This window comes from Rissa tridactyla, chromosome 3 (genome assembly GCF_028500815.1).
Source record: "Rissa tridactyla isolate bRisTri1 chromosome 3, bRisTri1.patW.cur.20221130, whole genome shotgun sequence".
In the NCBI taxonomy this organism is placed as follows: Eukaryota; Metazoa; Chordata; class Aves; order Charadriiformes; family Laridae; genus Rissa; species Rissa tridactyla.
The window spans coordinates 84,491,368-84,779,725 of NC_071468.1; the positions used below are offsets into that span (position 1 = coordinate 84,491,368).

Sequence of the window (288,358 nt, forward strand, 5' to 3'; positions counted from 1 at the left end):
GATTTCCTTACATTGTTACACTGAATTTTAGTTAAACATTACTGTTACAATCATTCCAAAGGTTTAAAGGGAAGGACAGAAAACATACCAAACTCCTCATGATTTTTCCTTTTGAAGTACCCTATTTTCATATTTTTTTGCAGTGTACCAAAGAGATAGAAGATTGACTGAACCCCAGCTTTATGCTGCTTTACACACAGCTGAAAGCCATTTTTGACTTGTGAGATGAAGTTATGAAGGACAATTAAATAATTATGGGTTTTATGATACCACACTGATCACCTCACAACATGACAGTTGGCTGTAGAAATCGACATTGTGTCTTCTGTCATGACAAAAACCATACTGGTTTCAGGTCACTAGCTCTCTATGAGAAGGACACTATTTTTCAGTGACAGTGAATGATGTGCAAATGTCTAAAATTATGAAGCAATTTTTTACATTTTCAATTACATATAGCATTTGACAATTAATATTTTGTTAATCATCAAGTTTGCAGTTTGATTTGACCTCTAAAGCATATAGGTTACTCACTACCTAAGTAAAATGATTTATTATCAGCTGAATCCCTAGTCATTCTCCAGTTTTTATATCTGGCTTACTAGAGTTGACTCCCGGCAGTTAATTTGTTCACCTCAGCCAAATTAAATGACTTTTTCCTACATTGCTTGGCTTATTTGCAGACAAGGCCCCCAAGTGGTTCTGATTTCAAACATCCTTCTAATACATTTCATTTTCTTGAGTTTTTTTTTTTTTTTATTTCCAAGCTCATTTTTTTATTTTTTTTTTTCAAATCTATTTTACTTAATTTGGATGGTTACATTGACACAGTTTTCTTTGAATTACTTTTTTCCACTGTTGCCTGTCCGTGTCCATTAGAAAGCATTATATTCCAGTGTATCAAAGCATTGAAAACCAGGAGTTGAGTCAGCTCCCGAAACAGCAGACATCAGGAGCAGAATTTTATAAACAAATTCCCATATCTCATTTGACATTCTCAGATTTTGGCGGAATGTTTATGCAGTTAAAGCCAGATGTAGGCATCATGTTTCCCAGCCATGTAGTCCACTGTGATACAAAGTCTACAGTCTGTTCCCTACCCAACATCTCTTGCTTCTGGAAAAGCCCAGAAATTACGTTAACTGTAGCACAATCAGAAGTCCTCAGTGTTGGTAATATCCAAAAAAGCACCTTCTGGACAGTCTCCATCTTCCAGCGCACCAGACCATCTCACTCTTCTGTTCTTTAGAGTTATCAGCGTTATCCACCCACTTCTCCACCAGCTATCTACTCTAGCCACAGGTAATTGACTGTCTTGTACTTAGCCCCAGTCTAGAACAGAATGAATGTGTGTGTAGGTGAGGAAACTGGTGACTTTTACCTGTTAGAATGATTCATCCAGGAGCTAGTTTTGTAGCTCAGATCTCATGGTTTCGTATTACAACCAGAAGACTAATCTGCCAATTTTCACCTTCACAAAAAATGTTTATGCATTTCATAGCTGTCTAAGTGACAGATGCTGTGATTTCCCTGACTCCATCTGTTTCTGCTGCTGAGTTAGACGCCCACTAGTGATAAAAGGTGTCAGGTTTCTCATCAGAGGAGTTGTCCTTACCACAGTAGTATGCAGGAGTCAAATTAGATGAAATCATCTGAAAACTTTTTTACTCTGATGCACAGAGCAATAGTTCCAGACTTGTAACCATCTTTTCTGAAGGCAAACTTCAAAATTCATTCCTTTCCTGCAGAACTGGCAGGTGGGTATTTACACATTTTTTCTTTCTGTAGCCTTACTATAGCAACTGGAACCACATGTAATACTATGTCATGTCAAGGTAATTGAGTTATTCATTGCATATCAGATTATCCGATGAATTCCACCATTTTTTGCAAAATAAATTATTCAAGGATGCATTAGATGAGCAGATCTAATTTCAGGTACAAGAGTTCTATAAATTTTATTCTTTTCCCCCTTTTCAGAAGCACATAGTTTAACAACTCCATACTCGAAAGATAAGAGTAAATCTATGACTCACACCTTAAACATCATAATTTAAAGTACATGGGTATATATCCAGGTGAAGCAAAAGACTCCTATATAAAAAAAAGCAGTAGATAAAACTTAAACTTGTCTAAATCTTTGACTGCTTAAGCATTCTGCAGACCTTCTGTGTGCAAGACAGTGTATTTTTTATTAATCATTAGCATTAATATGGGATTAGATCCAGAAAAGGACTGAGGCACCAAATGTTGCCTAATTGCCCCCTCTTCATCAGATGAAGTAAATTGAGTTCAAATAGGCAAGGAGTTACAACTAGTTGTGACCAGGACAGAGACCATCATTCAGCCTAACAATAGCGAAAAGACAAACATACAGAAAGCAATGATTGGAAGTTTTTTATGAAGGAGGTAGAAGTATGAGGCAAAGACAATGACTGTGGAAATGGTTTGCATTCTGAATTAACAGCACACATTAAGAGCATGCTTGCAGTTTGTTCAAGGAAATTTAATCAGAAAAGAAACTGTAAGCAACCTAACAAAGAATTTATTGCCATGTTCCCTCTAAGAATCAAACACTTGTTTATGAAACAGTTTTTTAAAAAGAAAAAGGGGAAAATCTAGATTTTAATGAAAAAAGGGACATCTGAAGTGTTGCATGTTGAGGAACAACTAGTAAAAGAGATGTGAAAAGGACCTCTGAATTGTTATCAATTTACAAGGAAGATAACACAGCCAAGTGGTCTTGGCCTAACATTTCAGTTACATTAATTTGTCTCTTAGCTTGGGAACATTTTATGAAATAAAACATTTAATATTTCAGTTTCAGATTGATTCAAATCAGATACTCTTTGGCAATAAAAATACATAAGTTGAATATTTTTTTATTCTACTACTGTCATAGAAAAACTACATCACAAACATTTCAGTATTTAAAAAATTAAGGCAATCAATGTATTCGAAAATTTATAAATTTTAAAGACCATAATTCATTACAAACAAGTTTCAATATTTATGTGATTTTAATCAGAAAAAAATTATTGTACTTTTTAAGTTTTACACTTTTTAAGTTTTGCCTCATTTTTAAGAGACAATGTACACAGGAGTGAGCACTTGTGCATATGCTCTCCTTTTACTTCAGTCTAAATAGCAGCTTTTCTTGTTGGACTTTTTGGTTGAACATTGCTTAAGAAGGAGAAAATACAACCTTTACTATCAAGGGGAAAACTGCACATTTCAAGAGTCTTTATAACTTAATATCTTATTTGACAATAAGATGAAGGTTACTTCATCATGTACAAAATAATACCCTCCTTTATTATACCTTAAATTTGGGGTATTATAAAGTTTTCATACACACAAATCAAAGGAAATCAAAGGAATATTAAAGTATAAATTTGCTATCCAGTGAAAACTGTATTAAGTATTGGGCTCTCAATGACTTTAAATGGAAAGATGGGACTAAAATATCACATAATATTTTTCAATTTACCTTGTGGAATAGGATTTTTGATAGATATTTTATTATGAAGTCATAAAGTTCTGTCTATCTTCTGTCCTTAGTTGCTTTCCTGCTATATGCCCGAAGCTAGAGATTTTGTATTTCCTACAAACAAGTTATAATTTATGGAGCAGAATATATAGCAAAAATACCCAGTGAAAGGACTTAAACATACAGGGGACTGTCAAAGTGCATAAACTGAAATACAGGAAATTCCACTCAAAACTAAAATTAAAAAAAACACCAGACATTTTTATTGTGACTTTTGCCAAACACTGGAACAGGCCGCCCAGAGATGAGGTTGTGGACTCTCCATCCTTGGAGACATATAAACTATTTCCCTTGCCACTCAAATCAATTCTTCACCTTTTAATCCCTGTGCACATAGACAACAGGATATTTCCCTAAGCAATTTTATTACACGTTTGTCTGTTGTCATTCCTCCTCTCATGTCAAGACTTAATGATTCACTCCTTTCAGATTTTTTTCCTGTGTGTTGTCTTTTTTAAACTTCTGATCATTCGCACAATCCTCTGGATTGTGTCTAATTAAGACCATTTCTGGGCAGGAGAAAGATTATTTTATTTCTTACATATAACTTTCCTATTTATGTATCACAGGAAAAATGTTGGTTTTCACAACTGTGCAACATTGTTGACTGATGATCAGTTTAAGAATTAAAGTATCTCCCGGGTAACATTCTGTAGAACTATCTAGACAATCATTCCACATGTTGTGGGTGGAGATTATTCTTACTAAATGTAGTATCTTGCTCTCTTTCTTACTATTTTTTTTTCCTATTTTTCAAGTATTCTATGCAGCTTGTCATGGTCATTTGGAATTGTATTCCTGCCCTCCAATGTACTTGTAACATTTCCAGCTTGTTATCAATAAATAAATGTACATCCAATTATTGTTAAAAAAAGAAATAGTATCAGACCCAGAGCAGACTTCTGCACAACCCAGCTTCATAACGTCTTTGATAGCACACAGCACGCAGCTGTACTTTCTTTTCTGGTCGACTGTCCACCCACTTTACAATAGTTTCATCTATGCCATATTTAACCTACTCTGATTATGATGTCAACTAAAACTGTATTAGAAACCTTAGAGCAACCAAAAAAACTACATATTTCACTTTTCTCTCTTTGACAAGGAGCAGTTGGAAGTTGTGTTGATTTAACATGATTGTTCTTAACAAATCTATGTTGGCTGTTACTTACTGCTTTATTATCTTCTAAATGTTTACAAATAGATTGTTTGATTTTTATTCCAAAGCCTGAAATTCAGTATACACATTTTGTCTTATTACCTGAGGTTAGGCACCACATCTTTTTCCAGTTCTTTGGTGATTCACTTGTCCTTCTTCATTTCCCAAAGATGAATGTTAACTAATCTGAATTATTTCAGTCAATTCCCTAAAGGCAAAGTCTATTCAAAAGAAGATTTTAACATATTTTTTTCCTATTATAACTTAAAGTTTCACTGTTATATGATTGGTACCAATTGTTAGTCACAGGCCACAGTTAAATTTTTTAAGAGAGAAAAAGTACAAAAGACAATGACACTTCTGGTGTTCTCAGTGTTTTTTGTTGTTAGTTTTCCAACCAGCTGACTAATTGGCCAATTCCTCCTACTGCTAATGTACTGACTCAAAGCATTTTTATCTTCCTTTAAAATTCTGGTAAGCTGTAACTTGCAACTTTCGTGTGCATTTCCATTTTTTATTTGAGATTTTTCTCCTCCTGGATAAAAACTTCGGAGTCTGCATTTCTGTGTTGCTCCATTAAAATCAGTGAAAAGATGCATATTTAGTCCATAACATCAAATTGATGTCACCTAATATTAGCTATTGAGAAAGCCAGGCTACTCTAGGATAGTTCCATATGTTCTTCCTACAACAAATGATGAGGAGTAGATTGAGATGAGGAGATAATCTTATGACACATCCTGTCCTAAATTTGGTCTCCCACATAGGAAGGATAAATTGTCCTTTGGAAACGCTCATCACTGTTGCTAGTCACAAACTGTGCTCATCACACCCACGACACGGTTCTGAACTTCAGCGAATGTGAGGGATCCAGAACCACTGTTTTATTTCTAGCTGTGTACTCTCATGAAATTATCTTAAACTGCTTTACAAATATTAGTTAACTTAGGTCACAACAGCTCTGTGGAAGAAGGAAATAAAGACTGAAGAACCCATCTGTTCTCCATCATAAAACAATGCTACTCAGCGCTTTAGGACAAGAAATATTGTGCATCGAACTCAATATGTAAACAGAGCACAGAAGTAGGAGAGATGGTCAGAAAATGACCTCAAATAAAATGAGAAAGGCCTGAAATAAAACATAATTATGATTTGAACCTTAACTACTTTATTCTGAAGAATGTATCTGTGATTTCTAATGCAAAGCTACTTTTGGGATTTTGTTTTTCTGCTGATTCTTCATCTAGGCATTTCTAGCACTGTACAAGCACTTGGTATCAATTTTTTAAAGCATGTTTTAATGCCTGTATTTTCATAGTTACTCACTCCATGTCACTAATAAAGTAGTTAGGAATTAACTGCTGTGGTGAACCTGTCTCCTTGGTTCATGCAGATATGGGAAGATGTGTTTACTATACCACCAGTATAACTTTTTGCCATGCCTGGATGATCTTTACAGAACCTTCATGCTTCAGACGTCACATTTTTCTTTTCAGAAAAAAAGAAACAGAAAAACAAAAGACTATATGTCTGTTCCCATCATTTCTGAACACTGACTAGTAAAACGTTATACATAATTCCCTAAAAATGTGAATTACAAAGTGTGTCAGAGTACAAAATCAATGTTTCCCAAGTGCAGGACATTTTAGTTGCTGCTGAGAGTTATGGTGAAACTCCTAATATGAGAGTTGTTGACATAGCTTTCTTATCTGAGCTGAGTTTATTAAAATATGCTACTTTTGTCTGTTCTGCTGATTAATAATGTTTTTGAAGGGTTCATGCTTAGGAACTGTCTATTTACAATAGAAAGACAGATATTCAACCTATACAGCATTCTATAATTTATTTAAAATATTTCCCAGAGGAGACCTCCAGCTATGTGCTTAAGACACGTTCAAATCCCTCTTCTTCTCCAGCTACCTGAGTCCAAGGACTGCTGGTGGCAAGGTAGGGTAAGAATCTGATATTGTTGAGAGTACAACTCTGGCTGTAGGGTGTCTTTGAAAAAGAGATGCTTGAGGCATTATGAAAGGTGACTCAGCAGAGTCCAAATCCAGATCAAATCCAGTGAAATTTGTATTGTCTTCAGGAAGATGGTGAGATTAAGGAAGAGGAAAATGGTGATATAATCTCCTGAATTTCATCCTCAGTTAGGAGAAAGGGATAGAATTCTTCATATTGTCAGCCTGGGGCACAATTTGGTGGGGTGGGATCTTTGGAACCAGTGCTGTTTAACATCTTTGTCGGCAACATGGACAGCAGGATCGAGTGCACCCTCAGCAAGTTTGCTGACACCAAGCTGTGTGGCACAGTCGACATGTTGGAGGAAAGGGATGCCATCCAGAGGGACATGGGCAGGCTTGAGAGGTGGGCCTGTGCAAACCTCATGAAGTTAAACCAGGCCAAGTGCAAGGTCCTACACCTAGGTCACGGCAATCCCAAGCCCCCCAGGGCAGGGAGGTTGGAACAAGATGATCTTTAAGGTCCCTTCTAACTCAAATCATTCTATGATGTTTCACAGTGTACAGAACAGTCCTAGTCTTTCAATTATCTATAGAAGGGGACCTTTTGCTGTTTACTCTTACTTATCCTACTCCTTGCCCATGTACCGTGGTTTTTGTTGCTGCCATTTCACCCAGGTATCAGGCACAAGCAGATGCGTCCAATGGCCACTGGCATTCACTGCGTGTATTCACTTGTGTATTAGCACAAATCACTGGTGAATATTATGAACCGCTGCAGTTAAATGCACTAGAACTCATGAGTCAAAAATTTCCATTTCCACCTCTGTAAAATGAGATGATAGAACTTTTAAGTTTCTGATATGTTCGACAAGGCTCGATCAGTGTTTGCAAAGTGCTTTGAGATACTACGATTTAAACAAAGATTCATATGCATTTCACCACATGTTATTATCTCAGTGAATTTTCTTGAATTTTATGTATGGGAATATTTTTTTACAGTCCTGACACAAAATGTATAGAAAAACACAGATCAAATATAATAAAATTTTAAAAATATAAACTATAGTGGGCGTTCAGAACATCAAATGATGGCGGAATTAAGACTCTTGAGCTTGAAGCTGATAAACATATGTACAGATTTTTAGAAGAAGTCTTCATATTTCAGAAAGAAATGCTTAGATATCAAACCTAAACAAACAGAAAACACAGTTAACTGATTCGCATGCTGCAATGGTGGATCTGAAATGGTATGTGTCTGTCCACCCACTATTGTACAGGCACTCAAGATGCTAGTCATTAAACTATTTTTACCATCATGGGTCTTTTAACCACCCACATTTGTCTTTTAGGTTCTCACCTGTCAACAATGTAATTCACACCTTCACTTATAGCCCTGACCTAAAGCTAAGAATAATATCAAAGTAACATTTTTTTTTTTATTTCATTTCATTATTTCTCCCTAGGATTTATTTGCCTCTGTATTTTTTCGACAATGTTCCCATGAAATTATTCCTGCAGCATTCTTAAGAAAACCAAGATTTATGAGAAAATGTAATTATGTTTAAAATATTCCTTAGGAAGTAAACTGAGTAAACTTTTTTTTTGAGTTCCAGACTGAAAGAAAGCAGATAATTTTTATTCCTGTCTACAGCACGGTTCCTACTTTGCACCAATTCTGTATGGGGACTCTTCAAGAATGAAAGTAGCCGCTTCATCCTGAAGAGTGTCCATCTACTTTTCAGTATGTGGTAACTACCAGGATCTTTTGTTCACTCGTCCAAATTAATTTGCTTTCCAACTGATCCATTTTCCAAGTCTCTAGAGAACCTTTTATATTCTGTATGTTCAGACATCCTTCTCATAGCTGTTCATCTGTCTTTCAAGTGGATCAAATCCATTAGCTTGGGGGTAGGAAATTTTGTTAACATTTACACAAAGGGATCATTAATTAGGGCAGAGTTTTCTTGGAAAGAAGACTACTTGACAACTGCCCCCTAATTATGCTCTTGAACTCTATCCTAGCCTTTCTGTCCTCAACACTGATATTCACAGATTATGATATCATAAAGAACCATGGAGATTATCCAGTCTGGCCTTAAGGTAGGAGTCTTCCATGAATTAATTTTTGAACTAGGACAGCAGGTAGTAAATATAGTTTGAAAAGTGCTAGTTGTCAACAAGGTTATATCAGGCCATTTAAATATAATTCTCAGGCCATATATATTATTTATAGAAAAATAAATTTATATATAATAACATACTGCAATAGACAAGAAATCTATTACTTGGCTATAAAAGCCCAGTAACTTCTGAACTGCAGTTTAAAAAAAGCCCTGCTTTGAAAATTCAGAGTCATGCAGCATCTACCATAAAATTGAGAAAGTTAGCGCACTAGTCAATTACTACATTGATGATTCTGCTGCTGTCACTGTTAAAAACTTTGTCTCATTTCGAGTATAAATGCATGCGGTTTAAACTTTCAACCATAGCCAAAAAGCCCCAGTGATTTCTAATTATGTTAAATGTAGCAATCAACTATGAGCATGTTCTTATATCTCAAAGGAGTTAATTCAGGTGTTCCAACTGAGTATGTGCCATCTTAATTTTTGCTGAGTACATGGGTAGCTTGTGTAGAACTCTTACATTTATCTATCTCATTAATTTCTTTTACTATAAAACATTTTTAAGAGACTCCAGATTTTTTCCGGCTCCTATGAAGATACAGAATTGTGACTGCTACAAACTGCTTCAGAAAAGCATATTACAGAAGTTGCCATCGGGATTAATAGTGTGCACTGTGGGTTCACAGCCTTCACAGTAGGTTGGAAGGCTCCACTGCTCAGTTAAATACATGCATAGTAACCATTGCATATCATTGCCCTCCTACGCAATGTGTGCTAGTTCTAAAGTGAATCCAAGCCATTATGGCCACGTTCCACATTGTACAAGATGTCCTGTTGCCACCCCTAGCCTGGGGTTGAGTGGCATCTGTGAGAAACAATTCATAACTATATTACTTAGGGAGGAAATAACTCGGTTGCTATCCCGCAACTGCCAGACACATCATAGTTTTAAGAATGGACAGCAATATGTCATAATATTAATGTATTTCTGATAACACCTGTGCAGCCATTGAGCAGCTACATTTACTAATAGCAGCCCAAGCACTTTGTCAATCACTGCACACAGAGTCATCCACAAATCTTGATGGTTCCATGTCAACAATGCTCCTTCAGAAAGGACACGTAAAGATTTGCTGTCACCATAAAAACACTTTTGCATGAATTACAAGCAATATGCTTACTTACCACTCATTCACTGTTGTCAGGTGATTTGAGAAGTCTGTCCTTTAAGTCTGACATGTGAAATATGAATATAGAAGGGAATAGCCCTACAGAGAGTGTACAAACAACATGAATCTCACATGCTGTGAGTCCTCTGCATGAGGGCTCGTGGTGTGGATCCATGCGTGCTTATGTTAGCGATAATGTAGAGGAGGTGAAATGCGATGTGTTGCATTCAGTGCCTCAGTAGCATGATATTTTGGGCTTTCAAAAGTAAGAAGCAAGTTCAATATCCCATTGGAAAACGTTTCCACCTTTGACAACCATACCACAAACCACTTATAACACTGCAAAATGACAACAGACTGAAATGACATGTTACACTTTACATTTTCAAAAGCTATACCTCACCTAGCACATAATCTTATTCATGTCTAAGGACAGCACAAGAGAGTTGCAGTTAAAACCTCATGAAAATATGTCCAAATAGTATTTTAAATACACCCACTTGCTGTATAAATGGGAGCCCTAATAATATACAATTATCTAGACGTATATAGTTACTTATTTTTATTTCCTCCAAGCATATTAATTACCTTTCAAATTTCAAATGCCTCACAGCTTCCCACGAAACCTTGCAGTCTCTCTATAGCACATTGCAGCATGAGTACATCCTTTGGCACTTTCTTCATCTTTATTCCGCAGCTCCTAGACTGCTGCTACTGAGATTTCAGCTGGAAAACACTCTTCCTTCATGGTCTGCCTCCACGAGGGACTCAACCTAAGATTTAGTTCACCGAACTTTGACTAAAGTAACATCTACTCTAACTTAGTCAATAACGATCCTTCTAAAGTCAATGGGTCTGGTAATCTTTCTAAGTAAGACAATAATATTAAGTCAGCTTGAACCACCTACTAATAATGCCTATCTCTCTCTATTGAGATGAGAGAGAGACTGGATGAGGAGGCTAAGATTACATGTATATCAGTTTTAAAAAAAGGCAACAGACCGTTTTCTGGCCTGATCCCAACCAGTACGGCACAGTTTTGAGTCCTCCATTCAATTACACACAACCTCTTGCCTGCCAAAACAATAGGGCTGCACCCAAACTGCTACTGGAATGGTACCTTGCCTAGACTGTCCCCCAGCAGCTCCTGGATATTGTCTGGGAGAGCAACAAATGGCATGGGAAAAAGCGGCCAGGGTCTGTGCTTACGGCTGGATGCTATGGACGATTGCGTGCCACTGGTAAGGCCCACATCCTGGTCTTCTGTGGTTTACCAGTATAGGTGTAACCTAAGTACGTGTAAGTATCTAACTTCTACACGGCTAAAAATGAATTAAATGAATATACATTTTGGTCTTGAATATATTCTGTATTAAAGGAGTGAATTATGGTAAAGGAAACAATTTTTTTGGCATGTAAGTAAAAGACTTATTGAAACCTCACTAACCAATTCACGCACTGTGCTAAAGACATCACTTAGCATTTATCCAAAAGCTACATATCTAAGTACTGTCTACACCAGAAGAGCCTGTGCCCTGTAATCATGCCAGTTACCAAGACTGGCACCATAATCATGCCAGCTACCAAGATTGGCACTGGTGCCACAGTAACTCTTTAATGTAGACCTGGCTTTACTGACAGGCAAGCACTAAAAATTAAGTTCTATATCCCAGACAAAGTTAAGAAAGTTCCTCTTATAGAGGATTAAACAGAAGTAGGCTGTTTGGAGCTGCATAGGGATTCTCACTTGAAAAATGGAAATAAATTTTAAGATAGATTTGCATGCAAAAGGCAATTGAGATACATCAAAGTTTATTTATATGTTGTAACAAAATAAGTGTTTTTATTATATGATTTTCATTTTTCTCATACACACCTACTGTTTGAATCTTTTTTTCTTTCCCTCTTGACACAGTTATAGATCCTTTCTTCTGAATAACTGTTATGAAAATTATATTGTCTGATTAACAGCTGTGTAGCTTCCCAATAACCTAAGAGCTCATTCTGTAATCACAGAAACAGTCTTTCTGAGTGCAATGGGGCTATTTGCATGAATAAAGACTTGCAGCCTCAGTCCTAAATTTGTATTTATAGTATCTTTAAGTATAATAAAATTAAATTACAAATGAGTCACTGATTAAGTGTCCTTTCAAGTGTTATAAAATCTTGCATTGAGCTAGAGCTCCCTACTGTTTCTGTGATAAATAAGTGTTCAGAAAGATAACACTGGAGGGTTTGGTAGGCATGCAGATTGTGGGATCTGCTTTATCCCAGTTTTTGATGGAAAATGGCTTTTCAGGTTTACATATCACCTGAAAAGATATCCAGGGGTACCAGACCTCATTCCAGTTCTCCTTCAGACACTGCAACTACAGCATCGGAAATGGAGGCTTTAAGAATTTGAGAAGATGAATTCTCCTCTGGCACAAAATAGGTGACAGCTGGCCAAGCCAAAAGCCCCACAGAAACAACAGGCTCTTGTCAAGACACTTCAGTTACAATTAGCTACAAAGAAATGTGGTAAGAAAAGAAAACTCCAAGGAGATTTGGATGCTGTTGTGAAAACATTCCAACAGAAAAACATGAGGTAGGTAGCAAGTACCATGATGCTATGCTGGAAGAGCTGCTGTCAGTAGTGGATTTGGTTAAAGCACAGGTGCTGTTTAGTTTCCTCTTTCTATCCTATCCACTTTCTCCCTTCTAATATTTCTGTATTTCCTGCTCTGAAAATAGTCCTCCATCTATCCCATGTCTGAGGCACTGCGTGTCTCTCATTTCTTTTGTCCCACTCCGAAATGTCTCTGTTTTCCCTCTCACCTAGTGGAAGGTATGGAGAGATGGTTTTCTCAGCTGCAGCCCCCCCATTACCACCCAGCTTTTTTCCCTGGCCCCCAGCCGAAGCAGGCGTTGGGGAGGAAGCATGCCTGAAGAGAAGGAGGAATGAAGTGTGTTTCAATCTTCTTACCCCCTGCTTTCTCCTGCTGGCTGAACGTCTGTCCCTCACCTCCTAGACAGTTCCCAGCTGAGAAAACAATGGTCAGTTGTTTAAGTGGTGCTTTTTTTATGTATTTAACCAAAACCTGTAGAGTAACCTTAAACTGTGGATCTGATTGGATCCTGTGTTCAAAATGTATCATGTCCTATATGAGCAAACAGAAATATGCCAGTTGTTCAAGATCCCAGTTTGTCCATAATAAGACCCCCCCCAAAATTACTTTTTTTTAGTGAACTATGAAAAAAAAATCAATCAGAAAAGTTGTCCTATACTAACGTTTCTCATATTAATTAAAAAAAAAAAAAACAAAAAAAGCAACCTGTTTCAAAGGCTGAATGTTGAAAAAAACATCTGCACAATATCGAAAGTGTACTCAATGCAGGCATAGGATGCATGCATAAATCAAGCTAGAATCTTCTTCCCCTTCTCTTTGGAATCTTACAGCTTTGAAAACATAATACTAGCCTGAAATCTATAACTGGGATTTCTCGTTGGAGAGGGGGGCACTAGGCACATAAAAACTTATGAAGCTCTTTAGTAAGAATCTGATTTAAGGCCTGTCATTATCATTTCAGAACGTGTCAGCAATGTTAGTGGTATTTAGATCATGCTACAAGAGCAGAAATACTACATTTCCTTAGTTCGCTTCAGGATGTTGTAGAAGATCACTCTTTGGATTGTACTAATGCTGCTAGACAAATATATATCTATATAAAGTCTTATTTCAGAAAAGATTGTGCAAGTAAATAGTCCCACCGCCTTCAAAAATTACTTCTGTAATAGCAGAGCCCTGAGATGTGAAGGGGCTACTCCCTAAGGCTAGCAAGACTCTGCACTTTGCCATTTTTTAACTGGAAAAGGTAAGCAGGGAAGATTCAAAAATTACTTTCTTGTGACCGATAAGTCACTTCCAAAATTCAACTAAGGTAAAAGCTCGAGTGAAGACTGCTCAACACCTCACCTTAAATTTTACCTTGAATCTCACCTCACTCCATCTTGGGGTTGACATATTAGCACGAGTAGGTTAAACTTGTCTGGCTGAAGCAGCTAATTCCTGTTGTCATTCACCTTGTCTCTTGCAGAGGTGTCCACCCGCAGCCTGTCTGATGCTAAAGTTATTTCTCAAACAGCTTACCACTAGCACAGCAAGGCAAAAGGCCAGCTGTAAAATGACACCATTCAGGAGCAGCCTCCCATGGAGCCAGCTGTCCTGGCCATGGGGACAGCACCCGCAGGAAAAAAGAGTAAGGCAGAGAGCTCCAAGACGCTTCAGCCACCTGAGTTTATTCGTCCTGTGAGACAACACCCTGGATCACCCTGAATATCCTTTGGATTTGTTGCTTTTATTACTTTGTTTACACACTAAGCCGTTTTCTGTGTCCTGCTCTGAAACCCCTGGCACATGCAATTTCTCTGGTCTTTCCACTGTCAGGCTTAGAAGAAACCACAAAATTTACTCTCTGTTATTTAGCACCTCAAGCTAGACAGCAACTTGGCTGTAGAAAGGAACAGTCAGTGTTTTATTCACCATTAAATACAGACACCTCTTAAACTATTCACAGTGCATTTTTATTAAACAAAAGGCACATTATTGGCTTAGAGCCATTTCACATAAATATTTCTTGGTCAAGATCTAATAATATAAAACATCCTGAAAAACATTAAAAGAATTGTATAACAAGATTTGTATGTCAGATCACATAAAACTGAGAAATTTAAGGTTGATTAGTTGGAAATTATTGTACTGTATGAACTGAATGTTGCTGAAATCTATTAGAAAAATATAACACGAATATATAAGCAGAAGTTCTGATATCTATTCCAGATGTATAATTTTAGTCTGGTTTCTTGGTGTAGTAAGGCTTATGCTACTATGCTGTCTGTCCCACAAATAACTTCTGAAGTCACTCATCAATCTCAACCAATTTAATAAAGAATTTAACTTTTCAAAGTTCATATGATAATTGGAATCTAGATAGAGGAAAGAGTCCCAGATTATTGTCTCCCATGGGGGAAAAGCAAATACAGCTTATCCCTTTACTCCTTTGAGAGGAATCAGACATCTGGAAATTCAACATCTGTATATTGGCAAGCAGTCACCACGAACATAACATCAAACCACCTATAGCAAGTAATAAAAAAACACCAAAATGAAGCTGAGGAGGAGGGAAATACTGTCTATGGCAAGAATAAAGGATAAAATTCACAGGACAAAATTCAAAGGAAAGAAAGTTCTGCTGCTTCCACTATCTCTTGAATAACCTTTTCCTTCAAAACTTTTTTTTCCTTTTGTTAAACCCCATCAGCATCTCTCACATTTTTTGTAAGGAAAAGGAGTTTGCATTTACAAGCTAGCAATCATCAAATAAGATGTACAAGATTCAGGGCTTTGTGTGTGTGTGTGTGAATATCTTGCTGTGAGTTATGGGAAGATCTTAACACATTGAATTACACAGTATTAGAGAAGCAAAGTAGAATGAGGCTCAGGATGTCATTCATGGATATACTCAAACAGGATTTTAACGTGTTTGAATCTGTCATGGTTTTTTGGATCAAAATTTGGTGTATTTGGGATACACAGATACCTAATTGCTTTCCAGATTCACCAGAAAATATTGCATACGTACTGGGTTTCTTATGCTTCTAGCAACAGCTGCTCTCCATCTCCAGTTCTAGTAAAAAACCACAACAGAAAAAGCAAGAAAATGGGCTGATAAGCAGGAGGTGAGTCATTGACCACCAATTGACCTGATTTTCCTCAAGGACTATGCTCCAAGGTAAAACTAATGCTGGAAGCTGTGCTGGAGAACAGAGACAAGTAGGTACTACACGTACCTACTTATATACAATTAGGGAAGTTAAGAGAAATAATTAACAGCGTAGTAGGACGTGAATTTAAAACGCATCAGCACACCACAAAAACATTCAGTGTAGACCTTTAAACTACTTCTATCGTATTAAATTCAGTTATGTCTGAGAGTGTTTCCAGATGCTGGAACACAGTTGTCTATATGAGTAAATGCTTAAATGTTCCTTGGCACCAATTTGGCTCATGCCAACTATCCCGGTCCAGACCTTGCCCAGAGACAGTTCATGAGCTTCTACAGGCTAGCTCATTTGCAATAAACAGTTTACATGTAACACCCTATTCTGAGAGTTTGCTACCAGAGATGTATGCAGCATCGTGCCAGTTGGCCTCAGCGCTCAAAAGACTTCCCATGTGCAGATAATTCTCTAGTATAGGCACAGTATTAGTGAGAACTGTCGATAATGTTGTGTGTAGTAGCTACACCATCTTGAATGGTGAGTGAGTAGCTGGTCCCAGGCAGAGAAATCATTGTGTACATCCATAGTAGGAAATAATGAAGAGCAGATATTATTCCCATGCTTGATTCTTGCTCTGTGACACTTCTGTGTATACAGCGCCTAAATAGTGACGTCAGTGTACACAGTTTATGGTATACGTTGCCATGCAATTTCTCGTATTTCAAGAGAAAAGTGGTAATCAAGGACTTCTACAGTAGCTTTTTAATGAAAAGTGGAATATTCATTTTAAAATGATCTTCTTACTAGCAATCAGTAAACATGAAAAAATAAGGCTCATCCAGTAAATTAGTCAGTACAAATTATTCTTCCACTCTGGTATTAATGACTCAACATCAGCTTGGCAGAAGAAATTAAGCTGGGTCTCTCAGGGATCTATTCTGGCTTCAGTATCATTCAATATTTTCATTAATGACTTGGAGGCTAAAGTTGGGAATATGTTAATTGCATTTGTAGATAAATACAGTGCTGGAAGTAATCAAAATATCGTGGTGGTACAAGACAGATGTAAATGTTAGAGCTTGAGCCTACCTCATCGGTGTAGGGTATGGCAGAAGCCTGATAACCATGACCAGAGATTCTGGATATGACTGTCCTACCAATAATAAAAAATAGCTATAATGATGATAAAAAACATATAATTCCTGAAAAAGAATACTGAATCCAATGATATTACATGAAGTACTCCTGAAAAGAAGAAGCAACCAGATGCACACACATAAAATATGAGAATCAGTAATCTCTAACTTTGCAGTTACAGAAAAGGATCTAGGTACTTTAGCAGATGATGAATTAAATGAGTCAACAACATGACATATTTCAAATACCGTAAATGCTATCTGGGTTGTATTATTAGGAGTGTCATGTTAAACAAGCTAGGCAATTATGCTGCATTGCTTAGCAGTACATCAGTGCACTTTAGAGTACTATTTTCAGTTCCTGTTACTCCACAAAAAAGTGCAGAAAAAAAAAGGAGCAAAATTGGAGCAGTTTTCCTTAGCAACAGTTTAATCAAATTTGGAAGAAAGTCTCAAGTGGAGGAGTTTGAAAAAAACAGTAAAATATGCAGATTTAATAAATGTTAAGTTAAATAAATTGATACTGTAAATACTACATGGCTCAACTATCTTTGCATATTAACCAGAGCTAAATATAATGCCATAGGATTATATTTAAGATAGAAATCCAAGCATAAATATTTTGTAAAGCTTTGACTTCAAGTTGGCAATGAAAACAACTGCCAGTTAAGTCAATGAAAACACCAATAAGTGTGACAAAATAGGCACATTATGTGATGTTAATGGGAAAATCATTCCTTTGCTGCAGAGCTTGGGAATCCTGGGACCATAAGCCAGATATCTGTCTTTTGTGAAGAAGCCACAGCCATTCCTGGCATGGGGGCTAGAAACAGTATTACCCATGAATCTCATTGCTACTGGAAATGTCCCTGGAGGAAGTGCATTAACTGGTACAGTGAAAGAGATTTCCAGCCAAAAAGCATAGAGAAAAGCTTTACATCACCAGCAAAGAAGGTGGAAAAGAGGCAGAGCAGTCCAGAGGATTGCAAACAAGAAAAAAAAATAGTTTCTGGAAATTTAATCCACAGTACAGAAGCAGATTAGTGCTTCTTCAGGTAGGATCAGAAGAAAGGGTGGATGATAAACAGGGATAAGAGGCAATCTGAGAGAGGTAGCTGAGTATACCAAGTCCTATAAGAAGTCCCACAGAGTTAAGTTTTGGGAATGGGGGCTATTGGGAAGGGAAGAGGCAGCATAACAGTGCAAGAGTGGAGATGACTCCTAGTACAGGAAAAAGAGATTTTTGCATAAGGAAGCTGAGTGTAATGTCGTCATTTGACAAAGATACTTCAAGTCAGGATGCAGGGAAGGATTCAAATAGTGTGGCTGTGTATTATCTTTCTACAGGGCTGTGTAGCCCATTGCAATTACAAACCATTTTACCTTGCTGTATAGAACAAGGAGCTCCAGAACAAATGATCATGTGGTCTATTGCAATGCAAAATAATGGATGTAAGGTGACTTCTTTTATCTTGCATCTGTTTTGAACACTATTCCACAAAGACTGAAATTTATCTCACATTTTTTTATCTGTCTACCAATTAGTTATCTATTGTTAGTCAATTGTTTGGATCCCTCTGCAGTCAGCAAAGGAAAATATAGTCTCAGAGGACCTTCCACTTCTTGCTGTCTTTCTGTATTTCTCTCTTTCCCTCCTCCCTTCTTTACTAGTTTTCTCTCTATCTTTTCTTTCTTCTTTTCTGTGATCGGCAGAAGCAGGGAGGTGATTGTCCCCCCGTACTCAGCACTGGTGAGGCCACACCTTGAGTATTGTGTCCAGTTCTGGGCACCTCAATACGTCAGAGATATCGAGGTGCTGGAGCAAGTGCAGAGGAGGGCAATGAAGCTGGTGAAGGGCCTGGAGAATAAATCTTATGAGGAGCGATTGAAGGAGCTGGGACTGTTTAGTTTGAGGAAGAGGAGGCTGAGGGGAGACCTCATCACTCCCTACAACTACTTGAAAGGACACTGTAGAGAGGTTGGTGCTGGTCTCTTCTCACAGGTAATTAGTGATAGAACAAGAGGAAATGGCTTCAAGCTGCAGCAGGGTAGGTTTAGGCTGGACATTAGGAAAAAATTCTTCACAGAAAGAGTGGTTAGACACTGGAACAGGCTGCCCAGGGAGGTGGTGGAGTCACCATCCCTGAATGTGTTTAAGACTCATTTAGATGTGGTGTTAAGGGATATGGTGTAGGGGAGAACTTTGTAGAGTGGGATTGGTTGTTGGACTCGATGATCCCAAGGGTCTTTTCCAACCTAAATGATTCTATGATTCTATGATTCTGCCTTTCTGTCTTTCTTATCTGGGATAGTTTTCTGTAAACTTTGTGTATTGAACTAGCACCAGAGGGATCTGATGAACACCTTAGCTGGGTGCGGTTGCTGAGCGAGAAGTGAAGAAAAATGGATATGTATCTGTCAGTGGCGTGGGGCTGTCAAGAGTCCACTGATAGCTACCCAACAGAAACTAATGATACCACTGTCTAAGTAAAAGCTACTGGTTTTTTTCTTTAAATACTTACTGAATACTTTCCAAAACCACAACATACCCCACCATGCTCTCTCCTCATTAACCAGAAAAGCCCATTCATTGTTTTTTCTAATAGCTTCATTATGTTTTCTCTATTTTTTTTTCCCGTGCTGTCCTCTGCATATAACAGTCTCCCTAGACTGGAAACTTGCTATCATAGACAGTTCACTAGGTGGCACATGGGAAAGTCTTGTACACGTAATTATATGTCTTAATTAGTACTAAAGGGAATTACATGTATAAATACCGCATACTCTTAGAACTCTGTTTAAGGCAAAACTGCAAAGTTACTGAACTTCTCCTCTATTTAAACAAATGAACTATTTCAAGGAAAAAAGGAAGAGATGCTTTCCTTTAATGTTAACAATATTAACCTCTTGGTTATAGTCCCTAATCCAATAATCTGTACGAAAATAATGATTCTATGAAGAAGAAAGGGACTCAGCTTCTCTCAAGAACAGTTTATATTTTTGCATTTCTTATCAAATGATGAGTGATGTCTTTATATCCATTTTAAAAAGCCATGGAAAAGTCTGATTTATTAAGTGGATAAACATGTACTTGAAAAATCCTTCCGCTCCCTTAGAATTTTTATGATTCTTATTTATTGCAATCAGAAACATAATTTATTGCTTATAGTATTTAGAAGTCGGAGAAGGGGACAAAAGCAACTTGACAAAAACATCAATGTATTCTGAATACAATGGCAGTCTTGTGTACTGTAACAGAAAGGATTCATTAGTTATCCCATACCATTTGAAATCTTGTTTGTTTACACAGAAAAGCAAAATAATAATATAAAGAAAAATATAAATGTAAGCAACATATGTGATGAATGATAGGGAGCAATTTAGTTCTTCAGTGATATGTGATCACTCATTTGGAGGGAAATGTTAAAAATCCCAAAGGAAAAAGAATTCTCCCATCTTCTATGTTGCTGGGGTTTTTTTAAGTTAGAAACTGAATATTAATCAGACACATAAGTATATTTAATAACTGGTAAATTCAGATGCTTAACAGAACTTTCATGAACAATCTGAATAGAGGAAAATACTTATATGATTTAGGAATAAAAATTAAAAACCTCTTACAAGTTTCTGAAAGAAAACAAGTCCTTTCATGACTGATTATACCTTGAGATCTCTTAACGAGCAGCTACTGAAAGTAATTGATTTTACAAACTAACCTTTTTGCATGTATTCCATAATCTACAAAAGGAAATGCTTGGATGTATCACAAAAAGATCCAATCTACCAAGCTGTAGATGCATTGTTAACTTTAATCACAGTACTCACATACACAAATGTTTGCAAGATCAACACTCAATTAAATCTTTTAAACTACAAGGACTGAAACCATATGATTTTCAAACACTAATTACTTTTCCATTTATAACTGTGGAATCCACATGCAATATTTTCTCAATTAATGTGGATAGCCCATTACACTGGGGGGAAAAAAAAAGAAACTTATTTGAAATATCTTTCTCTTGTTAAAAGAAATACGAAGGAATTCAGTCCTGGAATTTCACTGAGCTTAATAGATAAGTGACATGGTTAAATCACACCTGTCATTTTATAGATGAAAGGATTTGCCAGGATGTGAATTGCAACTATAAATCTTCTATATATGAATAGGATAGCAGAAAGGCTCAGGTTCAGTTTTTTATGCCATGATTTGTTGACAGTAATGACCCCGATAATTAGCAGCAAGTTTTTATAATATTTAAGCAGCAAACTTCGAGGGTCACTGCTTTTAAATCAAACCTTGGGGTTATTTGAGTTACCTTGTGTCACAGAATCAGGAGGCCGGCACCTCATAAATCCCCTTGTATTTTTAACTGGTATTGACAGGACTCTGTTGCAGCATTACATGACTTCTGATTTATTTTGTACGGGAAATGCAGTACTTGCTGTGGAAGTATTGCAATACTGGAAATTCTTAGAGGGTGGCTTTATTGTATTAATAGAGCAATACAAAGAGAGTTTAAATTGTCTATTGTTCCATAACCTGCAAAAGAGGAGGCTGAAAGGGTACTAAATGTTTCTTTGTACCAAACGTGGAAGAAAGCTTATTTTTATGACTACAGCCTGACAACTAGATCCTGCATTATGAAAGCTACCCTTATAGCAGATCAGCTCCAAGCCAGGCAATAAGAACTTTTTTCTTTCAATGTTCCATATGCCAGGAACTGCTTCTTCCTACACAGCCTTCTCATAGGGGCCTAGGTTCTTCCAGCTTAGCCTCAGAGAGAAAGCAGCCATTTCCAGAATGAAATAAATCAGTCTTTGAAGGTGCCTTTCCCTACACTGGCTATAAAGGGAGCCTGGGCTTATTTTATAAAAGGGTAACATGGGGTGAGAGGATTTCAAGCAAAAATATAAGGACTGCCAGGCTTAGATTGTTACCCTCTTCCCTTTTCTAGTTATTATTCCCCCCACACCCATTTTACTCACTCCAGGGTTTTCTCTGTTTTTCCTTTGGGAACAGAATGGGGGTTTCGGGTGAACACCTTTTGGCCAGGCATGAACCTGTCCATAAGAAAAAGAACAAATAGGAGCACCAGCTGCTAATTTATATTAAGGTATACATACTCTTTCTTATGGTGCTAATTTCCTCTTTTCTCCCTAAGATGCCTCTTGTACCTGCTACCTGATGACTAATGACTGATGATGGCAGTCATCAAAGTTAGGGATTTTCAGACTTAACATCTACGTGAACAGGTTTAAAACTGTCAATTGACCTCTTCTTCGCTAATTTATCTTAACCCCAATTTGACCTACCCTACACTTCAGCCCTACAACTGTATGTAACAAAAAGTAATGCAGTGTAACAATACTTTGTGTGGAAAGCAATCAATTTTACTTTTCTTTGCTTTATACTTGTTATTTGATAATTTCATTGGATTGTACCGAACTGCTGCATTGTGAGACTTGGTGAATAGTAGTTCCTGATTTACTTCTGCTATACCGTGTATGATTTTATAGGCCTCCTTTATATATCTTTATACACCATCCTTAGTTCCCGTAATTGGTCTTCCAAATTAGTAGTTTGAAAGTATTTAGTTTATTGTATGTGGTACTGATAGCTCAAATGGAACTTTTTCTTTTTCCTTTTCTTTTTCTCTTTTTTTTTCTTTTTCTTTTTCTTTTTCTTTTTCTTTTTCTTTTTCTTTTTCTTTTTCTTTTTCTTTTTCTTTTTCTTTTTCTTTTTCTAGAAATGAATGTGGTATTCATTTTGTAGTCATGTTATTCATTTTTGCAATACATGATGTTTCCTGTTTATTTTCTTCCCTTGTCTGAATAATTACCCCCTTCTCATTCTAGTCTTTTCTCGAATCATCTCAATCACTGTTAACTCCTTAATTAATGTGAAGAGGGATGACCTTTGCATATAATTGCTGTCCTATTGGTAGTGGTGGGCTAACTCTCCTATGTAATTACGGTAAAATTATAAACAAAATAATTTTGTGCCAGTGATATATATTTATTTGCCTTTCAAGGCATTACCAGAAATCTTTTCTACCTTCTTGTTGGTATTTTCTCTTCTTCTGTTCACTCTTTTATGTTCTTGTTTTATATATTATCTTATTTGCCTCTATTTACTTATGGTCATATTTTGCACATTTGCTCCTAGTGAGTAATTGTACTGAGTAAAATGTTACTTCTCAATCCTAGTAATTTAGTTCATTGGAGCATACATGTCAGTGTTCAAATAATTCTATGATTTGGTCCCTACATTGTAAGTTCATGGACTCAAAGAAAATACCTTACTCTATTTTTGTTAAGTATTATATCAGTTTTCAGAACTGTAAGAAATAATAAACAGTACATTAAAAAAAATGCTTCATTTTACAAATAGAAATGAAGGTCAATTGAATCATTAGTCCTTATCCTGGTGGTCTAAAGGAAACAGCTTAAAACAAAACCATGATTTCTTTCTCTCACAAGTCAAAAATTCATGAAGCAGTATGCTGCATCTCCTGAAAGAGTTTAGGAACAGTTGCTTTCCTCTGGGGCATTGGAACTTCATACCACTTTCTTCCTCTGAGCTGTGCCTAAGTGGAATAATTGAACCCATAATTTGCAGTTACACTAGCGGGAATGCAATTATAAAGATTCTCACTCCTAAAACACGTCTTTTTTTCATTTGATTTAGGCACTTAGAATCCTAATTCCTATTGACTTTCAAATGTGATTTAGCCTCTTGTGCCAGATTTGTAAAGGTATTTAGGTTCCTAATTCCTGTAATCAATGGAAGATAGTAGCCTTTAAAAATCTGGCCCTGAGGTGCATAATTTCTATTGACTTTCCTAAGTGTCTAAGCCACTTTCAAACTTCTGAGTCACGCAGGTGTTTTTGAAAAGTCACTAAATATTGTATACCAGAACACCCTCTCCAGTCACTGGGTGAGTAGTAACTGCAGTTACAGTGTGAATACTCTTAGCCTTTTATGGAGGGAGCTGACACTGCCTGCAGTTGGAGGGATGGCACAGAAATAAGTGATTCATTGATTGGATGCAATTACTATATAAGGCACGACTACCAGAGTTATCTTGCTCACATACCATGATCACCATTATTGCTATTGCAGCTAATGGCATTCGTGTAAGTAGCAACTTTTACCCTTGTCTGTACAGGAAACAGAACTGGACTTTTAAGGCATCAATCATATTTTGCTCTGGTAAATTTAATTCTTTGCCAGCAGTTTATTCTATGCAAAATGTTAGTTATTATTCTCTCTGAATGCTCATTTAAAACACAACTAAATCTTGATGAGCTGAGATCTAGATTAAAATAAAGAATATTAAAAAAAATTTGCTGATTAAATTTATTACATGTTGCTGCTGGTAGAAGTACAAAACACAGGCCCTGTGTGTGTGTATCTCTTAGGAAAAGTGTGAGCAGAACACTTGTTTTCCACAAACTATGGACCATATGCTAGTTTCAGTGCATTTACTTCCACTGATGTCAAATGGATTTTCTGATTCATATCTGAAGATGTCTGTAGCTCTTTATATGCAAATAAGAATAGGCATTGTCCATTTTTTATACAAATTATGCCCAGATTGAGTCAGTGTGCTTTGAAGCCATATGTGTCTTCAGGCATTGATGTACAAGCACATATTCCATAGCAATATGTTGGTAAGGGTCTATACAGAGAGGCGGTTTGGACGGAAGGTTAGGCTATAGGGCTTAATAGGCTTAAACTGCTTCTGTGTTAAACATTTTGTAATAAATGTGGTTCTGAAAACAACAAAAAATTTGTGTTTTGGACATATTTCTCTTTTCTCAAATGAATAAAACCCAACCAAACAAACAAAATCCATGCACACAGGCACCAGAAAACAGCTGCGATTTTTATAATGAAATTTTGCAGGCAATTAGCCTGGAATGTAGAATAATCAATTTAAGTAATTTAAAATGAGCAAGACGCTGTGGTTTTAAAGCAACTACTGCGCATTCTCAGAAGCTACTTGCCATTGGGACGTTTATTTTGCATTGAGTACTGCAGGTTCATAGTATGCAATCTGTACTATTATTACAACACAGTGTGTACGTGTTCAAAGGAGCCATTACCTTAATGCTGCGAAGTAACAGAAGTAGAGATTGCTTTTCATATATATGAAACAAAAGATACGGATGCTGGAAAAGCGTTCAGTGAGCTTGCTTTGTAACTGCCGTAGAAGCTGCAAATCCCCTATGGCATTTTAAATTACTGTGCGTACACATTCATAGTACATGTGATAATGACCCTTGGGAAGACCATGAAAAATACAACTCCATGTTATAGAAAATATCGATGTTGAAGAAGCCTGCAAATCCAACGCATTATAACAGAACATCCCTACGTCTATTTTTAATTTCCATGATAAAAGTGATAAAATAAACAATAAATAATTACCCTAAAATCACATTGACAGGTATGTTACGTTTCCAACATAAGACAGAGAATTCAAAATACACAATTTATTTTAATGGACTGCTTTCATAGTTAACTATTCTGATTGTACTAGGGCTGCCATATGTCCAGGTTTTTCCTGACATGTCCTCTTTTTCCTCCCGGAAATGGTGTCCAGGTGGAATTGGAGTATTTTGGACATTTTTTTTTGAGAATTCCAGATGTCTGGCAGCTCAGTTGGAGGAGCAGCACAGACATATCGGCTACATATGGGCAGGTCAATGCATCTGATTTTATGCGCACATGCAGGCCATCTGTATAGCTCAGGTGCAGCAAGCTCAGTGCTTTATGGATGTACTTCTTCTGGGAAATCCCGCAGAGAAAGAACGTAAACCTATAAATTACTCAGGCTGAAAGCATACCTCCATTTATGCTAAGTTAGAGAACTTCAGAATGAAGGACTCGGTCCCAAGCAATGTCCTGGACTATTGCCATGCTATGGAGCTCTTCACCAAATAAAGTTGAAATTGTCATCTCCTGCAATGTTGTCTCTGTAGCCCTGTTGAGGTGCTTACAAAAAGATGAAGAGTGTAGTGTAGGGCCAAAAAAGTCGACCTTTTTAAAGCGATGGATGGCCTTTTAAAGCCATCACATCACAAAGGCACAGCTCGGATCGCACCGTATATCAGACACAGCTGAGGGCATACCCTTAACCGGTAATTCATTGTTTAGCTGCTTCACTGTACGAAGGTATTACAGCAAAGACTGAATACAATATACTGCAATTCAAGACCGCTTCAGTACTCATTCACAACAGTGTAAGACAATTCTTTATAAAATATAGCATCTTCTGCCCCAAAGAAATCTAAGTCACGTTATATATAAAGCTAAGGAATGTCTTTATTCACCACTGACACCCTGACCCAAATCTAGTCTGAACTCTAACATTCCTGACTCTAGTGGGTTAAGTTAACACCAGCTTAACACAACTTTTTTAACTTAGTGATTTAATAATGCATGGGGTCTTCAGCTCCAAAATTAGTAACAGATGGTGAGGTGGGATTCATTCCCAGTCCTGAGGAGCACTTTGCTATACTTTCTTTGCTCCAAAAGTGATTGAGAATGCAGCCCAGAAATATAGGTGTGCAGATTGCTTCTCATGGGGAAAGCCTGGTTTGTGCAGAATCCCCTTAACCATTGCTGTGCTGTACTCTTTTCTAATACCTAAATCTAAGCTCAATAAAGTTATGGATGAAAATTAAGGACATGATTTCAAGGAATAGTATATACTCTAACATTTCTAGCTACTTCTGTGTTACTAACACACATTTGCAGTGAAGCCACAGCACTCTGAGAAATGTTTTTGCTATGAAGAAATCTTTTTTTAAGAATCATCTGGCTGTGTGTTATATATAAATGAGTGGGAAGTAAAAGTCAGTATCTATACCTTTTTTTTTTCTCTTTTTGTAAAATTTCTCCAAAATACTTCATTGTACCATACAAGAAAATTTTTACATCCCAAGAGATTATCTTAAGGTAATCTATGTTTGAAGACAAATTAAACATATATACATAATTTTGAACCAATATCCATACAGAATGTCATCTGATAAAATACAACATGGCTTCCTGCCTACCTACCTTTCCACTACCTTGTTTCAGAAGAAGCTCCTTTCTTCTGTGCACCTTTTGAATCATAGGTACCCTCCAATCCCATAAACCTATCGTTCATTTTTATTCCTTCCTGTTGTCCACAAGCTCTCAATTCCATTTTGTTTTTCTCCTAATGACACAAACATTAATGTTTCCTCTAAAAAAAAAAAAATCAATCTCACTTTCTTGTGCTTTTGAGTTAATTGATCACTGTTTATAAAATCTTTCTGTCTAATCTAAATGCTCTATTTTCCAGCTTTTCCTCTTATGTACAGTGAAATAATTGTCACTATAGTTTCTAATTATTCTTTTTTGCCAGACCCTCTTCTATCTTAATCTGTCAGCTGTATTTGATATTACTGACCTTTCCTTAAATCTTGTCTCACTTAACTTCTGTGATGTTTTTCCTGGATCCTCTTCTAATTCTTTTCAGTACATTTGACAAAGGAGAAACCTCAGTGTGGTGAATGTTTATAAATATGCAAAGGGTGGGTGTCAGGAGGATGGGGTCAGCTCTTTTCAGTGGTGCTCAGTGAGTGACAGGAGAAGAGGTAACGGGCACAAACCTGAACATAGGAAGTTCCACCTAATCACAAGGAGGAACTTCTTTCCTTTGAGGGTGGCAGAGCACTGGAACAGGCTGCCCAGAGAGGTGGTGGAGTCTCTGGAGACATTCAAAACCCGCCTGGACGCGTTCCTGTGCAACCCGCTCTAGGTGACGCTGCTCTGGCAGGGGGTTGGACTGAAAGATCTCCAGAGGTCCCTTCCAACCCCTACCATTCTGCGATTCTGTGATTCTGTGAATATACATATCGTAAATCTAGATTACCTTCTTTTTCTCTTTCATTCTTTCTCAGGTAATTTTATTTTCAAATGCGAACTGATTTTATTCTTTCTCTGCTATAACAACTCACAGTTCTACCTTGGTCAAACCTGCCTTCTCCTGTACAAATCAAGATACTCTTTCATCTCTCATACATTCTTGAAGATATCTGGTCATCAGCTCAGGCTCCATATGGCTAAAATGGGGTCTTGTTCTTCCTCTTAAAGACTTCCTCCCTTATTTCCTTTCTGTTGACAAAAGCAACCAAAGACCTACCTGTCAATCAGATCTATCACCTAGCTGTCACAGACACTGGTATGGACAATTAAAGCTGAGCAGTCATTTAGGCTTCCTAAATAGTCAATGAAGATTAATAGACACTTCTAGGCCAATTTAGACTTTTCTCTAGATCTCTGTTTCCAGACTGTGTCTAAATCTTTTGAAATATTTCTTGGTTACAGCCTTTTCTATCCTTTCTATCTATTTCAGCTGGTTCTTGTCATCTAGCATTTCAGTTAGCACAGCATCCTTCTCCCAGACCCTAAGGCAGTTAATCTTTCTCTTTCAATACATTAAAAACGGTTCCGTAAAGATCTTTTCAATAGTTCAGCACTTTGACCGCCTCAAACCATCCCTTTGTATCTTTCTCTTGGTTTCCCTTCTTTCTTGCACTGAACTCTTGCGTATCTGCTTTCACATTCAAGTAAGGGCCCTTCATGGCTTTTCTTAGCCATTTTCATTCTGCTAAATGTATTTGTTTAATTTTTCTGTCAGGTCCTTTTTTTTTTTTCTTTTTTTTCTTAGTCATATTTGGAAAGGTAACCTTGTGAACATCTGCAATCCTAATTCACTATCTTCCCTTAAAACTTAAAACTCTCCTTTTCCCTGATGCCTTCAAAACACCTCCCAACTGTCTGGCTGCTAGCTCTGAGCCAACTGCTTGCATGCTGACCAGTATGTCTTATTGTTTCCTTATTTTCCTATTGTAAAAATCTGAGCTTGAATATTTTCCCTAATGGTGAGTTCAGTTGTTCAAAGTGATCAAAAATTAATAAAACAATAGAGGGAAGTGGTATGAAAGTGGGAAAAAATAATGTATTCAAATGCAAGGAACTATAATAAAGCTCAACACCTTTGTGAAGATTGGGTTTATTAAATGCAAAAATTATAACACTGAAAAATCAATGAACCAAAACTAATATTACAAAGAAAGGACTAAATATTGAATGAAATAGTCTGAAATGGTAGATTCCATCTGTAATCTCACTTCTCAGAGCTTTGAAAAGAAGATCTTTTCCTGTTGAATGGACTAAGTGGTGAGTCTGGGGAAAGAAAAAAAAAAAAAGATGCTATTATTGTTGTTATTATTGTTATCATCATTGTCATGAAGACTCTTCCATTAAGCACTCGTGATCAGCAGGATGTACATGCTAAGGACACCTGACCAGTTGTTCATGCAGTTGGAAACAAAGAAAAAAAGAGATATTCATCCTCTTTCATTCCTTCAGCACATTTCTGTGTTTTCCTTATGTTTGTATTACTGTCCTTCCTTTTCTTACTCACTTCCTTTATGCCTTTTAATCCTGAGAGCAATCACAATGTTAGCAGAAGTGGAATGGTCCAGATGTTTCAGCCTAGCCTCAGCAAGAGCGGCGAAGGACATGGACATGTCCAGGTCAGTCACACACCATCCAGGATTAAATAAGGAGAGTATGGAGCAGAAACTCTGATATTAGAACTGACTGATCCTCTTGAAAATATCTTGCGAAGGCAGATGTCTAAAAGATTTATTATACCCACCTTTTACTGTCCCATCTCTATTTTCATTTGTGTGTTTGTGAAACATGAAAATGCGAATTATCACACCATTAATTAAAAATTCACCAGCAGAGGCAATACTATGTTTTCCACCATGAGAACATGAGGCTATATCTAACTTGCCCAAGAGAGCAATTCATGGCCTGCAAGCCAAGTTGTGCTGAGTGACTCACATCCACCCAGCTCAAAGCTAGTTTCCTCTAGAGTAGACTAGACTTGTTCACATAGCATAAAACTTAGCCTGAATTTCCTGTGGGTCCTATTTGGTCTACCTCAGAATGAACGGTGAAAAAAGCCATTATTTTCTTTGTTTTTTGGTGTGGGGATTGGGTTATTTTTTGTTGTTTGGGATTTGGGATTTTGGTTTGGGGTTGTGTTGCTTTGGTTTGGTTTGGTTTGTTTTTCTGGCTCAAAGAGCTTTAAATAATATAAAGGCCTTATTGCCTTGGTGATTTTTATAATATAAATCAAGACTGTGATAGGTCTTTCCTAAACATTGTTAGTGACTGGATTATGTTAACATACTTGATTTTCCGAGACCATTCATTCCTTTAAAATGAAACCAATTACTCCAGTGGGCATTATTTGATGTTCCTTGGTTCTAGACTATAGACTACAGGACTTTGAGGCACAGACTTTCATTTATGATCATGCAGTGCCTAACCATGGAGGTCCTGCTCCACAATAATAATAGTAACAAACAGCAGTTAATGCTAGTATCTGTGCTTGTTTATTCTGCTACAGGATTAATGTTATTGGCATTGTGGGAACAACTTTCAATTACAAGCAGAGCCTGTGTGTTTTGTTCTTTACAAACAGCCCCAAATCCCACCACAGACAGCCAATGCCTTCTTCCCTGATGGAAAGGTCCCTCCATCTCTCCCCAACAGGCAGAGACATATATACAAAGCCAAGGCTACAAAAGAATGAGCTGAAATAACTCTCTTGAGCTAAGCAGCCCCAGGTTAAGGAACAGGTGTTTCCAGGCATTAGGAATTTGGAAATGGAGGAAGAGGTGAGCTCATTTCCATGAAGAGAGCTTGCCCCAGGCAGTCCTGTAACTCACTGTTGAAGGCTTTCTCAGGGACTAGCCATCTGTCTAAGATTGACCTATACACTGAATAAGTCAGTCTGCCACAGAGCCATGTTTGTAACTGTTGAGGGCTTGCTTGTACAACCCGAAATATACTGCTACATCTGACTCATCTGACTTCTTTTCCATAGGAAAAGTGAAACTTTAGTTTCCAGATCACTTTGAGGCCCAGTAATAGAAAAGACCATCGTTATTTTATATATTGCCAAAGGCAGATAAATCTATTAAGCAACTCTTGAACACATGTTTATATTGCTATGTTTATTATATAACCTTATTTTCAGCATTGGGGTGTTAGATAGTTTGTATAGTTAATTCAATGATAATACAATCAAATTTCAGAGACAAATTAACAGTTTGTTCTAGAAGGACAAGTATTTCTTCTAGGGCATTCAGTAACATTTTCCTCTTACTGTCTTCATTGTCCTAGAAGAATGTAAGTTCCCCAGTCACTTAAAGTTGTGTTTTTCTATAGCTCTTTAGAATTGTTGCCCATTGTATAAATAATTAGCTATCCATTGGGACACAGAGAAAAAAATGAGAGTAAGTCCAGGACCTGCTAGAAGAGGAGGCACCCCAGCAGGGATTCATCTCACCCAACCTTGGCCTACTTACATAAAGACTAGGTTTAGGTGATAATCTAAACTTCCTTCACCACATCAGAGGCAAACTGATCCTTTGATAAGTCTTAAGCCTGCTTTTCTGACCAGCCATTGACTACACAAGGATCCTAGAACATGGTTTAAACAAAATGCCTACAGTTTAGCAGTCTAAAACTAAGCCACATAAAACTTGCTCTTAAATTGTAGATTGTGCCTTGATGATAATTTCAGTGCTATATACAAAAGAGAAAAGCTGTAACAACTGGAAGAGCAATGGATTGCCAATATCCAGAGAGTTTATGTTTCTGTTTCAATTCAAAGAGAGAATACATCAAAACCTTGGCCTCCCAGGTCCCAGAGAAGACTTCAGCAGTATGGTTACCAGAAGCAAGTATCACCACTGCTGCCATAAAAGGAATTTCTTGATTTTCTGAATGGTGCTCACACCAAAAAATATTTGTGTCAGGAATGCTGAACTGTATTATTTCAGTGTCTCTTTTTCTCCTTTCTTTTTTTCTTTTTTTCTTCAGCAAAAACCATTTTTTAAACTTAATTCAAGTTTGAATGTTTTTCAATGCCCTAAGGTTTTACTTTTTGGTTAGAAAAATGATTGATTAAAATACTTTCACCTAGCTCTGAAAATAAGTGTGCCAAATATAGCTGAAAGAGGACCAAAAATGTGTTCTCTCTTGGAGACTTTCCACTAATCAAGTGAAAATGTGGAGATAACATCTAAGATTGTATCTCTCTTCTCGCCCCCTTAGCAAAAACTATTTCCCCTTAGTTTGATGCCAACTAGTAGCATTTTGGTGGTTTGTATTCTTTCATACCTTTTGAACCATAAGAGCTTTTAAAAACCTTTGATTCCTTTGTCTCTTGTCCGTGAAAGCGGTTGAATTATTCCCTATGACTTCTTCCTTGGGCAAAAGACTTACTGCTGGCGTATCTGATAGGTGGACTAAAATGCTGGACAGTGCTAGTAGAAAGCGCAATCTGAACACAAGTCAGTTTAATCACCCTCGGGAGAAGCAGACCATGCTCTGAGCCCTGCTCATTGACCATTAGCTCAGCCATCCCAAATTTGGAATACCTTCTAAACTGTAGGCCTGTCCTAATGTTCTCATGATCCTGCCATAATCCATCACAGCTAATTATATTAACTTTCTCAATTTCATGTCATGTGCTTTATTATTTCTGTAAGAGAAGCCAAGATTTCCAAAAGACAGTCACTTAAGGTTGAACATACTCATTTATTTATTTTTTTCATTTTATCAACCCCTCTTTTCTGAGTGGGGTGCGACAGTATCCCACTTAGCTTATCCATTTAATGATATAGTCACATTGCCATCAGCAGATAACAAGAACACTATTTTTTCTCTGGCTTTTTTCTTTGTCCTTCTCTTGTAAAACTCAGTTAAACAGTGTTTTCCCTTTCATAGTGGAGAACCCTGCCCAATGACACGGCTGAAGTTAAAACTAGTTGAAAGGGAGCAAAAGCTTTTGTTGGGATCTGGCTGGATATCGTTGCTTAGTGGAAGGCAAAAGTGCTCCTACTTTTTCCACAAACACTTTACAAGGCAAGGAACTTTAAAGAGGAATGACAGCAAAAACTATTGGAAGATTAATGAGGATCCCTGCAGCCTGGTCTTTTATGGATCACCAGCTTTTCTTTCATCAGCTATATTTACTCAGCAAGTAAATCTACTGCTAAAAAATATGAAAAGCTCTTCCACAAGTCTGCTTAAAGGTAAGAGACCCTAAACAAAAGAGCTAACAGCGTTCTACCAACAAAGAAAACCCTGATGGCGGGGAGGAGGGGGGGGAACCCTTAGGGAAACCTTCATTTTGCCTGTCAATTGATCATTTTGCTATTCACCACGCAGTTCCTGATCTACTTTTTCTCACAAACGGAAAGAAAGCAACACAGGGTGGTTAATCATATTACTGCATTGATCTTTTATTAAGCAATATGCTGAATTTCTTGGACTGTTATTAAAACTAAAATGCATTTATGACATACAGCATGTATATCTAGCCTTTTGGATCAAAGTGTCTCCTGGCACTGTCACATACTAATGAGGGGAGTTGAGCCTAGCAAACTTTACATTTATCAGGGGAAACAAAATTGTGTGTATTATACATTTTTAATGACTTGTCTCAGTCCTGATGTTAACTCATAATAAATTACATTTGTAACTTATTACAGCAAATGCAATTTGTAATGACACAAAATAGTCCACGGAAATAGCATTCTATTGACAGAATTTTCTCATGCGTTTTTGCTATATTCTTGATGACATGGTGGTGATTCACACTCTATTAAAAATGATCATTCAAAACAGACCACTCCTATTTCAGGCCAAAAGCTCTTTCCTGTGCTGCGGTCTGCAGCAGTGAGGCTCCCCAACATGAGTAAAGCTCTCTAATCACCGAAGATCAAGACCAGCAGGTAAATTAAGCTCATACCAAAATTTTAGCAAAAAGCTGGTCCCCTTGCTACGTCTGTATGAAGAAAGAAAGCAAGGCCAGGGCATGGATTTAAGCAGGGGGCTGTGATCATCTATATTCTATTCCACCCACACTCATAATTGCCAGCAGGGACTCTGAGATGGGGCTGCCCGGGGCCGGCCAGCAGTAGCTCACGGCCTACTCTGGGCACAGTCTGGGTGACAAGGTGGCCGGGACTGTTGGCAGGAGTCAGTAAGTTCACTCTCTTTCAGGAGAGAGGAGATACAAACCGCATTGTGCCACTTGATTTCAGAGTAAAGAATAGGCCATGGCCTCTTGTATTTATTAGCGTGGATGTGGCTTTTTTTTTGTTGTTTTCCGCCATGCCTAGAAGCTACATACATATTTGGTGATGTCGCATCATTTTTGAAATCACCTTTATAACAATTTAGCCATTCTTTTTGCAGCATTTCCCCCATTATAATGCTCAATATATAATTAGAGTAGGTTAGGGGGTTTTTTTTGAAACAGAGCTTCTTTATGAAAATTAATAAATAAGCAGATAAACAGTTTCTACCTAAGGACTTTCTCTGGGGAAAAAAAAATAATCTGATTTTATTTTTCTTGTTTCTCTTTGAAAGAAAATGAAGTCCCACCACCACCAAAACACGTCAAATATAAAAATATTTTCATTTTTTCTTTTGAGTTTTCCTACAGAAAGTATGAGAAAACTAAAAATGTGAAATTTTCACCACAAACTAAAGCTTCCTTTTCCTTCACAACCGTCAGCTCGGTGCAGAAAATCCTGCAGAGTACCAGGTTCCCTACAAATATGCCACCATAAGATAGAACAGTTATTTTTGTGTTTAGGTCCCATGGTCTGTTACAGAGGACAGGCTATGATACTAGCAGAAAATCAGACAATGTGAGATAACCAAACCAGCAGAGTTTGTACCATAACATGTTCAGTTATATCACGTGGCTGGTGAGGCTCATGTAAAAGCTGTGGTGATCTAAACATCTTTTATTGTTCAAAACATGCAACAGAAGGCACAATCAGAGAATCTTCTGTATTTTCTTCAAAGGCACATCGAAGCTTCTGTCTTCTGTAAACTGCCTTCAGCCTGCACCACACAGCACTGTATCCGTAGATATGCGCAAGAGTGCATGCGGGAGAAGAGACGCAAATCCAGCCCAGCCTGCTGGTTATGCACCAAAATCAGCTGAAACCAGACATTCTCACAAGCTGATATCATGCTTTCCTGTCATTCCAAGCTACCCTATAGGGATGGTTTCATTCCAGTTCTGCTCCCAACTTTAGTCCTATTCATAGGCAAGAAATCCTTTAACACATGCTCATTGAGGCTTTCAGGCTGAGAAATAATACAGGCAAAGATTCAAACAAACACAGCTCGGCAGCTACTCACACAACCAGGCTGGGGACAACACAGTCGAATGTGGTCAAGTCTGCTAAATCTCCAGTGTCTTGTAATTTTCTGTGTACATCTATAAGAAAGAAGCAATTTCTCCTTCAGTCTTTTGGGTGCACTTATGTTTCCATCCCCAAAGACTTACTATCACAGACACTGAGTACGGGGCCAGCCCTGACATGCTGCTACTATGTAATATACAGCTTCACTCAAGCAGCCTAATCAAAAAAAAAGTAATTCAAATACAGCATATTCAAATGAACTCTGCAGTGAAAGAATGAGCCAAATGACCTTTTTGATAACATTTGCTGGAGAGTCATTAAGCAGCTGCGATGCTTAGGAGGAACATTGCTCAGAAACTCCTCTTCATTTCTGCTGATTAGGCTATTGGTTAACAATAGTCTGCAAACATTTAGGTATGTTTTGACTTCTTAATCACTGACTGCTTTTGTTAAAGTTTGGATGGATCAATAATTTTTAGGACAGAAGTGATGTGTGTGAACCTCACCCATGTTACAAAGTTACTTCTATTAGTCAATATTGTCAGTAAGTGGCTGATCACCCCAGTCCTGCAGTATTGATTCTGCTCCATGACAGACACAGTTGAAATAACAGAATAAAGGGAAATAATCCTTTTTTTAAATACTTACATGTGCTAAAATATAGTTAATTTTTGAAATCAGTAAGGATCTGCACAGATAACCTTTACATTTTTCACACATCACATCTTCCAGTCTCAGAAATCATCAGAGATCACAAGTTAGCATACATTCACCTGTGAATGTTTATGAAAATTAGTTTGACCACTCTGCTTCTGGTTACCCCTCAAAGCACAGAAGAGACCCACTGCATAATAAAGACAGGCCTGTAGTCCAATTTTACCTTCTACAGATGTTCAGTAATTTATTTTCTTAACAAAATACCACTGTTTAAATTACTGGAAAAGAAGAGGATACTTGCTAAAGAAAATTCTATTAAATACTTATTCGTGTGTTCCCACGACCCACTTGCCCTTATTACCGTTTTATTCACTTTCACCTTTTTGATTTAGTTTTTATATTCTCAGATGATAACATCATATTTTAGACAGTCTATCATCCTCAGCATGGCCAATGTTCTATAAAGACAATCAAACAGCATATAAGAAAAAAATAACACAATATAATTACTCTCCACCTGCAGAGAAACTCAAATATTAACTAACTTACTCCTGACCAAAACAGAAAGTTTTATTTTCTATTTCTCCACAATACCTTAAGCCTCAACTGCTGAAATGAGCAAGTTATCAAACTAGACTTTAGTTCTCAAAATATCATTTCCTAAATAAGGTAAAAAACAAGATCGTGCATTTTGTTCTTCACATCTTCTGTTTTCTACAAAAACAATGGGTTTGTAATTTTCAGCACAACAATAATAATGCCATCAATAATAATGACATTGTATTTTTAATATCTTCCTTCTGTGAGCATTCTTTTTTTTTTTTTTTTACTACCTATTCAAATCCAGTTTCTTGGTAATTCAGCTTGAATTTTGGCTCTAGGGTTCCTATTTCTCATCAGCCAGCCAAGCTTGCCATACAAGAGGGAGTGAGGGGTGTGTTTAGTGGAAGCACGTGCCATATTGTCATACAAATAAATCACTCGGGCCAGCCTCTTATTCAGCCACTGAAAGGACTGTCTGGTTCACTTGCAGTAGTCAGTAGGTTAATTTGCTAGGTAGCTGGCAGTGATCTTTAGCCTATTCCAAGCCTACTACTACGAAAAGAACACAATTTTTCAGCAATAGCGGATGAAAGAGTATGATATTCTTCTCTTATGAAAGCACACTCAGGACAGCCGGATGAATACTGTAGCTCTCCTGAAATGGTGCCTTTGCCTGCTAATATAGCAAGCATTTGTTAGATATATGATGTGCAGATATCAGCGTACATCTATGCACCAGTCACTCAAGGCTACCAGCTCTACAGGTAACATGACCTTCTTCAACTGAAAGGTCTGGCCCTCTAAAGCTGGATTCCCCTGTTTGCTACTGACAAACTTCACCTTGATTTCAGATTTCAGTTCAGTCCAAACCAAACTCTACCTCTCTTGTCGGTTTGAATGGCCTCAAAGTCAATGTCTGTATTAGTAAATAAAACAGCATGGGCGAATGTCATCAGGCACTGCTTATTTGCACTATTAGAGCAGAATCTGGCCAGGCCACAGGGTACTTTCCTAAATGATTCCTGGGCATGGGCAGGTGCAATTCCCCATGGCCAGCCTGGATGTGGCTGCCTCATCTGGTGCTTCAGCCAGCTGAGGAGTGGGATACAGAATCTCCTCTATCAAAAGACCAGTGCCAGAAAACAGCCACAGATGTGACTCACCAAGACAGACTTGGTCGAAGTGGCTAAAAAACACTGACAGATCCCAGAAAACTGGGATCTCACAGAATCACAGAATCGCAGAATGGTAGGGTTTGGAAGGGACCTTCAGAGACCATCTAGTCCAACCCCCCTGCCAAAGCAGGTTCACCTAAAGCAGGCTGGACAGGAAAGCATCCAGGCAGGTTTTAGATATCTCCAGAGAAGGAAACTCCACAGCCTCTCTGGTTGACTCTTCCAGTGCTCTGGCACCCTCAAAGTAAAGAAGTTCCTCCTCGTGTTGAGATGGAATTTCCCATGTTCTAACTTGTGCCCTTTGCCCCTTGTCCTGTCACTCAGCACCACTGAAAAGAGTCTGACCCCATCTTCTTGACACCCACCCTTTAGATATTTATAAGCATTGATAAGATCCCCTCTCAGTCTTCTTTTCTCCGGGCTAAACGCACCCAGGTCTCTCAACCTTTCCTCATAAGAGAGGTGCTCCAGTCCCTTGATCACCTTTATAGCCCTCCGCTGGACTCTCTCCAGCAGTTCTCTGTCCTGCTTGAACTGGGGAGACCAGATCTGGACACAATACTCCAGATTTGGACTCACCAGAGCAGAGTAAAGGGGGAGGATGACTTCCCTCGACCTGCTGGCCATGCTTTTTTAAATGCACCCCAGGAGACCATTGACCTTCTTGGCCACAAGGACACATTGGTGTCTCATGGTCAACTTGTTGTCCACCAGGACTCCCAGATCTCTCTCTACAGAGCTGCTCTCCAGCAAGTCAGCCTCTAACCTGTACTGGTGCATTGGGTTATTCCTCCCTAGGTGCAGGACCCTACACTTGCCCTTGTTGAATTTCATTTGGTTCCTCTCTGCCCAACTCTCAAGCCTGTCCAGGTCTCGCTGAATGGTGGCACAGCCTTCTGGTGTGTCAGACACTCCTCCCAGTTTTTTATCATTAGCAAACTTGCTGAGGGTGCACTGTATCCCTTCATTCAGGTCATTGATTAATATGTTGAACAAGACCAGATTCAGTATTGACCCCTGGGGAGCACCGCTAGTTACAGGCCTCCAACTGGACTCTGCACCACTGATCACAACCCTCTGAGCTTTGCCATTCAGCCAGTTCTCAGACCAGCTTATACTCATCTAACTCATCTAACTCATTTCCAAAGCTTACGTATGAGGATGTTATGGGAGACAGTGTCAAAAGCCTTGCTGAAGTCAAGGTAGACAACATCCACCGACCTCCCCTCATCCACCCAGTCATTCCATCACAGAAGGTTATGAGATTGGTCAAGCATGATTTCTCCTTGGTGAATCCATCTTTTCTTCTATATGCTTAGAGATGAAATCCAGAATGAACTGCTCCATCACCTTACAGGGATTGAGGTGAGGCTGACCAGCTTGTAGTTTCCCAGGTCCTCTTTCTTGCCCTTTTTGAAGACTGGCATGACATTAGCCTTCCTCCAGTCCTCAGGCACCTCTCCTGCTCCCCACGACCTTTCAAAGATGATGGACAGTGGCTTCACAATAACATCTGCCAGCTCCCTCAGCACTTGCGGGTGCATCCCATCAGGGCCTGTAACTCTGGGTTTGTCAAGTTTGCTTAAATGATCTCTAACCCAATTTTCCTCAATTAAGGAAGAGTCTTCCTTAGTCCAGGCACTCTCTTCTACCTGCAGGGTCTGGGGTTCCTGAGGGCCAGCTTTATCAGTAAAGACTGAAACAAAGGTGGCAGTCAGTATCTCTGCCTTCTCTGCATCCTCCGTCACCAGGGCACCTACCTCATTCAGCAGCGGGCCAACATTTTCCCTAGTCTTCCTTTTTCTGCTGATGTACTTGAAGAAGCCCTTCTTGTTGTCTTTATTGTGTTCTCCATATGCTGTGGATAGTCCTGTCTCACAGATATGGAACAGTAGCAAAAGACTATTGCATCACCTCTAACATCCTTGGGTAGTGGGTGTGTACTCATGGGTCTTACAACACGGTTCTGATCCTCCTCAAAATGCCCTTAAGAAATCTTCACCATATCTGTCAGAGACTTCAAAAGCCTAACAGGACTTCTACCTTCCTGAGCCCTAATACTGAAGAACTACAGCACTTCTGAGCCTTATGCTTGTTGGACTAGAAAGTTATTTTGCACCCTATAGAATAGCTTCAACTTTCAAAAGGAACACAGATGAAAAAATGTAATTTAATCAAACCATCAAAAACTGCTAACTTTAATTTGTATCATCAGTTCTGCAGAAATAGTACAGACTTTGCTTCAAAGACCTTTGCGATCCCAGTGGCAGAACCTCTAGCATAAATTTGGGTGAGCTGGAAAACAGGTGTCAAATCCCTAGTTAGTAATAAAATTGGAAGAAGTAAGCCAAAGGAGTTACAAGGCTGAGGGGAGAATCTCAGCAACCTTATTACAAGCTGCTCCATTTTTCAGGGATAATTTAAAAAAAAAAGCAAGTTAGACCCTTTATGCCATTGAATCATAGTTCTGATCTATTAAAATGTGTCCTTTTTTAAAGTTATGCAAACAAACATGTCATCCCAAACTTCTCACTTCCAGTCCCTTTGCAGCCTTCCAACTCAAAAAGGTAAAACAGATTTTCTTAAAGTTATTTGAGGAAAACGTGATCCCATAGTGAATGGTGTGAACTCCAAATTTCGTCCCAGACTTAATTTTTATAGCCCATTTATAAATCTTTGAAATATAGGTTTGCAATGGAAATACTGACAGACCCGTAGCAATAATGCTATACTGTAATAAGATTTGTCATTTATGATTAATTGAAGACAGTCTTAAAACATCTTTTCTAAAAGCATCTTCTTTCCATCTGCTTTATTTCCCATAGAGCTATATCATAAAATTAAGTTCCTCAATTTTGTCAAGTGCTAGAGACATTCTGCTTATTTACCCTTAACGATAATCCAAGCTTCTGACATGTAATAATTTCCTGTGTGTCACTTCAATCAAACTGATTCTATTGAAAAACCCACAAAAGCAGGGTTGTGTCAGGAAAGTGCACTGGTTTTAATAATGAATTTCAAATTGCTATATTATTTTTAAATCTGTAAAATACAAATGGTTTTAAAATAGACGTGTGCCTAATTACATGATTGAACTAAGAATGCAAAACAAGAAAAGACTGGTTAGCTGAAAACTATTTAAAAAAAATGTTTCATTCTGAATGTTTCACTTAGTGCATTAATACCACTTTGTGAATGCAGTTCGTTTACTCTAGAGTAATTGAATTTGCTTGTTAATCTGTTTCCAAAAGGTGTTTAGAGATACAGCTGTACAAGCAAATGGAATCTTACAAAAATGAATATTGATGATGATCCAGATTTCCTTATTCCCAAAGGAATGTTAAAATTTCACTCTAAATCTTTAAAAAGACTTTTTATCTTGCTTCTTGCGTATATTAGTGATGTGGGCTGCTTATTAATCAATGTTTAACAATGTAATTACAGCTGGTTTTAGTCTTACCAGATAACACAGATTAATAAATGACCTGCAACTAGTGAAGTGTGTAGAAAGGGTAATGAATTCCTTCCATCAGCACGTTAATTTATTAGTAATAAACAAAGAGTATGATGAATTAGAAAAATTTGTAGAGTTTCTGAATATTGCAACGAAATTTCCAGATGAAAGCATTTAATCATGCAGTTTTCATTCATTTATTTCACTTTGCGTGCTATACTGTGCAGGGATTTGCTTTTCTGAGCTGCATTAAGGAGTCCGTTGAAAACTCGGTTTCCAGAGTTTTATATCAGTTCACGTTGATTCAGCTCATATTGCTACACACGAATTTTACCTGTCACCGAAGGTGGTGTAACTTTGATGTGAACTAATTAAATTCTTTCCATATAGCAAAACAACTTAATGTAGCTGAGCGAAGCATTGCCGAATTAGCCCTGTCTCTACACCGGCCATAACTGTGTGGAATTCCTTTGGAGAACCATCTGCAGTTGCAGGTAGGAAGAAGCAGTTATAGAAGTAGCCTGATAAATGTGACCTAACTGTCAGTTAAGTGGAGTTATCACACATATCTTCATGATAGAGAGACATAACAGTTAAAATCATAAGCAAACGTCATTTTAAAATAATGTTGTTGTTGTCGCCTCCTTATGAACTCTTCTGGCTTGCCATTATTTGCATACGGACAGACACCTTTTGAAATCAAAGTTGCACCTTTCTGAGAATTCGATAATTCCCTAAAAATAGCAAAACTGAAGGTGAGAAAAGAAGGTAAGGCATGGGTAATACACCACACCTGATGGCAACATCAGAAACCCAATGACATCATCAGAAATTACATCAAACAGTAACAAAACCTGTTTAGGTGACTATCAGAGTATCCACAGTGATATCCTGATACACCTCCCTGCACAGAACAGCAGCCTCCCCTTTTTGTGGCTTTGCTTCTGTTAGCCTCCTTCCTTGAGCTGTCTCTCTCCTCAGCTCAGCAGAGAGAAGGTGGAGGTGAAGGCAAGCTGTCCTCTTCATCTTCTCTCACGCCTCTCATTTCTCCAGCACAGCCTTGAAACAGAGCCAGAACAGTGAGCAAGTGGAGTCACGTAGATCTGCCGTGCCCTTAGGTGAGAGAGGGTGCTTCCTGGGGACAGGCAGTACTATATCTCGAGGAGGAAAGCAGTTCTAACATCTCCAATCCCACTGTACGTTACTGTCTCAACTGCACGGCAGATTTCTTCAGGAACAATTCCCAGCCTCCTAGCAAAATCAGACTGGTGGGAAGCTAATGGGAGAAGAGGTGGAGAGAGAGATCTCCATTCCCACAAAAACTTGCAGAATTCTTGTTCCAAAAAAAAAAAAAAATAATAAATCGAGTATCATCCAGATACTTTATATTATAGGGCTTTTTTTTTATATCTATATTAACACCATTTGAAAGATTTAAGTAGTATAACACCATCAGGTAGAAATTTAACAGGTGCATAAAGGCATTAACTCCAGTGGCTCACATCAGATAAGATGCAGAGAAGCATGTGCAGAGGACTATTAGAAGAGCTCAGAATCTACCGTGCTTTGACCAACACCCAGCCCTATTACCTATGTGCATCTAAATCCTGCGCTGACTTCTATGAGAACTGCAGAGATAGAAGACTTGCAGCAGTGACTTTCAAAGTGACACAGTGACAGAAGCACTTTCAGGGGGAACCTGAGGGCATGTCCAAAGGGAATTCACAAGCAGAAATCGCTGGGACTGTACAAGATATGCCTAAAAATATGCATAGATTTTAGTAGGTTAGAATATGCTGTAATGAATTATGTAACTGGTATGAATTCTTGCCAAAAAGCCCCAACTAGCATAATGTTGTTGCAATTATGTCAATTCACAGGAGATGAGGGACTGGCCCTCTGTACACAGTATTGCATACATGGAACTATATTGTCTCTACATTCCATTTATCTCCCACTATTGAATTTATGAGGAAATTATGTATGTAGACACATACATATGCATATTTTACAAATAAATGTACTGAAAAGTCTCAGTCTGAAGAGATACAGTACAGCACTTGTTTTGAAAGAAAAGTATCTTAAATTAATCTCTGAATTCAGATGAAGCTTTTGCCAGCTGACAGCAGTTACTCACAGGTACAGCAGAGGCAGTGCAGACTTAAAGCGATGTACTGACTTCAGCTGGAAGGAATGTGACAAACTATGTTATTTTGCTGAGCCTGATTAAGCACCTAAAATCTAGCTTGATTATGCTACAGCTGGTTATACGCAAGGCATATTATAAGGCAGGACAAAGAGGCTGGAATAACATTAAAGCCCTACAATCACTGTTTCTGTCTGAGAGAGGAAAGCCTTTGCATAGGTATGCTAGAAGACAGCCTTCAAAGCATCCTCTTGCAAATCATGGCAAGGGGCAAAGCCAGGGGCAAGCTGGGGGAAGGAAGAGTGGGTTGGGACAGGGCTGCAGAAGGCAGAGACTAAAACTGGTCCCGCAGTGCACCAGGCAGCCTGAGTTCGGCGCGTGCCATAATGTTACACACACACACACCAAGCACTTCTGGATACACTGAGGACATTTTCATCTTATCAAATCAGAAAGACACGAAGGTGACTTCATGCTCTCTCAGCCTGCCATGCCCCTTGATTGTAAATTGTAAGAGGCGCGCTATGGTTTTGTTGGGGTTTTTTTGTGCAGCAATATTCATTGAGAACTCTGTGCCCATTTTGCGGGAAAAACAAACTCCCACTACCCATATGGGATGATTAGGAAGATAAATCTTAACACTGAAGAAGGAAAAAGTAGCGTTGAGTTTTTCTCCTAGAATTCAGGAAACTGATTTCTTCTGAAATGTCCTTGGCAGATGTTCTGGTCTGGAAGACTACCTTTTTTTTTTTTTCTTCCTTCTTAACACTGGAAGTTCAATTAGGTAAGTGGATTTCTTACTGCGGGGCTTACTACTGTCATACAGCAGTTATAGAAATTTGTGTGGTAGTTTGTAAACTAATAAAATATGTGAAAAAAACCCGCAAAATTATATTAACTTACAGACAGCATAATTCTAAATTCTTTGTTTTTAAGGTTCAGTCTTCCAGCTATACCAATTCATTTCCTTTCATGTAATGTTATTTGAATATTTGGTTATATTTGAAAAAGGGATAAAGAACAAAATTAAAAAGCAAAGGGAAACAGAAGATGCTGTTAATTCATATAGTAGAGTTGCCTTTTGTTTTAATGTTTTGGATCATAATATTAAAAAGGGAAAAAATAAAATTTCAAACAAAATGATACGAGATAGTCTGCTGAGCCTCCCCAAAGATGACTGTTAAGACCTAAATAATTACAGAGTGTGAGGTAGACATCTGTCAAGAATTACAGTCTGGCTATGAGATGGAAAACAAAGTGCATTAACAAATAAATGTTTGATTTCCTCATAAAACCAAGCAAATTACAGGGCCCTCCAAGATATGTGTTATGAATAGCACAGTTTAATGTATTTATTACCTATTGTAGGTGTCTTAGATGGTGATGTGGCAAAAGATTATTCAGGTTAGCCACGATTAAGAAAGGTTATGTAGTGGATTAGAAACTCTACCTCTAAGCAACTGGACAACACAATGACACATGAATTACTATAGACTGCTGCCATGTTATTCACTACAAAGAAGAAGAGAAGAAAAAAGAAAAAGAACTATTCAATCACATTGATGGGTTTAAATTTATTGCAACCACTTAAGAGAAAGTCACTGGCAACGCTACAGCTCAGTGACAGCTGCTTATTGTGCCATCATTGGGAAAAAAACAAAACAAAACAAAACAACCACAAACAGAAAAAAAAAAAAAAACAACCCCCAAAAACCAAAGAACTGACCCCCCCGCAAAAACCTACACCAACAAAAAATTTGAAAAAAATAAAGTTATGGTCTTGAAAAAAATTAATGTACAAACAAGCACCCCAACCACATCAGTTTACTCTGCTTACTGCTTACAGTTCAAATCACCTACTCAAGAAAAACATGTACAATAGGACAAATAAAGGATTTCTTGAAATGAAGTGTTTTCCATCTGAAGGAGCTTTAAAGATACTTAGTGTTTACCTAAGAGTGTCACTCTCATTCAGCTTGAGTAGCACCTAACTCTCACCTAGATCAATGGAACCACTTATGAGAGGGAAACATTATCTGAACAGAGGCTTTAGACAGGAGACAACACAGAAATTACTTGGTAAGTGTATACAAAATAACAATAATTAAAAGAAAAGAACCTACTCAGTGGTGGCTGGGGTGAAATTATCCATTTTGTGATGCACATTATCATGGATACAGAGATAGATAATCTGGTTGCATGAGGCCAGGAGGGGTCCAGAGGCAGTGTTGCAATACTGTGATTTATTTCTGTCTGCATTTACTGGTCCAGGCAGGTGTTAGCTTGCCTTTTAGGGTCGAATATAGCAAAACCTTTTTTCTTCATTATACAGTCATGTAGCTTAATTTTACAGGGGATTTGCATCACCCCTGCATTTGTATTTCAAGATTATTACTCTAGATAAACCAGAGTTGACTGTAAAAAGACAGTTTGTTAGGTACTTCTATTAACCTTTGTCACACTACAGTAAATACTAAAGAAATCACATCCTGAAACTACAGTTGGTAAATTCAAGTCAAAAGTAAATGTGTTCTGAATAAAGCCTTGCTTACCTGTGAAACTCACCATCACGTGAACTTCCCCATTTAAGGAGATAAAATAAATTATGTAAGGTCTTCTGACTTAGCATATCTGCTAAGCATCAACTATCTTAGGACAAAGCAAACTTCCACAAATTAGTATGTGTTTTACTTGTCAGAAAACTGTTTTACTTGCAGTGGATAATGAGAGATCAGTTTTTTGGGGGAGTAAATCTACAGACCAGGATAGAAGTGGCAGTATATGTGTATGGAAACTTGACAGAGTATGAGAATATGTGAAAGATGGCAAAGAGGGTTGTACTCCCGAGGAATCCAATTCTTAAATTATTCTACTTCATGGAACACCTTCTCCCATACATTTTGGCACCTTTCCTGTCAGTAGTGATGCTCCACATCACTACACTTCCTGGATCTAGAGGTGAAAGCACTGGAACTCCTGCCATTGCAATCTGTGGTTTATCTTTCAGAACTAAATAAGGGTTATTGCATCTGTTCTTTTATCCTTCCCCCTCCTACCTCCTAACACAGAAGGGAGATTGAGAAGAGAGATTTTTTAAATTATTTTTTTTTCCCTTCCATGCTCTTTCACAGCACCATCAGGAAACTGAAAGATTGAGACTGACTGTAAGGGGAGGTAATATATGGAAACAGGAAATCTACTGGGTCTGATTTTTCACCTCAGCTGGGCTGAAAGAAGAATCTAAGACTGTCGCAGATGGAAGTGATCAGATGTCACTTGTACTGAGGAAGAACAGGAAGATACTAACCTCACTGGAGCATATTGCTAGAGTTTATCTACTACTTACAACTAATTAACTAAAATAAGAATTAGCTACCCTTATGATCTGGCTCTTTGGTGTGCAATTTTTGGTATGACTAATATCCTAGGAAAATTAAAACTTTGAATCTTACAGACTATTGAAGTCAATGATGTGCTTGTGTGCGCAGTTATTTCTTGTTGCACCTGAGCACAAAGTCATTCCTTGAATTCATAGGTGAGCAATGGAAATTATCTCCTTTCAGAGTATCTCCAGATGTTATTGCAGGGTGATGGCAGTGGCTTGTCCTGCTCAGGCTCCCCAGGGGAAGGTCCACAGCACAGTGAGATATACTAACAGACTCTGAAGAGGGATCAACACAGAGACAGTCTATTCTCCAAAGGCTCTTGTTCCTCCATAAAACAGTTTTCAAATTCAGATTTATCATGGGAAGCAGTCTTACTGGACCCAGATGTAGCATAATTTTGGACCCCATACAACTCTCTGCTACTGTTCCTCAGGAATGGCAGAGGTATTTCTTGTTCATATATGTATTTAATGTGCATTTAATTTGTATCGTTGTCTAGAACGCATTTCATTCCCATTAAATGGCAAGATGGTACGCTATTTTATCTCTATTTCTGTATGGTGTTTTTCAAGTTTATTGAAAATTCATAGGTTTGAAAAACAGATTCTAAGTATCTATTTAACAGTGTATAACTTTAAATCCCCTGAGAGGAAATTTGACGGTGAATTACTATTGCCACTCTGATGTATGTGAAGACTTGAAAGTGTGAAGCTTTATAGCACTATTTCTGATTCCTGCTAACTAAAATATTTTAAAAAAAGCCAACAAAACAAAACTGAAATTTCAACTATACAATGGACTTTTTCTATGAGCATGCTTTTCAAACAAGCCAGTGCCATTTCTCTACAATTTCTTTATGAAACGGTAATATTTATTTAATGCATTGCCTTCTTTACTAGGGTAAAGCTAGTCTTAGATTTATAAATCCATCAGAAGATCTGAAATTAACACCAGACAGAAAATTTATCTCTGGTCCAGATTTGGAATGTAAGTGCCATTACATCTGGAAGACTAAATGCAGTCACATATAATGATTTGCGATACACATGTTACTTAAAAGTCAAATGTCATGATCCCATGGCATTTTTATATTAAAAATTCATCAAAAATTCAACAAAAATTGTTACATAAATGTGTACTGCGTAGTTCACAGAAAATGTTGTGCACAGGTAAAGGATTTTTTTGTGGGTTACTTAGATTATGATCACAAATTTACCAAATCTGGGCTTTAAAAAATCTTCTTCTATTACTTAAGCCAAATTTCTTCTTTTACTATTGTAATGTTTTTGGTCAAAACCAGTTTGAAGGCTCATTCTTGTGTGGACAGAACCAAAACTCAGTATCATTTTCATGAGCTGTGTCTGAGGCTAACCTTCAACACCTTTGTGAAGCTGTTTGGATTTTGCTTCAGCCCTGCACAGAGTAGCCAAGAAAGAATGCTTAAATCCTGCAAAAAGGGAATTTGTGAAGACAGGATTTTATAACTACTTTCAAACCATGCTCATTTCCTTATGTATGCTTGTATAGCCTTAGAATTCATCCCATATTTCTTGTATGACAATTTCAGACTGAGTTACATGGTGGAGACAGAGTTAGGCAATTTTAAGGAGAAAATTATTTAAGTATTTCCTCAAAGCCTGTTTAGACCATTGTAATTCTTTATAGGGAAGCTCGGCTAGTGTCAAGCTAGTTTCAGTACAGGAAAGCTAGGTAGTATCGAGAAAGCCATTCTAACTACATACAAGTTTAAATAAAAGGCAGAATCTGGCCCACAGATTTTGAGTAAGACAAAAAGGAGAGAACAGAACAAAACAAAGCAAAAAAGTAACATCGGTATCTTTGATTACATGTTCCAGTTAACCATTTACTTCATTTACTTTGATGGTGTCTGAATTGTAACACATTGAGTTGAATGAAGTTCCCAGTTGACTATTTTTTTTTTCTTCTCTCAGAGATTTTGATACCAAATCTGAGAGTTATGGTCCATTTAGCTTGAGTATTTTGGTTCAGTTGTAATATTTCTTTTTTCTGGTTTTGTTCACAAAAGATCCAACACTCAGCTAGATGAGATGCAATACAGGGCTGTGCACCTACAGATTACAATGAAGTATCAGAAAACGCTAAAAAGAAGCAGAGGAAAAGGACAAAATCAAATTCACTAAAAAGGATTTCAAATTCTGAGTCAATTTCACAAAGATTTATTGCGTAAGCAGCACAATTAAAAAAACCCACACTGTAATATACCCTCTCAATGTAGATGGGTTGTTTTGATGTACCTGTGAACATAGCCACAACTGTTTTAAGGAAGCAGTACATATAATGTCATCTTTAGCTCAATTAACAATTATCAGGAAGACAGGGTATTTAAAATGCCCTGATCAGGAAGAGAAATACACACCTTTCTTATTTTTGAAATCCCTTATTTAATTTCTTTACACACTCAGTCATGTACACATACATTCCTTGTGTGGTTAATATATTTACATAATTTTAAGTATTCTTATCTGTGTACAGACCCTATACACATATTATACACTTACAATATCAGATTGTACAATATAGCATGATATAGCCTGTATAAATGCAGGTGATGATGAAAATAAGCGTCTGGCCTAATACTGTATGCAGGACACAGATATACCGTATTACCACTTGAGCGTTTCTCCTGTCAATTTGTTCATTTAGTAAGTTCCTGTGTTTTTATGAGCATAGTCATTCAGTGTCTCAATACAAATAAGTTGTTTGTTTTTTTTTTAATATATTCTGTAGGTTAAAAATTGTCTTTTGGGATTATTGATGTTGTAGTGAAATGCCTGCACTTTATGCTAGGAAATTGTAGAGGACTAACTAGGTTAAGGACTTCCTACATCTGCTTTAATCACTGTTACAACATATGCCACATGAAAACTAACTTTACCTATGAAAACTTGCAAGGAAGTTACAAAATACCTGCATGTAAGTATTTAAAAAAAATAGTCTTTTTAAAGAAGATAAGTAAACTCACTGTTCGATACAGCTCCCCTTTCTGAGTACGCACGCATGAGGATGGGAATGACAGATGAGAGAGAGAGGACGAGAGAATCAAGAGCACGTACCGTGCCTACACTCATCATGGTATCTGGAATATCGAAAGAGCATTCTCAATGAAACACAAAAAGTGTCATATTCTAAGCCGTTGAGTATTAATTATTTGGCTTGTGAAAGGAATACAGTGCATTTTTGAGGCTACCTCCACACCATTCTCAAAAGTAACGAGGAGACCACAGGGAAAGTGCTCAAAGCCCGGAGTATGGGGGCGGTTTATCCAACAATGCTGAGCGTATTATTTTTTATTATTATTATTATTACTATTATTATTATTATTATTATTATTTCTAAATTTGTTTTATCTATCTAAAGGTCCCAGAAACAAATCCCCCCACAATTTAAATCTCCATTTATGGCATAACATTTTCTGTATCACCGTCCCCCGTTTGCGCAAGGATCGCTTCAGATTCTCGCATAATCTTGCCACCGAATTGGCAATTACACCCCCCTGCGCTTCGCTGTCTTCGCCTGCTTACGAGACAATAATCACTTTATTCCGTTTACATCGCGGTTCTCTCCTCCGGAAGGGACGCGGCGACGCACTTTTAAACAGAGCTGGACAAAACCCGCGCCGCGCCGCCGCAGCATCAGCCGCGGGAAGGTGCGCAGGGCAGAGTTAGAGGCAGGGGCCGGGCAGGAGCTGCGCAGGGGGACGCGGAGCGGGATGCGCGGAGCCGGGGTCGGGGAGCGGGGCCGCCGCCTGCCGCCGCGGGGGCTGCGCCGTCCCGGCCCCGCCGCGGCCGGGGAGAGGAGCGCTGCCACCGAGGCCGGCGGGGACACCGTGCCGGTCGCGCCGCCGTCGCTCGAGGAAGGGTAAGTTTTTGTGCCGTTCTGCCGTTTCCCTCGCTGAAGGGGCTGGCGCGGGGGGGGGCGGGGAGGTTCAAGGAAGGGAAAGCGGCGGGGTGGGGGCATAACTGGATCTCCGGGAAAAGCACTCCCGGGCTCCTAGCGACAAAAGAGATTTGGCAAGTTCCTCTCTTCCTCGTTGTTTTTTGGGTTTGTTTTTGTTTTTTTTTTTCTTCCCTTTTTTTTTTCCTTCTCTTTCTCCTCCTATTTAAGTTTTCTCATTGTTAGCAGATTACCCTCGCTTCAGGTTACACCCGGCAGAGAGGGGGGATGAAGCAACGGCCCCTTCCCCCTCAAAATAAGTTCTAAATTGTCATTAACCCGTCCTTCCTATTTGGGGGAAATGGGAGACGGAAAACCCGAATAAGACAAAGGGAAGGGAGCCCAGGCAATGCCAGCCCCGCGGAACTTGACTTTTGGCAGAGGGCTGTCCCGGGGCACCGTCCCGCAGCTCCTGCCAAAGTTTCCCTTTCGGTGGTAGCAGCCCAGGCACGCGCTCGGCCCGGCACCGCCGGGCACCGCGCCGGGAGCAGCGCCGGGACCCGTCGGCGGTGACTCGGGTTGGGGCCGGGCCCCGACCGGGGACCCCCTCTGGCTCCCTGCCCCGGCAGAACGGATGGAGCACTGGGGACCGTCCGACCGCTCCGCTCTCTCAGAAGGCGAGCCAACCGGCCGCCTCAAGGCAGGCGGGCGGGCGGGCAGCCCCCGGGTGCCGGCCGGTCCCGGCTCAGCCCCTCCGTCCCGCTGCCGTCGCCCCGCTCGCAGCCCGCGGCTCCCCAGCACCGGCGGCAACCCGACACCGCCGCACGCCGATTGGGCGGCACCGCCGACCCCGCCCCCCAGGCCGCGACGAATCAGACACGGGGCTCCGCCCGCCGGCCGCCGAGAGTGGCTGCTGTTTGGCCGGCTAGCGCCGTCAATCAGGTTGAAGGACAGGCCGGCACGCCGCTGCGGTCCCGCCCCCTCGCCCTAATTGATATTATCGGAGCGCGGCGCGGGCGGCCGGGCTGCAGTCGGGGCTGGCGGGCGGCCGGCCCGGTGCGGGAGCCGGGCAGCGGCGCGGAGGAGGAGGCGGAGGAGAAAGAAGAAGAAGAAGGAGGAGGAGGAGAAAAAAAAGGCAGCCGGGAGGGAGCGAGCGAGCGCCGAGCCAGAGACTAGCAGAGCAAAATTCTCCACCGTCCTCTAGCACCCACCAAGCGGCGGCAGCGGCAGTGTCTAGAAATATATAGCTAGAAAATATAAAATCACCCCGCTCCTGCACCATGGTTTTCCAAAGTAGGCTCCCTTCTTGGATTATTTTGTGCTCCGTCTGGCTGTTTCGCTTTGCACGCACGGGGGAGGCACAGGCTGCGAAAGAAGGTAAGGTGATGCGGAAAGCAAAAGTTTGGGCTTATTTATTGCTTTTGCACACGAAGTCTTGTGTGGTAGCTTAGCGGAGGACCTGCCAGCCACTGCGAGCTGCTTGCCAGCCCCCACCTTAAAAAAAAAAAAAAAAAAAAAAAAGACACGTTTTTGAGTTGAGGTGGGAGGGAGGCAAGAGCAAGGCGTTCACTGGGGGGGGGGAGGGAAGGGTGTGTGCATGTGTGAGAGACTGGGACAACTGCCTCTGCTCTCAGGAATGAGGTTTGCGAGGCATTTACACGTGATGAAAAAGGCATGGGGCTGGGGAGACAGCCCCCGGCCCGGGGATGCTTGCGGGGGAGCCTCACTCTCCGGTAGCAGCCTTGATCCTCCCGACGAGGTGCGGGGGAGGGCGGGTTACCTCGCTGCTCCCGGGGCGGGGGTTGCCGGGGCTGGGGGGGAGAGTTTCAGGGCTCGGGACGTTTCGGGGGAAGCACGGCACGGCGCGGGGCTGAGGCTGTGGGGCAGCTCCGCGCCCCTGCTTGCCCACCGGGGGCCTGCAGCGCTCCGGCCCCGCGGGGCCGTGCACAGACCGTGGGAAGGAGCATCGGGGTGCAGTTTTACACCTCCCGGCCATGCAGGCTGGGCATGCATGTAGAAGGTCCATGCATTCTGGCGTCGTGTCTCTGCAACGCGTATGTTCTCCCCCGGCATCGCCGGCGAGAGGGAGAGGTTTAGGGATGGATGTTTTACACGAGCTGCGTATCACAGCGGGGCTTCCCGATTCCCATCAATCCAACACTGGTATCTATGTAGGGCGAACCCCGGACATTTGTTTCCCCGGCGCACTGAGAGAAAACAGGCAGTTTTCTATGAGAGACTGATGGAGGAGTATAAAATCCATTCACAAAGTCCATCTGGAAATCTCTTTTCTGAGGTCCAGAAAATCTGAAATGCTTTAAAGGAGCGCCCTGCTCGCGTTTGACAGCCAAAGGCGAAGGTCCGTCTCCATCTTCGCGGGGTGGGGGGGAGACACACGACAGGGAAGGGGGGGTCAGGGGCTTTTTCGGTGTCTCCGCATATGTATGCGTTTGGGGGTTTCCCTCCCCCCCTCAGCTGGATATGTCAATATTTTTCATCAAACCGTTGGCATGCAGCAATATACCATTTCGAGCTTGTAACTGGAGCTTAAAAAAAAAAATCCCTCAATTAAAATGTCCTCTGCCCTTAAGAGAAGGCGGTGATGGCGAGGTTAGAGAGGGAAAGAGGAGAATAGCTTTTCCTTAGCAGCATTTCGAAAGTTTATTTGGAGGGGCTGTAAAGCACAGAGACCCCCAGACAGGGCCACTAACGCGTGGCCGTGGGGTGCGGAGCGGAGAGGAGAAGAGGGAGGCAGGCAGGGTGCGGGCTGGCTGCCCCGCTCTGCCCTGCAGATTGCGCGGCGATTGGAGCTACGCCGGGTGCCTCCCGGCGGTAGTCTGCCTCGTGTTTGTGTGTGTAATACTTGTATAGATGTGTGTGTATATATATATGCATCTATACACGTAAGTGTGTGCGTATAATGCGTGTATATTTTGGGGAAAATCAAACTAGCCAAAGGAGGGTCAGGAGGGGGCGAGCGGCAGACGGGGATTGATAGCGGCTACCTGCTGCAAGCGCAGAAAACTCCCGCGGAAGAAAGACTGAGGGAGGAAAAAGAAAACAACCCAAAAGTAACTTTGCAGCTTCCCCCCCAGCCCCCGGCCTCGCCGAAGGGCCGGTGGCGGCAGCAGCCCCGCGTGGTTTCCCACCGCTCCCCGCTGGGTACGGAAGAGGGTTGGGGGGCGGCTGAAAAGTTTTCCGAGTTTCCTTTCTGTAGCTTAATAAAAGCCGCGGTGAGATGCTGGAGCGGAGCGGGGCAGGGTCCGCCTGGCTCTCCAAGCGAGGGGGTGACCGCCTTACCTGCGGAGCGCTCTGCCAGCGCCGCGCCCGGGACCCTCCGGACGAGCGCAGAGGCGGGGGACGCCGCGGACCGCTCCCCCGGGCGGGGGGATGTCCCATCCCTCCGCCCCGTGGCTGCGAGCCCTCGGGGAGACTTCCCGGGGCGGCCGTCCCGGGCGCTGCCCCCCGCAAACCGGCGCCTCGGGGTGGGGTGAGAGGGGTGTGTGTGGAGGGGGCGACCGCTTGGCCGCCAAATCCGCTCCTCAGCGCGGAGGCGCAGCGCCCGGTGGGGGGGGTGGGGGGGCGCTGCCTGGCTGCGGCTCCCCGCGGAGGCGAGAGGCCGCTGCTCTCCGCCTGCGCGGTGCCCCGCGGAGCCCCTTCCCCGCCCCCGCGCTTCGCCCCGCCGGTTTTACGCCTCCTTTCGCTCTCTTGTCCCGCCGCGCTGCCGAGGGGGGCCCCCGAGCGGCGTCTCCCCGTAGCGCGGAGCGCTGCGCCCCCGCGGAGCCACGGCACCATCCCCGCCCCGTATCGTATCCCGGCGCTGAACAACCTGGGCTGGGAGCAGCGCACCAGCCGCCGGAATAGCTGCTCCCCGGTAACTTTCGGTGCCCCAGGGAAACGCCACGTTTCCTTCTCGAGGGGTGTTTGCAGAGCCAGGGGTTTGTTTATATTTATGTTTACTTGTTTGCTTGTTGTCTTTTCTTTCTGGGATGAGCCCGCCGGTTACTATGTGATGGCGAATTGATGCCAAATAAAACGTATCATGAATTGCAGTCATGGGACATCGTGCTGGTGCCGAAAAGGTTAAATTTTTTGTGGTACCTTTTTTTTTTTTTTCCAGGGCCACTATAAATGTTCTTGTTTGACAAACCACCACATACACCACCTGGTTTTCTATAGAAAGTGTTACAAAGTAAAGCCCCTTGAATCCAAGCGTAATGAAATACGCAGGTAATCTTTCTAGAGAGAGACTATCAAACTTCTTTAATGAAGAAGTATCAAAACTCTTTAATGAGTAGTAGCTTTATTACTGAAATACAGGCCTGGAAGCCACCGTTTTGTATTCAGATATTACTGTATGAACCTTTAAATAACTTTTTTTAGTCATCTCATCTTTCTAGCAATTCACTGAAATTTTGTGTAAAATTCTACTAGGAGAAAGGGCCGAAGCCAGAATTATAACTTTTTCAAAAGACCCATCAAAAGTTGCTTCAGGTTACAGCCTTAAATCATACAATGAAATATCAGTACTTAAATGCTGTGTAGAAATTTATAAATAGCTTCATAGCTAAAAATATACTGAATAGTTTTAAATTAGAAATGTTATTTTTTATTTAATCAAATAGACGTATGAAGTTAAATGTGCAGCTCTGAAGAAGGAATCTTCAAAGTGTACCAAACCTAGATATATGGTTGATCACTCTACAGCTTTGACTGTTGCAATGAAGGTATTACAGCAAATTGTTTAACTTTTTTTTTTTTTTGGGCATCACAGATTAGCGCATGTACCATTTGAAAGTCTTAGAGAAACTTACACTAATATGTTAAGAAAGAAGCTTATAGCTATAATGGAAATATAAGACATATATAGAAATATATGTTTGGAAGTAACAGCACATCAGTAATATAAACTTCAATATGTACTGTGAAATATGTAAGAGTTGGTTTATTAGGCTGTGATTAACCAGTTTTAGAGACGGGTTTATATTTAGCTGAAAATAATTGCAGTGCTACGAGAACCGATGTCTTTTTGTTTAGAAGTGTCACTGGGGTATAATGACATGAAGATTTCAGTAAGCCATTACCATAAAGTGAATTAGTCTGATTTTGTGTATGTAGTATTTTGTGTATGCAAAGTGTGAAGTAATTGCAGAGTCTTATTTTCTGTATGCCTGGGTGTCATTTATTTATAGAATTACTGCTTTATCACCTGAGGGATGTATTTTTTTCTTTTAAACTGAAAAAGACCATTGGCTTTGCAGTGCAACTCCCAGTAAGGTATAGAATGGTCCTGTGTAAATTGGTTTGGAAAAGCGTTGAAATGTTGTGTTATTTGTTTGTTTTAGGCTCATTGTAATAACCAGCATATAGGAAACGTCCTTCTTATGACAAAGGAGATGAAGGGAGCATGTATCTTAATGACTGATTAGTAACACTTTAGAGCACAAAGAAAAACAATACATTTTGATTTAAGCAATGAAATTGTTAAGATGAATGTCTTATCTCCTTATATGTGTATGGTACATAATCATTTAATGATCTATTTACAAGTAAATGCAGATAATTGTGGTTGCAGATTTTTTTTTTAATAACGTGAAGAAAAAAATATTAATTTGTACAAAAAATGCATTCTTTTTACAACTTTTTTTTTTCCAGACTTTGTGCTTTGGTTTTATATTCCCACTTACTATATTTAACAAACAGTGGAAATTCTCTTTTTTTTTCTTTTTTAGTAATATTGCTGGACTCTAAAGCACAACAGACAGAGTTGGAATGGATTTCCTCTCCTCCCAATGGGGTAAGTACTCCAGGCAAAAATTAAGTTCCTGAAGATGAGCAGTTATTTTACCAAAGGAATTGAAAGACTTGCTTTAAACTCGCTCCCCCTCATATTTCTCTCAGTAATAGTACCAAGTGTTTATGGCTTTTTCAGTTTTAGAATGGAAAGAAGCGTACTTCAGGTTACAGTGTACAAATGCACAAGCTAATTAAAAGGAAGAGTGTCTTCAGAAACTCACCTAAATGTTTTCAGTAGCTTTATGTTTTGTAGCGTAATCTTTTGTGCTGTGCCAGAAAGGTCTGTATATTTATAACACGGTATTTTAAATCACTTTTTCCTTCTTCCTTTAGAAACAGCAGATTTACTTCTGTGTGGAAACTTTCTAAAAATATGTTTTTCATTTTCTGTATAATGGGTGATCATAAATTTGTTTACGATGTTTTCTTTGTAATTGAATAGCACAGATTGAAGTGCTCTAAAATAAAAACATTTATACTGCAGATGTGTTTGAAATGACATTCCAAACTTGAAACATCCCCAAGTCTTGAGGAGCTTGATATCTGGAACTAGGCACCAATTTTGTGGTTATGGCCACCTCCAGCTTGCTTACAAATTAATCTCATGGTACTCCATGAAATGTACCATTGTAAAGTACATCATTATAAAAAATGAGAAGTTTAGAAACATTGTTGTTATTGTCTTATTTATTATATACGTAAAGTTGAGAAATGCTGCTTTCAGTCTGAATTAAAAGAAGTGATATAAAAACCCTTGTTGCTCAAGACTTGAGGGAGAACATTTTCAGAAAGATATAATGGGTATGTTGTCCTACCTTGTCTCAGTCCTACCTTAACTCAGTTGGATGAATCATAAATTATATGGACAGTTCTTACTCATGGAAGCAGTCTTGCTGAATCTACTGCGGCTCCTTGCATGAACAAGGACTTCGGGGATCAGGCCCTTAATCTTCAGCACATTAAGAAATCTGGAGCCAGAAGAGCGTGAAGTGTGAGTGGGGATATAAAAGTGTAACAAATCCTTTAAATAAGAAGAATGAAAATCTGAAAGTGTCTTTCTTTAAAAGCCAGATCGTAAAATCAATACAAGCATAAACTGGAAATGAATCTGAGGCCTTCAGAAAGAATGTAATGCGAGCTCAGTGCGCATGATGGCTAATAACCTCGGCATTAGTGTTTTGCACTGATTGAAGCCTTTACCAGAGGTGTTTGAAAGATTAGCTTGGTGGCAATTATATTAGGCTAACCTGTAGATAATGAAAGACATGTCAACACACGTTACACGTGTCAGCATACCGAAAGATGAAAGTAGAGTCAAATTCAACAAATAGTAAAAAGCGACTTTCAGAGGTAGAAGCCAATTTCAATCAGGAGTTTAAAGTGAATCAAAACTAATGACTGGATTTGTGTGCATAATAATGTTCAGAAATAGTTGCCTGTATATTAGCATAAAAGTACCATTTAAATAATGTAATTTTGAAAATAAGTGTTTTTCTAGTTTTAATTACTGAATTTTCTACTATGCAATAAAGACTTCATGGGAATAAACACAGAAAATCTTCTTCTTGAGAGAAACTACTGCATCATCACGGTATGGAATATATCAGCCAGACACTTGTTAAATGCCTCATTCAACTGCAAATGTTACACCTAACAATGATCTCAAACATTGTTAAGATAACTAAGAAGTTAAAATACCATATATTGAAACCAATAGAACAGGACACATTCAAATAGAATTGCATGTATATCACCATATGCTGCATCAGGACAAAGAAAAGTTGAATTTTCTTGCTGTAAAAGCTATCATGGAATTGATCGCTTTAAAAAGAGTTTAATGAGATGTGACCTCAAAAGGCACAGGTGAAAACATATCCTGAAGTACTGATGTATATTTTTTCCCCACAGAGAAGCAGGTACACCTCCAATGGACTACTTGAAATAATAGCTCTGTGATTACAGAATTGAATTATAAGTCATATTTCCTTTATTTTTTAAGAAAATCTTATTCCATGGCTTCGGAAAAATATGGAAAGACAGACTTCAGTGTTTAAAGCTAGGGATAACATAAAGTAGGACTTCTTACCTGAATTTTTTGTTTTGTATTGTTTTCCTTGACTGTAGCCTCATATACTGGGCTTCTGACTCCAAGAAGGCTCATTTGTGTTGTATTACAAAAAGTTGTTTGATTTTGTTAAACGTATTTTGTTTGTTTGTTTGGTTGGTTGGTTTTCTGATTTGCTTTCTGGGTTGTTGTGGGTTTTTTTTTGAGGTGGGTGTTTGTTTTGGTGGAGCAGTCCACATCAAAACCCGAGGAGTCAGATTGTTTTGTGTGGTGCATTAGAGTTACTTTCACTTCAAAGATATGATATATTGTCTAACTGGAATATCTCCTTGCAGAATCTGGCTTGGTGTTTTGAGGGAGGATTGCTTTCACAAGATAAAAAAGAAAATGAACAAAAAAACCAAGCCATCCCAAAAAAACCAAAACCAAACATCACTACCTGATGTGAAACAGAGAATGTAAAAATCAGTAAAATTTTAAGTTTCCTGCCTTTTTTGTCATCTTTGTGTTTGGGGGTGTGTGTGTGTGTGGTTGTGTTTTCTTTTTTTTTTTTTTTTTTGTTTGTTATGTGGGGTTTGGTTTTGGTGTTTTTTTTCAATGCGTCAGAGCCAAAAGTCTCAGTCCAGGGTCCCTGTTTTTTCTTTTCCTTTTTTTTGTAGTAGTTCTTATAGAGGGGAAAAAAAAATCTTATTCATTCAGATCTAATAAACCTATTATGAAGATAGACTTTCTTCTGTTCTGGGATTAATACATTTCCATGTGCAATCAGTTCAGTTAACTCCATGAGCATTTAATAACATATTCCAATATTTTAATACCATAGGCATATATAATACCATACACACCATGTCTATATTAACTGTAGGTCTTTGAAGTGTACTTTGATATTTACAACTTCTGTGCATTTCAGCATCTGCAGCCGTGATATATTTTGTGGTGATAACTTCCAGCATCAGTTCAGCCACATCTGCTTTTTCTTGGAGCAGTAGACCAACATTAAAATGATCTCATTTGCTGTCAAATAGGCTTGCAAAGGACTGTATACTGCACGGCTCCCGCTCCGGGAAACCAATGCCTTCCACGCTTGGTTACGGGTGTAAGGAATGTCAGTGGGTGCTCCATCCTGCAGAGGTGCCGAGTACCCTAGTCCCACAAAGCACTTAAGCACATGCTTACCATTAAGCTCATAAGTACTGTCATTGATCTTAAGCGTGAGCTTAAGTGCATTATTGACACAGGGCCAGAGGGCTAAGTGCCATACGGGGAAGTCATGGTTGCCTATATCATCAGATGAGGATAGCTCAAAAAAAAACAACCCTAATTTATTACAGCTGCGGTTTCTGCAGTGAATTAAACGTTACAAGAGATGTGAAAAAAGGTGGGAGACAGATATTGTTTTGGTTACACCTGGGGAGATCCGCCTGGCTGATTTCAGTGGAAGGTTTGCCATTGCCCAGGAGGTGCAAATTCCCACGCCACCGGAGGCTGTTAAAAGGCTGCGGGGCTGTTACAGGCTTACCAGTTTGTTACATAGTTGGTACCCTAAAGAGGTAACAACAACAAAAATCAGGCTTTGAACCAGTGAACTTTCAGTCATGTGGGTTGTTCTTAATTATGTATGTAATCTCACGGTTCATTTGAACTCCCAGCTAAATGAAGTTTGCTCCCTTTGGCATGGATGCAGCCACTGAACAAAATGTGAGGTGAGGAGCTCCTGCTTACCTTCTTTTGGTTTGTAAGTAGAACAGGAGCTGGACTGAACAAAAAGAGGAAAATCAAAATGTTTCCTTGCTTTCAAATTTTTATTTCTGTCTGTTTTCTCTCGCCCTCTCTCTCTCTATGCCACTTTCATCATATAGGAGTGAAAATTATCCTGAAAATCTTTTCAGGACCTGGTCCCATACCTTCTGTACAACTGCAAGTTCCGCTGGAAGTGTTATGTACACAAGTTTTATGTACTGTAACACTAGGCAATTCCAGTTTCTAAGACTTCACTGATTTTAGGTTTCTCTGGAAGTGAAACTGCCTCCCTCCTTTTGGTGCTTGCTTACCCAAAACTGTCATGACCTTAATGAAATGCAGGAGAAGCCAGTGTGTGATCAGAACTTGGTACGTCGAACAGCCTTCTCTGAAGCTTCCACTTTACAACTGTGCTCATGATATAACAATGGTTTTTATAAGTTATTTATGTGTCGGAAAGACACGGAAGGAGAGAGACCCTACAGCTGTGTTAATGTGTATTTTCCTCGTTTGGGTGCTTAAGAGTATTTTAACAATAATCTACTTTTTATGTAGCCATACTGTTAAAAAGGAGGGAGACTTGAGTTGTGTGAAGCCTTTTAAAATACACAGTAGTTACATTTGGTGGCATAGCTTTGTATTACTAACTGTTTGTTATTGTTTTAGTGGGAAGAAATTAGTGGACTGGATGAAAACTACACTCCTATACGAACATACCAGGTATGCCAGGTGATGGAATCAAACCAAAACAACTGGCTTCGGACTAACTGGATTGCAAAAAGCAATGCACAAAGGATTTTTGTAGAACTGAAATTCACTCTGAGGGATTGTAACAGTCTTCCTGGAGTTCTGGGGACTTGTAAAGAAACTTTTAACTTGTATTATTATGAAACAGACTACGACACTGGCAGGAATATCCGAGAAAATCAATATGTAAAAATAGACACTATTGCAGCAGATGAAAGTTTTACCCAGGGTGATCTTGGGGAGAGAAAAATGAAACTTAACACAGAGGTGAGAGAAATTGGACCTTTGTCCAAAAAAGGATTCTATCTTGCGTTTCAGGATGTAGGGGCCTGCATTGCTTTGGTCTCTGTCAAAGTCTACTACAAGAAGTGCTGGTCCATCATTGAGAACTTAGCTATTTTTCCTGACACAGTGACTGGCTCAGAGTTTTCCTCTTTAGTTGAAGTACGAGGAACTTGTGTCAGCAGTGCAGAGGAGGAGGCAGAGAACTCGCCGAAGATGCACTGCAGCGCGGAGGGAGAATGGTTAGTGCCTATTGGAAAATGTATCTGCAAAGCAGGATACCAGCAAAAAGGAGACACGTGTGAACGTAAGTAAACATACAACTTGCTATGATATGTATGTTATAGTAATGTTCTACCAGCTTATTTTTATTATTTTTTTTTTTTGCAAGAGAAATATATCATCAGTCTGCTTTTAAAGTTTTTGGATCCTCAATCTGTAAACTTCGCACCGGCTAATCCAAAGCAGTCAGCTCTTCTGGATATGGAAATCAGCCATTGCGTACTGCATTTTAAAAGTTAATCAATCAATTTTAAAGTTGTATGAAGTAAAACTATAGATTCAGGATTAGCATCTTAGACCGCTTAAGGTTATGTTCCTTGTACCTCTTGCTGAGCAAGTCATACCTATCACAGAACGTTGTATTAATAGTATCAGATATGAGTAGTTAAATAACTTATTCTTTCACATTGTGATAGAATTATAAGGAAACTAAAACTGAGGAAGAATGAGGTGTGGCTAGTAATGGTAAGAATACACACACAATGAAAACTGAGTTAGAGTTTTGTGTCTGAAGTGTGTACAAATTCAGACACAAGAGTATCATTTTAGATCTTTCAAACAGAATATCAGCTTTCCGGAGTAAAGTATGTTTTCCTTTCTACAATATCTTTTTTGCGTAAAACTAACTCTGAACTTTTGTCTTGCTGTGGGATCATAGTGATTAGTTTAAAATATGAGCAAGTCAGAGACTACTGAGGTGTACTTTCTAATTCAGACTGATTCAGTTACCCATATTCTTAGAGTAATACTTAGCATTGCTGTCACTGGGGCTACTTGCTTAAGACATTTCTGCTTAGCGTGAGAAAGGATGTTTCATTGCCTTTGCTTACAGTAAAATCAAAAGAATAGGCAGTTCGTTTGAAGACAGGTATTTTCATGCACACTTAGCACAAAATCTATCATTTCCATCATAACGCAAGGAGTTATATATCACCACATTTTTATTGTAAGATAGGCAGACATTTGTGGATGAGAAATGCTGTAAGTCAAAAACTGGGAAAAACCCCCACAAATCTGTGAAGAGGAGAAACCTACGGAATCTCAAAACCAAAGCGAGCAGCAGTCAGTGAGTCTGAGACGTCTGTGTGAGGACTTCAAAGTCCCCTACAAAGGATTACAAGCACCCTAAAAAAAAAAAGGTCTATCTCATTATTAATAATTTGTCCTCGGAAAAAAAACAGGATTGCGTTCTTGATGAGGTTTTATGAGGAAATTTGGTACAAGGTGAAGTGCGGGGAGTTGATCTGAGGCCTTTGTAGCGTTGCACAAATCTTTCATTGTTCTGTGGGGAAGGGATGGGGGCTTATACGCTACGGAGGGTGATCTCATTAGAAGTAATCATAATGTGAAAACCTGCCCCCACGAAACCACTCAGTAGACTGTATTAAAGCTCTGTTAAAAATATTAAGTGCTGTGTCCCATAGCAGCCTGCAACTGACTTTTTTTGGAGCAACTGACTTTTTTCCTCTTCTTAGTTAACTTGCTCTCAATTACAGACCTAGTCATGGTTGATGTAATTAATATACTAATTTTATTTGACTTTCAATAAAGGAGAGAAAGTATCCAAAAAAAGAAAGCAGTGTATGTTGGGAAGTGGGCGGGGGACAGGAGTAGAGTGAGCGGGGAGGGGAGGTGAATAGAGAAGAAACTGGTGTTTGGTAACTGGAATTCAAGTAACCTGTTTATTAAACAGGCTTCTTAATTTCTAACTGCGCTGATGTTGACAAAAGAATTAAATGATAACTTGTACTTGAGTATAGTAGCGTGCTCATTTGCAAGAACACTTCCCATTTTTGGCTTGCTTCCAAAGCAATCGCTAAGAGAATACGCCGCTCTGGAAACAGTCCAGAGGATCATTTATGGTATTTTTCCTCTTTTCTTTCAGTGATCCTGTTAAGAGTTTCAAAACAAACTCTGGCTCCATATTGAGGCAAGTTAATGTATTTGAGAGGGAAAAGGTGGGAGGCAGGCGCTCGCCGAACGCGGAGTTGGCAGCTCCGAGTCAGAACAATCTGGGTGACTGTGGTGCGCAATAGTAATTGCTGTCTGTGATACTTGTTAGCTGTGTCTGTGCTCGAGGATGTTATTAGGTATGATCAACTATGTAGTGACCGATAATACAGCTGGCACACTGATACCGCGTCTGTTTTTTGTGACAGATATTGAGAGAAACTTATCTGAACATTGACACTAATGCAACTGGCTATCTGTTACTGTCAAGCTGTGTAACAGATCAAGCAGAAGCAAGCTGGCGTGTGCTTCCTTAACCCAGAGCTTTTATAGCCCTGTCTGAGGGCTCACTTCTGCAACTACTTTGTACCTGGCATGCTGCGTGACTTCTTTGGGACTACTCATGGCAGAAAGCATTGTGCTCTGTCAGGATGGGCAGAAGTCTGTGATTCCTCTCTCACACTCGCTATAGCTCAGCTGAATTAACTTAACACAATAGGAAGGGCTTTTAAAGATACAGAATAATACCTTATCTGGCTGCGTTGTAGCAAAGGTAGGAGTAGATGGCCACATTGTAGTTCCAAATAGCTCTTCAGCCTGTAGCTCAGTGGGGATTTTCATTTGTGTTACGCTAGCTTGATTGGCTGGCTGTGATTGAAGAATGTGTTCCTTTTGCATACAGCTTCTCTCCTGTGTGTGAAATTTATTGAGTTCAGATACTAAAACAATTGAATTTTGATTTATATACAACTCTGCCCTGGATGTGTTGCCAGAAGATTTTTTTTTTTTTTTTTTTTTTTTTTGTTGCATGAGTATAAGTAACTGGTAATGCTGGGGAGGATAAGGAAGAAAACAATCATGAGCGGTGAAACACATAACCTGGAAAATGAGCTCCCATGTGTTCCTTCTTCAGTGCTCTCGATCTTTTGAGCTGAATTAATCTTTTTTTTTTTGATGTACACTGATTACTTCTCACTTATAGATGTGCCAAGGAGTCTGTGCCACCTCAGTGATCTATCCTGATAACACACATATGTAAGAAAGCCAAATTCCAGAGAGCTCACAGTCGTCATTTAAAGCAAAATCTTAAAGCTGGGTGAAACAACCATGAGAAAACTAGATGAGCCTCTGAACTTTGAATTGCAGATTCTTTTGCTTATGTGCAAGGACGCTATCTCCTTGGTCTTATGTCATCTGGTGTTTGACACTAGGAAGGATTGTCTTAAAAGGTACCAAGCAAGGTACCAGAAAGGTACTTTGAAATATTAATTTCTTCCAACATCATGTATTTCATCTGTTCTGGCAACAGAAAAACCCAACCAGAAAAAAACAACACAATTCTCACTAACTGTAGTGGACTCCCGATAGGTCTAACTTCGATTTTTTTCTCACAGTGGAGTCCACTTGATGTGTCGTGCATGTAAGGATCACACTGCAATCAGTGATTGGTATTTGAAGGAGAAAATAATTATTTGAGAACTTCTAGTGTAATGTATTTTCCATCTGTTTCATGTTAGTTGGGGGTGGGGTGTGAGAGAAATAAATTTATTCAATTGGAGCAGCAGAGTGATATTTCAGAAGGTAGGAAGCATCTCTTAATATGACTGAACTGAGAAATTACATAGACGATTTGGCACCAAGTCCAAAAATTCAGAATTCTAGGGAAAGCCAAATGGGTGCATTTTACTGTTAAACATTTTATAATACCATATGCATTAACAGTTGTTTTATTGGCCCCAAAATGGGGAGGGGATTATAGCTATTTGTACATTTTGTCTTGGTGAAGTAAAAAGGGAGATACAGGCTTTTCTTTCCAAACTTTGTCATGTGCTTTACCCTGTGCCAGACTGCAAGCTGCATCTGTTCCTTCTTTTTTTCATCTTGGGACAAACTTTTATCTCTTGACTTTGAGAAATATTACTTGATAACAGGTCCAGAAACCAAATTTGCCTTATGCTTGGCATGTTTGCAGTAAAGTATGTGTGGTTATGCTTTTTCATTCATTTTGTTTTTTGTTTTTGGGTTGTTTTTGTTGTTTTTTTTTTTTTTAAATATTACTCCACTTAGGAGCTGATGTGCTACAAGTTTACTAGGAAAGGGCAATGGATAAGGGGGGAATGTAAATAAGCTGTCATTAAAAAAAAATGTTACTGTGCTTCTAAAAAGTCCAAGTTGCGCATATTGTGAATTGTGTGTAGAGTTTAGCCCAGGTAGTGTGTCCCAGAAGCTGTGGGTGACCTGCAGCTTGAGTGACCTATGTTGACATTCTTGCGTTTTCAACTTGAAAATGTTTTGCTTTGTGGAGAAGGGGCAAAATGGTAGAAAACTTTCTCAACGGCATTTGTATCATCAAGATTCTAAATGTTTTGGTTTTTGAAGAAGAGTTACCTTTCTTTTATTTGCCTCCAAAATTACTCTAGGGAAGAGAATGTAATTATTCTCAGCAAACTGAACAAGAACAGAGAATGGCAGTCTTGCCATTTTCTCTGAAGCCACTTTCTCTGAAGTTCAACAGGAAAGTGTCTGCCTCCTTCGCTTTTTATCACCTAACATATTAAATAATTTTTCTTTCCCTTTTTAAAGAAATGTCAGTGTGATCTGGTATCAGGTCCCAGATACAGCTGCACAGGAACTATTTGATTAAAATGAAAATCATGTAAGTGCCTTTCCAATGGATCCTAGCAAGGTTCAGAAAAATATACTAGTTACTTTTAAGGAGAAAGTAAGACCTTCTAGCTAGACGGTCAAGAATACTGAAGGTGTTTCTACTATGAAATGCAGAGCTGTGATTTCTGTTTCCAGCCCCCTTTGGAATTTCTAGAAAGTTAAGTGTCTTAGATTTCTCTCACCCTGGAGTCTTCTGACTGCCCTTTTTGTCAGGGAGATGTGGTGGCAAGATACATTTTCTTGCTATATCTTTCTTTCAGAACTGTCTAGTGTTCATAAAGAGGATGATTTTCACAAATTTGTCAGTCTCCCTAAGTCATTCTCGTTTCTTTGATCTACTTTGTTCATGTCTTTCAGCCTTTTGGATGTGTCAACACAGAGAAAAGAAGGGGAGAGGAGCTCTATCTACTGTTAAACGTATCTCTTTGAGGAGTTATTTCCAAGTTAAATTATACAAAATGGCTTGTGATCTCAGTGGTTGGGGCTAGCCATCACCTGAAGAAACTAGTGCCTTCACGCTTCGTAACGTTTGTTCCAAATCTCCTCTGGGTTGCCTTCTGGCCCTAAGATACAATTATTTTTTGTAGCATCCCTTTGCCTGAAGTGTCTGAATTAGTTTGATTAGTACGATTCTAGACCATCATAGTTTTGGTGATACAACAGCCTCTCTCAAGTGTGGCATGAAGATATAAAGTGATGCTAAGTTGAAATGATCGAGAACCACATGGTGGAGACAGTCAAAACTGGCTAGTTCTCATTCACAATGCCCTCAGAGTGGTTCCTAAATGAATTAACTGCAGAGCTACTCACTGGTTTAGTTTCCAAGGTTTTCTCCAGAAGAGCCGTGAGGAGTGAATTAGCACATGCAGGTGGGCAATCAGAAGCCCAGATGCTAGAACTGAAATTGTTGGATAAAGTAACTGAATGTAGAGCTCTTTCTCTTCTCCAACCTCTCTTCTTTCCCCTGCACTGCTCCTCTTCCCAGATTCTGTTGTCTCCAGGAATTAATTTTATTTTTGCATTTTGCTAGGCTTTTGCTGAATACCAGGTTTTTTAAAGTAAATTCACTGTACTTTTTTTTTTTGTTGTTGTTGTCAGATTCACTGCTGTGCACAGATTTTGAAAAAAAAACAAAGCCAGTAATGAAATCTAACAGAATCTTAGTAATTTCTCCTTTAGTTACAGAGGAAGCACTAAAGCTGTCTTTTTACGGATCTGGGATGCCACTGCTGAATTAGCTACAGTTGCTCAACAGCTGGGCTGTTAACTCCTTAGCCATAAAGTCTATCTTCTTTTTGTTCTAAATGAAACTTTAGTTGGTATTTGGAAATGGAATCTCGTGGTGTCAAGTCTGTTGCCCAAAACCATACATCTTGCTTCTGAAACAAACTTTTCTGCCCAGAAATCTTTAGTGAAAGGTGCAATAGACATGCAACAATTTTGTTATCATTTTCTAAGTATAAAAGATTTTTGTAGACAAAAAGCAACTGGCTTGCTTGGAAATTCTTTCCCTCCCGCCCCCCCCCCCCAGGGTTTCTGTTAACTTCTGAGAATTAAGCCACTAAAAATTAATTTAAATATTTTTTTTTATCTTTCTGAGTACAAATGGGAGAAGTGACACACATAATTCTTGTTAGGGGAATCTCAAGTGCACAGGCATTCCATTAAATATGACTGTTAGCTTTTTAAGAACAAAACAAAACAAAAACCCAAATATCCAACCAGAAAACAAGGTTCTGGGAACTGAAAAAAGGAGAGGTAGGTTACAGAAAACTGAAAGCAGAGACCATTTAGTGGTCTGATCACAGAAAAGAGAGAAACATGTAAATAATTGTTTAATTAGTCTACTTTATGTATCTGTAAGACATCTATTCTATGGATGGTGAAATGCTGGTCAAAGTTGTTCAAACAAACTGTGCGGTTCAAAGTAGAAATTGTTCTCTGAAAACAGAGCCTTAAGCAAAGGAGTGGAGTGGAGCTTCTTATTCGAGAAGTGGGACAAACATACAGAGAGATCCATGTTTGGTACTGAAGTTGAAAGAAGATAAAAATTATGTGAACAAAATGCTTGCTTAACTGGATTAGCTTTTGACATTTGCTGCATCCCAAACTTCCTCTGTTATGAAAATATTTGCCCTTTCTCCCCCCAACAGTTTGTATATATTAAGCGGTATTAGATCTTTAAGAATATCTGTCTGATTTCACTTGGGAAACTTAGGTTTTCAGTTAGTATCATGCTTATTACCACTTGAACTACAGTGTAAAAATTAATTGTTCCTTCTTGACTTCTCACCGTTAAATCTCGGTGTTTTCCCTGTACTGTGCAAGCTCGGTCTGCAATACTAATTTAGTTATTAAAAACAATAAGCTGTACACAGCTTGTGGATTAACACTTTTTAAATTGAAAACAAGTAAAACATTTTCAAATTAATATCTGCAAAGACAAAATCGATCCTTCAAAGTGTACTTGATGCATACACTTTGTTTATGTTATGATTGTGTTGTTTGTCCCTCCCTTCCCCTGCAAAATATTATAAATACCAAGTTAAGAATAAACCGATTTGTATGGGGTCTCCTTAAAAGAATTAGAAAAGTATGTTCAGGGAGTTTATTAAAAGCCAAACATTGTTCACATGACAGGAAAAATATGTAGATGTTTTCTACTGTAAGCCTTCATAGAATGTTGTGGCATCAAGCAGAAAAAAAAACAAACCAAACCAAAACAGTTTCATAGTTTCCCCATTTAATTCAGCATTACCCATCTTTACTTTCATAAAAAGCAACCTCTCTTTACAGGATGGTGTATCTAATTTCTTCTATAGCCTTACGTTATTGAGATAACAATATATTTAAGCAAATATATTTAAGACATTTTTTTGAACAGCATTCTCCTTACTTAGAGAAGCTTCTATCCCTGTGCACTTCCTATTCTTTCTGTTGCCTGTATCTGTCACAGTGAGTTCTCTTGTCCCTAATATTAATGAAAAATATGTTTTATATGTGAAAGTGAAGAGTAACCTAGCTAACAGTTCACAGCAGAAACCTTCTCTTCTGTGGGAATATAACATTTAATTTCTTGTTCTCAGACATACCAGCAGTATGTCTAGTGCCTCTGGTGAAGCAGCATTCTTGTGTACTTTTCCATTTGTGACTGTTTCTGACTTCATCAAGTCTCCCTATTAAAAACAACGTGCCAACGCACTGGAGAGTGACTGTTTAGTATTTAATTTAACACTTTTTTCCTTACTTCTATTTTTCTCCATTAAGAAGAGATTTTTCCTTTTAGGAAAAATTGTCTTTTAGAAGCTATCTGCATTTTAGGCAATTTGGCTTAATATTAAGCTAAGTTATAATTCAAAGTAGCAAAGGCAACCAAGTATAAAACTTGCGTGAGATAAGAACTGGGCTCAATTATTGTGCTGCTGGAGTCCTGATCCTGTCAATGCACGTACCTGTATAGCTTTATTCAGCTGGGTGGCCCCGCTGCCTGTCCTAAGGAGGATAAAGTTGCTCACATCTGTAAGAAACATTAGGGGTTTTTACCCAAGGTAAATTGATACTTTTTAACTTCTTAATTTTTATGGTTTGGATTAGTTACATGTGACTCTTGGCAAGACATGGCTCTCCTGCAATAATAATATCAATCTTTTTTCTAATAAAAGTCTAATTAACTGTAATTATTAGTATTTTCTGACACCTGATATACCTCAAATGTGGGTGATTGATGGATAAAAAGGAAGTACATGATTAAGAAATATGATTACTGTTATTATTTTGTGATGTATTTAATACACATAAATGTGAAGATTATTTCTTGCTGTAATTCTGAAGTAAGTTAAGGGTTCAATTTTGAGAAGCTGGTGCAAGTCTAGAGCCCTGGCTTGCTATCTGGCTGCTGTTTTTTTTTTGTTTTGTTTTGAACAAAAAAAATTCTGATAGTATGTATTACCATAAATAAACATGCTGTAGAAAGCATAAAAAAGGGGCTCATACTTTTCAGTACACAGGTTATGACTGTTTTAAGGAAGTAATGCCTAACACAGAAAACTGTCTGTAGGACTGCAGGCAGAGGCATCATCCCTAGGACTTAATGGCAAGAATTTTGTTAACTCAGTGAGGGTAACATCATGTGTTAATATTTTCCTGCTGAGGAAAGTGCTAAAGTTTTAAGTAACTGTTGGCGTATACGTAAACCTAAAACTCTTAAGTTGATGAAATGTATTTAAATGCATGCTTGATTAGATGTGTTTTTCTGAATTGTAGGTATTGTGCTGGTATAAACGTGTACAGAGAAGTAATATAAATGGAACTCAAAAACTCTACTGATGGTACATGAGATGTATAATCTCTAGCATAATTAGTGGCTATAACTTGTTATTGTTCTTCACTTGCTTTTAGTGAATGTGAAATATCACCCAGCCTGGATGACTGGTGTTCATTTTTCCAGTAGATTAAGCACAGAGGATTGAACTAGGGTGGCCCTTGAAAGTAATACTTGGAGATCTCCTTGCAGGTGACTGATACAGTGGCCTTATGTAGCCATATGCATATGACCTGCTGTACATTCCCTTCACCTTACTGGATATGTCCTCATGGTGTAATTAAATTGCAATTGTCCCCTGATGCTTGATAGAGCTTATTTTCCTCAATTGACCATGTATATGCTTTTGTTCTACTCATAGGTGTGCGTATTTCTCTGTAGAAGTTTAACCCCTTCTGTAGGAGAGGGACAGGATGCCAGGGTTTTCCATCCATTTCTGATGGACTATCAAGGAAAAACTCAGTTGTCCGGAGCTTGGATTAATGACCTGATCCACTCCACCTGAAAAGTTAGTACTGCCTGTGGCCTCCAACCATCCAAATCCCTCAGTTTGTCAGCTTCCTAGCTAGTCTTCATTTATAAGTAGTAAACATAGTATTCTTTGAACTTCCTGAATGTACCATCTTTTCTGTACATAAGACTATTATATGCGTAGATTTTGAGAACAAATGATACATTTCATGAATGTCTATGTGGTTTCTAGTTGAATCAATCCATTTGTGTCTACAGAGGGACATAGTTGGTGTTGAGAAACTCATTAAATCTCTAATTCAAAATCTTGGACCCATTGCTTAGCTACCATGAAAATGCTTGAAGAATGTTGGCAATTGAGATTCTGTAAGTAAAGTTTATTGTATTCCTAAAAGTTTGGCAGTTTATGTGCCAAACAGCTCAGCTCTGTTGGTGCTGGAACAATTTACGTGTTCAAAAAGTTGTCTGTGGAATATGGTCTGAGTGGGCAACATGTGGCTGTGATCATGGATCATATCTACATGATGTCATTCAACTCAAGTTTTCCAGACTTAGGTCAATTATTTTTCTTGCTGAGGAGAATTTGAACTCGGATCTCTTGCTTCAAATAGGGCATGCCTATTAACCAACATTCAGTCACTGTTAGAAGATTTTATTCGCACCCGCTGAAACTTGCTCTTCCCATAGTCTAGCAGTTAGAACCATTTATATGGAGCAATGAGTTCCAGTTTTTTAGGTTCTGAACTCTCTTTTATATATATATATATATATATATGTAAACACACACACACACACATATATACACACACACACATATATAAAAAATATAAAAGACACACATATACAAAATATAGAACATTTAATCTTAGATGTTTAAGCTCTCATATTTCAAAATGTTAGCATATTTTTGCCTTGATTGATTTATTTGCACAATATATATGTATGCATATATTTCTGAAGTGAATGATGGAACTGGGGAAAATGCTCTACTGATTTTTCTTTTGTTTATAAAGGTGATTTGTTTGTATGTCAAAGCAAATGGAGACATATTGATCTTTTTTCTTGTTTCTGTTAGACCGTATAGTTTTGTTTGGAGTCTTAAAATACCAAATAAGAAAATGTAATTAGAAAGAAAAAGATTGCATGAGACAGATTATTTTTTTTAAGATCATCTTCGGTATTTCTATTTTAATTGTTGCAGAGAGTTAATTTTGGAATGTGATTGGAATCCTATTGAAGAGAAGGTATTCTTACTTGATTTTGTTGTGTTGGATCAGGCCCATGATATGGTCTCTTAGCTGAAATCAAACATTGATCTCATGTTTCAAAATGTCAATATAGTTTTTCTTGGTCAATTTATTTGCACAGTAAATAAATTAGATAACTCTCCATTTCATTTTTGTCCAATTTATTGAGAAGTTTTTTTCTATACCAGTAGCTCTTCACTAAAAATTAACATTTGTTATTTTCGTTCTTGAGTATATTATAATTATGACCTTGTTTTTTGCTGATTATGTAAGGACAATATGTTTATACAGACAAGTGGAAAACTTTCAAAATGTGGTCAGCTTTATTGACACTAACTAGGAAAAAAAGTATTGATAAAGTCCCCTCAAATGATACCTAAAGGAAACAGACACTGTTTTAACTGTTAGCAAATCCCAAGGCTCCACATTGTTACCTAATTATCTCACCTATGGAAGTCTCAGCCAGATTTAATCTGCAGCCTGCTGCTGGGAAGTGTGAAAGTATCAAATGCTTAAAATCATAAGCAGGACTGAAAATCATGTCCCCCAGTGCAGATTGAATAGGATATTCAATCTGTGATCTGTGACTGTCTCTGCTGTTCACCTTCACTTATCATTAGTTGCATATCGCTTAATTTTCTGATTAAAAGGGGTGATTCTTTGGCTTTACAATGTGTATGCTTGTCTGTCTGCTTTAGTTTGTCAGTTGAAATAAGTCTCTATTTGGCCTATTATTAAAAAAGTCTTCTCAGTGGAACTGCTAGTGAATAATTCCAGTAAACAAGGGAGAGAAATAACATCATCTTAAAACACACTTTTTCTTTTTCCTGGGTGAGTGCGACAGGGGAGGAGACAATGACATGCCTACTTTCATCTTTTATCTTAAAGATTTTCTGTCATATGTAGAGCTACACAGTCACTGTATTGTGTATTACCGTTGTAAAAATCATTTTTCCAGGAACATAAGATTCAAAATTGCATGACAGAAGTAGAGGTGAGTGGTTTTTAGAAAATAAAGGAAACGTTGATGGTATAAACAATGTGCAATCTTTAAATGAGGAATTTTATTTCTCTCTTTAATATAAGGGCTAAATAAAAATACAATCCCTGTTCTCACAGAACAAACCCCATTTTTTAAATTCCACCATTAAAAGACATTTTGTGTATTTAAGCAGTGACAAGGGTATTCATTATTAATTAACATTCAGGAGATAACTGACTGTCAGTTGCCAGTCAAAGTGGAGCTTGGAAGAATGTTGACATTGATTGACGGACGCGTTCTGGGACTATGCACAAACAGGCTGCTCAGGTCATCTGAACACAGATCAGCTCCACGTACACAAAAAGATCTTTTGCTTGGGCTGTCCTTCTTTCTGAAGGGAGGATGTCCTTCCGTGTATCCTAGATTCACTTGATTTGTAAGTTTAAACCTTAGCTTTCTAGCACCATGGTTGTCAGTGAAGAAGAGTCTAGTTTGGTCTGGTAAATATGGGTAACCTCGTCACGCTGTTTCTAGCTGTGGGTGTCTGAGGTGCTTACGCACTCGGGTTGAAACAGCATTTTTTGGATGTTGCTTTATAAAGTGCTATATGTACTTACATAATGGATATATACTAATGTAATTTCTTCTTTAGGAGGAAGAAAATCCCCCAACTCTAATTTATATTACATTGAAATGTAGAGATGGAAGAGGGTTTTCAATTGTGCGATCCCTACAATCTCTTCAGAAGTGGGTTTTAAATCTCTGTGGTTACACCAGTTGTCCCCAGTTCCCTGAGTCAGTAAGACCCAACTTGTGGCACCCTCAAACCTCCTTTTCAAGGAGGATATAAAAAGCCCTTTGTTTGTTGCATACAAATTGCACTTGCGCTAGGCTGCGTTGCCCCATGAGGACAGTGGCTCTGCTCCTCCTGCTTCTTGTGGTGGACACCTGGTTGTACAACCATGGCTGTAGTTGGCTAAAGAAACACAGTGTGGTAGTTTATGAACAGTATAGCCCATATGGAGAGATGGTACTTCCCTGTATAGATGAACAGCCTGGTCACCTTCAGCATATGATAAGCACCTGCTTCACAGGTACCTATTTGTCATAATTTTTATTCATTTTAATTTTCTGAGTGTGCTTACAACTGTATCATGGTTGACTTGGATTTGTTAACTAAAAGAGATGGAGGGCTGTTTGTTAAGGTGTTGGAAAACAATATCTTCTGACTGGAGCCTTTTTCCTGTGATTATCCATGGGGGAAAAACTCCTGTGCTATATTACACATCTCTGTAGGTTAACAAATGGATCTGTCTTGTCCTCTTTAAAATCCCCATAGCTATCTGCTTTGGGAGACACTACAGTTCCACCCAGTCCAGATGGAATTAGCGTGCTGCTGGGGATCCTTTGCCAATCTCTATCTCTGATAGCAGTTTCTGAAGCATATTGGGGAAATCTGTTGAGAGCTGTCATCATTTCATACTTACGTGCCAGTTCTCCCTCTCCTCGTTCCTTCCAAGTACCTGCAACTGGGGGTCCTTAACGCTTCCTTTGGGGCTGCCAGGATGTGCCGAAGAGGCAGAGCTTCCTACTTTTACCCAGTGGAAAAGGGGACCACAAACTTTTTTGTTGCATAACTGCTTATTTTCCCTTGGGTAAAATCTTGCTTGCTTTATCCATAAAAAAAATAAAAAAAATAAAAAATTAGTCCCTTGGGACTACTTGTGAGAGTAAGAAAAACAGGAATTGGCCCCATGTCGTAACCATCTGTTATTAACACAAAGAGCAAGGGCCCAGTCTTGCAGCGCTTGCTAAAAGCAGTTTGTTTAATAGGAGTTACTACAAATACGAAAAATGTGTGTTTTCCTCATTACTGTGGCAATATTCCCTACCAATAGTGTAAAAAAAGAAAAAAAAAAAAAGGCATCATGAGTCTTGGTGTACAATCGCACAATTGCGTTATTTTATATTGTGGTAGGCTGTATGCAATAAACATCTCATTCCAAGAAATACATGTATTGCTGTATTTTCAAAAATCACTTCGGCTACTTTCACGCATATGTTTTCATCGTTCATCTTTTCGTTTTATGGCTGAATTATGGCTGGGCTTTCTTTTCTACTGTTTTTATGACTGGAGGTAAACTTCCTTTTTGATCATGGCTAGTTTGAAAATGGTGCCATTTTTCCCTCTCCCCCAGCAGAAAACGTTTGCCTTTTTACTTGATGACCGCCCCCACTCCCTCCAACCCCCTCGCTCAGTTATAACTACAAGCATTATTGGAAAACTGAAATAATTTGATCCATCCTGCCACACTATTTTGTGACAGAGAGGTAGTTTTCGTGGCTGATACTTCTATTCACCTTTATAGGCTGGAATGACAGGTTGGATTGCATTTTTTTTCCCCACCTTTGTGACCTCCCTTGTATTTGGCATTTCTACCTTAATGTTTCAGAGAATAACTCCATAATATTTACTACAAAACCCATAGGCCTGTAAAAAAATCAGTTTTGGTGCCCCCCTCCCCGCCTATTTTATTTTATTTTTTTCCGTCAGTTTTTATATGTGTGTTTTTTAGATCATCCTTAGTTCTAAGAGTTGTGCCAGTCCCTGCTAGATATAACTTGAGCCATGGGTTTTAGTAGGGGCGTTTAATCCACACTCCTTTGCTTCTGGCTATAAACCTGTGTTAGGCAGAGCAAGGGTTGTTAAAATCCCGTTGATTGTGCCTCAGTGGGAGACCAGTCCTCTGGCTAGCTATAATGCCTTTAAGGGTGGCTCTGCACAATCAGTCTGGCACAAAGCACACGCAGCGCTGCCCAGAATCTGGGAAAATATATAAATTATGATAGGAGGCTGGGTGTTTCCATGGTGTATGCGGAAAGACAGGAATTGCTGTATTGGATCAAACAAGTGGCTTGTCAAATCCATTACTCTCTTGCTAGCAATGTCCAGTAGCAGATGTTAAAAAAAAAAAAAAAAAAAGAAAGAAAGATAAGATAAAAGAACATCAGTTTTGTTTTTCTTCAACCCCAAAGCATTCTATACAGCTCTGTTACATTTCCTTTATATACTTTCTCCAGTCATTCTGTCATTCAAATGTTAAAAGGTGTCTGATTGTTTCATTCCATATAATAGATCTGTTCTAATCCATTTAAGCTCCTAATGAATTTTTGTGATTTTTATTAAGTTTGTGGCCTCAGATTTAAATAGACTGGAAATTCTACAGATGTTTACATTATTAACTATTCAAGCCTTATTATTTATGAAATGCATGCTTTGAACTTGACTGAAAAGCCCCTCGAGGATCTGACGTAGAAGCGTACTGAGTAACAACACTAAACTGATTTCTGTGCATTTAGAGATGTGTATTTCAAATATTTTGATTGGAAAAACTAATTCATTGTTTGTGAACTATGCGTAGGACAAATGCACTAGAATTTTATTACAGCAATGTTACAGCAACTTATGCATTTATAGACACTTTGAGCCACTGAAGGGTTAACCCCCCCCCAGGCAAACAGCGTATCACTTTCCTTAAAATGCCATTGGGAAACTGAGATAAATGGTGAAGCATTTTCTGTGTTGACATGATGTTCGCCTGTCCGATTGCATCCTTCCCAACAGACAGCAGAGAAGCAATTACAAAAAAAGACATCTGTGCCAAGGTTTGGCTAGCCAGGGAGGGCAAGCTCTTGTGTTTAAGAGGTAGAGAATCCAATCGATGAAAATGTCTGGGCCTGTTAGCGCCAATAAAGCTGAAGGCCACTGGGAAGCTCAGAGAGGGTCTTTTGTTGCGGAGATAGAAAAGAGGCCGAAGCTGTGACACTTGGGGAGGAATAGGGTCAGCTAGTAGGATCATCCATCTTCCTCAATGGCAGCTTTCTGTCAGTTTTTAACCCTGCTCAGCAGAGGATCTAAACCTCTATTGTTGGCACCAGCCAATTCTCAGCCAAGTGTAAATGAAGTTAATATTCACTGACCTTATGCATAGCCAATGAAGGCCCTTGATGTCATCCTGGAAATAATGTTATCTGACACTTCAAAAAGCAGATGTTGGCAGGTTGTTTGTGGTTTTTTTGCTGAGCCAGTACGCAAAGACGCATTGTTTAGCCACCTCGCATTTAAACTGATTTCCATAATAACCACAAATAGGCCTTTTTGACCTTAAATTGACATAGTTATGGTTTTAGTTTGCATATCATTATACGCTGCTCACAAAGCCTGGCTAACCTGCACTAAATGATCTGGGAGAAGTAGCTCGGTTCACTTAAATCAGAAATATATGTGTCAGTGAGCAAATTTTATTTATGCTGATAAAACAGTGAGTAATTAAAATAGCTTAAATAGTTCAAAGCAGACACTTTTAGAACACAATGAAGAATAGCGTTTATTTTGCAACATACCGTCATGAAAGGAAATATATCATAGAAGTAAAAAAAAATAATACTGCTTTCATGGGTATGGTTTTTATTTTGAAATGCCTATTAAAAGCAATGGTTGGGGTCTTCCTTTGTCTCCAGTAATATTTTGTCATGGTAAAACATGATTATTCTAATATTGTTTTAATTACAGAAAGTTAAACAATTTTGATAGGTTCCATTTAGCCAGAAGTTTATCCAAGACAGAAGCGTACTGATGATAACTGCATATTTATACAGTGCATTGCATCCAGGTAGATCCCCAAACCTTCCACAGACTTCTATGAACTGAACGCATCCACACTCCTCTTGTGCAAAAGCCAATGCCAAACATCTGTTGTAACTCTGGGGTGACACACTATGGCTTTTTTTAAGGCTCGGTGGTGCTTCTCAGCAGCCAGTGGTTCTGATTCAAGGAAGCACATAAGCATGGGAAGTGAAAAGTAGTTTGATTTGGATTTATTTTTTTGTAAATTAGCTATAATTCTGGCTCACATGTGCTTACCTTATGAGAGATGAGCATAATGGCTTATGATAATAAAGTGCAGATGCAGGATGAGTAGTCCTTGTTAATCAAACTTTTTTTCAGCTGTATCCAGCAATGAACTTTGCACAACCTTGTTTTTCCCCACTGTGTACAAAACATAGCAGCAGGTAACAGAAAACTAGAAAACTCTCTATTATGCCACAGTATTAGTTTTAAAAATACATTGGAATGATGACTGCAGTATAGTTAGTACCTGTCAGGCTGCAATCCATACCTGTCCTTTTGAAAAAGAACTCAAAGTGCCATGGCTTTTTTTGTGTGTCAAGGAATGAGTTAATGGTTGAACTGAGAAAGCCTGATCACCGGCGTTGCTTGGGAGGCAATTATCTGACAAGCTGGCAAAGATGAGAAATACCAGAACAGATCTGCATCTAATTGAAATCACTCAGATCTGATCTTAAGATAAACAGTCCTAGGATTTTTGGAAACTACTTTATTGATTGTGTTGTTCCCATCAGTTGTGTTTGTTTGTACCTGTTACAGATGTGAACATGTTTCCTGTAGTAACAGATTTACTTAGCGACTCATCAGCTAGGGATTTCTCTGTATGCCTTTGCTTGATATTAACTCACATCAGATGGGAATTAAAAAAAAAAACAGAAATGGAGAGAGAGAAATAAATTCAATAGGTTTCTGGATGTTTTAAAGAAATCAGTGATTGGTTTTGTTTGAAGTACAGAACCATATTTCATTACATTCTGGTTGTTTGTGTGCTGGCTGTGACATATGATGGCTCGGTCATGTAGCTCAGATGATTAAAAGGCTACTTTTAGTTTGGACCTATTTTAATGGGGTATCTGATAAGACTATTTTGTCGAGATGATAGATTAATTCAGATTTTTCTCCCCCACACAAATCCTATGTTCAGTCTGTTCTACAGTCATTCTGAAATTACCTAAAGTTAGAAGAAAATTTCTGGAGTACAGAATCACAGCCAGCTACTGAACAGTGTGGAAAGAGCAATGAGGCAGAGAGCACTGAAAGCAATGAGGCACCTTAGTGAGCCTTTAACAAGCCCTAAGTCTGCTAAGCAAGCAAATTAATTTGTTTAAGACTTTACAAAGACCCATTTATTCTGTAAGTTATACTGAATAATAACCAGATTGAGTCACATTTTGATTTTACTACACTGTTGTAATCGATTCATTTCTGGCTCAGTTTTGATAGTTTCTACTTTTGTCAGGCCTCATCCTATGAAAAGTCTAGAATGCCAAAAAAAAACCATCAAACTGACCCAGTTCTGCCCTCTCTTCCAGCAGAAACGGATACTGAGGTACAGAAGTTTATTTTTCATTTCTGGGACAAGACTGTGAAAGAGAAATTTGCCTTTGTGAATTAAGCCATGGGCAGATTGATTCATTTCATCCTGTCAGTATTGAATATTGTTGCTGTTTTAGTTGAAAGTTTGCAAAATGCTAGCTTTGCATGGGCAGGCGGCTAGGGAAGTGATCCAAAAATAATGTAAATTGAAAGTGTTTGGTTTAATGTATTTCCTGTTTGTTTGTGGGTTGTTTTTTTGTTGTTGGTTTTTTTTTTTCCCCTTTAAACAAAGCAGAACAAAACAAAAGAAGCTTTGGACTAAATGTCAGCAGAAGATTCATTAGGGGGTAGCGACACAGCTAGCTGTGAGCTGCGGGGATGCAGGGAGGTGGCTGGTGGCGTCTCTCTCGCTGTCTGAAGGCAGGACTAAAATCCCGGCAGTACCAGCAGCTGGTTTGCTGGTGACATTGTCGCCATGTCTGGCTGCTTTCATGGAGGAAGCCTATCAGGTACTGGGAATCTGGTGTTCTTGCTTGGAGCTAGGTTGATGTTGCTCCTGATTAACCTCATCTGTAAAGGGTGAGGTCTTCAAGAGCAGATATTTGGGTTTTTTTGGCCCATTCTGTTGTTTAGAATAATAGATAATTTTCACCTCTGGACTCTGGGCCTCTGTAGAAATAGTCTGTATGGATCCGAGTTCATTCTGTATTGCGTTGTCAGCATAGCTGTGATTTTCTTTGACAGTTACATCAGTGGGGAAGAGAAGAACAGAATTAGGTATGAAAAATTGCTTTGTTCTCTGTAGTTTCTAGAAGAAGTCTTTGAAGCTGTAGTGTGAAATCTCTAGCACATCTGTAGATGATTTATACTAATAAGGACTAACCAGCAAATCTGTGTTGGAGAAAATAATATTGAAAGAAAAAAGCACAAAAAATCAATTGTATGAGGAGACAGAATATTTAGTTCTGAGTCATCTTCCCTAATCAGTAGAAAAATGGATTATATGACTAATAAAGAATAACCTGAAAGAGAACAGTTAAACCATGTACCATTTTGTTGGACAGATCGGAAATACTGTAAATAATCCACCAGTAATGAAATATGTGATTTTACAACAAAAGTAAAAAAAAATTGCCATATGGGGAAAAAGAATCTCAATAAAACATATCACTTTATTCTTTTGTATACTAACAAGGCTATCCATTTGGCTTTTTGTTTTAAAAAGTCAGTAATATAATTTATTCCACCCACACAAAGCACTGAACTGCTTAAAGCACCTGCTGTCAAACTGAAGCCTGGGGATATGTCCTAGAAGAGAGGGAAGGGGAAGGTGTGTTGACGAGGAGGGACTGTGGGCAGGTGAGGAGATGCAATCTGAGGGCACGATTGCAGGCAGGGGCTGAGCTTGAGGATGGAGATGTTTCTCAGCTTCTACCCTGTACTTCGGAGTGCCAGGCAGTGGATGTCTCAACAGGTGGATACAAGTGTAAAGCAGGAGTTTTCATCACTGTGGTAGGCATATCATTTAATGGTTTGCATACCACAGCAAAGTGGTATCTGAGTGCTGTGCAAATAGTGGGTGTCTCGGCCAGCGTGTGGTGGGTGGCTGGGAGCTGCCATCGCTAATGACACAGGATCACACGGGCATCCTTGGTTTGCACAACGAATTCTTTACTTAGGGCTTTGCCTTTGTTTCATAAAGTCAATAATGCAAATGCATGAGAATGAAGGTGAGGCCCGACCTTGTCCCCTTGAAGCAACTGGGGGATTGTCTTTGTCTTTCATAAGAGCTAAGGCCTACTTCCTTCTCCTGTTTTGTCTTTCTCATAACAGTTTTCAAAGCGCCTTTCACACACAAAAATGTAAGCCGTTTGAATAGATTAAATATCAATGGTAAATGTTGTGGAAACACCTTTCATAAATAACAAAAAAAGAAGGGCTCGTTTGTAAGCAAGGCCATATTGTTATTTAGTGAAGGAGAATAAGGTGCGTTCTCTTCCCTGCTGCGAGCTGCTCCTCTTTCTCCTCGAATGGCAGAGGGTGTGACAAAGGTTAGGTTTTTGTACTGCCCATACAAAAGGCTTTACTGTGTTTCATACACATGGCAAGAGGCAGGAACTGGGTAATGTAATTTTAGGGAAAAAAAAATACAATTTAAATTTACGATCTGGACCTAAGGCGATTGAGCTCTGGGCTTCTCATTAAGCAAGTTGGAATGTCTCTTTTCTCTCCCCACCATCCCTAAGCGCCTGCAAAACTGGAAATTAAAAGATGAGTTCACTAGAAGAAGAAGGGTTCCAAATCTGAGAATTTACTTTTTTTTTTTTTTTTCTTTTAACTTCTTAACCTTTAGACAGGCTTGCATAGTTCATGTAGATGAAATTAATCGGATCCCCACAAAATCAAGAATGTCTAAAATCATCATTATTCTTTAATGTCTGTGTTTGCATCTGTTCAGTCTCTGAAATGTAGTTGGGTCATCTTTTCAAACTATTTTCCACAACTGCAAGGACTAGAAGCCGTTTTTTTTTCTCAAGATAGAGTTTAGATGGCTGTTCAGAAACAACAATAGCAACAAATCCATGTGATTCTTACAACTGGAATTTAAAATAGATTATCAATTAATTGCCTTAGGATTAAGAATAAAAAATAAATAAATAAAAAAATTGGCAACTTCATATACTCAAGCATATTTGATTCTGAAGTCCACATGTTAAAGCCCATAGTTAAAACAACTGCAAAGTTCTTTTTTCATATCCGGTCAGATCAGTTTGGGATTCTTTTGCTGGTTTTGTAAAACACGCTTTTAGTCTTGATGAATCAATGTATCTCAAAAGCGTAAGCCAAGGATCCTAGTTCATCTCATACACCAGCAACAGGACTGCTTTGGAAGCTGTGATAGCATAATCATAATGACGTCAAGTAGCTTTTACCCGTATAAAACCATTGTAGGCAAAGTGTCTCAAAGTGTGGGAGAATGTATATTTGTTGCATAGGTGTAATCAAGGACATTATTTAACTTGTGGAAACACTGTTTCCACTGATGAGGAATGCCCAGAAGAGAAGTCCCTTGGGGCTTTGAAAGTCGGTAAGTAACGACTTAGTTTGTATTTCTGGTGAATAGCAAAAACATCCTTTTTCTTGCAAACTAAGTTTATTTGCTGCAGAATTCACCAAGCAGACTGTTAAGCATGGACTGTTCTCTTTCTCCCGTATGACTTCTTGCTACAGCCTGCCTGTATAAAATACCCTCAATGGCCAGACTGCAGAGGACGTTGAGCACACGAGGTCTGGCTCTTTCACAGCTCCTTGCGTGCAGCACATCAGGGAGCACAGGACTTGCATTCCAATGTCTTCGTAATTGGAATCTCCCTATGGGCAAAATTTAGGTTAAGAGCAAGGAAATATCCTTCTACACTGAGCAGCAGAAGGTTTCTGGTCAGGGCACACCTGTTCCTCCATGCTGAAGAGGGCGGGATAAAACAGGAATTGTTGGTGAAGAACAAGCATGTCAAGGGGAATCTAGGTTTAAAAGTGATTTAAACTAAACAGGAACAAGTCTTATTCTGTTTGCATGGATTTAATCAGGAACAACTGCATGTGAAGACCGCAGTGATCCTCAGCTTGCAAATCAGATGTTTAGCTATGAGTTGCAATGTCTGGCCTCTTTACCACTGACTGCTAAATGGGAATAAATTGTTGGATAAGCAATACTGACCTCATTATTTCAGAACTGTTTTTCATTGCGTTTTCTACTTCGCGTGTAATTTTTTACTTCCACTTAAGTAATGCACAGTGCTCTCGGTATACAGCCCTAGAAGTTTACAGCCTTGCTGCTGCTGCTCATTTATGTTATGACATCTAACCTTCCTGGAACGATCAGCTCCTGCTCTGTCATATTAACTAAAATGTTCTGTCCTGGTGATACTCCATCATTCACTGAATTTCTTTTTGGCACTGGGGAGAAATAGAGAGGGTAACTTTTAACTCTGTGCTAAAACTAAAGTGCAGGAATTCAGTAAAGTTATGCTGGACTATAAAATAAGTCTGAATTTGCCTCATTGTGTGAAGTGTCTCTTGCCAGCTCTTGCAGTGTTATCATGAGCTTTATGCCTACTTGCTGCTGTACAGTATCAGCTCTTGCAGAACTATATTTCAGTTTTCTTTTCTTGAATTTGTTAGAGGGTAAGCTGTCAAATACTTCTGATGTTTGACAAGTGCTGCATAGTTAAGGATACTAAAAGAAGATAATAAGTGATAAGGCACAATCAAAAAAGGGAAATGGAAATGGTCATTTTAAAGACTCCAGAGCAAATAAGTAGATATTGACTTCCTGTTGTTAACCTTTCTGTATGCCCATCGTTCATTAGGCAGGGAGTTTAAATTTTTTTGTTGAGATGTGATTTTCATATGTGGGCTATTTGTTTGGGGCTATGTGAAAGTCTAAAGTAATCTGCTTACTCCAGAGGAAGAAAGTAATGCCTTCTAGGGAGTATTCTTTTAGGACTAAGAGAATGTCTTTCTATTTTTGTCACAAAGCTATCACCTACAGTGCACTTCAAGCCTGAAGGGGATCATCTCGATGGAGGGAAAAATGGTTGTTCTTTTATTACTAAAACACAGAGTATTATGATTGTGCCCGTCCTTGCTGCTGCACAGAGGCATCCCATTTAAAGTCATTAAAAACTCATTGATACGTTTATTCTCACCACAATGCACTAATAGCATTCAAAGCCATTAGCAGCTGGCTATTGTGCATTTGCAAAAAGTTGCAGTGCTAGGTCAGCACGCATGCTACTTTTCTGTGACAAATGAACAATATTAACATATCAGGCCAGAAACAGATTAAACATATTTATAACATCAGCTTTCTGTCTTACATTTTACTTTTTTTTTTTTCCTCTTGCTACAATTCTGAGAAAGGTGCTAATTAGTGTATCATATGGGTATAGTCATTTTACATTATTATTTTCAATTAGAAATAATGATTAAACGTAGTTTGACAAACTTACATAATGAAGCAATGTAGTAAAAGATAACCCCTCTAACACGATCAGGAGTCTCATATTCTTTGCTGCCTCAGTAAGCACAAAGAGTTAATATAATCTCACAGCACATTGCTAGAAATTCAGAACAAACCAAAATGATATGTAATTCAGGGACAAACAAAATAATTTTCTGCCTATTTGTAGAATGACCCCTTTTAATTTGGCCACTGGGACAACTAATAAGTTCCTAAAATCATAAGCTTTGCATGAAAAACATCACTTCCTACAAAATATTCCAATGTATGTGAGTTTTTCTGCCCCCACGGCCGATTTGCATGAGATAGGTTCATCCATGTTTCCATGAAAATGAATGCCAAACCTCCTGCTGAATTTATTTATCAAATGTTGCATAAAAACTGAATGCCGTGTTCTGTTCAGCTATTCCCACTGGGTTTTCATTGGCGGAAGTTAAAAGGTGAAATTTTGGCCTTGCTGAAGTGAATGACATGAATCTTAGTTTAATTCGACCAGGAGTTGACCCAAAGTATTCTGCTTATTACTTCATATTCATTTCCATGACAGCTAATTGTGAAGTCACAAAGCAGAAGCATTGTAGGTGAGACAGACATCAAGAGGAGGTACCTTTCTAAGCAACATAGATAATGATTTATTTTAAACAGGTCCTGTAATAAAAGAAAATAAATGGTGGAAAATCAGTGATGTTTAAAAGTATTTCACAACTTGCTGTTAGAAAGAGTTGGTATTTTTATGAGGTAGTGGGGAAAATGAACAGGAAGATTGTCAATTTCTTCACTATTTTTAGCATAATTGCAGTGAATATCTACACGTGCCACTTTGCTATACTAAATTTTGAGCTGAGCAATGCGCAGGGCACTGACCGATGCAGGATCAAGATTTCTCTTTCCATTTTGATTCCAAAAGTGTTGTCCACTGTCACAGGAGAAGTGAACTTAATCAGACGTGACTTGACTTTACATCTGCGCAGGAGGTTATCTCTTGTAAAAGGGTAGACTTGTGAATGAAACCTTTGTCTTCAGCTTCCTTGTAATCCTGCGGTACAATTGAGCATGTTAGCTCAGTTGGAATAATGTGCTGATTTTCTAAAGATGAAAAAGAATTTTAACCCCTTTCCTCTTTTTAAGTTTTCAATTCTATACTTCCTTAGATTTCACACTACCTGCCTTGGTTTTAGCAACTCTGATTTCAGTCTGTCACCTTCCCTGGCTAAATATAAAAAATTATACGCTCCTCTCCTTGAAGGAGAATATTCAAGAAATGCTATCCCGGTGAGAGTGCTGTTTTGTACCAGCAGGGATTCTTTTTTCCTGTCATTTTCTTAATTCAGTCTCTGTTTCAAATCTTTATCAGCACCTGTCCTTTTAAGGAAACAGATTAAAATGTTTCAGGGTAAATGGAGGATTGATCTGGTGTGAACGTACATCTTCTGTGCTTTTACGATGCATGCAGCTATGAACAGGGATACCACGTGCTTTAACATTTTCACTGAGTCTAACTGCTTTGCTTCCTTGCCTTTGTGCCTACTGATGTTAGTTCTCCTTGCATCCTATTAGGCATAGATTAAATGTATATTTGAAAAGAAATTATTTATTTTGTTTGGTTGTTGTCTTTGTTTTGCCTTTTTTTTTTTTTTTTTTTTTTTTTTTTTTTTTTTTTTTTTTTTCAGAAAAGTGAGCACGTGAGTCTGTTGTATGAAATGTTGGATCATCCAGTCAGTGCTGGAGAGGGTTTTTCTGTTAGGAGACTATGGAGGTATACAAGGAACAAATACTAAAGATATTTGGTTTAATAAAATGATAACATTCTGAAATATTGCGAAATGTATTGCTGTAGCTCAAATATATTGATGACTGTCTGAGTAGGTTAGAGATAAAAGCAGTAGACATGCATTTGCTCTGTTTGCTCTCATTTAATTTCATCATAGTGAGTCACATAGGCATCAAGATTTATATGCGTCTGATAAGTAGTCGGGATAGAGAGTGCTAATGATGGTTGTAATGCTTTCTAGAATTCTATTTCTTCTGACTTTGGTTGACATTGTGACTCTAAATACTGCAGGCTCTGTAAATTAGAAAGTGGAAGACAGAGGAGGGGAGAACCTGCCTCAGAATTCACACCATATTCATCAATATTTAGTCATCCATAGGTTGATTTTTTAAATTTTTTTATTTTTTTTTCCCTGTGTGTCTGAGCAGTCAGAATGCATGGTGCTCCTCAGGGAATATTTATCAGATTAGAGTGTGCATTTATCAGGAGAAATTCAGGGAAAGTAAGGCATAAAACATGCTGAGTTTTTTTTTTTTTTCTACATACAAGGAACTTATAACATTTATCCTTCAAAGAAAAAACCCTTTTCATCAGTGATCAGTGCAGAATGGAGAGAATTGGCTGAGTCTTACTGATTCACATGGGACAACTGTCTCTAGCCCAATCTGTTTATGCTGATGGCCCTAGCACTGACACGACAGATGCTTGGAAAGCTGCTGTCTCTACTGCCACTGTTGTTGACACCATTGCAAATTCTTAAAGGAAAGTTGCAATGAGTCTTAATCTGGTTGAAAAAAAGGACCCACAGTAAAAACAAGGCAGTCTTTTACAGCCTGATCCTATGGGATCTCTCTTGCCATCATGTGCTTTTAGACGGTCTTAACTATAGGTATTGTAGGTTGAAGGGCTCTTTAAGTGGCTGTGGTGTTGATTAATAGAATTCAGAATATTGCAAAGTGTTTACACATCTCTTACCATCTTCATTGATATGACTTGCGTGTCTGCTCCTGTTGTAGCAGTGGTCCTTAGAGGAACTGCTTTTCCAGGACATGAACAAAGACAGGAGTGACAGTATTGCAGCCAGAAAAAACATGGAAAAAGATAGCTATGGGCAATTTCCACAGCTCTTAATAAGTAGCAAGAGCAAGTATAGCACACAAAATCAATAAAAGCCCCTTGTCTATCTACCCCCTTACCTCCACAACCCTCTCCTGAAATCCACAAGAGAAAAGATTCAGGAATAAAGCATTTATCTTCAGTGTGCCTGTCTGTTAGGTATATCCTATGGCTGATAGGCTCTTTTCCACTTTATCGTTTTATGCTTGCTTTGGTGGAGATGTAGAGAACAGAGTCAGTTCTTCCATTTAATTCTATCAGCTGTTAGAAAGTATTCTCTATCCTATTGATATTTTCCTTTGAGCAGTTTAAATTCTTGTGAAATTGCACAGATTTTACTGAAGGCTGTTGTTGATGTTTAGTGTGTTAATGCCTAGATGTTTCAACCAGACTCAAGAAATCAGTTGATTCCGAGGTGCTACTGTCTACACACTGAGTGGGAATGTATTCCCCTTTGCTCCTATTGTTCATTATTTACCCAGAGAAGACAGAGAAAACAAAAGAAATTAAATGAGTTGGCTGCAGTCACAAAGCTGTTAAGTGCCACTGTGGGGAACGGATACAAATTTCAACTTGGTACCCTTGTAGCAATGCTATTTCTAAATAATTTTCTTCTATGAAGAAGACTGCTTAGTCTGCAAAACTGGCCAAATACCTGTTGCAGTTAATAGAGTAGTAGAATAAAATCTCAAAATGAAATAAAATTGGGTGTGGATTTGGTCCACTTCTACTTTTACCTCTGCTTAAAACAGAACAGAGGCCATAAAACCTAAATTTTCAGGCTTTACCATACCTCATCATGATTAATGAAAGTTGAAACTGAGTAGAGTCTTCACCTTTCTGCAGCTTTTCCTATGAAATCTACTTCTAATTTGATGGTTATCATAGGAAAGAGAAAGATACAAAAATAAGCATTAGGCTTATAGACATTTGAATAAATTAATTTTGAAGAAAAGCCAGTATTTTGAGTTTTGCTTACGTCTAAACATATGCAACCAGCTGGAACAATGTATGAAAAGAACAACCAAGCTTCTCTTTTTAAACACTTTTCATGATGCGACGTAACGACATTGTACATATATTGTTGTCGACTCAGTCACTTCAGAGTAAGGGCCTATGAAGACAGACCCAGTGAAAAAGTATGTTATGTTCCCTAGTGAGGGAATAGTCATTTAAAATTGGCAGACAGGTTCGGTACTCAGTGCCAGGAAGTCAGACTGAAGAAGACAAGGTAGTAAGATGCTGGAAAGCCCGTAAGAATACAGATTCTCTGATATAAAAATGAGAAGATAGATGAGATAGATAGTTATCATGACAATGAGTTATAATGGTCATCTCCTTTCAAGGAATAGGTACTTCAATGAAAATTTACCTGAGTTCGTTGAAAATGTAAAATAATTTTATTTAAAGAAAATGACTGCAGTTTTAATCTGATTTTGACACTAGGAGAAAATTAAGGAGATAATGCAGATGTATGGGTTGCCAAATGTTATGTTATTCTTTTATGCAGAAAAATTGCCTTTTCCCATCCCACTGAAGTATTTAAGCATGGCTACAGCCTTAATAAAGTAAACCTAAAACCCACAGAATTAAGACAACTCTCCAGAAATTTAGGAACTAAAAGCAGCAGAAGTTTGCATTACTTGTTTGACCTTCAAGAGAACATCAGTGCAATCAGTCTTCTAAGTTTAACAGAACTGGTATAAAACTTAAACAGGAGACATAAATTTTGCTGCATATGCAAAGAGCTGCATGTAAATGGACTATATACCTGTCAAATCTTTAGCTGAACAATATAGACTGAGATAATACCAAAAGTCAATCCCTTCCTGAAGTTTTGTGTTATTGGATTTTATTTATGGGTAAAACCACATAAACCCTACCTAATCTTCTTGCATTCTGAGTCTGTCTGAGGTTTGTCTTTGTCCCCTGTTCTCTTCTGATTTTCTCATCTGAAAGAGGTGTTTCACTTTTTTATATCGGTGGGAGCTCCTCATCTAGCAGCATGACTTGGCATTTGTTGCCTTCGTTCTTAAGGTTCTGAGATTTTGGGTTTTTTGGGGGGATTGTTTAGATTAGTTATGGGTTTTTTTAAGCAGAACAGATCGTAAGTCTGCCAATCTGTTACAGAGTGTCACAAAGAGAAAAGGAGTATTTTATTTTCATATGTCAGTGGACGTAAATAAAAATGCTATGTGCTTAAGCACTGTCAGGAACAATTTATATTAAGTTTTAGGACAATTACTATACGATCGATTAGACTACGGGCTTTGCTGCCAAAGGATGTTGTAGAAACATCATCATGGAAAAGGTCAAGAATCTGTATTTCTAAATTGTACAGCAGTAGCCCTTAATTCTGCAAATCAGCTACGGCTGACGGAAAATTTTATAGCAGCTTCACTACAAATAAAAAGCAGAGGCTGTAAGTGCAAATAAAAAGCAGAAGCTGTAAGTGAATTCAGTATTAAAAAAAAAAAGAAAAGAAAAAAGAAAAGAAAAAAAAAAAGAAAAAAGCAATCAGTACAGCAACCCTAGCATTACCTATTTTCACATTAAATTCCATTTCTTTTTCCACTAGCTCCCATTTTCAGACTTTGATGAAACAGGTTTTTTTTGATTGCTAATCCACAAGACGTGCTACCTTCAGGACTGAAGGAGGATGAATGAAAATACAGCACAACGTATGGGCTGTTTGAAACCTCTGGTACTACTGGAAAAGCATAAGTGCAGAGGACAGATGGGAGGATATATTGGTTTAAGTCTATCCAGAGATACTTGTTGAGAACCTTACTGGTTTAAAACCAGTATGCCTGCAGTGCTGATATACATTTGGGCTCATTCTTGCAAAAACGTACTATAAAGTCACCCTGTGTGACACCAATGTCAAATGTGCTGTGGATACACATAGTCAAAACCTGTCCCTGCATTTGAGAAATATTCCAGTGAGCTTTGTGTTCCTTTTACATCTTAGAGCTCCTTGCTTTGAATAGAATTTTGTTTTATTTTGACAAAGTTATCAGTAATTATCGAACATCTTAAAAGCTGAAGATTAAATGCAGAATAGAGTTTTGGCCACTTGTAGACCTTATAGCACAAGGAAACCAGAAGGACACAAAAACGCACAGAAGTGCCTATGTAATTCAACATGAGAATTAGTGGCTGGGCAAAGGAATTGTCACCTTTTGTAGTGCGGGAAGTAGAATGTTAATTAGAAATTCTCAGATCCCCCAGAAGTGTCCATAACTAATGCTTCTTGCAGCTTCATGCATATAGTGGCAATACCCCCAATATATGGCTTTTACATCTGCTGTTTCAGTGATGTCATATGTTAGTTTGTTCCAAAGTTTGAAGAAAGATGAGAATAGAAAGGCAAATAGAGGATTTTTTTTTTCTTTTAAGAATCAATGTGTACTTGATAAAGTCTTCAGTAACTCAGCTTTCTGCAGTCACTAATAACTGAGAATGTTTACTTGTTCTTGGCTTCACCCAAACCATTTGCTACTCCTACCATTTGTTTTTGGATGCATAATAGGCCAGTAGAGAGGGTTATGTCATTGAAATATGAATGCTGGTCAAGCATGCACATGTGTACATTCATGCCCACAAACATAGATGTGCTCACGTTGTTCGTGTAGAACTAAGGTTCTTCAAATCTGTGTTCTATCTATACTGCTGCTGTAATGCAGCAAATTTCCAGCTAACATTTGCATTCATATCAAATTAATTTTCATCATCTTCCACATAAATGTCATCATAGCCTAATATAATCATAAACAACTTAACTTCACCAGTCTCTTATTTTGAATTTAGATAACTAGTTACAGTACACTAGTTCTCTACTCAATGGCTCAGATATGCCAACCTCAGCTTGATATCTCCTTCCCTGTAGGCATACATTACTCATTTCAGTTCAGTCACTGAGACTTTGTGTGGCAAGCTATAAAAAGCTCTACAACGCTATGTATATGGATCTATTTGGTACTTGATAGAGGCAGGTCCGATAGAGAACTATGAATAATCTACTCTTCTCATTTCTCATCGCTACCCACCTATCAAAGGATGCTAGATAAACTGCTTGCATATGAAAACAGGAGATATTTTATGAGGCTTATGCAGTTGGGTGCCATTTGAGGATTACTGGTAATTTTTATGACTGAATGCTTTATATGTTGGCATGTCAGGATAAGTAACTGAGAGCAGGATTTATTTTGAAGCTGTCTCCTGGAGAGCCATTCCATTGGCCATTTGCAAGAGCCTGGGATTGGGTTCATAAACATTGTTTGTCTGGTCTTGTTTGAGGTGGTGTGTATATAGTATGCAAGACATCTGTGTGGGCTGGCAGACGTGATACAGGAGTCACAGAAGACCTGTACCCCTTTGGACCATTAGGTGGGGACCTGACAGGATAGCCTTTCTCAGGCTGGACTAGGCAATTGCATTTAGGCAGCTCAGAACTGAGTCCTGAGTCTCCATAGACTCCAATGAGAGCTTAGCTACTCATTACACATGCAAGCACTTCAGTGACACTGAAATTTAGGTGTTGTAATCTTGGGAGAAATCACATCCTGAATATTAAATCTGTGGCCCATTGTCAGCTAGGCAGCGGAGATCAGGGGATTAATTTGGACGACTTCTCTAATAATATTCCCGCTCTGTATCACATTGCTGCAGTTTCTGTTGATGTTTCCCTCCCTATAGCCCCTTTTTTCCTGCTGAAGTCCTCATGGCAGACTCAGGATGCCCAGGTCCCAATCTGACTTTGTATTTAAATCCAGTGTCAGAGTTGGCCAACCTTTTTCTTTTGTGTAGCTTTCCTGTCACTGTCTCAGAGGGGACCCATTTGAGATCAGTAGGTCTGTTGGACTAGTGTGCTTGCTGGTGATAAGGAGCTGGGTTGTGTAATGGAAATTCGTCTGGCTGAGCAATTAGAAAACTTGGGAAGAGAAGGGGGGGAACTGACCCTGACTGAGGACTGCATGCCTGTTTTGTTTTCCATTGCTCAGCCCCATTCCTTGACTCCTAGTGGACTTCCACAGCCACTCTACTCTGAATTTGTTCCATCTTTGTTTTTCTTATAAAATTAACTTTGGTTAAAGTTTAAATATATTTGTGTTTTTATCATTCAGAAAAAACATTAATATTTAATGCAGAAAATTGCAAGAATGGGGAAAAAAGGACAGTGGTACTAGGAGACCAGTATTCTTTTGGGTAGTGTAGCAGAACTGAAGAGGGAAATGTATTAGAGCCCAGGGAGATATTAGGGAATGCTTTCTATCAGTGACAATACCTGCTGTCCCCTGAGCTATTGTCATGACTTTCACGCCTTCTTGAGATATGTTTTATTTCTTCCTTGGCAGTCCATCCTTTTGAGAATGAATGAATGATTTTTGAATAGACCTGCCTAATTGAAAGCTTTAAATTCCACCCTAAGTGGAAAACTGAATTCTGCCATGGGCTGTGAGGGCAATTCCCTAACATGGAGAGAGTATTTCTTCTGGGAACTGCCTAATTGAAAGCCTTAAATTCCACCCTAAGTGGAAAACTGAATTGTACCATGGGCTGTGAGGGCACTTCCCTAACATGAAGAGAATTTCTTCTGGGAGCTGCATACATGTTATGTAAGGACAAACTGGTTCCCATTGCCTGTTACTGAACTTTATATAAATCTGCTTTTTCTCCCCCCGCTTCTGTAAACCAGCTTTTATTATCTTTGTTTTTCTTTTTTTTTTCTGTTTTTTTTTTTTTTGTTTGTGACTATAACAACTTGCTGCCTTCATTATTTCTGTTTCAGAGTCTTGCTCTTTTTCAAAGAATTGTGTAGTTTCTTGAGCACTGAGGAACCAGCATCTATAAATTTGTCTTTCTAACAAGCTACACAGAGCCTCTTTGAAGAATTACTTGCACAGAAAAAAAATCATTTGAGTTGCAAATTGTTCAAAATTAGGACGCTGAGTCAGTTCTACGTGTGTTAGATAATTTATGTACTGATTTGTCAATCAAAGCCAACAATTAAAGCTTCTTCAAATGAAGAATTCATGTTTTCCCCTTGTGATAGTGTCACTAGCAAGGAGCATGGAACAATAGGAGTGAATCTGCAAAGCAAAATAGTTAGTCCTGAGGGCTTGATGTCCATACTAAATACATTTTTGGGGGGTTTATTTGGAGTAGGCCTAATCTGATCCAATTGTGGTTGGAGTGCGTTAGTTTCACTCTTCAAGCACATCTTCTGGTTATTTTCCTCTGAAAGCAAACCAGTTCACGTGCTCTGAGATGACTCTGATGTGAAGCAAAACATGGTAAGCAGGGATGACTGGGAAATCACTTAAAAAGTGCACTCTGGATCCAAACAAAGTGCTAATGGGGATGCATTCATGTTATATTAGCATTCTTTCTATTCCCTCTCAGTTTTTAAAAGTTGAAACACAAGACACAAATACATAACAATAATGAAAAACACAAATAGGAATTCTAGGTTTGAAAATCCTTACCAGTTTTGTGAATGCCTTGGAGTATCGTTATTCTTGGAATAACCTGACAGCCAGCCAGATACAATGGGGATTGTTCACGTGTCTATGCTGTAGTCTCTGCTGTGACATACCCAAGCTGCTATGAAGTCAGTGACACCTGCACATAGCCCCTGCAATGGTTGGTGTTTGGAATGTGCTATTTACTCAGCTTCTTGGGCTTTTGAAAGCCACACAAGAGTTGTTTTCTGCTGTTTCTGCTGTGGCATTACTGTCAGCATTACACAGGTTCAGTGTTGGTGTGGCTGTACGTGTGCAAGCTACGGCTATGTAAGGAATTGTGTGGAAACAGGCACTATATATACTTTCTTAAAAGAAATAAAACTAGCTTTAACATTCAGGTGAATAGTCACTTGGATGAACTCTGGTAGTTTATGAAAATAATTTGATAGATTCATGAAAGAAAAGTCTGTCAGGGGATATTAAGCAAAGAGATGGAGATGGTTGATAGTTCACGATTGCTAGTGCCTGGTTGTTGGATGCAGGTCCCCTCTGCCTCTGCCCCGCTCTTTCTTTCCTTCTGTAAGCACCTGGCACAGGTCATGGCCAGAAACAAGCCAGTGGTCTAGGTGGACCTTTGATCATCCTCATTTGCCTTGTCTTTATTGCATGATTCAGGTCATCCATAGTCCAAGACACTCGTTACTTTGGTGGGTTTGGATCAAGCGCTCAGGGCTGTAATTGCTCAGATGAGTAATGGCACTGAGTTTTTGGAAATTTGCAGAGAACTATGATTGCACACAGTTCCAGTGAACCTGGGCATTGTATGTGCACAGAGCTATTCACTTAGGAAGTTTAAAGGATTAAATGTAATAGTAGTGTACACTGAAACAGAAAGTGTGATAATCTTAGCTAAAGAGCTTGATTAGATGGCAGAAGCAGCACAGAAGTTCACAGCACTTTCAGTGAAAAAATCTTTTGTATGGTTAGTTGAATATCCTTTTGTATTTTCCAGCAAAAAGGAAGTTCAACATTTTAAGATTACTCCATGCTGGCTCCATAAAGCTTCCTTGGGTATCTAGCTCCTTTGTTTTGCAGTGGGGTTTAATCACTTGCAGAAAATGCTTGTTATATCATACGCTCTTCAACCATGCACGTTATCCCTTAATTATATACGACTAAGCCCCTCTTGACTATAAGACATGTTGTTTGTTCAAACGCACTTACAAATCCATTTTCTTATCAGTTCTTTGCTGAACATTTACACAACGGGGTACTGTTTAAATATGAAAATAAACCTTTTTTAAAAAAATTGTTTGACCCACCCACCTGGCCTCCATCTGTGATTGTTCTGTCTCTGCAATCTGTTGTCTGCTTTTCCTCAGCGTGTCCTTTATCTTTTTGGTTGGCTGCTATCTTTGAGCGGCTTTATTGCCCCTCCCTATTTTCTCTGTGCTTAGTAGAAAGTGACATTTCCAAATCATAAGGATCAGCCAGGCAGATTTGATACGCTCACTGTTATAAGACACACTTCTGCTCAGAGTATGCAATTAGTAAAGACAACTTCATTTCACAGTATCACAACTCATGCTGTACTATTTGGAATTAAAGCATTGTGTGAATCTGGGAAGTTTTCTTATAAAAACTTGTAGCAGATAAATCTGTCAGAGTTAGCAATGTTTTTTCTTACCACAGACATACTGAAGCAAACCCAGAAAAAAGTTTCTTCATGTTTTATTCCAGTTCAGTTTCATATCAGTGAATTACTACGGTAATGCTTTTCCTTTATATATATATATATTTTTTTTCGTTAAAGGGGAGCTGTGTGTTTGTAATCTCTTAATAAATAGATACTCTAATCTTTAGATAAAGAGGTTAAATCCATTTTTATTTTGAAAGATTATAGCTAAATACTTACACAGACAGTTTAATTTTCCAGTCTACGCACTGATAAAAATTTTGTAGGCTTTAGTGAACCTGGAAGGGAATCCCTTCTTAAAGAAATCAGAGTGTATTCTTTTTTTTTTTGTTTTCAGGAAGTACTTATATTTCTTCCCATTCTAAGCCAAATGTAACTATGGAGAACAGTTGCTTTTTTGCATTAAAGTTCATCCAAAAGCACCGCAATGGATTGATAGGCATGAGCATATTTTTCTAAGTAGGACAACCAACATTAAATGTAGGAATATCTGAGACTAATAACTATAGTTATTTTTAAGTTCTGTAGCAATGTTGTGCAGAAGTGGAGTAATTTCTCTCTTGTGGGATTTTAGAAGCCAGTCTTTTGTTTGGGTGTATTTGCCTGCTGTATAATGATGGCCTTGAGGAATGTGTTACAGAAACCTGTGAAAAATTTCTTCTGGATTAAGGCCTGGAATGGTAATGGTAGGTCATTGTCCAAAGGAAACAAAATGTGTTATTAAGTTATTTTAATTTCATTTCAATTGGAAAGCTTATAGAGATGCCTGCTTCTGTTCTATTTTATGAGTAAGCCCTCCAGATTTATTTCTTGCCAGCCAATTATTAAGCACCATTGCAGTTAAATTAAATTAAATATCCACATCAAGTTGATTGCCTCAAAGCTTCAGGAAGCCTACAGCAACAGATCCATTTGCACCACTTTACAGAGAACTTTGTCCTTGAACCATATGATTTAAGACTCCCCCAAAAGATCTCCCTTATTTCACAGGGGACAAAACGATTTCATGAGAGGACTTCAGATTATCTGAGTCCTTAATAGGAAACTCTCCCATTATATTTGTACCTGGACAGTTGCTGTAAGGCAGGATTTTGGGGCATCAGGAGGGAGTAATCTGTGTGAAGAGGGAATCTAAGGCATAAAGATAGACAGAACGAGTAAACCTAGTACTGTTCTCTCCACAGAAGTAAAAGAAGCTACTCAAGTTATATTTTTACTAACTTTACATTTTATTAATGCATTGATTAAGCATTGCTGATGAAAGAAGTGGTTCCACTGTTTCTCAGCCCCCTGCTCCTGTACTGTATCTTGGCAGACATTTAGTGGCTGTAGATTGAACCGGATTGAGGAACCAAGAAAACTAACAGCACAAAGTTAGTTTTACAGTAGTATGTCAGAAGGTTTTGTAAATAAGGCTTTAATAACATATGAATGATGGTGCCTGTATAGTGAAGTATTTTTTATGTCTTGCAGAAGTAAATTGCTGTTGGGGAACTCCTTTGTCAGTGTAGGTGCATCTACATTGTGTTTTGGACATCAGTGTTGAGCCTTTGAGCCAAACCAAACTGGCTGAGTGTCCAGGCTTTTAGAGACAAGTGTTAGGTGAACTTCATGGCATCTTGGGAAGGAAAACTTGACCTGGCGTCCTCCAGCTGGCCTGAGCCAGCACTGTCCCACCCATGCCTGCTCATGGTTGGGGTCAGGCGGGCAGGTCAACACATGGAGTCTCCTGGAAAGTCTCAGAGGGGCAGATCTCAGGCTGTAGGCAGCCTGAGAAGTGCCTGGCTGAATGCATTTGCTCTTCCTGTGGTAGCATAACCCGTCTGTCCCCCACAGCCATGGGACTTGTCCGTTGAGGAGCTGCTCTGAAGGATGAGGGGGAAGTTGGAAACTTCAATCTCTGCATACCTAGATCTCTTTGTCTGGCAGATATGGCTGACATGTCTATGATAGACTGAAACTTACTCGTATTTCCACTCTCTCTCTGATGATAATTTAGAAGTAACTCCATCAGAAAAGCTATCACTTGTCTTCCCTTCACCAGTTCATGTTCTTTTCCTGAAATTTTATTGGTGTTGCCCCCAGGAAGGGAAAAAAGGGGCAGCCAGGGAGTGAGAGGGTTTTTTTCAGATATTTGGAAGCTGCTTTTATGGGGTTTGGTGAAAACTACAGTGATTTCATTATCAGAGGACTCTGAGAGCCAAACTGGCAAGATTACGACTGTTCATTTGGCAAGGGAGACTAAAGCCTTTGGGGGACTTAATAGGCATTAGAGATGCTCATGTCAGGGGACATGTCCACTGCTCCGTGTAAAAGGTCATCGTCTCATAGTTGTGTTGTAGCGGTGCTGTGTAGTGAGGTTGCTATTTAGAGTGAGATGGTCTTTTTTTAGTTTGTTTGCTTTGAGGTAATGAGGCTAAAAGATTCTAAAATAATGGAGTTGCTTAAAAAAATCAGTAAAAGATAACAGGTCCTACCTAGTAGCCAGTACTTCCAGGTTCCACTGTACATTTCTACCTTTAATATCCTAGTATCATTTAGGTTGGAAAAGACCTTTAAAATCATACAGTCAAAGCGTACACCTAACACTACCAAGTCCACCACTAAACCATGTCCCTGAACACCGCGTCTTTTAAATACCTCCAGGGATGGTGACTCAACCACTTCACTGGGCAGTCTGTTCCAATGCTTGACAACCCTATTGGTGAAGAAATTTTTCCTAATATCCAATCTAAACCTCCCCCAGTGCAACTTGAGGCCATTTCCTCTTGTCCTACTTCTTGTTACTTGGGAGAAGAGACTGACACCCACCTCGCTACAGCCTCCTTTCAGGCAAGAGTGATACTACCTTCAGGTAGAGGGTGATAAGGTCTCCCTTCAGCCTCCTTTTCTTCAGACTGAACAACTCCAGTTCCCTCAGCCGCTCCTCATAAGGCTTGTGCTCTAGACCCTTCACTAGCTTCATTGCTTTGCTTCATATGCATCAACAGCACCGTTTTTCCTTTGGACACACTCCAGCACCTCAATGTCTTATAGCGAGGGGCCCAAAATTGAATACAGTATTGGCAGTGAAAGATTTTGTTCATTAAACCCAAAGGCCTTTGCTACATTGGAAGGTCAGGTAGGCAGACCATGGGAATCTCATTGGCTTTAAATTCAAAGGTATTTGTTCAAATTATTTTTATATTTTCCAAATGATTTATCAGTGATTGGATTTTACAGTATTTTTATTTAGAAAACAAGTACACCCAAAATACATCACACCCACACCCACCCTCCCCCACGAATTAAGTTATTTTCATTACTGCTTGAAGCCTTTTTTTAAGTATTCTGCTCTTTGTAGAAAATAAAAGGAAACCTTCCGTAAGACATGTTGGCAATCACAAAGCCCGAATACGCATTAAACACCGCAAAGGGTTCATTTGTGTATGGACAGACAAGGTAAGGCTGTACAGAACCCGTATGAGGTCACAGGAGTTGAGTCTCAGCATTGCCACTGTCCATGTCCCAACTGAACTCGGCAAGCTCTGTTGACTATTTAAGTGGCAACACTGTAGAAGGTAAGCTAACTACATTGTAGACTATACAGAATTTTTTGGTGCTTCATTGAGCTACGCCCCAAGAATAGGGAAGCAAAGAAGTTAAAGAAAAAGCTCATGGAAACAATCTATTGTATTAATTTCATTACCAGTATTTATTTCTTTTCTTGTGGCTGTTAGAGTTGAATTTTGTACAAGTTAAAAAAAGAAAATGCCAAAACAAAATCAAACCAAAAAAATCCTCAAAGACATTAATACAGGAATGAGACAAATTTAGCATAAATTTTTCATACATCTGTTTAGAAAAAATAGCACCACTTACACTGTAGTTTGCATAGGCAATTTCTTTTCATTGCAGTAATGTCTGTTGTCTGCTGATGCATCTAAGGGATGTGTTATTCCGCTTAATTAAAGTCATACAACTTTCCCATAAGAACATTACAACTTCCGTAACATAAATGAGTTGGTGGTCTCAGATTTGCTGAATTCTTAGTCACTGTAGTTTTAACAGATTTTTTAGTAAAAATTAAAAGTTCATAATTAAGTATTATCAAGTCAATAAAAGAGGAAAAAAAAACCAAAACAAAACAAAAACCAAACCCCACAGATGCAGAAGCTATGAGCAAATCAAATGCATTTTTCCATTAATTCTCTGACTGGTTGAGAACCTTCTGAAGAAGACAGATAAAATTCCTACTGCTGACAAAACTGCAGGCATGGATTCATTTTTATTTTTTTTTGTCATGAGCCTACACCATGTCCTGCAAAGTGTGGAGCGCTTGCTCCCAATCTGGCTAATCAGTGAAGCTGTCATTCAACTCTGCACAGAAGCTACTCGAGCACCTTGCAAACCTAATCTTGAGGGAAGGGCATGGTGAAAGGAAAAAGAAAAGAAGAAAAAAAGGCAAAGAATGAACAGGAAAGCCAGAAAGCCAGAATATCTTTTCTCCTTTCATTTCTCTAACTGATCTTTCACTTTTGAACTCTGTTCAGTAACGGAGTTGCATCTGTCTGCATTTTTGTGTCTTTGTATCTCTCACATGTTAATTTCTCCCAAATTTTCATGATGGCTTTATATTTGTGGTTCCCAAGAAGGTTAATGAGAGGCACGTGCCCGAGTTCTCGCAGATTCTGAAAATGTAGAGAAACATTATCTCATAGCCTCAATGCACAACTTTTAACTCACACAGTTAATTAATTCTGCTCAGACTATGCTAGAGTTTCTTTAATTGCCATTTAAATGAAGTCTTTTATGTACTTATTGAGAATCACTAGATTCAAAGTAATTTTGCGGTTATGGTATAGTGACATTGGGTATTCTTTGATTTGTGGGATGTGTTCTTCAACCTGATTACCTTGTCCTTGTGTATAAATTAGCCAGGAAAACACTAGAATATTTCTTTGTGCCTATGTTTCTTTGCAACTAGATAAGTTAAAAGGGCACATGTGATTACACACTTAGGTTGGTTTCTTGTTTTTGTTTTTTTTTTTTTTTTGGGGGGAGCAGTTTAAGCAGATTTGTAGAGAGGTAAAAGTTTCACTTCATGCAGTGGAAAAATCAGAATAAGTTACTATTACTTAGCAAGCAGTCTATTTCTGGATCTCTATTTGTGTGAACAGCAGTATGTGAACAACTCTCCAAAGACATTAGCAGGACTTTGGACAACAAGGGCATATTAGGCTTAGGAAATGAATACGAGGTCTGAGAGATTCCTGACAGGCAACAGCAAACATTGGGTGGATGATGTTATGCAGCCACGGGACAGCCCTATTTAGATATGTCATTCACACTATAGCTGAGGCACCATTAAGAGTCATGAGTTTACTCTGGCTAAACCATACAACATAATTCCTTGGTTGAAACATGAATAATCTTTAGATGCTATTGCAGTTTAAAAATCAAGCTAAAATAAACATCTTTTTCAGCTAGACATTTATCATTGCAAAGTAGTTAGACAAATAAAATACTTCAGTCTAAGCCCCTTATAAAACAATATATATTAGGTGCCAGAGAAGGCATAACAGATGCCATCTCTCACTATAAAAGTAATTTACAGTTTCAAACATAGTCATGACTTGAACATACACAAATTATTGGAAAAGGGGATCAGAGGTTATAAAGTCTCCTTTTGTTACTGGATTTCTTATGTCTAATATTTCACATTGAAATCTACATTTGGGAATTATTTTATAATGGTCTGCTTTCAGTTTATCTAAACTTCAGATACGTTGGCTAAAAAGTGGCTATGGATGATGTGATCTACCAGCCAAGTATCTTGTAAGAGAAAAATGCCCCCCAAATTATTTTCAAAATTTTACTTTGGATACTGTGGAGGATTAAACATTTTGTATTTCTGGTGTCTCCCATGCCAAATTGTCATATGTTTGTAGCAGGTTAATCAGAAGGGGGTTGACAAATCTTGCTATAATCACTACCCCATGTTGTTTTCATCCTCCTTGTCTGCTGCTCATTTTCATTGTGAAAAACCCTAATGTATCAGTGACAGGAGGTCTGGATTTGTGGCCGACTGTTATAATTACTCCCACTGAGGCATTGTCAATGGGATTAAAATAAAGATTCTGGACCTGTCCATCGTAGATGAGGTCAGCAACACTAGCAGTGGGAGTACTGTTTCTGCAAGCTGTGCTTTCAGTCCTGACTTATGGAACCGTAGACATTAATATGAAGAAAGTATTTGAAAGCTCCAGTAGAGAAAGACCAGCCTTTTTTCTGTATTAGCTAAAATATCCATCTGTAATAAATAATCTAACAGCATCCATCTATGTCCTGACCATACATATATGTATGTTAATTTTCAAATGTATCAGAGCCCCAGAGAGTTTCAATTACAGAACAATCCATTTTGCATCTTATAATTAATAAAGTCTTTGCAGCTGCATAACTTCATCCAGGAAACATCTGCACAAACTCCTTGTGTGCACATAATTTCTGTGAAAAGCGGGTTAGCTGAATTGTCTTTAATGGTTACAGGCTTGGGGAGGGTAGAAAGGTAGGGAGTTGATTAAGATAACACAAAACAAGTCACAAGAATGGAGGCTTATTTCCACAAAGATACACAACAAATTCTAGCCACTGCCTGTATGAAAAAATACAATGTATAGGATCACTTTAACATATAGTGAACTTACTTTATTCATGTGAAGAGGAGGGAGGAACCCGGGGAAAACCTGAGCTCTCCCAAGGTGGGCAGTCATTTTGCTGTGGCTCTCAGTGGGTCCAGGCTGTTACCCCAGGCTGGTAAGTAATATGCTGTTGTTGAAACTCTGTGTTTATTCCTTTGCCATCCTTTGACACTGACTTTGAAAAAGTATCAGTTTTTAAACATTAATTTCATCTTCTTCAGTGTGCACGAAACTATGGCATGAACACCACTAAAACTTACTCATGGCGATAAACTCAGGGAAAGGGGAGCAAACCAGAATAAACAGACAAGCTCTCTTTCCCTGCTGGCACAGTATGTCATCTTTATTTTTCTCCCCTCACACCAGTCTACTTCTTATAATGGGATCAAACAGTAATTAGTGCAGTCACCTCCTTGCAACTCATTATGTTTCGTTATTTTCATATAAACTGAAAAATTATTATCAAAAGCCATGTTCAATCAAGTGTCTAACATGCTGAAACAATTGCGTGCCCTTTCAGATTTAAGCTGATATGCCACCTAGAAGCCTTGCGCTTCTGCAAATGGAGATTTCTTTCTTAAATTTGTTTGTATTATTGTAGTAGCAAATAATTTTCTTGATTAATGTGTCACTGCCCTACGACTGTTTACTCTTTCTCCTTTGGTTATATAAACATCGGTTGTTATACATGTCACTCATAGCCCTTACCGTATTTCCATCATCCCTCCCAGCTTAAGTTCCCTAGCTCTCCTAGAAGTAAAATGAATCTCCATAGTGTTTATAGTGAAAAGGTTACATAAAAATGAACAATACTTAACATGTCCCTTTTTTCCTTTTTCCTGTCCCACAAGTGGGACTCCAGACTGCTGTTTGCTGCTCTCTACATCTGCCTCCGTTCCCCCTTCCAGAGTTTCTTGGATTTTTTTTTTTTGTTATAAATATGAAAAGAAAAATATACATTATTTGATCTCTACCAGGCCACTAAGGCACGTGATGAGCTCACAGCAGAGAAGCTGCTATTTTTCTATATAAGCTGCAGTCAGCATCTCTAGTTACAACAGCTAATGCCTTGTTGTGCCACAGATGTGGCATCATAGTTCTTAGTAGTGTGTGTTAATTCCTCAGTATTTACTTGTGGCTTTGCAATATTCCATTATTTGCAGTATTTCTATAGGCCCTTAAGTGATACCAAACACACTGGCTCAAAATGTTTGCGATTGCACTGACTGCTGTGGCATGTGCTGAACGTGTATTCGAGCGAGTACCACGCACTGACGCCACAACCTTGCCCAGTCGCGTACCAGACCCTACTGTCACGATACGTCCTTGTCACGGCTGAGTGCTGCTGGAGGTACAAGAAGGAAGCAACGTTGTCCAAGCCAAGAAAGACTTCTAGTGTCGTCTTCAGCGGGGTCTTTCATCGTATACAGACAGAATAGTGTAGGTCTTTATCTAGGCCTTACAGGCAAGGAAGTTCAAAAATGAAACGACAATGCCTTGCTCAGTTTCAAGCCGCAGCTCCACGGTGTAAGAAGGCTCTCTCATCCAAGGGCCGTTCACATCATCTTTATATTTCACGGTGGAACTCTGCCAGCTTCCCAACAAGAGAAACCTCTTTGCTTCACAGAGGAGGTGGGAAGATTTTCTGTGAGGAGCACCCGTGGCTGTCGCAGACAAGTAAACAAACCCAAGGCGCTGGGTGGCCCTGGGGGAGTCACTGGTGGTCAGTCCCTGACAGAGGCTAAGATATTAAGCAAAGAATTGCGCCTTGGTTGAAGCAGAGCTTTCTTCTGTATTTATTGTTCATTTTGTAATATGTGGGGGAAAAATTAGTAACTAATTTTTGCATTATTTCAAGACTCGTTTAGGTTAGGCTGGTTGCTGTTTTTCTGTGTCTTTGTGCTGTCAGTAAAGTTGACTGTTCTTGGTTTGAAACCTTTTTCTGGAACGCATAAGACTGTGGAGCAGCTGTTTGAACAAAAATGGGAGCTTCATCTGGGTAGAGCTGTTCTATTAAATTAGCAGCTGTAAATGACACACCACAGTGAATGGAAGTAAATTTATTTTGTGTTGGCTTTCTTCCCTTTCCCTCCCACTCCCCGTCTTTTCCAGTACCCCAGAAGCCCTTCAGAAGCAAAAGTACTCCTGGGTCTTAACTTGCTTGAGGAAGATAAAATGAGTTCACATTTTACTCAGATGAACAATAATGAGGATTATGGCTACAACATCAGAATGCTGCCTCGCCAGTTATACCCTCCTGCATATCTATCATCATTGCTTGAGTCCTGTACCTTGATTTACAGTATAGGCTCCCTTTATAGGGAAGAAGTGCTGCTGATGAGTGCTCTCCTGCACTAATGAATTGAGATATTAAAATGGATGTGATCAACTCAACAATTTGAGTTGCCTCAAGCTTTGCCATTAAATACTTCCGTGGAACAGTACCTGTATTTATCACCTTTAGATTTGCATGTACAGAGCTCCAAGTAACGTTTGCCTAATGTGTGTTGTTTTGTTTTTTTTTTTACAATTAACATCTTTTTAATGTTGCTTATGGAGGCAGTGGGGATTTTATACCACCTGTCCTTATAATCTTAAAAATATTACATGAAGAACTAAATTGGATCAAAATAGCTTGATTTAAAACAGTGTAGAGCAAAACAATGTATTTAAATTACTCGTAATATTAAAAAAAAAAATCACCATGGCAATTTGGCAAGATAGGACAAAAGGGAGGAAAAAAAGGAGTAAAAAAAATATTTTTGAATGGTTCTTTCCCATCTGAGATCCGTAATAGCTCACTGGCAAGTTATCACACCTTCATAAGTGGTCCGTCCAACACCCTGTCTTGGTAGAGTTGTCAGTTGTAAGTTTTTTGGCAAGGACAGTGATATATATTAAAAACAGAAAAAGATTCATAACTCCACAATTTTTAAGCAACAGAAGTATTGCACTGCTAGGCTGAAAAAACAAATTTTAATGACAAATTTAAATGTATGAAGAAAAATGGGAAAATAATTTGATTCCTCCAATGAGTACTTTCAATTATGATGCGTACTTTTGCCTACCCTCCTTTCTAAAGAACTATAAAGTTTTTAAAAATCCTTTTTAAAAGCACTATTTCATACTGTTAAAAATTTCAATGCTGGAGTATTCTGCCCTTTATATTTATGGGGTGTATGAGTTGAAAGGATGGTTATCAGATGTCGTCACAAGCCTCTTATTGGAAAAAAGGCTAATGGAATTGTAGCACGGTACAAGTGCCTGAACCTGCCGCCTGTGGTATGCTGTGCAGGAGAATAAATGGCTTTCAGTCATGTAAACTAGTCACAGACATTCAGATCCTTTGAACTCTAATAAGAAATGCAGACTTACTTTAAATAGTAAGTGACTGAGCATATAAATGTCTTGATCAAGTAATCAGAAAAAAAATGGAAAGGGGTTTTCTGTTTACGTTTTGTTATTTCTGTCTGAAATCTCTATTTTACCCTCTGCATCTTTGCTTTGTAATGTTCCCTGCTGAGAAGGACAGACTGGAAACACAGTAGGGATCTTTGCCTTTTAAGCTGCTCTTTGCTTTGCAGAGGGCTGTGTGCTGGAAGACCCGGTGTATTTGTCCAGTGTTTTGCTCAGTATGAGAGGAACATGACTATTTAAGAAAGACAGGAAACTATTATTTGGTAATTTTAGCCACATTTCAATTGAAAGTACTGAAAAAGCAGACAGAAGTTTAAATATATGTCCTAAGGTACACGCATACAAATTAGTTCAGCTTTAGTGCTCTTTGTCTTTGGTCCTGGAATTCTGAAACAATCTTGAATGAAGGTATAAAAAGATATTTCTGAGTTAAATTTGCCACAACTATGAATTTACAGGTCATGTTTATCTGAAGTTTTTGTCCAAAATTCTTTCTGTCTTCTTTTCTAAATAGTATATATAACAGTGACTGTATATAGAAGAATCAAACTATAGAATCAATATAGTAGAATCAAACTATAGCATGTTTTACAAGCAGGGCTAGATTTTCTTCTAATGCAAATTTGTGCCCCTTTGTCAAAGTCAAAGGATACATGCTTTGCCTACTAATTTTCTCTGCCAGGTAATTTAGCTTCCATCTACTGTTTTTTTCAGCACGACAAACTCTAAATGTTATGGCGATTTCTGTCCTTTAGGCATATTTTTCTTTTGAAAGTTAGTATGTTGATGCACAGTAACAGAGGGCCAGAATTTCCGATCATTTTATACTGGTATGATCCACTGTTGGTTTACCTAATTCATCAGCTTTAATCTACTGTTATCTTAAGTATTACCACCATTTTATTCTCTCAGTTGCAGAAAATTCATCAGATTAATAAGTCATGTCGCTGTAGCTACACTGTAGGTCCAGTCCAACAGCTACTAAAGTCAGATGCTCTTCACTGACTTCAGTGTGATTTGCATAAAGCTCATTGTTTTCATGCTCTTTCCATCACTGTGGTACCAGACAACTGAAATAACTGTTCCAAATATCAGTGTCTTTGGATACTTTGCATTTCTGTTCTGAGAAAATATCCAAGCAAATATGAATATAACCAAAGTAAATTCTCTCTCTCTGAATTCAGAATGACTATTTAACTAGCTTTAATATTTTGATACCCAATACTAAGTTTCACTCTCTGACCCCTTTTCTTTGCATACAGGTGACGGCTTAAGAAGGTTAGACTGTCTGTTAGGGTTGGAAAAAGAGAATAAAATAGTGTGGTTGGAAAAGCCTCTGCTATATTAGAAAGTTCTGGAGGACTTTTATGTTCTATTTTTCATGTTGACAGTGTTTGTAAGTTTGTCCATAACCTCAGTGCTGAAATGGAGTCTTAATCTGTTTCCAATTTTAGCATTGTCTGATCCCCACTTCACAGAATCACCGAATCACAGAATGGTTCGGGTTGGAAGGGACCTTAAAGATCACCTAGTTCCAACCCCCCTGCCATGGGCAGGGACACCTCCCACTAGACCTGGCTGCTCAAAGCCCCATCCAGCCTGGCCTTGAACGCTTCCAGGGATGGGGCATCCACAGCTTCCCTGGGCAACCTGTTCCAGTGCCTCGCCACCCTCACAGTAAAGAATTTCTTCCTGATATCCAATCTAAATCTACCTTCTTTCAGTTTGAGGCCGTTATCCCCTGTCCTATCATAGAATCATAGAATCATTTATGTTGGAAAAGACCCTTGGGATCATCGAGTCCAACCATCAACCCCACTCTACAAAGTTCTCCCCTACACCATATCACTTAACACCACATCTAAACGAGTCTTAAACACATTCAGGGATGGTGACTCCACCACCTCCCTGGGCAGCCTATTCCAGTGTCTGACCACTCTTTCTGTGAAGAATTTTTTCCTAATGCCATTACACTCCCCGATAAAGACCCCCTCCCCATCCTTCCTGTAGGCCCCCTTTAGGTACTGGAAGGCCACTTCCCTCTTCCTCGTCCCCTACAGCTCTCATAGTTTATCCATTCTCAAGCTAGCTGCCTAGGTTGCAGTTCTCTGCTTGTAGGAACCATTATAGGTGTGCTTTATGGGTGTTTCTGCTTTGGGAACTGCCAGTAGCCGAGGGAAGTATTTCTAAACATCAGTTGGGGAACGGAACACAACACATTTTTTACCTACCTGTGTTCAAAGCAGGCAAACCAAAGTATGAAATGTTCTTATAGGCATATTTCCAACTATCTACCTTTTAAATTTCCCTTGAAAGTTTCAGTAAATTCATTTCAGCCTAGTTGTGAAACTGGAAAAACCAATTGTGCAGCTAATGCTCTCTCCCCTCCTCCTCTTTCTGCTTGCTCCTACCAGTGTCGTCTGTCCAACAAGTGTTCACGCCTCATTCTTTCCTCAGGATCAGAGTTCACCGATGGGTTACAATTTCTTTGGGTTTTTCAGATCAGGGGAGTGTAACTTTTACTCTATTAATTCCAAATCAGCTAGTTCAGATAGCAGAAACACTTCAGTGGCCTTAGAGCAGAACTTCTCCAGACTGTTTTTCCCTTGTTTAGGCCCATTGCAGGCATCCAGCTGTTTCACACCATTATTGTACTCTTCTCTGGTGAGAAACAGATGCTTGTGATATTTCTGTGGCCCTGTGTGTTAAAATATTGTGCTGCCAACTGCTGAGGTATTTGTAGTGCATGCTTGAACTCATAAAAATGCCACAAAAGCGTTAACAGCATCAACTGAAGAAAAAGAAATTGTGAGCATAATATCTTGCTCCAGCATAACAGAATGGGTAGTTTAGATGTTTACAGGAATGTGTACCTCGTGTGACAGAGACAAAAAAGATCAGAATAGCAGTCAATGCAAATCTAAACCTTAATTTGTTTTGTTCTGCCTTAGCTTGTGGCCGTGGGTTCTACAAATCCTCCTCACAAGATCTGCAGTGCTCCCGCTGCCCTACTCACAGCTTCTCTGACAAGGAAGGATCTTCAAGATGCGATTGTGAAGATAGCTATTATAGAGCACCTTCTGATCCACCATATGTCGCATGCACAAGTGAGTCAGTCATGAATTTAATCGTAAAGGACGTTGCTTAACCAACCAGGTGCAGCCACTTGTAGCTAGTAGTTTCGGTCGGCTTTTCCTATATTTGAAAAATACATTTACAACAGTAAATGAGATTGAAAGGCACAGGGGAAAAAAGTTGACAGTGAATATAGAATCAGCATAAATATAATTTTCGTATTTGCTTGATATAACATTGGAAAACATTGCGTGTTGGGTAAGTGTGTAATTCATTGTAATAGGTAGAATACAGGCATAGTCTTCCCATGGCTGTAAAATTGTTGTAGACAATCTGCTTTATGTGATAAAATACCAAAATGAGTAACATGAAAAATGAAAAGTAACCTGTGTGGATCTGAGCTTTGATTGAACTGTAATTGGATCTGGCTTCACCTTCTAGCTGCAAATAGACTAGCCTACACAGGTTGGTGGTTCAAATAGTGGAAGCCTCCTAAATCCAAAGCAGCACCAAATGTCTCTAAATCATATCAGAGCTGATAACAAAGGACCAGATGCAGTTGCTGCAGTACACGTAGAAGAGACAAACAAATCCCACAGTTGGGAAAACTATAAAAGGCAAACTTTAAGGTACATTAACCAATCCTTTTAATTGCACAGAAGAAAAATGGCTTAAGTCAGTTGCAGTAAATATACGGACAATTGTTATTCTGATGCCTTAATGGAAAATAAATAAATCCCTTGCCAAGTGAGTTCAAGGAAGCTTTTACGCAGTCTGTACTAAAAACAATGAAATGTTTATGCGAAGAAAAATGCTTCAACTATTTTCTGTCTCAGTAATCAAAAAACTACATGGCCCACTGTGGTTCTGTGCAATTACCCTGGGCTTTTTTGTGTGTTACATAGGACCTCCATCTGCACCACAGAACCTCATTTTCAATATCAACCAGACGACTGTAAGTTTGGAGTGGAGTCCTCCTGCTGACAACGGGGGAAGAAATGATGTGACCTACCGTGTTTTGTGCAAGAGGTGCAGCTGGGAGCAGGGCGAATGTGTTCCCTGTGGGAGTAACATTGGATATATGCCCCAGCAAACTGGATTAGTAGATAACTATGTCACTGTCATGGACCTGCTAGCTCATGCTAACTACACGTTTGAAGTTGAAGCTGTGAATGGGGTTTCTGACTTGAGTCGTTCCCAGAGGCTTTTTGCAGCTGTCAGTATTACCACCGGTCAAGCAGGTAAGTTTTCATCACTTATGAATCTCAACACTGTGAGACTGAGAGAAACTGGGAACATGCAAACTACAGATGCAGTAAATAAGGAGCATGTTTGGTGTGTTCTGGCTCATTAATCTTTTCACCTTGCCAACTACTTAATTTGAGTTTATACTATTTCATGATAACCTGTCCTGTTTCTTGGCCTCAGGATTACTTTCAGAATGCATTCACAAAAGACTTAAAGAAGACATACAGCTTTGTTACTAAATAGATTTTCTTAACTCTACAACTTTTTTTTTTTTCCTTACGTCATTTTAAGTCATTCCCTAGTATTTGAAGAAAAAAAAAGTACATGTGACAGTCCTGTGCAGGCTTCCTTTCTGAATTTTTTAAACCTGTATGGGAGTCCTAGGTCACTGGAAGATGATTTGGATATCTGATGGTGTTTTCAGTGTTAATATTTTCCCTCAAGATAATGTTTCTAATTTATCTTATATTTCCAGATATTTGATTATGAGATTCAGTAAGAATGTGATGATTATTCTTTGTTTCTTCTACTTATCATAATCTGACAGGTGAAATGTCAGGGAAAATAAAATCAAACTAGCATATCACCCCAGGGGAAAAAAGGGCATTAGTTGTCTGCATGCTGAGTGAAAAAAAAAAGAATTCTCTCATTTAGGTTTCTGAAATGACGAGTTGCTTGCTGATAAAAATTATAGGCCTCTGAATCTACAACAGCGCGCTGTGGGCTTTAAGAGAGGATAGTAAAACTAACCTTTTATACATCGAACAAAAGATCTTAAACTGAACATTAATTGCAAGATCTGGCTTCTGAAGAAATACCTTAAAAGAAAATATGTGAATAACTGATTCTTGCTGTAAGAACAGCTAACCAACATTTTAAAGGATACTTCATACTTACATTTTGGAACAAATTTTGCTTATTGTGATCAAGCTATTCTTTTTTTAGTGCAGTAGAAATGAACCCCTATTGTAATGCTTTGAACTGAGGACAAACTCACTGTACAAGGGCAATGAGTAGATAGGAAAAACTGTAGTTATTTTGCACTTTCAAGATGGTCATCTCAAAAAAAAAAAAAGAGAAAAAGAAAAAAAGAACCAGAAATTTACTTCAAACCCTTCCCTCCCCCCCTACAAACCTAGGACGGTTCATATAATTGTTAAAGTTAGGCTGGAATATTTATGGGATATTTAATTTCCCCATAGTGCTTTCCTGGATACCAAATGCACATTTTATATTATTTTGGAACCATCCCCGCGACTGAAAGGATTGGTCTCTGTGCTCATTCAGTTCTTGGAGTTTACGATGAGATTTTGTGCACAGAGAACTTACCCTGAAACTATTTTTGCACCACAGATTGTATTATTTTGGCACCTTGATTTTTCATCTTTAAAATAATTCTCCATAATTTTTCAGACATGCACAGTGGACAGTGTTCTCCTCTCTGTGGATGTCTGTAGAAAACTACCACACAAAGAAGAGGATTTGGACTTTTTCGTATTTAGCTAAATCAAATTGACTTGACTTTATGTGCTTTGATTGTTCAATGACACACAGGGTAAAGGAAGAGACTGTGCAATGTGGTGGCTAGTATCACATCTCAGGGAGATGAAAAAGCCTTAATCAGAAGTTTGTTGTGTTATCCCCAAGACAATTCATTATAGTTAATTCTCTCGTGTTCTCATAGTCATAGATTTATAGGGTTTTTCAGGCCGGAAGACATAACACGGTTGTCCTGTGTTATCCTATAAGTAACACAAGCTACATGATTTTGTGAAATGATCCTCACATCAAGGCCAGAGATGTTAGTGAAACTATAGCTAGCATGTATATTAGAGACAACAACTAGACTTTACCTAGTGATTTCAAGTAATGGAAAAACCTTCACCCTCCTACATGAGTATTGCAAGAGCGTGCAGCAGGAAGCAGGAGACTTGACTGTTCCTTCCCTGCTCTCCAGTTTGCTGGGGGATTACGCACAGGCGAGCGTTTCCCTGTGCTACAGAAGCTGACGCTATCACTGTTGAGAGAAAGGGTACTCGTACAACTGAAGCTTTGTCTGTTTTGCACTTCTGAATATCAGGATTTAAAGGCTTCCTGTTGGGCATCTAAAAGGAATATACATAGGAAACAGATTTTATTTTTTTTTGGGGGGTGGGGGTAGGGGTGGTGGCAAATGGCTTTAAGCTCTCTCTGTTGCAGTTTTCTCTGTCTGTAAAATGAAGGTAACCCTTACCTTTCCTAACCAAGCTCTTCAAGACTTTCTGATTAAAAGTTACATATAAATGCAGCATTTTTTTCACCATGGGTTACAAAATTCATGTTAAAGAAAATACAGTCTTTCAGAAAAAAATGCATTCACCAAAAGGAAAGACCTCTTTTACATTATTTTTGCAACAGCATGTTTTGGATCGTAATGCTGATTTCTTTGGTTTCTCAAGGAGGAAAATATTTTAGGTGGAACAGATTGATGACTATAATTGAACAGAAAGAGACTGGTTGCTCAAAGGAGACTGTTATGCTTCTGTGCTCCTGTTTTATTTTACCATGGAGAGAAAGAAAATGTTGGATTTATTTATAGCCAAGTAAACTAGGATTCATGCAGCTCTCATTTGTTACTGTGTGACTGTTCTATACTTTTGGCAAAAATGACTTTTTCTATGCCCATATTGCTTTTTATGTGTGTAAATGTGTCTAACTAAACCTTCTTCACATGTTATTATGCTAGCACAATAGGTGGCTATATATAATTACTGGGTTCACCAGTTGCACAGAGGCTTGCAGTGAGATTTTCCCTTTGTAGTTTTGGTTTAATTGAATTGATCCTTTGTGGCTATATTCACAAAATTCAAATCATTGTGTAATGATAACAGGAAATTATTGATAAAAGAATGGGGTTATGGAATATATTCAGTGTTTCTTCACCCACATGTAACAAGCTTCTGATGAGACAAAGAGAGCATGTCACAGAAAAGAGCCAGGTGGTTGATGAAAAACTATTTATGTTTGTGGAAATAATACAATAAAATGACTGCAAGTGGGTAGGTAGCATTTCGCATTGCTCACATATATACATATGACACATCGCTATTCATTCCTTGTGTTAAAAAGAGTTTGTGACTAGGCTATCAGTTGTCATATGGCATATTTTTTATGCTGCAGCCAAGAACTATGAGGCTTTTTGTTTTGCTTTGTTTTGTTTTTTGACAAAAGCATGAAAGAACTGAGCTGGAATCAGAGGTAAAAGATTAAGTGCGCTAAGTCCCCCAGGAGTAAACCATCTTGTTTCATATCTTGCCTATCCAACATCATATAAAGAATACAGGATGTCATGCCAGTATTGCAAGCTGATCTATGTGAACTCCTGCATCCTTGTAGAATTCAGATTTAAATGTGACTAAGCCCCAGTTATAACAGGTGAATGTACTGAAGAGCTGCACCTGGCAAACAGCTGACAAACACTACCTTTGCAAGCTTATTGAATGGTTGTTTACCAAAGATAAAATTTACCACTTCCATAATAAGACACTCACCTTTCGGTGGTACTGGTAATTCCTTTTGATCCATCAAATTATTTTCCAAATTTTACATTTTTTCCATACAACACTCAAAAGGCTAATGGAATCAAGTGGGTTTCACAGCAGATGAATATTTGTGGATTTTGGCATTTATGCACTTTCAAACCTTTAAAAAAATATGTTTCAATAACAAATGTATATTTTTTCAGTTGACACTTTTGCAAAGATAGTGTGTTTTTAAAAATATTTTTCTACATCCTTTCCTCTGGAATTTATCTGAACGGACAGCGGACTGGTCTCTGATAAAGGGTGATATTCACCCAGCCTAGCCTGACTTTAAGAAAACTTAAGATAGGCTGGATGAATCCCAATGTTTATCAGGGTTTGAGAAAATTTAAGTATCTATCCTGAGCCAGTTTGAGTTGCCTTTATAGTCAACGGAAAGAAAAAATCATATCCATGGGGACGCTCATCATGTCTTATTACCGTAACTAAACATGACAAACAAAAGTTAAAATGTAATGCCAATACCTGTTCCTAAATGCACTCTCTGTTGTTATGCAGGGAGCATTTGCTAATGCTCGCTGCTGCTTCACGGCAAGAGAAAGGTGCCCCACAGCACTCTTAGGTGATGGTGTGCCTTCAGATGCACTTAATGCTGACAAGTTGAAGTGGTTAAAAAACCCTGAATCAAGGCTTACTCTTGAAAAACATTTTTTAGTAACAATTTATTTTGTATATGTTGATTTGCTTTTCCATTTTTTTTACATCTTAGAGTTCAATTTTCAGACCTTTTCCTACAAAAAAAAAACAAACAAAAAACAAAAACAAAAAACCAGATCCCCATATTTACAGTTTAAAAAAAAAAACAAAACCAAAAGGAACTGAGTTTTTCAAAGTTGTATTGTCACCGGAACTTGGACAAACAAACCTCACATTACATGCTATAAAATCATGATTGTTAGCACCAGTACTGTTGATTTACACAGCAAGAAGAAATGTTTGAATGCATGAAGGAAACAAGCCATCCCTTATGTAAAGCTGTGTGATGGGTTCTGCCTTTCTTAGGTACTTCCGAAGTCTTTCTACACAGGCGAGACACTTCGCATTCTCCTCTGCTCTACATTCTCCTTCCATTGTTGCTCCTCATCATTTTTTCTCTTCTTTGCTTCACTTTGCAGTTTCCCCAGCTCTCAATTATCTGTACTCATTTTTTAAAGTCTCCTCTTTCATAGTCTCTGCACTATTGACCACCTATTTGTTTCCTGTTCCCTGTCAGTCTCACTTAAGCCTGACTTTTCCTCAGCGATGAGCTGTGCCCCAGCAGAGGCAGCAATCAAGAAGATTTATGCCTGTGGCTTCCCCAGTCACTTTGACCTTACCGTTCTAGTCCTCTTCTCACTTCTCGCCTTTCCCCAAACCATTTTGGTGTCTTCCCATTCTGCCGCCAAGTTGTTTTAATCTACCTTCATCTACGCCTTCCATCCAATGTTCACTGCTGGTGATACATGACAACTTATTACAAATAGCTTCAGCGTTCAACTGAACATTGCTTCTATGTTTTCCCATTTCAATGGACTACCTTTAGCTTCAGGTTTCGTTTGATATTTCCTGATAGTGACTTTACTTTGTGAGCTATACCTCATCTTCTAGCCTTCAACTGTAGATCAGCTTTCCCACATTGATATGGCTACATCATCTGTATATGTATTTAAAAACAATGTTTTATGTACAAAGAATTGCAATATAAAAATAATGTTTTTCTTTTCTTGTTTTACCAAATGTGTTACACCTGTTGAGCTGGGAGAACTTTTATATAAAAAGTCACTTTTCAAAACTAATATTCCCTAACTGCTTTCATGAAACCGTGGGTTTTAGAAACATATATGTTACAATGACTGTATTTTGGTTTACCATTTTGCTTGGTTTATTTAATGGGAGCTGCAAAGAAGTCAGTACTTGTTATTAATAATATTTAAGATACATTTTAATCTGTTTTAACTACTTTCTAGACCAGCAAGCAGGCAGCATAGTTCTGTAAGTGTTCTGCACTCCATGGCCACCAACTGAAAAGGGTAAAACTAGAATAGAAATTAATTACATGTGGTAGTTATTATTCTTCCAGTTTTTTACATGTCTTTTCAGTACATTTAAAAAATGGATTGGATTATTTCTGTGGAGCTAAGACTGCCTATTGATCTGCAAACACATTACCCTGGGCTAATATAACAGATATTTTGATGGGAGGCAGTAACTGAATTTGTGCCTGAATTAAACTGATGGATAAAAACTTGATAAGAATTCCAGTCTCTGTACAGCAAATACCATCAGATCAGGGAAAGCAGTTTGTTCATCCATTGATCGTATCAGGTCATATTTAATGCAGTGAAATCCACAAGGTTATAGAGATACTGTAGAATTGCTAGGTTGGGGCATTATTGTAAGATTGCTAAATGTTAATTTTTTTTAAGATTTTCACAAAGAAGTAATCATCTGTATAGGATAAAATGTGGTATGGCATATATGATATTTGACAGCTTTGATAATATTTTATATGATACCTATACAGAATATATTATATATATATAAATTTATAATGGCAAGCAATGTGTTTTACCAGAAAACTTACTGCAGAAAAGCCAAGTGGTAGCAAGTAATTTTTTCTAATATCTAGGTCTATTTTTTTTCTAATATTTTTCGTTGAAAGATAAGAGAGAAAGCAAGAAAGCAGATGTTAGCTGTGTTGCTTAGGGTCTGATCCTGCACCGCTGAAGTCAATGGAGGTTTTGTCATTGACTTCAATAGGAGCAGGATTTGAACCTTATGCTCTCTCAGAACACACAGGAACCAAAGCAATGGGCACTCTGTCGTCCTGAAAAGAAACTTTAATCTCATATCGCATTTTGATTCTGACTGTAGCAGGTTTTTGCACATCAGTTTGTGGCTGAATGCCATTCAAATTATTATTATTTTTTTAGTATACTAAGAATATGATTTTTTTTTCCAAATGGGTATCAGAACTCTTGCTTGTCCAGCTCTACCATAAAAGATTTTTAGAAACAGATGTAATCATTTTTACTAAGAAACTAAGGAAGTTTTTCTAGTAAAGACTATGTGAATTTTACAATATTTAGAAATAAAAATAGTGGGAGGCTACACTCTAGTGTACACTCTAATGTACAAAGACAAAATAAAGCTTCCCCTTCGCAGAACCAAAGCTCTGAATTAGAAGTGGTCAATTTAAGCTTCTAAGTATGTTAAATGTTTGGTAGCAACCTGCTAGGAGAAACATGACAGCACAGGGCTATTAACTTCCCTGTGCGCTAAACTGTTGAAATAGCAGATTATGTCACTGCAGTCAAATGTACACTACTAAAGCATAATTTCACACAACTAATAACTATGTACTTGAAGAAGAAAATGAGTGATATAAAATACAATTTAGGCAAAGGAAGGAGAGATTGGTTTGCTAATGTGACACAAAGGACTAGGAACCACTTTTTCTTCTAATGTTACAAATGCGGGCTGGACATCTCCTCAATGTTTATGAGTTACACTAATTGTCTTCTTAAAAGTAGTGACGAAAAATTAATCCTGACCTTGAAAAGAAAATATGTGTGTTAACATCACATTTTCTGTGGCCAATCCCAGAAAGGTTTGAAAAATAAAAAAGCTCTGCTTGTGACACCTGCTGTGTGGGTTTTTAACCCCTCATAAATATGCCTGGTTTCTTCTTTCACTTCATCTATAGTTAGATTATTTCTTGTGGCCATAAGTCCTTTTGAACAGAGTAGAAACTAAATAGTAGTCCTTGAGCTTTATAGCACTTTTTGGTGACTCTTACACATAGTTCTGCAAAGAGCTGGCTGACCTCAAAGACTTTTAAGATACGTGCAGTACAAAGGCAAGAAATCGCTTGATACTTTTATGCACGGTGATTCACAGTCTAGTGCTAATTAAGTCATGTGCAAAGAAAGAATAATTCCATAGACCTTTGGTTTTTTGATCTGAGATACAGCAGAACTGTGTCTCAGATCTTCCTTTTTCTGCTTCCTGTGAACTGTACTATGGTAACTGGATGTGGGATTTAGATAAGTGCTGAACACCATCAGTAGGATCTCATGAACTCAGTGTTATTTGTTTGGTATATTGGCCACACATATCATTCTCTTACCAAAATAATGTCATTATGAAGAGTATGAAATGTTGGCAATTATTTGTCTGGAAACTTTAGAATTTCTATAGGAAATTCTTGGTGAATTCCATAGGAATTTTTTGGTGAAACACTATCGTGATGATACTGAGACCTAAGAGTAAAAGACAAATACAGTGTGAAAGCTGGCCAAAAGAAAGGCCTGCTCTGATTCTGTCATATATTGCTCAATGATATCTTTTGTTTGGTTGGTTGAGCTTTCTGTTTCCTATTTGTAGATAATAACAACACATAGCTGGCCTCATAAAAGCAGAAGGAAGATTTGGGTTTCAGTATTTACAAAACAGATTTAAACTCCTTCAGTGAACAAAACTGTGATATATTGATATTGTTAGTATGGAATAATACATAGTTTTTTAATTAATCTAGCCAATACCCACTGTTCTCATGAGTTCTGAGATCTTACTTCAGTACAGTGTAATTTATTATTAAGGTGTTTCATTTCTTTGTTATTTTGCCTAGAAAGAGAAAAAAAATCAAAGAAAGTAAGTGTGATCGTATTTGTGGCACAGACAGACATTAGAAGTTTTGTTCCTGAATTTCCTAATATTTCATGGTTTGTTTCAGACCTTTTGAAGCATTCAAGTACCATTGTCATTACAACAAACAAAACCCTCTAAGTGCACAGATGCTTTTTCTATGAGAAAGGAGCATCACTACTGAAAGGCACTATTGCAAGTGCAGAAGTGCCACTAAATGTGAGATCCTAATTGAGGTTGTATGTAGTAAATTAAAAAAAAAATTCTTTAACACTAACATCTCTATAGAGTGAAGCATTTGATGACAGCATGGCATGGAGCCAGCCTGTTGTAATGACTCCTGTGGTAATCTTTAAAAGAGAAAAGATAGCTTGTACAAGGAGAGCTAAAGAAGTTTCTCCATTAAGCTTAAATGATGGAATAGCTAAACGTGCAACTTCTAGATGGGAGAGATTCCTCACACTAGTTCCTATTTAACAGCTGGAAGACCTTTGTGGTGAGTCTATCACAGCTAGTGGGGTTAGTATGCCAAAAATGCACTGCAGGAAGGGACGAAGAACATCTTGAATCAAGAGCTTCCTTAAAGCAAGTTTCAAGCCCACCGCTCTAGGGATGAGGTTCAGTCTCATAATTAACTGTCTAGAAAGAGATGCCATGTAGATTTGTCCAGCATTTTAAGACAGTGTATTTCCAGTTTGCTTTATATACGTATTCTCATTAGAAACAGAGTCAGAGATTCCGCTGCTGCTCTTTTGAAACAGATCGTATTTTATCCAGTTACTTATTTTTTCATTTATTGCATATGCCAGCAAGCCTGCTTTTTTTAGAAGGAAAAATGGAGTTTTGGCTAAACGGGCCCTCAGGTGAAAAATACAAATCTCCCCTTTCTGGCCCGTGGCCTTCTGGCAGTTTAGGGAGTATTAGTGGCCCAAGAATGAATGGTTCACTTCTGGCAGGTAAGGGTGAAGATAGCTGAGATGGTTTGGAAAGTCAGGGCAAAATAAAGGTCTGTGAAGAGCTGGGCTTGATCTTTCTAATGCTACTGGGGTAATGAGAAGAGGAGACATCTTCCCTAACAGAAGTAGCCATTTCTAACTTACACACTATGACAGCTCCATGGGTGGCAGCAGATTTTTCAGTGCTGGAATAGCCTGGGTAATTAATAAGTCTGGATAGTTTTTGCCATCTCTGACAGGTTGCTGCCCTATGTAGTTTCTTCTGCTTTGCTTGTGACAGAACCAGCCCTGCCTCCATAGGGCATAGTCCTAATGGAACAGTTATATCTACTACTCTTCAGTGTATGAATTGTTTTTTTACAGTTTGGCATTTCTGTAGTCTTTCCCCGTGATAGTCAAAATATATCATTGAATCTATTTCCAGAGGAAATTCTCGGGGCAATTTGCTGAGGAAGCCATGGTTGAAGGCTGCAAATTGACAATAATAAAAGTGTTATCCCGAGTTCAATAGTTAATGTTAAGATAGGAGATGCTGATTATCTTTTTCTTTGCTTCATTAGTGATGAATGGAAGCAAATTTGATGCAGACAGCAATCTGGTGGAATGATGCAGAGCTATCTATGAAAACATCTGTACTAATCCACCAATGCAGTAAATTATAGCTACAAGCAAAAGACATTGATCCAAGAGGATCATTAACAGCTTTAACCAACTGATCCAAGTAATAGGGTAAATGAGAGAACATTATCAAGATCTGATTTTTACAGCTGTCAACTACAATTGCTAAAACATGGTTACCACTTTCTCTCAATTTCAACCATTTTATGACTTAAGTTTAGTATATTCTATCGTAGGCAGCCAACAAGGATCAATTATGTAGCAAAATACGCAGGAAAAAATTGCCCAGCTATCATGCACTCCATTTACCAGGAGGTCAGTCACAAAGGGAGAGATAATTGCTGCAAGCCAGCAAAATTAATCGGGGATGAGCCAGAAAGGATGATGTATGTTCTGTGACAAAGTACGTGACAGAGATGTACGCGTAAACCTGTAGCTGCTTGCCTTGTTGAGGACACAAGGACAAGAGAAGGAGACCTGTGAAAAACAATTAGCATGGCTTCAGAGTGAGCAATTCTTAATTATCCATAACATGTCGACATCAGATAATTAGTGTCCCAATTTTTAACAATATTTGGTCATTAACTACAGTAGAATAGGGAAGATCAAGAACAGAGCCATTTGTCGTGAGCTACGTGTTACATAACGGTGTCTGCATGTGAACATAAGTCAACTAAATCACGCTCATGATAATGACCCAGAAATCTTCTTATTGTGGGACCAATACGAGTGTCCTAAATTCGAGCTTATAACAAACTGCATTTTGTGTTTCCATAAGGTAGGTTGTTTGTGATAGCAACCCACAAAGTAAAGCAGGCTTTAATGACAGCTGTAGTTGAAACTTGCTGCTTTTTTCGTCTCTACATTTACATTTTCAGGATCCACATGTGCTGAAACACAGAAAACTGTCAGAAAAATTATTCACAGAGCTGCTGGTAGTTTTCTAATGTTAATGAAAGAAATCTTAGAAGTGCAGAATGGGATGTTTCATATCTTCTGTCTGGTTTCTGCCATATACAGGGACACAGAAAGGAAAAGAGAGGGAGAGATGTGCACACACATGCACACATACACATGCACACATGTAGCTTAATCTCTTTTTAATCTTACTTTCTTCTAGCCTGTTAATGTATTTTTCAGAATTTTTAAGCCAGATCTCACTTCCTCTGAAGTGAGTTTAAGACTGTAAGGGACCAGGTCCTGTCACTGTGAGTTTTAGCTTTTCTTTTTAAAGATGAGCCTCCTAAACGTTTACCTACATTTCAACAGCTTCTTGTACACAATTAGCCATTGAATCCATGGTTACCTCTCACATGTATGCATTTGCAGCAGCAGACCCTTCAGTTCCTGTATCTCCCATCTCATACCTGCTGATGGATCTATTTACCATCTCTCCTTTCAACCTTTTCTGTCTGTTTGTCACCTAAGGATTCCTCTTTTTTGAGTACTTTATTTCCTAATGCATCACGGAGCACTTGTTTTTTTTTTCTGTAGTGCCCAAGCTCTTTTCAGGCAGCAGTGGCTGAGTCAGCAGGCCGGATTCAGAGCTAGTAAAGCTGGATGCTTATGTGGAGAAATGCCATTTACTTCACTAAAGAGTCTATTTAAGTTCATAGAGCCTCTAATCATGGCTGTGAAATGAGGAATTGGATGTTAATATTTCAGAGCCAATACTCTAATGATCTGTCTCTGTGGACCTCCTGTGGAATTATTCCAAATATTCCCTTGTGTAGCTGAGATCAAAATTTCACCCTTAGTTCTAATTTTTTGTGTTACAGCTTAACGGTAATGAAGAGGGAGAGGTGTCATTGCTCTGTTATGTAGAGTTAATCACATGAAGCATTTTAGGGCTAAACGTTCTGCTCTTTGATGTTGGCATTAAACATTAGCATTTAAATCTTTGGTGGATATTTACATTGTTGTAGTCAGTGGAGATTGATAGGTTTCTTTAGGGAGTGATTTGGAACAGGAGCCAAATTTAGGAATTGTGCATTGACTCGTCCTTAATTACAGAGGAAGCTTTAGATTACCTTCCCTATTTAGCCACCTAAATTAACTGCCAAAAGTTGATGACATGAATGCCCTCTTCCTCCCACCCCCGCATATGCAAATGTTATTTTCTGCCACAATGTTAACATTAAATATTTACATGCTTCTATTTATTTTCAAGAAAATACTAACCAAGGAAGCAAATTTAAAAATAATTTATTTTCTTCAGGGTTTTAAAACTCCTTAAAAATAACTTGCTTGTCCTATTAGTAGTTCATGTTATTAAGACTTGTCGAAGCTTTTTACCATTGACTGATTAACTAAGGTGCTTAGTGAGGATATACATATACAGGTGTGTCTTAAAAACAGGGATATTTCACTTGATTGCAGTTAATGTTAAATTGCATTAATGTTAAAAATGTATAATACTTGTTCTATGCTTTCTTTTTACTTTAATGCTAGTTAAGAGTCCCCATCAGGAGGGCTGCAGGTGCTTTGCAGTTTATCTTGCCTACAATAATGCACTGATCACCACTCATCAGTGTTATATACTTTTGTGTAAGCAATAAATTAACTCAGCCGTGCAGCGACACAGAACCATTACAAACAGATAACCTTCGATGAGCAATAAATAGAGCAAGTGAACTCCTTCACTGTCCTCCTGGGAGCCGTTTCTCAACCTTTGGCCTCACAGGTACCCCAGGTTCTCAGAATATTATCACATTCATGACGCTTTGGAGAGTAATTTCTAGATGGCAAAGAGGAAACTACCCTTAACACCTCTGCTGACTACAGCAGGGGTAAAGGATGGAAGTGATTTCTCAGGCAGACAGGTCTCATCACATTTAGCAATCTATAGATCTAAATCAATAGCTCAAACTCCACTTGGATACTAGTAGGCAGGCAGTGAGACTCTAAAGAAACTAATGTGTGTTCCCCGTTTACCAAAGCTGTGCCTACACAAAAGGGATCAGGGTCCATCCTTTGTTCTTGGCATGTCAGGGTTTGCGCTTGCAAAGTTAAACTTCTTTATCTCCTGGAACAGAGTGCTCACATTGAGATTGCCACAACTATGCCCAACTAGCTAACCATGCTAACAAATTAATAGTACGGACAAGCAGGTGTTCATACTCTATCCTCAACTCTATCACATTTTACTTTCCTAGATTAAGTTTATTAAGTTTATTGAGCTATATTCACAGTTTAGAAGGTCTACAAAATTTGATTTCTTATAAAATATTGTAATAGGCTAATCTCAATGTGATAAAACTATTCAGAAAGTTAGCACAGCTCCTTTTCTGGGGGAAGAGCCAAGCTGCCAACTGCGGTGAATTTGGTAAACTAGAACCATGCCTCTTTTTGTCACATGATCATATAAACTTCTGTGAATATAAAATACTCCCCCAGACGGGGAACAGTCATGGCTGGTATCATAAATTTTGTCTTAAAAAAAGGTTATGCTTTCCATTGGGCACACAGAAAGGGCTTCAGTTTGGAGTTCGCATTTTTGAAGTTTACATCCGTTTTCAGTACTCACTTAAATTTTCATTTCCAGTACTCACCATGAAGCCTAGGGAAGGGAAAAACATTCAGAGGATGCAGAGAACAGTTTTGAATTTATTTATAAAACATGCGGAACTGTTGTTTCAAAATGTGGGAAAACACAAAGTATATTTTTTGGAGAAGAAATTCAGTAAAGGATTTTAAAAAAATTATCTTCTTGCCTATTTATGCTCTGATTCAAAGTCAGTGGTAAGTTTTCTTTTAAACCTTGTCACTATCTAAGCCCTTGAAAATGGATATTTACTATTATTAAAGATAAAAATGGTGGCACAAAGTTGCTTTCCATTTAAATTCCACTGAACAGTCAGAGTTATCCTAATATCACAACCTAGAGAGAGTTAGTACACATTAAAAAAAAAAAAATCAAAACCAAAAAAACAAACACTGAGAGAAGGTGGTAATTATTCAACTATCCATAATTATTCAACTATCCATTTTCATACATTTTAATAATCAGATGTTACATCCAAAATAAGGTCATCTTGAAATTTTCTGTAAAAATATGGGATCTGGGAAATGCTTACCCATGTAAATAACTCTTATTTTATTTTTTTTTTTAGTAGGGAATAAATGCTTAGGATTTTGCATAAACTAGCTGTAAAAAATGACTTGATCCTGGTTTGGGGTTTTGGTTGGGTTTGGGTTTTTTTTCTGCATTCAGAAATGCATTTAATGGTATGTTTTGAACTTAATCAGTACATCTCAAGGGGAGCTTTGGTGTAAAAGGAGTGCAGTTTGACCCCTGTAGCTGTAGAAAGTAAGAGTCAGTGATTTCCATTAGACTGTATATCCCGCTGGGTAGTATCAGTTGCCCTTTTGTTATTGTAAGCTCTTTCTCTTACTTTCAGTGTTTAAATAAATATATTGAAGGTAAAGAGTTAATGACAAATTCAGGAAGTCTTGACTTAACGGTGATGAAGTGAGATGCATTTTGTGCCATTCAATGTACACAATTTATAACCCCGTTTGATTACCGCAGCATGTCCTCCGCCTGTAAGGATTGCACCCGGGGGACTAGTCAACTTATTAATTCATCACTTGCCGCCTTTTACAGTTGCAATACTCCTTTATGGCGTACAAGCAGAGAGATCTAGTAATCCGAAGGCTGCCAGCCGACTGGTTCCACTCTAGCTGACCCTTTGTCTGCAGGCACAATGCTGATAACTTTTCTCTGGGTTCCTCTTTCTCGGAGGCTGCGTTACCCTCCCGCCTTTTGTCTTATGATGGGAACAAGCAGCCGGGGTTACTGCAACTTCCAGGGAGGAACGCCTTCCACAAGTTAACCTGTAGCTTTTTTAAGTGCCTTTTGATTTATCTGTCACCTGATCCATCACCAATGAATAATTTTCATGGAAGGTGCACTTTAATTACCTTCCCATTTGACTAGCATTATCATGCCCTATCTAGGTAATTAATCTCACGAAGTATCCAATTTCAGTCTTTATTGCTGGCAGGCAGGCCTTCTGAATTATATGTGCTTCAATGGGCATTGGGTCTGTTGTTAAACCAAATAGGCCATGAAACAAATTTTGGGTCCCTCTTTTTTCCTCTGTTTTTTTTTTGGTGGTTGTGGTTTTTTTGGGTTTTTTTTCGTTTTTTTTTTGTGTTTTTTTTTTTTTTTAATGTGTCTGTAAGGATGTGATCTAGTTTCTTTGGGATTTGAACAATGTGTAGCAGGAAAGTGCACTGGTAGAAAATGGTGGCCAATACAAAAAGAATTAAAATAGTACAGATCATAAAAGTTGATCAGTCTCTGAAGAAATAGTTACCAGGTTGGGAAAATAGGTACTGAAAATAATAATTTTTTGCTCTTCAATAATGTATAGCTTTTACAGTAGGAACTCTGTATGCTGAAGAGTTACTTTGTAGAGCCAGTTTATCCAGAGGATAAATTTGTAGTCGTCCTCCCAGTATCAGATTAGGGATTTGCAATTGTATTCAGTTTTCTGTTTCATTGCTCTGTGGGTGAAAGATAGACCTTTAAAAATGTACTGTTGAATGAGCAGATTAAATAACATGGTAATAAATTTGTACGAGAAATTATTCTTTTTTCTTATGCCCGTCATTAAAAATGGTGACGAGTTAAGCTATTTGGAAAGCTGAACAAAAATGCTGTCTCGGTGGGTTAAAAAAAAATAATAACATAGTGTGAATCTTTCATTCAGTTGCCTACACTTTAGACACTCTGTGTCTATTTTGGAAATGCCTTTGTAATTTTTCTGAAAGTGTTTCTTTCTTCTCTGTTTCCTCTCAATTCCCTTCCCATTCCCCGAAGAAAAATTCTAACAGGTTAAATTTTACAAGGGTTTGACAGAAACCTCTTACTCCAGATACAGCTGAGAATTCCTTGAGAATTTTCACAAGTCCATTTCCTGGAAATAAATTTACTCACTTTATCACTGAAGCTGATAAGAATGTGTGTGTTAGTTAAGTTTCATGTTTTGAGTACAGAACAGAATTGCTGGATCGGAAAAACTTTTTTAAAGGAAGTATGAAGATTTGTGCAGGACATGATGAAGTCTTAAGATGGCGGGTTTTTTCTTTGTTGTCATAATTTTTAAGTTAGCTAAAGCAGGCTGTTTGATAGCTTTAGCTAAAATCCCTTGAAATATGCAGACAGTTTTACAAAGGCACAATTGAACTTTTAACGCTGTTTTTTCTTTACTGTTTGCAGGACTTCTTTAATATCAAAATTCGATTATCTGCCAGAAGAGTATTTTCTTATTTAATGGAGGTTGGGTTTTGTTTTGTTTTTTGTTTTTTTTTTTTTTTTAACAGATGTTCTCTATGCATGAGGAAATTTTGTATAATTGTGGCTTATGCCTAGAATAATTTTAAGGGAAAAAATCTGAAAATATTTAACTGGATGAAAAGTGGAGGCAACTGTGTTTAACCATGTAACTCTCGCTTCTACCACTTTGAACTTCAGAAAATGGGAACAATGAACGGCATGGAGATTGATCCTGGAATGCAGAATCTTTCACCTTTAGGTCACCAATTCAAATTCAGTCAACCCAAGCAGTGACCAAAAATTGTTACCATATGAAAGTTGTTTGTGAACTGTGTGGAATTTAAATGATGATCTCAGTTCATTTTCTTTTTCATAAACATCATCATAAGCAGAGCTTTTGGCAGTCACCCAAAAAAGGTAAGATTAAAGGAGCGTGACCTACTAAACTTTTCACTCCTGGTCATGATCCCTTCAGGTGAACATACTGGCTGGAGAATTTTAGATTGCTGATATGAATTGTACTCATTCTCTGGATAAAGAGAGAACTTTAGTATTTTTTTCTTTAAATATCATATTTTAATTAATTTGAATATTTAGAAGCAGATACTGACCCTATGCGCCAGAATGCCAGTCTCATGGATTCTCCTGCAGCTTGAATTACATTCAAACTAAAACCATTCATTGAATATAAAAAGAAAACAATTGCCTTCCTTTTGTTTTTAAGCAGCTTTACCAAATGATAAACTAATCTCTTCAGTTTCATTTGCAGTTTGCCAGGTCAGAACATATTTTGGTACTTACTGAATAGCTTCTGCCATATATTCAGGCTTACGTATTGCTGGTAGAGTAGCTGTTTTCAGTCACAGGAATATAAAAAGCCTTGAACAACACCTGCAAAGGACTTTATTAAAGTATGGTCATTTGCAGAACATGAAGGATCTTTGCCAGCTGCCAAGCTGCTGAGCTTTAGCTTTGCTGCTGACTTTGAAGAGAAATGTAATATTTGGTCTGAAAAGTATTTGTGTTCCCAAGTTTCACAGCTGATGTTGAGACAAGATACAGGGTGCTTAATCAAGTTTTCTCAAACTCCCTTTCTTTAAAAACTTTCTTGAGAATGGTGAAAGAACAAAAAATATAAAAATTAGCCATTTTGAAAGGTCATTTAAGGTACTGTACAGCAGCTCTTGTCTGTTGAGAAGAGAATGGTCTACTGGTTCAGGCACTGAACTGGGGCTCTGGAGATCCATGATAAATTACATAGTCATTCCCATAGGCATCTTGTGTTACATTGGATAAATGACTTAATCTCTCCATGGCGCTGTTCTTCACGAGAAGAATGAGGATAATAGGACTTCCTTGCATCAAAGGAGCATTGTGAAGAAAAATCCATTAGTGACTGTGAGGCGTTTAGATACTATTTTGCTAGTGGCTATATAAGTACTAAGAGAGGTTAAAGTTATCTATCTTCCTGTGTTGTTCTCTTTTTCTTTTCTCGTTAAAATGTGTAATAGAATTAAGCCCTTGTTTTCATGTTAATCTAGAGCTGTTGGTCTTCTTTGTTCAGCAACTGGCGAAATTCTTCTTGACTGGAATTCCCGTAAACCTCCCCTAACAGGCTTTTTTATTCCTCTATATTCTCCCTGAGAACTGTAATGCCAGGGAGATTGTAAACAGGACTAGTCCAGTATATCACCAGCTTCTTAAAAAGGCTTGGGTCTCCTGCAGCTCTGCTGGATGCACTGGGTAACTGCCAGTATTGCATATGAAAGAGAAACAGATCTCACCAGGAGTCTCCAAGTTCTCAGACAGTGAGCAGGTAGCAGGGTTAGCCCTTAAGGATGTTTTAATAATATATTTGCTTATTAAAAAAATCCGGAGATTGTGACCTTTCTGAAATAGTTTGTTCTTGCTGGAACTTTGCTTTTAATCACTAATCATGGTGACATTTTTTTGGCAACCTAACCCTTGTGAATCTTTCTGCAGTGTTCTAGGTAAGTCTCTCATGGGACAAAAGCAGGTCTTTAATATAGCAGTTTTTAGACTGTAACATTGATGCATTCCTCCATTCCCTAATTGCACCTGGGAAGATCTGGTTCTTGTTGCAGTTAATAAGCTGTTCACCCAGTACTCTAAAATAACAAGATTGGCCACATTAAAGTGCCTTTTCATGGCTCATGTTTTTTCTCACCCCACTACTCCAAATGAGAGGAATAATTTTATGGAGACCAGCACTATTACTCTTTATCTTCTGTGTGAAAAGATCTTAGGTTTGGTTTATATTAGAAGTGTTCTAAAACTTAGGTGTCACCTTTCTGCCACATTACAACATCATTAAAGCTCAAGAGGTTGTTCAGATGTATGGGCATAAGTTTTTTTAGCTTCTGTTCTAATAGCTCTAGGGCAGGCAATTTTAAATCTGATGGTCTTCAAAGATTACACAAAAGTAGTAGGAGTAAGGGACAACAGAGGATACTAAACTTTGGGAACCAATTTTGTCATTTTTATTTTGATTTGAAATATAATTACAATCACTCATTGTCCAGAAATAAAGCAACAGACCTTCAGCAAATTCAAACCATTAATAAGAAGGTAATCACAGAGTAAGTACAAACACTGAAGACAATTTCCCACAGCTCCAGATGATGGTGAGCAAAGGCAGAACCATCAAGCCTTGGCCTCCTGGTTTCTCTTCCACGCTTTATCAAAGCCACCATCCTGCCTCACACATTTGAAGTGTGATTCTGAGATCACTTTGACACCTTTTTACTCCACATTACATTTTGTTGATCCAGCCATAAGGGAAGAGAGAAGCTCAAATGCTCAGCTGAAGCTTCGAGAGTGCAGCCTTTCTGGGTCCTGTGATGAAAGGACTCCCGCTCCTGGGTATATTCTGCTGTGCTGGCCGAGTACTACCATTTTGCTTTTCTTCACGATCAATTAACTTAAATGATTCTCACTATGGGAAACAGGGATCTTCAGAAATCTGTTTTTTTCTTCACCTTGATTTTGAAAACTTTGGGTACAAGACTAGAGGGAAGGTAAAATGTGTACTGCTGAAGAAAAAAGTCAACTGATAAAGTGTTTTAAAAGCATCCTCTAGATTCTTGTTGCTGTGAAGGAAATTTCAGGCATTTGGACAATGGGCTAATAACACCTACAACCCCAAATGTGTATTAAGAATAGATAAAGGTCTTAAATGAATGCCTTGTATACATTCCAGGGATTTATAGACAACTTTGCACCGTCCTGGCACCGTGATAATAAAGAGTCCTTGCACGCGTATGTCCTAACCTGAAGTTTCACTGGTGTTTTTGTAGTCCTCTTTCCTTTCCCTTCTCAAGCCCCTCTTCTTGCCCCTTCTCTTTCCTTTCTTTCTTGTCTCGGTGACAGAGTTGTTCTGTGAAATAATAGTGCATCACCAATATTGCTGGCATTTTACAACTACTTAAGTCATTAATATCACTCAGAAGTTGAAACATCACAGTCCACTTACAGGTCAAATTCCCAAGGTTTTCAAAATTACTGTTATTGTGGTTGTAAATGATGGTTTTAGCTGACATCTCTATCAATTAATATAGTTCATGTTCTTGTAAAGCAGTTAGGATTTATATGAAATAAAGACTTTATATCTTCCTCATGGTTTTTGAAACACAGAGAATAGAACTTCCCAGTCCAGTAAATACCACATTTTCTAAAATTTTTGCTACTGTAGTGAGAAAAGCCATTATTTTTTAAAAAGAAGACAGGAATTGTGGCCTCTTTATCTTTTCCTGTGCAGCACAAAAATGTATTCAGTTTAATGGAATGCCATAATGCACTCCTAAACTGTCAGATTTCTAAATATGAGCCATACATCATGACAGTGCAGAACAATGTATTTTGTACCAAAGCAGTTCTATTAGAGAAGGTGAAAATATGTTAATCCTACCTCGATCATCAGGGACCCATATGAATTTGCATTACTCTTTTAACCTTGAAGTGAGTAGATGCTATCATTTCTTAATTTTTTAAGAAAAATCTGTTCAACTACAAACATTATTTTCTGTTTCACAATATTATTAATGATTTCATAGACATCAGTAATTATTATTTGCATACATGCAAAACATTAAAAATCTTAGAGAATCTTTTGTTACACCATTTTATTTTTTTTTTCCAGGGGAATTCTCTAAAGGGTTTTCATTTTTTTGCTTGTAGTTTGTATCCATTTTGACTTAGAATACTAATTGTTTTATTGTACTCTAGAAAGTCTGAACATAAAACTGCTCCCAATTTCTGTTGCCCACAGATTGCACTGTAATGCAGGCTAGTGTTGGAATATCTGGACACATATCTGCTATACAGATTTATAGATTATTGAACTGACTTGTCTCTAATGTAATTTCATAGTAGGAACACATGAAATTATGTGTTTTAACCTTTGAGGAAATGATCCTGTTAGGTCACCAGCGCTAATTGTTTTATTAATTCTGTTTTGGGGGAGGGGTGTGAAGGAAAAAAAGAAAAAGTAGTAAGGTAGAGGTGATTACAAGTGTTACAGTAGATAAAATACTTAAACTTTTTGTTGGAGTTTATAAATTTGAAGTACTACCACACAGATCATGTACTGCAAAATATGAAAGTAGTTAGATTTTTGTAACTGGTTGTGAATTAAACAAAATGCGCGCTTATGTCCACATCACATGAAACATCTTGGAGAATTTTGATTTAGGGTTTTTTTGTTTGTTTTTGTCATGAATGTACATATAACAGAAGAGCTCAAGATAAATATGGCTGTGGTACAGATTTAATATAGTGTAATATCTGCAGAGATTAACTGTGATAAAAAATGAAACAGAAAAGGCTCAGACTCCTATAAGAGTTGAAAGCAAATTCTTCACCTTTGTGGCATTAGGTGCTGTATTGTTGTTGCTGCTTTGTTGTCTTCAACTGATCTTAAAAAAAAAAAAGCTTTTTGAAATTAGAAGTTGGGTAATGGCTGTATGATTAATGAACTACAGATCATTTTTTAAAAACAGGCATGAAATCATCTATACTTTAGATTTAGTTTCAAAAAAATAGATTTGGTTTATTTTTAGTAAGTATGAAGTCATTTATATTTTAGGGTTTAACAAAAGAATTTGCTTCTGAAAAGTCCAAGAGTAGCCACTTAGAAAATAAGACTTAGTCTTCAGTATAAGTACAATAGTTTTCAGTATGAGTACAACCTAGACTCCATCAAAGATGACTCTCATTGTATTGCTTCAGCACCATGATCACATGTGAGCCTGGAGAAACCTCAAATAGGTAGTTTAATCTTACATTAAAAGGTGCTAATTATCTCCATTTTACAGGTGAAAAAGAAAAGATGCAAAGTACTTGAAAGGACCTGAGTGCTGAGGTCCTGCATTCGTAATCCAGACCCCGGTGTTAGAAAGGCAAGAGAGCAGTTTCCTCTTACTTTCAGCTGTGGTTCCACAGATGTCATGTAAAGGAAATGGTGGAATAGTGTGGTTTTGAGCACAGGAGAACAGGAATATTTTATCAGTAGCCCTTTATTAGGAGCAATCAAGAATAGCATGAAATTTCACTCCCTGCTTGTAGAAAGTCAGGTGCCTCAGGAGAAGAGTTCAGGAGAAACATGCTGGAGGAAAAGCTGTTGGACCTGGTTAGCTGAAAATGTAGCTCCTTTCCTTCTGCCTTTAGTTTGGCACTGGAGTGTATGTGGGATTGAGAGCCAGAAAACCTGTCCAGAGGTGAGTGTGCCAGTATTCATGATTTTTTTTGAGAAAAGAACAGGTTCAGCCTTCTGTTGAAATGGAGTGCTATGGCTCAGAAATGCTGCTCCAGCATTATGCTGTAGCCTGTGAAATGGGAGAGTCAGGTTCAGTTCCCTTCTTTAACTGATGAGTTTAACTCCACTTCTTCCATTTCTCTAGGAGTAACCCAATTTTTAGGCCACAGAGTCACGTTTATGTGTAGTGACTAAATTTCTTCCTCTCCTTTCACGTGGTGGAGATTCAACAGGAAAAACAGAGAGAGACTCCTCGCTGTCCTCAAATTTCACAAGTATTCAGAAATACATAGGGAGGAAATGTGGGGAAAAAATGGAATGGCTAGTACTGAAGCGAAAACAAATGGTTGATTTTGTAACATGAGATATTTAGGCTGAAAATTATAAGTTTTCTAGCCATCAGACCAGTGAGATTCTGGAGCAGCTTTTTTATGGGAGTAGTGGGAGACATAATCTGATTTTAAAATGGAGCTTGGTCATTCTTTTGGAAGGAACGGGATCACGTGGTTGCCTGAGAAGTTAGGGGACTGGACACAGTGATCCCAAAGTACCCTTCCACTCCTACCTTCTTAATTAGGAAAATACTTTATATTTTTTTATGTTCTCTGGTTTCTCAGAAGCGTTTCACCTGTAATTTGATGGTGGTATTTTTTTATTGCTTAAGAGAGGTTGGACATGGAAAAGAAAAATCTTTGTTGAGATTGCAGAAGTCTGGTAATTGATACGTGAACTAGAGATGATGAAATAGCTGCATGTAGGGTACGAAACAAGGAGGACACTGTTCACATTGAAACGGCTGGAAGGGATGTATAAACAATTATGGCAGTTTGTATAGCTGTTTTAATATTGATGTCAAGACTGATAAAGCATAGAGTAAGTGTTCCTTCATTGGATAGTGTAAATTTAGAAGGCAAGCAAAGACTTATCCCCAGTTTGTTTACTTTTAAAAGGCTGTTGCATTTGTTAACCTTCTAGGATCCGTAAATTCTGCATCATTGATACTAAAACCACATTTGACTGTATTCTGACTTCACCATTTTTTAATCAAAATGCTTTTTCTGTAATTCGTGGGAAAACAAATCATGTTGTTATCAGTAAAGGGGGTACTCCAAAATATTGCTTTACATTGGTGCTACAGTTAAATGAGTTAAAATTAGATATTTTTTTTAAATTTTTTATATTATGCCATCAACGGTTCAAAGGCAGAAGACAAATTTATGATCCTTAATAGTAACTGATTCTTATGATGCATTTTAAAGAAGTTTTGCCTTACTTTGTGTTGCACAAAACCGAGATGCTAAAAGGCTTTTCTGCTACAGATAATAATAGTGTAGTCTTATGTAGTGTCTAGGTTTAGGGGACTCTTTGGAAGATTGTGTTTATCCTAGCTTTGTTAATGTTACATATCTAACATCTGAAAAGCTTCTGCTTTCATATGTTGTACTGCTAATGACTCAGCACCTCACTGGCAGTGAAACAAGAAGCACGTCATTCATAATCAAGGTGCTAAAATGAAGTTTTGAATTCCATTATAAGGAGGTACTTTGCAATGGGTCATTAACTTGCTCCGTGGCATGAAACCCCTGGAGGAGGTTCTTTAAGGTTACAGATTATAAGTAACGACATAATTGCCTGATGGTGTAGAAATACGACCAAGGTTTTAAAATGTGGTTTCTCTGAATGCTTCAGGTGCTGGATGCCCACTGACTAATGCCCACGGCCTGATTTGCAGCAGTGATTACTGTGGGGAACTGTTCCTTTTAAAGGCTCAGGAAGGCAGAAGGGGATAGGACGCAAGTTCACCTTGCACCAAGATGCTCAGTCAGGCTTCAGGGACACAACAAAGCAGACACCTGCCAGACTCTTTGGCAGGAGTATTTACTGCATAGCTGAAGTGCCACTGGACTTGTGGGCAATTATTGTCTCTGGAAATCATGATTTGAGGTACAAAACCAAAGGAATTTAAAAGTGGGGGCTACTTCTGAAAAATTTGAGCATTGATATGAATTGCTTATGTACATCTTTTTTTGTTATATATCATTATTTGAAGCTTAGATAGAAAAGAAAATGGATTTCTCCATTGCTGATCATAGTTAATTTATCAAAAAAGTAGAGCTCTGAAAGGAATTGCTTTTTAAAACGTTGTGGGTTTTCAATCCATTTTTCTTCCTTTAACAGATTGATCTGTCATTCTTGAAAGATCAGCAAAATCCCGCAAAGACATAGTAGTTTTTATACAGCTTTTGAACATCATAAAATTGATTCTTTTATATGTGTGAGAACGTGTACATTTATATGGGGTTTAATAACCTGCATTCCTCTACTTACCACTCTTGTTTGACCTTAAAGTAATAACCTAGAAGATTTCCAGTATGTATTCTCCAGTGTTTAGTTCACTGTGTGTTGTTACTCAGTTTGTTAGTTAGTTGTCAAGGTTAAATTACATGAATATTTGACTTCTGGTCACTGTAGCTATACTTCTTTAACCTGTTTCTCTTCATCTATCAGGAGTTGGGTTATACTGAGGGTATCATTATGTGAACGGGATACCTGCAGTGAGAATTCAGATGTTGAAAGAAGTGCTAGGGATGATTCAGAAGACAGTTTTTTCTCACTGTTTTATGCCAAACCCATTGTCCCTTGTGGGAAAAAGAATTTTGCGATTGGATTCATTGCTTTTCAAATGAAATAAAAAAACCTGCAGCCCTGTCAGCTGTAGCCTTGGTACAATTTGCAAGAGGAGAGGTGCTAACCTCAGTGTTCTGAGCAAATTCCAGTTTGAGTAATTATGTCTCACATCCCTGTCATTCCCCCTGTAGCTTCAGTTGGATTAGCTATTCATTTCCTGTCCCAAACCTTTGTGTAGCATTTCCATGTGCTCTATAACAGTTTCCACATTTCACCCTAGAGCTAACTATAATCATCTTTCTTTGTCTGTCCCCACATACAGACACAGAATAATTGTGAAACTCTTTGCAGGCTCATAGAGAAGCTAGCCAAAGGCCAACTGCATTAACTAAATTAAGATAAAATTCTAGATCCAACACAACCTGAATTTAAACCAGGGCATGGAATGGCTTTAGTGGCATGTGTAATAAGTAATCTGCTCCTGTCAATGGAGAGAGGACAGACATCTATTCTCATCACTTTAGACATATCTGAATCATTTAACACAGTTGATCATGAGATAGTACTTTCTTGCTTGAGAGAGGGGTAGCAGGATCCAAAGCAATACACTAAAATGGTTGGCATTCTTCCCAGACAAACACAGGCAACAAGTAGTTGGGGCAGACAGGCTCTCTGTTCTTCATTCGATGTCCTTCAAGAATCAGTTTTATTGATAGCTCTCTTTAGCATCTGTACTCTGTACATCTGCTGTGCGAGCAGGTTGGACGGTATGCTCAAGAAATATGCAGATCATATACATTCCCTTTGTACTTTGAGGCCTGTAATCATTCTGGATTCACTGTAGTGGCAACTGATTGCAAGAAAACAGCACAGAGATGAAGAACAGTCGGTTGAAACCGAACCCAAATGAGGCAGATGTGGTACTGGCAAGAAGAAAATGGCAAGTCAGTGAGTTTCCAAGACCAGGATAGTAGCTACTAGTGAAAGTTATACATTTTCTTTTGATTAATGCAGTCCATAATTTAGGAGTACTTCTGTATTCTCTGTTTGCACTAAGCTGCCACAGAGTTACATCTGGTAAATAAAACTGTCTGTCTTTCCTCTTTGGGTAAGAGAGTTTACCTCATCCCGCTGGATGTTTTCATGCCTGGAAACATTCAAGGTCAGGTTGGAAGGGGCTCTGACCAACCTGATGTAGTTGAAGGTGTCCCTGCTCATTGCAGGGAGGTTGGACTAGATGACCTTTAAAGGTCCCTTCCAACCCAAACTATTCTATGATTCTGTGATGTTGAACTGGCTGCAGTTATTTGTGCATTTACTGCTTCTCCCTTGGATGATAGCAGCAGAGTATACCTCAGCATAAAGGTCCTTCTGGGTAGGGAAACTTATCTAATATGAAAGGTTGCAGCAACTCAGACTACAACGAGCACATCAGACTGCCTTACATTGGCTTTTCAGAGAATTAAGCTTAACTTCAGTCTCCACTCTTATCTTCAAGACTCTCTGGCCTGGGCTCACATATCTAAAAGGCTATCTCAAGCCCCAGTACTTGATAGCTTCACTGCTGGAAGTTGTCCAGTAGATTTCTTCACAGTAAATATAAGGCTTATCTGTAGGAGAGAGCATATAGCAGTGCAGTTTGCATCAAAGTCTCCAAGTTAATTCCCAAGGAATCTGATGACTATCGAAATATTGCCTTATTTCTCTGTGTGATGCAAATTTCTTGGACTTGCCTCTATCTTGATACAGTTACACAGAAACAGCCGTAGTAGAACAAAAAGGCACTTTCCAACTTAGATGTTCAGTTACTCTTTCCTCTAGTCCTTGAGAAAGGATGCAAAATATATATTATATTTATATGCTTCTGCATTTGTAAAAATCCCTAACTCGATAAACTATTACAGCTCAAAGGACTAGAGAGAAAATATGCCAAATTATAACAGATGAATATATAAACGGGAAATCATTATTAGAATTAAGATTATGTGGCTCATAAACTTTTATTCTAAAGAAGTTGCTAGACTGCTTTTTGTTTTGTTGACATAGATAACAATGCAATATCTACACTGAAGTTAAATGATAAAATAATTAAATAAATGTTATAATATATGATTATTCTTTTAATATTATTCCTTCCTGTTAGCCAGTAGCCAGAGATACTGGATACTGAGCAATAGAAAACCCAATTTGTTTGTGTACAGTTCTGGATGTTGATCTTATTTTTTTTAAATTCTTCTCTGCTTCATTATTCTCTGACTGATGCTAATAGTACTTCTTTCAGAAAACCTCAATATACAGAAGATAGTAAAATGGATTACCTACGTGTGGCTTTGCACATAACTTCATAATATGTGCCTTACTTCTGGAACTCATGTCTTTCAACTTGGTTTATTACTGGGATTCTTTGTAATGTTACTTAAGTTAAAAACGAGAAGGGAAAGAAAGACAGGTATTTATTTTTCACAGTTTAATTGTATTAACTTGCTAGATACAACAGAACTAAGTATTAGATTGCAACGTGTTCATTAGTAAGAACTGATAGGTGATACATTTATTCGACATAATATAGCACATTGTTCTAGCCCAAACTCCTTTTCTACTGGTACATTTGTATTCATGCAGATAGACAAGGCATTGCTGAGTGAACCAGAAAGGATAAAATGTATAAATCTAAATCTTTACGCAGAATTTAGATACCTTTCTCATGACTGTTTTAGTTTGTGTTAATTAATTTCAGTAGTTGGAAAAACTTTCTGGATTTCCTATCTACTAGACTTTAGTAGTAAGAATAAACTCAGAATGAAATCATTAGAAAGCTATATCAAAAAGGCTCAGAAGTCTCTGAAGTGGAATCTAAACTGTTAATTGCTTGCCACATCTATTTAAAGCACATTCCTGGGTGACATTTTTTTAATTAGAAGAAATTATTACACTTAGCAAGATTTTTTTTCTTTCGTTTTTATGAGGAACATACATACCAGAATAGAATAAGGTGTAATATCCAAAATACAATTTAACTTTCTAAAGCGGAAATGTATTCAGTTGTCAAAGAGTACTTCGGAGCTAAATGGGTCTGATGTCTCTTAGTATGAAAATTTTGACATTACTCCATTCAATTCAGTTAAATTACTCTTGACTTTCATGAACTTAAGTTACAGAAGCATCACACTTTTTCATCCTTCTTAAGTTTCCGCTAGGATGTCTGAATTTTAAACCATGATATATAGTCTGTTCATCCATTATTTTGCTGTTTTCTCACTGCAACTGTTTAAAAGCCCTAAGTGGTGTGGGGAGGTGTTTTTGTTTTGCTTTTAAGATGATACTGTGCAAAACAAATGCCGGTCTGAATCAGATGGTCTTTCAAGTTAAATAGAAGTGTATCCATTATTTTCAAATTGTTGTTAAAAAAGGTATAAGATTATCTCAGGAGTGTGGCATACACAGTTGAGGACTCTCAGAAGGAGCAATTTACAGGTCCTAGCAGGTATAGCAGGAAAAATATTCTTGAGCTTCTTGTGGCTAGGATTAGTCTTCTCCTTCTGCTCAGCTGTTGTGCTATTCCTGTTTCACAACAGCCGCTCAGGCTTTCACAGCGACTGAACTGCAAGATCCTGCACCTGGGTCATGGCACAAATACAGGTTGGGCGGTTAATGGCTTGAAAGCAGCCCTGAGGAGAAGGACCTGGGGATGCTGGTAGACGAGAAGCTCAACATGAGCGGGCAGTGAGCACTTGCAGCCCAGAAAGCCAACTGCATCCTGGGCTCCATCAAAAGAAGCATGGCCAGCAGGTTGAGGGAGGTGATTCTGCCCCTCTACTCTGCTCTGGTGAGACCCCACCTGGAGTACTGCGTCCAGCTCTGGAGCCCTCAACACCAGAAGGACAGGGACCTGTTGGAATGGGTCCAGAGGAGGGCCATGAAGATGGTCAAAGGGCTGGAGCACCTACACTATGAGGACAGACTGAGAGAGTTGGTGTTGTTCAGCCTGGAGAAGAGAAGGCTTTGGGGAGACCTTATAGCAGCCTTCCAGTACCTAAAGGGGGCCTACAGGAAGGATGGGGAGGGACTCTTTGTCAGGGAGTGTAATGATAGGACATGGGGTAACGGTTTCAAACTGAAAGAGGGTAGATTTAGATTAGATATCAGGAAGAAATTCTTTACTGTGAGGGTGGTGAGGCACTGGAACAGGTTGCCCAGGGAAGTTGTCAATGCCCCATCCCTGGAAGTGTTCAAGGCCAGGCTGGATGGGGCTTTGAGCAGCCAGGTCTAGTGGGAGGTGTCCCTGCCCATGTCAGGGGGGTTGGAACTAGGTGATCTTTAAGGTCCCTTCCAACCCGAACCATTCTGATATTCTGTGAACTGGGGCTGCCCCACCCGGGGGAGGGGAAAGTGAAAAGCACTTGCTTAGTGCAATTTAAATGTTGATCCCTGTTCAGACTTAGTATATTATGGTTATTGCCCTAGCACAGTGTCAGGTTTTGTTCCTAGTACCTGACCTTACCACACTGAACTTTCTAAAACGATTTTGACAGTTTAAGCAAGAATGATGTTCACAGTATTGCTTTGCCTTTTCTTAAGGACTTCTATTTCTTTGCTCAAGAATATCTGACTGTTTAAATGCAAAAAGAGAAGACCCACAGTAGTGAGGATAAATCTCTATCTGATATAAAGGCATGTACTTCAGAGCGTGTTGCACTTGTGGAAGTCAATTCAGACTAGTAGTACATGGAGGACTTGGGTGGGATATTGGCTTCACTGCTCCTACAGGTATCTCTGCTCACAAAAAAAAAGAGCATCTGTTGTTCTCGTAAAAGGCTCTGAAGCACTGCAGCTATCATACCCGTTTACAGAAGTACCAATTTCGACTCTGGGTTTGCAACTGCAGCGCTTTGGGAGCAGGCTGACAAACACACCAGCCTTGCCTGCCTCCGGGGTGGGACAGAGGGACCAGCAGCTATTTATAGCAGCATTTATAGCACATCCGCCAGGTCTCGCAGTCACGTAGGCATTTGCAGGGGCTCTGCAAGAGACAAAGTGGAGTTTTATCATCTCTGGATTTCTGTTTTATTTATCTGTTCTTTTTGCACCAAATTCCTTCCATTGGATTTCGTGGGTTGGAGGCAGACTATAAATAGATGGTTTTGTTTCTTCTAAATATATTCATCAGAGGAATAGAAAAGTGAAGGGCCACCTGGAGTTAAGATTTTAATATTTCAGTTGTTACAAACCAACTCCAAAAACAATATTTTTTTTTTTCCCCGGCAGATTTGGTGTGAAAATGTTTAGTTGAGCAGATGGAGCCACAGCTGGTAGTGTACATGTTTATCGGGATAGTTGGCATTTAGCTGCATCCAAAACTGATGTCAGGCTCAAAGATGCTAAAAAGCAGGAATGACTGGAAGCTGAGATGGTACTTTATCAGCTCAGCTAGGAGCAAATTTCTTTAATTTTTAGTACTTTGGCCTCATAAGAATAATTTTAATCCAGCGGGAAGTTAAACATTTAAAACTAAAATTAAAAAATATGTCAAAATAGGTAAACATTTGCTATTACTGTGCTTTAATAAATAGCCTGAAGAGTGCAGAACATAACCCAGAACGTATTGATGTTTAAGACCTAGTTAGCAAATAACATGCATCTGCTGATGTTTAATTATCATGTATGCTTTGCTGGCAGATTTCAGAATCTGCATAGTTCATATTTACCAATGTAATCTCTTGTTTCACACATGAGAACATTCAGCTGGAAGTTTGGGAGAGGAGAGGGCACATGAATAACAGTGAGCAACCAAAGGAACAGAACAGATACGTGTAGAGGATAATGATTTTACAGTTGTGTCTAATTCACACAATGAGGTTCGATGTCCCATTGTGCTAGGCACTGTACAAACAGTGGGGGAGAGTCCCTCTGCCAGGGACTCTAAAGGAAGAGGACAGATTCAGACACTGAAAACTTCATTTCAAACAAGGATTTCAGCTTAATGCTCCTTAGGACAATCTTAATATGAGCAAGTGACAGAAGTAGACTCTGTTTAGGTTAATAATATTGCATACATTTATATCAGGGATGCATTTGGACCCCTGATTTCAGGCGTATTTAAAGTTTATTATTTTTTTCACCCCTGTATGATTATTTTTCCCAGTACAATTGTTCCCCCTGTGCAACTCTTTTCCAAAATGTCATAGATGCATGTTGGATTCTGAAGAAGAACGGAGTGTGTTTCTCTCCATAATACACAGCATTTGATACCAGTGGCACTGTAGAGATCTGTTCCAGTGGCATTCCCGTACATATGGGGTAACGTACAGAAAGTGAGATTTATTCACATATATTTCTATCCTGTAGGCGGCAAAGGATTTTTGCCTCATTTTTGGCATGTGATGTTCTGAAGCAGACTCCTTCGTTTGTTGTCATTGCACAGGTTGCAGAAAAAAAGTATCTCTCCAGGCACATAAAGTGGCTGCATTATGAATGACAATCTAAAGGGAACCAAACTGCTTTACTAGATGACCAGTGATGCCTGTCACCTCTTTGCCGGTGGGTTGTGAATGCACAGTGTACTAAAATGTAACGGTGCCTTCAACAGCAAAATAACAGCATGTGGCATTGTGCAAACTCTGAGCAATTCTGCTTACCTTAGGGCATCCTTGGAGTCTGCTATAATACAGAAAGCCCCCCTCAGCTGTCATCTCCTGGACCCCGTTCCAATTTCCATCATACTCCAGCCTGGGAAATATGAAAAAGTGTCAGAAAAGCATCCTAATCCTACATTTCACTGAACTGGGCTTCTTAAAAATGTACAGGGTTGTACAGAATTCAGGTGCCACGTTTCTTCCTTGTTGGAAAGTTGAGTAATAAAATAATTATGTAGCAACATTTAAAGATGTTTCAATCATCATAGACAGTACCTGAAAAAAATTAGTCGAACATTCAAATTGGTGATGTCCCATTTTAAAGAACAGTGATGTCCATTTTTAAAGCATATATGCACTCATGCACTCCAATGCACTCGCCCAACGGCAGGGCGATAGCATAAAATGAAGTTATAATTATGCCAACTTAATGATGATGAAACAATACTACTTTGTGAGAGAAACAGCCATGGTGTTTTATAAGGCAATGGGTTTGTTACACATTAACTCTTGCTAATTTCACAGGATGGAAAATACAGTTTCTGTAGTACAGTGTGCAGAGACGTGTGGAACCCCTTACAAGCAGGAGTATCTCCTAGTTATGTCCAGATTCTTTTGGGGACATATAAGTCAGTAAGCTTATTCTTATCACAACTTTCGGCTTTTTAATGCTGTCTCAGGGCTTTACTAATTGTATTGGACCATAGTGGCTTCAGAGCACTAAGCGTTACCACTAGTATGCAAGCTTTGGTCAAAAAATACTTTTAGACTTGTATGTATGCATTTTAGTATATCATAGATAAATCTGAAAACTGGAAAGTATCTCACTTTATTTCTCAATTTGAGCTTTATGTTAATTTTTCAAGAGCATATAGCCATCATAGCACCTAATTACAAAAATTATATTATATGACATCTAATTATAATGAAAATTTAGGGGATATGTTCTTACCTCGTATAATGAACTCAACGAAAATGCTTTATACACTAATGGCCTTCTTTTAAAAAAGCTAATATAACTGGTTTCAGTCCCCAGGGTACAGCATAGAAACATAAAGCTCATCTTTTGGAACTCCTTTTTCAATGGAGAAAATGATTACATACACACATTTTCACTAAAATTAATATATACTCTTACTAAAATTTCACAATATTAAAAACTCACTTGCTCTTAATTTCTAGTGAAACGCAGCATTTAATCAACCAGTATTTTTTAAAGGCAGATGTGAAAAAAAGGAATTTTCTAGTCTCAGCTGCATCTCTCTACTTTATTTTCGTGGCAGATCATGGCATACATCAAACTGAAATTTAGCAGATGGACTTCATGCTAAATCCAGATGCAGTTTTCACTAACAACTGGTGGTGAATATTAAAGTATAAATAGATAAGAAAATATATATCTGAGATTTAGGACCATATCTTTCTTCACGCAAGCTTTTGTATACAGTATGCCAGCAGGATTTAGCCTCTTCAGTATGGTATCAAAATCAGAAGTGTATTCCAAAATAGTGGATAGCAGAGGCAATAAGAATTATCTAAATTAGGAAAATGGTTGTATTCCACTGGAGTTCTATAAATAGGTGGAAATATTGGACTGCAAGTGAGAAAAACAGGCTAGAGCAGTGGAAGGTGTAGCTGTTATAAACAGAGAAACAATAAAAGTCCTTGCATAATCTGTTTGTAATGATTAGGAGCTGAAAAGTAAAATTTAATTTAGCAATGCATAAAGAAATGAATATGAATGTGTTCTGAGGAAGAAAATGCTTTACATAAAAACATTATTGCAAGGGACGCTGTAGTCCTAGCAAAGACATAGCAATTTATTTTACTTCTACAAACGTACGCTGATACACTTGACTTACCATTGCTATGGGGACATTAATGATACAACAGTGGGAAAAAACAGTGAAAGTCAGTGGATAAAGGAAAACAGTCTGCTAATTAAAAGTCTTAATGTATATCTGAACTTGTAGCCAATAAAACGGAGACTGCACATTTTTCTCCTGTTGCTTGAACCTTGAGACACTGTTGTCTCCATATCCTCTGCTTTCTTCAAAGCAAACAGTTTGAGCGGACTTCTTTTGAATGCAAGAGATACAGGCAAGTGCAGATTAGAGTTACCAAGTACAGCTGCCTTCACGTTTTCACTGGCTTGTAAGGGTAAGCCTGGGGCTGGTTTGCAGTGTGTTTACTTGTGTTTTGGGAAGCCAAGGTCATAGGTAGTTTTGGTAAATTTGATCTTTCATATTAACATTTTGTTTGTTTATAATAGATTTTTTTCATTCTTCATCACTTCTCTCTGTTTGCCAAATCAAAACAACTTGTTTAACTCCTTTTATATATTGTGAAGAAGAAATAGGCATCAATAACATAAAACCAGAAAGTCTTTGATGTGTTTATTTTTGATGTACAAAAAGAAAAAGTTATTTTAAAGGTATTTTATACTGGTATTCCTATACTTCCTTCTTCTTTCCTGGTCCTGGTCATCCACTTTAGATTAATGAACGTTGATTTTTCTCGTAGTAGTTTTATTGGACTGGATTTCAACCACAGTATCTGTTGCTGTTGTTGTACGTGTCAGCACACTTAGTTGTGACATTAAATATATCCATCTACGTAAAATGAAATGTTAATTTGGGACAAAATTGAAGGAAGCTTCTTCTGCACCTTGGTTAGTATAGTTTGCTTTTGTTTTGATAAACAAAGATTTTTATAATTGTAAACAGCCTTTTCACACCCTACCAATCGTGGCATGATGGATTCATTCATTTGCAGTTTCTGGAACCAGCTGCTCCTATCTACTACTGCTGCAATTAGAAAATCAGTCTGTTAAAATGTAATGAATTTAATAAATCTCATACTTTCAGATTTATGTATTTATTATCAGCTAGTCATGATAGAGCCTATAGCTAATACAGTTTTTTTCAAAAGCTAAATAATAATAAATAAATCAGAAGATTGTCTTGTATTACAAAGCAAGTCTTTTTCATGGTTGTCATCTCTGGGAGAAGAAAAATTGCTGGTGGGTGTAGAGAGGCAAGAATAATCTCACTGCCTCACACACTGTTGCTAAATACAAATAGCAGTAATAGTCTTATCTTTGCAGAAATGTTCTTATTAAATAGACAGAGTTGGGTCAGTGGATGACCTTTTGGTTTAATGCAATAATTACATTATGTTTTCACGGAGATATGCCTTGTAGGGTTCACGTCCTAAGTATAGGAAAATCCCTAGAAAAATATGACATACTGATTATTTTCTAATCTTCATATGCACCATAAATACGGGTAAGAATTATTATCCAATGTTGCAGTAGAAATTTCTGATGGAGAGATATCAAGTGTTACTGAAGATTTGAAAGGAAATCATTGGCAGAGCATAGAAAAGAATCCAAACACCTTAACTCCAAGTTTTGTTCCTTAATAATTTAATCATACTGATTACTTAATGTAAGCTTTGTGGCTAATTTATTATGTAATTACTTTTTTCTTATGGCATTGTCTGGCTAAACTACACACACAGACTGCATTCACCTAAAGTGTTAGAAATAGGAAGGCAATCTGGATGATACATGATTCATGTTTTGACACCTGGAAACGCTGTACACTTTCTTTCAGCAAAAATTCCTTCATCTCTATTCCGATTTTCTTTTCTTGATTTTATTCTCTATCTTTTTTCTCACCTGTTCTGAATAGTCTGTCTATTTTATCCTTCATACAGTGGATCAAGAGCCACCTGGCAGCCAAGACCAGGCCAAGATCAGAAAGGAGAGAGTTGTGTGCACAGCTAAAGCAGCATTATCCCCTCTATCACTGCATTGATGTTGGCAGATGTTTGTTCTACTCATAGGGCAGATTCTCCAAGGGAAACTCTCAGAGCTTGAACAGACTTCAGAAGCATCATGGCCACTTCAGCTCTGCAGCTGGCATGCTGTGCAGAGAAAGGGAACTGTAATTTTCCTGGATATATTCCATTTCTCTTCACCATTGGAAAAGCCTGTGTTGCAATAACCCAAGGCAGTAAGAAGAGAAAAAGGAGTGAGTCTGCCTTCACTTCTTTGGGATGTGTTACTAAACTTGCCTTCAACAGAACTATGTTTGTCAGTGGATTGTCCAGAAAACAGCTTTGTAAAAGTACTTCTGTTTGGGCTATATCACATACCACAGGGGTTTGGGTCTCTTAAAGAAGGTAAAGTTCAGATTTTGCATTATACTGCTTCCTTCACTTCCTTTCCCTCCCATTGTCACTTCTACTTCCTACCCCTTCACCTCACCACTTTTAGTGTCAGGCTTCTTAGGCAACATTTCTCCCCAACTCAAATTTCTCTCCTACCTAAAAACTTGTTTAGTGGCTCCTCCCTAAATGTTTTAGGGATGTTACAAGTATGCATTTTGCCTCACCCAGGTGATGTGAAATGAAAATACCTAGCTTGTTTAGCAAGAGAAGGGCAGCTAGGAAATGCTCATAAGTTAACGATGTGTGTATCTCATTCTGGAAACAATCTTCCAGTCAAAAAAGCAGCAAACACCCTGGTGTTTTGCATCTTGATATCCTGACCGCATAATGTTATCTGCAGTGTAGTTAACAGAGCATTAAGCTTTATGACCCAGACATCTCTTTCCAATCACCTAAGTCTGATGACTTGTCAGGTAAGATTTATTTACTAACTCCTAGAAATTCCAAAAATTGAATAACATATTACCAAATAGAGCAAGAACAGAAAGAACCTAGGAAGCGTGTCAGGCAAACAGACGTGTCTCCAGATTATCTTTGCCTGTTCCATTAGGGATAGAGAACTTCCCAAATCAGAATATGTAAATCAATCTGTGACTCTCAAGGGAAATGTCATTTCTTAAAATGTTCATCCATTGTGACCAGAAACACCGATATTGCCTGGATTTTAGAGGACATAAAAAAAAAAAAAAGTAGAGAAAAATAAATTATTTTTAATTCAGATGTTCAGCATTTCAAAGGAAATAGTTTATATTGAAGACCTAACCAAAGACTGATAAGAATGTTATTGGTCAGACTATGTGAACATGATAGCAAGAAAGGCAAATTCATGCCTTCTGTCAAAAAGAATATAAAATGCTCACTCCATAGAAACTATATGGTTGCAATAGCAGTGTCTGAGACTTCTTTTTGAACAACTCCTGATCTGAAGAAAGGTTTCTGAAGAAACGAAAGACAGTCAAAGTCCTGGTGTGTCAGAGTCTTGTATCGACAGCAATCAGGAGACAATACAGTTTTGGTTGCTTTGAAGCAGTATTTGGTTCAACATCTTTTGAGCAGGCATTTTAACTTCTCAGGAGTTCCAGCCACTATAAGAAATTGAACTTGGATATCCAATTTTTCATTTGGGTTTTTTTATGCACTTTTTCAGTCCTTGTACTTGAGCTTTGTCCCATCAGTAACCATAATTGTAATTGTCTTCCTCTGTTCCTGTTAATTTTAGCTAAATCTACAAGTGTTGCCACTGTTTTGGGGGTCTGAGGTATAATCTCAGTTACTCCTTAGTCTAAGTTCTCCAGCTAAAATAATTGCTCCTTCCAAAGTTTCATCCAGGAGATGGAAAAATAGTATTTGCAATGAGCTTCCTCATTTTTTCTTCCTTTATTTAGTTTTAGGACAGAGAGAGAATCTCTGTCAGTTTAAGAGAGAAGAAAGGAGACCAGAGAAAGGCAAAACAAATTAGTAATAATAATGATAAATAAACAAAGCCCTGGAATAGTTGTCAAATAAGTTTACCAGATAGCTTGCAAGAGAATAAAGCAGGGAAGCTGAGAAACATGGAAGGACCTTAGCTGGCAGAGGAAACCAGGGCTTGCCGGAAGAAATAGATTCGCAGAGGGAAGATAGAACATATGCCTCAAGGGTCACTTTCACATAGATTTAAACTTCAGATAATACCATTGATTTACATTTGGTATGACATAATAGAAAAGACAAGTTTAAGGAATACCTCTGTTAAAGAATTCTATTTCCTCTAAAGCCAAACTAAATTAAACTCAATATGACTATATGGGATCTTAAATATTCTTTTTTTTTTTTTCTGCTTCCCAACATCATAGTAGTATATTTAATAGTCTCTATTTTTCTGTGCTCTCTAATTCTTTTCTTCATTTAAAGTCTATTTACTCCATAGATAATTTTTATTGGCCATCACAGCAAAATAGTTTTATTCTCAACAATATCCTGAGAACATTATGCTCAAATATCAGAGGGCTGCAATTACAACAAGGAAGTTTTTTCTGATATGCAACCATCCATCCTTCCTATACAAATGCAGCAATTTAAGGGATGGAACAACATGGTTAAACTTCTTTAAGTTTTTGCATTATGTGCAGCTCTTTGAACTAACAGTGCAGACGTTTTTAACAATTTTGGTTTTGGTATAATATTTGAACCCGCATTATGAGAAGGGAGGCTCAGTGCTCTTTATTTGTAAAAGAGCTTTGTGGAGGAAGACAAGAACATGCACTTTCTGCTCCAAAAGATTTGTGCATTTCATGGAGTGACACAGAGGGCTGACATATGGGTGTCACTTTCTCTGTTCAGTAATCTGAACTTTGTGTTTTTTAATTGTCTCTGTGTTTCTTCGTCCCATTCGCATTTCTTGTAATGCAGAAACTTTGTTTGGGACATTGCAGCTATGACCAATCCCTGTTTCCTGAGGCTTAAGAGGGAATGACAAGAGTCGAGAAATTTAGAAAATTTTTATTTCATTCCTCATAACATTCTGGGGACGCTGAGGAGGAGGGGTGAAGAACAGTTGATCAGAAGTGAATAACCAAATCTGTGTGTTTAGTTAGTTCAGCTTGTGACTCATGTCTGCTGTGTGCAAACAACTGGAGACTCATCTTGATAGAGGAGACCTGGTGTTTTAGTAGTTGAGCTTTTTCCTGTGAGAAGCACAGAACAAAGGATTCTGACAATTGAATTCCTTCTTGAATACCTTCTACTGCCCTCAAGAAGAAGGATGAAAGAGTTTAAAGATTGGTCTGAATCTTTACATGAACTCAGTCAAGCAGTTCTCAGGGGTGGGAGCCCTGTTAACACTAGACAGGGTCTTCTTACAAGCCACGTAGGCTGAATTAATAAATCTATACCCTGCTGCTTCAAAAATGTTCTTCTGTCTGTACTTATTCCCCTCTGAACGTCAGTTATGACTTTTAGTTTCTTTAGGTTACTCAGAATAAAAACCTGTAAGATTACGACTGTGGAAGGGTAATTTCACACTATAAATGTTCGTAATGTTGATTTACTTAAAGCTAGTCGGGTACAACATTTTATGTATTGAGTTAAACTCAAAACATTATTGACAGTAAGAATCATGGGGCCTGATTATGATATCAGGATTTTGTTGCATATCTTGTTGGAGACAGAGCATGTCACGCTGCTGGAATTGATGCTACAGCACGGCACAGAGGTCAGCCCCTGTGGGTTTGATTAGAACTAAAAAAAACCTTAAACCCTCAAAATTACCAGTCATATCCTCTGGGAGTTTGTCATGGGAACTTAGGCAATGAATTCCACATTTTCTTACAGTATATTTTCAAACCATGTTTAAAGTATTGTGCTTGATGCCATTTCACATCTAAAAAAGTCAAGGAAAATGAAATGAAGAGAGAATTAATTTGATCTCACATTTGTGGAGTGTAAACCCAGGAAACCCAAAAGTATGCTCAAGACTAACCCATAAGAATTTCATGGCATGGATCTGTTCTTCTAAATTATAATTACGTAGGTGAGAATTTATGTATCTGCATACATCCCTTTGTGGCTATTGTAAAAGAAACTTTCTCAGTGTAACTTAAATTGAACTGAATCAAAATAGGTTTGATTTAAATTCTTTATAAACCTCAGTGGTTTAAGACCAGATTTGGGGTTTTGTTCTTGTTGTTTATTTTGTGTCTTTAAATATATTGGGACACCTTGAGAACATGTGTAGATAAAGTTTTCAAAATAATTAAAAAGCTGATTGTGAGAGCAAGAACAGTCCACTAATCTACTTAATTTGAAGCATCTAGGACCACATACAGACAGATACTAAGACCTGAAATGGATAAATATATGTCGTATTGATAAATCCTTGCTATTGTATAGGATTCCTGCAGAATTGACTGCCTTTGCCTACAAAGTAGATCTTCCCAAAATAAGAGTAGTATGCCCAGGTTATATAGGAAATTTCACAGAATGTCTTATTTCTTAGGTAAAATTTATAAATGTGAAACTATTTAATGAAAAATTGTCGTCTTTGTAGGATTCCTGGTTTGGCCTAAGTATTTATTCACAAGAATTTGTATGTAAAAATGCCTCCAAGACTCCACTGTTCTTTCTTCCAAGGCCCGAGGCTTGAAAGGGAGAGCTAAGGAAGGACAAACCACATGAAAATTCACCTTGAAGTTATGTGTGGCAACAGGTGTCTTCATTTCTAGATGGATTACATCTGTACTGTTCCCCTCTGCAGCATGTATGAGACTCATGAAACATGAGGCAAACTGCAAGAACTGGACTCTTAACTGAGTAACTTAATTGAGAATTTGCCTGAGCACAGTTTGCCTAGTATTCATTACACATAGTTAAAATATAGTTTTTAATCCTTTGTCTGCAAAGGATCCAAATATAAATGACAAATATATCTGCTTTATGTTCATTCATCTTAAATGTAGTGAGAGTATGGGAATGTAGTGGAATAGATTTAAAGTAGGCAGTTGGCTATGGGTGGGTCATTTAGCTTGGACTTGATCCCACAAAATACCCCTTTTAACAAAATAGGTTAGCAAAAGTCAGCATATTCTTAAATCTCATTGACTTTAATTGTCTCAATGTCTAAAGTTAAGCACAGGCTTTCAGAATTTACAGAATTGAAGCCTGTCAAAGCATTCACTGACAGATGGGCTGGTTAAAAATATGTTTACCTCTCCTACCTATTTCTTGCATCAGATTAAACAATTTCAGAATGAGAAAATGAAAATATTTGTTTAGAATGGGATAACTGCTAAATATACGATTTATTTTCTATCTGCACTATCCTTCAGGAAGAAAATGGAAACAAAGAAAAAAAAGTCAAAGGCAGAAAACCCTTTCTCTGGCTTTGTGACTCATTTCAGGTAAATGATTGATTCGAAGCAGCTCAGAATCGAATCTAGTATAACCCAGAGCTGTATCAGGATGAATTTAGCTGTAAAGTATCGCTCATTCCTGGAAGAATGCGTAGCAAAGCATTGATTCAGACAACAGTCTCTGTGATAGTTTGTATTAGAATTAGCATTTCGGCAAAGTAACAAGGCTTATGTAGAAAAAAGGGTGATTTGGAGTTTATTTATTTATTTGTTCGTTTATTTTTTGCCCGCACTAATCTGGGAGAGATGTTGAGCGTAAATCATCTTTCTCTTTGTGTGTTCACTGTCAATTCGTTTGTTGAAATACAGAGCTAAAGCTGCTTTTTGGAGCAGCCCATACTTTAGCATATTGAAGACTTTCAGAAATTAAAGCTTTTCAAAATGTAATCTCTTCCAGGAGGCAGGGAGGGAAAGAATCTTGCCAGACGTTCATCTTGTTAAAGAATGACTGAATGATTTATAAAGTAACATTCAAACTGATTTCATTGTTGAGGCTGGAGCAGATCACATCCTGAATTTTTTGCAGATTGGGCTAGATTAATCTGCAAGCTAGCATTTTCCAGCTACAAGCTTTGCTGATTCCACATCTCTCTTCTCTCTCCCCTCTCTTCCATTGCCCCTTTCTCCTTTCCCTTCCTCCTTCCCTTTCCCCCCATATTTTTTTTTTCCTCTTCAGCTTCAAAACTAAGTGGATTAATTTTGATCCAGTTTGAAGGTGTAATGGAAGTCACATTATTTTTTCTAAAGCTTCCTGCTAATAAAAGAACTTGGTTAGTTCTTTCTTTGGGTTTATTCAAAGCTCTCGACACTTACCAGAGCAGGTGATGAAGAGTGCATGTGAGTTCAATTCAGTGAGTCATTGAGAAATAGGTTGTAGTTTTCAGGAGCAATAAAGGTTTGGTGTGGGTAGATCCTGAGATGAAGCTTTGAGTTATCATATGGCACATCACTCATTAGTGATTAAGCCTCAAAGGCTTCAAAACAGTGACCATTTCATGGAAGATAAAGAATATATTGTATACTTGCACTCCTTCAACTTTCTTTGTGCCTTCAATCCTGTTTTCTTGTCTCTCCTTTAAAACAATATCTTTAGAAAGCTTCTTCCTCACTTTGTCCATTTATGCTGTCTGAAATGAGATCTCACCCCCTAAAAAAAAATCCTCTTCAACATTCATAAGGAAAAAATGCTGAAATTTTAGAGCTACTAAAAGGTTTTCAACATTCTCGTGTTGAAAAAAATAAATACAAAGAATCTTCATCCTCTTAAAAAAGTGTTCTCCTTCCCATCTGTCAAAGTGCATACACTTGCTTTCCAGAAAGCATATCCCTCACGGTAGACATCAGAAAACTAGTAAGAAACTATGTATATCTTTTTATAGCAGTAATTGTAGAGTGTTTGCTAGAGTTGACTAGCATGACTTTTCATTTGTACTAATAATCTGTGCATGCTATGCAAAACTTAATAAAGTTTTACACATTTAATGTTACTGCACATATTTTAATTTTAATACCTTGACACATTCAGATTTCCTTCTCTTAGACTCTGGCTTGTAATATTGGAATCTCAGAGAAATCCTGAAAACTTATATTTGAAGTGTCTAAATGAAGTGAGGACATGATAATGCATTTGTATTTGCACGTGTATTGCAAAGAACTTTTTTTCACAATGTTGCGTTGTGCCCTAGATGTCATCCTGAGGTAAGGAGTAGGAGGGATCGTTTAATCCTCTCTGGGTTCCCATGCAAACAACTGTGTTCTGGTCCAGGAGCACACATACCTTCGATAAGCGTGTTAGCAGACAAAGGCAGGAAACAGGAGCGTGGCCCACTTGGCAGCCCACGTCCTGGGGGTCCTGTTCCAGCCCCTCTGTTTGCACATGGAGGCAGGCAGACCACTGAACTGCAGCATGCTCAAAAGGCTGGTTAAGCATTCCTCTTCTTCATTGTACTCCTCTTTTCCACCCGTCTACTCTACAGAGTCAAAAAAAAACATTTGCGCGGAAGTTTTGGCAGATGTAAAAATCCAAATCTTTCACCCCAGCCTCAAAGCCTGGAAGGAGAGAGGGAGACGTTGATCCACAGAGTGGTGTCAGAGCCACAGTGCTCCTTAGGAGGACTGACTGCTGGGACATTTCCAGATTTCTCTTTGTTTAAAACTATGCCGGCATTTGAAATCTAGCTAATGTGAAGAGAATTCATAAACCGATAGCGCGCAGTACTTCCCTTGTTAAGGGTTAATTATTATGCATCTTTCCTTGCACCATATGGTGGACTTTTGTCTCCTCTAAAATACCTCTCCTTTCAGCAGCTCTTCAGAGTAGCAAGTAAAGCTTACTAGCTAACGAACACTATCATTTTTACTTGTGATTTACATTGTTTTATATAATTTCACATACACTTGACTTGTCAAGTAAAACTAGGTCCAGTTAATGAAAATTATCAGGTTTTTTAATATTTCTTTTTAAAAAAAAAATCATTTTTTTTCTTTTTCTGTACTCTGTGTAGTAAGAAGAAAGGTTTTCTTTCTGTACCTAATTGCTGTGTTTACGATTAAGTATGACCATAGATGTATATACGCCTTAAATGACAAAAGTTTAAATCACTTGTTGCTGCAGGATCAATGCCAAGCATCTCCAAGTAAGACTGGTTTTATGAAACCAAAGCTGCCTTAATCATATTTAGTTTCATGATAATCCTAGCCTAGATGTGGATACAGATAGAATTGAGATAGAGCAAAGTCAATTAGGCTTATAGTTCCTTAAGCATTTCCATTCCAGCTCTTAATATTTGTCTAAAATTTTTCAGACTGATGGGATTTCTGTTTTTTGGCTTAGTAGTTTGTGGAAGAAGAAAACCGGACTTTTGTATTAAGTGAAAACCAAAAGGGTGTGTGGTTTTTTTTTTTAATGACTAACTTATATATGCATATTTATTTGAACCACACTTGCAACAAAATAGCCAAGAATAGTGAGTTGGAGTTTTGGCAAGGAAATAGTGATTTCTTATTTTTTTGTTGTTTGTTTTTTCCTAATATTCTGTTGAAATTCAATTTTAATCTGGCATAATCATAAGCCTTTGGATGGTATACATTTTCCATGCACCATTTATGGAGGTATACCTTATTGAGTGTTATGTAGCTGTTCATTAACATTCATGTGGATGAATTCTGGCAAATGCAAGGATAATGGAAAATTTTAAATATTGCACATATGCTACCATGCCCTTATTGTTTATATAATATTAAACACACTTTAGGAGCTACTGGAAACAATCATTATTGTAATAGTAAAATATTTATTCCATTGCTATTGCATTACCACGCACTACTAGTAATATCACTGTCTGGATTATCACTGACATTATTGATTATTAATGGTAGAATAAGAAAGGGAATTCTGCCAGTACATTATAAATATTCAGAGAAATGGAATATGAGTTCTCGTAGCATACTTGTGGTACACAGTTTTGGAAAGCATGCCTTTATTGGAACTACCTTCAAATTATTGTTTATCCCATTTGCTGCTCCATTTTCATAATTTTTTTTAGATATTTTTTATGCTTTTTCTGCTCGTGACCCATCTTTTCCTGGTTTATTGTTCAAAGAATCTTTACTCCAAAGTCCGTGATAAGGCCTGTTACACTGAACATTTGTGATGTCACAGATCAACTTCGTGATTTTTCTGCAGGACTGAGTCCTGCTAACCAGGATGAAAATAGAGGAAGCCTATCTTGTTTCATACAGCTATTTCTGATAAAGGAAGAGAATGGCAAGGAGTGATGTATAAAGCAAGGGAAAATAGATATAATTATGTTATTTTTCTGCTATGAATGTGCCTTATTAAATCCATGGAATCACTGGATTTTTCACCTTATTTTTGGAAGTATACTTAAAATTACCTCTCATCTGCAGGGCCATATAAAACTTTACTACTAAGCTAGCTGAAAGACAGTGTCATTATCAGGGTTTCTTTGCATACTGTTTTTTCTGTTCTTTTAGAATAGTGTTGAAAGGCTCCCATCAGACTTCAGACTGACTACATTAGTCACTGGATACACGTATAAAAATGCGTTCTCTAACCCAAAAAGCTTTTACTCTAAGTAACAATGGCATGCTTTGCCATGGACAAGGTGAAATGCTAATGTCCTGTTTAGCACTCGTTCCAGCGTTCTGTGTGGTGAAGTGGACAAATGTCCTTACTCTGAAGGACAGCTTTATGATTCTAATTTCTGAAACTTCCTGAGTAATTAGGACATGCTCATTTATTATGCCAATTTACAATGGTTCTGTCCGGGAAACAATGTGGATTCTTCAAATTTCTTTCCACCGTTTTAGATGAAAATCTTTATCTGCTGGTTCAACACACATTTCCCATGTCTTCTTTCCTAAATCTCTGCCATAGAATTTTTTTTTTTTTTTTTTATTAGGCATGACAGAGAAAATGTTACACAGCGTTTGAACTTTAGATTAGGAAAAGCAGTCAAAAGTTACTTGAGTGTGTGCAGGTTTATTTGAGGTGGATTTGATGTATGTGTTATGTGAAATTTCTGGGGCTTGGAAAAGTTTAATCCAGCACATTTTTGTGATCTAGAGTAGTTAAAATATCACTTCTCTAGAAGATTGATGAAGTACACATTTAACCAGACTTCAAGCTAAAAACATTACAGTAAAACCCAGAAAAATATATTTGTGCTTTCCAAGCAAGTCATTATGTTAGTCATTTTTGATTGTTGTGTTTTTTAGAAGAAACAGTTCTAATATTAGAAACCGTTCTAATATTAAAATAGTCAAAATAATTGCCAGGAAAATATCATCGTGACAATGAGAACTTGGCTGAAAACAGATATATTGCAAAGGATTAAGTGGTATTGCTTTTGGTGTTTGTTTGGTTTTTTTGCGGGGGGGCAGGGGATGGCTAAACCCAAATAAATAAATGATTAATAGATATTTTTGTCAATGCATTTATAACTCTGTTATTCATTCCTGTATTTTAAACAAATATTATTCATTACATATATTCTATATACATTATATATTCCAGGTTGTATTATATAGCGACAATAATATAATATATATTGGAATACATACTCATTGCTATATGATTATCTTCTATAGTGCTGATTTTTTAATCTTAGTATTAGGAATCATTTGACTTATATTAGTACAGAATTTTCCTTTCAAAGAGTACCCTAGTGTTTCAATGTATACGTGTGTAACAGATGTATGCCTTATTAACAAAACACATCAAATTACTTCTAAAGAGGTTTAAGTTATATTGCTGTATTTTTTTTTTTTACATTTTAGTTGATATTGCAATGAAGAAAAAAAAAATCTTATGTGTAACATCAGAATATGTGAACTTAAATTCTGGTGAATTAGTCAATCAAGGAAGATGTATAACAATGGGCTCAATTTTGTTTACTGTGCAGAAAACTGAAAATTTACAGATGTAATACATAAATAGAAATTAAGGTATAGTATTCCCTGCCACTCTACTGATTTGTGCCAGTTAAAAACCTAACCTTATATTCCCATGGCAAAGGTCTATACTAAAAAAAAAAAAAAAGATGAAAAAGTATCCCTGAAGTTGTCACTTTTAAAATTAAATGATAGCAGTCACTTTTTCTTCTGCCTTGGAAAGTCTCTTCTGTATCAGGTGGCCAAATCTCAAGAGCAAGATTCATTTTTGGTGAATAAAGGGAGTTGTAATGATAATAATTAAGGGAAGGTACTTCATACAGAGCTGTGATATGGAAGTGCATCTCACCCACCCACGCGCTGGTGCCTGAGATACTCCAGCTCCTCACGCTCGGTGTCCACTCGTCCTTTCTTTTACAGAATGATTCTCACAGGCAGTACCAGTAGTTGCTAAAACATGTCATAAGTTTTCTTGGCAATGAAGGACTTGTAGTGATTTTATTATCAATTGGCTTTAACCTGTAAAAGGAAATAGAAAGAATAAATGGGTGCAATTAATAAGTAACAACCGAGCGTTTAATATTCAGGATTGTGTAAGTTAAAATCATACAAGCAGTAAATGTTAGAATGACATTTCTGAGACAGGCTGCTTTGAATGACGGGAGCATTTTCTCCTTGAACTGTGGCCAAGCCCGAGATATACAGAGGAGAAATCTATTTGGAAGAGGTATACAGCCAGCTCATGATCTTGTTTTCCTGCATTTTGTTAGCATATATCACTAGATTGATGTTTACACTTGAACGGACCCAGCTTTTAGCAGGAACGTCACTGTGAATTGAGTGCCCTGAATTCTCCTCTCACCTTGTTTTAGAAAGGCATGTCACCATTTCCACAGTTAAGAATGAAGGAGTAAGGAAACAAAAAAATGAGCAAGTAAGCACTGTTAATTCCAGTCTGATGTATCTTTTTGTTAGGCTGTTATTCCATGTTTTGTTTTGCTTTGTTTTATCCCATATGGTAACTTTGCTGACCTTTGTGTCAAGCTTTGGAATTGCATAGTAGATCATATTTTGATCAAAAACCTGCTTTTCTGGACCTCCCTGGGACAATATATCTGTGTAAGTTCAGACACATATACTTTCTAGGTAAGGACTAAGGCCTAGTTTTAATCCTTTTCAGTTTAGCACCTAACCAGAAGTCTGTGTGCTAGTGATAAAAGTTTGTTTTTTTTTTTTTTTTTTTTTACATCTCCTAAATCCAACAGCAAGATGTAGGGATGCTAGATTGGAATGTGTCTTCGCTCTAAGGAATCTTGGAGACTTTGATATGCCACTTAGTGCCTAAAATCATGTGATGACGAACCTGGATTTTCTGGTCCGGAGCTAGTCACCATTAGAGAATGAGGCACCCAGACACCTTCCAGTCACTGGAGCAGATGCTGATGCTTAAGGTTCTTCAGTTCCTCAGCTCCATTTTAGATGGCAATCTATAACATCTAAGAAGGCTGTATTTCTGTTAGTACTGAAGCTTCTTTTTTCCTGTACTTCTTTTAATCAACATGCTTCAAAAGTAATATTTCACAGAACATTTTAATAACTGTTAATAAACAATACATATTTTAAATGGAATTATGACTGAGAAAATTTAGATCATTAAATGAGATAACAAGTATTAATATATTTTAAACTGGTTATGGTAGCGCTCGGTTCCTGTAAAACCTGCATTGCAAAACTCAGGCTTGCCTTCATACAGGCATATTTCCATTTTTTTTTTTTTTTGTCAGGGAAACATAATGTAGTGATTTGTTTTATTATCAGCAGCACTTGGATGGATTTTGTTTGGTTGGTTGGTTGTTTTGTAATATTTATTTTTGTTATGTTTGGGGGTGATAATTATCCCAGAAAATTCAGTTCACTATTTCTCATGAATAAAAGAACATTAAAATGAAAAACTACAGTGTTTTCCCAAGAACATCTCTATGTGTAATCAGAGATCTGTATCTAGCCCAAGAAAGAATAGTATTCTCTCAGGATACAAAGATTCATTAATTGGCAAAAATCAATGTCCTGGCAATACAAAAATCCAACAGCACTTATAAATATGCTGCCATTGCCTCAATAAAGATGTGGTAATTAGAGGGTCAACAGTTTAACACTTTTTTGTTTCTTATATGCCATTAATGCACAAGTCCTTTGTAGTATTGATTGTTTCTGGTGAGTAGAATTATTTAACTGGTGAGCAGTTAAAGCAAACCAGGTGTATTAGCTTCTATTCATGGTTGATCTTGCAATGAATCAGATAGATAGGCTAGAAAATAAATAAACCAACCAAACAAAAAAAGTGCCAGGTGATAGGTCTTGAATGAAAGCCCATAGCACAGCTTTCAATGTGAAGAAAGTTTGAGTTAAAAAGCTGTATCCTGATAGACACATAAGTGAGGTTGTTGCTTACCTCAGGGCTGTGAAAGAATGCAAGCAGTAAAATAAACTTAGAAAGTCAAAACGAGAGACGGAAACACCAAGTCAGTAAATAAAAGTATATGTCCAAGAGAGAAATAGTTTTACAGAGTACATTAAATAAACCATTGTTAAGGCTGGCAATTTCAAAATAACTAACTTGAAAAACAAAAACTGTGTTTGAATACTATAACAGTCAGGAAGAAAAAGGACAAAAATGAATTTCATTAAGATCTCCGTTTTATCCTAGTCACTTTTTTTTTTTTAACATTTATATCTGTGATTTAACACAAGACCAGATGATTCCAGTGATTAAAAGACAATTTGTGTTTCCAGCAGCATTCTGCTCTTGGGGACTCGCTCCCAAGAGGTACACACCACTTACCTTCGAGTCCCACAGGGGATACAGACTAGTAGTAGAGATCCTATCTACTGGCTAGATTTAGGTCATTGTGCCAAAACCGAGAGGGATGGAGAGTGGTACTGTGTCCTATTTATTATTTTAAAGTGAATTTAGCATTTACAATTCAAAGGATGAAAGATAATAATAAGATGTAAAAAAGAGCAATTTGGACAGTCTCCGTTCAAACTTAGTTGTCTCTTAAATGAACCACTCAACACCAGTACATCCCTGTTTTACTTACATAACTTTTCATCCTCTTCTTCAACTGCTGTGGGCAAAGATCACAGAAAAGTCTTTTGTAGTTAAGATTTTCTGTAGTAAGTAAAAGCTAGGTAAGTTTCAGTTAAGTTATAGTTAAGTAAAAGTTTTCTGTAGCAATATTAGAGAACTAGAAGTATAATTTCCTAAGATTGCTCTAACCTATATGTAAATTTGAGTCACCTTTCATACCCATACTTCAAGTGGCTTGGTATAGCCTTCCTTAACAATGCTTCTATTTTGCTATATTTAAGACGTTTGCCTTTTCCATGATCTTTGGCTCATCTATCAGTAGAGATATTTAAAGTCTTTGTCCCCATTTCATATTGCAAATTCTGTGGAATTTAGGTTTCATTAAGCTCTACCATTTTGTTATTCAAACTCCATACCTTTATGTTAAATCTTTGAGTGCATTTAAGTGCATGAAACATAACTACCATAAATGATAGTTGAGTCAATACTAGAAACACTTTGTCATTGTTTTCACTTTTCAATACAGACAAAACAAGAAAAGACAGAATGAAGACGGGAAGTCTATAGAGAAAAAAAAATCAGATGAGTCTTATCAGGCATTCATAGCAAAGAGATAATAGGATAACAGATATACGGGAGGAAGGCTGTCCTTTCTTCTTCTCTTGTCTGCATTATTTTGGAAAGAAAAAGAGAGGCTTGCCCCTCTCAACTTTCATTCAGAAAAGACTGTGGCTCTATCCAGAAAAAGTTCATGCAGACTAGTGGACGTTTCTGAACTTTAAACTTGTAAATTTGGTTCTCAAATGAAATTATTCTCTTCCAAAATCCTGATTCCTGGCAAACGGACTTTGCTGTGGAGACAAATGAATTTTGTGGGACGGAGATTTACTCTCAGTCCCACAATGGCCGGGGCAAAGGGTGCTATTTAAGCAAAAATAGCATTCCTGCAAATCTACCACTATCACGATAACCACTGGCAGTCTAGAAATCTGTGTCTGGAGCAAATGGTAACACTGTTGGTCCACCTTTCACTCTGCTGATTAATAGCCTAATTAAGAGGGTAGTGTGTTCCTTTTGTTATAACCTGAGTGTTGCAGTGCCATGTTATAAAGTGCCAGTGATTAGACTATTCTTCATTTCAGCTTAAAAATAATACCACTGTATTTTTAAAAAACATTAAGTGCTCCTGTCGCCATTTTATTTTTATTTGTATTTTCTGTCTTTGAGCTTTATTCTTTTAGGTGTACCATTAAAAATTAGTCACCTGTTAATATGCTGAAAGCTTTAGGTACTTAGATGATTCTTTGAAAAGAACTAAAGAACACCTGCAATGTCTTAAGGTAATAACCGTCAAACTGTCAGAGGTAAAAGTAAAAAGCAAAAATATTTGCCACAAAAGAAAGGAGAAGACAACCGTTGGAAGGGGAAGCAAAATATATTTATAAAGCAGGTTGTAAAAGCGGTTAATACTAAACATGTGATGTTTATGCCAATAGAATGAGTCAGATATGCTTCAAGTGAAATACTGTATTTTGAGCTGCCTAATGTCACCAGCGCCTGCAGGGACAGTTTGCTAACTCTCCATGAACACACAGGCAGCTCTTCAAAGTAATTTCCATTATGCAACAGTGGAGTTTTAAAGACATCCTCCCTTATTGATCTTGTTTTTGCATGATTCAACTTGTTCAGAACAAGATAAAGTTCCCCTGATAAACATTGATATTCTATAAGTAAGGAGAATTTCTTTAGTCTAACATTTTTATTGTCATTTTTTGTATCTATGCAGACAGCTTAACCTGCTCTGAGACTCTGATAAGTCATTAAAATGGCTTCCCCCCGCCCCCCAACAGTTAAGCCTCCTTTAAACTCTAGCCAACTGCTTGCATTCCTGACCTTCTGGAAGTACTGAGCCAGTACTCAAAACCAGTCATGGCACTTCACTTGCTGTTATACAGTCAGGGCTGGGCCGGAATTTTTCCCAGATTTTGCTTTCTTCATTTTAAAGTCAACAAGGCAGATGCAGGCATATGATTTCTCAGAAAGAAAGCACTGACTGAAAGAAAGCACTCCCTTTTCCCTTTTCCCTTTTCCCTTTTCCCTTTTCCCTTTTCCCTTTTCCCTTTTCCCTTTTCCCCTTTCCCTTTTCCCTTTTCCCCTTTCCCCTTTCCCCTTTCCCCTTTCCCCTTTCCCCTTTCCCCTTTCCCCTTTCCCCTTTCCCCTTTCCCCTTTCCCCTTTCCCCTTTCCCCTTTCCCCTTTCCCCTTTCCCCTTTCCCCTTTCCCTTTTCCCTTCCTGCTTGTGCCATATTCCCTGAGCTGTGGACTAGTATGAAAACCGAAGGAAAGGAGCAAATAGGATAATTTCACACTAATTGAATCCATCTTGTGCAAAAATGCTACAGATTTGGATTTTCTTTCCTGATTTGTTTTGGTTTTTTTTTTGGGGGGGTGGAGGATGGTTGAGACCTACCTTGTTGTTAAATATATAGACATATAAAAATATATTCTAAGTATTTTAAGATACCGTATTGATGATGTCTTTTAGTTTTTAAATTCTTTTGCCAGCAGATTACCGCAGAGTTGAAAAGGGGAGGAGAAGTACATACTTAACATTAGAGTATGTCATCTGGATCGACTGGCTGTACAGTAAAATGTAGGGTTTAAGCACAGTTTTGAGTGATCCTGTATCTTCAGCCCAAGCTCAATCACTTAAGACACATATATACGGCTGTTGTGCTGTAGGTCAGCTGGATAGCTGTTTGCATGTTACACGTCACAAACCTGCATTAATCACAATCCTAATTTATCGTGTATATCTACATACCTTTTACCGGTGTTTCATAGCATACAATCTTGTGGAAATTAATTGAAGAAACTCAAAGGTCTGTTTGTATCTATGGGCTGAGAGTGGTTTCTAGGGATCCTGGAGAAAAATTAATGATTGCAGCAGAAAGGTAGGTGGATGGTAGACTCCATCTGCCAAACTTTGCTAAATATTGCATATCAACACAAATTTTAAGCTCTGAGTAAACCAGATTCCTTAAAGGACATGCCTCGTTTACCTCTTGAAGAGTGGCAGATGCTTGCAAGGTTCCTCAGAGGGAAGTCCTGCCTCTCTTGCTGGGTGGCCAGAGCTGTACCAGATAGGATGTCTCTCTGGAGGCCTTTTAGGGCAGCCCCTTTCCTTGATTAGGTTTCTTCTTGGGAGAGTTTGTCATTAAGCATCTACTGCATAGACTCAAGAGTTTAAATTAGGGAGTCTAGTTCCCAACTATGGGTAATAAATTGACACAAATACCATAAACTAGAATCTCTGTATTTCTATCCCAGAAAACAAATATTAGACTAACCATTTAAAACTGAATAGTGATAACACAATAATAAAAAAACCCAAACCCTATAAAAGATGTAGCGCGCAAAAATAGTGCCATCAGTCAAGTGATGTAGGTTCCCTCTCAGGACATATCTGGAGCAACAAAAATCTAACTTAAAGGCCCACCTAAGGCTTGCTTACCATAAGATCAAAATGACCGTCAGGATCTCTTTCTCCACTAACTGAAAGGACCTTAAGGAGGCTACACTTGTATTTTAATATCTCAGATGCAAAATTAGATGGTATCAGTCCAGGCAGGTACTACACCCTTAGGGAAAGGGTGAAATTTGTCTTCAGATAAGCAGAACTGTATTTATTTATAAATTGTACACTACCTTAAATATTGCAACATATGCAGCCAGTATATAGTAAATGCTCTTTTAATAAAGATAAGCCTTTTGGGTGCTCCACTCCTAAAATCATTTTGCAATCATGGCCGTTTGAAGGCATCTATGCTGTTTAATCTGCATACATACTGCACATATGAAGCTCTGATTAGTTCCTGTGAGGTACAAATGTTATTATGAAAGTGCCATGAGTCTTTATATTATCTGACTTTACATGCCTATTTCATAAACCTTTAATTTAGCTTGGATTAGAGAAATTACGAGGTTAAAAAAAGAAAAACCCTTCAAGTAGAGATTTAAAATAAGACATGCCCTTATCATTGCCAGCTTTATTTTATGACTAATTCAACCACTGTTGGATAATCAGAACTTTTTTATTGTCCATGAGCATGTGTGCAGTACAGCTTTGTTTAGCTAAGTAACCTCTCTACTATTCCACCTTTTTCAGTGGGGTTTACGTAAAGAGCTACAGAAACTCATATCTAGGTAATAAGTAGGTTAAGTATTTTTATCATCGGATGATCACGAGAAGAGTTTCTAAGTGTTTTAGCATAGCTGTATTCTAAGGTAGGTTTTTTACATGCACATTTAAGAGAGAGTAATAAACATTCAATATATTTATTATCATGGGAAATTCCAGTACCAATGATTGAGGGTTTTTTTTCATTTTGTACAGTAAGCAGTGCCGAGACCATATACATTAAGAAAACAAGCTATAGATGTCCATGATTCTGATGTATATCCATCTTAATATGTGTATTATAATACATTCATAAGCGTAAATAATTACACTAGAGCTTTTTCAAATGAATAAGGCAATAGACTGATATTCAGATGATATAGTGCTATTTCTCTTTCTGTTTATGTACTGTACGACCTTGCACATTCTGGTATTTAATACACTATTGGTCTAAATGATGTCGTATTTTTTGTCTAATCTACATGTGAACCATATTGTATACTGTGCTCACTCACATAAATTAAGTTGCTCTATTGGTGATGTGCCTCGGAATCACTCAATTTAAGTCTGATGTTGGTGGTGAATACAACTTTTGTGCTCTATATACATGTAGGTAGCAATAATTTCTACTGTAGACTTGTAGCCTCTCATAGAAAAATAGTAATTGAAAAATGGTCTACACAGTCAGTGCAGGAAAGCAGTAATTTTCTTTAAAACACAGGACAGTGCTGTGATTGTGACTCAAGTTTAATTTCTTTTGTGACATTCCAGTTTTACTGTCTTTTTGCTGTATCCTTTACAACCTGGAAGGACTTGTAAGATGTGTAGACACTATTTTTCCATACTTTTACATAACATGACAGCATATGTTGCATGCAGTCTGAAAGAGAGACCAACACTGCCCTCTCCCAATACCTTCACTATGAGTGAGGAAACAGAATCAAATCTAAAGTTTATGATTTAGGTTAAATAGAAGAATAATAAACTATTCAAGGATACTTACACAATTTTGCTTATTTTTCCAATATATCGAGTAATTCTACATTAAACCAGAAACAGCTTTGTATCTCTTTTTTTAAAGTTTAACCTTTCTGACTAAATGTTGCGTGGCCTTCTGTTACTGCAAAGAGCTCCATTTTCATCTCCTTCATCCTGGATATTGATTAAAGCTCAACATCCAGGAGTCAATGCAGTCAGTACTTATTCACACCATTAAAAATTGAAAAAGAATCAGATCCAGAAGCCCTTGTTCTGATTTTGTTGTTTTGTGGTTTTGTTGTTTTTCTTGCAAAAATGTTGGTTCACACTTTAATTCTCCTTATGAATATCTTCAGCATTAAATTGATTACCTACAATTGTGAAGTTGAAGTTATGTAAATAGTCACAGCATTTAGCTAGCAGCTTCCTAAAATACCTTTAATCTCATCAAGAATTAGACTTATACTCTTGTATGTAGAAACCTGGATCCTACAAGATTTGCTTGAGAGGTAAGACAGAGCAGACTCCAAACCAGTTACCTTAAGGTACTTTAAGGATTAAGGAATACAACTCCTTAAATTCATAAGGAAAATTTAGGAGATAGGAAGAAATTCTAGATAGCATGTGAGGAAGATGGGGTCTGCCTCACCTAAAAAATATCTAAATGTTACGTGTCAGGTTTATTTGGTGTACCAGGTTATCTGTTTCTTCTAAAATCAGTGCCTTAAATTCACTATGTAGTCAGTGGAGAAAGTTTTTTCAAAGGCCTTAAAATGAAGATGTTTTCAAATTTATGGGTCTCAGTTTAAACAGGCAGGATCTCTTTCTTGATCTTTCCAATACACTTACATCTCTGTCACAGGGAGCAAAGCTATTTGGGGGAACTTAAGCACTTAATTCAGGAGAGCTGTAGTAGCCTAAAGGGTAGCTGCACCCAGGTGCCTAAGTTAGATTGTCTTGATCCCATCCAGAACTATATCTGAAATAAAAGAGTAAAAACCTATCTCTGTGAAATTGGCAAAGAATTTTTAATCTTTTTGTTAAAAAAAAAAAAAAAATCAAAAAAACCCAAACCAAAAACACAGTAACCAATTAATGATGTAGCTACGTTGCATGATCAGTTGCAGTAATTACATTTGTAATTACTTTACCCTTAGGACCTGATTCTGATCTTATTTCCATTGGTATAAAGCAAGGATAACTTAGATAAAATCAACGCAGCTAAGCTAAAATATAATTGATGAGAGGTCAGAATTGAGCCCTAAATGGTATGCTAAAAGTGGAACTAATCAGAAAGCTAAATGGGTTTATAATTTGTGCAATTGACATTTTCGTAATCTAAATCTCCAAGAAGTTAACCTTTGGATATAGAACTTGGGTTTCCTTCAGAGCCTCCTAGGATTCAGGGAAGTGAAGCCACAAGAAAGTCTGTAAAAAGATGATGATTTTGCACAGCTTCTAAAACCACGTAATAAATTCTTTCATTAAATGACTGATGTCTTTCCAGTTTAATATGTTTTTGAATCAGACAGGTCTTTGTGCAAAGTTTTCTTGTGAGCAAAAGCTGGAGAAGTGTTGAACCGTAGCATGTTCTCAAATAACAAAAAAAAAATCCCCTCCAAATCAAAAGCTATTTTAAGTAATATGTAGATTTAAGAACCAATGTCTACTCAAAGTCAAGACTATTTAAGGTCTTTTGGAAGTTATGTTTAGAGTTTACTGTTTATGTAATAGATGGTATGGATACTTTTTTTTTTTTAAATTATGCCAATTTATTGAATATGGTTGCATAATTCCTAGAAATGTGTTATTCCTGTTACAAGTTTTAATATTATTAGTTGCAAAAAAGAGAAAATATACACAAACTGAAAATATTTTCATACAAATTCTGTGTATTTTACTATTAAGTAAATATGTGCATTATTTCTTAAGTAATTATTGCTGTTTAAGAGGCAGGTGTTAATTTATGTTGTATATTCAAATCAATCAACTAGCTTAACTTTACAAAATATGTTCCCTCTAAGGTGATGGGTTTTCCTTCTGCTTTCGCATGACTACTTTTTTTTTAACAGCTCGTGCATACTCCCAGAATTACTTCATTTGAGACAATCGGCATTGTATCAAATGGATCTTTTCTCAGTTGTCAGAATGTATGTGAATTTTTATACTTCAAGGGAGATTCTGAATATTGTATTTATGTCAGTGGCAGTTCTCCACAGCGGTGACCTCACTCTGGTCGGTGCAACTGCTTCCTCCGCAAGCTCTGACCGAGGGAGTCGGAGGCTGACTGCTGTGCCTGACCTCCCTCTCATGGACATGACTTTCACTCCTGTGCATAGCCACTAACTTCAGGCTTGTTACTTCTCATGTTTATCACCGTAGAAGAGATTCCCAGATGGATATTTATCTATCTATCTCCTTAAATCCTAGAGATTTAATGGTCTTTGGGAGAAGTAGTACAGGGTCATAATATGAAAAAAACCCACCCAATACACAAGCTGTTTTTACGAGGAATTCTTCTTGTGTTTGCTGGGAATACCACCCATGCTGCTTTCAGAAATATGCCCATCATTAGAAGTGCCATTATAATACATTTCACAGGAATTTGGAAGGCTGGAACAGAAGTTGTACACATTTTAGGAATGTTAGTAGAGTAATATTTTTTCCCCACTGAACAATTATGTCTTTGAAAGCATCAGTTTGATCAAACCTCTGGCACAGTTATAATTATTGTTTTGTGCTGACATCTTTATAGAATATTTATATGCTTTTCTGTTAATATTTGATCAACTGTTTTTATTTTTTTTGGCATGGCACTTTGTTTCCAGATTTTTGTTGGCTATGTCTGAAACAAAATTCTTTGTTATGGGGCTGGAATCAATTCAATTGTCTCTTGGACATCCTACACTAAATAAACATAATCGTACTGGTTCCTAGGCCTCCAAAGCCACAGTTATAATCACCTCATACTGTCCAGCAAAAGCAACTTTTACTTTTAAAGAAGTCTAACTAGGGTGGCAATATTAGCTATACAGTAGCAATGAGAATATATTACGGGGTTTTTGGTTGGTTTGCTGTTTTTTGGGGTTTTTTTCCCCCATGAGTAGCATCCTTGAAGCTGACATCTTTTTGTGACTGAATAGATGACAGCATGAAATTCAATTACAGCAAACAGTCTCAGTCATTACACCTGTCTGCTTCCAGAGGAAAGTATTTGTAAATTGTGCTTTATCCTTCCGTTCCCTAAAACCTGTGTCTGTAATTGACACTTGCCAGCAGAGATGACTGGAGACAGAAGGAGAACATAATGTGTCTGAGTAGCCCACCAGGGAAAAGAGTATCCTCATCTTTGGGAGTTTTGTGGTGTTTTGTTTGCTTTAATGAAGAATAATACCTGTGTGCCAAGGATTTACTGCAAGGCTGGTGGCAGATGTTTCTGAAAAAAAAAAAAAAAAAAAAAAGTTATGAAAGATGAATCACAAAAGAAGGCAGGACAAAAGAAAAATCTAATTAACATAGAAATATTTCTCCTGCAAAGGAAAACAAATGCTTCAAGAGAACAAAAGCCCCTCTCTGTTATTTGTAAGGCTGGTTTGTTACTCTAACACATTTGTAAGAATCAGGTTTGTGCCTGACATGTCAAAACTTATTCACAAAGCAAGAGTTGTGGATACCTTGGGAGTCGATGTTGTCACTTGTTACGCAACTCAGCATCCGTTCAGCACTGATTGATGCCCAAGCCGCCAGTTTTGGAAGAAATGGGATACAGACATGACAATAATATTTGTACCAAATGTCAGGCAGGAGAAACAGGGGAGTTCATAGAATGGGTCTAGACATAGACTCTGACCAGAAAAAACATGATAGACAAACTGTCAGCCCTAATCTTTCTAAACTGTTTCATTTCTTTCTGTTAAGTTTTTTCTTTCTTTTTATTGGTTTCCCTCCCCAGAATTTTGCCAGAGTAGACAGCATATAAAACTGATCCAGCTGGGGAGTTTTGAGCTTGATGAAGGAATTACCAAACCATTAACTATTTTAAATGCATCAGATATATAAAAGATATGGACAAGTAGTAAATCACTACATATTTTGTAAGAACGTTATGTGAGCATAAGCTTTCTTAGAACTTCGCTTGTAATATTAGGGGAGATCAGAATGCATTTATTGTTTTTCCTCATTTTTTCACTTACGTTTATTAATTGATTTGCAAAAATATTCGGGTAACCACTGCTTCTGTTCCTCTCTGTAGATCAGCAGGTAATTTGAGAGTTTCTCAACCACAAAAGCAACGGCAAAAAATGTAATGGAGTAATGCAGCCAAGTATTACTTGACTCCATTGCCTGTTACCATGTACTCAGGACATCCCCAATTGGCACAGAGAGTTGTGTGTGCCTCTGCTCATGGCTTACAGAGCATTGTAAGCACACTGTGTTATATTTATGAGCCGGAAAGTAAAGTGTGTCAGAGAGGAAGTTAAAATGGCTTCTCTGTAGGATATTGTTAGTGTAAAATATCTGATTTATTTGGGTCTCTTTTTGAATGCTGCAGCTTGTAAACACAGTGGGGAATTTCTCTGACATTGATCCAAAGCAATGGGTACTAATGGCATAATACAGTGGTACTCAATAACCTTTTATCATGGGCTGCTTTGTCATGTGGAGACTTAACGGAGGGGAAAGAAATACACTGTAACAAAAAAGAAAATCTTACGAATTTCCATCTATCCACTTAATAATGTTCAGTTTAAGAACTATCGTATTCTTTTCTGTTGTCTTTTTGCATGAACTATTCATACAAAATAACATGCAAATTATGATACATATTAGTGTAAATATTAGTGTATTTAAACCTCTTTTCCCAAGCCTTCAAAGGACAAACTGTGGCAGATCTCTATCACGGCTTGAGTGGACTGCCGTGTTATGGTGATCTGAAAATTTTAATAATTTTGGTATTATAATAAATATAATAAACAATTTATATGGACATAATATTTTTTTAAATATATAAGATTTTTATCTTTAATTATTTATTTGCTTTTAACACAAAGCCTTTGTATCTTTATAGGAAACAGAATAAACAAATAAGGGAAATATCCACACGATAAAGTCTTAAAATCTGCTCAGTCCCTGCAAACCCCTGTCAAGGTTTTGTTTCAAGTGGCATCTGTGTACATCAGAAAGCTCCTTAGAAGGGAGCGAGGGCATGTGTCCTGAGGCATACTGCTTCAGACCAGCATAAAAACCAGTCTGGTGCCACATGCTGACCCCAAGCCCCTGACAGTGGCAGCTGCAATTCCTCAAGGTGTATAATCTATTTGCCTACCGTTCTGATTTAGTGATTTCGTCAATTCTGATGCCCAAGTTTCCCTTCAGAGCAAACCAGAGCACGGTGGGACACCAAGTTATGACTTCATTTACATGCTTTCTTTTGGGAGCAAATTAGTACGCAAGTCGGTGCAGAAGGGAGTCATTTGGGTAATGTCAGTGCAGGACTGTTAATAGAGTATAGGGAGTTTCGTATTCTCATCCCGAACAACCATTTAAGAGCTAAGACCAGTATAATTTTCTGCTACTATTTTCCTATATACATACATGGGTTCATTTTGCATTTGTTGTTGGTAAGACGCCAGATTCCAGTCTCACTTAAAATAGACGTAGAGTCAAAGCAACTCTGTTATCTAAAGATTTCTGCCAAGAAAGGAGACAGAGAAGACATTTAAAAAAGAAATAATAGAATAGGTCATAACCATTGGGATGCCGATATCTCTGTTTTTCCACGGTTTGCGCCTGCTAGCAATGTCCCCTTCAGGGTGAATACCCAAAACACCCCCCAACTGCTGTCGAACACTGTTGCAGAAAAATGGTGTTAATGCTTCATGTAATGTAAAACTTACGTTGGGCCTTAACATACAGTTTTACAGGGCTGTGAAAACTGATCTCTTTGTTGCTGTATGAAAAGCTGGTGGTTTGGAGTGATTGCTGCATATCTTCACGATATGAAAAAGAGAGGCCAAAAGCCAAGAGTTTATGTCCTTCGGGAAGTGCTGTAAGGGTCCTGTGCTATGAAAATGAAAGTGTTACTGTTGATGTGCACTGATTGTGCACATTATTACTATTATAACATAAAGAAATATAAAAAAGATGATTAAGGAAGGCTGATAGCCCGTTCATTCATTTGTCTTTGTGTAACAAATGATGGAACTGGAGCTGCAAACATAGATTTGGTAGCATTTATTAATATGGGGCTTGGTCTTGCGCTGGGAGCATTTACTCATGTTTGATGTGAAACTTTCTGCATGAAGTGGGACTGCAGGATTGAAACCCTTATTTCTGAGACTTTTTAATAGTTTCTTTTATACACATGAAGTACTAAACACCTGGAATGCTGCTTCTAGAGAGACTTTTTTAAAAGTATCAAATTAAAAGTCTCCATGACTGATGCTGTTGATGGAATTGAGACACATTCAAGCTGCAGGACTTTAAGAAATCTCAGACAAATACCTAGGTACGTTTCTTTTGCTGAGTTATCTTTTTTTCAATAAAAAGGTGTTACAGTTGATTTTGTGCTAGCAATGAGTGCATTATGCCTAGTTCCTCTTATATGTGAAAATCCAGCTTCACATGTTTTCGTTTTTCATTTTTTATTGTTTTGTTTTAGTATTTTGTGCTTTTTTTCCAAGGTTTTTTTTTTTTCTGATACGAAGTGCAAAAGATTTAATTTTGCATCTGCTTTTGTCCTTTGGAAAACACACTGTGGATCAAGGGAAATATTAGGCATGAGAACCAGGGAAAAGCTAAGGACAGAGATTAAAGGCATGAGCAATATTACGTTATAACATTTTCAGAGGACTCTGGACTAAAAGCAATGCCTTGCAAAATAATCACCACAGTTTTCTGTACCTAAATATTTGCACATATTAATAATATACCATATGCTTGGCTTAGCAGTATGGGTGTAACACATCAGTCTACCAGATGCAATATTCTCTCTGGACCAGAATATTTCCTTGGAATATCCTGCTCTTTTTGACACCTCAGTTTTAACTTTTTCTATAGCTTGATCTGAAAATGATGACCAGCTTGAAATCTATATAACTTGAAGGCTTTATCAGTAAAGCCCAGCACAGTTATATTTCTCTGTTGCTGTGATGTTGAAACCTGGTGAAAAATCAATTTTTCCTTTTGCTGAATGGTATATTTGAAGCATTTAAAAAAGGTGAATGAGTGTGCTGAGGGCCTGTCATTCTCGAAGTACTTTCTTATGCAGCATGTGTAGGTACACCCGCCTGTTAGCCCTGAGAGGCTGTGTGTGTTTGATGCATTGGATGTTGTGTCAGCAGGAAGGAGAAAAAGAAGAGATGAGGTATATCAGAAAGAAAGTTGATAGCAAATGGTGTTTTGAACAGCCTGTATCCCCCAGTGTAATCTATTATGGAAATAATGATTCTGACAAGTGACGCTTCTTTGTAACCTGAAGTGATACAGTAGGGATTATGCATGCTCAAGTCATTCAGGACTGGGTACTTAGTTGTCTAGAAATGCTGTAAGAAGTGTCTTCATCACGAGCAACTTTGTTACAGATGCAGTGACAAGAACTAGGTTACTGAAAGAAAAAAATACCTGGAACAGTGGCCTCTTATTATTATTGTGATATTGGTGTTATTATTATTATTATGGTTTAGCTAGCAATGGGAACAAAAATTATATTTTTAGTTCTGTTTTTATAGAGTTATCTTTTTGTGTATAATTTAATACCATATTTTATCTTGTATTTGTGGATGAGTTGTATGCTTTAACTAATTTTCAAGCTTGATCAGACATAGTTGTTTCAAAACCATAAATAGGTTGTCAATTAATTAACTCGTATAGGCAATGAGAAGCGGGCTAAAGGTTTAAATGGAGGTGTCAGGAAGCCAGATGAAATAAAACACGAATGCAAAGCAGTCTGTAAGAAAGTCACAGCGAGAATACGGAATAAACGATTATACTAGAATAAAGAACAAAATGCTTCTGACCTGTACGCTCTCATTAAGCACAGATCAAGAAATGCAACCCAAAAGGCAGGATAAAGATAGCATATACATCTAGCCTCTCACGTCAATAGATTGTCTTATGTGTTTGCTCTAGTTTGCAGAGATTTCCTTGCAGTAACAACAGGCTGGTGTACCTTGCCAGAGGAGGATGCTCTGGCTTTAACCAATTTGATGATTCCCTTCTTATGGGGACACAAAATAAGCTTACATTACTGCATTTTAGGAATATCATGTGGTATGGTAATTGTATACATCTTTAAGATCTTCAGAGCTACCAACGTATACAGACTGCAGGGCTGAACTTTCTCTTCTTCCTCATGTGGTTCTTCTACCAATGAAAAGTTGCACAACATTTTTAGTTGGGGGGGGGGAGGGGAAGACAAAACAGACAAAAAAAAAACCCCAAACCAGCTTTTAATCTGACCCCTCTTGAATAAAAAAAATATTAATTGACAGGAAATGTATTTAAGACTGCATTTGTTTAGGATTTTTGAATACTGTCTTGCAATGTTGATAAATCACTGAGATTTTGTGTTGAAAGGAAATTCCTTAAGAATGCAATATGCCTGTTTGTGGTGTACTTTGTACAGATATTAAGTAGGAATCTCACACAGTGTATTTCATTTACGTGCTTAAAATCTTCCCCTTTCTCTGTTCCACCTTCCCTGCATGCTGTTCCTTCCCCACATACGCAGAGTTAACTAACACAGAGGAAGCGAGTTCATTGTGCTTCACTGCTTAAAAAAAAGAATGCTATGACCAACGGAATGAAAAAATTTGATAAGCTAAAACAAAAGGCAGCAAATGTTGAGAAAAAACTCCACTGACCTAGGTAATATAAAACTGTTTCAAGATAAGTCTGAACATTAACAATTTTGGACATCTAAAAACGTAAAATTAGCAATTTGAAAACATTTTTCTGGATGAGATAGAACATTATACATGAAACATAATGAGCTCTCTGAAATTCAGCCAGGATGCTGTGGTACTCATTTAGACAAAGAAGACAACTAGTTAATCACGGCAAAGAAAACTAGACAGAGTAAATTAGTTTGCTGCATTCCAGACTCATAGCTACGAAAAAGAATATATTTCACTAATTAGAGAGTGAAAATAGTCTAAGCTTTTAGAAAGAGAATGCAAGAAGAGCAAAAGAGAGAGATCCTGGCTTTGGAATGGTGTATCAACCCATGGGGTTTTCATGATATAATTTTATTATTTTTATCAGTTAGGCAGCCTACATTAAGGGGTCTTCAACTTTGATTGTATTGATTATATACAGCGTAATGGTTCATAATGAAAATTATCATGCATGGTTTCAATTCTTAATTTTCATGGACTCTTGGAGCCTCTAATGAAATGTAAATAAATTTAATTTAAGAACCTACATGAATATACATGTTATAATAAAAAAGGCTAGAAACTTCAGAATTCAAATAAGAAGTTAACAATCACATTTTACGGTTTTAGAGGATTATTGTCTTGATTGTGTTCTACATATTTTTTTATCATTATATTTTTATCCTTAATGTTAAAGGAGTGTGCATTCTAGGTGTTTTATTTCTATGCTCTTTAAATTAAATAGAGGAAAGTGCATGTGCTAAAGAATATTAGAATAGTAATTATTCTAATTAGACTTCAAGGTGAATGGTAACAGAGAAAGTGAAAAATAACAGAGAAAGTTCACCTGCTTTTTGCATGGGATAGGAATCCCATAAATAAATATATCCTATATATAATAATCCCATATAAAAATATCCCATATTTAAATAACAGAGAAACTTCACCTGCTTTTAGCATGGGATAGGAATCCCATTATCTGAAGACTGTACATCATTTTACATAGTGAAAGCTTTATATACAGTTCTGAAATAAGGTTGTTCTTTTTTTTAACCTAGAAAAAAATTAAAATTTTCCAAATTTTTGTTCAAACATTCAAGTATAGAATCAGTACTAGATTATATACTTGAAAAAGATATAAATAAATTTATCTCTAATTTTCATTTCCTCTCCTGTGTCCGAATCTGCTCTCTGAGTATGATCAAATTCCTGCTTTTAACTGCAGGGGCCTGCGGATCAGGTCCTCTCTTTATCTATCTTTTGCATGAACAGTGTTACACCCTGGATTTATTTCTATTGAATTGAAAGTGAACAAGGCAAAGTTTGCATGGTTTCAATGCATTAGTTGTTTTTTGAAGAGCTATAGTTTTACAGGACTTCTGTGCTCCAGTAGGCATATAGGCATTTATGTATGTTTGAAGAAAAGTGTTGATGTTGGGCCTCCTTTGGAACTTCACATCAGCAGAAAATCTGCTGTCTTTCTTTTTTATTAAACATGAGCTAAACTGATAAAGTAAGTTACTTTTGAAGTCTCTGACATTTTATTACATAGTCTTTTAAACAAGAGTCAATGGCTCTATAATGCTGGTACATTGTTGTTTGTTTGTTTGTTTTTAATTTCAAAAGGTTCTTGTTTGTGGGTGATGTTTATTAGGAAATTCTGTGTGTATATGTGCATGAATGCAAGTGTGCATGTATGTATATCTCTGTAAAGTAAGGTAGAGGAAGACAGTGTCTCATTTATTTCATAAGATCTATGTCTTAAATTGTCTCACACTTTCAAAAAATGCCAAGACCAAATATGGAAACTTCAGCTCTAAAGAGAGAATGTCCTGGAAAGGTTTGAACTAGTGAAAAAGAGGGGGTTTAGTCTCTTAACAAACTTGTTTTCATCACCCAGTTGTGTAATAATCAGTGTGACAGATTATTTTTTAAACAGAATTGGAATCAGTTACATGAAATCAGCATAAAACGTGATTTTGTTTCTAAAACATTATTTTTCTTGTTATGCGCATTTCAGAAGCATATGCAATAAATATTTAGACTCTTAATTTACTACACATCAATCTAAAAATCTACTTTCCTATCTTAATCAGAATTAATTTGCTTAGTTGTTATTCCTATCCCATCAATCTCAGTTTTGCACCAAGTTAACAATGCCAGTTTTTGCTGTTTGCACTTTAATTTGATTTCTATTCTAAGTTTATGAACAGTAATAGGGTCCTGCTTGAATATTCATTAGCTTTGAATTGTGAGCTATGAAAAGGTGCTTTCTTTTACCTTAATGAAAGTGGCTCAGCATGGGGCAGATCAGTAATGACATTTGATTTTAGCATCCAACAAATTTGCTTTTTATTTATTGACACTTCTTGTCCAAACAGCTCCCTCGCAAGTTAGTGGAGTAATGAAAGAGAGAGTGCTGCAGAGGAGCGTGGAGCTTTCCTGGCAGGAACCAGAACATCCCAATGGAGTCATTACTGAATATGAAATCAAGTATTATGAGAAAGTAAGTGCTAAGATTATCTGTAATGTACAACGATGTGCTGTGTGCTTCGTGTTGCCTTGCTGTGTTGTGGAACAATGTTAAAGCCATCAGCTATCAACTATCCTGTCTCTTCAAAGTCACAGTGATTTTGCTCGTTTTTAATAACTAGCGAATCCCTGCAATTATTATTGTTGTCATATATCTCATATGTTGTATTTTGGCATCCTAAAAATGAAACACGCACTTGAAATCTGCTTTTTTTTCCACTTTTTTTGTTTAATTATTAAGTTGGACTTAGATATTTTACCATGATAGTTGTGATTTTTCTGTCTTTTCTACGTTGTGTTTAAAGCTTCTTTCATTTACTTCTGTGTCACTGTAATCCAGTCTTGAGATGATATATCAAATACAACTCTTGACTGCATTTGGTATTTCCTTATGAGCTGGGCAGCTTCGACCTGATGTTTGAAAACTTCCAAAGCACTTCCTACAGTTTCAGCTGATAAATAGTCCTTATTTGTCCTTTTAAGAAGTCCCAGCATTGGGAAATTTATTTTCCAATTGTTCTCTCAACACAATAATGAATCGAGGGCTGCTTTTCAATAGTACATGAAGTGATCTCTGTTTCTGGTAGAGTGAAATTGCAATCTTATTGATGTCAGTCAGAGTTTTCCCATTCATTTCAGCGTGTCTAGGGCTTCATTCAGGATAACTTTGAAGTACTCGGGAATAAAAAAATTCTGACAAGCATATAAGTAGGGCCACATGCAACCGTAAGCTGGATGAAAGCAGAGTGAAGGCAGGTTGTGTAGCTACGTGTTTGTCATGGGACCCGGACTAAGTGTGGCTCCTCCACATTGCCTGGGAAATTTTCTGTAGCACATAACATATTCCTAATTTTTAAAAAAAACATTCTGGGAGAAAAAAGAAAGAATTAAAATGCAAAGAAATGAATAAAGGAGCTCCTTTGTGATCATTTGTGAAGACATTTCATCTCTTCAAACAAGGTAATAGTACCTCTATATCAAAAAGAGCACGTCAGCTTACTAGGTAACGTAGAATTAGGTAAATTCAAACCAGATTGGATCTAATATCAAGTGTCACATCTAATTCTCAGTATTGAATTACACAAATATAATTATCAAAAGATCTTCATATGATTTGGGAAGGGAATAAAATGTTTATTTGTCAATAAATTGTCCCAGTTTAAGTTGTTCACTTCAATGACTCTTATAACAAAATTTACCAGATATGTACAGATAGCTAAACAATTTTTTTAAAGAATTTTACTAATTTTAGCAGGACATTTTTCTTCCTCAAGCATTTATTTATGCACACACACACACAAATAAAGTCCATGCATTTAAAAAAATAAAAAATTATATATTTACCAAGAGCAAAACAATTCTCCACACAATATCAACCTCAAAACCCAAATTTCAAACAAAAAAAAATGTTTCTTTTTATATGCAAAATAGTTCTTAATCTGTTAAAATGAAATACATAATTTAAATAGGTACCGGAAGATGACAGAAAAATGCACAAGATAGACTTTTCATAAAATTATAACTTTTAGAACGTAGCTTTTAATATTTTCCCTATACATTCTTATTACTTGAAATAATCAGCAGAATTTCATTGCCAGTTTCCGATGTTTGCAAAGACAAGAACAGATGTTAAACTTCTTTTGTAATGGAAGGAAACCTACCGGTATTATACTTATTACTGTGAAATTAATTTCACTTATTATTATAGTGAAATTAATAAAAGAAAAGAAGCTTATCCTATGAACAGTCACGAATAAACTGAACTATATACCTTTAATTCAGTGAGACAATTTTAACACAAATGCTTAAATGCTTGCCTTCCTTCCAAAATAATGCTGTTTGGCTTGAAAAGTACTTCATAAGCTTCTTGCTCAGAATGAGAGAGGCAGCTTAAGTTTCGTTCCATTAGTTTAAAAGAAAAAAAAAAGTTCAGAACTTTCAGCTCTTTTTAGAGCCAAATTAAATCAAACATTTTTGTGGTTTTGAAATATTCTGATAAGTGCTTTTTTCACCTCTCACTTCCACTGGAATGGAAACTGCCTGAGATCTCCCAAGTAAGCCTGTCCTGTGAGATTTCTAGTGCAGGTTATTTTTGTTTCTTTTTTTATTTATTTATTTTGAATGCAAGAACTGTTGAAAATTCAAATAAGCCTCATTTATGCATCAGAACCCAAACTCTGAAATTCCACTGTGGCTTACAATCCCAAACCTGACTGTTTACACTTTTCTTAACACTTGTTTCTCATCTCTCAAGCATTCTTGTTCTTTCTCACATACCAACATACATTCCACCATGGTCCTCACTTACGGATGATTTAAACCCTCTTGGAGAAGATATGAAAAATTGCTGCTAGAGGAGCCGACAGGCTTGCTCAAATGACAGACTGGGCAAGGCCCAGGAGAAGCCATTACTGAATCTCAGAAAAGAAATCATATATGTTGTATTTAACCCTGTAGTTCAGCAAAAGCCTTTGCTGCTTTACTGACTGAGAAGGGGAAGGTTCTCCATCATTTTTAGCTGGTGAAGTGCTATTGAAATGAGTTACAGATTTATTCCTTCCTTCTGTATCTGTCTCATTAGCACTGTCTCGTACGGCTCCTGCTTCTCTGGTCATGTGGTGCATTCAGATGGTTAGTTAATTCATCTCTCTGCCCTTCAAATCAGGGTTGCATCTGGCACCGAAAATCAACAGGGCTGCACATATCTATGCTGAAAGATAATCTGGATCAGTAAATGTGATGAATAAGTAGAGCTTTTTGAATACTGTAATGATCTGTGATACAGCTTTTGTAGTATTTGAAAGTGAGTTATTACTCATAGGGTTTGTAATCTTGCAGCTTCAAATTTGGGGGGTGTCACACTGAGCTTCTTTCCCTGGATTATTCTTGATGCTTTAGAGTCAAAACCTGAGAAAAGACTAAAAGCCAGACGAAAAAATCTAAGTGAAAACTGAGTTAAGTACCTCAGAATTTGGTGCAAAATCAAGCCAGTTATACATTGGCAGTATTGTATTGGTGTTGGAAGCTAACAAGGGAAGGTGTTCTGATCATGAAAAAACAGATTTCCCTGTCCTTGAACTATTTAGACCCTGCAGATTCCCCTGGAAAGCTGTGGTCAAGCTATTTTCTCTTCCAAATTTCACAAAATGTAATCAGAGCCAAAGAAGCAATCATTTTATGTCTGGGTGTTTTATGAATAACAACACGAGCATCCCATTTGAATTTTATGTTACACTTAGAGCTCCTCATTGCATTGACAGTGTTTTGTAATACTCCACAGAGTATCCTTTATTTTTAACGTTGGTGAAAAAAGCATTCAACAAATTAGAATAAACTACCCAGGCTGGCTGTCAGTTGCTGATGTGCAACCACGATAAAATCTGACCTGTAAATGTCATTTAATCTTTTGTCTTATTGTTTCCAGGATCAAAGGGAGAGGACCTATTCAACAGTGAAAACCAAGTCCACTTCGGCTTCTATTAATAACCTAAAGCCAGGAACAGTGTATGTTTTCCAGATCCGTGCTTTTACTGCTGCTGGTTATGGAAATTATAGCCCCAGACTGGACGTTGCCACACTAGAAGAAGCCACAGGTAAATGGTTAGATGTATAGGAAATTAACACTTTCAGTAGAAGTAGTAAGTAAAGCAAGAAAGGAAATAGACATAGGCAATATTATTAAAACTAGAAAGAATGAAATTCTATGTGAAGGTAGATTTTTGGCATTGTATTTTGAAGGATGAGCTTCAATTTGTTGTTTTACCATAGAACTACAAATTACACTCTTAAAATTAGCCATATATGTAACATGTGAGGTTATTTTCTTCTGATGTCCTTGAAACACAAAGAATTTATTATTTTTTTCATTCAAATACACACCTCTTTTCCCCCCACAAGAGAAGCGAGTAGTAGCAAATAACCTTACTAGATTCTTCTCTAACAGGGAAGAGGAAGGAAGAGGAGATTTCAGCCCACAGAGGTTTCTACAGGTCATTTTCTCCCTGAAAAAAAAAACTTTATAGTTTGGGGCTTTTTTTATTTGTGTGTCTTGTTGTAAGCTGTATACATAAGCTGTATGTCCATCCTTAGTGTTTTTTGAGTTCATTGGCTAGTTTCAACTTGATTTAGTAAAGAAACAGAAGTCGCAAAGATACTAGGTTTCTTCAAGGCTCACATAATAAGTTGTGAGTTGTGTAAGGGAAAAACAACCTCTCAAAAACCCCCACAATGGAAAGTATGAAGCTGAAGTACAAGCTCTCTCAGTACAGTACACCAGAGAATCTGGCTGTGACATCTCAACAGAGGGATGACATTTTGTGAGAGCTTGCTCTTTCCTCGATGCTGAAACCAATCTTGTGCCCTTATTTGTCTAAAAATCACACTGATACCTTTTTTCCTCATCAAGGTAGATATGTGCATGCATGCTTAGAGAAAATCTGCCGCATTTTGGGTCTTCAGAAAGAAACTCTTACATCCCTGAGACCTGGCAGCCGTGAGCCCATTTACGGGAACTGCCTGTGTCCCCGCCTGCTTCACTGCTTTGTTGCAGACCGAAATTTGGTTACTCTGGTTTGAGTAATTTCCTTCAGGTTGAGCTGCCTGACAGCAGGTCAACCAGATTTGGAGCTGAGAGTACACAGCCTACAGGTTCAAAGGGTACGGATGCCAACTCTGCTCTCAGCACTTTATGCAGCATATCTAAGGTGCGGACACACACTAGTGCTTCTTATTAATTGCAGCCAGGTGCCGCCTGAACAATTTGTGGGTATTCTCAAAACACAGTAGTTAGGTCTTGATTCCACCTTGGTTCCACATGGAATATGAAAACTATCAATAATGAATAATACCACATATCTAACAGACATAATTGAAATAGTAATTATCATAATAGCAGCAATAAACTGTTATTACTAATATTATTAGCTCTGTGTCTGATAACATGCTTTCCATCCATCGAGTTCTGCTTTAGAAAGAGTCAGTAGCAGAATCCCCATTTTGCAGCATGGGAACCTGAGGTACAGCCCGAGGTACACTTCTTATTTTGAGTAGATTTCTGGAAAACAAATTGGAAGTCTGTCATAATAAGTCATAAGTTTCTGCTAATTAGCTAATTTGTTGTCCATAGTGGTTTAAAATTAGTAAACCAAAATGTTTTCCCAACGTTTCCTTAATTACCTGAGTATTTTTTATATAATGACAGTAAGCATACTGGTAGCCACCAGGATTAGCAAAGATAATTTCAGAGGTAAACATATGGAAGATTAGGAAATCCTAGAATAAATCCATCACTGACCATGCTCACGTAGCCTTTTTCTGACTTGGGTGATGAAAAATTGCATATAAACCAATGACATACCAGCCAGTATGCACAGCAGATTTTTCTCTTGTCACAGAAAATTTTAAAAGGGGAATATTTTCCATTATCTTGATAGGACACTGTAGAATATAATTCCCATCAAGGATAAACATCCACAATTTTCTGTACATGGTCTTCAGAAATAATTGAAATGTTGGTAAAATATTCATTAAATTTTCATTAAATTCTTCCAGAATTCTTTTACACAAAAATATTTGTTTCTCATACGTTATTTATAGTTTTATCAGAACCTGCAGGCTAATCAAATTAGGCTTTTGTTAACATTTTAAAGGAAGACCTTTATTGGGTCATTTTTAGGAAATATACCTCAAGTGAAGTACTGTACAGGTGAGCAGTAAACCAGTGTTATGCTACAGTTAAGAGGCATTGGCTTTTCATTATTCCAGTGAATTTCTGAATGTAGCTTTTAAATTACTTTAAAACAAAGTATTTTAAGAATATGTTTATACATTTTTTTACATATATATATATAGTGACCATCTCAGTCAGCTAGTCATGTTGCCTACCCGAATTTCTCCTGGCACTTCAACTGGTTGGCACCTTTAGGTTGGTGCTGTTGATTAAGTAGATTTTCGTATTATGCTCTGGTTTCTGAATTGTGATTCTGAATTGTGGCATGGCCACTTTTCAATATTTGAGGAATGATGTCTTTTATGTTAATATTTCCTGATATGTAAAATATGCATATTTTATACCTGTATTTGCACATATTGTACATGCGTTGCATACATATTTATGTAAAACTTTCAAATTTATGAAGTAAAAATGCTTTATAAGGCAGGATATTTCTATTCCATTCTGTGTTTGCCACAGATCAAAGTACTTTAATCATTACTTTTTTTTTTTTTACTGGAATCATTGCTGGTTATTAGAGGCACAAGTTCCTCAAGGAAGAAAATATAAATCCATAGAATAGCACTTAAGTGGTAATGTTATCTTTAGATTCACTGAAGTATTTAAAAGTTGTGTTAAATGACTTGTAGCCAGTGGATCTAAAGATGATCCTGCGCTTTTTGTAATTGAAAGGGTTTGCCACTTGTTACAGCTCTCACTGTTAGCACAACCTGTCGTGAAGATTTTGCTTTTTCCTTTTGCCATTAATCGGTTTAAATCAAGAAAGGTTGAAGTAATATGTAAATGTAAAAATTTATTCCTAATGCCTGAAATAACACTACTACAAATTTTTATAGAAAACACAAAGAATAATATTTAAGAAAGTGATATTTGGCCTACATGAATCCAGTTTATCATTAAAACTTTCATGGTGGACTTCATCAGGAATTCTTTTCTGCAAATCATACATTTCAGGCTGCTTGCATGAGAAAATGTTGCTGGAGGAGCTGCGCAGCTTTCAGACCTGATCTCCTTTTTTAAATCCTCCAGGGTGTTTGGATATCCATTCCCCATCCCTCCAACCATGTACTTAAAAAGTGGGTTTGACTCCTTTATTGAGTATTATGAGTATTGCCTCATTCATTTGGATATGCAAATACCATAACATTATGCTATTTGGATATGCGAACAACATAATCATAAGATTAGGTATCACCTGTAGCTGACTGCCCGAGTACCAGGTCCCTGTCTCGCCCTCTGGGTCTGAGCACAGTATAAGCAGAGGTAAGGGCAGACTTCCCTGTCCTGCTGGTGGTTCCTTGCCATCAACGGTGTGGCAGCACCAGTGACAGGTAACCATGCCGTGGACCCCCTGAAAGGATCATCTGCACCCCGAAATCGTTCCTCTAAGGACAATCTAGGGTCTTTATTTCTGCCAAACCCCAATGATCATTCCAGAAGTTGGTTTCTGAATCACACACTAACAGAATGAGTTCGTCACACAGAAGGGAGAAGCAGCACAGAGTACCTCAACAGGGGCAGATGTCTTACACTGCTGTCACTGAAATCATACCAGACCATGCCCACAATCATGCCCTTTTTTTCTAGAAGACGTAAAAATACATCACACATTGCATGCTGCCTGTTTTACCGGTTGCCCAGTGTACCACGCACCCAGGATTTTCCAGAGACCACATTTCATTCTCGGCCTGCTTCCAGAATGTGCCAGTAACCAGAATCTGTGAGGCACTTATGCAGAGCAACCCTCTCACATATGTCAACCTCTATGCATTCAATTTGGCTGCTAGATTAGGTGACAGGCTGGGCTGGATATTTTTCCAGACTCTCTTGGATGCAGCTTTGCGCCCTGGCCCTTGTGACAGGATGCTGCCTCTTCTTGACTTCCAAGTGAGGTTTGCACTGAAGTTCAAAGACATAAGGGAACAGTTTTAGGAAATGCTGTATTTTACATAAATTTGACATTCCCATGCTTAGGATTGTCTGCTTTGATGGCCTGATGATGCTACAGGAACTGAGTTATACTAGTTATGCCTGAGACATTACTTATTGCATGAGATAGTGACCACTGATTTCCTAAAAGTTCCACAGGTGGGATATATGCAGGTCTGCGGTAGCATCCTGCTGACCTGGGTATCTCAGAAAGTTATAGCTACTCAAAGATAAGCATTTGTTCTTTTCAGTTAAAGACCAATATGAATAATGAGATCTTCCTCACCTGCATGGGGTAGAACACAGAAAAATTACACAGTTTCTTTAGGAAATAAAATTGAGGGGGTGGGATGGGGAGGAAGTGGAGGCGGGGGATTTCCCTCCAGTGCAGATTATACTATATCTGTGCAATATAGAAAGGGGTTAGTTATTTTGAGGGGGAAGCAGTTGGTACAGGTCAGTGTCGGTGACAAAATAAATCATGTTGATTAGCTCACTCCTCCCAAGACAGAGCAAAGAAAAGACTGGCTTATTTGTTTCTATGGGAACCTGTGAAGTCTGCAACAGGAACCTGATTCTGTGGAATTCATAAAATCCTCGTGTAGACATTCCTGTTCAGTTACCACTACCAGCAGTTAACCACATTAACATACCATCTACAATTCAGTTAATCAGCTATCAGTTCAGTTTCCTATTTTATTTTTTTTCCCTTTCATCTCTCTGCTGCTTCCAGATGACTCACACTTTCACAGTCCCTTGCTCAGCATCGCTGCCTGATGTCTCCTCCTTTATTCTCAGTCTCGTGGGCTAGATCCTCACTGTTACAAACCAGCGTAGCTCCATAGAGTTCAGTAGAGCTGTGCTCATTTAACGCAACTGAGTACATGGCCGCCCTCATTAGATGTTGGGCAAGCAATGTATTTAACAAACCTCGAGGTTTCTCAGGCTAAGTATTTACATCCTCAGTTTATATTAATGTGACATGCATACATTTGCATATATTAATAGCATTGGCATATCTGAATAAAAAGAGCGATAATGGGTGGATATTTTAGCATGTAAATTCTCTGAAGCGTGGAGAATTCCATTTTGTATATGCGGAAGTACCTTTTTGTTGCTAACAGAAACAAATGATAATTAATATAGCAATTTACAATGATTAATAGCAGTAAGAGATAGAAATATGCTAAGAAAGCTGTGTTAATAGGTAGTGTTTCATCTCTAACATTCTTATACTGAAGATACTATTTCCTTGGGTGTCACCAAAGTCATATCAACCAGTTTTAGAGGGGAGGCTAGAAGCAGAGCTCTTTGGGGATTATTCTTCTACTGTCCCCCCTTACAGGGATATCCAGGTATTCCCTTTTAGGAAGGACTCAACCACTGAGCAAACAGAAGGCAGGGCAGCAATAGGAGAGAGTGGAATTGGCCGGTGCTGGCTTTCGGCTAATGGCTGTACCATTTTGACCAAGTCAGTTACAGCGTAGCTCCTTTTTAGTCCCTGTAGAAGATCGTTAACTCATCCAGCACTTGGATTAATTTCCAGTGGAGGCCCTTCTTTAGATGAACTTTATCAATGTAATAGTTTCAGGCAAAGGTAAACTAACAGTCTGCAATTCCTGGCGGTTGACTTAGTTTTTTGCAGCTCCTTTGTAGGGAATAATTTTAAACTAATCTCTGCTCTGTGTTGTGTTTGTAGCCACGGCTGTTTCCAGTGAACAGAATCCTGTTATTATCATAGCTGTGGTTGCTGTGGCAGGAACCATCATTCTGGTCTTCATGGTGTTTGGATTCATCATTGGGCGAAGGTATTGCACCTTGCATTGGCATAAGCACATCTGGCCCCACTCTTGTGAACTCTTGAGACACAGTCTAATCTGGGATAGTAATTTGCAAAACTGAAACAGAAGTCGTTTTTAGTACGGACAATTTTTATTTAAATCCTGTTATCAATTATTCAGTTCGTCGTCTTACTTTGGCAAGACACACTTAAATCAAGATGTTCTTTTTGTCCTATGTAAATGTGCTGTAAAAGGAACCCCTAGCAAGTTCTTTACCTGTACTCCTCAAAGTCCCTCTTTCTGTTCAGTTTTCTCATATGGAGAAGTCTGACACTTTATCTGATCAGCCTTTAAATGACTTTACATTCAAGAAAAAGAGGCACAGCAGTAAGTTTAAGAATATCCTCATGTAAAACAGTGTTCTACTTTCAAGTTCTTTAATCCTCTGTTTTATCCATAGAAGCTTTTCACCAGAACTAGAATTTTCTCTTTAGAACCTGTCCCAACTGGTATTTGATACAAAAGCCTTTTGATTGCATCTGTTCATGATTTATTTAAAACTCTGCTGTCAAGAGAATTATAGCTGAAACTTTCAAAGGGCCTACAGGAGTTAGGTGCTCAGTGCCTGAAAATCCCAGCCTGCAAAGCTGATGTCAGGACTTTAGATGTGAGGAAGTAAATCATTATTTACCAGTAAAACTGGAGTCTTTCTTTTCAGGCATTGTGGCTACAGCAAAGCTGATCAAGAAGGGGATGAAGAACTTTACTTTCATTGTAAGTGTTTTGCTTTTTTTTCCCCCCTTTCAAAAATTCCCAACTGCAATTGTGTAAACAATATAAAAACAACCCTCTATGAAAGACAAAGCCATAAAAAATTTAAAAATGCTGTGTAAACAACAAGTGGGAAGTTAAGCAGTGTAAAAATGTGACCTACAAAAAACTAATGCAGATTAAAGTCAGTGTTTCTCACACAGACAGTTTTATTTCTATACATGTGTATAATATACTGTTGTTTTCATTCTGCCTTTTTTTTTTTTTCTTTTGGTTGCTTTGAATATGTTTCACACTGTCCTAATGATCCCTCTGAGGTGCAGCATTTGAGAGACCTTTGGCTAAGTGACTAGATGATCTTTACCTCAGGCAAACTTTAGATTAAGAAAGTGTGGGTCCCTGCATCACCCTAACAATGAAGCCAATCTGCTCAGAAGCTGCTTTCTGCTACTGTGAATACCATAGCATCAATATTTACAAAACATAATGTCCTTAAAACCAGAATATTTAATATGAGAAGAAAGGTCAGCTACTTCGTTACTGTTCTCTATTCTAGACCACTTGCCTAGCGAAGAATAGCACCTAAAGCCTCTCTTGTTAAAATCACAGCTACCATATGAATTTGTGCTAGAACCCTGGGAAAATTCAATAAAAAACCATCTTTCTTGCGTTAATTACAATTGAAAATTAAAGGGGAGAGGAAGACTTATGCAAAAATAGTTTCAGTTTTATCAAAATATTGTTTAAAAACTTTCTTATTTTAGCCTTTTCTCATTTCAGTTGTAATATCATTTTGACATAAGAATTTGAAAGCGTTTTCATTTCTCCTAGAATCAGTCATTAACTCAGGAAATATGGTAAAACTAAGTTGCAGAATGACTTTGAGCATCCAAAATTGCAAAATCACGTAAATAGAATTAAACTGAATCTAAATTCTGACACAGAACAATGTATGGGTTTCCAGATATCAACAGAACTTGCAATTTAGTCATGCTATGCTGTATGTAGCCTTTGTTGTCTAACGATAATTGCAGCTGTAGCTTAAATCCATCAGTTTGGATTTTTTTAATGAAAGCAATATGGTTTATCTTATTTTACATACTTTAAAATCATGAGCTATTTTCAGAAAGTAATGTTACATGGAGAGCGAAGTAGCCACTAGTCAGAAATTTGTAGCATCTTCTCAATGCATGCCTCTTTAAATGAGTAGTTCTAGCCAAAGCTCCACTCAAATTCGGATCAAGGTTTCTGTTTCACCTTTCTGCCCTGAAAAAATCAGATCAGCTGGTATTTGTTCATGCTCCCTGAGTTTGGGTGTGTTGCTACCTAAATGATTTCGTTTAAATGCAGTGGGTGTTAAACTTAGTAGTGACATTATTGCAGCTTTAGTCAATCAATTCATAATCTGTGCAAGAAAGGTGGAAAATAATAATGGGATAAGAATTATTTATCGTGCACTTTGCAGTGCAGCTGATTTTAAAGAATTCATCAAAAAATCTGATGTTACTTAAATGTTACTATTCTGGGAGTGATGGATTTGAAATTTGCTCTCATGGATGCATTATAAGCTTTTCATGTCTTCAGAAGAGCTACTGCTTTCACTGTTAAAGTCCTCATTATGTCCTTGAAAGAAAAGATCAGCTACGTATTCTTGTATTTCAGTATACAAACAAAAGGAATATGCTAGCTAAATAATTCCTTGCCTCGTCTCCATTATCTGTGACATTTTTTGTTTCAGTGAAAGTGTAAATGAATTAATATGAAAGCTTCTACTTGATGATTAATAGTTGATCTAGAAATGGTGAGATTTTATAAGTGCTCATTTCCCTCGTTTTGCTTTCAAGAAATCTGGTTATCCAGCAAATCACTCAGAACAGTTAGCATACACAGTCTTCTTAAAATCATAGTACAAAATATAAGTCGCTGTTTGTCAAGCTACTTTTTCATCATCTGCTGATTGAAGGTATAGTGTTTAATTTTATTGGGCAACCACGTACAGAATTAGATGGAACCCGGTGCTGTGGTCACCAGTTTGGTCACAGAGCTGTAAACACCAGTGCCGCGTCCTTTTGCTCTGTAACATCTAGACAACCTTCTGTGCTGAGGTACCAGATTGGATTCTCAAAAACGTAACTTACAAGAAGCACTTACTTAACATAAAAACTTACAAGTAACCATTTTTTTTAAACCAGGTTCCAAAGCACTGTATTTAATAGAGTATCATATATTTAATTTCAGTCCCCCTCAACTCTCTGTGACCTCAAGTGCTACACTTGAAGATACAAGTACAATGGAGGAGTTTAGTCAAGCAATTCAGATTTATATTTGGTTTCCTCCTACCATTTTATTCTAACAATGTCTTCAAATCTAGGCCAGCATTATTTCACGTTGGTATGCCAGGATAGCCCTGGCCTGTCAAAATGTTTTGTGACAGCTTGAATAACGAACCATCAGAGGGCCACTTGAGATTCGCAAGGTTACCTCCAATCCAAGCCCCTTATCACAAACACAAGAGGATGGTTCCTTCTCCATCTCCCTGCCTAAAAGCACTATTATAGGAGGTTAACCTATTGCTTTCTTCTCATTTTCTCTAGTCATTTTTGGTTTTAAGAAATAAATATCTGTCACTTTAAAAATGTGTGGCATTATCAAAGCAATTGGAAGAACATCTATTAAAATACATAATATGGCAGATAATAACATCTGGGCAACACTTCAAATAATTTCTCTGGATGTAAATTCATTAGATTACTCAAACAATTTCTCTGGCTTTTTCCTTCTTATGAGGGTTTGAGGATTTTTCAGTCAGTAATATCATCTGAAGCATAAATACACATGATTACTAAGCTATTTTTCAATATATTTTCAAATTTAAAATATTTTTTGTTCAATTAAAAGATTACAAAGCAACCATAATGATATATGTTTTGTATTGACTTTTGATCCTATTCGTGTGTATCAGTATATCAATTAGCAGAGGAACATTCTTGCATTTTCAAGTTGAGTTTTAATTCACTGATTTAATTAAAGCTCAGGACTGTAATCCTTGTGAGCTGAATTTATTTCATAAAAAATGCTTGATTAATAGATTTCCAGGGTTGCTCTACTTTCACCAGAAGTTGCTACTTTCACCAGAAGAGCAAAAAGTAAATTTCCTGACTCTGCAGCAAACTGAGGGAAAAAACCTACATGCTGGCCGGAGTGCCAGAGAGTGCCTGAGTTGCACCAAGTGGAAGACAGAAAGAGGGAGCAAAACCCAGACTGCTGCGTATTATTCACTTAGGTGCTTGAGAGAGGGAATAATTGTGCCACAGAGCCCAGTTTCCCTTCCCAACAGCCTTTAGAAGTTGGCTACAAGTGTTTCTCATGTTCATATTCTAGTGCAAGAAACATTTAGCTTGGCTATGGACACAGTCTGTAAATAATATTCAGCAGTTTAAGCAAATTGAAGTAGGTGGAGAAGCCTTTCTAATCCTGCTAGAAGACAGAGATAACATAAAAAGATGATGGTTACGCAACCTGGGAAAAGAGAATAAGCTGTCCTTACACAGAAGAGAAAGTTTCACCTTCCTCTGTTGGTCCTTTACCCTTCCCCTGCTTTATTTTCACTCCCACTCAACCCTTGCATTTTATTCCATTGAGCACTACTTAATATTTATTATTTCTTTCACTTCAAGGTGGAGATGCAGGTGCTAATGTTAGTCATTTTTAGAGATGGGGTTGTGTACTTGTGTCAGCATGCTTGCAGATGATGCCTAAAACTAAAGTTGCCTCTCAGAACGGCTCTGACTCAGGCAGTGTGGAAGCAGGTTCAGTCTTCCAAGGAGCACTCTGCATAATGAAATTCCTGGGCTGACTGCACAATAAGTGCCTTTGCTTCATCACAGTCATGCTTTCTTACATCATTACAGTTAAATTTCCAGGCACCAAAACCTACATTGACCCTGAAACCTACGAGGACCCAAATAGAGCTGTCCATCAATTCGCCAAGGAGCTAGATGCCTCTTGTATTAAAATCGAGCGTGTGATCGGTGCAGGTAAGGCTGCCGTGGCTTCCTGATTCAACTGTTCCATTTAGCCGGGATCGAAACTCATACATCATAATGACAGGCGAATAATTATACCTCGAGTATAGAAGAATTTTTGCATTTGCCGGAGTGGTTAAGAGCAATGAAGCTGCACTGGCTTCTAAAATGTAAAAACAAATAGGGGGAAAAAAAACCAATAAAACCCCCAAATAAATAAGTAAATGAAGAGTCTTGCTTGACATTGAAAGCTTGTGGGTTTCTAATTCTGTGTCTGCTGTTAAAAATATAATTGGGGGGAGGGGGGCAGTTTTGCTGCCTATTATTTACTGTCAGAGTAAAGGCGTTAGGCATGAGTGCAAATTCTGCTCGCTTTCCTTTTGCAAGAGGGCTTTTTGACCTCGGAATTTTTGTTCATGTGAGTAAGAAAAACTGGCTGCAGCACAAAATCTTAAATAGAGACTTGGAAGGTCTTGTTTCTGTATAACAAAATCTTCCCTAAGGCTGTTTTTTGTTCTACCATTTTTCTTTTTGATATTTTATGAATACAAAAAGTTATTGTTTAACTTCTCATGACTGATTGTAATTGCACCAGCATTACATTGCTTTTCTTCCTCTTGAACTGTCTACCACCTACTTAAGCCATGGTGTTCATGCTCTAAAAAGGCAGTTTCATTTGTTTGCATTAATAAGATATGTGACATTTTTATTGCACTACTCCATGTAGTGAAATTAAGTTTCCGTGGGTAAGAAAAATATCAAATACTTCGGATTCCTGGAGGAAATGTTCTTTTGCTTTCCTGTTGTTTTATAAAAGTATTAGTAGAATACTTTTAAAATCACCCTGTAGTTTGGCATGCACTGTAAATTACATACTGTGGTATTATTTTAAAAGAGGAGAAGTTTCTCTAAAATAAGCTAGTTTACCTGTAAAGAAATCTTCACTCTTAGAATTCACAATGCCTCTTTAAAGTAATCTCACTCATGTTGAATCATGTCTTAATCAAGGAGTAGTAGCATTGAAATTAATGACACTGCTGAGCAAATTATTTCTTCAGATGCGTAAGAGCATAAGAATCCAGCCCTTGCTAACTAGTAATTTTTGTGATGCTAGAATGGCAGCGTCTCTTCTAGTAAATACACAACATATAAGATTTAAACTCAAGACTAGCACAGAAAAAACACTGAGCTTTATCTTTTGCTTTGGGTTAAAAAACTACCAGCATAGCAACAATTCAGAGCACAAAGACATATTCAGTTGGACTTTGCCAATGCCTTCTGAGCAAAACACTGAAAACGCTTCAGTTGCAGAGTATACAGTTTAAAACGTATTTTCACTGTTATGACAGACTAATTCCAGAATGTTAATCTTGTTGACTGCAGATTAATTTGTTCTTGTTTTTAATGAGTATAACTGATAGCAAAAAAACTAACGTGTGTTAGTGGTCCTTCTGCAGAAAGTTAATTAGAAGTGCTGTCATGAAAGCGTGTTGTGTATGTGGTTTAGCTATGGCTTTAACCTGTTTATGTAGGTAGCAAATAGGAGTGCAATGAAATGTAGTTCAGGAGCAACAGAATGTTAAAGACCCAAAGAAGCAGCTGAAACTCATACATCAAAGAAGAATATAGAATTTCTACTAGTGACAGCACCAGAAAAGCCACTTAGCAGTCTCAATACGCACCAGCAATGCTGGCCACATCAACTATTGAGTAATGCCATGTCTCTCTCAGACAAACAGGGTGCAAGTATGCTTGTGCTCAATTTACATGAGGGATATGTGCTTTCCTTGCCAACATTTTCATTACCATCCTGCTGCGGCCACCTGTCAGATACAGAATATGGTGTCCACTATGTTGAGTCCTGGTTCGTATCACACATCCTTTGTTTATGCCTCTTCCTTGTTGACATGCTGAGCTAGTGGCTGTGTAGCTGTGCACTATTCCCACTCTTGTTGTCATATTTTCTGGATCCTTTCTGGGCATCATTTCAGATGAATATACTATTTTCTTGTGAATAAAAGTAGTTCATTGGCTAGCATCCTGGCCTGAAAGGCATAGCATACGAGTTCAAGTTTCTGGTTTGCCTGAGTGTGAGTGATCTGCTTTTGGAAATCAATCAAAATCAGATCACAGGGAGCTGGAAAGGAGTTAAGCCTTAGTGTCTTCTGTGCCAAGTAACCTAATTACCTGGCTCTGAAGTATTGCATAGACACACACACACTTATACTCACGTCTTGTTTTCAGTGTGTAACAAAAATAATTTTGTAAGGTACCGCTAGAGAAAATTTTTATCCTTTAGTAAGTTCTTGTGGCTAGGAGCAGTGAGTGAGGTGAGTGGTGAATTCACTAATAGTCACCCATATTGCTGCTGAAGTGCAGGAAGGAGGTTAAGGCACCAAGCTAAGGGCATGAGCAGCTGGTTGTTACGTATGTCCTTGCCTCATGGTATTCATAGCTATGATGTGTATATTCAGACCACGACTCCGGTGCCCAAGGATGGCTGGGGCTAATGCCTCACCTGTGCTGGCAGGAACAGTTGTACTCTGCCTGGCCAATCAGCTCAGGTACAGTACAGTGTTAAAAGAGGTATATGGAGCTGATTGGTGCTAACCTTAATTCAGCTAGCATAGAACAGGAGCAAGAGGAATTTGATTCAATATGCAGTCATCTTCTGTGAGATTCATAAAATGAGCCATGCTGAGTGATTTGCCCAAACAAGTCAGCTGGCAATATTAACATCTGGTCAAAGTTCTACGCTTGGAGAACTGTGAAGCTGAGGCCCAGGTACTGCTTTTTTCCTTCTCTAACCTCTGCTGTTGGGGTGACAGGAGAACAGTAGTGTTGGTATGGTGACAGTGTCCTAAACAAGGTTTCTCAGAACTCATCCATTAGGACAATTACATCTACCTCTTCAGGCATTCACCCCCTTTTCCAAGCATACCTCTCCCCACTGACAGCCAGATGCCTTGCCAGTGTGTATGTGCACTTAAGTCCTGATCCCAACAGGTTTCTCAGAACCTCAGTATATGTCCTAAAGGGATTCGCTAATCAAACTCTGTGTCAGTCTTTCCTAATTCAATCCTTTTTTTCAGCACTCACCCTAAAACGTGTCTTGCATGTAGGTGTGCCTGCATACTTGGGTATACTCAATAGCTTAAAGTTAAGGCACTCCACAGGTACGCAGGAGATAAATTTCAGACTTGATTTGATTTGGAGGAGGGACTTGGATCTGTATCTCCCATACTCCAGATAAATTTGCAAAATACCAGATTATTAAATATTTTTGTGATGAATCTTTCTCTTTTTAAAAAGATGTTCTTTTGCAATGAATCTTTCTTTTTTTAAAGAGATGTTACAAGATATGTTACTACTCTTTTCTCCTATACATCCCAAGAGATTTTTTCTCCTGGCTACAGAATAGGAGGTCTCTCTCTCTCTCTCTCTGCTGGCATGGCTGTGAGACAAGGGACAATCCTTAAAACTTTCACAATCTCAATAATAATGAGGGAGATGTTTTGCCATTCAGCTCCACATCTTGCATGCTTCCATCCTCTTTCTTGTCTGATGGAGTCCAATTTCTTCTCTCCCAGATTATGGTTGTTGAGGCTTTTTTTGTATTCTTGCTGGCTTTTTGGCCATTTTTTTCACATGCTTCTTCAAGTTCCAATTGTCTGTTAGTTTAGAAGCCTTTTACAAACTTCCAGTGTTTGCTTGTGTTTGTTTAATGTTACAAAATTATTATAAGTCACACCTTTCATTTCATAATCTGCAAAGTAAATTATCCTGCTTGAAGGTAATAATGTAGTGCTTCATTTAACACCATAATGATGTTAAATTAAAAGCAGCTCTGAAAGAGCTGCCTTTTGAAAGAAAAAAACCCATTGGATCTAAAGATAGCATGGAAGCCCGTAGAACAGAATGTCATTTTCACTTGGAAACAGTATTACTATTTCTGTAATAGTATTTTCTTATGAAAGCTACTTCATATTTATTTCCCATTTATGAAAAAATGTAACAAATTATTAAAAAGTCTTTTAAAAGATTCAAATAACAGTCCTGTAGATTGGCTTAACGTGAAGTGTTTACTCCGTAAGGTACTCAATCAGCAATTCATTTAAGGTACGTGCCTGTCTTTGTGTTTCTAAGTAACCCATTTAAAGTGTGAACATTCACATATTAAATTTAAACACACACTTAGGCGGCTAGTTGAATCAAGGCCTAGAAAGAATATTGATATTATAGTTGGAGTAATTCAGCATTGATATACTTCATTTTAGGAGAGTTTGGTGAAGTGTGCAGTGGGCGTCTAAAGCTTCCTGGCAAAAGAGATGTTGCAGTAGCCATAAAAACTCTGAAAGTTGGCTACACTGAAAAGCAAAGGAGAGATTTCCTGTGTGAAGCAAGCATCATGGGACAGTTTGACCACCCCAATGTTGTTCACTTAGAAGGGGTCGTTACCAGAGGTAAGCAGCGGCTCGATCTGTCAGTCAAATAACAACATAATGGCAGAAATTACTTTAGCTTATTCATGGTCAAAGATTCAAATTATAAACAGGCTGCACACTCCTAATGGATTTTCTCCTGATGCGTAACTAACTAAAACAATACTTACTTTATTCTACAACCTGAGGAAAAAAATTAAGATGCATGCATGATTAAAAGATGAAGTACTTTGAAATATATTATTTTTCTAGTTTCATTTAGCCTCAAAGACCATGCAGAGAGATAAGGTTTCTTATGTCCTTTCATATTATCTGAAGTGTCATTATTCCAGAGTCCTGTTCACACAGCAGGAGTTAGGAGAACACACTGACATTTTGATTTGTATGGTTTAATTTTGTGAATCATGACCACGTTCCATGCAGGCATTTAAGAACTTATTAGAGCTCAGTAACAGTGCTGGCAGCCACAGAAATGTTCGTTGTCTCAATGATTCAGTCCTTCAAAGGAATAACATGTGTTTTATCAAAAAAGGCACTCCATTTGTGTTACAGTTTCTCAGACAAAATCTGTCTTCTTTTCTTTCAGGGAAACCAGTCATGATAGTAATAGAATACATGGAGAATGGGGCCTTAGATGCATTTCTTAGGGTGAGTACCAAAATGAAAACATATATAAACATGTGACATATATATTATGTTACATATTGTCACATTTTAAGATATGATTTTATATATGTGTGTACATATGTATACATGCATGATATTCATATAATTAAAATGGTTTTCAGGCTGAAATGGATCCTGACAAATACTGGTAATGATCTACATTATTTCAGCAAAACCGGATCAGAAATGAGAGGACCAGGCAGGATCACACGGGAACATTCTAGGAGTTTAAGTCATTTAATATGGTATAGACATGGTGGGTTTTATTATTGCCACCAGCTGAAGTTAAAACCACTGATACCTGAAGCCCAATCTTCTGTCTTTTGGAAGCAGAATTTTATTGTGTCAGCATAGCTGAAATCAGCATACAACAATTCCTAAATGAATGAAGGTTGTGTTTAAGAGAACAAATCATAGAATCATACAGTGATTAGAGTTGGAAGGGACCTTAAAGATCATCTCATTCCAACCCCCCTGCCATTGGCAGGGACACCTCCCACTAGACCAGGTTGCTCAAGGCACCATCCAACTTGGCCTTGAAGACTTCCAGGGATGGGGCATCCACAACTTCTCCGGGCAGCCCATTCCAGTGTCTCACCATCCTCAAAGCAGAGAATTTTTTCCTAATAGCTAATCTAAATCTACCCTCTTTCAGTTTAAAACTGTTACCCCTTGTCCTATTGCTATACTCCCTCATAAGGAGTCCCTCCCCATCTTTCCTGTTGGTACTGGAAGGCCACTATAAGGAAAAAGAAATGCAAGTTCACAACAATTTAGCAATTTTTGAGTGCATGTTCTGAACTGCCAGTTCTGACTCCTTACCAGCTGTACAAGATGGTATGAGATGATGTATAAACACTCTATAGAGAACAGAAAGATTATGTTTGTTTGACAATCTCCAAGCTATGAATGAAATTAGCTAAGGTTCCAAAAGGAAATAGTTCTTATTTTCTTGATGCAAATAATTATGTTGAGAGATGAAGGGGGTAGAGGCAAACTATAAACAGCTGTGCATCAGGTAATCTCTCTTAGAAGAGACTTGCCACAACTTAGCCAGAAATTTATAGTGATTAATAAGTTTTGTTACTTCTAGTACATTAGCTACTCACACATTTCCTAACTGGATGTACTGCTTTATCTCTGAAGAAAATAAAACTTGTGTTTGAAGCGAGTTGCTTTGCCCCAGGATGAATTGCCACAGAAGCAGTAAATAAGTAGAAAGCTAAAGTTGTAAAACTAATTCTTATTTCTCTTCTCAGCTATACTAACAAGAATTGCTGCTCCTTTCTTCCCTCCAGAAACATGATGGGCAATTTACAGTCATTCAGCTAGTGGGAATGTTGAGAGGAATTGCTGCTGGAATGAGATATTTGGCCGATATGGGATATGTACACAGGGATCTTGCAGCACGCAATATTCTTGTCAACAGCAACCTTGTTTGTAAAGTGTCAGATTTTGGCCTTTCCAGAGTTATAGAAGATGATCCAGAGGCTGTCTACACTACTACCGTAAGAGAAATCGATGGGTTTTAGTAGTTTTGAGATGTGGTTATTAAGAAGCAGCATATCTTCTAGAGACTATAGATAAGAGAAATCTATTAATTGCTTGAGAAATGTTAACCAGTCAAAAGGAAAAGAGTCTCTGCAGAAATCTGGCTCTAATTAGGGATTAATATTTTTGTAAGAACCTGCATTTTTATTTGGTAAAGTTCGAAACATTTTGCACAGTATCTTCATTATTCCCTTCCTCATGATTTTTTTTTTGAACAAATACGGAAGTTTTACCCATAAAAATTATAATCATCTCATTTACTATCAGTCAATTAAAATATTTGTAGGCTATTACTGTTTTTCAGACTAGATTTTATCTCACCAAAAAGTTGACTAGCTTGAGGCTAGACAGTGACAAAGCTCGGCTCCCTTGCTTTTGGGTGGGACGGTTTTCTTAAATAAGCATTCATTGGGCACACTATGCTCTTTATTCTTTTGTTGAGCCAGCTCCCCTTTCCCACCCGTGGGGCCTCGCTGTACCTATTTTCTCATGCTGAGGGAAGGAGGGGCCCCTGGAATCTGCTCCAACAGGCGCAGGGATCCGGGAAACCACACCAGCGTTCACAGCTGTCAGTCCTGCTGCTGGGCTCTAAGTGAGATCCTCGTTTAAAAATGTCAGACCGAGATTTCAGAGGAGCTGTATGACAGTTCAATGGGATTTATACGCACAGGGTGAGATCCCCCTCCCCTGCCTTCAGCCAGCTGGGAGTTAAATGACTAGTGTAAATCAGACATCTAAGCAGCCCCTTAAAATCAATGCAGAGATGAGCACTTCCGGAGAAATTAATCCAACTTAGCTTAGGCAGGTGTCTAATTTTCTATGGTCCAAGTGTTTTAAGAGCCTAAACTTCCTTAGACTCCTTTGAAAATTCCACGATCGGTCAACTGTAGTAGATGTTATAAGTGCTGCTTTTGATGTTGATGGAAATGATTATAAATGCACTCCATGGAAGATGATTTGAAATTTTGTGGAGAAAAAAATAAAACTTTCTTCTTTCCTTTTTTTTTCCATAGGGTGGCAAAATTCCAGTGAGATGGACAGCTCCAGAGGCCATCCAGTACCGCAAATTTACATCAGCCAGCGATGTGTGGAGTTATGGAATAGTTATGTGGGAAGTAATGTCTTATGGAGAGAGGCCTTACTGGGACATGTCAAATCAAGATGTAGGTTATACTTTATCTGTTTTTGAGCGTGTGTGTGCGCGTGTCAGAAGAACAAAAATTACATATTGTAAACATGCACAGATGTGTTTCACTGTACATGCATAAAATGTTGGTTTAGACATAAGATTTATCAAAGTACTGTAAGGTTCTCACAAAATTAAAAAGTTACGGAGTGTTCACTTTTTACATAACTATCTAAATTGTTCTTCTGCCATGTGAATGTTGTAGGTTTCTGTCCCAAGTATTAAGTAAAATTGGAACATCAAAAATAGTAATATGTGCTCTTCACTTTATTACACTTAGGCATAGAAGGAATTAATTTTTTCCAATAAAAATAATTCTGAGGTTTCTGACCTCAGAGCAATGATTAATCAGTTGAAAAAAGTTGTTAAAAATCTGAGTGGCAGTTAATGACCTACTTTGGCTTTTTCAAGTTAATTATGCTGATTTAACAATACCCTTGTTTGCATAAAATATGACCCAGGGCAACAGGTCAGCAGTAATAGAACAGATGGGTGTTAATCTTGATTTCTGACAAAAGTAGAGAAAGTACATAGGAAAAAGCCATGCAGGTGAGAAAGACGTCAGAAAGAGTCTCATTTAAAGTTCTTCAGGTCGGGGACTTGAGAGGTTTTTTTATTATTATTTTATTTTTTGATTGAATGATCGACATCAAAGTTGAAAAAAAAAAGATAAAAGTGTAAATGATGAGTCAGTTTGGCACAGTGCAAAGTTGTTAATATTTGACAGGTCTCAGTGTCAAAGATTTCATGGACTGTCAAAATATGGGCAAACAAGTCCTTGGGGCAGAGAAAGAGAAATATTTACGTTCCCTAGACACCCAGTAGAGTTTCATTTCTTTTGACACCTTCCTTCTGTACTAAATTCAAACATAAAAGTAGTCTGACAGGAATATAAGATGCCTCAAAGGCAAACCTTACCTATCTTTCAGGGAACAATAAGGGAAAACTTTTAAATAGGGGAGAAATTTTGTTATCTTCAGGCTTCTTGTTGGATTTTGAAAAGTATTTCCTCTATCAAAAACTGCAAGCAAAGTGCATGAATGAACCTTTTTCATAAAACAGCTAATTACCGCTTCTTGCAGTTTCATTTCTTTTTAGCATTTTACATAATAATCTTCAATAGCATATAGTTAAAAGATGCATCAATTGCTTGGTAAAGTAATTTCAAATATTTTAGTATGCTGTGATCTTCAAGTGTGTCCTGAAACATTCCTCCCAAAACATAAAGGCATCCTACCAATCCCATAGATAAAGCTGTGATGCAAAAATTTAGAATCATCTTATGATTTGTTATTTATTCTCCTTCAAAGTTACCAATGGGAGTATTTAACTGGAATAAAAAAATGCTAGATGTATCTCTTCTAATTTTGCATATACACTCAGGCAGTTTATATATCTTAAGTGTATCATTTTGCCTAAAAGTGGATGTGGGTGTAATGACAGACCAGAACAGATCTCCTAAAAAGTATGTCTCCCTGACTTTGTATCTTTAGATGGCACGTCTTTAATTCTGTCCCTCTTCCTTTAAGTCAGTGTTTCAGATTGATGAAGGATAGAAATTTGTGCTGCGATCTCTTTTTAAGTAAAAGTCCTCCTTTTAGCAGCAACCTGGAGCTAGGGTGCACCAGAACGCTTGTCCTACAAGCTCCCTGCAGAGGCACAGTGGACTCAGTACAGACGATACACAGAGTCCCCCCAATTTCTCTGAGTGGTGGGCTCCCCTCAGCTCAATCCTTGCTGGTAACAGTAGCCTGCAAACCGCGGCACTTTACCCTGTTCCCCTATTATGCTGCTGGTGTTTGCTAGTTCTTGCTCTCATTCGGTTACTGACCTTAGTGCAGATTAGTTCTTCAGAAAAGGGCAAGAGCTTAGGTTTGCATATTTTTTTTCTTTGGTGTAGTCCTGTATTTATGACCTTTATTATGATTATTAATTTGTATTATTATTATATACCCAGAACCAGAGAGATAACATTACATTGTCCAGTTACCCATATTTAATACTTCTTTGTTGGCAACCAGTACATACAGTTAACAGGTCTGTCACTCTTCTAATCTACTTTACATCCCCAGATAGCCTGATTGTGATAAAAACATACTTGACTTTTAACAGTATTCCTTTTTTCTTTTTTTTACAGCGAAAGCAGAATTTGAAAAACAAATTGTGGGAGTTGTAAATAATATAAATCAATTCTATTAGTAAGAACTGCAGCTGTGTTCTCTTTGTAGCTTTGCTTATTTAAAAAAACAATTTCCTGCATCTATTTCATTATCTCCAAGTACTCATTTCTGCAAACCCACCCCCAAACCTTTCTTAGCAGAGTAGACACTTGTAGTAGCCTTCATAGTGCCTGAATTTTGTATAAATTAAAAAAAAAAACAAAAACAAAAAAAACAACCCAAAAAACCAAAACACTTTCCTTATCAATGTTTTTTTGAAAGGTTTTTAAATGATTGGGATATTCCAAGCAATTTCATCCATCTCTAGCTAACTCATTATTTTGTATTTCCCAGTTTGATCCTTCTTACTCAGAACACACATCAAAGAAGGCGATTCTGCAGTATCCCCAAAGCCTTTTAAAAATAATATCATCAACTTGATTCCCACCTCTTCTCCAGTTTCTCTGCAGATTGTAGTGAACGTGTAAAAGTCCTGTTCATGATCTGTTCATTCATGTTTTCACTATCCCTTACGTTCTTGTATAGTCTTATGTAGATGGTTTGCCAGTTCTAAGGGTCTTAACTATTTTGGTGGTTGTGTTGCTGTTGATGTCAGAATCATAGAATCATAGAATTGTTAGGTTTGGAAGGGACCTTAAAGATCATCTAGTTCCAGCCCCCCTGCCATGGGCAGGGACACCTCCCACTAGACCAGGCTGCTCAAAGCCCCATCCAAAGCCCTTAAAAACTTCCAGGGATGGGGCTTCCACCACCTCTCTGGGCAACCTGTTCCAGTGCCTCACCACCCTCATGGTGAAGAACTTCGTCCTAACATCCAGTCTGAATTGACCCATCTCTAGTTTTAATCCATTCCCTCTAGTCCTGCCATTACCCAACATCCTAAAAAGTCCCTCACCAGCTTTCTTGTAGGCCCCTTTAAGATACTGGTAGGCCACTATAAGGTCTCCTCAGAGCCTTCTTTTGTCCAGACTGAACAACCCCAACTCTCTCAGTCTGTTATCTACTTTTTCATTCCTCATTTGTTGTCTTTGCATTCTGACCTCTTAAGTGACTGCTTCGTTTGTAGTAAATCATATCTAGTATGCATAAAGGTAAAATACCTTTTACCTTTTAGAAGATCATAAATTTCTGCATTACTTTTGATAGCACACCAGTTGTCCTATACACACTGTAGCTTATTTTTCACTTTTATTCCACTGCTACTTCTAAGCGTAAGGAGCTGTTCCTTTGTTTTTCCTCTTAGTACTGCTCTAAAAGATCTTACATTTTACTTTTCATGTTTTCTTTCCTATATGGTACTGTTTTTTCAAATTCCCTGTTCTTCTACAGAAATCCTCTCTCCCCACCCTATCTGACAGATAATTTCACTGTCTCTAAAAGGTCACTGCACTCATTCTTCAAGGTGTGGATGTTACAGCAGGAACTGAATATTTGTCAGTCATTTTTGAGTTGTAGAACAGTACTGTCATTCTAAATGTTCAGATAGAAAGCTGAGAGCCAGGGAGATGAGGCAACTTCCTTGAGGTCGGAAGGACATTCTGTGACACAAACCTGCAGCAAGTGCCCTACCACTGGGCTATGTCGCCTCTTTTCACAAAGGTTCTTTTCTGCAAAAGGTTTTGATACAAGCATGGATTTCAGCCAGCTTTTTGAAGGTCATTTTGTATTCTTTGCAGTTCTATCTCCTTTGCAATCCACTGCTTTTGCATTTTCTCACACAACCTGTGGAATATTTTTTTATCTGAGGTTATTATTTTCAGTAAACCCTGGATATTCACCAACTTCATTTATCATACCAGATCTACTTCCTAGGGCTACATCCAGAACAGCTTCTGATCTTGCTTTCTGTACAAACTGAGGGAGAAGACAGTCCTATGCACTGCCCGCCCTTCAGGAACAAGCACCCTTCCTTAGCAATTCTAATACTGCTATGTCAGTCAATGTCAGTATACTTGAAATCCCTCATGAACAGTGTTTTAGCCCTTTTTCACAAGCCTTTCTTATCTGCCTTGCTTCCTGATGTGCTTTTTTATCCTGCCCTCAAGGTTTACAGCAGTTTCCTGTGATTTTACTTTACCCATTTTTATTTTTTACTTAAATCCAAATGGACTTGCTAAGGAAGTCAACGGGTGGGTGTAATTCTTGGTTCAGACATTTATGCTCTCCTTTGATCATATCATCATCTAGCAGCATCTCTTATTAAATCTAACTTTCTGTTTAGGTGATATATTAAAATACCATTCAGCCAGGTCTTCCTCTCTCATGTGGCACATTTCTGCTACTTTATCATTACTGTAACATGGCTAGGCATAGAACACAACTTTTTTCCCTAACAATTTCTGGCTGCTAAACATATTTCTTGGATCCTTTTATAATCTGTTCAGGCTTTTTTTATTTTACATGTGCATGCACAGATCCCTATCCATTTACAAGTCAGTTGCTTCTACCACACACTCTTTCATAAAAGCCTTGGGGCAAGTAATAATGCTTTCTGAAATAACTCCATTTATCAATCTATCTGTTGCTCCTCTGGTGAATTTAATTGTTGCTCCCTGCTGCTCACTTGACTAGGTAACATAGCTATGTTCTGCACATATAGAACAATATGCTTAATAATCCCAAAGATAAAGTCAGGGAAATAATTTGAAAACGTGAAGGCTAGTGTCAAAACAACAGACTCATATTTTTGCAACACTACAAATGGCAAATTTAAGTTTATTGATTTTTTTTTTTTTCCTTCTTTTATTTCTTGAACTTGGTGGCACTGTATATTTCTTAAATATTCCTTGATGAAAAATGATTAACTATGTTGGCTACTAGGTTATAAAAGCAATCGAAGAAGGCTATCGTTTGCCAGCACCCATGGATTGCCCAGCAGGACTGCACCAGCTGATGCTAGATTGTTGGCAGAAGGAACGTGGTGAAAGGCCGAAGTTTGAGCAGATAGTTGGTATTCTGGACAAAATGATTAGAAACCCAAACAGCTTGAAAACCCCACTGGGAACCTGTAGCAGGTAAGAAAAGCTTTAGTGTGCATTCGTGTGATGGTGTGCGTGGCTGGGTTCTGGATGTTCTGCTTGGTGGCTGGTTCCAGTTCACACTTACTTCATGTGTCTCTCAGTTCCTCCTTCCTCCTGTTCCCCCTTCTTCCCTTCCCTCATCTGCCCTTCTTTTTTACCATGCTGAACAAAGCCCAAGAGGACTTTCTTAAAAAATAACCAAAATAAAGAAATTAAATATCATGGAACTAACACACTTCTCAGTAAACTGCTGCCTGCTCGTCACTCTTTCCACACTCTCATCACTAGCAGTCTTTGTTTTCCTTGTTTCTTAAAATTATGAAGTCTGGAGGGCAAGGATCATCATCTACTGTAGTTTTATATGATGCATCCCTTGCCCTAGGAACTGCTACAGTAGAAATAGTAATTAATAATGCTCATGCTTGGCCAATGTACTTTGACATTGCTACACTCTAGATTTTTATCTTTCATTTTTCTGGCTTTAACTCCTTTCAGCGATTGCATCTCATTGTGTTTCATGGTGTAGCTTTTAATGACTTCTTCATAAATTTCAGGTGAATTATTTAATCATGGTAATCTTTGATCCGCTAGTTAGATCACTGCACTAGGGAGTCAACTGGCCTGTGTTCTGCTCCTGGTTCTTCTCCTGACTGATTTGCTGTGTGACCTTAAACAACTGATTTTGTGTCTCTGCTCTTCCTTGTCTTTGTTTTGTCCCATCTGATTGAATAATGGGAATAGCTACTACTGTATTTTCTAAGATGCTTAAAAGAATAGCATCTTTATTTTACTTAGCAACTTTAGTTGCAGCTGCTGTCATGCTAGGTAATAAGGCTGGTTTTCCGTTGGTAACAATATTCCATTAGGCTGATTTTGCTCACTCTGACCTTTCATCTTTTATGTGAATAAACTTAGGAAATACATATTGTGAGCTATAGAGTAGTTAAGAGCTATTCACAGCATAATCTAAACTGTGTATAAAGGCCTATTACTTTATACTCTTAACATTTTTAATACCCCAAACTTATTTGACTCTCACCTTGCTAAATACTCCCTGATGTTTTGCTCTCTTTGGAAACAACTTACTTTCCTTTTTCCTTCTCCGTAGACCAATTAGCCCTCTTCTGGACCAGAACACTCCCGATTTTACCACTTTCTGCTCCGTAGGCGAATGGTTACAAGCTATTAAGATGGAAAGATATAAGGATAATTTCACAGCAGCAGGCTACAACTCTCTTGAATCAGTTGCCAGGATGACTATTGAGTAAGTTAGTACTGGGCATGTTTAACTTGCATTTAGGGAATTTCTAGGTAAAATAATACACAACGTTAAATTCCAAACCTCTACTCTGAGTACAAACATGGTACTTGGGGTTAAGCCAGACGGTTTAGAAACTGATGATGTTGTACCAGAGCATCCCATGAAAGGGCAAATGCCCTGCTACCTATGTGTGGCATCACTTTTTTACCCTGCTTTTGAGACCAATTGAAATAACACCAAAGGGCTAGAATTTGAGGGAGAATGTGGCTCATTTCAAAGTATATATGTAGAGGAAAAGAACAACTTTACCTCCACTATCTAATTGGTACCTTTTTCCAGACATGTACTAGGAAGATGTGGAATTTTCTTCTAATTGGCTGGGGGCTGTCTATATCTTGCAAGAAATGATTTTGCATCAAGATAAAAGTCTATAGAAGCAAAGCAATTTTCTGAAGGCGAGCGTGGCCTGTACTGGTACCGCCATATTAAACAGGTCTTCTTGGCACCCTGCAAACAATGTTTTTGTCCTGGTGGTTGCCAAACACAGGTAATACCTCTTACAGAGAGCAGTGTTTTCCTAAACAAGTTTCTAAACAATATTCTTGAGTTTGCAACCCTAATCTTATCTGCCTGGTATCACTAGGGGTCTCAGCTTGTAGCTTGGGATCTGTCATCAGAGCCCACAAACTCCTACTAGATCAGTAGCACTAGTAGCAGAATTGAAACAGCTGCTCCTCTTTCATTTGGATGATGGGTCAATATGCAAAGGGTTTCTCTAGGCATCTTTTTAGGAAGCAGAATGTGATCCCCAAAATCTTGTATTTATACATAACTTTGTCCTTAAAGCCACCCAAAGTATTTTACAAGGGAGGTGTCTCTTTCTTCGGGTGTTCTTAAAAGCCACGATAAAAGATTATCGTAGTGCAAAACATACTAGCCTCATTCTCAGATGTGGAGACACATGCAGTGTAATTACATGACACTTGCCGTGTAATTACATGACATTTGCCATGTAATTGCACTCCTCGCTGAGTTGAACAGCACCTATATGAACTTCACAGTACTGAGCTGAGGTTCCAGTGTATCAATGTTAGAATAGTTCCAGGTTTCAATATTAGAAACCTGTAGCCCAGACCACTATGTAGCTTTGACTCACAGTTGAATACCATACAATAGCAGTCTAAGTTGAAAAATTAACAATGTACGCATTTATCTTCCCCAGGGATGTGATGAGTTTAGGGATCACGTTGGTTGGTCATCAAAAGAAAATCATGAGCAGCATTCAGACTATGAGAGCACAAATGCTACATTTACACGGCACTGGCATCCAAGTGTGATAGACATTTCTCCCTTATGAGGGAGGTGACAGACTGAGAGAACAGCACTGGCCTTCAGTATATATGAAGTGCTGCTAGAAGACACTTGATTTCCTGGGTCCTTCCTGCAGTGAATAGAAGAGCTACAAGAAGCACCTACAGACTTGAACTCCTAAGTGCCGCCAGAATTTATGAAAAGGGAATTAGGATCCACCAGTGGTGGCAAGGAAAACAGCAGTGACAATAAACAAAGTACTACCTGAATAAACATACAAACACCTTGAGCTCTCTAACCTCCTTTTTATCTAATAGACTTTTTAATTGTACATAAAAATTTAAAAAAGAATATATTTGTCAGATAAAATCATGATATTATTGTTGAATTCAACAAAATATTTTCCTTAAATCTGTGATTTCTGAATCTTTTTTTAATCATTTGTGTTTATTCTTCATAAAGACTTTCTTTTAGTATGATGTTTATATCTTTGGACCTTTTTAGTGCTAATTCTATGACACATTACTACACTGGGTACCTCTGAAGGATTATTTGAGTTCCTAGAGATATAAGAAGCATGACCAAGCAATGTATATCTGTCCGAAGTTTGGTATCCTTTTGTGCCATTTACTTTTGTTAAATCAACACCGTATTGACATGGCTAGCTAATTGGCAGGGAGTCAGGAAAATGCAAGTTGCCAAGAGCTCTGATATTTTTTAAAGAATTTTTTAAGGTTACACATATACTATCTTTTAAAAGAAAATAAAAGAGAAAAAAAAAAAAAAGAAAAGAAAAAAGAAAAGCAATAATGACCCCTAAGTAGTTCTAGGCACTTTTAGCAAATTATTTGCAAGATGATTTTAATGGACTACAGTTAAAGTGAGATATATTCTAAGACATAGATCTACAACTGTAAACCTGTTGAGACACTGCATTGAATGGACGAGTGATTGTAGGAGTGTCTCAGAACATGGGTGCAGTTCTCCAGTGTTACCTAAACCATTTAATCTGAGCACATCACATTTTTTTTCAATACTCTGCATTAGCAAATCTGAGAGAAATAGCTGGCACATCTTTTATATGAGTTTAAGCCGTATGCAGTCCAGCTGTCAGAATAAAGACGTAGATTTTTATATGAGAACTGTAGAGCATGAGGCAAGGGGCAGTTCAGAATTTTCAAGTTTTTTACAAGCTTTTGCTGCTCTGAACAAACACGCGTGTGTGTGCTCACACAGACACAACAGTCATTCATCAGGAACACAGATGCAAGAGTAGTTACTCAATGGAACATCTTTTTACACCATTTTCTTATATATGAATTTTGTTTGATTAAAATATTTAACTACCATAAGCAATAATGAAAGGTGTCTTTACAGATATTGCAGGAATGTATATGAACCAGAGAGAAATGCTTTAAAAAAAATCTGAAAATTGTGAACTACCCCAGCAATGAAATGCTGTACTTCCAAAGAGAATTGGGCTGCTTCTATTGATTTTGATAGAGAAAGATCCCAGGGATCAGTCATAAATTGGTCTTGTTTGATAATGTGGGCATCCACACAAAAAAAATAAAAACAAAAGAGAAACCCTGTAAATGTTCCTTTGTAAAACTTGTAAATTTTATTTATACTGTCTTGTTTTGTACACACATTTATGTGTAGTGAGCTCTGAATACATTGAAAATGCACTATATTTTTCTATTTTACTTGCAGAGCATCACAAACAAACATGTATATTCAGTGCTACATAATGTGTTTTCCCACATTTAGGACCAAAGATAGTTATCAAAAACTTAAATGCATCATTTTCCCCCTCCTTTTTTCTCCCCCTTTTTAGATCACTGTACAGTGTTATATTTGTCATTTTATTTATTTGTTTCATTAGAAAAATCAGTTTGGTTATACTAATTTTTTGTCCCCCCCCGCCTTTGTTGAAGAAAATCTGTAAAAAGCTTTTAACTAGCATAATCCCGTTACATAGACACTTCCATTTGTAATCTTTGTAATAGACTGTAAATATATTTTTGGAACTATAATGCAATGTGCATAAGGGTTATTTTTCAGTGTCCATATATGATTGTTTATACAATTCACAGCACTTTACAGTCATGCTGAGAAGCCTAATTTATTGCCTGGATTTGGGCAAAGTAAGAAAAAAAGGTGAATATTCTTATTTCGTATTAGATTGTCATTCAGTAGAAATGGAGTTATTTTCATGTATGCAGCTCAAGATGGTTTTTTAACTATTAAAATTAATATTCTAGAAATGCCGTAGAAGTAAGACACAGAGTAGACTGCATGCCCAATATTGAAATTAGTGCACGCAAGCACTCGGCCAAGGCACTTCAAGTAGCCGTTGGAACACTCTTAATTAATAAACATCCATTTTGTGTTATAATAAATGCTAAGTGCCTCACTACTGGGGTAGCATCTGTGGGCTACTGCACAGGGTGCTTGTCAGTTTTGCTGCTGCTCTAGGCACCCAGCTATGAATTTAGGAGTCTAAGTTCAGACACCTGCTTCCTTATAAATCTCGGCTATTGTTCCTAAGGGCTTGGTGATTAAAGGTGCGATGCAGCAATGCTGGTATTGCTGAGAACCTACAAACCAGAAATGCAAGAGAGCTGAGGCCAGGCTTCGCCTTTAGGATTTGTTCAATATTCTGAAGCACAGAGGCCTCGAACCATGTGTGGTGACCTGGGCTCACACATGTAAAGGTGAGGGCCCTAATGGTATTTCTTCCTTATTTTTCCTGGTTTGATTTAAGCCATCTTCTTTGAATAGTAAATATATTTTAGCATTCATTTATATACCTTGACTGCCTTAATGTTGCCACAGATTTTTACATATTTGAAAGTGGTAGAGTAGACCCGGAAAGCACAATCGCTATCAATACTCCTATCGTATCTATCTGTTCAGAACATTACTGCGATTTAGAGCACATGCATGTAAACGGATTTGTAACTGGTAGAGCAGCAACATATTGACATCGGTTGCAGTTCCCCGGGTTCCAGGAAAACACAGTCCAGTGTAAGAAAAGTCGAGTGCCAGAGAAAATTGATGGTCATGGGAGGAACCGAAGAAAAAGTTGGGTCAGAGGGAGAATTAAAGGCTAAATGGTGAAACAAAGAAAACATCTCAATTCTAGCTTAATTTCATTGAATCTGGAAATTGTGCATTGCTAACGAAGACAGATTATCAGGCTGTCAGTGAGGTTGATCTTTCTTGATTTTATCCATCTACAAGCATCTAAAAGAGAGATGCCTAAGACAAGCAGGATGAATCTCCCTCTGGGAATGCTTATCTCCATTACCTGTAGAGGGAACCCAGATGATGAGCTTAAATTAGGCGTCTAATATCTAATTAAATATCTAGTTAAAGTTAGGTGAGGTGATTCCTACCCTGTATGTCCTTGGCTGCTACAGTTTCCCCTGCAAGCTGAGTGTCGTAGAAAGGCAGCTCCTCCACTACTAGAATGCCCCAGAATGTATTTAAACTGGGCTTTATTACAGAGAGGTGACTTTTGTTGGTTTTTTTTTTAATATTTGGAGATTTGTAACAGACCATCTAAATGCTTTTTGTATATAAGTATTAATTCTTGAAAAAAATTGTGATTGTTCTGAGGAAGACCTGCCTAGTAAATTACAGTTATTTGCTATTTTAAATAATCAGAAATTTTTGCTGACATACTGCTTCAGTCCAGAGGTTATGTGATCAGATATGATAGTTGCTGTTTGCAAAACCATGTTTATCTACAGCCTTGTCATGTAAAAATCTCCAGGAGGCAAAGATGCTTAAATGTATCTCAAATTGAATGTTGCCCTTAATATCTCAATAATTGAGCTCTGTCTGTATTATTCTCCATTTAAAATGAGGGGGTTTTATTTGTTTAAGCTGGAGTTATCTGGCATCCACTGAGGGAGTTTGAAAAAAATTATTTTAAATTAAATTTGCTTTTCTCCACTAATAGTAATATACGGTAAATAGTTTCCACTGTTTTGAATGTTACAAAAACTATTGCTTTAATGTGGGGGATGAAGGGGTTTATTTTTGTTTTGTTGTTGGTATTTTTTTACATTTATTGGTTAGTAGTTGAAATAAAAAAAAATAATAATTTGTCCTTAACTTTCTAAATAATTCCTATATAGCAATTTTGAGAATTATTTAAATTCTGCGACTTTCGGGTTATTACTGAGATGGTGATCATGTCTCTCCAGCCATAATACCAAGTGATGCTGAGATGCCCTGCCACAGGGGTGGGTTCAGCTGGCATTCTGTTGCCCAGTAATGGCATGAAGCAGTCCACTGGCTGTGTGCGAGGAGTGAAGGCCAACTCAGCCAAAAAAGGGTCATTTCACCTTTTAAAAATATATATGTGACATGTTAGAGCTAACGTATCCTTAATGCATTCATTCCCTGCATGCAGATAGAAACTGTTATGTTTATTATATGCATATGGTTTCTTGGTGGGTTTTGTTCATTTGTTTGTTTGTTTGTTTATTTGTTTTATTTTAAATGAGTAACATTTGGGGTGCTTGTGGAAGAGAACAGTTCCCAGACAGGATGACAAGCCTGTTTAAGAGAAGTACAATAAAAATTCTTGCCTAACAGTGATACTGGCAGCAGGTGCTGCAGGGGTATTGAGGCAGTTGGTGCTATGATTCGCTGAGCAACCAGCTCGGCAGGGTTTCTGCATGTTCGGGACCTGTTAGGATTGTACTTCTGGTGAATTAACTGATATGTAGAAACAGGCGAATTTTTTCCCCCCCTAACTTGGAATGGACTTGCAGATGGTAGACAGGATTCATAAGGCTGCTCAAAAGTCTTATCCTCAAACTAATTTCTAGTAAAACAAGAAATTCTGGGCAGCAGCCTATATTTTCTCTCCTATTCCCTTGAGGGTTGTCAAGTGCAGCCAACAACTACTTTTAAACAGAGATCTTTATTGTTTGCATAGTGCAGCCCTCTATTTACTTGGGAATAGGCAGTCCTGTAATTAAATTTCCTGCAGAAAGGATTGGGGAGGGATGAGGGAGAGGGGAGGGAATACAAAAGTTTGGGGAAAAAAAAAAAAGAACAAAGAAAGAAAAACCCAATCCAGCAAATGACCTGTGAAACCTAAAGTATGACTGGGCTCATCATTTTTCTAACACATTCCATATAGGAATTCGAAAAATAGAAGAGATTAAATCATAGGCATAAAATCTTCAATATCCTGACAAAAGAGTAATGGCAGAATGCAAGCCACATTTGTGAGAGTTTTTTCCTCTCTGGATTTGGTTTTGTGAGGTTTTTAAGTTAGGATAATTAACGCATGCATTTAGAGTAAAGTCTGTTGGGACAGGCTAAGAGAAAAAATTAGTGGGTCTATAATATCCATGAAATTCTCAGTGCACTTTCAGGGTGTGTATGGGTCAGGCAGCTTGAAAGTGAAAGGAGTCGTGTGGAGTTTATATGCTGTACAGATCGTGTAGGTTATGTCCAGCGAGATTATGAAAGGATCAAGGTTAAAGAGGAAAACCCGCACTTTTGTACCTAGTGAAAAGTCAGAAGATGGGAGCACATGGAAAGAGAGGGGTGTGAAGCCATTCAGAATGTGTGAGTCTAAGTCGTAGGGCTCTGCAAGACACGGCTGGCAAGGGAGTTAAAGAGTGTCGAATTTTTTTTGTTTAAGTAAAGAGACAGTGTTAATAAAATATACCTAATAATCTTAGCGTGGAGTGGTTTCAGTACTGTGATTTTTCCTCGGGCCAGATTGGAATTTGTCAAAGAGACTAAATTGAGACAGATGGGAAAGCAACTGGTAATACACAGCTCATTCGAGCAGACTTGAAAGAGACATGAAAGGAGAATTTTACATTAAAAACCTGAAAATAAAACATGAACTCTGATGATATTTACTCTCAGAAGGCTTTAGAGTAGCTTTCTTTAAGTCTAGGGTAATGATAGCAGATTTTTGCACTAATTCTATATAAAATGGGTGAAATTAATGTCTAATTAGAGTGACCAAAAAGAACCACAAGTCAAAAAATAGTTGATGTCTTGATAGACTGTGAAAAAGATGTGATACAGCCATGCGAAACTTGTGTAGCCAGCCAAATGAATCTTGGACAAAACAAGACGTAATGCCTAGTGCCAGAAAGCTAAATCAGGAGCAGAAAATCTATTCATCCATGGACCAAGACTTCTGTATTTAATTCAACCGAATAACCAATTGTAGAACTCTGCTGCTAATGATAATTAATACTAATAATGAAAAACCACAACTTAGGGGTCATGTGATGAATTGTAATATAGATAACCCTGAAAAACACACTCAGTGCTTAAGCCATAGCTATGCCCAAAGACTTATGTGTGCTATTGCTATTAGAGTTCCATGACTCTGAGCATTTCAAGTCATTTATAAACCGGAGACATTGTAACCCAAAGTCCATAACTAAAGCCTTCCTCTTCTCTGACAAATAAAAAAAATAAAAAAAAAGAGTGCTGAGGAGTCCATAAGGTCTATCGAGTGCAATAGAAATTATCTTCTGATTATTTCCTTAGAATTACCAAGAAAACCATGAGTTTATCTCTTACATTAGGAAACAAACTCTGTGCTCCAAAGATACAGTCTCACTGAGAAGGAACATAGTCTGTTAGTTTTACTAGGACATCCAAATTTGGCTTGAAAAAGGCTAGACTGAAGAATGATAGATAGAATGCATTCACGTTGATCCCTCACATTTCATGTCTGTAGAAACATTACTCAGGCAATTTCTTGACTATCATTCAACCTGTCTTACTATGCCAGCTGCCACTGGCTTCCTTAAGGGCTGCACGTCCATTTTTAAAATGACTGCAGGAAAACATGTTTCAATTTCCTTTCCTCAGGGACCAACCACCCTATGCCAAGAATGCATGTGTAGCATGAGAGTAAGAAGGTGCAGGAATCTCAGATTAGTTCTCTCCAGGGTGTTATTTTCAGCCATAGTCATAAATTAAATGTGTTTTCCCACTGAAGTCGCACATAGTAAATTGCATAAGAAGTCTGACTTGCTTGAAATAAACTCTAGTAAAATCATCCGAATACCTCCTGAAGACCACTCAGAAATGACAGTTTTTAAGCGGTGGTTAGGATTTTGTTCAGAAAGTTAAAGAGGTGGGTCTATGGGCAGTCTGTGTTTGCAGCCTTCACACCCCGTAAAAAACTCTACTTACCAAAGTATGGAGCTTTCTGGGTGGCAGGTATTCTCTGTCACTGTCATTGAAACTAGACCGCAAAAGCAAAATTTATGAGTTCATAAGAGTAAACAAATAAGAAATTAATTCTGTAACAGAATTAAACCAAGACTTTACCATTTATTTGGTTTGGTCTTGGCAGCACTGGTGCTCCCATGTGAGGTCAGTGGAAGAGCAAAGTGGGTCCAGGCAATAGAAGAAGAGAATGGGATTGGATGGAGCGAGAGGCTGAGACGAGGTGTTGGATCTGACTTTGGGCAATCTTTGTATTTCTCTTTCAGGATCTTTGTGGTGCAGAGCCCTTGCCTTCAGCCCATTTCATCCTAAGTCTATCTCCTGGCTCCTTTACTGGAGTAGCCCTTTAAGTCCTCCCTTATATTACTCTGTACAAAAGAGCAGCATCTTCTTTCCCAGTAGCCAGTGTTTGTAGCCTCATGGGCTGCTGGAGATGAAGACAGGAGGATTCAAATACAGGCCAATATGCCTACAGGAAGAAATTGGGCCAGTGAGGCACTGAGAGGGATTCCTAATGAGATTTTTTCTTTAATATTACTGGCCACCGGTACTATGGACGAGTGATTGCTATTGTGGAGAAAAAGGCTGCACCTTACTATGCCCGACACACTCTGGTTCATCTACTGCCAAGAGCAGGAAGGGGAGTGGGGAAGAGGGAAAAAAAAAGCTTTCAGGCACTTCTTTGTAGTGCTCTTTTCAAGAGAAATAATTGTCTCAATGCTCACATTACCTAAACTTGTGCAAGAAACAAATCCTCTTTGATGCTTCCTACTTGCTGGCAAACGCATCCCAGATGGACTGTGTGCTTCCTGCAGCAAATCTGTCATAAACTGCCTCCTCTCCCATGAAACTGCTTGTCTAACATACCCCCAAACGGTATCTTTCTTGTGGTGGTTACTTGAGTATTACACCAAAGTCCCTCTGCAGGTGTCCATGTTTGTTTCCTTGTGCAGTGATATCTCTGGCTTTTGAGGGATGTTTCCCCAGCCATGAGGAGGGAAACTATTTTTTGCGCTTTGTTCTGCCTCCCTTTCTCCCCAGCTGGCATTACCCATTAAAACCTACCTAGCAGCACCCGTGCTTCATTGGGAGGTAAGTAGAAGATGACACTGAGGAAGGAACATTTAGTACCGCAGCAACAACAAATGCAACGTCTATCAACGACCAACAAACTACGGGTCAGGGAGATCACTCCAAGTGGTCTGCACTCTGAGCGCAGAAGTCATTAGCGTTGGTCAAAACAAAGCAAAAAGTGGGAGAGGAGGGGGTTGAATACAGAAAAGCTGAATCAGCCAGGCTTACCTCTGAACTGCCCAGTAACACCAATGATACAAGCTAATGGAGTACGTTTAAAATAATATAAAAATCTTTCTATTGGCAGTACAATCTAAGAGGGACCTGAATGGCAGAAATCAAAACACCTGGTGAGGGGACTGTTTCAGGGCAGTGGGATGAAAGAGGTACCTTCTGTGGTTTTATACTCCCCATAATGAATGGGAGAAAAGTCTCTTCTCATTCTTTTATACTATTATAAACATATTTCTTATGGATTTTATTAAATTAATATAGCTGGATTAATGAAAACCATATGGAAACTAATACTTTACCTGTGTTATCTGCTTCTGAATTATTTGCTGAAAAAGAGTGAAAATAGTCCCTGGAAATATTACCTGCTTTCAGTATAGCAAAATGTCTTAATAATTATGGAAAAGGAAAAATAATCTCCTTATAAAGTAAGCCTTCAAAGCAGCTAATACCATTTTTACACTTGTAATTGAAACAGGATTGTGTAAAGCTGAATTTATGTTTTTTCGTTTTTCTTTTTTAACTTTGGATGCTCACAAGTTATTTAAAATCCTAGAGGAATGGATATTATATATTCCATAATGCTTTTACAAGTGGTTGCATGATATTTAAGGTTGAATTTTCAGGTCTAAATTAAGAATACTTCACTTTAGATAACAGAGAAACAGAAACCACATATCTTACCGTACAGTTATGCATCTGCATGTCTGTCATTGAGCTATTGTAGCAAACTTTTGCAAAACAGGGTATTTTATTTGGCAGCACTTAGATCATAAGTTCTATTGTGTCGTTGCTATTGTTTTTCTATTTAAGGCCTTTTGGTGATGGAAGTCCTTGTTAGCTAAGGTCAGTGAGCTTTAGTAAGCAGAAGAACATGATGTAAATTGGTAGAAGCCATTTGCTGAAAGTATGGAGATATCTCACAGACCTGTTACTGAACTCACTCTTTCTCCTTGTCTACTGTAAATGCCAGAGCAACCCAACAGACTGACTAACCTCATGCTTATTGACAGCTGAATCATGGCTACCCATAGTTCAGGATACATGGAAATGTAACACCTCACTGGCATTCTTTTACCTCTGTTTCTAGGAAGGGTCACCTTATTTGTTTTGTGATTTGATGAATGGCCTACTCCTTTTCGGAGAACACATGGAAATTTTACATATTTCTTGGGTGAGAAAGGCATAGACAGAGTAAGACTGACTCTACAGCTTTGGGCTGTGGGAAGGTAGTACAAGAAGACTGACATGATACTTTCAACCTCTGTGTGGGAAGGGACATACTCTGTAGGTACTCATATATTGCCAAACACTTTGAGCTGTAGCTGCTTGCCTGGGAGAAAAGTTGGTTAGGCTAAACCTAATCCAAAATTACCTCCGTAATTCCCACCTGCACTGTATAGTCTCTTCCCTTCCTGAAGCACCTTTCCCTTCCAACAGTCCCCTCCCTCTTACTCTGAAATTGGTGTTTAGACCACTTCTCAGGGAACAAGGAGGCTGTTGTCCTGAGTAAAATGGACTTTTTTTCATGGAAGAGGTTGTGGTGCCTGTTATGTCCCAGAAGAGCTAATACTTTGGTCTGCAGGCACCATATTTTCCCATGTCATTCTGCCATTGCTCCACTGCTAGGTAAAATGTGTGTAATCTCTTGTATGCTTCTTTTATGTGTGTTTCCTGTTGAAAAGGTGAATTTAGGCATCTACTTTCAGAGAAGGTTTGGGGCTGTGAGTTCCTGAAAATAGTTTCCTCAGGACTGTCCTTGTCCAGATTTACTTCTGGGATACATGGTTGTATACCCAGGACCCTCCTAAGTGCATTGAGTACTAGTTCTTGTTGAGTTTCCTTGCTGTGGAAGTTAGGGTGTGGGTGGTAACTCATGTGTGTTTTGGTTTTGTCCCACTGTTGACCGCAGGTATGGCCTTGGCATGCATCAGAGACTGGATAAATGAGTACTAAATCCGACTATACAGATATCCCAACCAAGCCCTATCCTCACCTCAGCAGAGCTTGTCAGCTGGCTTATCCACTGTCTTTGACTGTCCCTCAATTTCTCATAACCATTTTAGGTTTCTATCTCTTCCCAGGAAGACAGAATATCTAATTCAGGCCTGGAATGGCAACACACAGCAGGGCAGCTAGAAATGAAGAGTTTCGATAATGAATAGCTAGGTCATACAGATGCAAGAAAAGTATCAAATCAATTTACCATGTGTCACACAGGGATCCTCATCTCCCATTTCTTGATGTTTCATACTTGTTAGCTTGCACCTGGTCTCTGCTCTGGTGAACCCAGTACTTGGCAATCTGAGCCAGCTGCAGCCCAGAGCAAAGCCATGCTACAGTCCAGGGTATATGTACACTATCTCAGGAATCTCTTGATCTGGAGACCTTCACCCGGGTGCTGTCTGAAAAATGTCAGTAGAGACACAGCCAATATAAATGTAACCTGAGGATTTAAATGCCTATGTATCTAAGTGCTATTTGTGACTACCATTTGCCTTTAGCTTTGAATAAATTCACACGTCAATCATTTTTGCTAATTCAAAGATTTACTTGCCTTCGAAATAGTAAAAAGAAACCATCAGAGTCAAAAAAGTCTTCCTTTTGGAAAGGATTTCTCCTCAGAGTTCTTTTTTGCTGCATTCTTTTCTCACGCATTCTTTGCATTACTAGGGTTTCAAAGGGCAGGTGCAAAAAAACCTCATAGAAGCGAGATTTAGCTTAGTTAATATCTTCCCTTCATTTAAAATTAGTGCCTAGGACAACACACTAGAGACAGAAAAAAAGCATTCTGTCCCTCCATTAGATTGCTTCCTCTAACTTTTTTTTTTTTTTTTTTGCTAAACCTCAGATATTATGGCTATTAATATTGTCAGATCCTCTTCTCAGTTTATCATAAAACATCTGCTCCCATTTTGTCCACTTTGGTGACAGAGATGTATGGCATGCTACAAGGTATTAATAATGCTCTTCTCTTGAATGAGTATCTCCCCTTTGATTCACACTGTTAAATAATCTAATCCATGTGCTGAAATGACAGATACTACTTCGGAATCAACTTTAAGAATATTGGTTGGTATGGCAGGGGGACATTCCTCTGCCGGTTTATTTTTCTTTAGTATTAGCGTTATATTGGCTTGTCTCAACGTTTGTAACAAATTGCTTTTCTCTCAGGAATTTTCAAATAATTTTGTTAAGATATTACTAACTATATGTAAAATAATTTCTGCTCAGTCCTGGCCTGCATCCATTAGTCCTGAAGCTATATTGTTTTAAAGATTTCATATGGCTAGCCTATCACTAAATGTACAGTAAAATCTACATTTTTTTCTTTCCTTTTTTTTTTGTGTTAAGCTTTGGGGATTTTTTTGGCAACACAGATAACATAAACATTGTCTTGGGGTGCCTGATATCATGTAATGACTGAGACAAGTCAGTTAAAATGTTTTATAAGCTTCTTCACAATACTGAGAGCTTCTGATAACATCAGTTAGGCTAAAGGAGAGTCTGCTTTATTAGTTTACGTGCTAGAAGCTACCTACCATGTGTATGCTTTTTTAATTAAGCAGAGGTGAAATTGAACACACCCATTCCACCCTTTTCCTGCTTCTCTGTTTCAAAGAGTTATCTACATCTTCTCCCAGTCCTTATTTTTGTACCCAGACACCCATCTGAAAAACCGCACCTCATTCATTTATTTCCTTTATTTCGAATACTGAAATGTTCAAGTATAACCCTGTAGCTCATTGAGATCCAACGTGAAACACAAGTACATTTCCTTTACGTTAGAGGTGTTTGCTTGGGAATCTTGGGGTTTATTGATGTTTACCTAGCTAGTCGATGAGAATTTTTGTCAAGTAGTGGTGTATACATGGCAATGACAATGAGAGTGTAATTTGCCTCTATTACTTCCTGATACCAGGATTCTGCTGCACTGCCAATTTCATATCTGTTGTTATTATTTGTTTGACAGAATCAAAAACATGCCAGGTGCTTTGCAAAACAGAGAACAAGAAAAATCCCTTTCCAGAAGAGATGACAGCCTGAATAGAAATGACATAATGTCAGGAGACAAAGGAAGCAGAAAGGGGAAGCAAAACAAGAGTTATAACCATAAGATCATGAGATTGGTTTGGAGGCACAGTGAACGCTATGAGGCATTTTTTTAAAGCGCATAAGGACTGTAGTTGGGATTAGAGAATGGAAATGTAGAAAAGAAGCATGGAAAGGAATGGAGAAGAAGGGAGGAACAGACTGGCAACAGGAGGAAGAGTAAACAGAGGTGTATGGGAGAGGCCAGAACACACACCTGACAAACTGAGGATTATGACTAATGCCAAGAATGAAAGACCACATCTGAAGAGCATGATGATTTCAGGAGGATGGCGAAACAGGACATGGCGATGCTGCTAGGGAGAGAAGAGCCAGCAAAGCTGCCCTGGAAGCCTGCCCTGGAAGCTCCTCACACTAATATAACCCTGCTTCCCCATCTTCCTTCTAGCTCCCCTCTAATACACAAAATATGTATATAGAAGAGCAAAGGAGAAGGAGAAGCAGCTAAGTCAAACATTTCCAAAGGTCCTGCTGGGGAAGAAGTTTAAACTGGGATGATACAGATTTACTCCTACTGATGCTGCTGCTGGTAGCAAGTGGCAGAGAGCATCCTGTTAGACTTTCTCATACAGACAAGTCAATGGGAGCCATTACCACTACGTACAAATAGGCCTTGCTGAGAATTACTCAGCAAAATTATGATAATCCAGCCAATCCAGGACATTTTAAAATGTTCTTACATTCTAGATCAGAAAGAAGCAGAAATGATAACAATCACAGTGAAATGGAAACAGGGAAGAAAAATATTTGAGCAGTTTCTTTTAAAGCTGAAAATAATCATTTCAATATTACAGAAAAATATAAGGGGGATTTTTCTCATTGAAAAAAAATATATTTTATAACTTTTCATGAAAATTTCTAATAAGTTTGGGAACTGTTTACTTACATTGGATTGGCTTTTTTTTCCCCCTAGAAAATCAGTGTTGTTTTTAGAAGGAAACTGGAAAACTGCCATTTTCAGTCTGTCAGATGTTTTAAACTACCCTGATTTCCAAGGTAAGAATTCTTCAGGAGTAAGAAAGCGGCAAAGCAGCCAGTCTAATCTCTTCCTCACTTCCTTCTCCTCTGCTTCAGTGATCAGACATGTCTAATGATTAGGCTGCAAAGAGCAAAACCAGTTGCTATGTCTCCCTGAGAAAAGGCATTTTGCCAATTTCTTTAAGAATTATTAACTAGATCTGCTTACAGGAAGCCACTTCTTTTTTTTTTTTTTTTTTTTTTTTTTCTGCAGACTATGTCTCCATTTAAATCCTCCTCACAGCTCTTCCATTTTGCCTGGGAAAGTTTATCAGAAAGCATACTGGAAAGGCTCAGATCTTTCTGTCTGCAGTGAAACTGTTTTTAGACATAGTTATAGAGTGGCAGATGTACTGGTATGACATCTGAGAGACTATTGCTGGTAATGGAGTACTCTATTACTTTGGCATATATAGGCACTTTTTGCTTGGTACTTCTGACTACAAAGTATTTATGTTTAGGGTACCACAGGTACTTAGCCGTTGTATTTTTTCTTATAAGTTTTAGAGGATAGCACTGGATAAATTTTTCTTCTCCTTCAGGGTAATGCAGCTTTGCATGAGTCATTCATCTTGAACGTACACCATCGTGATATCAAGTTAGTTGTTGTGACACCTTATCAATATGATGCCCATTTTTAGTCTCCTAGCAGTGGAATGATTTAAGTACTTTCTAGTGGAGACAACGGCCTCGTTTAAGAACATCTTGGTGACTCTGGATAGGTTTCAAATAATTCAACTAGGTGAGGAGGAGACAATTGAAAGTCATAACTGAAATATTACCAAAAATCCTTAACTGGTTGGGTTTGTCCATTATTTGCTTTAAGATTTTGTTAAATGGTGGCTTACTGGATTCTCAAATGGCAGCACCGCCGAGTACAATTTTTTTTATCGTCTTCAGTTTGAACTTTGCTTAAGTTAATTAAACTCTCATCACCTGAGGATGCCATTTTAGCAATGAGGTTTACAGGACCTATTCTGCCAATGTAGAAACTTCAGCTACTAAAGAACATACCAGGTCTAGAGAGTTGACACAATGCCTAGCAGTGCTTGAACAATCAGGCCCACCTCAGTAATTTATCTCCATCGTTATTGAAATAATACTGGATTCAAATCATATAGCCATGGTGTCAATTTACAAAATCTACCCTGCTTAAATTCCTTTTATAATCAAATGTAGCTCAAAGTTTTATAACAGTCCACATATCATTTAAAAAAATAAAAAAAAGAGTTTGCAAAACCGTGTCATGGTGTCTCCCCATAATACAGAATTTTTTACATATAATTTTTACATATTTGAAAGAAGTCCATTAAGTCATACATGCATACAACTTTTTGCAATAATAGACTCAGCATAAAGCAATATCAAAACATAGTTAATATTTCTACCAATTACATTTAGCCAAGCTCCAGATTTTGCGTAATTTTGCACCTGCTTCTGGCATGATAGCAGATATAGAAGATGTGTGTACCTATTTTTTGGCCCTGGGAGAGGACTCCACTGTGTGGCATCTTCCCACCCCCTGCTACCAAAAAAAAAAAAGATAATTTCCATTGGAAAAGGTGGCATATCCTCCGAAAACTGCAGTTTGACCTACCTTCTGAGTTCAGACATTGAACTGGATGCATGATTTGGGAAGGCATTTAATACCAGCTACCTCAGTAGCCATGTGGTGTTAAAGGAAAAGGCTGGGGGAGGAGAGGAGAAAAAAAAAAAAAAAAAAAAAAGAGTATTATAATGTATCCTGGGAGTGAAGGACAGCATGGTTATTTTGCCTACAGTTTTATTTATTTATTTTTAAACCTTGCCTATACTTTTGCTGCCAGTCCTTTCCTATTGTTATCTATCAGCTTTTCCAAGAAGACACTTGGTTGTGCATAAAGTAAGAATAGCTGCACTGACTCAAACCACAAGTCCACGTAGCCCTGCGTACCTGGCAGGTGCCCTGCCTCGATAGGGGTACAGTCATGCTGTTATAAGGCCTCCACTGTCCCCTACAGATTAGGGACACCTTCAGCTGTTGACTTCCAGACATCTTCAGGGCTCTGTATCCAATATGTACAGTTCAAATGTTTCCTAATCCAGGGGGTGCGCTATGTTTAATAGTCTGAATTTGTCCTAGATCCTGTGAATTTACTTTCTCCTTCTGTCTCTCTTTCTCTCTCTGTCTTGCCCTTCTTTCTTCTGAAATAGAATGACCAGGGCTGCATGAATTATTCAACATAAGAGTGTATGATGTATTTATACAGTGATATAGCGATACAGTGTATTTATACGGTGATATATATATGTTTTCTATTTTGTTTACAGTTTCTTTCTTAATCATCCAAATATCCTGTTTCACATTTTTACTTGATACTGAGTGCTTGACTTGATGTTTTCAGAGAGCTGTCTAATATTAATTCATATTTTTTTCTTCTCAAGCAATAGTTCATTTGTAGTCCCTGCCTGTGAATGTATGGTTAGACTTACTTTTCTCTTGTGCATTTCTTTCTGTTTTATCAAATTTCATCACCACTTTATTGCAAATGGCATTCAAAATTGTGAAATCATTTTACAGTTCCTTACAGGCAGCTTCTGATTTAACTTTTAAAAATCATTTTGTATCAAACTTTCTCATCTGACAGTTCTTAGATATCACATTTCCCTTTACTACTAATAAAAGTACTTTTGCTTAAATCCTTCGTTTTAATTCATGCCTCACTCCAGAAAGCTTTGCACACACTTAAGTGCCCAGTTGCTATAATTCACTTCTGCATTTTTCAGGATGGGGGAGGGAGGCCTTCAAGCTGTTGTCATTTACATTTTATTAATTGGAAACCTTAAAAGTAGAATTCAGACCTTCTTATTGCCTATTGGTTCTGACAGAGTGGTTTTACTACCTTCAGAGTGAAAAATGGCAAAGGGCTAGATCCATAAAGTGCATTTAGGAATAGCCTTTAGCCTCTTAGATGTCCTGCCTTCTCGCAGAAGCTATAAACCCAGATTAGGCACATCCCTCTACACCGCAAGAGGACAGCTGGGTATTCAGCAACAACTTCCACAGCTCTGGCATACCAAGCAGGGAACAGCCTGAGTGAACTGGAGAAACAGCCAGATGGGGGAAATAAAACAAGTGAATGGTGTACTGATATTGGTATATTTTTCAACACTGCCTTACTCATGGGACTAGAGGGTGTTGTGAGGTGGGCATCTCTCCCACAGTAGCTGTTCCTCTTATTTATCCCACTCTTCCCTGCAGTGAGTTCTAGCCTCAAACTACAATGCTGAAGTGCCAACCCCTTTCTTTCTCTCTGTCCCAGTAAATATTGAACTTTCAGGGTTAAGCAGCAACTGAGTGGAGTTTGGGGAACTGCCCTGTCAGTGTGAGCACCCAAAGCTGCATTTAGCCACTTCTGCTTCATTGCAGGTCTAAGGTGGGGTCTGTGTTACGATGCCAGTGAAAGCAGTGAGAACAATTTGAACCCTGACTTAACAAATCTCTTAAACTTGCTTGTGTAAAAAAAAATCACTTCTGTTTGTCCCATATCTTAGCTTCACTGAAATGGCGATTTAGTAATTCTCCAAAACCTGTTATCTGTTAGTATTCATAACATACCAGAAATCTTACACAGTGGGGGGAAATAAGGGAAATAAGTGGATGATGACTGACATTTAGTGTTTCCCAAACTGAGTTACATCTTGGATATTTGAGAGGAGGAACTAAGAGCTTTTGTATTTATTTATTTGATTTTTTAGAAACATCTCCACTTGCCTGTATTAAAAAAATACAGAAATATTTTTCTGTAATTATAGAAGTAATTTTTTGAAAAGCTATAGCTATACTCAGCTGGTCAGTGACAAAAGAGAACTAGCTGTCAGAGGAGATTTGTGATGTTCCTCTTGAAAGTGTTATGAATTTGCATCTGTTCCATTACAGTGTAGATGCCTGTAAATCTTTCTCTGAATCAGTAGAACTTTGGGAAATAATAAGCCAAAAATTAAGAGACTTCTGAAACTATCAAATCAAACTGCCATGCAATGTTTTAAAAATGAGTAAACCCTGAAAGACTGCTATCTCTATCATCACCTATATTTAAGTATCTATATTGATATAGGCTAGTTCCTATATTTATGATTAGTTTCTAACTTTCTCAGTTTATTAGACATACATGTCATCCCAGTGTCTCCACTGCGTCAGCATTTTTTTGTATTGCTGCCATTAACTTTACTGGGTTCTGCTTTTTAATGGACAGATATTTAGTAACAATGGCAGGCAGCAATAAAATAAAAAGCAGTGAACGGAAATCTAGAATTACAGGAAAATTCATAGCAAATCCCAGGTCAGACAGTCTTTCCTGGAATGTACTGGGCAGGTACAGGTCTTTTTATATACAATGCCAAAATGGCAAAGAGAGTGTTTTTTTATGCACTGATACCAAATAACAGTAAAGCTATTTCTAGGAGATCTAAGACACTCAGTGCCACAAAGGAAGAAACAGATAGAAAGGTTGTGGCTTTAAACTTGGTCAAAAAATTCTACGTACTGACTTCAAGTTGATGAACTTTTTTGCCAGTTCTGGAGTTGCGTGTTCACACCAGGTCCTTTAGGAATGCTCACTCCTTGTTCACAGCCCATCTCACCAGTCCTTTCTAGCTCTTTTCTTTCTAAGTAGACTGGGTTATCCACTGCCTTACTCAGTACAGCCTCTGGCCCTTCTTTTACCTTCACTTGGACTTGTTCTTGCTTCAGGTTGTTGGTTGTTGGCCTTAGGTTTATTTAATATTTTTCTATCTTTTTAGTTGCATTTTGAATGTAGACTATACTTACATTAATGAAAGATAGACTTCGTTCAATCTTTTCTTCTATTCCAACCCCCTAGAATTTAGGAAGTGAGAAATGACTGGATTTTTAAAGGAAAAAAAAAAAAAAAGAATCATCTTCTCTAGTTCTGTAAAATGAAATCTCCTCCCGTAAGTTAACTTTGCACCCACCAAGGTTTCCAAATGTTTGGAACTTAACTTGAAACGCATTATGGAAATATAAATATTTTTTTTTAAGTACTGATTTCCAAACATCTGAAATGCAGGAATTCTCAGTTTATTACAAACTGTGGAGATATCTTTAAAAAAAAAAATAAGTATTTAAAAAAAAAAAGAAACAGCCTAACTCAGTGCCATTTCTTTGACATTTTAGGGCCTTATTTTATTTTGTGCTCAAGCTCTGTCTTTCTTATAAAAGCATACACATATGTCTGCACTTTCCTGACTAGCCAGGGCAGTCACCATTTTAATATTACAAATAAACTTTCAAGTGGACAGAAATTCCTATCAAAGCTGAAGTATCAAGGAAAACAAATTGAAATGGTCAGTTTGGAAGCAGGTTTTCTGATAAATACAAGGAGTTGGTTATATGCTTCATTAAATATTTCAGCTAAATGAAACTTAAAAGAAGATGCAGTGTTATCAACCATAATTAATACTAATTTGGACAAGAATATTTCTAACCCTGCTGTGGTTCACTGTTGAAATAACTATCCACAGAACAATAATACCGTTTTTCAACATTGTATCTCAATAACTAAAGCCAGCAGAAATTTCTTTAAGCAACTTAAGATCTCCAATTTTCTTACTGTAAAATATTTATATTGTTAAGAACTTTACAACTAATCTAAAAATAACATGGAGCACATTCTTTCTGAAAACTTCGTGCTGGAGTATTTTCTAACATCTGTTGAAAACACAGTTTAAGCATAACTTATAGAAACAATAGACAAGGCTTACAGTGAAAGAAAAGAGCAGACTTCTGTAGATGAATCAAATTAAATCTAAAGGTAGTACAACATATTAACATTGTCCCTCTCTGCCAAATAAAAAGATAGGAATTGTCATACTAGTCCATTCAATATAATAATTTATCTGTACAGTGATCAACAAGCGTACTTCCATTTTGATGGCTGAATAAAGAAAAGAAAATGAAGGATTTAGATACTTGTGTCATCATATTCTATTTATCACCAAAGCTGTGCATAAATCTTTAGGTAGGTCTAGACCAAATTCTTGGGCAAAAGCTAAAAAGGTCTGGGTCTAAGTTTACCAGAATTTTTCTCTACCTACTCCTGGGTGCACACAGATATTCAAGCACGTGTGTACAAATAGATGTGCAGACGCCAGTCAAAAGGTCTTATCTTTGTTTCTTCTACTCAGGAACTGGAGGCATGTTCGGACTTAAACAACTTTTTAAGGAAAACTTTGCCTTTGCATGATATCTGAATTGAAATTACACAGAAACCTTCATGTGTAATTTTCTGAAATCCAACAAAACCAAGCACTCAGAGATGTAATCTGCATTCTTACTTGCCTATCTGCATGTCCGTCTTTTGCTTTTATTTTGAGAATATCTTTACTTTCCACTCCCTCGCTCCTGTGCTTTTGGAGAAAACTAACAGAATCGCTGATTACCTGCATTTCCCCAAGGGACCTAGGAAAAAACCTCAAAATCATATATTAATGTGTGTGCTTTAAAGTAATGAAATAGTCCCTCTGTCACCCTTGAAAATAAGGGGCACTACTTTCCACGCTTCCGTCCCTCCAGGCTGCCCTCATATGTGTTTTATACTGAAGTATTCCCAAGGAAGAAAACAGTGCAGAAGTCCTGAAACTCTTTTTTTTTTTTTTTTTTTTTTTAATCATGATTGCCAGTAGGAATGGATTTGGTAAGGGTAATGTAACAAGGATTAAAAATATCAGGTGCTATTAGGTGACATTAAATGTAATGAAATCTCAAGGTCAGCTTAATTTCTTGCCTCTCCTTATCTCTCTGACACATAGTACCGTATCTCAGTAGCTGCCACCAACAGCTACCATCAGAACGCCTGGCTAATTAGTAATCAGTCATGTCACTTGGTGTGATCTCATCCAGTCTGCTATCGGACCTGAGTACAACAAAAAAGGAAATTGGAAACTCTTAGCAACTGTGCGTTTAGTCCACTTGTTTTCAGCAGCATGATGTGCTTGCAGTTCAAGCTTTCATTATGCTACACCAATAGACATGTTTGAATTTGATGGTTTTGGTAGTTATTCTTTTAGGAATATTCTGTAGCACGAAGAAGCAAGACATTTAACTACCAGCCAAATAACCCCATCGAATGTTAAAAGACAAGATTTCTTAGCAGTTCAACAGCATTAAGACAGGGGAAAAGCTTTTTAATAAAATTCCTAATCGTATATCCTTTCTCATTAGTAACCATTTCAGCATAGAAAGTACCCATCGTAGCTGAATGAGACCAGAGAATGTCTCATTGCTGGGGTCTGATCCAGCAAAGCGCTTAAGCACACCTAGAATATAAATACAAGAATATCCCATCAAAGTTACTATGATCACCCACATGATTAAAATTACACAGAAATGTAGGTGCTTTTCTGATTTAGGGTCTAGGGAATGAGGTATTTAAGACCAGCCTTTCATGCAGTAAAAATATTTACAAATCTTTTTAAGAGATGACATATAAATAAAAATTATTATCTTGCCTTTTGAGTGCTAGACTCAGGACAGCTTCAAATGTGAAAATCTTGCACGTTAAACGATCAGTTTATTCCCGAACTAAGTAGCGGTCTTAAATGGCAATCGTAAAGTGCTAATCTCTGCTACCAATAAACAAAAGTAAATCATGGCAGAAAACTTGTTTATGTGCAGTGATCTCCAGAGGATTAGCATTTCGAGGGATCAGATTTCCTAAAACTCCTCTTTCCTGATAACAGCCTCTGCTGTGAGGTGACACACCAATAGGCATAAATTATCTAGAGCTGCAGATAAGCAGCGGCCATTTGGGGGTTCGAAGTGCAATATAAATAGATGCAAAACAGTAGGGGAACTGGTGCTCATCACAAACCTCAAAAGGATTAGCAGCTGAAGCTCTGATTTCCTTGCTGTTGTTAGCTGCGATTTATCATCAGACAGTGACTGAGAGTCTGTCTTATCTGTGATAATTTAATGGCTTAATGGCAGTGCCTTTATCTGGGGGTCATAATTAAGCTTGTTTGATCAGGTTTCTAACAAGCACCTCGCCTGCATTTTTAGCTATGCCTACTTTTCCTCTGGGTGTAGGAGCATTTTTGCTAATTAGTATTAACAATATTATTGTTAACAATTACTGGTAACAATAACAATCTCGTAAAAGGTTAGCATTTATCTGGAGGAAAAAATGCAAGCCAAAAAAAGATGCAAGACTGAATTTAAATACATTTACAGGAAATTTTAACTGCAGTGTCTCAGCAACTCTCTGGTTTGTCAGGTTCAAATCTAACGCAAATACAAAACTGAAAATGAAAAACCACTGCATAAAATCACTTTGAAAGGAATCATTTTCTCCGGTACAAAATTAATACCAATTTGAAAGTAAAACTGACTGCTATTTTACAGTGCATTTACTCTCCCTCTCTATCATCCTGCTAATGAGCTGTTTCTTCCACTGTCATGAGAATTTCCTCAACAAAAGATGAACTTTAAGACCTTATTATGGCTGCTTAAGAGCACAGGTGTCATTAAAATGAATCTAGCAACACTTTATCTGTTGACGTCTCTACAAAAAGTAGCAAATCATATTTTTTAAAATGTACTGAATATTAGAAAATTGAAAGGAAAACTTTCCAAGATTTTAAATCTTTTTTTTTTCTTTTTAAAGACAAATGTAGCTGATAATTTTGAATACAATATAGTGAGGAAGCAAACAGACAAGTAATAAATTGTGAGTTAATTTATTTTTTAAAAGATCAGTTGAAAAAGATAACAAGTTCAGACTTTCTTAATTGTTGATATAATTTTCTTAATGCAATATCTAGGAGGCCACAAGGAGAGGTGCATAGGTTATTTACTGGTATTTAAGGAAACTGAATGACTGGTTTAGAAAATAATCTGAAAAACCTGATGACACACGGAAGGTATGGGTGTAATATGTGTGTATATGTGTATATAAATCTATGTATATGTGCATTTATGTGTATTTTGTATTTGCACATCTATGTACACACTTATGTATTATATATTTCATGTTTACATATACTTTTAGGCATATACGTACATTTATGCATTCATAGCTTTATTGAAGTTTGTCTTTAGAATTCTTTTGAAGAAAAAATGAGTAGTGGGACAAAGAATCTATGTGTTTAGCTTAAATTAATTATTTAGGCACTATAATTAATGCAGAAAGACAAGGGTTATTAAAAGGTGAGGTTAATTCATTCCATTTACCTGAGTTTCTTGTTTTAGAACTGGATGCATTGCTTTTCTTTCTTGTGGCTATAGATAACCCCAGGTGACTTGGCTAAGCTTGTAGATGGCTGAAGGTAGATGAAAATAATTCTGCCCACATGAATGAAAGACACAGCAAGTTTCAGAGCGAGAATTCCCAATGCTTTCTTATGAAGAAAGTTACCTCCTCGTTCTTTGCTAATGGAAGGACTGTCATGGTAGAAGTGTGTGTTCAGGGAGTGTAATGATAGGACACAGGGTAACAGTTTTAAACTGAAAGAAGGTAGATTTAGATTGGATATCAGGAAGAAATTCTTTACGGTAAGGGTGGTGAGGCGCTGGAACAGGTTGCCCAGGGAAATTGTCAATGCCCCATCCCTGGACGTGTTCAAGGCCAGGCTGGATGGGGCTTTGAGCAGCCTGGTCTAGTGGGAGGTGTCCCTGCCTGTGGCAGGGGGTTGGAACTAGGTGATCTTTAAGGTGCCTTCCAACCCGAACCATTCTATGATTCTATATATTTCCCTTCATGTAGAACAAGACTCACCTGGGACCCTTGAAACATACCAACCTCTTCTTCTGGATATTATCAAATAACCTATAATAATAATTAGTTGATTAAATTGACAAAGACTTGCAGGCAGCAGCAAAGAAAAACAAAACCAAAAAACCAACACATCTGTTCACTTTCCTGCCCCTGTAAAGAAGCGTTACTGACTTCTGCTGAGTTTTGCAGGTGGATCAGAAATGTCTTGTGTCCAGCTGTTTGGGTCTGGGAAGCAGGAATTTGATTTTGAGCTTGCTATCTAACCAAGAGTATGGCAGAGGAATTTACTGGGGGTGTTACAAAAGATGGTCTCGAATGAGCTTTGTTCCACACTAAAACCTTGATCCAGATTTTCATGAAATCAATGAGAATCTTCTCATTGACTGTGGTGGGATCAGGCTGACGGTGCCAGCCATATTGCAGCAGCAGCTGGCACTTGCCTGGGAAGCTGAAATTTTACTGAGATATGAAACAAGCAAAATGTGTGAAAGATAGAAATGACAAGGTGTAAGGGAGATTGTAATATAACACACTGAAATCCTTACCCAGTATCTGCAGCTGAGGCCATTGACACTCGGGTGCTGAGCTGACTCCGGGAGGCCTCGATGAGATAAGCCCACACAATCACCAAGACGTCTGCTTTACACATCTAACTTCTCAGATAACTTTCCAAAACTAACAAGACGGAAAGATTTCTTGATGAATATTATTTTCGTTGTTGTCAGTGTGTCACAAGTTTAGTAGACTATTTTTCCAACACCGGAATAAATTGTCAAGGATGCATAAAATAGGAATCTTTGCCCAGCTCACAGTGAGAACAGAGACAGCGTCGTGCAGTCACCACTGTGCTATGTTGTTAGTTGTTCACCACCTAGTGCCAGATATAATATAGCCAAATAAATCTCCAAGAACAAAAACATCATGAAGCTTGTGAAATGCTGAAACTTTAGTTTTAAGTTCACCAAAGGTTTCAGTGGGTTTTGGTGTTGTCAGTATAGAAAACAATAAATATTCTAAATATTTTTTTATCCTAAATATTGTTTTTTTTTTCTAAATATTGTTTTAATTTCAGCCATTACTTGCCATTACTTGCAGAACGAATGCTCTCTCTAAAAAGAAATCATAGCTATTACAAAACAACTGGTCACATGTCTGAAAACTGAAATAAGTTTTCAATTGAAATAATGCAGTTTATCAGTTTCTCTCTCTGGGTTCATGGTCAGGATTACAGCTGGATTACATTTGCCGTTTTGATTTGATGTAGTTTTGCATGAAAATTGTCCTTGTCTTGTAACATTTTCAGTCCCATTGTTCTTTCTGTATTTGTAGCTTTACTAACAGGATTTTATTGGCTATATGTATATATAATTATAAATATATTGGTACACATATACATAGATATGGATATATAAACCCATAAATTCTCACTTGTTCTTTGATGTACAAACTAGTTTCAAGAATCTATTTTCACCCACAAACAGGCATGTTATTACTGGAAAACAGTCCCAAATATGATTTGAATACTTCCATCACAAAGATAAATTTTGTTCCCACTAGCATGTAAATGTTGTTTTCACTAGATTGGATCCAATTATGAATCTATAACAAACAAACTCCTTGTTATTTAAGACATTTTTTATTTCATTATGAAAATTTTGCATAATACGTTCTTCTCATCCAAACTCTTGAATTCTATTTTTAGCTCTACCACTGATTTACTATTTTATTATAAATAAACCCTTTAATCTCTCTGAACTTCACTTTAGTCATTTGAAGTAGACGAGGAGACAAGTGTGATTTAATTGATGTTTATAAACCACTTTGAGACCTTGAAATGAAAAATAAGGCAGATGTCATAAATATTCTTAAAGGTACACTCTTTTTCTTTGCTCCATTTTTTGCCAAAAATCTATATATTATTGCTAAATTTAGGACTATCTATTCAACTCATACTTTTTTCAGTCAGAATTATTCAAAATGTTACAGCATGATATATTTTCATACCCAAATCACCTTTTTCACAAATATGTAAAATATTGTGGGCATGATGTGGTTCTTAAATAGTGAGTCTTTTTCATGAAATATTCCCTGCAATTTCATGATGGTCTTATTAAATTCCCAAATTTGCAATTCACTGTGCATTGGCAGACTGCTGTATACATATGGAATCCCAGTGGTACATGGCTCAAAACATTCAGCAGAGAAATCTATTGAAAATTCAGTTGTGGACCATGCAACATGATAAGAATGAACCTGATGACAGCACAAGCCAGCATCCTACGACCTTTATACACATTAATAAATATTTATATATAAAAACCAATATATATAAGTATTTATATTGCATACAACAAAGAAGTTTTTTTCCTTTAAAAACATAATAATTACCTTGCAATGTTCAAATGTGCTTACATCTACCTATGAAGAATAATCATTCAGTATTGCAAGCTACTGGTTTTGTGAACTAGCAATACAAGCTCAAACCTTCCTTCGGATTTGGTGGTCTTCAGAAAAGTAGGGTAGTCAGTGACATATTTGGAGTTTTAGTCTTACCATACTTGGACAGAAAGTGTTTGGTCTATTCTGGGTCTATTTTATATTCTGGAATAGAGTTTCTCCCACGATGACATAGTTGCATAGTTGCAGGATACCACAGACATCGGTGCTGGGGACCAATATCTAATACTGGAACAAGAATGGATAGATCAATGAGGCAGATCAAAACCTGGTCTCTCATTACCATAAATGGCACCCAAAACCTGCTTCTCTGAGCAAAAAAGTGTGGAGTTTTCTTCTATATTAACTCTTCAGACCCAATGAGGGTCTTAGTAGGGAGGCGGAGGGGTAATAGGGGAGAAGAAGGGAGGACACATTAACTCATTTTATGGTCAGAGGTTTTTCTTCAACTTCAAGCGATAATTTGTGCCACAGAAAAGATAATACCATCCACAACTGTATTTTTGTTTCTTTACAGTTTCTATTGTGCTGATGGGGGAAGCAATATCTCTCTCAGGGATTGAGGGAGATGACAAGTTGGAGAGGATTATTAATTACTAGTTACTATTCATGGGTTTTCTGTTTAAATGGGCAGGAATATGAGACTGGGATGTGAAATCGAGCTCATATCTCCCAGGCAGCTGTGCAGAGCAGTATCACTGGAAATACATAATTTAGAGCACTTCTAACTTTAAGCTCTTGCATGTCATTTTAATGGCTCATTTGACAAAATGATGCGGGAGGAAGAACGAAAATATTAACTCCTCCCAGATGAGAATCAGAGAGGCAGTTCCTCTTTTCATACAGTTGTGCAGGGATACTGTTCTGAAAAAAATGAAGATATAGAGTACAAGTTGTAGGTATTAAGTAAAAAATAAGCCGCTACAGTTATCTTGGTAGGTATCAGTTACTCTGTGTAGCACATAAACCCATGCTGACCTTTGAGTTCCTGAGCAGGCTCAGGAAGGTCAGCAGCAGTTACTCACACGCTTACAAATCTGAACCTACCACTGGCAAAGAGAATCTCTCTATATGATTTCTCTGACAAGTTAAATATTTTTCATGTCTTCACCACTGCAATTTCAATAGGTGGGAAACTGTTTTCATATTGCAAATCTTGACATTTTTCTTCAGGAAATGTCCTGCCAGGGACAACGTGTGAAGCATTATAACTTACATTTTGAAAAAAGCCAGATCCTCAGGGAGAAGTGATGAAACTTCACTCTCATCAAGATTCTCCCCCAAACATAAGAAAACTGATAACACTACTCTGAAGAACCGTGGTTATAAGTTAAAAGCCGGCCACCACAAGGGGTCAAAAAAATAACGCACGGAGGCCAAATGCTTGCTGTTCTTGAAAGTAGTTAAGGCTTTATCAAACCTTGGTACAAGGTATCAGTACAGCTGGCATAAAAATAAAAGGTTCCTCATGTTGTGAAATGATGATAAAGATTAGCCTCACTGAAAAGCCTTGCTGTGTAGTACTGGAGAAAAAAAACAAACTACTCCCTTATAATTCAGTTTTACTTGTCTCGTTGACCTTTTTCTTACTGGTGTTATGTCAGTGGGTTTACCGTTTTATAATCTGACAAATGACTCTAGCTTAATACTATTATTTAATTAGTGATAACAGCTTCAGAATGCTCGGCTGGACCTGTTCTTCGCCTCCTTTGAATTATTGTTTCTTACAAGCAGATAAGTCACTGTTAGTGGCATAGTATGTTCATTTGGGTATGAATTAACCCTTTTCTGTGGCCAAAACAACTCACAAGGAATATCAGAATTCATATACATATGCAGTTTCTCATGTATTCATTGACTGAAAAGCATAATTGCCTCCTCCTCCTGTGCAAAGTGAGATGACGGTATTTTTTTTCACAAAACCATTAAGTGTCTTGAAAGAAACAAAATACCTATTGCTTAGCCATGTTGGTTCATTGCCTTTATTATGTACGTGTAAGGTTAGAGATGTGTTTTCAAAGGCTTTTTCTCACATTACTAACAGAGTGGGAAAACATCTAAAGTTATTGTCTGATGACCATAACTAGTGATGGTTTGTGTTTTGGTGTGAAGGGAAAATATTGAGATCTGCAAGCGCCTTTTGCTCTCTTTGAGCTCAGATTTTTAATCCAATGTAGACAATTAGTTCATCCCTACAGCATTAAGACAAAATTTTATTTTAGCACTTTCCTCTTCTGTGCAAGAAAGGAATGATGCATACCAAATGGAAGTATAGGTGTGAGTTGGCAGTGAAGTTCTCTGAAGTTGTTTCTCAGGCAGTGTACTTCAGTGGCAACTTTATTTGCATAGAGTCCATAGTATCATACATAAGAGAGCAAGACTTCTCGTCATTTTTTAAAATTAATCTTGTTGCATACGTTGCTGTTAAAATGTACAGTGTTACACTGTTCCTTCTTTTTCTATGCTTGCATTGCCAGTATTTGGTAGCACAACTGAAAATAGAACAAACGTGGTCTGTACTAAAATTTTTCTATAATCCGAAGAGCTTCCATAGTGGTTTAAAGGAGAACCTGCTTGTGGTCCACTGAGGACTGGTTGGTACAAGTTCTGCTCTGTGTTCATGCAATTAAGTAGAGATCTTTCATTTAATTTGACTAGAATCATACTTCCTCTAGCTTTCAGATATTGTCACAATAAAGAAAGCTCAAAACACATCAGAATCTTTTGTCAATATAGTTTTCACTTTTAGAAATCTGTATAGCAACCCCAGTACTACTATTGGTGGACAATTAGAGGAAGGGAAGTCAGTCAATCCAGAAATTATAAGACATGGAGCCATTCTCAAGGCAATCTTTCTATCAGACAGGAGAGAGAATTTCAAAAATTCATTAAATGCTCTGCAATTTTCTTTCAATTGTTTGTTCAGCTATAGGAAGTCATGATTTATGACTGTTCTTTCATTAGTTATTCTTTCTCGTTAAGAAATAGCTTTGGAGAAATGGAAGGAAAGGGGAAGGGGAAGGGGAAGGAGAAGGGGAAGGGGAATGGGAAGGGGAAGGAGGAGGGGGAGGGAAGGGAAGGGAAGGGAAGGATGATATTTCGAGCATTTAAAACATCATAGCAGAATCAAATACCATCAAAATTAAGAGACACAGATGACTTGTAGAATGGCCCATTTTTTGTAATTATGTGATTAGATTCATTCACTGATCTCTTCAGATACATGTGTAGGTCTATTGATCACAAATCTGCCTCGGTGTTATACTAACAGATGCACAGTCATTAATCTTGGAAAGAATCCACATCCCCTTTTCGGAAAGATCAGAAAAGCCAATTAAGGATGACACGGCATCTTGTGTGGAGGAACTGCTCTGCCCTCCCTATAAATGGTCAAAATTGATGCCAGAACCTGTGAAAAAATGCCAAGAAAAAAATATAATTGCCATATATCATAATTTTTTTCATTCTTCTCTGCCATTTTAAGCAAATATCTTTCTCATATTACATGTTCAGAGTAGCAAGTGCAGTTCTGCAAATGCATGACACCTGCTAACTGTTCTCCTTCCCTTCTCAAACTTCTCATTTACCAACCTTTGTTAAGTGCTCCAGTGGGTTGACACAGCAAAATGGATGCCAAAAAACGCTCTCTACAAGAACACTAATAGCTCAATAGTATGAGCTAGGGTTATTAAACCACATCCCAAGTGGTGTCTGGGCTATTTGGAAATATAAATAAATAATGAGGAAAATACAGGAAATCTGTGCTGAGAAGAGATTAGTATTCAGATTGTTGGGGTTCAGTTAGTGCCAGGAGCTATATGATGTACAAAGCATACTATTTGTAAATTCATTGTGCAAGATAAAATCTTAGATCCGTTATCAGAATTGCTTTAGTGAAGAATACTGAAATGACATACTTTATAAGTAAATCAAATCGAAGATCATATCATCTTTCTTGTCTGCTTTTTAGATTTTGGCTTATCCTATTCAAACAGGTTACCTTTTTTTTAACCACATTTATACCTGTTAAAACTGTTTTCATATATAGTTCATATACTTCCTTGGAGCTTATTCTTTCAGACACTTAAATGGCAAGCCAAGCCATTAGCAACAAAATAACTAGATTTGCTCTGAGTGAACAGCAAAATCCCCTATGAAAGGAACATACGTGTAGTTTTTACCATCATTTTAGTCATTTAAATGGTGGCAATATTCACTTTTTTCTTTCCCTTTTTCTTTGATAACCAGGACAAACCTTAAGAATATGGGGGTAAGTGAATTCTTGGACTTCCAAAGATCCAGGGATGCTCTTCCCATGAATGTCCTCTTTCTCTATAGCTCTGAAGGAGCTTACACCTCCTTCCTGAAAGGGTAAGGATTTAAAATCATCTAGCATGTGCTACAAGGTCAAAGAGACATTACACAAATTGTTCTCATGACACAACTACTGTAGTAACATTTTTAGAATGACAGCAGCTTTTCAATACTTTTGAAAAGCGTTGCTTTTTCAATGAGCCTATGAAATTCTTGGGGTAGATCAATGGCATTTGTATGGTAGAGGCTTTAAGACATCTGGGTACATTGTTAAGGAGGTAAGTAGATGAAGTGTAACACCTTCAGGTTGGAGTCCTGAACTGGGGGAGGCAGAGGGGGGAGGGTAAAAAGTACAGTAGGATGGGAAAGATAGAGATCATAATATTGGAGATCAGGATTGTAAAATGAGTTCTCAGAAAGAACAGAGAAATTGCAGACATTATAGGATAAATTAGGGCTTGGCTTCTCAGTTTTACTTGAAATCTTCATTTGCCTAAAGCTGAGAATGTTAAACTTAAGCCACAATAGCATAAAAAATGAAAGAGGAATGAGGACCTATGGCTACAATGGAATTGGGAGCAGATGCCAGCTCTGAAGTATTGTTTCAACACTCTGCCCTGAAGAGGGTGGTAAGTGATTTTGCCCATAGAAACCACTTTCCTAATTAATCTGTTTTACTTGGATCAAAAGATTTTAAATTCTCATAGCAGATTGAATTTTTTGCTGGAAGTAAAAGGAAAAAGAGGAAGAAGTAAAGGAGGGGAGCATGTAAGGCAAGATTGATTTTGGAGTCTGTAATGGCAGGTTTATTGATTCTGACTCATGAAGTATGAAGTTATAGATTTCTATGATGTTACAAGGCCAGCTAAAACAGCTACATAATGTCACACACTACCCAAGTATTGGTCAATTAGATTCTTGCTTTATGTCTTTTGGCTGTTTATGATACGTTGTAGACATGATTTAACAGCTGGATCAACCATCCAGCTTTTCTTTTTAGTAGCAAACAATAGTGTGTACTCCACAAAAATAGGAGGAAAAGAGCTATGTGATTCTCCTAAAGACAAGGTTTTAACATCAAAATTAAGAAGAGAAATGTCAGTAGAATTTACACATTTTAAAACATTTTTAGTTAAATGCAAATCATTCTGTATTGAATGAAATTATTGCTTTACTATAAATAAGAAAATAACTGTGCTATTTTTTCCTGTACATACCAGTGATTTGCCTGGGAAGATTAAAACTCAGGAACTGGGCATTTGTCAGTGTGCCAGCTAATATGAGACATGCCATAACCAGATTATTAAAAAATAAGTTAAAACAAAACTCAAAAAGCCCTTAGGCAGGAAGAAAAGTTGTCGTAGATGGTATTTAGTCTTTTGAAGATGTTTTAGTTAAGCATCTGATGACAGATTTCTGGGAAAAAAGTCTTTCAACTTGGCTTATCTACTGACTCTGGAGTCAATGGAGAGAACAAGAGTGATATTTAAGTTAGACTCCCAAAGTAAGCTGTTTGCTGTTTGCTTGATTTAGGTTTTGAATGTTTTTCTTTTCACTGACAGTAGAGTAGAGCAGGCCAGGTATGCAAATATTAGCCAAGGCAATCCAGAAATCTCATTCTTAATTTGACTTGGGGTGAAAAAATATCTGTAATGCTTATATTTGACACCTCTAGTAGGTGGTATGAGTACAATCATTTACTATTTTTGTAACTGTGACGGCTGTAGGAAAAATTGTTTTCCAAGACAAACAAGATAATAAATACTCTTCAAAAGATGTATTTTTTTTTTTCTACTATTTTTACCTAAAGCAAAGACAGCGCCATTAGAACAGTATATGGTTCCACAAACGTGTAAGGATGAATCCTTACAAGGTCTTTAAGAAACCTATATGCATGATTCAACACCACTGCACAAGTCTGTGCCATGTTCATCTTACTAACATGGATCTACCTCATGTGGCCAAAGTACCAACAGTCAGTACAAAAAGCACTTTTTACAATTGGACAAAAATTATTTGTTTCCCATACTAATAAATATTTCTATCTAATTTGATTTCTAAAAATGTCTGCTGCAGCACTATTATTCTAGCCCTATGCACGCATATGTGCATACACACACATATGCATGCTCCTCTGGATACAAAATCTTAAGGTAACTGTTTAAATACAGAGAAAAGACAAAATAGAGAGAAAGCTGTTACTGCTATTCCTATTTCTGCGTTGAACTTTGAGACATGAAGAGGTTACAATTAAGACATGAAGAGGTTACAATTACTTAATTGGTGTTTCAGAGCAAATCTAAACAACTACAACTATTCTACGTCCCTGTCTAGTGGATTTGAGATTTTCATTCACCTCCAAATTACAGGAACAATCCTGGAAACTTTCCTGATGAACCAGGCTGGCTGTCTCCATGAGGACCTGCTTAAGAAAAAGCCTTGGACTCTGGAATGAGTTTCCCAGAGAGATGGTAGACACGCCACCCCTGGAAACATTCAGTCAGACTGGACAGGGCTCTGAGCAGCCTGATCTAGTTGCAGATGTCCCTGCTCATTGCAGGGGAGGTTGGACTAGATGATCTCTAAAGGTCCCTTCCAACCCAAACTATTCCATGATTCTATGAGTCAATGATATCCATGTTTCTTTCTTGTAACAGCCAGGATATAGAGGGTGGGTGTGTGACATGGCCACAGCATGCACCATGAGCTCAGATGCACCGATCGGTCCCCAGATTCAGACATGGTCCAGAAATCATTCCTTCTTGGTGCTGCAACTGTACTTCACAGTCTGACAGAAAAAAAAAATATATTTCAGGGAAATGAAATTCCAGAGGTAGCAATCAGTATAATTACATTCAAGCTACTACTTGACATACAGTTCATAAGAAAATTGTTTTTATTTACAAATACATTCCAGAAGTATTTCATTCAGCTGTGTGAACTCCATAGCTCTCAACGTGAAAATATACATGCAGATTGTTCTCTATTCTAACAGATTTATGTGAAGATTCATACCTATATATATTGATTTCCTTTCCCAGTGCAATCCCCCGTTTTAGGATAAAACTAATAAGAAGTACTTCCCAGTTTTCCCACAATAGTAAAATACAGAAACGGAATCACGGAATCACGGAATCTTCAGAGTTGGAAGGGACCTCGAGAGATCATCTAGTCCAACTCCCCTGCTAGAGCAGGATTGCCTAAAGCACATCCCTCAGGGCTGCATCCAGGCGGGTCTTGAAAATCTCCAGAGAAGGGGACTCCACAACCTCCCTGGGCAGCCTGTTCCAGTGCTCTGTCACCCTCACCATAAAGAAGTTTTTCCGTGTATTTGAACGGAACTTCCTATGTTCTAACTTGTGCCCATTGCCCCTTGTCCTGTCGCTGGGAACCATTGAAAAGAGCCTGGCTCCGTCCTCCTTAAACCCACCCTTTAGGTACTTGTAAACATTAATCAGGTCCCCCCTCAACCTTCTCTTCTCCAGGCTAAAGAGTCCCAGCTAAGATTTTGTGGAAAGAACATATGGACATGTTGAATAATTTGGAACAAAAGATTTTCTACTTGTCTTAATCCAAATACAGCAGAGTAAATGGAATACAGGAAGCCCCAGAATCTTCAAAAATATATTTTCCAAATGAAGTCTGGACAGATACCCGTCTAATTTTCTTTAATTTGTCTCAAGAAAACATGGATTCGAATTTATGAACTTCTATCTCTGCATCTTATGTTTGATTCATTAGGCTTCCCTGTTTCTGAGCTAGAAATGTCTAGCTAGAAAGAGATGCCCCATAGGAAAAAAAAAAAGGTAAAAAAAAGTAAAACTAGGAAATGTTTGAATGACAAACATTTTATTAAAAGTGTTTTTTGATAATTAAGATATCCCACTGGAGGTGGGTTGGGTAAGGGAGGTAGAAATACATGTATCCAATAAAGAATTTATTCATTTTCCAGAAACCAAAATGTGATTTTTTTGCTCTCTCTGTAACTCACCTAACCAATATGGACCCCCTTGTTTCTTCCATTAAATTATGATAATTAAAGTCACAGTAATTATGAAAGCAAATTTCGAAATGGAGTTTAAATTCTAGGAACATGTAGGGAACTTGACCCTAATTTGCTGTTTCCCTCCAAAATCTCTATGATAATGATCCTTCAATTTCAATAGAATCTGAAGACGACAATAAAACCCAGAGAAGCTGAAGAACAGTCAGGGTCAAATTCCCTTTTTCCGACTGATTTTTCTACATCGTTCCTGAGCCTGGTTCTCAACTAGTGATATATGATGACAGCACGATGAAGTAGAGTGGTTCACTTCCCCTTTTCCCTAGCCAAAATAAGCCAACACACAGTGGGAGCAATGGTATTGGGTGTTGAGCCTCACTAGTAAGTTATGAACCCCTAGGATGTAAAAGGAAACAGGGAAGGAATTGGGTCTGTGAGCTACAATGCCTCCTGTGGCTGTGGGGGGAGTGGGCACACTCTTTACTCAGAGTTATGCCTGAAGTCAAATTCCAGCCCTTTGCAGTTTTGCATGGATCTCATTAGTTAAAAGTTGCTTACGTGAATGACAGCTATAATCTTACTTTGAAGGGGAAAAAGAAAAAGGTAAAATTAAAAGAAAATTCCCTTTCTTTATTTTTTCTTTTTGACATCTGAATAAGTTAAATAAATGCCATGGATCAGACCAACAGCTTGTGTAAATCAGCTCCACTCCACTGATTTCAGTTCAGCTGAGAATCTGGCCCAGTAATTTTTAAATCAAACAACATAATCTGATTTGCATGAAATGTTACATGCAAGAATGAACTGGGAAACATGATGTGGGATCCTTATATTCAGCTTTTTAATTACTTTTCCATAATTCTACAAGGCAGAGATTATTACATTCAGAGGACAATGTTTGATCCCCTTTGGTTAATTTAAATCTCATTTAAAAGTTCCTGTGGGAGGGTTTTGGTTCAGAATGTCTGACACCACAACTATGTTTACACCAACCACAGTAAAAACATTCAATACGTATAAGACAATACGTATAAGACAAAATAACAAACTCCTGCTTAAAAATCAAAATAGTTTTCAACATCAAGCTACACACATATATTTACTAATTTTCCTCATACAACTCTTAGGAGGTGGATAAATACTTATCTCAAAATTACACGTGGGAAAACTCAGAGAGTAAAGTGAATTACCCATTGCTGCAGCAAAGTCATTTTCAGATACAGGTTTGGAACTTGGGAGTTTTTGGCTATTAGATGTTGTGCCTCTCTTCTAATTAACTAGAGAGGTGTTTTTTTCAGTTAGCGAAAGAGAAGAAAAAAAATAATTCCTCTGTTTTTTCACTGTCTCAGCATTTCTACATTACTCTTTCTACATATAATTCTTTGGCTGTATCTCTGTTTCTGATAGATTCCTCTTCCTCACCTTTATGCCTTCTCCCTCTTCATACCTCTTCACACACCTTCTCCCTACTCCACACAAAAGGTGATTGCTTATGATATATTTAAAAAAAAAAAAAGAGATTATTTACTTCCTATTTACACATACACAACAACAAAGATAAGGCTTTAATATCTGTGTGAAGACTAATAGGATAATTACAGATCTATTTAAAAATGTTTAAGTCTTTTTTAGATAGTCACTGTCTTGCTATTACACATAACTTTTTTTTTTATATTTTTTTTTAAATTAGTTTATATATTGGAGTAAGAGCATGGGCGCCTCAAAATGAGTTTGTTTGTTCTAAGGTATGTGCAGACATATTCCTAACTATTCAACTTTTGTCAGACCTCCAGCCTCTCCCTTCTCTCGCACTGCACATTCACTTTAGCCTATTCATCTTTCGATGTAGTTCCTTTGCTTACAAATTTTTAGGTCCAGGTCCTTTATAATATATGACATGAGTGAATAATACAGGGCTTACCCATTCTAGCAACTTCATCCTCCCAAATAGTTATATATAATCTTATAATTAGCCAAAGATTGCCATCATGAGCAGGCATATCTCAAGAAGAATCATTAGAAGCCAGACTTCTATAAAATATTGTTTGAATAGTTGAAGCATATAGGTACTTTGAAAGCAGCCCCAATAGGCAAGTCAAAGCCCAGAAGTGCTGACAAAATAATAGTGAACAAAAAGATGAAAACAGAACCTCTGGAAACATTTTTCATACCTGTAAGAACACTATAAGAATATGACAGCATTTTTGCAAGCAACTTGACTCTTACTAAAGGCTGCTATAGCTGATAATTCTCCACAAAGAATTTTTTAAAAAATAAAAAAAAAATAATACATTGAGCAGATAAGCTAGCATGGCTGGTGCCCAGGAACCCATTGTGAAATCCTTTGACTTCATGCATGTCCTGGTGTTCAACCAAGAAAGTATTCACACAGAGCAGCCAAGAACTATAGTACCCAGCAGATTTGGAGATTACACAGAAACCTTAGGTGGTCAGCTAAACAGAAAATGCTGTGCAGGACAACTCTGCCAGCAGCCAGCAGGAAAAAAGCTGCATAGGGGAGCTCTATTAATAACACTTATTCTTTTATTATGATTCAACAACAAAGATGAGACAAAAAGTCTGTATCTGCGTGAGTAACTGTGTACTGGATATCCAATGGATCATTCAGTCAAGGAAGAAACTCTTTGGGTGGGATTCATTTTGGGACTAAGACACCTAAATCTAGGTGTCTGTCTTGAGGTGTTTATATCACATGTAGACCACAAGACTGTATTACACTCAACGGAAATCTTGTGAGTGCACTTAGAGGAGCTGAATGATTCTGCTAAGTTTAGACTAGATTGCTAGCTATTGCTAAAATACAGGTGTCTGGAGGCACTTTAGGAGCACTGGAGTACCTAGTAACCATTCAGGAAGATGATAATCCGTAGGTCTCATGACATATCTGCCAGCCCATGCAAATGCATTGGATATGTAATACACTATTTCTCTCTTTAGCTGAGACACTCACATCTGCTGTCAGATGTAACACAGGGTCCATGGAAAACACATGCCTTCCTGCAGCAGTGGATGGAAGCCGGGTATGAGCAAAAATACAGCTTCTCAAATGGTTCTGGATGCTTGTCTGCAGGAAAGTATCCTGGACTCCTTCAGTTGGCTATTGTCGCAGTTGCACATTTTGCAACTGTCATCAAGCACAGTGGCATTCCCACCAACGATGGCGGGAGTACAGGGCCGGGGGGGGGGCAATGGCAATGTGCATTATTATTCTGAGGAACAGCTCCATGATTTTGTCCTTCTTTGTCTCCACCACAATGCCTTCCCTGGCTATGCATTCCCTTTTTGAGGTATGTTGTCCTTCCCAGTCCATTAAAAATGTGTCAGAAAACCATTCTTCTGTAGATCTACCTTGCAGTCTCTCTGCCAGGATAGATATCTGAGTCATTAATAAATCTTCATTTTTTTTCTAAAACCAAAAATTCATCAGGCTCTCTATGACTATGAATATTTAGATAACACCCAGCACTTGTATAGAGCTTTACAAACATCAGCTAACTAATGTTCCTGACACCGCTTTACAGACTATGTACAAGAGAATTTCTTATTCTAAATATAAACAACACCTTCTAGTTACTGCAAGTAAACATTTTTTTTGTCTGTTTTTATGCTTTATTTCATTATTATTGTTTTTAAAAGTGAAGACAGACAAGGAGACAACAAATGATACAAAACTGGTTTCTATGTTAGTGGGAAGACATCATTCAAGTAATTTTTTTTTTTTTTTTGGTGTTCACAGGTTACCCTGTTACTGATTTACTGGAAGCTCAGCATATCTGAAAAATAGTTGAGATTTCACGAGGCATTGAAAAATTGAGGAACCTAAATCTGAAGACTGTTGTTGATGTGTTTCTTTTAGTATTTTTCCCCACAGTACAAATATAGCTAACTGAAACTATATTAAAAAAAAAAAAAAAGCCTAGCTCCAGTCACATGGTTAAAAAATGTGAGATCTAAATAAAGCTTTTTTCCCTTAGTATCACATAAGATAACTCTAGTCTTAATGTTGGAATTTATTTTACTTCTTCTCTTATTCAAATATGAAAAAAGATAATTAAAGTGAAAATTAGGCAATAAATACTGAGCAAAGGATTAAAAATACAGTAAAATTACCTATCTGGACTTAAATGGAGCACATTTTTACCTTTTCACTCAGCAAAGGATATCAAAAGCACATAAGTGAAAGAAAAGTATATTAAAAATGAAAACAATTTTTCTACCTATAATTAGCAGCTAGAGAGTTAGAACTTGCCTTAGTATTGGCAAATTGTTTATTAGTCTTAACACTAGTGATAGTCCCAGAGCATCAACTGTAATGAGAGATCTGTTTGCAAAGGTAGTTCATTCAATTTATTCTTTTCTTCCCCTTCTATTAAAAAATAAAAGTTTTCTCTACCACCACTCATAAGTCTTACTCTTATAAAAATCTGACTGGGGAAAAAACAAAAAAAAAAAGAAAGGAAGAACACAGACTTTTAGACTGGTTAAATTTCATTAAAAAACTTCACAGATGACAATTATTTCCGAGTCTGAAGGGACTTAAGAATATGATTCCATTATAAGTTCACCACAGAATTATTTGGAAAAAACTTGTATAAAGCAATTTAATAACAGCAAAGTGAGCAGGTAGCATTGTGGAAGTGAGTATTCCCATTTTCTGCCCCCGTTGTGTGTCCTTATCAGACTTTTAACTGCTTGTATGGTCAGGGATTCCTAAGATCAACATTAAAACGAACTGCAAGAGCTAGTATGCCATCAGAAGACATTATCTGTAAATATCTGTCCAACAGTCAGGAAGGGAAAAGAAAGGTAACAGCAGGGAACTGGATTAAGGCCAATGGTACAAATAATGAAAAAAGGCTATTCCATATACAGGCGTCAAGCAGCTTTTAAGTTCTCAAGCGAGCTGCGAAGGCATGCTTACAAATGTGTTTGACACACTTATCGTTTATGGTCCAAAACGCAGAGCTGTATCATGGCTCGCAATGAAATAAGACGCCATAGTGCTTTTCCCCACAGACTTACCCACGTTTGACTGCTTCCAGGCTGGAAAGCAGAGCCGTACGTCTAGAACTTCCCTTACCCTCAGCCTGTAGTAAAAAAGCTAGCAAAGCCAAGGGCAGAATGATGGTATGTGGGCTGATGAGGGAAGCATGACTAGGAAGCTGTTGACCAGTGCCTATACACTGTCTGCTAACTGATTTGCTTGAAACATTGGCTTCAACATCATCTCAGTTGGTTGACAGCAAAGACCAAGTTTTGTCTGAGACGAGAGTATCAGCCCAGTGGCCTTGTGTGCTTTCAGTTCATGTATTTGATAAATCTGTTCCCTCTTTCCCTTTGTATTTCCACAGACAAGACCTTCAAGAAAGCACATAGCACTTTTGGAGGTCACAAAATCTAGCTCAGTAGCCAAGGTAAGGCAGGCAGAGAGGCAGTTCAGTGCGATGCCTGACCCAGCTTCCATATATATATACCTACATGCACATATAATATATACGTATATATGTAACTTTCAAAGGTAAGGGTGCAGCTTTCTGTTATTTTTCAGATCCATTTCAGCATTTCCTGTCCAAGACAAGTCTGTCAGATGAAAGGAAGGATAATTCACAGCCTTTTAGCTGGTCTTACAGGGATTTCCCTCTTCCATTTGAATGTTTAGCGATGGGTGAACAAGCCTCTTCAGCTCAGCAGAGTATCCTCGAGTGGCTTCTGGTATTATTTTGATGGTATTAAGACAATGGTGCATTATGGCATGATATGTTGTGCTTTTTCTCCGAGCTCTTCCTTTCCTTCTGAAAGAATGCTCATGTTTTCTAAATTGGAATAAGTCTTTTAACTTAGAATAGAACCTGTCGAAAGGAATCTCTTTCATTTTTCCAGCTTTGAAACTAAGTGCATTAAATGGAATTGTAGTAATTTTCAGTGATTGCAGTTTGGGATTATACGTTTTTCTTTCAGAGAAAGCAAAATATTTTTCATCAAAGAAACTTGCACAGTAGTATATTAAGTGCTAAATTGGACTCTTTGTTTCAAGTAATTCAACTATTTTCAGATTTGACTTCATAATAGTATTCATTGATGAAATGAGGTGGTCAGTAATATCTTCTTGTAAATAAACATGTAAGATGACATGTTATTTATCTAAGAAAGAAACTTTATATGACTGGAAACAAAAAGGGTAAATGTGTTTAATTAATTAAAAGAAAGGTTTTTTAAAAAATCAAACTGGAGAATCACTTTAATCAACATTCCTAATAATACTGGGATATAAATGTCAGGGAAAGTTTTGTGGTTTTTTTTTCCTTACAGCTGTGGGCAACGTTTTCACAAGGTAAAACGTGAAAAGGCTATAAACCAGGAATGGTGTGTCTAGGTCCAAATTTATGATGCTGAAAACCCACATTCAACTGATACCTGATTGTTGGAGTGCCAAAGCATATAGACACGTTAGTGCTTGAAATGAACATTCCTCAGGTGCCTCTGCATTCCCAGCATAGTTTCTATTTTTATGTGCCAGAGCAGCTTTACTTCTTAAACCCAATCAAAATCTAGAAAGCAATTTTTTTTCTCTGCTTGAGTCCACTGTACAGCTATATTAGGAAACCTGCACTTCAGAGAATGCAGAAGTGTCTGCCATTTTCTTTGAAAACCCAGATGCGGGAGGAGAAAACTAAAGAGGTAATCCTATTACAGTAACTTTCTTCTGCACAGTAGCCAAGGCGTAAATCTGAACACAACTGTGAAAACATTAAAGAGTCTGCTTTAGTGGAGTAAGGACAGAAAGTAGTGACTTAAATTTTAACATATATTTAAGGATTCATACTTTTCTTACATTACAGAATCATTCTTTAAAATATATAAATGTTCTTTGGAAATGGATTTGAGCCCAGGTGTCCCTAACCTGAAGTAAGTGCCTTAAGGATTAGACTACCGACCACACTTTCTGTTTTGCTCTTTGAATCACTAGTTCTTGCAGTCATTCCCCCAGAGTAGCTCAGTCTCATCAGGTGGATGCAGATGAAGCTGGTCCTGCCTACCCTGCTCTTCGGTGCTTACGTCCCTCTCCTGGTTGCAGCAGCTGTAGCTCTGACACCACTCACAGTGACGAAGTTATAGTATGCGCATTCATATCTTTCTGGGTAAGCATTTGAATTATCAGAATTAATTGCTATAAGATTCGTCATCTGGCTGTAGCTTTTAATTAAAACTCTAGACTGTCTGAGTGTATTGTCTTGCAAAGATCATATCTTACATATTGGGAATTCCAAATGAGTAGCTGTTTCCCAGCCCATCTGTGAATCATAAAGGGGGTTAGGTGGAAACCAGGTGCTACTTTCGAACATATGTTAGAGCTTAGTTTTAAGCACATTATGAGCTTTATCTTCCAAAACATAGGTGTCCAGATTTTCATGCCACCAGCTCAGGTGGAATGGATCGAGTTTAGACATAAATGCTTTATATTCTATCTGAGTATCAGTTTAGAGGGAATTAGGCAGTCTAAGTGTCAATCTGCATGATAAGGAACATTTTTTTAAGCTTTAAATTTCACCACACAAAAGAAATATTTTTCCTTTGGAATCACTTTCAGATTTCTTTTTTTTTTTTTTTTTCCCCAGCAACTAAAATAATAAATAAATCAATACTTCCTCACTGGTCCATTCCTAAACCAAGTAAATATTTCTCTAATCAGCTGCATATTAAATGAAAGTGGTGAAAATGGTGCAGAGAGGTTAGACGGTAGTGAAAAACTGCAATCCTTTTCACCTGTGAAGCTGTTAACGTTTACAAATCTGTAAACCTCTTTTTCCCTATGTAAGAGAAAAAGATAGTGAAGAAGCGTCTATATTAATTTGTGAATGACTACACATATCCCACTCATCAGTGGGTTTTGGTTAAGCCTGGAAACAGCATCAACTTAACCCTGATCCAGCCCCAAGCTTAGGAAGCTACTTTCAGGTGTACTACTTTGCTTTTTGTGTTTAACACTGGCTTTATGGAGGGCTTAATACATTCCTTCTTCTAAAAAAGATTAACCTTCTTCATTATAGGTGACACAATTCATACTTATTGGCAATACTTTAACTCTAGAATCATGATATTTATATGACTGGGCTGCATACAAAGGAGGCACAATATAATCTAAATAAATGGGCAGAGAATGTTTCTTTTCTATAGTAAGCTGCAGCTCAGACTCATGACAGAGCAAATGAATATACAAATGAAGTTTTCACAGTGACTATACAATAAATACTTCCTTGGAAATGTTAAGTGTCGACAGGCATGTAGTTTCTATCAAGTTATTGTTTCATTTTTATGGAAGACAGAGCCTCCTCTAAGTTTTTATAAAAATTGTCATAGTGTGTCTGTTTGCTTTCTTTCTTGCTGCTTTCCTGTTTTCCTTTTTTTTTTTTTTTTTTTTTTTGATACCAGTACCTTTGGGAAATATATAACTGCTGAGATATTAATAAAAGATTATGAGACTTCACTGTAACTGTGTAAGCTTAGACCATATTCTTTCTCTCTCTTCTTCTCTATACACATACCACACACATACATGCATATACAAAGATAAAGGCGCTATAAATAACAGATAAAAGCTAGATAAAAGCACATATAAACAGTGTCCTGGTGACAATTCTTAGAAGCACTGGTTGTATCTATATAGATATGCCATAAAGCTGTGAGCCTGCTTTCAGGTTTCAAGTGCACTACTTTTAAGTCCACACTATATATCTTACTGTCAAAAGGCTAGATGTTTTTCTGTTGATCACAACAATTTTGTATCTAGTTAAAATGCGCAGTGATACACCTAACTTATTAAGTCAACTTTGTCTCCACCATGAAGTGGCAAAAACATTCCGAAGCCTATTAAATTGCATTACCTTTTGCAACCCTTTCAAGAAGAAGACAGAACAACTTTTTAACTAAGGTCATATAAGGTACAACAGTTCCTCCTGTTTGTTGTTACACTCATTATTTTTTATTATATTCTTGGATATGATTGGTAATATCTAAATATGGGAGAGTATGCTGTCTTTCAGCAGACACTTGGAAAGTTCATGAGGACAGGAAGCTCCAGTTCTCCCTGGCTGCTGTCAGCAGATGTACTTGCCAATGAAACAAGAATGAATAATGAGTTGCTATTACATGTCAGAGACCTGGAGATGTGTCCAAAGAGAGAAGTTTTAGGAAAGGGATAATTTTCGCATTGTTAAGACTGAGCAAAGTCGATGGGGACAAATGGCAAAACAATTTGTTTATTAAAATTTGGCTTCTAAAAATGAGTGCTGTGAAAGCACATAATTGACTGGGAGATACTTCTGCTCTGGTCTAGCTCTTGGCAACTTTTTACCTGCATATGGTATGATTAGCAAATAAGGACTGCCTGCCAGTATTCCTGGAGAGTTCGAAGTGAGCTTGAAGCTTTTGTGTTTGGACACAGATCGTATATAGGTCTTTAGGACGGGTTAAGTTGTCTCCAGGCAACCTGCTGAAATGGATAGAGACAATCAGGAACTCATTACATGGGTGCACTAATAATAGTAATAGGAAATACCTTGCAAACCACATTCCCTTCCCCTACCCTCCCTCCCCCCAGTCTTCATTCACTCAGTTTCTGTTCTCAAAATCTACCAGCAAGATGTTATTCAACCTGCTCTTACTTTTTTATTCAGAATTTATTATCCTGGGTGTCATCTTGTTCTTAAAAGACCAATGATGTTAACCAAAACTCAAGCAATAATAATGCATTCACTGTTAAACGCAAATGTTATTCTACTAAGATCATATACGCATCCATATTTTTGGATGTTTCCTCAGGAAAGGCACAGTGCTCCTTACTCAACAAAGTAGGGAAATCATAACATTCTCCAATAAGCCTGAAAGCATTGATGTCATATTTCAAAGTGCTTTGCAGAAATTGAACAAACATAACTATTTAATTATGACTGAAAAGCAGGGAGAAGTGGTAGTGGTAGAAGTAAGTACTTTCTCTAAGATGGTAACACTGGAGAGTGAAGTATAATGTATAGTTTAACTGAATTTTCCGATGAGTGGATTTACGTTTACCTTCAATCTTTTTGTTTATTTATTTTGGGTTTTGGTTAAGATTTTTTTTAATATACAGTACTCTTTTTTTTTTTTTTAAATGAGATTTAAAAATAGAAAAGATGTTCATGACCTTGGAACATTAAGAAGCAGTTCAAAACCTACTGACTTCAGTAAGTTTTGGACCAGAGCTGTCAATGAAACAATGGAAAAGACTGATGAATAAAGCTCATTCAGAGAGGGGTGAGGAAATTCTGTTTTGACAATGAAAGATATTTTTCATGCCAAGATCTCTCACTTTTTTCCGCATGTATATTTGCAACAAGAAGCAGAATAAAAGACGTTGATACGCATTGCCAAGTATTGTCCATCTATCAAGCACCATTGAAATGCAGGAATTCTAACAATGCTTTTACAGATGAAAGACTAGGAATGGTATACTTCAACACAGAAATGTTAATCTGAAGCTGTTTTCGAGATACCAACCTACGGGTCTGATATAGAATCAGACCCACAGGGGAAATAAAGAAGACTTGAAAAATAGATTACAAGTATTACTACTATTCTACAAGAAAAGATAAACAAAGTAATATTTTATAACTGTCTTCATGCCCTGTCTTTGAACAACTACAATACACATACACCCACCACACTGCTACAGCATTACATTGTGTGATGCTTTACTTCTAGGAATAGCAAGCTGGAATATTAGAAACTAGAATTTTCATCATCATCAGAGTTAGTATTTCTCATTAACAATATGTATTCAGAGCAGTAGATAATTTAACAAATCAAAGACCCAGGCAGGAAATGTTAGCACATTTAGCGATACTTGAACCACAAAAGATGAATTGTGTGACTATTTTCTGAGATCAAGACTTACTAAGTCGTAATTTGATAAGCAGTTTGAGGGAAAATAAAATTTTAAAAGACCTGCCTCATAGCTAATTAAAAATAAATTCACTTTTACAAAAGGAGTACAGTAAACTGACACCATGCTTTGATTTTTTCCTGTGAGAGCAGTTCTTGTGTGAATTGTTTGTATTTTTCATTATCTAAATAAAGATGTATAAACAAATTTTTTTGCAAATAAGTTGTAAAGTTTTAACATATGTGTATATTTGTGTTGTTATCAACACATTATATTTCTTCCTAATTTGATATGTCAGTGGCTTATGTGGTTATAAAGCCAAACAGGTTATGACAAATATTTATCATCCCAGAAAGCATAACACTTTCAAGAAGTCTTTGGTGCTTTCCCAGCTTTAAATAGATCTTAAAAGAATGAATTATTCTTCTCATTGGTAAATTATTGTATTTGTAAACACGCTGACCAAGAAGCCAATGCATCACAAGCGACGAACATGAAAATGAAATCCTCCTGCCCAAGAAGCTAAATGATTAATATCAATTTATTTCAGTGTTCTATGACAGAATACCATTTTAGGTAGGGCATAGTTCTATACAAAACAAACAAATAAACAAGATAAAAATAAGGAAATAATTTTTCTGTATGTATCACATAATAAAAAAGGCAGAATTAGTTTCTGTTGTCTTCACAGATGTTTGGTAACACTAGAATTTGTCAGAGATACCACTAATTTTAATGGGATCACTGATGGAGAGGAAGACTTCCTTATGTGAATCAAAATCATTCAATATTAATAGAAATCGTGCTTTTGTTCCTGCAAGTACCTTTAAATAAGCAGATCATGGTGAATGCTGTTTAGCTAGTCAGATTCCTTTATCGTTTGTTTGGTGGTTTATTGTTCCCCAGATTTTATATATGAGGTTTGTTTGTTATGAGTACCAGAGAGCCTTGTGCAGATTCAATTGGGGTTGGCCGTATGCACAGAAACGCATGTGTTTACACAAGGGCTGGGCCAGCTTACATTTCGCTAACATTTTGAATCAGGATATGCGAGAACCTTGCTTTTTCATTTTCTACAAAGATATTAAGACAAAGTTTCCTTATTCAGCAACATTGAAATTGAATGTCATGTTATAGTCATGATGTTATTGGACATCAAGTATTCTGGTAAACAGCTGGCATAATCCTGGATTGCACATCTGGTAGGTGTGGATGGAATTCATTAGAGTAAGTCTTCCATAAATAATGTGCCAAAGCTTTGATATAACAAGTGCTTATGCCTGATGGCAGCCATTTACTGTTTGCCAGTTCAAATGTGCTTCCAGTGTTGGAATTCATCCACACTGGCACTTGAAATGTTGAGAATGATCTCACTACATTTTGGAGGTGAAAGTTGAAGTATGGGAACCATATCCTCAGCTGCTATGAACTGCAACAGCTCCAGGGAAGTGAGCAGAAGCACCCTAGTTTGTAGCTGAATTTCTTGGCCTATATACTTCCACTTTCAGCCAGTTTAGTACTATTTAAGGGCAATTAATCATGGGGCATACCATTCTAGAGAAGTGACCTTGAGAAAAATCCCCTTAGAGAAAAGTTCCCTTAGAGAAAAGCCTAAAACAGCAAAAGAGGAAGGACTTATGTGTTATCATAGAACAACAGAAGATAGATCTGGAAAGAACCTTGAGGAATCACCTACGCTACCTTTCAGCTCCAAATGTATTTACCCCATTCCCGATAGATGCGTGACTAATCTCTTCATTAATCATTTAGCATTAACATCATCAGCAGAAAGTAGTATGCATAGGTCCCCTGTGTCCCTTACCCCAGATGCAGGGAAACGTCTGACATTTTTTTCTGTTGATAGGGCATGTAAGCAAATGATTATCATCCTCGCTGTTCGCAGATGCAACGGAAGTGTTCAGCTGACGTGCTGACAAGAGGTTGGAATATTTAAATGTGACTGACCATGAGGCTAGTGAAGGAGGACCACAGAATAACAATTCAAATATTTTTATTTGTGATTCAGAGGAAAGCCTCATCTAAAAAATGATCAAAAGGAAGCATGATTCCCTCCAGACACTTCATTATAATCTACTCTTACTATTTGTGTTTTTATTTTAAACATGCTGCCTTTTATGTAAAAATTTGTTCTTTTATGTTGCCACATACATAAAAATTGGTTTCCAAGTATTATTAAATCTTATTATATTTGCCCTGGCAATAACAAAAGGCTTATAGAATTCAGTACTTGTGTCTCAGTATGGGCATATTAAAGAAAAAGAAGCTGAACTGAAATGTATAACAAATACAGAAAAGGCACTTCCTTAACATCCCTGGCTAATATTTTCAGAGGCACATGGGTTGTTTAGTTACATAAACCAAGAGATTTGGGCTCGTAGGTGATTTGGTCACTTCCAAAAAATTAATTTCACAGAAAAACCTTGAGAGAACAATTTTGCCCCTCAAATGAAATACCTAAATTAGATTTTTGCTGAATTATAATCAATGATCAAGGCCTTACCCAACTGATTGCTCTTCCTAAATAGATTGCACATTATCTATTTCTCTGCAGAATAATTTCTTTTTATGCCTTTATGCCTTATCGAGCCACAGCTGATCAGAACATCTTTACCTGTGTAACTGAACTGTAAAGCATTAAAATGTCACCCTTCATTACACCTTAAAAATAGATAGAAGTAGCTCAATTTTTTTCCTTGTTGATATTGTATTTTTGTTGTTGCTAATAAGGATTCTGTATACATTTTATTCTTAAGATTTCTTGCTTTCATATCACAGTCTTTATCAGGATGACCTGGGACCAGAACTGACATAAAAAGCACACATTCATTTAGCGAGATGAGAGCATCAAAAAGCAAGTTCATGAACACAGAGCAATTTCTACTCATTGGCAATAATTGCTTATTATTAAAATTGTCAAGAATGATGAATCCAGTGCTCTGAGAATTTTACTGTGACAAAAGAAAGTTAACAGAGGAGCACAGGAAGAAATGTCTGGCCTAGAAAACAGGTGAAAGCCAGAGTTTTGTGGGATAGTAAGTATCTAATAAGAGTTATCTATAACCCAAAGTTGAGAGGACCAGGGCAATGTTTATCTCTTGACTTGTATCATCAGTTATTAACTGTCTTTAAAAGGATTTCTTGTCATAGAGGCAAGCTTCCATGTTATTATCTCTCCTGCTGACTGTATAGGAGAACAATAGAGAGGAGAGAAAAAGGTAAGGTGTTTTTGAATTAGTGGTGATAACTTTTCAGTCTCCCTCCACTTAAAACTCAGGGGAAAAGAAGACATTGTTCTGGTGCTTACAGTAATAGTGGTTTCAATCTCAGAGAGTCAGTGTGGAATTACTGGTCTACATTTGTGCTTGCCATTGTATCACTACTCTAGTTCCTTTTAATTCAATAAATGTACTCATTTACAGTTAGTCATAATTTCCCTCTAATACGTTATTGTCATTTAATACTATACAGTTCAAAAATAAGGAAGATGCTGCAGAACTGCTGTTTAAGATTATTAAAAGTATTCGGCATCAGCCTGAAGATACTGTCTATGATATCAATAGTACAACTTCAATTGACTTCAAACAAACCACAGTTAGGCCAACACTGTAGTGTACTTTAGAAAATCCTGGCCATCAGGCTTTGTCTTCATCTTTTTGAATCCTCTGCACAGTGGCCATGCTTAAAAACACAGCAGAGGTTTAGCAAACCTAATGATGTGACAAGTCAGCTGTAGATCTGACTATGACCTGATGTTGAATGTACATCTACACTAGACAACTTAATGCAGTAATGAGAAGAGCAAGCATCCAGCATTTCACAAATTAAAACAAAAAACACAAAAACCCAACAATTTGCACATGTTATGACTGTCTCTATTGTTCCAGATAATAATTGTCTGCAGATTGCAAATTAAAAAATATGTGTGAGCAAAGAGATGCTGTATTTTCTGAATTTGTTTTTGGTTTGGGAAAATCAAAACTCAGTTTTGTTCTATTACATCTACTGAAATACAGTGTGTATACATATAAAAAAAGAAAAAAAAAAAAAAAAAAAAAAGAAAAAGTTACACCTAGTTCCAGAAGATGCTCGTAATAAAATAAAAAACCAGAATGAGATTTAGAAGCATAGTTTGATCTATCTTTTTTTTCTTAAACACAAATCGGAGAGAATAAGAGATTAATAAAAACTAGGCTGGAGGGAACATTGGATCATCTAGCCTTACTCATTTATTACAGGTCATTAAATTTCACCCTTTACCTCTGTACTGAAGCCAACAGTCCTTGCTTGACTAAAACATGCCCTGTATTTAGTAAAAGCATAGATTCCAAAAGGTATACTCTCTTGATTTGAAGATGTTGAGAGGCAGAGAATTCATTTCTCTGCTGAGTTATTCCATTCATTAATCATGGCCATTTGTTTTTTAAAAAAATGCCTTATTCCTAATTTTTATTTGTCTGGCTTCTTCTTGCAGACATAAATCTTGTTATGGCTTTCTTTACTAGATTTTAAAGTCCTCAGTACTCTATATTCCCCATCTATGATGATATCTGTAAGTTAAAAAAGCCCTTAAAAAAAAAATAAATTCAGCACATCTCTTGCTGTACATTTCTCCCTGTGAGATATTTTCTCTAGACTGCAAGTAGTTTCTATGGATTTAGCTACCTCATCTCCACTCTTAACCCCCTTTCAAAGTTGTGAATACTGAAATTGCACACAGTTTTCTAATACCAGCCTTACCAATGCTGTATGTAGCTATGTACTCCCAGAAAACTGTATTTTCTATTTCCTTTCTTTTTTTTTTTTTATACCAGTTAAAAACCAACACAAAATAAAACAAAACAAACAAAACAAACTACTAAAAAGTATTTGTCCGTTCACCAGTTTAGTGTCTAGGGATTATACAACATAAAACTCAAACCTCTAAGAAACATTCCTAAGTGGATAGGTGAAAAACATCAAAATAGTCACAAAAGTCCATCTTATTAGTTGTCAGAAATCTGTTTAGAAGCATAAGCCAATTCCTGCAGATTTTATGAGGTAAAGCAAGTCCTTTAAGGAGAAGCTAGGTTCACAACTACACGGCTGCTACAGAGGCACTGTTCAGATACCCTGCCCTGAGTTTACATTAACTACGAGAAGAATGCAGAGAGAGAAATCATTCCGGTTAAGCTTCCTGCTCTTCTCTAACATGTAGCTTCCTTGTCAGGCAGGTGAGGCCAAAGATAAAAAAAGGCGACATAGCTTTGGCTGGAGTTGAGCATGTATTTTTCTTGGAAAAATTTAAGCAACATCGTCATATTTTAGATGCTTTTCATGTATGTAAAATGTGAGAATAGGGTGGATAACCCAACAGCGTTCATCACTGAAGGTGTTAGGTCAAAACATTGGCATTTCTTCCTAGGTTAGAGGAAACATTTTCCTTTAAAGCTCTGACAGAGATGCCAAAACCCACCTGAAAGGACAATTTCAGGGAATTAGCAGTAGGCTTTATTTTTTAAAATTATTAATTTCTTCTTGGCCCCAGTATTGCTTCAACTAAGGTAGATAGCTGCACCTCTGTAGCGAATAGTTTGGGTTTCTACCAGCCTTGTCCAGATTTTATCAGATAAGAAAGACAGAAGCTCTTTGTCTTATTTAAAAATCCTATGACTGAGTTCACTTAATTAAATGGAGGAAAAAAAAGCAACCCCTCAACCTCTTTCCTTCTCAAGTCCTGTTACAAGTCACATCTCTATAGTGAGGCACTAATGACATCATTTGTAGCCATGAGCCTGCTGCAATAAACCAGACACATAATTTCAGTGTGGCAAAGTGTAGCATCTCTCTTATTAACATCGGCTCTGTTTCTTGTTTCATCACAGGAAAAAATTCTCCCTTGTCAAAGAACTGCTGTAAGACTTGCAAATAACTGACTTCAAACTGAGAGAAGCTTAGCATAGCTATTAGTGGAAGGCTCCCTTTTGACTCACTTGGTAAACCTGCTTTCTATACACCCCCAGGGTTCTGGTTCGAGGACTGGCTGAGTGCACACACAGCAAGTTCAGTTACCAGATTTAATCTGTCAGATGCAAACAGCTGTCATATCCATCTGTAGGACATGCTGAAAGGGTGGAGAGATCAAAACCTGAGATTCCCTGTGAGCTTCCAGGATTAACAGTCCCTGAAGTACCAGAGATCTAAATGAACAAATCTGAGCACAGGGTGAATCCAGGTAATTTGGCAGGTCTGAGACAGGCCTATGGCAGAGCAAGAAAAACGTTTATGCTTTTCTTTCAAAAGTGATTGTGAAAAATGTTCATTTTCCTGTTGTGCTTTCTGCTCACCTTTAGCAACTGGCCAGGCAGTTGTCTCAGTGTCGCTACTGTTGTGCTGTGCCGTCTGTAGGAATGCTCCTTGGCAGCATTCCTTTGACCATCTCTGACATTTTTGTCATAAAGAATAGCCAGTCCCTCCCTTCTGTTGCTAAGCTAATTCATTCTCAAGACTGAGATTTATCCTCTGCCTCATTTCCCTCATATCTGACTGCTGAGCTTTCAGCCTATCTTGTCAATATCTTGACTGCATGACTGAGTTGCTACCTTACAATTTTTACTGTGGGGAAGAATGTATCCATTGACATTCATTCAGAATTTGCATTCAGATGAACAAATGTTTGTTTAATTTTCATGACTTCAGATATGGCTGATTCAGTGCAGAATGTTTAAAAAGGTGAGTCGTGGAGCACATTTTTTTAATTTATTTTAAGTTGTTAAAGACCTCAAGCCTGCAATGGAGTAATAATATGCATATAGAGAGAGCTCCTAATAACTAAAGAGACAATCCTAGTGAAATTTATGTTTGGAGAGAAGGATCAACACAATGTGTTTGATTAGCTGAGTTGCAGTTTCTATATAGCTACTGAAGACGCTTCAAATACAGTCAATGCAAAAAGGGGAAAAAATTGCATGTAGCTTGTCTTGTTTGAGATAATTACCATATAAAGTCATGCAAAGGAAAAGGAAACAGGAAGAATTTACTTCATATTTGAAAACAAATTACTTTAAAGAGGCAACAGAGATCACATTTTGAAAACTCACCCTTCTTTAATAGGCACATCTAAGACACTAGACATCACCCTATGAATACCACCCTTATCATATCAGTATTTGCAAATGCATGAAACACACTTGAATTTAACTGCAGGCCAGCAAGTAAAAAAAAAAAAAAAGCCTCTAAGTAAGGTCAAATGCTTCAACTGAGAAACTTCTAATAAAACAAAGCCATAATGTTTTAGTCTTCAAGTATGCTCTGTTAGTTATTTGCAATCGTAATCAGTCTTTCTTTTAAAAAACTTTTGAAAGTTTTGAACAATGACACAAAATTAGGGTTGTGATGAGCAGTTCCCCAGAGTTTTGTTCCAGAAGTCCTTCAAAACTTGCAATCTAATTAAAGCTCCTAAGGAAGCAACATTCTTCTGTGGACAGTAATTGGAATATCAGTCACAAAAAGCAAGGGTAATATGTTATAAGCATAATCAGGTTAGCTTTAAACAGGGTAATGTAGGCACCTCTAATAGTTTAACCACAGTAATAACAAAGCTATTTTGAGCTTACAGCCATGATTTATTGGCAGTTTTGAAGCCCACACTCATCTATGTGTTCTTGTGGCTTCTAATGCTTTAACCAGTTTTAAACTAGTCAGTGAATATGGACTTGATCCTACTGTGGCCAACACTTCAGACTTAGTCTTGAATTGCTCTCTTAGGTCTACCATTCAGAATTAAGAAATAATTGCTTTTCTCCGTGCCATTTTCCAGTTTTGCCATTTGTAGACTAGGAACAAGCAGATCCCTTGTAAAATTGTTTTAAAGGCTACGGATATAAACTGACAGAATATTCTCAGAACGTTTGAGGGGAAAATAAGATTTTCTAGCATGAGGAGCAAATACAATTGGGTGTGGGCTATGTTCTGTGCATAAATTTCAAGCAGTCACTGGTTAATATCCTATCTATTCTGCCTTCTTGCTTTAATAGGCCTTGTTGAGAATAATGTAAAATGCTCTGTAAGCATTCAAGGCACTTCAGCCAGTTTAATTTCTCCAGTGTATAGCAGGCTCCTGATGCATAAAGCAATCCCATCTAAGCCAAAAGATATTAACTGTGATTATGAAAAACCTGTATGACTAAAATGAGTTCTGAATCAGTCCTGTAAAACCACATGTTAACAAAACATTAGGTCATACCTACCCTGTGCTTTGTGTACGTATATGTTACAGATTTGAAAAGGAGTCGCAAAAGGCAAATACAGCACTTGTCAAGCAAGAATCTTGCTCATTTTCATTGGCTTGATATCCAAGATTTCCTCCTCTTCTCTCATCTACCCTCAACCAACATAAACAAAAGGACAGACTAATATTTATGTTCCTCAGCCGCTCAAACAGACCAAACAAAACCCCCCAACCACCCCTGTGCAGACATTTTATAGAGCACAGCAGATGTCCAAAACAGCTGACAAGACAGGAAAATGTTAACACTAACACCGTAACAACAAGTCGAGCAGAATTTTGCTGGTCACGGGCTGCTCAGCAAGCAAGTTCAGGGAGTTAACAGCAAAACTGCTGCATATATTTAAACTTTGCGCTGCAGGTCATGTAAACATTCCTTTCATGGAAACTGTGCTGGGAATGTAGAAACTCTCTGACCCTGCTGTGTCTTGCCTATAAGGTTTATCATAATACTGTGACATAACTACATATTGTATCTGTCAAAAAGATGGCATCTTACTGTTTAAGAAAACCAAGCTCGTGTTTATCAGTGGAATCTGGAGAAAAGCAACAAAGCAGCCCTGTGCCATTGGAAACATTTCCATTGATCTCAACATTTTTTAAAAACAAATTGTTATTTGAAAGTGAATCTAAACTATAAGACTGGAACAGGGTTTTTTCTAACAGTAATAAAAGCAGGTATGGAATTGAATAGGGATACATGGTCTTGAGGAGTTCAAATCTCAATTAAACTTCTCAGGTGGAGTACCAGTGCTTCCACAGATAATCAGGAAAAGAAATGGTAACGTTTCATTGTATGTATCATTTCTTTGACTTTTTCTTATTTTTCAGAGGCAGGGAAGTTGGAGATTATACTACAGCATTATAGTCGTTTCGCTGCAGTCCTGAAGCAATATGTCATTGCCAGACACTTTATCTGTCACTTGCACTCTTGCCCGTAGACAGCAGTAGCCTTCTGGGAGATTTCATGGTGACTTTTTTTTTTTTGCCAGGCTGCAGCAGGTGTGAAGTCACCACAACTCTATTAGCTCCACTGTGGCAATGAAAGCACATTATTATAATAGAATTGGATGTCTACTCATTACTAGGGAAGCGACTTGCTCCAGGACTTGCCCTTTTTCTATGTAAGGCCACACTTTCCTGCCAGCTCTTTTTCAGAGGAGGGCTCAAAAATGAAGACATCAAACACTCAGCTGGAATCCAACTGCATTCCACCCTGCCATCCTCACAGACTGGACCTGAAAAGCCCGTCTTCTCTTATTTCAGTCTTGACAAAAGCAGGACAATGGGTGGCTATTGGTAAAGTTTTTTTTTTGCAGTTAAGAGCCATAAGCATTATCCCAGGAATCTCCATTCACATGAAGATAATGCACAGTCACTCTCTCCTTGTTTAGACTACAGCTCAGCCTATCTCAGACCACCTCTTATTTTCTTTCTTGCTTTTTAATCCTTGGCTTTACCTACTGAGCTATCTAACAACTGAACAAACTAAATAGGAAAATAATTGTGGTAAGTCTAAGTGCATCGAAGCCTTAGACAAAGATGCCTTGCCTTTTCCCCCTCAGCTCCTAAGCTATATTGGTGGGAAGGAACTTCCAAACAGACATGTTTAAGACTGCTGAATGAGCTTCTGGAGCCTAGAAGGGGTCAATGTATTCTGTGGAGAATCATCTGTCCTTCAAGGGTAAATGGAGTCGATCACAAATCTTCTTAGCACTCAGCTTCTTAATGGGCTTTTTGCTCACTAGTCTGCATTTACACATGAGGTTATTACTATAAAAAAAGAAACCCTTTTGTGTTGTTTAAGAATTTCAGCTCCTAATTATTTTTTTGTTTGTTTGTTTTGTTTTTTTTTAATAAGGGTGAAGAATATGTTAGGAGGTTCAGAAGCAAACTTTTCTCTTGCTGAGGCTCTGTCTAAAAGGATGACAGAAGGTATGGTTATGTCTAAAGAAAGATTGCCTGAAGAAAAGCTTTCTTCTTTAGCAAAGATTTAAACTACCTGGAGTGTACATGAAAGAGAATGCTTTTTTAGATAAATCTTTGCATCTTTAAATTAAACAAATATCTGAGCTAGTAATATTTTCCTTTACTGATCATTCTGCCTCTATCCTGTCACTAGTAACAGCAATAAACAAGTACTGAAAGGCTTGAAGTTTCATTTCCTGTAACAGTTTGGATCATATTCCAGGGAACAAACACTGCAGAGATTTCTTTTCTCCCTCTACTCCATTTCCTATGTTTCTATGCCTTATACCACTGTTTTAACAGGCTTCTGTTTACCTGTCACCTGGATTTGACTAATTCCCATCCTCTTATTCACGCCTGAAATGATCCCATGATCTACCAACTTTCCAAAGGCATCCACAGGGTTCAGTAGTTGTTGAAACAATTAACTTTTTGAAACATTGCCCAGCTTGACACTGTCTCCCATAACTACCTCATAGGTAAGCTTAGGGAATGTGGGTTGGATGAGTGGATAGCGAGGTGGATTGAGAACTGGCTGAACGGCAGAGCTCAGAGGGTTGTGATCAGTGGCCAGAGTCCAGTTGGAGGCCTGTAACTAGTGGTGTTCCCCAGGTGTCAGTACTGGGTCCAGTCTTGTTCAATATATTCATTGATGACCTGGATGCGGGGACAGAGTGTACCCTCATCAGGTTTGATGCTACAAATCTGGGAGGAGCGACTGACACACCAGAAGGCTGTGCTGCCATACAGTGAGAACTGGACGGGCTGGAGAGTTGGGCGGAAGGAACCTAACGAAATTCAACAAAGGCAAGTGTAGGGTCCTGCACCTAGGGAAGAATAACGCCATGCACCAGTACAGGTTAGGGCCTGACCTGCTGGAAAGCAGCTCTGCAGAGAGGGACCTGGGAGTCCTGTTGGACAACAAGTTGATAAAGAGGCAGCAATGTGGCCTTGTGGCCAAGAAGGCCAATGGTCTCCTAGGGTGCATTGAAAAGATCATGGTCAGCAAGTCAAGGGAGGTCATCCTCCCCCTCTACTCTGCCTTGGTGAGGCCACATCTGGAGTACTGTGTCCAGATCTGGTCTCCCAAGTTCAAGAAGGACAGGGAACTACTGGAGAGAGTCCAGGAGAGGGCTACAAATCTGGTCAAGGGACTGGAGCACCTCTCTTATGAGGAAAGGCTGAGAGACCTGGGTGTGTTTAGCCTGGAGAAGAGAAGACTGAGAGGGGATCTCATCGATGCTTATAAATATCTAAAGGGCGGGTGGCAGGAGGATGGGGCCAGACTCTTTTCAGTGGTGCCTGGTGACAGAACAACAGGTAATGGGCACAAACAGGAACACAGGAAATTCTGTCTCAACATGAGGAAAAACTTTTTTAACTTCGAGGGTGCCAGAGCACTGGAACAGGCTGCCCAGAGAGGTTGTGGTGTCTCCTTCTCTGGAGATATTCATAGCCTGCCTGGATGCATTCCTGTACAGCCTGGTCTAGTTGAACCTGCTTTAGCAGATGATCTCTGAAGGTCCCTTCCAACTCCTACCATTCTGTGATTCTGTGATTCTCTGTGATTCTAAATCCACCAATCTGCCAGTCTCATTGAGGCATTTATTCTTATACATCCACCTTAAAGCAACAAAGATGGAGAAAAGGCTGGAAGGGGTGTCCTATGAGGAGTGGTTTTGGTCTTATCTGGTTTGGAGAAAAGGAGACTGAGGGCCAACTTCATAGCTCTCTACAGATTCCTCAGGAGAAGTGGAGAGACAGATGCTGAGCTCTTTCACCTGGTATCCAGTGATAGGACATGTAGGAATGGTTCAGAACTGCACTTGGGGAGGTTTAGGCTAGACATTAGGAAGCATTTCTTTACTGACTGGGTGGTCAGACACTGGAACAGGCTTCCTTGACAGGTGGTCAATGCCCCATGCCTGTCAGCGTTTTAGAAGCATTTGGACAACACCCTTACTATGCTTTAACTTTTGGTCAGCCCTGAATTGGTCAGACAGTTGGACTAGATGATCATCATAGATCCCTTCCAACTAAAATAGTCTTCTCTTCTCTTCTCTTCTCTTCTCTTCTCTTCTCTTCTCTTCTCTTCTCTTCTCTTCTCTTCTCTTCTCTTCTCTTCTCTTTTCTCTTCTCTTCTCTCTTCTCTTCTCTTCTCTTCTCTTCTCTTCTCTTCTCTTCTCTTCTCTTCTCTTCTCTTCTCTTCTCTTCTCTTCTCTTCCCTTCCCTTCCCTTCCCTTCCCTTCCCTTCCCTTCCCTTCCCTTCCCTTCCCTTCCCTTCCCTTCCCTTCCCTTCCCTTTTACATCTGCCTGTATACAAATACATTTACCAGATACACTTGGTTTATATCACTGTTCAGTAGATAAATCATTACGGCTGTTGCATCCAACTGAGACAGTTACACAGACTAAGTACAACATCTGAGAAACTTCTGTAAGTGCATTAAGTTAGAAATCACCTTTGTTTCACCATCTGCCTCTCAAGAACAAAACTATGTGGGGATATTTTTCCCATTTAAGTAAGTATATTATCACTATGCATATTTATGTTAAGAAGGAGAAGGCTGAAAAAGTGAGTTTTCTTTCCCATGGGAAATTGTTCTAGCAAACTCCTTTTGAAGAATAATTACAGTAATTAACATGATCAGCTTTTTTCAAGTTTTATCTCTCTAGGAGAGCAGAGTTTTCTCTTTGGAGATTTTTGTCTGGACATGAGGATTAGAGTTGTCAGCAGTGATGTGTCTCTTGAAGAACAGCTATCCTGGATACAGACCATTTAGCATTTTAAAGGTATGAATTGAGGGCAAAATCCAAAACAAGATTTAGATCTCTAAGTCTGTAAAACCACCACTTATCCTGTTCAGGGAGCATATTTTTACCCCACAAATTGCTTAGGCACTTAAGATTCTGCTACAAATCAGGCCCTGAAGCATTTGCCTCTTATCGGATGTGAGTATCTAGGTGCTCACCAGCTGCTTAAGCCGTCTGAGATCTACAGCTCTTCAGCCTTGTGCCCAGCACACTCCTCGGGTGACCTGGACTAACGCACTCCAGCAGTACAAAATACAGCAGCCATGGTCAAATTCACCAAAAAGAGAAGTCCGGTGAAGGAAGTCCGACTTCAGTGTAGGAGCTTCGTGTATCTATCTGGCATGCTTCTCTGAGAAGGAGGATTAGGGCAGTTCCCTTCTCGGCACATGGGGTCACAAATTCTCAACTTTCACTTTCAAAACAGCACAAAACCGACATTAAAAATAGTTACCGATATCCAATTTTATAGACATTCCAAGGCCAGCTGGTGTTTGACAGCTGTTTCACTTAAAGTATAACCTAGTCCAGATGTGCTCCCCATCAGGGCCTTCTGGACGCTGGGGTGTCCAAGGGATATCAGCCAGGGCCTGTCCCACTAGCCCAGCTGGGAGCAGGGCAGCTGGGGGCACCAGAGCAGCCACAGCCATGGTCACTGGGCACCTCCCTGGTTGGGGAAGGGCATGGGCCAAGGCCCAGCTGGCATGTGGGCCTCCAGATGGGCCCAGCTTGACAGGGCCTGTGTCCAGGCAGGGCAGGGTTGTGGGTAGCTGGAGATGGGCCCTGCTGTGGCATGGCTGGGGCAGGGGCTGATGGCTCTGGAGGGCTGAAATGGGGTCCTTGGCCATGGGCAGAGTGAGGGAAGCCCTTGGGAGGGGCTGGGCAGGGCCCACTACTGCCCTTGTCTTGCAATATCTGCACCACAGTGCATTCACAGGTCAGGCACCACTTTTTTAGGCTCACGCTCCTTTGGTGAAGGAGCATTTCTGACAAAACTGAGAGGTTTCCTGTCTCTGAAGTGAAAGTCCTGATTATGAGGATGTAGAGCTATCCTCGCTGCTCCTGTGACCTTCTCTTCCTTGGCTCCCAAGCTTTAGCAGGCAGTGCATGCAGTATGGTGAGCCAGGTAGAGTATGCTAACTCATCCTTCTGCAGCTGGTCGTACATCCTTGGGACAAATAGCATGTAATATTTCAACTCCCTGCTCTCACAGCAGGTTTTCTCTATACTCACCTATCAGGCAGTACTTGTCACTCAGCCACTCCCTTCTTTTCTCGTACTATTTTTCCATAGAAAGTAAGTGTTGCTCAGTTCTGCTCAGTAGCATGATTTAAGTCCTTACTCTGAGAAGAGATCTCCATTTTCAGAAGGGATTTTCAGTTTCCCACGGACGTCTTACTGAGGGCTCCATCTACAGAACAGTCCAGCAAAGGCAGAATTATAGACATGGCTTTGTTGTCTCACCTGGTCATTTCTCTGCTTGATGTATCAGCTGTACGTTTCATTCCTAGGTACCCAGCAACAATCCTACAATATATAGGCAGCCTGAGAGCCTAACTTGGTGTTAAGAGTTTGAGACATTTAACTGCTAGGTGTCATGACTCTCAGCACTGTCCAGTTATCTTTTTAATCTGTCAATGCTCAGACCTGACAACAGACGGGGTATGTTTTCCTGTTTGTGTTCCTGTTCTTCCATTTTTTATTATAATCATATGCTTACTATCGACAAAAATTAACAAGAGGAAACACATGATGCTACTTGCTTAGAATAGGCAAATTAGATTTATATTCCAAATTAGTCTGGAATAATTAAAATACTCTCAAATTTAAAAAAAAATAGAAAGAAAAATAATTTCTTAGATATCACTGTGGAATATCAATAGACTGAGTATGTCATTAGGAACAATAAAAAACAGAGAAGGAAAACATAATTGAATATACAGCACTCAGAACTGTTGTTCTAGCTTCTATTCTAAGTGTCCATGAAATGGTTTGTCATCTTAATGTCCTAAATCTCCAGTCGCTGTGGTTTATGTCACTAAACCAAATGTTCATCAGATTAACATTTTTACAGCAGTTTTAGTGCTCCCTTTAGAAAGCAAAAGCAAAACAAACCTCTGTAGCCCTGATTGAATATTGCAAAACATTTTTCATTGATGTTTGAATATCTGCAATTGCTTCCTTTCATTTGGTACCTTTTATTCTTTGCAATATGTTAGCCATGGTAATTAATAGACTCTTTAGGTGATCTGATTTTATCAGATTTATATCAAACAGTCAGAAACATGACATGTAAACAATGTAGTCAGCAAAACTGTAAGATATCAAATATTTCCAATTGAGTTAATTTGTTCTTGTTCAAGCTGATGAATTTTTAAAAAGTCAATAATCTGTAAAATAAGTTTTAAAATGTGAGAGAGAAAACATATGAGAAAATCTTGATAAGTTTTTCATTACCTTTTATCTTTTCTCTTTCTTCAGATATACAAAAGATGAGAATTCTTCGAGAGATTTGAAACAGAAAATCAAGTTTGAATTAACTACAACTGATATTAGACTTACGTGAATAATGGAAATTATCAATGAAATATTTTAATTTATTAAATTTACCTTCAGAAACATCTGACAAGAAAAGTTATGAAGGATCTATAACTATGAAAACTTCAGAAAGGATGTATTATGCTTACTAAAGGGCATTCACAATTCTACTATCTCTCAGCAGAGTCACAAGGAAATTAACCTAAAATGTTAATCCATAAAGATACGCCAGAGACATTGTGAGAAAAGACACTGTTCCATTCCACTTCAGTTCCTTGGTCTGGAATGACTTGGGATTTATTTCACCTGGATGGAATGAACTACGTATGTAGAGAAGGGTTAAAAACCCACAACATCCCTGAACAGTAGAGAGGTATATTGCTTCAACTAAAAATATTCTTCCTCCTTCAACACAATCCGGAAATGGTGGAATGCTTTATAGTATTGTATCCCCTTCATAGAGAAGGCAATCATCCATTTCAGCAATGTATATTCAAACTGTAGCAGCAGCTGGAATTAAAAACCTGCATGTTACAGTAGTCTCTTGTACAGTATTTCCATAAAACTGAATATTCAGGAATGTTCCTGTCCTTTTCTTCCTAGTGTATTTTTTCATCCTTACTGTTATTCATGCATCTACTTTCTTTACCAGTTATTAGTTTTTCCTTCCTTTTTTTTTTTTTTTTTTTTTTGTGGTATTAGATCTTTGATTATATTCTCTGGGTTTGGGGAATAAGAGGCATTTACAAAAGTCATATTAATATTTAGTGTTCTAAAAGGACATAAATATTGAAAACATGGAAAGCAAAATGTCAAAGCAATGAAGTGGTAAAAGTGTTTTAATTTTTCAAATAAAAGACATGGTGCTGTTTTCTAATATAGCCTATTACTTTGGATACCACTACATCAAAAAATAAGGTAATTTTTATTTTAGTGAAATTGTGTGAGCATTACAAAATTTTGACATTAACATCTTCTTAACTTTTAATACTTCTAATGATCTTTTCATTTCACCTGAATAATGACTGACATCTGGATCTCAAAGCCATCAAGCATAATAATCTAGTAAATGTATCAGGCAAGAAACTGAAAGCTTCATTAAAGAACCTGCTTAATTAACCTACATGTCTTCAGAAATGCTATGGACATTTACAGAAGACTCTAGTGGATACAATCCTGTCATAAGCAAAGAACCATTCACGGTGTTCAGGTAGGTCTGGGCCACCTTTTGCAATTTCCAGCTTGCCCTCCTTCAGATCAGTGGCTGCTAGGGTATGCATAATTATCTATTTAATTCAGTGAAGTCAAATAACTGTGGCAGGATGACTGAGTTACTTTCATTTGCATGTGTAAAGGAAGCAACTACCTACCTCTTTTTTTTTTTTTACAGAAAGCTTTCTTAATACCTTTGTGCTTTCAGTAGGTGTTCACATGTCCCCATCATGTTAATCTGTGAAGACTTTATTAAAGTGACACTTCTTTAAAGAATCCCTTTGTTTGAAAGTAATTATTTCTTTGTAGTTATGGCTATTAAAATAGCAGTTATACCTATATCTACAGGTAAAATTAAATACAATGTAGAAAAAATGATAATTTTTGGATAAAGAATCTTGATAAAAAATACAATATCACTGGCAACAGATTACATTAATAAAACAATATTAATAACAATCCATTTGAAAAGTTTGCTTTTAATTTGTTTGCAATGGACTAGAAATTAATTTCCATATAGTCTCTTTTTTTTTTTTTTTTTAATGAATAGCCTGGCTTAATTTAAGTAAAGGAATGAATTTTAACAACATTAACACTCAGAGTCCTAAAGTACCTATGAGAATATTTACTTGTTTAAGCAGTCAGAATTAAAACTGTGTGAAAAATTAAAAGTAGCTCTTCTTCTGTTCATTGCCATCCATCTTGGAAATACAAATACAATACTTTAATCACCAGAAGGTCTGTTTCAAATCTATATTATTGCATATTGTTAATATTTGTATAGGAATGAAAAAAAAAAAAGTAACAGTAACACCCTTCAAGTCATTCCTTGAATGCCACACTGGGAAAAATATAGTCTACTTCATCATGGAACATCTTTTGCAAATAATTTCTGTAGTGCACTTTCCATGTAGGTTTTCACTGTTTAATTAATTACAAAAATATGTGCTGCAGTTTGCAGAACTTTGCCATTTTCATAATATTTTTTGATGCTCAGCCATCCTCTGATAGTAAAGCTGTCATGAGGCCAGAGGTGGCTACAGCTCACTGATCCTGACAATTACTTGTATAACACAGAGAAATCAATTGAGTATGCAGAATTATCTGCTTCATATAAATATAAATTTAAATATAAATTTACATTTAAATTTATATTTCCACCTTTAGACATATACCTTTGCAACAACAAAGAGCATGAGATACAACTGTATTTCTCCACTAGTATTTGCCCTCTGAATATTTGTGGAAGATCAGGTCTTAAATATTAGAAGAAACTTTTTTAAACTTTTTTTTTGTTTTTCTGAGAGAGAGAATATGGATCAAATATTTCCCAAGGCTATTCCAGTTTCGTCCAAAATAATTCTGCTGTTATGAGTAGAATAATCTGTTTGAAATTCTGTTTTAACTGTGAGGAAAATGGGCTCAGATGTTTAGCAATCAGGCCTTTCAGACTGTGCCTCCTATCTCCTATCCAAGACACATTTATCTATCTCTAGTACTCATTTCCTTTACTTTGATTTAGAAAGAATACAAACACAAAACCTAGAAGGATGAGTCTTTCTGACCTGAGCTCCCTTCTTCACCTTATAATTCACAGTAACAAGGAAACGATCACTTTGCAAAAGCTCAGCAAACCAGTTACTGACACAAAGTCCTTTTGGCCCTTTCATCAGCTAGTGTCATCAGGCATCTCTAATACTTTTTCCTAATGTTACTTGAGGATCATCAAGGTCTTGCTGCCTGAGTCTGCATTCCTTGTTGTTCTAAGCTGACAATATCAGACATTCTGAACTAGTTAATATCACACAAATGGTAGTTATGTTAATTTTACATGCATGCGCACACACATAGATAATAGCTAGGCAGCCAGTTTGCTGGTATGCATCACTGCTTATCATGCTGATTATAATCATCTCATTGCTACCTTATTCTTCCTCCATCTGTTTGCTGCATCCATCTGTTGTCTATCGTCTTATAATGAGATGGCAAGTTCTTTGCGGCAGGGAGAATTTCCTTCTTATTTGTTTGAATGCAGTTAGGAAGAATGGTTTGATGCTATTCAAGGTGTTACTGTGCTTTAGATGATGGTAATAAGAATGATCTAAATAACTTTTTTTTTCTCTCAGAACAGTTTGTAGGAAAGATTCATAGACAGTCATTTCAACTTAAAGGTGTGGTAACATGACTAACAGTGAATTGTTTTTATAAAAGTTTTTTTTTTTTTAAATGGCTCATTTAAAATAATTTTCCCATCTTTTCAGGTTCACAGATTTTCTAGGTAAAAGGAAAATTTAGCATGAAAATAAAACTTTTAAAATTCTTTAATTTCAGAGTCTGTGCAAGAGATGTCTACTCAGATGATGCAAAGAGATTTCCATTTTTTCTATTGCGATAGCTGGGTTAAAGGAAAAGTAAAAATATTTGTTATGTTGGATAAATCCAATTTGCCCAGTTAGGATAGTCTTTTTTTTTCATTATGATTATTATCTTCCTTTAATCTGGTCTATAATAGAAAAGTGGGTTTTGACCGGAAAACATTAGAGCGAGTCCAGAGGAGGGCCACGAAGATGATCGGAGGCCTGGAGCACCTCTCCTATGAGGACAGGCTGAGAGAGTTGGGGTTGTTCAGCCTGGAGAAGAGAAGGCTCCGGGGAGACCTTACAGAGGCCTTCCAGTACCTAAAGGGGGCCTACAGGAGAGATGGGGAGGGACTATTTACCAGGGAGTGGAGTGATAGGATGGTGGGTAACAGTTTTTAACTGAAAGAGGGGAGATTTAGATTAGATCTTAGGAAGAAATTCTTTACTGTGAGGGTGGTGAGACACTGGAACAGGTTGCCCAGAGAAGCTGTAGGTGCCCTTAACTGGAAGTCTTCAAGGGCAGGTTGGATGGGGCTTTGAGCAACCTGATCTAGTGGAAGATGTCTCTGCCCATGGCAGGGGGGTTAGAATTAGATGATTTTTAAGTTCCCTTCAAACTCTAACCATTCTATGATTCTATGAACCTCTTGAAGTAAAAAAAATAAAACCACCCCGATTTCCTTGGAAATTTTAGTTTCTTCATTTGTTTGATTTCAATTCTTATGTTTTTAACTGACTGTGGAAGTTGCTGCAAGGAAGTGAAAGCCAGATAAACTGGACTACTACTCTCTGCCACGTCCCAAATTCTCTGCCCTCACCCTGCCACAAGTGCAAAATGCAGTGAGTGAGAATCAAGTCAGACAGAATCATACATTGCCCTGAAAACACCTTTGAAGCACAGAGGGGACACGTGACTTACAATTTCCATGTAACTGCTTACATGGTCCCAAACATAATTCTCACTTGGTCTGCTGTCCCCTTTAAAATTTCTTTTCCTACTCCAAGTGCTATATAAGGATTAAAAAACAACAATATGTAAACGCCAGCAAGACTGCATCTTAATAAAGTATAAGAGCATGCAGCAAATTTAAACCTTGTAGGTTATCAAGTGACAAGGACTTTTAAACAGCATTATGAAAAGCTGTTACAGACTTCACAAACTTTTCATTTTATTTTAGGATTAATTGTTCACTGGGAAAAGGCCATTTTTCTCATGTTAAAATAGCTGCCTACTTCTGATACTGATGAATTTTGTGAGGAATTTCAAAATCCTGTATAATTAGTTGATAAGAATGTATTAACTGCCATTCGCATCATATTCATTAGCCCATGAAAAAAAACCCTGACTTTTAATTTCTTATCTTTTATGATTTATTTAAGACATCATGAGTTCAGCTTAAAAAATATTAGATGAAAAATAGTGAAACCCATTCCTTTAAGTCAAAATTGCAGACATTATACCTGATCTTTTGTTCTTTAGAAACTGAAATTTGTCTTGTGGACTTGGATAGATAGATAGGTGGATAGATAGATGGATAGATGGGTAGATATGGATTTTCCAGACTTCGCCGTTACATAGATCTGAACCTGTCTGTAATATATTGGTCCCTGAAAATGCCCACAATGTTATATGTTATTATCTTGCTACAGAAACCAGGAGTAACTGGGAAATATGTGCAATATGACAAATTCACCATGGATATAGTGTCTTTACTGAGGACCAAATTCTTACAAGAGGATGGGCTTTGATTTTGCCTTTTCACATAGCTGTTACATTGACCCAGCCTATACTGCTGAACCAATAAGAAACTCATCCTGTGGTCGGGGAACCTCTGGGGTGTACATAGGGAGTGTGAGAGATAGATTTGTGTATGTGTGTGTGTGTAAGTTGCACATGGGTGATACAGCTCCTAGGATGAAGAAAGAAAAGAGGTGATGAGGGGCAAGACATCCATTCTTAGCTGCCCCATCAGGAATAATTTATGATTTTGCTGACCAAAAATGCCTTTCCAGCATAGCCTCAATATTGACAAGAAGTATGTGACCTGCAAACGGGAAGTGAGGGAGCTCCCTGCCCCATAGTACTTGGCAAGTATAAGGAGAGGACAGCCAAGGGGCCCTCATCTACATGGGTGACAGGTGCTATGCAAAATATTGGCCTGTTTAAGCTAAATGGACATTATCACACAAGAAAGAGTGATCAAACTGCTCTTTGTCTTTAACAAAAATTTATTATGGTTAAATTCAAGGGTTTTCCTTCTGTATTGGTACTTGTAATACAAAATAACAGTACAGCAGGAGCTCTAGAGAACCGAGGCTGGTCAGTGGTGGTGGAAAAGGCTACGGGTATGTAGGAGCAGCAGACAGCCATCAGAGGCGGGTAAACTGTGTGAAGTTGGTCACCTTTTAGGCAGGTTTGCAAGAAGGGTTGAAGAGAGCCCGATGGTTTGGACTGGGGGGTAGGGAATTTTCAGGGTACTGCAGTAGCCTCAGCTGGATACTATAGATCTGTTTTTTCCTCTTCTCAGCTCTCTAACCTAATTAATTTCTTGTCTTTAAAAAAAAAAAAAATAATGACCATTTTTCAGAAAGTTGTTCTTATCCTAAAAATGAATGAAATTTTACTTGAATATGCCTAATTTTTTTATTTTTTTTTTAAGTGAAATTGCAGTGCATGTTGCATCTTAACCTTTATACTTACAGCTTTCTTTTGATCCACCACAAGGGCTACAGAAGTAATTAAATATGAGTCAACTGGTTTAAAATATGCACACCTATGTGTGAATGGATACGCTGTTCTGGCATCAACCTTCTTATGTCTACAGTTTCTGTCTCTTTCATGTACGAATGACAGAGCAAGTTAAGAAAGTAAAATTGAAAAGACATATAAATGCATTCTGCATGTAGGCAAATACAAAGATACAATCAATATTTGCTTTTCCAGTAATATTGATGACTCCTGGAAGAAAATCATGCTGCATTTCTGAAAGGAAATGCACTGTAGTTTCTGCCTTTGCATGTATGGTCATACACATATTGACCTCAGACTGATGTTTGCTGCTAACCCTAAGTACATTATCGTATTTCATAAAAGTAGAGTTAATAGTGCCCTTGAAATTTGACCAGCTGTTAATTCATCCAGCCATTGTCACATTAAAGAACCAAAGTTTATTTTCACTTTCAAATCCAAAATAGCACTTGACCACAGCGAAAAAAGTCTACATAAGTTTGCATCTCAAATCTGAGAATCATAGAACCTACTCTTTAATCTGTATGTTGACTAATATACTAGGTTGACTTGGGTTTAGGCACTAAAAAATCTCACAGTGGGAGATTTAACAGGGTATTTAGACAAGAGATCTGAAACTTGAAACAAAAATTGTTGTCAGACCATTGCAGAAACATGTTAAAACTCTACCAATAAGATCCCTTAACTGTATATATAAATCTTTTTTATTATTATTTTTTTTATTGCTGTTGTTAAGGGATGATTTGGAATAAAAAGAGAAAACCGTTCTGCAATTTATCACTGCAACAACCAAGGTAGATAATAAGCAAGAACTTAATGTACACTGAAAGGGAACATTTTTAATTTGCAAAATCATAATTATTATTTGTTTGATTCATATGAATATTGTTTTTAATCATACATTTTGTTCAACGATGTACATTATTCATGGGAAGTGGAGAACTGTATGAAGCAAAAAGTTGTATAAATTAATAGAGTTGTAAAATCTTAAGCACTTTTTTTGGTGTGTTTTCAATCACTTAGAGCAAAAGTCTTACTGGAAAAAAAAACGTACGATTAATAACATAGAAAGCCTTGACTTTCACTCGCGTTTTGATGTGCATTTTCACATGACCTCTTTAGGGTAGAGCTACAATCTAAGGAGTTTTACAAACAAGGCAAAATAAAGAGATATGTGCAGGAGCAAAGCAGAAGTATAAACAAGGGTGCAAATGAGAGGAAGATATTTGAATCTGAATGGCCAGTTAATGACTCAATTAGTTTTTCACTTTGTTAAACTATGATAATCCTTCTCTACCAGCTCTCCATATTGAAGCCTGTTAAAAGAAAGAATGCAAAGGATCTTAAGAAAGTTCTAAGAAAAAAAGTAAAGCTTTTTGTAAATCATTGCTGCTTCCCAACAAAATGCTGCTTATAAACAATAATGTGGATGCAAGGCAGATATTTTACTGAGTCTAAGATGCTGAACAGGCTTGGTCTGAATAAAAGCTATCAGTATGAAGTGATTCCTTCAGTTATGCAGGCTGATTGAAGTGAAAGTCTGGCTTCAGGATTGCTGAGAACCTAAGAAGTCATATGTACTGTGGCGTATCTCTTTATCCTTTCCTATTCTCATCACTTCGTATTTATCTTTCCACCATACACTTTAACTTCTTTTTCCCTTTTCCACTCTTTCTCTCTTCCCCAACTTGGAAGCTTCCTTAATACATGTTAGATACCTTCTCCCGTTCTCCATAGTGCAGAGATATGGAAACAGAGCTTTCAAAAATGCATGTACATAAATACATATGCGTATGTATGGACACATGTACACGTATACGGGTAAATTAACATATGAAGGATCTGCAAAAATGGCATTCTGATTGTCGGTTTCTAAAAGGCGGCTGTGCAGGTAGGTGACTGAGTCTGCTTATTATGGTTGGTGCTAGAGTGTAAAAGGTACTGATTAAAATATACAGTGACTGACATTTGGCACCAAGGCAGCATTGCACTCCCCGCCCTTTTAAGTGTTGTGAAGAAATTAAATGATGGTTACATGGAGTCAAATAACTGTTAAGCAATGACTTACATTAATGGATTACTTAAAAATCCTGAGAAGTTATCCGATTACTTTACAGGCCAACAAATAATGCTATTTGCTTAACTACTTTTCTTGGCAATCCTGTCATTCCTAACCACAGCGCGAATGATTATTAATGATATCATGGTAGTCATGGTATTCAGTATGGCCTCAGTCTCACTACATAATTTAAATGCCTCATGCAAACAGAGTTAGACACTTGTGATCTATTGCTTCTATGAGAAAGTAATCATGAGCAGACAATTGATTACCATTTTTGGATCCCATAATTTATCTTAACTGCTTTCAGTAAGAAACAAGGTGATGTCTACACATAACCTTTTCCAGCAAGGGTAGGTGTTTGTGCTTATCTAACATAAGACTTCTGTAGGTTCCATGGGTTCCTCAAACTTAACCCAAATAAAAATTAATTCTTAAAAGAGTTAGACTAAAATGAGATGATCTGCCTCAGCATTTGTATCACCCTAAGTAAATGCATTTTAAACTGACTTATGTTAATTACCTGCAATGCTATTATGTAAACCAGAGATGGAAAAGGAAAGGAGGGAGTAAATTTCCTCATGCAGGGAGTGGGCTGAGCAGGCAGAGGTGTGGGAGCTTTACTTCCTCCCACCTCTGCTGGCCTTCCTCCTGTTCGACTTTGCCCAGGCACACAGGCACAGGCTTCCAAATCACGGTGTTTCATCTGATGTAGCCATGTTGGTTGCCTTATGGACCTGTCCTCCTTCATTCCTTTCAGTTTTGCCTAGGGCTATAGAAATAAAATCTGTCTCTCTGTTTTGGACGGGAGAGTCACATAAGCCACCTAAAATGCCTGCTTACATTACTAGACCATAATGAAAATATTTTTCACCTATTAAGTGATTTTGCCACTGTATTCAGGGATGGAAAAGAAACTAGAATAAGAACTTTGTAAATAAATTCAGCTGAAACTAACATTGGAACAAAGCACACAACCACCTTTTTAACACTTAAAATATGTATTAAAAGATGTGTGTAGGTGTTCTGCATTAGCTTGGATTTCACATTTTAAAAATTCCAAATGTCGGTAAAGCTATAATTATGTTCCAAAATACTTTTTTTTGACACCATGCTTTGTGGTTTTAATACAATGTATCAAATATTTTCAATTAAATAACAAATCTGTTATGCAATTGGTATTATTACGAAAGCTGATGGGTACATCTACTACCCTCTCTAGGCAGAAACACTTGTCTTTAAAACAATAAGCATAACTTGTCACTTCCTTCAACTTCAGAAATGACATGCTTTTTTTTCTTAAGAAGCTAAACTTCCATTTTAACCACCGAAAGGGATGTTTTTATTTTAATTCAGCTATGCAATAAACACAACTCATTGCATTATTGCAACATTGCTAAGATTTAAAAAGAGTCATCATGTTTTTTATTTAGTTTCATTATCTGATTCATTATAATGTTTTTTTTAATTCTCAGTGTAGTTACTTCTCTTGATTTCTTCAAACTAGAGGGAACATTTATGATTTGGGATGACTGCAAGGCCTTAAGTCACTTCTGAGGAGATGAATACATTCTTTAAATTTCCCAGTGAGGAGCAAGACCTCAGTTCCTCTCCTTGTTTCGATTTGTGTATGTATGAAAATATTAATAGAGATGAATAAGGATGCATGTGCACTTATATGTATCTATGTATACATTTGAAAGCTTTGCCTCTCCATATACCTGCTTAAAAGAAAAAATATCTAATCATACATTGAAGAAGAAGTTATATAGAAATAAATGTATATGTGTGAAAGAGTAAAAGAAAAGGAAAGGCAAAGGAACGATAGGAAGGAGACAGAAAGTACAGCTACAGATATTCTTACCTACTTCCAGGGCTTCTGACTTTTGAAAGCCACTAGAAATCTGCCACACAAATAGCCTATTTCATATCGTACTTTGCCAACAAAGTTTCTTAATTATTATCTTAGTGTCTTGGTTGTTTAAATATTAATGTGTGTCAGTATTTTTCATGAACATGAACCCACTAACATTAAAAGTAAAAAATAAACATATATTATCCCATTAGTGACAACATTTTAGAGTTAAAAACCTCTGTTCTATGCTAATAATCAATTCAGTCAATTGCCTATCACACTTGTGAGCTATTACTCAATAAAAGAACAAGTACAACAGCAAATAAAAAGAGTATAGGAAAACAGCAACTAGCCATTTCAGAAGACCATCTGTGGCAATGTTTCAGAGTAATTTAAAATTATCCATATAAAATCACAAGAAACCAAGTATTCTTTTCCATCCTGCTCTTAATTCTTCATTTGTCTGATATTATTCACAGCAAAGCTTTACATGTAAATTGCAGATTTAAAATGTGAGAGAGTAAAACTAAATGCTTCTAAACCCTTTTTTTTTAGTGCCTTTTGGTGCAGTACAGCGTAGATAATTTAGACTCAAGCTGCTCTAAGTGCATACAATTAGATTTGATTTAGGTCAGTCACCCTACTATAGGCCAACTAATATTTTCACTTTAAATCAAAGTGGAATTTTTCGGATGCTAATGCCTTCAGAATGTGTAGAATATAACCCTTATGCTTATGCTACATAGAGATATTGGATGTACAAATCCTGCTAGAACTTGTCAGGATTCAGTATTTACTACAAAAATGCTTCTATGATTAAGATTTTTTCTTTCTTTCTTTCTTTCTTTCCTTTCTCTATAATGTTTCAGTTAAACCCTCAGGATCCTTGTCACTACTAAACTGGATTAAGGTCCTGTTTCCAGATGAGATTAAAAACTAAGAAGCTTGTAAATATAAAGGTAACCAAGAAGGTATTTTCTTTTCAAAAGGAGAAATGATGCTTATGCACACAGAAAAGTGGGACAAATAGTATTTGATAACAGTTGCAGGCTTGTATCATTGTATGTAAGTATAAAGGAGTCTCAGAGTACCAATAAACGAAATAATGTCTTTAAACTAATGTCTTGGGCCATTTATGTAGAACTACTGTATTATCTTTTCCTCTTCCACAGGGATAGTGAATTGAATTCATGAGATTCCATGGAAATGGTAACTCAATTTATTCATTGTTACTAGTAGAAGCCAGGGAATGACTAGACTAAAGAGTCCTGACTTAATGGGAAAACAGTCTTTGGTTTAACCCAGAGAACAGCTGAACATTACGGTCCAAGGACAGTAGGAGTAAAGCCAAGAGAAATGATTGTTTTTAGACCCCAAAAGAGGCTGCTTGGTGTACCAAGATTTTCAGAAGGTCAGATGTTTTTCGCTTCCCTGTCTTTCAGCTGTACTCTGAAATACTCAACAACTAAGTACATACAGACACCTTATTAATGCTACCACATGCAGTGTTCACAGATATTTCATTGAAAATAATTGATCATGAGCTCACATTGACCACTCATTCTAACATCTGATGGTTAAACTGCTATTTCCTTTCAGACACGGTGAGGCAAACGTAAGAACAATATCTTAAACACTGTCTTATTACACTACAAAGTCATAATCACTGTCCGCATGCAAATTGCCTGTTAGCAATTGTCCCCACCCCATGCTAACTTCTGAAAGGTACCTGGAAATAGTTTGATAGTCCTGCTTCTCTGAGGACAAAAGCATGCTAGGGGTCACTTCAGAGAAGTAACTGGGTGAATGACCGGATATTAGTATGATTTCAAAGCCAGGGAATGATTCCTCATACAATTTAATTTACTAACAAGATTTAGCCAGGAGGAAAGCAGCGAGGGAGTGGTAAACTCATGATCAGTGCATATGAAATCTCCTTCAGGTTTCTACTATGTTATTCTGGTATCTTCTTTTCCTCCTTTACTCTATATGATATCCATTCAGCATCTCTGTCAGTGTAATCAGTATAAATCCTCTACTGAATGGGAGATTATGTAGGATTAATGCACTGCCTATTCAGCAGGCTGTAGCCTCAGTTTCTTTCTTTATTCTCTTATTTTTCCTCAGTGTGCTATAGAAAATAATAATAGTAATAAAACATGTCCTCTGGTTCATATAAGATGTCTGATATGGATTTTATTATAGATAATTTTAGTGCTTTATAAAAAGAGGAATCTTCCCTCTGTTTTAAGGCAGAATTACTGAAATGAGAAAGTTTTGACTGTTCCTGGAAAATATCTTTGGCATGTCAGTAAGATAACAAAGATGTTTGGTTCTTTAAAGGTGGCTGTGAACATCCCTTTTTTCAGCTTTTTTAGCAAAACTTTGTGAATGTTAAGCAAATAATTTAATCCTTTTGACCTCAGCTTTTGGTCCATAAAATGGGAATAATAAAGATTTTGCTCATCCCACTTGTGGCTGTCTGATTTTTCAAGCTACTAAACACCTGCTCTGCCTTCACTTTTTGCAAATACCTTGCTCCATTTAGTATATAAGACCTGCAATTTAGAGCGCTTGGATAGTGTTATAAAAATACTGATATAATTGAGAAGGAAAAGAAAAATTGGCAATAGTAAGTAAAGAAAGTGTGGAAGGTATTATGACTTGCTAAAATTGTTGAAGTTAGTATTTACTGTTTAATGTAATTCCTGGGCCATATAGATAGTGCTTTAAAATGAAACGAATTTTATAATTCTTTTTTTACAGATGGGAAAAATAGGACAGAAGAATGAAGTTATAAAGAAGTAAACAGAGTACACTGCACTGGAACATGTTTTTCTTTGGATTTTTGGGATGCCCATAAGTACTAAAGACATGATAATGCAGTAATTTTGAGAATCAGAACATCCAATGTTAGGTAATTTACATACTTTTATATCTTTTAGTTTTTTGATATCACCAGAGAAACCTGAATTGAGACAATGTTAATTCTTCAAGTTTCTGTAATGCAGTGTAGCAGGGATTTAGTGTTATTAAACAAATAGATACATAACATTCAAAAGAAGAGAAAGGTCACATCATCTTGGGAAACAAGCTGTAACAACAACTAAGACTGGCCTGTGGGTATCTTTTATCTTAAAATATTTTGTGATCATAAGTGATCTGAATGATGCGATCAAATGTACCCTGACAAAGTTTGCTGATGACACCAAACTGAGTGGGTAAGTGGACACTTCGGAAGAGAGAACCACCCTGCAGGAAGACCTGGATAGGCTGGAAGAGCACACTAACAAGAACCTTATGAAGTTCAACAAGGACAAGCGTAAGGTCTTGCAGCTGGGAAAGCATAATCTATGAGTGCAACACAGGCTGGGGTGTACCTGGCTGGGGTGCAGCTCTGTGGAAAGGGACCTGGGGGACAGCAAGCTCAATATGAGCGAACAGAGTACTGCTGCGGCAAAGAAAGCCAACAGCGTGCTGGGTTGCATCAACAAGGGCATCACCAGCAGAAATAAAGAAGTAATTTTCCCACTCAATTCAGCACTTGGCAGGCCACACCTGGAATACAGTGTTCAGTTTTGGTCCCTGCTATACAAAAAAGATGTGGACAAGCTGGAGAGGGTCCACAGAAGGGCCAAAGAGTTGATCAAAGGACTGGGAAGGCTGCCGTATGAGGAAAGGCTGAGAGAATTAGTTTTTTTCAGCCATGAGAAAAGAAGGCTTAGGGGAGACCTTATCACCTTGTTACAGTATTTAAAGAGTGGTTACAAAGAAGATGGAGATTCCCTTTTTACAAGGATTCATATAGAAAAGATGAGGGGTAATGGGTACAAGTTACTGCTGGGGACATTCTGATTGGACACAAGAGGAAAATTTTTCACAATGTGAACAGTCAGCCATTGGAATAATCTCCCCAGGGAAGTGGTGGATTCCCCATTATTGGACACTTTTAAGATTCAGGTAGACAGGGTGCTGGGCCATCTTGCCTGGACTGTGCTTTTGACAAGAAAGATTGGACCAGATGATCCTTGAGGTCCCTTCCAACCAGGTATTCTATGATTCTATGAATTTAAATGCTTAATTGTCAATAAAACATTATTTTGTGCACATCACGAAACCCCTTATAAATTAGAGTCTTGTATAGGTGGAATAAGATTGAAGAGCACCAAACACCAAAACTTATTTCGGGATTATAGAGCAAAAAGGCAAAGTCATATTTTGTTTCAAGGTAAATAAGTGTTTTTCATTCCGATGGATAAAAAGGTGGCTTTATCACTGGAAGATATTGTGTAAAGGTAAATTTATGAATAAATTAAGAGACCTCCTGTAAAATTGAATGAAGGGAGAATCCTACTGAGCCACGGTCTGCACCTGTAACAAATTTTCTGGCCAAGAAAATAGGATAAAATACAAATTCCTGGTTAAACCTAGATTTAGTAAAATTTAAAACCATGAGTCAGATTTAACACTTTGTCTGCATCTTTTTTTTGCATGTAATGACTAAAGTCAAAGGAACTTCATCACAATATTGACTAATCATGTTCGTTAGTACTTTGTTTCAGATACTAAGAGTGATGGTCAGAACACTACTTTTAGGAATTGTTTCAAAAGATGAGGGCAAAACCAAAGCTTGACAAAAAGAAATAAATAGCATGAAATAATCTCCTCCTTATTTAACATTAAATTCCTAATTTTGTATTGTCCTGATTTATTAATACTTTATAATGGTCCTTATTTAAACTCAGTTCTCTTGGCACAAATTAGAGAAAGACTAGTACTGTTTAAGCTACTTTGGTTTTCCACTTTTGAAGTTCATTTGTGGTACAGGCTGCTCCTATGCTGATGATTGCAAATGTTATTAAAAGGAGACTTAATGTTTTAATTTTTGAAGTCTTAAAATGTTGTCATCCTACATTAAGGAAACTACATCTCTTAGTAGAAAAGGAAAGAAAACTAAAGGTCAATCAAGCATGTCCAGAGAAGGGCAACAAAGCTGGTGAGGGGTCTAGAGCACAAATCTTATGAGGAGTGGCTGAGGGAGTTGTGGTTGTTTAGTCTGCAGAAAAGGAGGCTGAGGGGAGACCTTATCACTACAACTACCTGAAAGGAGGATGTAGAGAGGCAGGGATTGGTCTCTTCTCCCAAGCAACAGGAAATTAGAACAAGAGGAAATGGCCTCAAATTGTGCCAGGGGAGGTTTAGATTGGATATTATGAAAAATTTCTTCACTGAAATGGTTATCAAACACTGGAATAGGCTGCCCAGGGAAGCAGTGGAATTATCATCCCTGGAGGTATCTAAAAGATAGGTAGATGTGGTGCTTAGGGACATGGTTCAGTCCCTAAAACCACCTAAAACCTCAGGTGGTTTTGGCAGTGTTAGGTTTATGGTTGAACTCAATGGTCTTAAAGGTCCCTTGCAACCTAGGTGGTTCTATGACTCTATTCTATGATACTAAGTGATGTTATAAATTGTGTGCATGGAATTCACCTGATACTCTTTTTCTTACCAAAATTTTTCATTTACTGAGGGGAATAGTATTTTTTTCTTAAGACTTATTTCCCAAGGATCACCTCTCCTACCATTCTCCCACAAGAAGTGACTAGTAATTGTTTCGTAGCAAGATCTGCCTTGCTGACATTCCTTGCCAAAATTAAGTATTACCAGGCATGTATCAAAAATCCTACTTCTTAACACAAAAGGTAAGTGGATTTCAGTCATCATGCTGTTTGTTTTCCCTGAGTAGTATCATCCAAATTAATAGAGTAGCAGAAATTCAACTGAAATAATTCCATGCACATATTTCAGTGGGTAGTTTCTCGGTCTTAAGTAAGTTCTGCATGTGTACCACTACTGGCAGAACCAATGCCAGAATAAACTATTGTGGGTAAGAAAATGTTATGTCTAATGAATAAATAATTTCCTTCATGAACATTAGCCTTTGCACAAAAATTGTCATCAATAGCCTAAAAAATGATATAGTCTGTCTTGATTTTAACACACTGATACATTCTGATAGTAAATTATGATTTTAAATAAAATTATTTCCATGTATTTTCAATATAAACGTGTGTAAAAATTGTGTCTGTTAAGAAGTAAATAACATTCCAAGCCAAATATGTCAAATATAAATTAAATTTTAATCTACTATATAACATGTTTATGGTAATTAATGCCTTTGAAACAGGCCATTTCCTTTTATTTAGGTGCCTAATATTCAGTTTTCACGTGTGAAAATCCAGAGTTTCCCATTTAAAGAATGCATATATATTTACAAAAGTTAAATGTTTCAATGCATTTAGTAAACCATAGTGGAAGAGTTTTCCTTAAGTAACAGATACAAGATTTAAAACAATAGCAGAGAAATTACAGGTTATATGTCAAGGTAATGACCCATCTAACTCCCAGATTTCCAAATCTAAAGCTGATTTGCAGGGAAATATTTCTAGATTAATATGTGAATTTCTGCTTATAAACTCTTCTTGAGTTGTCTGAGTATATATCCCTTTATATTCACCTCACAATGCAGAAAAAAAGAGCAAAAGGCAGAGAAAGAATGTGTCTCCTACCATTTCTTTGTTTTAAAACTTACATTTTAGAACTCCAAATCCCTTGGATACAAAACTCACCAGCCGTTCACAAAAGCTATTTATATCTGCTGAAAATTTTCCCCCAAGAGGCATGTCTACCTCACATGGTGGAGTGTTGTGCAAAGACCTCTGTACTGTCTTTGAGCAAGCTGGCGCATCTGCCTAGCATCCAACAGCTCGGAGCTTGCCAGCAGGTGCTATGTCATCGGTATGTTACCTAGTGCAGACATGCCCTGTGTTTGCTGTGTTATTCTCCTTCGGTTCATGACTCTTTGTGCAAATGCCTCCACCCACTGATTTTCAGAACAAAAGATATCAAACCGACAATAAACCTGAAACAAAACCTGAAGTTCATCTACCCTTTGGAAAGTCTCAGTTCAGATCCAGTATTTATACCTGACTCAGCTTCCTCTCTCCGTGACCGAAGCAAAACCTTGGACTGGACACATGCAGGTGCCATAAACATTTGGATCTGAGTCTAGATCTTAATAATTTTTATGACTGGTGGCACCATTCTTTGAGTTCAAAGGCCTAGTATAATTTGAAGTTGTGAGGAGTATTGAATTGGCTAAATCAGATTAAGTGACTGACTCAGACAATAAATACTTTTTCATCAGAGAGACTCAGTGGAGCAGCTGAGTTGGAGGTTGTCCAGTTGCCCACACACAGGCATCCAGTGCCATTTGGAATGCCTGCAGCTACTCTCCCAGAAGGACTCTAATCTCCCACAGGTTTTGTGTCATATCTGTCCCTACTGTGCAGACGTCTCAGATACCCTGAGAAATCCCATGTGTGGTCATCACAGACAACTGAATCGTGGCCTAAGTGTCTACAATAAGCATCTGTCACACCTGTAGACAACTGCAAGGGTAAAATTAAATTCAAGATCAAGCCACCTAGATTTAGGTGTCCACATGCAGGTATGTCAAATTAGAGTAAGCAGCTGTGTGTAGACAACTCAGCCAAGCCTTTGCTGCTTTTGTGTCTATTATTTCCATGAGATGGCTGCTCTAGACTCTCAATGTCCTGAATGTCATATGGTGCTCACAATCTTTTGCCTAAACTTGCAACAAATACAAGGATAATAATTTCTCTAAAAAGTTAATCAGGTTTTTCTTCCTCTTGTGAAAGAATACTCTCAGTCCCACTCACCCCTTTCTTGAGATGAATTACGACTTGAGTACTCAGGCAGGATTTCCTCTTTCAGGAGTGTGTGAATATGTGTGTAGGTGTTTCGGAAGGAGGAGGCAGTCAGAGGAGAACTGAAACACACCTTCATTAAGACAAAATGACAATGAAATATGCCGTTCCACTCCATACCAAACTTAAAAACAACGATTAAAAAAGAATCCCATGATAAAATAAATAGCCTTTACCTAGCCCTGTGCAAGTAACTAAAATGGAAAACTGATGGTTCAGAGTCTGCAAATTTTCTCTGGAACTAGCATTAGTTGGCCTTTGTTTCGTTTTGTTTTTTGTTTTTCTTTTCACATTTGTTACCATTGAGAATTGGATCTTTGTTAGCTACACACACATATAAACCCACTAAATATAGTTATAATGCAATTAAAAGCATATACAAGACAAATGTGCTATGTATTTTAATACTGTATATTTGTGATCTCAATAAATAAAAAGAAATAAAGAAACACTTCCATTTAAAAAAAAAATAATCTTAAACTATTTCCTCTTTAAAATGAAACAATAGAGATACGTAAAAGAGGCATCCTTCAGTTGTAGGTTATATGTATTCTTTAACCAGGTGGCTTTGCTGCCTTTCTTCTTTTTTAGCTTTTCTTCTGTAGAAATTGCTCCTCACTGAAGGTAAGGAGAGAGGCCAAAGAACTCAGATGATGTTCTTATAGAGCAGCTGATCGATTTCACATGATGATAAGCTTGTGCCCACAGTAACGAGGGAAGTCATCCTGCCTGTGTCTGCAATGGATTACTGCAGTGATCTCCGGTTCCAGGTTTTGATCTCCTTCACGCTCTCCAGTGCAAATGTGGATCAATCCAAGTTGAGTGCACTGACTTTAAATTTGCACTGAGTCAGAATATGCCCCTGTTTTTTAAACATTTCGGTCTCAAAAGAGCTTTGAGCTGTTCATTTTCATAGTTATTCTCCATACTTTTCCTTACATATCTCTTCTAATATCTTCAATTACATCAAATCCTGTTGCCAGCAAAACTGAAAGAGAATATGTGCAATCCACTTCATGCACTATTTAAAAGTTAGTTACCCAGATGATTTACCTTTCCAGCTTAAAGATCAGAATGTAAGGGTCAGAAACGCAGCTTTTTTCAAGCCTTAGTCTGGTTCACTTCTCAGCAGAGTTCAATGTAATGACCTTCTGTAGTCCTATTAATTGAAAGTAAGTTACTTGGATTCCATTCACCTTGCGTCAAGAGCTGCAGCTCTCTGGGATCAGCAGAGGAATCTGCCAGCACAATATTCCTAGTGAAAAAGCTCCAGATGCTAAATATGGTGCCTTTCCTCACCAATCCTTCCGATCTTTGATTTGTTATCCTTTCTTATTCACAATGGGGATCCTTTTATCTTTATGCTTTTTTCTTTACTCCTTTTTTCTTTATTTTGAGGCAGGTGGCTGAATTTGGAAAGGGGGTGGTACTGCAGGGTTACACGCTGCAGTGGTATAAGATTATAATGTAGTAGTGGGGTACAAAGAAGAACAGGAATGAGAAGAGCTCTTAACCATAAATTATGAGTTGGGCTACAGGAAACCCAGAGTTCTGAATGGCTACTGCTTAAAATAAATGGCATCTAGGAATTATTAAATAACATATGGTGCACTGTGGCTTGTGCATTGAAAAGGTCTCCTCCAAATCTCTCTCTCTCTCGTGTTGAATGATTTAATATAAGCAGACACCGGAAGTCAGATTCCTAAGCAGTCTGTTAGGGGTAACTCTGCCTTGGCTGAGGATCTGGCCTGAAGGTTGTTGCCGTCTCCATTTGATTCTTTCTTTACACGTTTCCAGAAGCTGCTGTTTGTCAGATGCTTGTCCCTGGCAAAAGTTAGCAGGGATTATGCAGACGAGAGGCACAGGGAGTCTCAGCCACTGCTATACTGAGGGAAAAAAAGACTCTGAGTGTGTATGTTGTGTGGCGGGGGACAACAGAGTGATAGGGATGCTGCTCGGTTTTGAGATTTCTTTTAACCTTAAAACACCCTCCTACTTATTAAAGGTTTGCCCGTTTTGAAGGAATTATGCTAATCATACTGGTAATAGTTGGGTTACTGTTAACAATCATGTGGGAAACATTGAGACAGAGTTTGAACTGTGACCATTATCTTCCACCTCTTCTCCCTACCCAGATTGCCAATGAGAGACAGTGTTTACTGTCAAAAACTGGTTTTGATCACAGGTTTTGATCACATGCAAAGACACAAGGGAATTTCTTTTCATTTTTACTCTCTCCATTCTTTGGAAGTCAAAAAATGAATTGCACTGGTTTCAATTTACATGAGGAGTTTTTTCACACAGCTCTCAAACTTCTCTGGTGAACGAAGGTGTTGTTCATTGAGTGCTATGTGAAAGGCTTGGCCCTGAGGTGCTCTGAGTACTCCTGCAAGGAAGAAACCGCAGCTGGGACTGCCAGGACTCAGTACCCAGATAAATACCTCTCAGAGAGGTTCCCACTTATATAGTAAATTGAGCTTACTGAGTCCAGTAGGGACTTTGACAGTGGCTTCAGGTGTACTGATGATTTTATCTAGCGAGTCTCTGGAGTCCCCCAGCTATGCCAGTACTTAACTTGTAAGTCAGTTTACTCATATGGGCAACCACACAAGCCAACAGGTACAAGTTTATATTTTGTACTTTAGAGTATTTAAGGCCACAGGAACCCAATAAATCTTCTATACTAATCTATGGCATGTCATAAATTGTTAACTTTCACCCATGTACTCTTTGGAGCCATGTAACTTGAGTTAAACCAAGCATTTTGGTACTCGGGTGCCTGAAGTGGTAAGTGTGACAGACTGGCACTGGCCAACAAAGTTGATGAAAAATAGTTGAGGAATGTACAAGGTGATTTTTGTACTTTGCTTCAAAAAGAAAAAAAAAAAAAAGACTGCAACATTTCTGTCATCTGGCTGTGGACAAAAATTTATCCCTATTTCCAAATTTTCTGACTCCTGAAGGCAAAAAATTCTTGAAGAACACTGAATGACAATAATTGGTTGTATGCAGAATTGCATTACTAGTATATTGAGGGCACTGAAGAACATACTTATATCTTCATAGATTATGAACGTGTGATTTATATGTATCACATAGACTCTAAAGCCTGGGAAGACTACTGCGGTGGCCAAACTTATACCTGGATTATGTCAGGTTGTTGGTTTTTTTAAAGAATGACAGATGTTATTGGCCCTAGGTCATGGTTGATGCACTGCTTTCCTAGAAGATTGTTCCTGTATTTAATGTCTTAGTTAAATTTCTTAATTCCACTTCTATGTTTTGTCTGATTTCTGTTTTTAGCAATCCAATGTTTTTATGTCTTGATCACCTCTTTTGATGGGTCTATAACTTCCAGGCATGATTATTCTTTTACTAAACCTTGGTTGGTCCTGTCGTTATCCCATTGCTAACAATATTCTTTAGACACCAATCAGATAGTTAACATATGAGTTACTAATTCCCTGCAATTTATGATCTTTAAATAACTAACATTTTAAAAACAAAATGTCAAAAAAAATAGAAATCAGATAACCATAAACAACGTTGATTTCATCAGTCTGGCATATAATCTTCTTTTTGTGTTTTGTCTGAAATAAACCTTCATACCCTCATATTATCTCCCCTTTTTCATAGAGCCCTGCATGCAATTTAGAAGACTCAGAAGGAAATGGGATCCCTGAAAAATGTCATGTATCTCCATCCATAAATGGTATTTTATTTTAAATAAAAAATCTTGAGAGTTTATAAGAGAGAAGGAAATGGAACTGATTAAAAAGTTAGCACTACCATATCTGAGTTAAACATTAGCACTTTTTTTTTTTTTTTGAGGAATGATGTATAATGGAACATCAGAATTCAACAAGTATGAATAGTAGGCATTAATTTACTCAGGACATGCAATTCACTGGAATCATTACTGCTGAGTTGGAAAGCTTATTCAGAGAGTGCTTAATGACATGGAGCCTTATGTGTGCTTCTAGAAGGTGGTCTGTAATGTTGCGTTCTGAAAATGACAAATAAAACAAAATAATTCAAAATTTTCCATTTCTTATTTGTTCTCCAAATCCACTCTTCCAGGTTCTCAAACAGCAGTCTGAATGGCAGATGCAGATGCTTTGTATCAGGCATGCCAGTTTCTCTCTCTATCAAAAAATCCCTTTTTTCGCCCACAGCTTTTACAAGTTGCTTCTTTGTTTGTACAAAGCTGGAGAAAATTAGTCATGCTTTTGTTATAAAGTCTGAGTTATATATGAATAGGACAATTAGGAGATAAACATACAACTTTGTGTTTAGAAAGGCATCTAAATCTCAAAGATGACATAAGCATCTGAATATAACTATTATGATGTTTAACATATGTACGGTGTTGATGTGCATGGTGCACACTTAAGTCTTTTGCAGTAAATTTCATATATCATGTACCTTTGATCGCCTCATATGTTTTAGCGCCCTACCCTGTCTTTGTTTTATTATTTTTGTGATGGATGATTGCAGCTGCTCAGTGGACTGGAATGTTAGAAGTTTCAACAAAGAAATGTGGAGTTGCCTGAAATCTAGGGCTTGAACACTGGATTTTAGGTAAAAAGGTACAATATGTCATGACTGTCTAAAATAAGAGTTGTTTGATTACAATTTGAAAGCTTCTTCTACAATGGAATAAGGTATTTCTTACTGTATGTGTATTCTAAAAGTTTTCTGCCTTTGACGTTCAACATT

The 288,358-nt window shown here is 37.7% G+C and overlaps 1 protein-coding gene across 7 annotated transcripts; it reads left to right on the forward strand.

Moving 5' to 3' along the window:
- The first annotated feature begins 51,486 nt into the window (after window positions 1-51,486).
- On the forward strand, window positions 51,487-218,672 carry EPHA7 (EPH receptor A7). Of its 7 annotated transcripts, none has more exons than XM_054195480.1 (17): window positions 51,487-51,815; window positions 56,171-56,235; window positions 60,706-61,375; window positions 108,339-108,494; window positions 109,368-109,703; window positions 174,852-174,976; window positions 178,427-178,595; window positions 184,362-184,470; window positions 185,162-185,217; window positions 189,126-189,251; window positions 193,517-193,702; window positions 194,268-194,329; window positions 195,646-195,855; window positions 196,912-197,061; window positions 202,085-202,278; window positions 203,393-203,548; window positions 217,371-218,672. In XM_054195480.1, exons 1-17 carry the CDS (start codon window positions 51,719-51,721, stop codon window positions 217,564-217,566), a joined length of 3,063 nt encoding a protein of 1,020 aa, XP_054051455.1. In that variant the 5' UTR covers window positions 51,487-51,718; the 3' UTR covers window positions 217,567-218,672. The 7 variants fall into 7 exon arrangements, with proteins under 7 accessions (XP_054051455.1, XP_054051448.1, XP_054051450.1 ...); XM_054195473.1 differs by lacking the exon at window positions 217,371-218,672 and adding an exon at window positions 204,768-209,602; XM_054195475.1 differs by lacking the exon at window positions 217,371-218,672 and adding an exon at window positions 204,768-209,602 and having other exon boundaries at window positions 189,138-189,251.
- Window positions 218,673-288,358: the final 69,686 nt, after the last annotated feature.

What these genes read in the sequence shown, in the direction of transcription:
- EPHA7 (XM_054195480.1), top strand. Translation starts at nt 51,719, where the DNA reads ATGGTTTTCCAAAGTAGGCTCCCTTCTTGGATTATTTTGTGCTCCGTC. An exon ending in ACCATATGTCGCATGCACAA is followed by an intron (nt 108,495 to 109,367) that starts GTGAGTCAGTCA and finishes TGTGTTACATAG; the next exon opens with GACCTCCATCTGCACCACAG. An exon ending in AAATCAAGTATTATGAGAAA is followed by an intron (nt 174,977 to 178,426) that starts GTAAGTGCTAAG and finishes TATTGTTTCCAG; the next exon opens with GATCAAAGGGAGAGGACCTA.